The sequence below is a fragment of the Dryobates pubescens genome, chromosome Z, assembly GCF_014839835.1.
Source record: "Dryobates pubescens isolate bDryPub1 chromosome Z, bDryPub1.pri, whole genome shotgun sequence".
Lineage (NCBI taxonomy): Eukaryota > Metazoa > Chordata > Aves > Piciformes > Picidae > Dryobates > Dryobates pubescens.
The window spans coordinates 19,606,362-19,894,719 of NC_071657.1; the positions used below are offsets into that span (position 1 = coordinate 19,606,362).

General features: G+C 42.9%; 1 protein-coding gene across 1 annotated transcript; it reads left to right on the forward strand.

Moving 5' to 3' along the window:
- The first annotated feature begins 65,464 nt into the window (after positions 1-65,464).
- Positions 65,465-223,463, forward strand: EPB41L4A (erythrocyte membrane protein band 4.1 like 4A). Its single transcript, XM_054177937.1, has 22 exons — positions 65,465-65,583; positions 125,460-125,564; positions 134,944-134,995; positions 136,333-136,411; positions 141,206-141,303; positions 145,549-145,669; positions 161,274-161,361; positions 163,351-163,439; positions 164,345-164,408; positions 176,067-176,158; positions 177,081-177,158; positions 181,640-181,752; positions 187,498-187,579; positions 191,936-192,019; positions 195,378-195,491; positions 200,644-200,721; positions 214,151-214,270; positions 218,826-218,873; positions 219,515-219,583; positions 220,937-221,047; positions 221,799-221,880; positions 223,180-223,463. The coding sequence occupies exons 1-22, from the start codon at positions 65,485-65,487 to the stop codon at positions 223,297-223,299; spliced, it is 1,986 nt and encodes a 661-aa protein (XP_054033912.1). The 5' UTR covers positions 65,465-65,484; the 3' UTR covers positions 223,300-223,463.
- Positions 223,464-288,358: the final 64,895 nt, after the last annotated feature.

Consider the following 288,358-nt stretch of genomic DNA (forward strand, 5'->3'; position numbering starts at 1 on the left):
ATTCTAGGATGTCATAATGATATTATATTCAATATGAACAAGTAACAGTGTGTAATAGTTAGTGTACTGTAATATGGTTTCAGTAACATTACTGCTATGAATATACTGGTGATTCTGTGATTTGTGTTAAAGGTATGGAATTCAGAGTGCACTGGGACTGGGGGTCGGGAGTTTGCAGGAGCCTGTTTTGATGACAAAGGGAAAGCTGCATGTTTTACAGACTTAAACAGAGACTCTGTGTTTGGCTAATTGGAGACACCAAAGCTGAGGAGAAGAGCTGAGAATTTGTTTTCTTTAGATAAGAAGCTTGGATGACTGAGCATACGTGAAAGTGGATACTTTGACCCTTACCACACAGAGTGCACAGGAGCACCTATTCTGAAGACTCATTATCATATGTCTGCATTCTATTTAGCATAAGTTTGTTTATGTAGATGATGTAGCTATGTAAGATGAAGAAAGCTATTGTAGAGCTGCTGTGGGAGTGAAGTTTGGTAGCCTTGCATGCCCAGCTGGTTGCTTTGCTTGCTTTTATTGCCTTTTTATGGTATTTTATTGCCAATAAAATTGTGACCAGAAACTTTTACCCGGAGTCATCTATAACAATTACTTTCTTTTAAAGCATAGTTCCATGTGTTGATATTCTTCAGAGGACAAAAATCTTTCTTGACTGTCTTGTGTCTTTGACTTCCAAGCAGTTCTGAAGATATGAAGGAAGAACAAAGTAAGTAGCTTAATGTTTTGAACTTCACTTACCTTATGATAATTTATTTCCAGAATTAAATTGCTTAACATACAGAGGCAAAGGAGATTACAATCCTATTGGAGTGTAAATACTCAGCTTACCCAAACTGCAATAACTACATTTATATTTCTAGTTGTTATTTATATAAGTAATGCTGAGATCAAGACATGGAAACAATTAATGTCATGAATCTTCTGGGCTAAGGAGCTGGATTGATATTTGGGATATTCATCCTTGAAAAAACAAGACTCATTTAGTGTGTGCCACTATGGGAAGGCACAGTAAATGCCTAAACACCAATCAGTCAGTCCCTAGGAGAGAAGGCCTGTCACAGGTTCAGTTGAATCTGCTGATGAATATTTAATACCATGGTGAAATCATGCCAGCTTTAAAATGAAAGCACAGGCTGGAGCAAAGCATCATGTGGATTGTAATCCATATTTCTGGGGGAACTTTCTTCCAGTCTCTGGTTTGGAGTGTTGGTGGCTTCTGCTCTGCTATCTGTGGGCTTCAGGGGGTGGGGGTTAGTTTCGTGGCCAGCTTGCTTCTGCTCCTGCTGTGGTGCTTCTGTATCTGTTGCTTCTATGCTGTATACAGTATTTTTCTATAGTATTACTTTCATTAAACTCTCCTTATCTCAACCCACAGGCCTGTTTCACTTGCTCTCAGTAATGGGACTGAGTCTTGTTACAGTAGACAGTATGTACAAGAAAGTTTTAATTTATATGCAAAGGAGCTTGGTACTATGTTTTACCTTAGCACATATTATGAAGAGGCAATTGCCAGATATCATTCCTCTACCATTAAACTTGGTGTGACAGAACATATGTTTTTTTCAGAGCTTTCCAGCACCCTCAAGGGAAAGGGGTTTTTTTGGTTGTTTTGTTTGGTTTGTTTTGGTGGGGTTTTTGGTTTGTTTTGATTGAGTGTTGGGTTTTTTGTTTGTTTGTTTTGGGGGGGAGTTGTTTATTTTTGGGGTTGTGTTTTGGTTGGTTGGTTGGTTTTGTTTCATTTGGTTGTTTGGGGGTTGTTTGTTGGTAGAGTTTTTTTTTCACTGCAAATGCAAATTACTCCTTGTGGTAGTGAGAAAAGTTCTTCTCCCCCTAAACACAAACCACACCTAACTCAGTCAGAGAAGCGCATGAAAAAGGCTATATTTCTACAAGGAGAATGAAATACAATGAATATATATGCAATATACAGTATTTACAGTATATACAAAAATATACAGGAAAGAACCATATTGTCTTGAGAGCCGGCTGGAACCAGCATTTGGGACTGCTCCACTGGAATCGTGAGCTTTCTGCTTGGCTTTTCGCTTTCCTTTCGGGGCTTTGCGGGTCAGGAGGACCCCTGGTTGGCAGGGAGGTCTGGCAGGATCGTGCTCTCGTGAGCCTGCTCAGGATCAGGAGGGTGACGTCAGCCACGAGAGGTTTAAATCCTGCCTGGGCTGTGCACGTGACACATTTTTGGCTTGAGAGCCTTTTGGCTGCTTGCATTAAATAACATTTAAAAAAAAACTAAATAATTTTTTCAATCAAATGTTGAACCATGGTAGTCACTCGGATGAAGGCTAAAAAAACAGCATCTACCCAGACAGAGTTGCTGCATCACCATGCAGGAGTCCAGGCTGCCAGCTGCAGAGAGTGCTTGAGCCTGGCACTTGGAATAGAGGGGGAAGGAGAAGACACCTGTGTCAGGTGTGACCAGGTGAACTTTCTACTCACTCTGGTGGCAGAGCTGAAGGATGAAGTGGCCAAGCTGAAGGAGGAGGTATCTAGGCTTGGGTCAATAAGGGAAAGCGAACAGGAGTTAGATATGTTGGAGCAGGCTCTGCAGATCTCCCCTGCTGAGGGAAGTGTCCCTGGAAACAGGGAGGGATGGATACAGGTCCCTGCCAGGGGTGGCAAGGGAAATCCATCCCAGCCCTCTCCTCCCCTTCCACTGCCCTTGCATAATAAGTATGAGGCCCTGCAGGCCGAGGGCAGTGGGGATGAGAGGGCCGAGGAGCAGCCATGTGGGCAGGAGCCTAAGGCCAAGCAGTCCCCACCAACTATAACGACCAGCTCCACAAAGAAGAGGAGAAGGGTTGAAGTTGTTGGGGACTCTCTCCTGGGGGGTACTGAGGGACCCATATGTCATCCCGAGCCATCCCACAGGGAGGTCTGCTCCAAACCCGGGGCACGGGTAAGGGACATCACAAGGAGAATCCCAAAGATAATCCAGCCTTCTGACTATTACCCTCTGCTGGTAATACAGGCTGGGAGTGACGAGATTGACAAGAAGGGCACCAGGGCGATTAAGAAGGAATTCAAGGCCCTTGGACAATTGATTGATGGGGCAGGAGCTCAAGGGGTGTTCTGCTCAGTTCCATCAGTGTCAGGAATGTACACTGAGAGGAATGAGAGAACCCATACCGTCAACAATTGGCTCAGGGGATGGTGCCAGCAGTGGAATTTTGATTTCTTTGATCATAGGGAAACTTTTACTGCACCCAACCTGCTGGGTCCTGATGGGATGCAATTATCTAGAAGGGGCAAGAGAGTCCTACCACTAGAGTTGGCAGGGCTCATTAGATTAGAATAGAATAGAATAGAATAGAATAGAATAGAATAGAATAGAATAGAATAGAATAGAATAGAATAGAATTAACCAGGTTGGAAGAGACCTTCGAGATCATCATGTCCAACCTATCATCCAAAACTACCCAATCAACTAAACCATACAACCAAGCATCCTGTCAAGCCTCGCCCTGAACACCCCCAGCGACGGCGACCCCACCACCTCCTCAGGCAGCCCATTCCAGTGGGCAATCACTCTCTCTGTGTAAAACTTCCTCCTAACCTCCAGCCTAAACCTCCCCTGATGCAGTCTGAGACTGTGTCCTCTTGTTCTGGTACTGGTTGCCTGGGAGAAGAGACCAACCTCCGCCTCACTACAACCCCCCTTCAGGTAGTTGTAGAGAGCAATAAGGTCACCCCTGAGTCTCCTCTTCTCCAGACTAAGCAACCCCAGCTCCCTCAATCTCTCCTCATAGGGCTTGTGCTCCAAACCCCTCACCAACCTTGTTGCCCTTTTCTGGACACGCTCCAGCAAGTCAACATCCTTCCTAAACTGAGGGGCCCAGAACTGGACACAGTACTCGAGGTGCGGCCTAACCAGTGCAGTGTACAGGGGCAGAATGACCTCCCTGCTCCTGCTGGCCCCACTGTTCCTGATGCAGGCCAGGATGCCATTGGCCCTCTTGGCTGCCTGGGCGCACTGCAGGCTCATGTTCAGTCTACCATCAACCAGCACCCCCAGGTCTCTCTCAGCTTGACTGCTCTCCAGCCACTCTGACCCCAGCTTGTAGCTCTGCATGGGGTTGTTGTGGCCAATGTGCTGAACCCAGCACTTGGATGTGTTAAATGTCATGCCACTGGACTCTGCCCGTCTGTCCAGCCTGTCAAGGTCCCTCTGCAGAGCCTCTCTACCCTCCAGCAGATCAACTCCTGCCCCCAGCTTGGTGTCATCAGCAAATTTACTGATGATGGACTCGATGCCCTCATCCAGATCATCAATAAGGATGTTAAAGAGCATGGGGCCCAGCACTGATCCTTGGGGCACACCACTGGTGACTGGCTGCCATCTGGATGTGGCACCATTCACCACCACTCTCTGGGCTCAGCCCTCCAGCCAGTTCCTAACCCATCGCAGTGTGCTCCCATCCAAGCCATGGGCTGACAGCTTGGCCAGGAGTTTGCTATGGGGAACGGTGTCAAAGGCCTTGCTGAGGTCCAGGTAGACTACATCCACAGCCTGCCCCGTATCCACCAGGCGGGTCACCTGATCATAGAAGGAGATCAGGTTGGTCAGGCAGGACCTGCCCTTCCTAAACCCATGCTGGCTGGGCCTGATCCCTTGGCCATCCTCCAAGTTCTGTGCAACTGCACTCAAGATGACCTCTTCCATCATCTTGCCTGGCACTGAGGTCAGGCTGACAGGTCTATAATTCCCTGGCTCATCCAACCGGCCCTTCTTGTGGATGGGCACCACGTTGGCCAGCTTCCAGTCGTCTGGGATGTCTCCAGTAAGTCAGGACTGCTGAAAAATGATGGAGAGCGGCTTGGCCAGCACATCTGCCAGCTCTCTCAGCACCCTGGGATGGATCCCATCTGGTCCCATGGACTTGTGGGGATCCAAGTGGCTAAGCAGATCACCAACTACCCCATTCTGGAACAGAGGAAAACTATGCTGCTCCCTGGCTCCTTCTGCCAGCTCTGCAGGCCAGCTGTCTGGAAGACATTCTGTCCTGCTAGAAAAAAATTGAGGCAAAGAAGTTGTTAAGTAACTCTGCCTTCTCCTCATCCTTTGTTACAACATTCCCCTCCGTGTCCACCAAGGAGTGGAGGTTGTCCCTGCCCTTCTTCTTGCTATTAATGTATTTATAGAAGGACTTTTTGTTGTCCTTCACCGCAGAGGCCAGTCTAAGCTCCAAATGTGCTTTTGCCTCCCTAATTTTCTTCCTACAAGACCTAGCAACATCCTTAAACTTTTCATGAGTTGCCTCACCTTTCTTCCAAAGATGATACACCCTCTTTTTTTCCCTTAGTTCTCATCACCCATCCAGGCTGGCCGTCTGCCCCAGCGGCTCCTCTTCCGGCGCATTGGCACAGCCTGATCCTGTGCCTTCAAGAGTTACTCCTTGAAGTAGTCCCAGCTCTCCTGGACCCCTTTGTTTCTAAGGACTGTCTCCCAAGGAACCTTCTGAGTTAGTTCCTTGAGCAACCTGAAGTCTGCCCTCCGGAAGTCCAGAGTGGAGGTCTTCTTGCTGCCCCTCTTAACTTGACCAAATACTGAAAATTCAATTATCTCGTGGTCGCTGGCCCCTAAACACCCTCCGACCACCACTTCACCCACCAGCCCTTCCCTGTTGGTGAAGAGGAGGTCTAGTATAGCCTTACCCCTGGTAGGGTCACTCAGCACCTGGGATAAGAAGCTGTCCTCCATGCATTCCAAAAACCTCCTGGACTGTCTCCTCTCTGCTGTGTTGAGTTCCCAGCAGATGTCAGGCAGGTTGAAGTCGCCCATGAGAACAAGGTCAGGCGATCTTGAGACAGCCTTAAGTTGCCTAAAAAATGCTTCATCAACTTTTTCTTCCTAGTTGGGTGGTCTATAACAGACTCCAACCAGGATGTCAGCCCTGTTAGCCTTCCTTCTAATTCTCACCCATAGGCCCTCAACCTGATGATCCCTAATCTCCATCTCAATGGCATCTAGTGCCTCCCTGATGTACAGGGCCACCCCTCCACCCCTTCTTCCCTGCCTGTCTTTTCTGAAAAGCCTGTAGCCATCAATTGCAGTGCTCCAGTCATGTGAGTCGTCCCACCACGTCTCTGTGATGGCAACTACATCATAACTTTCCTGCTGCAGCAAGGCTTCCAGCTCCTCTTGTTTGTTACCCAAGCTTCGTGCATTAGTGTACATGCACTTCAGCCGGGCTGCTGGTTTCACCTCTGGCTCAAGCTTATCACCCCCAGATTAGGAGGGCTTTAAACTAGGTCTGAAGGGGGTGGGTGGGGAAATCAGTCCCTCTGAAGAGGAAAGAGTGGGACAAAATTAGGGCTAATTGGGAAGTTGAGAGCCCAGCTGCAGTGCATGTACACCAATGCACGCAGCATGGGCACTAAGCAAGATGAGCTGGAAGTCCTGGTCCGCCAGGGCGACTATGATATAGTCGCCATCTCAGAAACATGGTGGGATAACACACACGATTGGAGTGCTACACTGGGGGGTTACAGGCTCTTTAGGAGAGACAGGCGAGGGAGAAGAGGAGGAGAAGTGGCTCTGTATATTAGGGAGTCACTCTCTGCCACAGAACTTGAGGTGGAGGATGATGGGATTGAGAGCCCGTGGGTTAAAAACCAGAGGGCAGCCTAACAAATCTGACATCCTGGTTGGAGTCTGTTATAGACCACCCAACCAGGATGAGGAGGCTGATGAATTATTCTATAAGCAATTGGAGGCTGTCTCAAGATCATCAGATCTTGTCCTTGTGGGTGACTTCAACCTGCCAGATATTTGCTGGGAGCTTAATTCAGCAGAAGAGGCAGTCCAGAAGATTCCTGGAGCACATGGAGGACAGCTTCCTGATGCAGCTGTCAAGTGAGCCTACCAGGGGTCAGGCTCTGCTTCACCTGCTGTTCTCCAATAGAGAAGGGCTGGTAGGAGACATGACCATGGGAGGCTGCCTAGGGTGCAGTGACCAAGAGATAGTGAAGTTTTCAAAATGCAGAGAGATAGGGATGAGCACCAACAGAACCTTCACCTTGGACTTTGGGAGGGCAAACTTCAGCCTGCTTAAGAAACTTATTTGCAAAGTTCCCTGGCTAGCAACTCTCAAGAACCAAGGGGTCCAGGAGGGTTGGACCTACTCCAAACAGGAGCTCTTGAAGGCACAGGAACTGGCAGTTCCCATGTGCCGAAAGATGAGCTGGCGGGAAAGGGAACCGGCCTGGATGAGCAAGCAGCTCCTGGCGGATTTTAGGGGAAAAAAGAGGCTGTATCACCTTTGGAAGGAGGGGAAGGCTTCTTGAGGTATGTTCAAGGAAGTGGTTAGATTATGTAGGAAAAAAATTAGAGAGGCAAAGGCCCAGCTGGAACTGAAGCTGGCCACCTCTGTGAAAGATAATAAAAAGCAATTTTACAAATATATCAACACTAAAAAGAAGGGCAAGAAGAACCTCCACTCCTTACTGGACCTGGAGGGGAACACGATGAATGAAGAAGAGGAAAAGGCTGAGGTCCTGAACACCTTCTTTGCCTCATTTTTTAACAGCAAGGCAGGAGTACAGGACGAGTGGCCTCCTGATCTGGGTGATGGGATCAGGGAGCAGTGTAATGCCCTGGAAATCCATGAGGAATTAGTTGGGGACCTGCTGAGCCACTTGGACACTCACAAGTCCAAGGGACCGGATGTGATCCATCCTAGGGTGCTGAGAGAGCTGGCAGATGAGCTGGCCAAGCCACTCTCCATCATTTTTCTCCAGTCCTGGCTCACCGGTGAGGTCCCAGATGACTGGAAACTGACCAATGTGATCCCCATTCACAAGAAGGACCAGATGGAGGAACCCGGAAACTACAGACCAGTCAGCCTGACCTCAGTGCCAGGGAAAGTGATGGAGCAGATTATCCTGGCGGCAATAACTGTGCACCTGAAGGATGGCCAAGGGCTCAGGTCCAGCCAACATGGATTTAGGAAAGGCAGGACCTGCCTCTCCAACCTGATCTCCTTCTATGATCAGGTGACCCATCTGGTGGATGTGGGGAGGCCTGTGGATGTGGTCTACCTGGACTTCAGCAAGGCCTTTGACACCGTCCCCAACAGCAAACGGCTGGCTAAGCTGTCAGCTCGTGGCTTAGACTGCAACACTCTGTGCTGGGTTAGGAACTGGCTGGAGGGCCGAGCCCAGAGAGTGGTGGTGAATGGTGCCACATCCAGATGGCGACCAGTCACCAGTGGCGTACCCCTGGGATCAGCGCTGGGCCCCATCCTCTTTAATATCTTCATTGATGATCTGGATGAGGGGATTGAGTCAGTCATCAGCAAATTTGCAGATGACACCAATTTGGGAGCAGATGTTGGTCAGTTAGAGGGTTGAAAGGCTCTGCAGAGGGACCTCGACCGACTGGACAGATGGGCAGAGTCCAATATGAAGGCATTCAACAAGTCCAAGTGCCGGGTGCTGCACTTTGGTCACCACAACCCCATGCAGAGCTACAGGCTGGGGTCAGAGTGGCTGGAGAGCCGCCAAACAGAGAGGGACCTGGGGATGCTGATTGGCAACTGCCTAAACATGAGCCTGCAGTGTGCCCAGGTGGCCAAGAATGCCAATGGCATCCTGGCCTGCATTAGGAATAGTGTGGCCAGCAGGACGAGGGAAGTCATTGTGCCCCTGTACTCTGCATTTGGTTAGGCCGCACCTCGAGTCCTGTGTCCACTTCTGGGCCCCTCAGTTTAAGAAGGACATCGAGACACTTGAACGTGTCCAGAGAAGGGCACCAAGGCTGGTGGGAGGCCTTGAGCACAACCCCTATGAGGAGAGGCTGAGGGAGCTGGGATTGTTTAGCCTGGAGAAGAGGAGGTTCAGGGGTGACCTGAAAGGTGGTTGTAGCCAGGAAGGGGTTGGTTTCTTCTCCCAGGCACCCAGCACTAGAACAAGGGGACACAGTCTCAAGCTGTGCCAGGGGAGGTTTAGACTTGAGGTGAGGAGAAAGTTCTTCACCGAGCAAGTCATTCGTCTTTGGAATGGGCTGCCCAGGAAGGTGGTGGAGTCACTGTCCCTGGTGGTGTTCAAGAGGAGACTGGACGTGGCACTTGGTGCCATGGTCTAGTCGTGAGGTCTGTGGAGGCAGGTTGGACTCGATGATCCTCGAGGTCTCTTCCAACCTTAGTTATACTGTGATACTGTGATAGATGAGGGGTGAGCAACTGATGTCATTTACCTGGACCTGAGCAAAGCCTTTGACACTCCTACACCACATCCTGGTCTCCAAACTGGTGACACATGGGTTTGATGGTTGGACCACTAGATGGATAAAGAACTGGTTTGATGGCCGCACCCAAAGAGTGGCTGTCAATGGGTCCATGTATCAGTGGAGGCCAGTGACAAGCGGAGTCCCTCAGGGATCAGTCCTGGGACCAGGCTTGTTCAACATCTTTGTCAGTGACATGGACAGTGGCATTGAGTGCACCCTCAGCAAGTTTGCTGAGGACACCAAGCTGTGTGGGGCAGCAGACACGCTGGAGGGAAGGGATACCATCCAGAGGGACCTTGACAGGCTGGAGAGGTGGGCACAAGCCAACCTCATGAGGTTAAACAAGACCAAGAGCAGAGTCCTGCATCTGGATCGAGGCAATCCTAGGCACAAATCCAGGCTGGGCAGTGACTGGCTGGAAAACAGCCCTGAGGAGGGAGACTTGGGGCAGTGTGGTGGTGGATGAGAAGCTCAACATGAGCTCTCAACGTGTACTTGCAGCCTGGAAAGCCAATCAGATCCTGGGCTGCATCAAGAGAAGTGTGGCCAGCAGGTCAAGGGAGGTGATTCTCCCCCTCTACTCAGCTCTGGTGACACCCCACCTGGAGTACTGTGTCCAGTTCTGGAGCCCCTATTACTAGAGGGCTATGGACGTGCTGGAAGGTGTCCAGAGAAGGGCCATGAGGATGATCAGAGGGCTGGAGCACCTCTCCTATGAGCACAGACTGAAAGAGTTGGGGCTGTTCAGTCTGGAGAAGAGAAGGCTCCGAGGTGACCTTATTGTGGCCTTCCAGTATCTGAAGGGGGCCTACAAGAAGGCTGGGGAGCGACTTCTCAGGATATCAGGTAGGAATAGGACTAGGGGGAATGGAATGAAGGTGGAAGTGGGGAGATTCAGGCTGGATGTGAGGAGGAAGTTCTTCACCATGAGAGTGGTGAAACCCTGGAATGAGTTGTCCAGGGAGGTGGTTGAGGCCCCGTCCCTGGAGGTGTTTAAGACCAGGCTGGTTGAGGCTCTGGTGTGGGGTGTCACAGTATCACAGGATCACAGTATCACAGTATAACCAAGGTTGGAAGAGACCCCAAGGATCATCAAGTCCAACCTGTCCCAACAGACCCCACAACTAGACCATGGCACCAAGCGCCACGTCCAATCTTCCCTTGAACACCTCCAGGGACCGTGACTCCACCACCTCCCTGGGCAGCACATTCCAATGACGAATGACTCGCTCGGTGAAGAACTTTTTCCTCACCTCGAGTCTAAACCTCTCCTGGCACAGCTTGTCCCTGCCCATGGCAGGGGGGTTGGAACTAGATGATCCTTGTGGTCCCTTCCAACCCTGAACTGATACTATGATACTATGAAATAGAATAGAATAGAATAGAATAGAATAGAATAGAATAGAATAGAATAGAATAGAATAGAATAGAATTAACCAGGTTGGAAGAGACCTTTGAGATCATCATGTCCAACCTATCATCCGACACCACCTAATCAACTAAACCATGCAACCAAGCATCCTGTCAAGCCTCGCCCTGAACACCCCCAGCGACGGCGACCCCACCACCTCCTCGGGCACCCATTCCAATGGGCAATCACTCTCTCTGTGCAGAACTTCTTCCTAAGATCCAATCTAAACGTCCCCTGACGCAGCCTTGGACCGTGTCTTCTTGTTCTGGTACTGGTTGCCTGGGAGAAGAGACCAGCCTCTCCCTGACTACAACCCCCCTTCAGGTAGTTGTAGAGAGCAATAAGGTCACCTCTGAGTCTCCTCCTCTCCAGACTAAGCAACCCCAGCTCCCTCAATCTCTCCTCATAGGGCTTGTGCTCCAAGCCCCTCACCAACCTTGTTGCCCTTCTCTGGACACGCTCCAGCAAGTCAACCTCCTTCCTAAACTGAGGGGCCCAGGACTGGACACAGGACTCAAGGTGCAGCCTAACCAGTGCAGTGTGCAGGGGCAGAATGACCTCCCTGCTCCTGCTGGCCACACTGTTCCTGATGCAGGCCAGGATGCCATTGGCCCTCCTGGCTGCCTGGGCACACTGCAGACTCATGTTCAGCCTACCATCAACCAGCACCCCCAGGTCCCTTTCCACCTGACTGCTGCACAGCCACTCTGACCCCAGCCTGTAGTTCTGCATGGGGTTGTTGTGGCCAATGTGCAGAACCCGGCACTTGGATGTGTTAAATCTCATGCCGTTGGACTCTGCCCATCTGCCCAGCCTGTCAAGGTTCCTCTGCAGAGCCTCTCTACCCTCCAGCAGATCAACTCCTGCCCCCAGCTTGGTGTCGACAGCAAATTTACTGATGATGGACTCAATGCCCTCGTCTAAAATGCAAGCTAGGAGATCTTGTATAGAAAATGCTTCACAAACAGTATTATTTGTAAAGTTTTTGGCAGATGTGAAGATGTTTGTGAATTGTAGGAAGAGCTCTTAAGTTGGAAAAATATGGTAATGAAGGAACACAGGAGGGCAGGACTGCTCCCTGAAATGGAGTTGTCTGCACTTACAGTACCTGGATCAATGCCAGGAGTCAAGCACAGACATTTTTGATTCATTACTGATGTAAGTCAGAACTTTGGGTCACAAAACTAGCAGTTATCAGAAAAAACAGAACAAACAAGAACCACAAGAAAAGCAGCAGCCTCTTGCCTATTCTAAAGATTATGACATAATTCCCTCATTTGTCATGTGAATAAAGAGGAAGATGCAGCAATCTAGTTTTTGTGGGTCAAGCTACATGATGTAAATGGTGAAGTCTTTTTCTAGACTAGATAAAGATTTTCTTGGTGGGAAATATGATAATTCAGAAAAATTACTGCAGTGAAAAGAGCAAAACCATAGCATTGTGATCTGCATCTCTTCAGTGCTAATTAGATGGATTAAACTTTTATTAGAGACTTTTAATTTCCCATTAAGTACAATGCCAGTGATCACAATTAAAACAAAACAAAAGAAAACAAAACACTTCTCAAAGATGATTTGTCAGGATTGGTTAGGCATATGACTACAGACAAGAGTGTGAAGGCACACAGATCTCCAAACAGGACCAGGTAATGCAGCAAGAAATATACTGTGCCACCTGTATTCCCAACCTTTGGGTGACAGATGCTCAGTGATTTTGTCTACAACATCTATTTTTTGTATTGATTTTGTTTACAAAAGCAAAGCATACCATTTTCTGTTCGGAGTAAAGAGTTATCACCTGCAAAGCTAAAAACTCTGTCAAGGTTAAGAATGTATTTAAACAAAATTATATAGTGTCTGCAATCAAGATTATGTTCTAGCTGCTGCCAAGTTAAAATGAGAAATCCAGTAGGTCAGCTAAGCAGTGTTCTGCTATGTAGTGATATTATCTCAGGACAGTCATGTCAGGCTTAGATGGTAACTACATGTCTGCCAGATGCTTCTCACTAGTTCTTAGTGTTTCCTAAAAGATCTTGTAACAACAAGGAGTTTAAGCTTGTTGAAGTAAGTTTGTGAATTGAAATATAATGAGAAACAAAAATTTGAGAGATTATGTATTTCATGGAGGAAAACACTTCCTATTTTTAATGCTTTGCTGAAGTGTGTTTTGGAAATTTACAAGTAAGGAATTTGCTGATAGCTTTCTATGTTGTAAGATTTAGCACTTATAAATTCACGTTTTTAACATGACCACAAATTTTGAATAGCAATTTGTAGAATAAATAAAACTTGTCTTTCTAACTAACAAAAGTTTAAAAACTTCAAATGTGTAATCCAGTCATCTAATATTTTCAAAAATCTACAGAATACCATAAGGTCTTTCTAACTATAATATACACAAAGAACAATTTCTGGGATATATCTTAACAGATTTATGTACCAAGGATTACAAATTTGAATATAGAATAGAACAGGATAGGATAGAATAGAATAGGATAGGGTAGAATAGAATAGGATAGGATAGGATAGAACAGAATAGACTAGACTAGACTAGACTAGAATAGAATAGAATAGAATAGGTTGGAAGAGACCTTCAAGATCATTGTATCCAACCTATCATCCAACACCACCTAATCAACTAAACCATGCAACCAAGCACCCTATCAAGTCTCCTTCTAAACACTTCCAATGATGGTGACTCCACCACCTCCCTGGGCAGCCCATTGCAATGGGCAGTCACCCTCTCTGTGTAGAACTTCTTCCTAACCTCCAGCCTAAACCTCCCCTGGTGTACCCTGAGACTGTGTCCTCTTGTTCTGGTGCTGGTTGCTCTCTTCAGGTAGTTGTAGAGAGCAATAAGGTCTCCCCTGAGCCTCCTCCTCTCCAGGCTAAGCAACCCCAGCTCCCTCAGTCTCTCCTCATAGGGCTTGTGCTCCAAACTCCTCACCAATTTTGTTGCCCTTCTCTGGACATGTTCCAGTAAGTCAACATCCTTCCTAAACTGAGGAGCCCAGAACTGGACACAGGACTCAAGGTGTGGCCTAACGAGTGCACTGTACAGGGGCAGAATGACCTCCCTGCTCCTGCTGGCCACACTGTTCCTGATACAGGCCAGGATGCCATTGGCCCTCTTGGCTGCCTGGGCACATTGCAGGCTCATGTTCATCCTACCATCGACCAGTACCCCCAGGTCCCTATATGCTTATGATTCCTTCAAAAATCAGGTTATGTTTACCTATACTGTGTTTTAATGTATTTTTTTTCAGTGTGTGAGCAGGTTGATTAAATTGAAGAAAAACCTCATTGTACCTTATTTTGTGATTGAAAAATCTAGCACAGAAACTATCCTCTGCAAAGAATACTTACTACCAACAATCAAGCCACTTGGCTGCAGTCCCATTTTTATTCTCAATTTTCCTAAAACATTGTAATTTCTGTCTTGAAAATAACCAAGGGATATTTCCTTTTCAACCACACAAGTAGCAAAAGACTGTTGGAATCTATTTATTGTTTTCATAGCTCCAGTCACCAGTGATCACACGTAAGTATCTGTTCTTTCTTGCCAAGCCACTAATTGTTTCAGCTGTTCTGCTAGCTGAAAGAAGTCTGTTGCTTATCAGTCTCTCCCAGTTTGCTAGCTGTGTTGGAATTGCTAGATGAACTACTTGTGTTATTTCTTAACCTGTCACTGGCAAAGATCACTTAAGCAAACCTGCAGGCAGAGTGGAGGTGAAGAGGTGACTCATTGCTGGGGGCAAGACAGTTCTGGGAAAAATAGTCCAAATGCAGTCTCAGTGTTACAACTGCTGATGGGGACACCATCATGTCAGCATGCATAAGCTTCCATTACTAAAGCTGTGACATGAACTGAGTTCAGCTTAAACTGAATTTTTTGTGGGAGGATGATGCACCTGAATTATTCTGTTATTAAAGGAGTACAGCTAAGTGCCATGTGAATTTAAAGGATTAGCATGGGCATGTAATAGTAAATTAAGAAGACCAAGGCATGAATTAAATTACAGTGTGTTGTAGGGCCTGGAAAAAAAATGTGGAAAGTAAGGTAAACTAATGTAGAGCATTATGAATGAAACTGTAATGATGGAGGAAGTGGAGAAGATGGAACTGTTCAGGTATCTCTTTTGCTTCACAGAAAGGCAATTAAAGCTTTATGATAGCTCCCTGAACAAAATGTAGTTTAAACTCAGGGTAAAGAACTAGCAAGAAAATTGAAGACAGTGACTTAAAAGAATACAGGTACAAGTTACGTGTATTCCAGTCAGGAGTCTGTAAACCACAGTAACTGTTTTCAAGATCTCTTCAAAGAAAGAGTAAGAGAAAGGCAACTGTGATACTTGTCCTTTAAAAAGGCAGGCAGAAGGCTTGCCATGAAGAGTTACAGAGTATTACAGCTCAATACTGGTTCTTGGAAAGATTCAGCAACAAATTGTATGTGACTCTTTCAAATAACTTGAATAATAAAGTAGTAAGACAGAGCCTGCATGGATTTATAAAGAACAAAACAGATCAACTGAATTTCATAACAGTGACAGTTACAGTAGACAAAGTGGAAAACAACTTTTATATCTGTTGTGTTTTATGAAAGGCTTTGCTGATGTTGCCTTTGACATTTTGTGAAGTAAACTAATAAACCGTTCTAATTTAAGTTACTAATACAATCATACACCACTGTTTGAAAGGTTGCTCTCAGACATTATCGATCAATGAGTTAGAGAAAGTGAGAAAGAGAGAATTTCAGGCTGGGTGTACAGTCTACTGTCACAGATCCTTGTTTAACAGTGTTTCCATGTATTTTTAAATACATACTTGTGCAGTTTACAGGTAACATTAAGGCAGAAAAGGTCATCGTCTCAGTGAGAAGTGGTGTCAGAATTCAGACTTGAAACATTTTTTTGCACAGAAAAAATAAATGCCATTTTATCTTATTTAGTTCAAATATTGGGCTGAAAAATGTCAAACCTCCCTGTCAGATATAGGGTAGTTGCTCAGAAAGTTGTGGTTTAAATAAACTAACAGCTGTTACTATAATTGCTTTCTGACCCCAGGACACATCTATGCTGATTTAATTTTAAAATAAAAAATGGTGGAAACATGGTGCTGATGAGATCTTACTATGTTTCAGATGAGGTTCAATTATAATGGCATTAAATGGCTGGCTGCAGGTAGCTGGTATTTTCTAGTATTTAACAGTTTTGTTGTAACTCATAGTATCACAGCACTGTAAGTCAAAACAAGAGCAGAAAAAAATAATTGTCTTCAGTTCCTGCTGTTAAAATTTTGCAAGGGTTGGTTTGCTTTTTCCACTTAAGGATTTATGGTCAGTCACAATTTTTTTATATTTTTTAAGCTACTACTGCCTTCCTGGAGAAATACATTAGAGCTGTAGATAGTCCAGACATGTGATAGAAAAATACAATATCTGTGTGACCGTTTGATGCTGTGCCTTTAAGAAAGGGGCACACTGGCTAAATGTTCCTAAAATATTTTGGTATTCTAAACGAATTTCATTGGCCAAGTTAAGGTGGGAGGCGAGGTTAGTCCCATTACGGCTGGAACTTTCTCTCAGTCTTCCTTTCTTCGCTGTCCCTTTCGGCTGGATCTGCTTCTGGGCTTCTTGCCAAGAGATAAGAACTAACTACCTCCCTCTAACAGGCCTCTCCGTTTCTTTCCCTGTCCTGCTAACCATCCTCGTCTCTTCTTCTACCTCTTTGGGGGAGAAGGGAGGTAGGGGGGTGAAGGGGGCAGAGGGGGAAGCCCCCTCTGTGGGGGGTCTGGTTTCTGGTTGAGTTCATTTGCTGTATATTCCTGTACATATTGTAAAATACCTGTATTTGTTGTGTTACATATAGTCTGTTTCCTTGTAAAATATAATCTCATTTCTCTGACTGAGTTTTTGCTGCGGTTTCTTTCTCAGTGGGGGAGGGAAAGCAGAGCCTTTCCTTTCAAACCACCACACACCTTTTTTTTTTGGTGCCCAACATGGGGCCTGGCAATTAAGTAATTAAGTTGATTTATTGCCTGTCTCAGCTGGAGAAACAAAATTAAGATGTTGTGGGTTTTTAAGAAGTTGCTGTTTTCCGTGTGTTCTATATTGGTCTACCGGTACTGCATCGGATTGATGTTAGACCAGATAGGTAAATATTTAATGCGTAAAATCTATTTGTGGTTTATGCATAGGATCCAGCTGTTGTATGAACGCTGTTTGGGTTTTTTTCGGCTCACTAATTATGGCAACAGAATGTCTTCCACTGTGCCGATCGAGATAAGGGAGTTTAAGGCTTCAAGAGGTCAAAGAATAACTTTAAGTGCTGGCTGGGATCCTAAGGTGATTTATTTGACGGGTGTAATCCTGCTGTTGGTGATAATTAATGTCTACCTGCTGTGCGCTCTACGTAGAGAGAAAAAGGTTTCTCGACCATGTTTTGTGATTAAACAAAAATCTAGGAAGCTTAGGCATTCCTCTAAATCTGCCCCAGAGTCCTCGAGTGACGAGGAAGGGGGAGAATCTGCGTCAGTTAGAAAAATAGCAAAACCTATTGGAAAGGCTGCCCTGAATGCTCCGCTCCCTGACTTTGGCAAGCAGCCAGGGGCGGCTCCCATTCCCAAGATGGCAACCGGTAACGAGGTAAGGTCATTTCTGTCTGCCATGACAGGACTGGAAGGGGCCCCCATGGCGGCTGGTTTAGATCAGGACCTGTCAGCTTCTATCAAGGTGGCTGTAAATTCAAACACAGCTCCAGTTAAACAAGTAGCAGTCTTAAAGACCAGAGGTGGAAAGGCCAAAGCTGATCCAGGAACTAATGGAGGAGAAGAGCAGGAGACTGATCCCAGTGAGGGAACCTCTATTAGACAGACTGATCCTAGTGAGGGAACCTCTGCTAGGAAAGGGCCTGCTGGAGATGAAGAGAAGGTTTGTCTTAGAGATAAAGCTGAGTTATTGAGATCATCACAGGATGGAGATACAGCTAAGACAGCAGCTGGCAGTGGTGCTTTTCAGCTTAAAGAGGTACTTAGGAGAGTGACAGCAGGATTATGGGGACAAAAGGTTCAGGAAGATGTGATAGATGGAGAGCAAGAGGACATCACTGAATGCTCGTCACCAAGGGAGGAGCTTCGCAATGTCCGTAAAGATTACCTCAGAGCAGATAAGGAACCTATCCTATCTTGGCTTGCTAGGTGTTATGATACAGGTGCTCCAGCTCTAATAGTTGGAGACAAGTCAGCAGCTCAGCTAGGAACTCTCTCAAAGGATAATGGAATAGATAGACATCTAGCCAGGATTCTCGGTAAGGTTAATCTGTGGATACGCCTTTTAATGGCAGTTTCTCTGAGATACCCTTCCCGAGATGATCTTCCATGGAATCCTAAGCCCTGGACTACCATAGATGAGGGAATTAAGCGTCTGAGAGAGTTTGCCATTAGAGAGATACTCTATGGTGACCATGATACTCTGAATCCTGATGATATTTCTGTGGCAGCTGGTCTTGCTAAAAAGCTCATCAAACTTGCTCCTTCCAATTATGCAAACATTTTGGCAAGTAGAATTGTGGCAAGAAATTATGGTGGAGATCCTCCTATGGTTGGCCAATTCACCGATCAACTAAGACAATTGGATGATAGCATGACACGTATATCTTTGGTTTCAGCCATTAAAGCTCTGTCTAGTGAGATGAAGGATTGCATGAGAGAGCTGACGGATGAAATCAAAGATTCCATATACCAATTGGCACAAAGAGATAATTCCAATTCTTCCTCCAGGTGGGTGCAGGTTTCAGCTGTGAGGAATAGACATCCTCCAAGGAGGTCATTCCAAAACAGACCAAACCAGAACAGACCACCAAGGCAATCACGTAGGACCATTTGGATAACTCTACGTGATCAGTTTGGTGAGAACATGAATAGGTGGGATGGTCAACCAACTTCTAATCTTTTCAGGAGACTGAGGGAACTGCAAAGTGGCAGAACCCAGGGTAGCAATACCAGAAGGGTAGCTGTTATTTCCACAGTTCCCCAGGACAACTATGATAGCTCCAACAGTGAATACATAGAATACATAGAATACATAGAATCTACAGTGCACGAACCCTGAGAACCCTGAGAGCCCTTAGTCAACTGAGAGTCCCTGTGTTCCTGTTTGCCTTTTCTTCGTTTCGTCTGTAGAGAGACAAGCCAGTTTCCATTTTCTTATTTCCTGACTTTTTTGGACTTCTGAATCATCTACACCTGAGTATAGCCGGAACGGACTATGAACTTTACTTACGAACTGTAAATATTGTTTCCGATTGGATGGACAGTGCGAACGACCAATGAAATTGTTTAGAAGGGGTGGACTGTGACCGTTTGATGCTGTGCCTTTAAGGAAGGGGCACACTGGCTAAATGTTTCTAAAATATTTTGGTATTCTAAACTAATTTCATTGGCCAAGTTAAGATGGGAGGTGAGGTTAGTCCCAGTGCAGCTGGAACTTTCTCTCAGTCTTCCTTTCTTCGCTGTCCCTTTCGGCTGGATCTGCTTCTGGGCTTCTTGCCAAGAGATAAGAACTAACTACCTCCCTCTAACAGGCCTCTCCGTTTCTTTCCCTGTCCTGCTAACCATCCTCGTCTCTTCTTCTACCTCTTTGGGGGAGAAGGGAGGTAGGGGGGTGAAGGGGGCAGAGGGGGAAGCCCCCTCTGTGGGGGGTCTGGTTTCTGGTTGAGTTCATTTGCTGTATATTCCTGTACATATTGTAAAATACCTGTATTTGTTGTGTTACATATAATCTGTTTCCTTGTAAAATATACTCATTTCTCTGACTGAGTTTTAGCTGTGGTTTCTTTCTCAGTGGGGGAAGGAAAGCAGAGCCACCACAATTTGATAATAAGTTTTCTGGATTTTGTTGCAGGGTTTTAGTTTGTTTCTTTGGTTGGTATTGATTTTTATATTTTTTTTTCCTATTCAGTGGTACTTTTGGCGTATTAACATTCCTTTAAGCATACATCCTGCCTTCTCAGTATATTACTTTGTAGCAGTATTTTGTCTTTTTCCAAATGTCTCCAACTTTCCCTTTCCTTTGGTCTATATATTTTTTAATTAAAGATGAACTACTTTATAACTAAGTCAGAACAAAGCTGTCCAAAATACTAAAATGGTGACTGAATTATTCTGCCTATGCTAAGATGAGGGTCATGGGAACAAGGTCCCAGGTATTCTGAGAAAGCACATTTTGAATGGGTATTTGCTATTTATGGTCCCAAGGCAGAATGAATCCCTCCCTCTGTATGAGCAAAGCTGAAAATATTAGCAGCCTTGGACAGGGCTGAGTAGGATGACTGCAGTGCAAATCTGCAGAAATCAAAGTAAGCCCAGGTCTGCATGAAGATCTGTTTGGCTTTTTTTCCCCCAGTGTGACTATCCTGGCATGTATTCCAAAGAGAACTCTGGAGCCACATAGCACAGCTCTTCCTTATGTGACTGGCATAAAAGTAGACTCATGCACTTTAAACAACATAGTTATTATAGTGCTATAGCTTTATTTCTTAATCTAAATTTCACATTTTTCTCAATAGTATATTGTAACAGAGCTTCCTGCTTCCAAATGGAAATAGAAATGAATTCACGTGATTTCAATTTAATCTTAATAATGAGGACTAGAAGTAAAAAAAGAATAGGGAAGCCTAATTGATCACCCAGAGAGTAGACTCTAATTAATTTCCTTTTTCCTAATTAAGTAATGTAATAATGGATGAGTTAAACATGTATAGAATGAATATGGTCCTATCATCAGTGCAATGTAAGTATAAAATGAATGTTTTCATTCCGTTTAATTGCAATATTGTGATGAGCACAGGAAGTATTTATTAATCCCCGTACTAAATTGATTAGGTTTGAAATAGAATGCCTATGAGTCATATTTCTTTTCAAATTTAGAATGCATTTTTGAAGGTGAAAACTTGAAATGACTTGATGAAAAAGGGATCATTTAACCAATTCTTCAGATTGATGGTAAGACTATTCCTCTAAGAATGTCACAGTGGTTAAATGCATGGCTATTCCATTCTGTTAACATTTCTATTTTCCAAACAAAAATGGGGGGAAAAGATGAGAAATATTTCATTACCATAAAGAACCTAATTTTGTCGATAATGTATTAGGGGTTAAGACTGGTTAAGACTTGATGTAAAGTGGATATTTAGTAAATCAAGAAAGAAAAAATGCAAAGTTTTGTGAACTATGAAGAACACTTAAACTTATCTTTTGCCTCATGTAAGCAGAAATGAGGTAACAAAACTAAAAAAAGACCTGTTTTGAACAGCATTAACAGGAATGTTTCATAAGCGTTAGACTGCAAGCCAGTTCTCTTGCTACTTGTTCATCATCTCATGATCTCCTAGAGTTGTATTCCTGGCTATGTAGTGGTTCCCTTCCAGCAGGCAGACCGGGAGGTACACAGGACATTCTAGCCTTTAACCTGGAGACCAGCCACCAGTTTAAAATACAGCTGCTTGAGATGGATTCAGCTAATATTGTATCTAGGCACTAAAAGAACAGATTCGGCCTCTCAATGCTACAGTGTTAAAACACTGGCCTCTGGTGCCACTTAGACCTCCATAAACTGATTTAGTTCACTAGCAGGACAGAAATTACCATAGGAAAAGAGTGGTGGGTGTTTGTTTTGTCTTTATTTTGCTGCTGTGTCACAGTTAAGGCATGAATGTGAAGGATCTGGCAAGTGGCAGAGCAAATAAAAGGGCATGGACAAGACTATGCAGCAGGTAAAAAGGAAATCTGTGTCAGAGGAAACTTCACCTGCAGATGGCATCATAACATTTATAAAACCACAGGCAAAAAATATTATTTCTGCTGCACTACAGAGGGCCACAAAGCCAAACTTCCTGCTTTCTGCATGGCTTCTTTAGCAATTAGCTTATTACACATAGGTAGAGATGACATCCTCCAACTCTACCTCTGATTGCACATAGTAGGTTCTGTGACTTAGGCACAACAGCCAGCTTAGACTCTGCTGCTGTCCAGAGGGTCCTTAACAGGCTGGAAAGGTGGGCCCATGACAACCTCATGAAGTTCAACAAGACCAAATGCAAGGTCCTGCATGTGGGTCAGGGCAATCCCAAGCATCAATATAGGATAGGCAGTGACTGGCTTGTGAGCAGCCCTGAAGAAAAGGACCTGGGGTGCTGGTGGATGAGAAGCTCAACATGAGCCAGCAGTGTACACTTGCAGCCCAGCAAGCCAATCACATCCTGGGCTGCATAAAGAGAAGCATAGCCATCAGGTTGAGGGAGGTGATTCTCCCCCTCTACTCCGCTCTGGTGACACCTCTCCTGGAGTACTGTGTCCAGTTCTGGAGCCTCTATTACAGGAAGAACCTGGAGGTGCTGGAGTGTGTCCAGAGAAGGGCCATGAGGATGATTAGAGGGCTGGGGCACCTCTCCTATGAGGACAAACACGGAGTTGGGGCTCTGCAGTCTGCAGAAGAGAAGGCTCCAAGGAGACCTAATTGTGGCTTTCCAGTGTTTTAAAAGGGCCTATAAGAGAGCTGGTGAAGGACTTTTGAGGGTGTCAGGTAATGGTAGGACTAGGGGGAATGGAAAAAAAATAGAAATGGATGGATTCAGATTGGATGTTAGGAAAAAGTTTTTCACTATGAGGGTGGTGAGGCACTGGAACAGGTTGCCCAGGGAGGTGGTCGAAGCCACATCCTTCAAGGCTTTTAAGGCCAAGCTGGATGTGGCTCTGGGTAACCTGATCTAGTGTGAGGTGTCCCCACCCATAGCAAGGGGCTTGGAACTAGATGATCCTTGAGGTCCCTTCCAAACCTAACAATTCTATGATTCTATGATTTATGCACTGCAATGATTTATACACTGTATTTTTTAGGAAAAAGAATACTAAAATGAATACATGCTATATGCTAAAGTTGTAATTAAATTTAGACAGTATTAGAGAATATTTGACACCTTTAAGTCCCTATTACCCTGTATTATCAGTATGTGGAGTGATACCATGTTACAGCATGGCTAGTAATATGATCTTAAAATAGGGAACTTAAGTAGGTATTGCACAGAATCACAGAACATTAGGGATTAAGCAAATAAGTTTAAGTTTAAACTAAGTTTAAGCAACTAAGTTTAAGCTTAAACTAAGTTTAAGCAGCTGTTTGTGTTGCACAGCCATGTTTCTAGCATCAGTGGAACTGAACAGGAAATGTTTGTAAATGGTTACTTTTGTTGCTTTTGTTTCTCTTTTCATGTTTTCCCCATCTGGCATAGAGGGTCCAGACATCTTTTAAATTCCATATATTTGCAAGATTTTAATTTACCTTTAAACTTCACCGAAATTCTGAAATGAGCTTCAGTTCTTCCAGTGGCAAACTAAACTGGAGCACACATGCACATATTTTTCACACTTTTTTAAGGCCCACCTCTTTCCCTTATCTGCAAAATACGCAGCCACCAATTTTTGCAGCAGAGAAATTGTGGTGGGATCTAGCTGTATCTGGAACTGATAACAAATTTCTGTTGGTGGTGGGGGTTGGTTTGTTTTGGGTTTTTTGGTGGTTTTTCTCCCCCCCCCCCCCCCCCCCCCCCCCCTTTGATATTGCAATCCACTGATTGAAAGGATAGATATCTTTTTGGGTCTTTATGGGTAACAGTGGTGAAGTATAGACCTACAAAGTGTTCAAACATACATAGCAGACTGCTTTAGTTCTAAAACTCAGTACCTTTGGAAATCAGATCTAAATCACCACATTCTGAGCTATTGAAATCTATTTTGCACGCCCAACTGCATCACCTAACCTATTTATCCTAAGGCTATGATTAGAGCTGTAACAAGGGTGTGGCACCTGGATTCCTAACATAGGTGTAGCTATGTTTTATGATGATCTGCATCATATTTGTTTTGCAAAAAAGACTGTATTCTTAGAACCCTGATCAAACCAAAGTGCCAGAACTCACAAGCTGGCTAGTAAGAATCAATGGAAAACAACAGACAGAGCAACATAAGTAAAATTTTGACTCACAATATAATGTTAGTAATGCAAAGATCATGGCTGTATAGTATCTTGCTTCAAGTGCTGTGGGGGTGGATAACTGGATCAAACCAGGAGATCTTATAAGCACCTTACGTAGATAAATCAATCTCTGTAAAAAAGCATTTGTTTGTTTATGTTTTGTTCTGTTTTTATTTTTCTTCCCAGGCTGACCTCTGGAATTGGGTAATTTTCTGTGTAGTTGTTTACAAATCCACTTGTGTTAGGGTACTCTTACTGTATTTGATGTAAACTATATTTTTGGCAGCTTATCTACAGAGGTTCCACTTTGAAAAAGAAGATGCATGAAATACAAAATCAACTAATCTCTACATGTTTATATAGCTTCCTGTAATATTCTAAGAACTGACCCAGAAATACACAGGGAGGAATTAAAAAATATTCTATGTATCTGTGTGTTATTTGTGTGTGTAAAACTGTCTAAACTTCCAATTCAAAGGTTTCATTTCAATCAGTGGGAGTTGGAGAAGAAAGGTTAGCAGCAGCAGGAAAAGAAAAGTCTTTTTAAATGGACAGGCAGTAGAAAACACAATATATTTAATGCTATCACCTCCAGGCATAACTTCACAGATGAGACAGACACAAACATCTAGTGTTGGATTTATTGATGTAAAATGTTGCACAGGAGATATTACAAACTAGAAATATGATAATCTTGATAAACTCCAGATTGCTGGTGACACAATCAACAGAAACTGTGCAGAAGCAGACCATTTCCAGGAGCTGCCTCGTCTTTTCAGCTGCATCCCTGCAATTGTGCTCACAGATGTGGTGTCTCCACAGGAGCTATGTCAAGCTACTACAGAAATCTTCACAATGAGAAGAAGTCTCTTTTATTAAAGGTGTGAGGTATCCCATCCTCTGCCTTTCAAACTGTTTTTGATAAGATTGAAGTGGATGGTGTCTTTACAAATGTGTCTTTTCCAGAGGAAATGGAGATAAAGACAGGACCAGACTAGGAATCTTATCAGTCCACCTTTTATCTCTGTTACACTTAAATCACAAAGAGCCTCCGCTATTGCCTCACCAGGGTTCTTGATGTAAATCAGCAGGGTATTTCCCAAAGATAGCAGGCACTGAACACAGCCTGAAGTTTTAGGATAGAATGTAGGCTTAATAGGCTACTGAATGTTAACTTCTGCATCCAGAGAAGTGAAGAATCTAATTCAAATGAATGCATGACACATGATGCAGGGGCGGGTACATGTAAAGGGGCATCTGCAGCAGGCTGATGAGGAAGACAGTAAATTCCGAGTACCTCAGCCAGTGCGGAAAGGGAGAGGGAAATTTGCATCTGAGAATTTAGGATAAAAGGGAAGCTGTATGTCCCAGCAATTTGAGAAATCCTTTAGGCATTATTATCCCATGGATTTTTCCTCTATTTGAATAAAGTTTTACAGGACTCCTCTGTCTCCAGTGTGAACATTAACCTCTAGCAACAGACCCATTTTTCTTACAGTTTCTTCTTCTCTGATGATAGAGTCCATGGGCTAGGATTCTTGGCAGTACTGGACACACCCCCAAATCCCAGTATTTCCCAGGGTAGAAAAATACTTACCAGGACTGAACAGGCAGTGCTGCAGAGGAAACATGTTTTCTTTTTAGCACTGTTTTAAATATGATTCTCTGAGAAAGAACTGGAACTTGCAGTGTTTAGTTACACAGGATGTTAACAATCTTAAAAATAAAATACACAGACAACTACAAATGAAGAAATTGAATATTTAAGAGAGTTCTCCCTTGGTCAGCAATATATATATATATGTTCCCTTTAAGGAATGAAAATGGAGTTTCCATTTTGTGCCTTCCTTTTTCAGGTTCAAAGTGCTCTAACTTCTTCCCTCTTATCATTCAATTTAGTTCACCATCTGTTTGCCCAGGACTTAGTATTTTCAGCTGAGGTATCAAAAGGAAAACCACATTAATCAAACATTAGAAATTTTGAAGCAAGCAGGATCTAGAAGAAACAGGCATATAAATCATGACACCTAATTACTTATCACATTTTTCTTTTGCACTGTCTGTAGGAATGTATGCACTTATCAGGTTGCTGCATTGTCCTGAGGTTTAAACAATCAGGCTGCAGAGGCAGAAGAATTAGATTTTCTTTGTGACATGAAGAAGACTCAAATTGTAATTCTTACTTACAGCTAATAAACTGAAACCAGAATTAGTGCTGTGCTAGCACATTTCCAGCAGATCTAAGTAAGGTTAGTAAATACACACAGAGAATAGCAGAAGAAGGTCTGAAGAATACATCATTAAATGTCAAGTTGTCAAAAAATATCTGATTGTGAAAATATTGAGACTATAGAGCCAACTATTATAAAAAATTGAAACAAAGGGTTGAAATGGGTAAAGAATGAAGAATACTAAATTGCAGTTAAAAAAGAGAGATAATAGCTTTGTGAGCAATTGTTTTCCACTCCAATTAACATAAGCATAAGTTCTCTGACCTCTATTTTTGCTTGTCACCAAGCAGTTGAGGATCTTTTTCTGTAAAATACTTAGCCTTAGAATTTTTATCACAAAGCTTTTCTTTTAAAAGATTTCTGCAATAAGTTGACTAATGTTCTATCTAGTTTTCATTTAACTTTAATACAACTTGCCTACATATTTTCTCTTTACCTAAGATGTTCCCCTATTTTTGCAACACTTTCAGACTTTCCAGTATAATGTGTTCTCTCTAATATTGCAGTTCATTTGGTATCCATAAACCAAAACAAAAGTCACTTGTCTGGAGGACTTTATGGAAGGATTACAAACTAGCAAATTAAAAGTCCTGGTAAGCCACCAGAGTGGTATATTAAAGATCTTTCTTCAAACATTTGTAAGAGTTCATAATATACCAGGAATGTGGTGTGAAAAGATACTATGTTGTACATAAGAGGTTTTTTCTGAGTAGCAAGAGGAGGTACGAAGAAAATACCACCTGCAGTCCAGCCTGCCTATATTTACACTGGAACAGGTTTGAAATTTGGCAATGTGAGAAGCTGCTCATACTGTTCACCATGAGTGCCCTTCATGCCCTGAATCTAATCCTGTTTCTTTTGAGTTTAGCTGCTGCCTCCATTAAACTTTGTATGAGTTTATGTGCCATGCTCAGCTCTCACCAGATAAAATGCCCAAGTCAGGACAGAAAAAGACTGATCTAGACAGTGATTCTTCTACATTTACCCAGTTGTAACTTCTACCCTTTGTCAAAAGCTTGTGATGGGATCAAGGTGGGTGATATCATTACAGATGAATCATTGGTGAGAGAGAGTTGAAATAACAAAGAGCGAGCCAGACAGTCCAGTCCGCCTTTATCTACGTTATATGTACATCACAAAGGACATCTGCTAAGTGCCTCACTTGGGTTTTTGTTGTAAATCAGCAGAGTGCTGTCTGAAGATAGCAGACACTGAACGGCCTGAATTTCTGAACTTTTAGGACAGACCTTAATAGGCTACTGAATATTAGTTTCTCCACCCAGAGAAACGAAGAGCCTAATTTAAATGAACATACAATGTATGATGCAGCAGGAAGTTACATGTAAAGGGGGACATGTAGTAGGCATATTAAGAAGATTGTGAATTCTGAGTACCTCAGCCAATGGGGAAAGGGAGAGGAAAATTTGCATCTGGGAATTTTGGCTAAAATGGAAGCTGCATCTTCCAGCAATTTGAGAGATCCCATAGGGGTTTTTTGTCCCATGGATTCTGCCTTTATTCAAACAAAGTTTTACAGGATTTTTCTGTCTCTATTGTGAACATGAACCTCTAGCAATGGACCAATTTTCCTTACAACACCACATTTAATTTTTGCAAGGGTTAATAGAGCAAAAAGCATGAGAGATATACAGCAGTTTTCTTGCATAGAAACCAAAGACTTCACAGCCATAGCTGGGTTGTGTAGAAACCTCAGTCACACAGAGGTCTCTTCTGGGCTGAGGCTCTGATGCAGGGAATTAGGAATTAAGGAAGGATCGTTGATTAGGTGTAGCTGAGTGGGCAGTACATATCCTTGACATTCATTGCTTGCAAAAATAGGATGAGAGGATATGAGATGTAAAGCCTCGTTGCATGACTGCTTGCGAAAATGAGGAGGCAAGACTATCGTCATGATGAAGGACAGGAAACAAGGTTACTGTGATCAGGAAGAAACTGCTTGCAAAATCAGCGCATACAGAAGAAGGGTCATTCTGAAGACCACCAGAAGACCACCAGAGAATGCTGCAAAAGCACAAAGAGACTTCAAGCTCATTATAATATGAAGCAAGACTAGGTGGGGTTAGGCAGATTGTGAAACTCAATGCATATGTAACAGTTCAGGGAATAAATAGGGTAAATAATGTTGCTGAAGTTGCACATGCTTTGGAGGAGTTATCCCCCATGCGCCTCAGCGCTGAATAAATACATACCTACTTTACAACTTTCAAGTTGTGGAGTTTTTGCCGTATATCATTTTGGCGAGCCAGGCAGGAGACTCTCTGTCCGGCTGCAACATCAGCTGAGGAACGGACTCCCTAGGTGTACCACAGGAGTTTCCCAGGAGGGACTCCGAACCTCGGCTCACTCATTGCAGGGGCAGACAACTACCTGTTGGCGCTGAGGATAAATGGCATGTATCCAGTATAGAAAGCCTGTAAATTCTGCGTGAGGTCAGGGCTGATGATAAGATGCGCAGAGACGTCTGGTGCATGGCATAGACCCTTTTGGTGAAGTTTTTGGTGAAGTTTGGGAGCAGCTGCTAGCTGCTACTAGAACTGTGACTGTGTGACTGCCGAGCTCGGAAGCTTTGTTGTGCAAGTGAGTGAGGGGGGAGCGCCGGAGGAGGGGGATTGCCTCAGGGCACAGGAAAAAAAACCAAAACCACAAGAGTTCATCAAATGCCCTTACAGCAGGGTTGTAGGATCCATTTGTAATTGTATTACCATCTAGGATTTCTGGGAGTGCTAATTTATGGCAGCAATAACAATGTCAGTTGTAACCTGGTAAGTTGGAGAGTCTAAAGAAGTATCAAAATTTAACTTTGTATGAAATACAAATTGAAGTGGAATTTTTTTTTTTGTTGTATGAAGACAAGCATTATTTTGGTTCTGGAGTTGGAGGCCCCTGTTGGTTCTGAGAATCTGGATCCTTGATATTCTGTTTATTGGAAAATTATTATTGTCTGAGCATATTAATTAAATGTTAAATATTAAAGTTATAACTATATGGACTTGGACAACACTCAGAATCTAAGCCCAGCCCTTCTGATATCTGAGGGTAAGCTGGAACACAAGGCAGTTTATTTTCTGCCAAACTGGTTAATGATTGGATGTAGGGGCAGGCCAATTTCAAGGAGAAGTCTTGGAAGAGTTCCCCTTTGGTTTAATTTTAAAACACTGGAAAACAAACAGGGTGTGAAACAACAGGTGTTCGTGAAATTTTGTAGAGACAGACAGGCAAAAGGGAGGCAATAAGGGGCAACTGACCAATCTGAAAAAGCATATTTTTGTAAACCATTAAAATACAAACTTGGGAAGAAGTTTCTAGATATGCATGTGACAGTTTTAAGCTGTGCCTTTAAGAAAGGTCAGCTACTGAAACACTCTAGCTGAATGTTTTGGTGTAAAAAGGAAAACAAAGATAATTCTAAACAAATTTCATTAGTAGATTAGTAGCAATGTAACTTTAGGATTTTTAGTTTTAGTTCAGTCTGTTTCAGTCAGTCTGGACATCTGTTTTCTTTCTTCTGTGCCTGGTGCTGAGCTTGGACTAATGAGATATGAAAGTTTTAGATTTGAAAGATGCCTTCTTCTGCCCTCCCCCTCCATGAAGCCAGACAGAAAATTCTTTCTCATTTGAATCGGAAAGGCCTAAGAGTGGGCATAAAACTCAGCTGACAAGGACAGTGTTGCCTCAGGGACTTAAAAATTCTCCTACTTTGTTTGGAGAACAACTTGTGAAACACTTAGAGCCCTGGGAAGCTCCATCAGAAGAAGGTAGAGGAGGAGAAGTGGCTCTGTATATTAGGGAGTCACTCTCTGCCACAGAACTTGAGGTGGAGGATGATGGGATTGAGAGCCCGTGGGTTAAAAATCAGAGGGCAGCCTAACAAATCTGACATCCTGGTTGGAGTCTGTTATAGACCACCCAACCAGGATGAGGAGGCAGATGAATTATTCTATAAGCAATTGGAGGCTGTCTCAAGATCATCAGATCTTGTCCTTGTGGGTGACTTCAACCTGCCAGATATTTGCTGGGAGCTTAATTCAGCAGAAGAGGCAGTCCAGAAGATTCCTGGAGCACATGGAGGACAGCTTTCTGATGCAGCTGTTAAGTGAGCCTACCAGGGGTCAGGCTCTGCTTCACCTGCTGTTCTCCAATAGAGAAGGGCTGGTAGGAGACATGACCATGGAAGGCTGCCTAGGGTGCAGTGACCATGAGATAGTGAAGTTTTCAAAATGCAGAGAGATAGGGAGGAGCACCAACAGAACCTTCACCTTGGACTTTGGGAGGGCAAACTTCAGCCTGCTTAAGAAACTTATTTGCAAAGTTCCCTGGCTAGCAACTCTCAAGAATCAAGGGGTCCAGGAGGGTTGGACTTACTCCAAACAGGAGCTCTTGAAGGCACAGGAACTGGCAGTTCCCATGTGCCGAAAGATGAGCCGGTGGGGAAGGCGACCGGCCTGGATGAGCAAGCAGCTCCTGGAGGATATAAGGGGAAAAAAGAGGCTGTATCACCTTTGGAAGGAGGGGAAGGCTTCTTGAGGTATGTTCAAGGAAGTTGTTAGATTATGTAGGAAAAAAATTAGAGAGGCAAAGGCCCAGTTAGAACTGAAACTGGCCACCTCTGTCAAAGACAATAAAAAGCATTTTTACAAATATATTAACACTAAAAAGAAGGGCAAGAAGAACCTGCACTCCTTATTGGACCTGGAGGGGAACACTGTGACCGAAGATGAGGAAAAGGCTGAGTTCCTGAACACCTTCATTGCCTCATTTTTTAACAGCAAGGCAGGAGTTCAGGACGAGTGGCCTCCTGAGCTGGGTGATGGGGTCAGGGAACAGTGTAATGCCCCGGAAATCCATGAGGAATTAGTTGGGGACCTGCTGAGCCACTTGGACACGCACAAGTCCATGGGACCGGATGGGATCCATCCTAGGGTGCTGAGAGAGCTGGCAGATGAGCTGTCCAATCCACTCTCCATCATTTTCCTCCAGTCCTGGCTCACCAGTGAGGTCCCAGACGACTTGAAACTGGCCAGTGTGGTCCCCATCCACAAGAAGAACCAGATGGAGGAACCCGGAAACTACAGGCCTGGCGGCAATAACTGCGCACCTGAAAGGATGGCCAAGGGCTCAGGTCCAGCCAACATGGATTTAGGAAAGGCAGGACCTGCCTCTCCAACCTGATCTCCTTCTATGATTAGGGGAACCATCTGGTGGATGTGGGGAGGCCTGTGGATGTGGCCTACTTGGACTTCAGCAAGACCTTTGACACCATCGCCCACAGCAAACTGCCGGCTAAGCTGTCAGCTCGTGGCTTGGACTGCAACACTGTGCTGGGTTAGGAACTGGCTGGAGGGCCGAGCCCAGAGAGTGGTGGTGAATGGTGCCACATCCAGCTGGAAGCCAGTCACCAGTGGCGTCCCCCAGGGATCAGTGCTGGGCCCCATCCTCTTTAATATCTTCATTGATGATCTGGATGAGGGGATTGAGTCAGTCATCAGCAAGTTTCCAGATGACACCAATTTGGGAGCAGATGTTGGTCAGTTAGAGGGTTGAAAGGCTCTGCAGAGGGACCTTGACCGACTGGACAGATGGGCAGAGTCCAATGGGATGGCATTTAACAAGTCCAAGTGCCAGGTGCTGCACTTTGGCCACGGCATCCCCATGCAGAGCTGCAGGCTGGGGTCAGAGTGGCTGGAGAGCTGCCAAACAGAGAAGGACCTGGGGGTGCTGATTGACAGCTGCCTAAACATGAGCCTGCAATGTGCCCAGATGGCCAAGAAGGCCAACGGCATCCTGGCCTGCATTAGGAATAGTGTGGCCAGCAGGAGCAGGGAGGTCATTGTGCCCCTGTACTCTGCATTGGTTAGGCCACACCTTGAGTCCTGTGTCCAGTTCTGTGCCCCTCAGTTTAAGAAGGACATCGAGACACTTGAACATGTCCAGAGAAGGGCAACAAGGCTGATGAGAGGCCTTGAGCACAATCCCTATGAGGAGAGGCTGAGGGAGCTGGGATTGTTTAGCCTGGAAAAGAGGAGGTTTAGGGGTGAGCTCATTGCCCTCTACAACTACTTGAAAGGTGGTTGTGGCCAGGAAGGGGTTGGTCTCTTCTCCCAGGCAACCAACACCAGAACAAGGGGACACAGTCTCAAGCTGCGCCAGAGGAGGTTTAGGCTCAAGGTGAGGAGAAAGTTCCTCACTGAGAGAGTTGTTCTTTTTTGGAATGGGCTGCTGTGGTGGTTTAGGCTGGATGCTGACCTGGATGCCACTGCACAGATCATAACTGGGAGGTCCCAAGGGGTGGGCCCAGCCCAGGGCAGGTGGTCACAGGAAACCAGGTATTCCATTTCCCATAATGCCCTGCTCCCCTATAATACATCAGCACGGGGTCTTCACTTCCTCTTTCATCCCCTTCTGCTGCCTAGGTAAAATGGCATGAGCCACCTCCCTTGGGGGGAGGAAAGAGCCCTGGGGGTTTTGAGTGTACCCCCAGGTGGGGATGGGATGTTTCTGGATCTGTTTTGGAGTTTCTTTTGTCACTGTGCTTCTGGCTTTCTGTACACGCTCACTGTTTTCTATTGAAACTTTCCATCACTTTTGCAATCTGTTTGTCTGAGTCGTTATTTCTGCCCGTGGTGGGGAGGGGGCTTTGCGGATGTTGTGACTATAATTCAAGTGGCCCTTGGCTTGGAGAAAGCTAGGGCGGCTCTCTGTGTCTTGTGTGCTCTATCGACAGGCTGTCACCTTTCTATATAAATTGCATGTGTGGTGGGATTTCTAAATTAATATAATAATTTATATTTTTATTAACTTTCTGCCTGCACCCCTTTATCTGTAACATATGGGAAAGAGTATACTTAAGAAAGAAAGGAGAAATAAGGGAAACTCAGAGCAGAGCTAAGGCTGAAAGAAGAATGGTTGAGTTTGTAAAGAAAAAAATTAACCTTATAAATACATATTCAGCAGCCTCCTCTGAACTGGTTAACTTGTGAACTCAGAAGAACATCTTTGTACTTCTTTATGTCACACAACTTGAGCAGTAACATAACTGCAGCTTGGATGCAGTGTACAGTGGGCCTCAGTACATGCTCTGTGGACTACACTGATACACCTGCTCATAAACAGAGGAAGATGGTGAGGACTGTGGAATTTCAAGGTATTCTTTTACATCATGCAAAAGTCATGCTCCCTAAGCCTTGAAGTGTTTTTATAGAATGATGTAAGTAAAAAAAACCAAAAAACCAAAAAAACTGGATCAAGTGCCTATAAACTGCTTTTATTCAGTTCATTTTTAAGTGTCTATAAACTTTTTTATTCAGCTAACTTTTCAGTCTAGTGAGAGTCCTCATAAATAGATGGAACTAAGGTAGTCAGGTACTACTAGATCTGTTCCAGGCACCTAATCTACTCTTGTACTTGTAAGTAAAAAATAGAAAAATTCAATCCAGATTACAAAAAGGTAGAATTGCATTTGTTTGTATTCTCTGGTACTTTTACATCAAATAGATGAATGGCTTTTTCTCTACAGAAACTGTGGTTTGCTACATGAATTCTATTCCTGTTAATCCATTTGAAGTGAAAATACATCACAACTTACTCCTTGCATTCATTTTATTGAGATGAGTGCAGCAGTCAGAGACAGTTGCACATAACCTTGTAGCTAAAGAGGAAAGATAATATAAATGGTGTATTGCAAAGACCATTGTTACTTTCTACTGAATGTTTCATCTTTGTTTTTAACACATAATTTCAAAAAGGTGTCTCAAGGTGCTGAGGAAGTATAAATACACATTGCAAAAATATGCCTCTAGCATTTGTAAAATTATTAGCATAATAAATGTCTAATAATGCATTACTCAGCGAATTGGCTGCACAGGTAATCCTAGAATGACTTACATATTTGGCCCCTATGTGGGTGGATGTGAGACACTTACTGTAGCCTTTCAAATAGGGCATAAAGTATGAATTATGAACATTGACTTTTGTGGCAGAGGTTACATGTACTAGAGTGAAGTCAGACTTAAACAAGACACATATAGAACTCACTGTCATTGAAAGCATTTTCTACTTACCTTTAAAGTCATTCATGTGGCAGAGAATGTTAAACATTTGAAAAATTAAAGTAAAGATTCTGACTTCCTTACTGTCTGGGTCCTTACTTTACCCTGGTTCCTAATTGTTTTTCCTTTTAATTCCAGAGGGTGGTGTGTTCCTGCCAGCCTAGAACTGCATTCTGTTCTCTTCAGCTCCTAACAATCTGCCTTTTACTCCAGCTCTGAATAAACTAAAAATTTGCCTTAATAACCACTGCCATGTCTTCATTCTTATTCAGAAATGCATACTTATGGCTTTATTTCTGCCTTGTCTAGTTAGGGTATGTGGGATATTAGTATTATTTTATTCATGTTCTCTGGTTATTCTACTGGGCATGTCACTAAGTACATGACAACCCTTTCTGTAATGACATTGCCAGTCTGCCATTGTTTGTCTGCTGACTCTCCATGTAAGTTTGATAATTCTCTGTGATTGTATTATGATGATGATTACTGACTCGTTACGGAGTAAGTACTAAAATGACAATTTGCACAAACCAAAGAGGAAGACTCTCTCCCTAAGAACACAAGTAACTCATTATTAGCTCTCCGAAAAACAGAAGAATATACTTCACACATAGTCCTTGATTGTGTCAATATTTTTTTCCCTGTAAAAGGAAATAAAAAATTATTTGTAGAAAAATACTATCTAATGATGATCACAGTAATTTTGGATAACTGACTTTTTTCCATTTTGTATGGAATTGGTACAAATATATTATTGGTCTGTACTTCCATTAACACTATTACAATGCAAAGGGCTGTAGAGTTTCTATAACTGACCACATAACAAATATGATAACAGATCTTCCCTATATACTACAGGAGTTGGCATAAAGACACAGTCCCTTTTTTATGCTCTTGGGAAAGGGGAATGAGGAGAAATGTCCCCCTGTTTTTGTCTGGATGCTGCTAGGTCTTTTTAAGAAATGCACTAAGGTAGCATAAAATTATTTCCAAACAACTAGCTTTGACTACCTATTGCATGCATATTTTCTTATACTTTGAGCCCAGTAGTAGGTGTGTATATTTATATTTGTAGGAACCTGAAGAAGAGAAATGGAAGATGTAGTAAGAAAGAGAAAATGGAAACTTTCAGGCATTCTTCTGCATTGCAGTGTAATTAAGACCTTATTCTATTTATTTCTAAACTATGGCACCTATATTTTAAAATAATATTTCCCCTCTCTATAAATTGATAAAGTAGTTTCAGACAGATGAAAACAATTGAACTTATGATGTCTGGCTGGGTTTGGAGGCTAGTCTATCAGTTCTTGACCATGTCATGTATCCATACTTTGCACCTATACATAGTGATTTGATTCCATCTCCATAGAGTCCTGTTTTTCTTGCCATTTTTATTATTTGTATTATATCCTTGGAACACATTTGAGATGGTTTATATAATATTTCACTTCAGAGGTCATACTGACAACTTCTTCAAAATTCCTGCTTTCTACAGTCCTGGAGAGAGAAATGCCCTTTATCTGGATAACTTTGGTGCTCCTCCGTTTCAAGATTCCCTTGAGGAATTAGTATTATTATTTAAGAATTAATTAACTAAAACATTACGGTTTTCTGGGCACATAATGGCCTCCCTTAAATTATTACTAACAAGGTCAAGGAAACCCTGGCAAGACGGCAGTGAAATTAATGATCCATGCTTTGACTGCCATCTAGTGGTGGAATTAGCTACAGCGGTAATAAAAAGGAAGAGCAATTTCTCATTCCTGTAGTACATAACCACGAGTAAGGAATAACTGATGAACTGGAACAAATATTGTGCAATGAATTGCTAGTATTAGTGGAAGAAGACTAAAGGCCTCTGTGACAACTACAAAGCTTGGCCTGACTGTTCTTTAGTCAGGTCTTAGAAGTATTCAAGGGTACTTGCAGGATATTAATGGTTACTAAATTCACCACAATGTCTTGTGGGAACCATTATGCAGCAAATTTTCTCATCTCCCTGTACTTTACAGTGCACATGAAAGATCCCTCTTTCCTACTAATCTGCAAGATGCAATAGTTCACAGAAATGGGAACAAATCAACAACATCTTAATGTTTTTATTTACAATGGGCAAACCTGTATATTTGATTTGTACAGATGCAAAAGGCAGATTGTTCTTCCCTTAATCTTTTCCACTAGTTATTGAGATTATCAGTACAAACTGGTATATGGCATCTTTGGGACTGCTAGTCTGCTGCCTCTATCCTTCTCTCTCTCTCTCTCTCCTCTAAAAGACTGAAAATCAACCTACAGAAAGTTGGTACAGCTCTAACCCCTCTTCAGTCACACTGAACTATGCTAATAGCAATCAGCCACATGTAAAAAGTGATTGCCTGACTACAGCAAAAGCTACCAAACTCATGAGCCATGGATTCTATGCGATATCCTCTAACTAGAAAACAGGACAGTCCTCTGTCCTGGTTTAAGGCTGGACAGATCCTCTGTTGCCCTGAGAGGGACGTAAGAGTGACACTCACAAAAATGGATTGGATAGTGTTGGAAAGCTTAAATGGAAAAGAAACTACAAAGCATAGTGGCAAAGAATCCTAAAGTGTACAGACTCCCTTACACCACACCCAAAGGCACCCAACGCTTCCCTTCTCCCCACCTGAGGGTCTACCCAAAATCCCCCAGGGCGCTTTTTTCCCTCCCACTGCTAGCCTAGTCTCAGGCTGGCCAAGTCTGAGACTGCCCCCCCCCTCTGCTTCTCTTCCTGGCATTAGGCCTAGACAGGCCTAAGAGGCCTTGAGATACTCCTCCACTGTTACTCAATAGGGAGCATCTCCCATAGGGAGCAGAGAGGGAAGAAAGAGGAAGAGGATGACTTTGCAGGAGAATTTATAAGGTGCAGGATTTATGGGTAGAAATATGCTGTTTCCCATGTGTACCTTACTGGATGGGACACCTGGGACACCAGAGGTATAATTTATGTGGCAGTAACAGGAGGCACCCAGCCTAAACTGCCACATACCACCCCTTATTTCATACCATAATTCCTGGCCCCAAAACATATCATTTAATCAGATGATATCAGATGATATTCATAGCAAAGTCCAAGTCTTCATCTGGGCATCCTTCCAAATAGTCTCTCATTGAGGCTAAGGTAACAATTCTTTCCAGTTTTTTCATCTGGTAGAACCTCCCAGCAATTCAGAGTTCATTCTTCTGCCTGGTGAGCTCTTCATGGTTCCAATGGACATCCTGGTCACCTGAAGAAAACTCATAATTTCTCAACAGAACCTCTATCTCCATCTCCATCTGCTCAGGCAGCTTGTTATATCATCCTTTGGGGCATTCCACCCCTCCAGGAGACAGCACGCTGAGACTTAAAAAAAACTACATGGACCTTTCTCAAGCCCAGTGCTGACCAGCTGTGGCCCCAAGCAACATGCATGCACATCACATGCAGGCATGCCACTTGCCACTGGGCGATAGCGTACTGAGGCATGGCAGCATCCGTCTACACCAGCCCTCCCCTGCAAGAGGGAGTGGCTGCACCACAACCCACCAAGAAGAGAGGCAGAGCAAGGTGCTAGGTGCCGTTTTTGGAACATGTCCGAGAATTAGGAGACAACTGCTGCTGCTGCTGCTGCCTCCTGGTATACAGGAACCACAGAGCTGATGTCACCTTTACCGCTGCAGTACAGATCTCAGTCTCTGCCACACTTCGGGCTAAAAAGCAGCATTTCCAGCCAAAGTCATTATACCCTCCTTGGGCCTCAGAAGCAGCTTCCAGCTAAAGCCACTGCTCACCTTCTTGGATTCTAGAAGACACCATGCCTTCCCCCACCGCTGTGGTACAAGCTGACTCCAGTCTGCTTACAAATGCCATCTCCCCAATCCATGCTGCCCACCACGCTGCATGGAATAAAGGGGAAAGGGCAGGCACTGCATTCTTGAGCTTTCCCCCTATGCCGCTGGCTACAGAATCACTGCTGCTGCCTTGAAACGGCAGAAGAGGTTCCATGCCACAGCTGCACACTCAGCTGTCCCCTTGGAACCCACAAAATGGCCACACAGTTACCCCAGCAAAACCTTGAACCCAACCACCACAACTAACAACACCCAGATTTCCATTTTAATTTTTCCATCTCTGCACTTCTCCAACCCAGTTTGCAGAGTCCCACACGGAAACCATCCTCTGCTACAAATAATCTGTCCTGGTTTAAGGCTAGATGGATCCTCTGTTGCCCTGAGAGGGACAAAAGAATGACACTCACAGAAACGGACTGGATAGTGATGGAAAGTTGAAATGGAAAAGCAACTGGTATTTTACAGATACTATAAAGAATAGTGACAAAGAATCCTAAAGTGTACAGAGTCCCTTACACCATACTCAAAGGCCCCCAGAACTTCCCTTCTCCCCACCTGAGGGTTTACCCAAAATCCCCCAGGGCTCATTCTTCCCCCTCTCACCTGGCTAAGCTAGTCTCAGGCTGGCTAGGTCTGAGACTACCCCCCTTCCCTTCCCCCAACTTCTCCTCCTGGCATTAGGCCTAGACAGGCCTAAGAGGCCTCGAGATATTCCCCCACCATTACCCAATAGGGAGCATCTCCCACAGGAGATGTTTTTACCTGTTTTGCCCTTTTAATAACCTGGCTGCTCATTGTTACTCAGATTTTAACCAAAGTAACAACATGTGCTGTACTGGATTCTGGGCTGGCGTGCTTTTGACTATTTTTGGCTTCAGCCTGCCCTGAACATGATGTTTCTTTTTTATATCTGTTGACTTGCTCACAGATGGTGTGATGTGACCAGGTTTTTCTGCTGCAGAGGATTACAAATAATGGCATCACTACACAGCTGCTGTCATACAGGTCATCAGTCTTTCCCTAGTGTTTCCCTGAGCTTTTTTCCTTTTATATTGAATTATTCTCTCCTTCTGCCTTCTCTGTATAAGCACAGACAGGGATTGCCTTCTCTACTAGCCATCAAACACTTATTTCTATGAAGTAATTTCTAAAATCTTGAAGCAGATTGGGCAGTTTCTGTCATGTTCTAGGGCTTCTGAAAGAAAACTACAATGAAAACTAATATTTACCTAAACTCCAATGTGAAAGGCACTCTCAGCAAGTTTGTTGACAATACAAAATTGGGAGGGGTGGTTGACACACTGATCCCATCCAGAGAGACCTTTTCCAGAGTTTGGAAAAGGGGAATGTAACGAAGTCTAGCAAGGTCAAGTGTAGAGTTCTGCACCTGAGGAGGAATAATCCCATGCACCAGTACAGGTTAGGGCCTGACCTACTTCAAAGCATTTCCATGGAGAAGGACCTGGAAGTCCTGATAGACAACAAGTTATGAGCCAAAAATGTGCCCTTGTGGCCAAGAAGGCTGATGGTATCCAGAGGTCCATTAAGAACAGGGTGTTGAGAAGACTGTCCTCCCCCTCTACTCAGCACTGGTGAGGTCACACCTGGGAGTATCATGTTCAGTTCTGGGCTTCCAAGCACAAGAGAGAAATGAAACTACTGGAGAGTCCACTGGAGGGCTACAAATATGCTGGGGGAGACTGGAGCTTCTTTCTTACAAGTCAAGGCTGAGAAACTGGGTCTATTTACCTGGAGAAGACTGGGTGGGTGTGGGAATCTTATCTATGCATACAAACATCTAAAGGGCAGGTGTCAGGAAGATTGGGCAAGACTCTTCTCAGTGGTGCCCAGAGATAGGACCAGGAGTAAAGAGCACAAAGAAGAACACAGGAAGTTCCACCTAAACATAACGAGACGCTTTACTTTGAAGGTGACAAAGCACTGGAATAGACTGCCCAGAGACATTGTGGAGTCTTTTTCTCTGGAGACTTTCAAAACACACCTGAACACAGTTCTGTGCAACCTGCTCTAGTCAAACCTGCTTTAGCAGGCATGTTGTACTACACAATCTCCAGAGGTCACTTTCAGCTGCTACCACACTGTGATTATGTAAAAAACTTTCTGAACTGACTTCTGGCAACAGCATAAACAAAGTTCTTAAATACGATGCTTTGCTGTTGGCTAGGCTAACTCAGTTCACATGTCCTGCTCCCTCACTCTGCAGCCTAATTTTCCAGACACTTAGCACACAAGTTATATAATGTATATAAATTATATATTGCGTTGTGCTCATTGTCTTCATTTCTGTTGGCTTCTCTGGAGAAGAAGAAATGGGTTGATCCCTAGACACTAGATTATACACAACAAAGCTGGAATATATTATTCTGTCCTTTAGTAAGATGACAATTTAAAATATTTGATTTATCATTTTTATTGCACCCGCACAAATTGGTTCACATACAATATCACTGCCATTTCTTCCCTGTTGAAGGAATCAAAATTCAAGTCTGAATTCTAGATTTATAAATATGCTTTACTCAGGGAAAAAAATCACACATATGTTATCCCTGTGGACCTAGGAATCTAAATATTATCATAGGATACACATAGGAATATTCTACTGTATGAAATGGAAGTAGAACTTGAATTACAAATATTAAGAATCACAGTGTGGTGAAGGCACATTATGCCCAGATATTGAATCTTATCCCAGCATGTGGACAAGTTCCCCCTCTTCATGAGGGAAACAAAGGCCAAGGCATTAGCCAGGCCAGCACGGACCACTGCACGCACCCAGTGCATGGGATGGCTGTGCGATTACCAAGTATAGGCATAATTCTAGCTTCACGCTTCCTATAGGCTGAAGCCAGTTGTTTACAAGAGTGCCCATTGGTCAAACCCAGCCTCGAGGAACCTATAATTATTACTCCAGTTGGTAAACAAGTTGCCCCCTCTTTCACTTTGTCTCTCTCCTTGCTCAAGTCGTAGTCTCTGCCATTCAGCTCCTTGCTGTTAGTTCTTCTTTCTCATACATGCAAGCAACTAGAAGCCTCTGCACGACGAGAAGAAGCTCGTATCCAGGCAGGCCCATTGAGCCATAGCCTTGAGAATATCTTCCAAGAGGAGGGACCTTCGCTGAGCTTGAGGAACTCCAGTGTCATCACCGCCAGTCACACCAACTGGGAGAGCTCACCATGCCTCTGGAGGACTGGACCCCCGAGGTTAAGATCTGCCCAACTGTCAGGGAAAAGGATTTAGCCTTAAGCAACAGACTGACCCTGTGAGTCAGTGCCGCCCCAAGCCCTGTAAACCTCAGGGAAGACCTGGAGCACTCCTCCAAACCCAGGACCGCTCTGAGAGTCCCACTGCTCCTTTGAGCCAAGTAAACGGGAAGCCGCCACTCATGTAGCCGCGCTTCTTCCACAGAGCTGCTCAATGCCAGCCCCGGAGCCCATTGCAGCAGAGTCCAGCCCCGCCTGCTGCCATGCCAGATCGGAAGCCTCCAAGCCCACCTATCGGGAGCTGTCACCACGCCCTGCCGTGTGAGCTAACTGTGAGGACTGACTCTGAGGGCCAACCCCATCCCAGGACCAGCCCTACCAGCCCTGCTTGCCCGATCTACCAGGACCCTATCGTCTGGAGGGAACCTGCCGAGTCCTGCAAGGGAAGCTGCTTACCAGCTAAGCCCAGGTTCCATCTCCTCGCCACTGCCGCAGAGAGAGTCACCCAGCACCGCCGTCCAGACCAGCCTAGGAACCAGTCCAGTGACAGTAGTTTGCCAGTACCCAACTTTGCTACAAACAACAGCTACAAAGTATCTTCCACACGCTTTCCATCCACCAACATTCAGTTCAAAACATCCACGTCTAGCAGTAACCTCTGACGCACAGAAACATTGCTGTATATAGTTAGTAGCTGCCCGAGCCTCATCGAGTCGCCATCTAGTGGCCAAGTGGCAAAACTTCACCCGTAGTTATATAAATATAGAAATGATTCTGTAAATATTCCAATTGAGTTCTAATTACAATACTAAACCATTTATGGGATGTATTTCATGAACATGCACTAGAACATGTATATAAATTAGTGATTCATCTGTTATTAATAATTTTGAAAATAAAAATAATAATTTCATAATTAATATTTCATATTAATAAATTAATAACCTCTTCATCACACACAGAATCACAGAATGTTAGGGGCTGGAAGGGACCTTGAGAGATCATCTAGTCCAACCACCTGCCAGAGCAGGATCACCTATATGAGATCACACAGGAATGCATCCAAGTGGGTTTTGAATATCTCCAGGGAGGGAGAATCCACAACACTGCTGGGCAGCCTGTTTCAGTGTTCTGTCACCCTCACAGTGAAAAAAAATTTCCTCATGTTTACATGGCATTTCCTGTGTCTCAACTTCCACCCCTCGCCCATTGTTCTGTCATTGGGCGTCACTGAGAAAAGCCTGACTCCATTCTATTGGTGCTCACCCTTTACATATTTATAAACATTAGTGAGGATACCCCTTAGTCTCCTCTTCTTCAAACTAAAGAGACACAGCTCCCTCAGCCTCTCCTCATAGGAAAGATGTTCCACTACCATCATCATTTTTGTGGCTTTCAGCATACTGAGTTTTAACTCTTTCTGGTTTTGAGATTTGAAATCTGTCCTTTCAAAAAACGTGGTTTAATATATATATCCTACTAATGTTCAGGGCCTGTTAAGATGGCATTTATATTATCTTCAGAAGTCATGAATTGCCATGTTCACTTATAGGTACTTTTAATGGAGGAGATGAGGAGAAATAGCATGTCAAAAGGCAATAGGCAACTTGTTTATGCATAACTGACAGGCATCTGAGATACAATTCCTAATCTTCCACTGACAGCATAACTCCCTGGTGAGGTTGCTGTCTATATATCCATTTTCTTGGCTTTAGAAACAGCACAGTGACTTTGCCTGTCTCGTCTTTGTGAGGATCAATCAGTTATTTTTATGTTTTTCCAGAGCTTTGAAATACAAAAATTTTATGGCGTATATTTCCTTAATGATTTTTCAAACAATGTTTGTTATTTCTGTTAAGTCACTGTTAGAGATTCCTATCACAAGAGGATCATAAATTGATCTCATTTGATTTAATATTATAATGCCGGTTCTGGAGGCAGTGGTAACCAATGCTGGATGTCAGAAGAAAATAGTCAGTGGAAAACTCATCCTGTGAAGAGGACAGCTGTTTTTACAGCAAATATTTGCCATGTAAATCAATCAGTTAGGCACTCTTCTAACCATTCACACTTTTTTTCTGGTGAGAGAAGAACAGTAATAGGCATCTTGCGGGTCTTGGAATTCTTTCTGTTGACTGATTAACAACACAGTGGAAAAAGAGGAGTCTCTTTTCCAAACAATATATGACAAACCAAATGTTGTGATTCTCTTTCTAGGATGCTGCTGAATAAATATCTCATGAGACTGCTGAGGAAGAAAATCCTTCATTTAAAAATCATGTTTGTTTGCAAGTAGGTTTTATGTGCTCAGTATACATAAACCAATGTGTGGAAGTGGAACTGTAAGTCTTGCCATGAAGTGGCATAATTAGCAAAACAGTATCACTGAGTCTGCTTTACTAGGTTAGAGAAATGTAGGAATAGAAATCATCATTGTTCCTAATCCACTGTTCTGCTACTGATGCTTTGCTATAACATATTCTCCGCAAAGCGAATAACTATTGTCCCAACAGAAATAAGGTATTGAGCACATGTTGCCCTTCAGAAGACTGAGTAAAGAAATAACAGAAAATGTAGCAGAAATTCATGCTGCAGTCTTTAGAAACAGCTTTAGACATTGCAAACCAATTCCACATATAAAAAACATTACCTTCTCTGGCCATTAGTTCAAAGCCCGAATCATAGAATCACAGAATCAGTCAGGGTTGGAAGGGACCACAAGGATCATCTAGTTCCAACCCCCCTGCCATGGGCAGGGACACCCCACACTAAATCAGGCTGGCCAGAGCCTCATCCAGCCCAGTCTTAAACACCTCCAGGGATGGGGCCTCAACCACCTCCCTGGACAACCCATTCCAGGGTTTCACCACTCTCATGGTGAAGAACTTCTTCCTCACATCCAGCCTGAATCTCCCCACCTCCACCTTCATTCCATTTCCCCTAGTCCTATCACTGCCTGATATCCTGAGAAGTCCTTCCCCAGCCTTCTTGTAGGCCCCCTTCAGATACTGGAAGGCCACAATAAGGTCACCTCGGAGCCTTCTTTTCTCCAGACTGAACAGCCCCAACTCTTTCAGTCTGCCCTCATAGGAGAGGTGCTCCAGCCCTCTGATCATTCTTGTGACCCGTCTCTGGACACCTTCCAGCATGTCCATATCTCTCTTGTAATAGGGGCTCCAGATCTGGATGCAGTACTCCAGGTGGGGTCTCACTAGAGCTGAGTAGAGGGGAGAATCACCTCCCTTGACCTGCTGGCCACACTTCTCTTGATGCAGCCCAGGATCTGATGGGCTTTCTGGGCTGCAAGTGCACATTGAGAGCTCATGTTGAGCTTCTCATCCACCAGCACCCCCAAGTCTCCCTTCTCAGGGCTGCTTTCCAGCCAGTCACTGCCCAGCCTGTATTTGTGCCTAGGATTGCCTCGATCCAGATGCAGGACCCTGCACTTGGTCTTGTTGAACCTCATGAGGTGCCCACCTCTCCAGCCTGTCAAGGTCCCTCTGGATGGCATCCCTTCCCTCCAGCATGTCTGCTGCACCACACAGCTTGGTGTCATCAGCAAACTTGCTGAGGGTGCACTCAATGCCACTGTCCATGTCACCCACAAAGATGTTGAACAAGCCTGGTCCCAGGTCTGATCCCTGAGGGACTCCGCTTGTCAATGGCCTCCACTGGGACATGGACCCATTGACAGTCACTCTTTGGGTGCAGCCATCAAGCCAGTTCTTTATCCATCTAGTGGTCCATCTATCAAACCCTTGTTTCACCATCAATTGCTCGCCCCTCATCTATTAATGTTGTGACCCGTTCATAGAAGGCTACCAGGTTTGTCAGGCAGGAAAGCCATTATGCCTCAGATCTGGTAAGTGGCTATTGGCTTATTTGAAACAAAGCTTCACAGGATGGATTGTGACCTTAAGCTGGCTCAATGATCATGTTTTCTGGCTAGCTGTCCTCTCGATAGTTGCATTCCTGCCAGTGCATGCAATCCTTAATGAAGAGGTTATAACCAACACAGCTTCACCAAGGACAGATCCTGCCTGACAAACCTGGTGGCCTTCCATGACAAGGTCACAATACTCAGAGATGAAGGCCCAGCAACTGATTTAATTTACCTGGACCTGAACAAAGCCTTTGACACTGTCCCACATGACATCCTGGTCTCCAAACTGGTAAAGCATGGATTTCATGGATGGACCATTGAGTGGACAAAAAAATGGCCCCACCCAAAGAGTGGCTATCAATGGCTCCATATCCAAGTGACAAGTGGAGTCCCTCAGGGATCAGTACTGGGACCAGTTTTGTTTAACATCTTTGTTGATGACATGGCATTGAGTGCACTCTCAGCAACTTTGCTGACGACACCAAGCTGTCTGGTGCAGCAGATATGCTGGAGGGAAGGGATGCCATCCAGAGGAACCTTGACAGGCTGGAGAGGTGGGCCCATGACAACCTCTTGAAGTTCAACATGACCAAGTGCAAGGTCCATCTTTTTTCTTTCCTAGTGGGTTCTGTGGTAAGGGACAATCATGGTAGTAACTCGTAGCAAAAACTCCCTAAAAAAGTCAGTGTCGACCCAGACTGAGGAAGAACACAAGCAGGTAGCTGTCCAGGTATCTGGCTGTAGAGAGTGCTGGAGCCTGGCTCTTGAGATGCAGAGTAGTAGGGGTAACTCTTGCATAAGGTGTGAGCAGATTGACTACCTACTTAATCTGGTGGCCAGACTAAAGGATGAGGTTGCTAGTCTTAAAAGTGTAAGGGAATGTAGGGAAGAGATGAACATGAAGAGGAAAGAGATAAACCAGAGGGGGAAAGATATGAACAAGAGTAAGCAGGCTCTGCAGGCTCCCACAGCAGAGGCTGGTTACCCAAAAAGCAGAGGGGAATGGACACAGGTTCCTCTCAAAAGACACAAGGTTAAACCTCCTTGCCTTCCCACACCTTCCCCGCTGCTCTTGAAAAACAGGTATGGGGCACTGGAGATCGAGGGTGAGGTGGTCCTGTTACCAGAGGACACACCATCTGGGGTTCTCCCTGAGGCTAAAGAGCCTAAGGGTAAACAACCTAAGGTTAAACGGCCTAAGGCAAAACAGCCTAAGGTTAAACAACCCTCCCCTGGCATCAGGACCGGCTCCCTCAAAAAAAAGAGGAGGGTAATTGTTATTGGCAATTCACTTCTGAGGGGAATGGAGGGCCCCATTTGTCGGCCAGACCCATCTCATAGGGAACTCTGTTGTCTCCCTGGAGCCCAAATTAATGATGTTACCAGAAGGCTACCCAGGCTGGTACAGCCTTCTGACTATTATCCTTTGCTACTTATGCAGATAGGGAATGATGATGTTGTAGTCAGAACGGGCTACAAGTGTGCACTTGCAGCTCAGAAAGCCAGTCACATCCTGGGCTACATCAACAGAAGCATAGCCATCAGGTCGAGGGAGGTGATTCTGCCCCTCTACTCTGCTCTGGTGAGACCCCACCTGGAGTACTGTGTCCAGTTCTGGACCTGGAGTACTGTCTCCAGTTCTGTTACAAGAAACATCTGACATGCTGGAACATGTTCAGAGAAGGGCCATGTGACTGTTTGAGGCTGTGCCTTTAAGGAAGGGACACTCTGGCTAAATGTTTGTAAATATATTGTATTCTAAATGAATTGCATTGGTGGATTAGGTGGGAGTAAGGTCTTAAGATTCGGTGCGGCTGGAACCTTCGTTCAGTTTCATTCCTTTGCTCCCCCTTCTAGCTGACCACTTCTGGGCTTCTGGACAAATAACAGATAAGTATTAATAAGCCTAACCTTCTGGTACTTAGGCCTCTTCTCTGCTCTTGTTAACACCCCTTTGCTCTTTCTACTCCTCTTTGGGGGAGAAGGGAGGTAGGGGGGTGAAGGGGGCACAGGGGGAAGCCCCCTCTCTCGGGGGTCTGGTTTCTGATTTTGTTTCTTTACTGTTTATTTCTGTACATATCGTAAATTTTGTATATTAGTGTACATAAATTCCCTGCGATCATTGCTTTGTAAATATAGCAGATTTCCTTTCGCTCTACTGGTTGAGTTTGGCTGTGTCTGTTTCTTCTTAGTGGGGGAGGGGAAGCTGGGCCTTTCCTTTCAACCCACCACAGGCCACAAGGATGATTAAAGGGCTGGAACACCTCTTCTAAAAAGGCACACTGAGAGAGTTTGGGCTGTTCAGTCCGGAGGAGAGAAGGCTCTGAGGAGACCTTATTGTGGCTTTCCAATATCTTAAGGGAGCTGACAAGAAAATTGGTGAAGGACTTTTTAGGATGTCAGGTAGTGATAGGACTAGGAAGAATGGAGCAAAACTAGAAATGGGTAGATTCAGATTGGATGTTAGGAAGAAGTTCTTCACCATGAGGATGGTGAGGCACTGGAACAGGTTGCCCATCACTGGAGGCTTATTACGCCTGGCTGGATGTGGCTCTGAGCAACCTGATCTAGTGTGAGGTATCCCTGCCCATGGCAGGAGGGTTGGAACTAGATGATCCTTGAGGTTTCTTCCAAGCCTAACAATTCTATGATTCAAAACTAATTTTCACTAAACCAAGCTGTTGTGGTAGGTTGAGAGAAGGCCTAGCTCTCCCTCCCCCACAGAGAAAGAAAGCCACAGCTAGACTCAGTCGGAGAAGCAGACTATATTTACAAGCATATATAGGAAGCAGGCTATATATAACATATATATATATATAACATATATATAATATATACAGGTATTTACTATATATATATATACAGAAATATACAGCAAAGGAAAATAACACAACAAAAATCCCTCCTCAAGAGGAGGGTTCCTCCCCGCCCTGTACTCCCCTCTCTCCCCCTAACTCCCTTTTTTCCCAAAAAGGGGTTAGAGAGAGAAAGAAAGGCAGTTATTAAGGGAAAGAGATGTTATTAAGCTTCAAAAGCACATGCAGAATTAGTTTGCTTTTCTCAAGGTCAGCTCTGCTTAGTTTGCTGAGAAGCAGGCAGGCAGAACAGGCTGAAACCCAAACTGAGAAAAAATTCCAACTGCCCTACAATTTAAAGTTGCATTCTGCCCATCCACCAATGAAATTCATTTAGAATATATGAGTGTTTTTGTTCTAGTACTGAAAACATTCAGCCAGAGTGTCCCCGCACTCTGTTTCTTAAAGGCACAGCCTCAAACGGTCACAGCTGTTCAGAGCAAGTATGCTATGTTCCTTCCATACCATGGCGGGACATCCTGGAAAAGAGTTACATGGAGGAATTTTTCTAAGTGTTATTCCAAACAAGCTGGAGACCCTGATTAACCATCACTCAAACTCTTGACAGAGTTAAATAATCTAATATGTAATAAATATAATGATTATTAATAAATATAATGATAACTTCTCAGTATTCTTTTACTTTATATGACTCTGTCACTGAAGAAATATACAGGATAATACCACAAATGCTGTGCGGATTGTAGCTAGCTATGTTGGTACTTAAAGAATCTCAAAATCCAGCACATGTTCAGTTGCTCAGATTTCCTCCATAAACTTAAAGCTAAAATGAAATCTGACACTGTTAATAACTCTCCTTGTGATTATGACCTTATTATTTACCTTGCGTGAGGCTTTCCAACAGACATCAGGCATATCTGTGTTGAAGTACCTCATGAAGTGAATGTTCTGTGGTCAGAGAACCTTGGTTTGTTCAAACACTCACAAAAATTAACGTGGTGCCTAGTTTGGTGTCTGTCTTATTCATGTTTATACAGACACAAAAATTCTCTGCCTTGATGGCTGTCATTTACTTGTGTGGGAGTACAAAGCTCTGTAGCCTCCATCCTTTGAGGTTTTAAAAACCACACTGAATAATGCCTTAAGGTAACCTTGTTTGGCCTCATAGCTGATTGGACTTTGAGCAGGAGTTTGACCTAGAAACCACCTGAGACTCCTTCCAAGCTTATCGTTTAATACCATGTCCTAAGGCTTCACTTTGACATCAGCTGACTTACCATCATTTCTGTGGTGGATCAACCTTGACTGAGTGCCAGGTGCCCATCCAGCTGCTCTTTCTTCCCCCCTCTCCTCAATTGGACAGGGTCCAAAAATAAGATGAAAAGCATATAGGTCAAGATACGGACAGGGAAATCTCTTATCGGTTGTTCTCATGGGGAAATACATTTAAACAATTGCCAGTTAAAAATAGAGTAAGATGGTGAGAAGTCTAAAAGACCTCCTTTCCTTCTTTCCAGACTCAATTCATCTCTTTTACACCCAACTCTTCTATCTCCTTCTCCCTCCAGTCCCCAACAGTGCAGTCAGATGAAGAACAGGGGCTGTGGTCAGTCTATAACAGTTCCTCAGTTTCTCTCTGCTGCTTTCTGCTACTGTTGTGAATATGCCCTCAGAAAATGAGCGGCAGATACACCAATGAAAATATATGTTAAATTTATTTATAAACTCTGTAACGGGGTATTTACAGTCACCCTTCACAGGTATCAATATCCGGTTAGTGAAACAATGTTTACAGAATGTTTAACTATGGGCAATTGAATCAAACAATTCACAGAACTTAGAATCGAAACTAATTCAGAAAGCGGCGGGGGGAGGGGTTGGTCAGTGACCAGCAACCCTCCACTCGGAGAAATCCAAACGCTACCTTAAGTGGAAACTATAAAGAAAGGCTTGACTTACAAGCTGAGGACTTCGTGAGATCTCTCCTTAATAATATTTATAGTCCAGAAACGTGGCACGGATGTGCCGTAAGACGGAGGCAGGAAATGGCGCTGGCCGCGTGGCTGCACCACGTGGCTGCTGCTCCTCCCAGGACACAAAGGGCTCCCGCTCGAGGCAGGGCTGTGGCAGGTCAGCGACGCTGGCTCACACGGGCTGCTGGCGCTCCTCCTCCAGCAATGGATCGCGTCGTGGTTGATCCCACAGGATACTGTCCATGGCACCACACGCAGCTTGGTGACGGTGGCAAAGGAGCGTGAGGTCTCTTGGGGCACTGGCTTGAGTCCCGGGCAAGGTGGACTATGGCAGCACTGGCACACACTCACTCACAGGCTCCAACGCGATGTGTGGGGGGCTCATTAACCAAATGACCCCTATTTACCATTTGCCCCAGTGAATACTGGCCCAATGAGCATTCTGTTGCTAACGCAAGGTTAACCAATGGAGTAACCCCTACCAAATATGGTGTAAGTATATGCTATGCCCAGGCTGTTTACCTGGACTCAGTGGCACCAGGATCCCCCCTGTTGCCCCCAGAAAGAAGCAGGAAATAAAAAAGTTTAACACTCAGAAGAGTATGTTCCAGAAATGTTTGGGGCACAATCCTGACCATAAGCATCCTTCACTACAGCTACTTACACTTTCCCCCTGCTCCTTTGTGGGATGCATGTGATGCCATTGTACACAAACTCCTCCAGTGAGAGTCTTTTCCATGGGCTGCAATTATTCATGAACTGCTCTAGCATGGGTCCTCTCTACAGGGAGCAATTCTTCAGGAACTGAGAGCTCTACTGTGGGTCCCCCACAGGGTCATAGGTCCTGTCAGAAAACCTGCTCCTGCATGTCCTCCTCTCTCCAGGTCACAGTTCCTCTTGGCTCTCCATGGAAAGCAGCTCTCTTCAAGGCATCTCCACGTGCAGAAGCCTGGGGTCCTCCATGGTCTACACTGATGACATCTATTTTGCTATATTCTTCCATAGGCAGGGAGATACCTGTTTTCCTTTACTTTTTCTTCCTTTTATTTCTGTCTTCTCTGATCTTCCTCACATGGTTTCTTTTGTTTTCCTAGATTTCACCTCATCAACAAACAGATCAATTTGGTCTTCCTCCTTCCAGCCCCTGCCCTTTCCATCTATCTTCTCTCCTTCTCTACTGGAAATGGATCTTCCTTTCAGCCAGCTGAATATTAGCATGTCTAAATGACTTGAACTCAAAAGTGGGGATGCAAGAAGTTAGATTGTTAGCTATACAGAATGACGAGGAGCAGTAAGTATTGCACTAGTCTGAAGGGCCATGACAGACTTTCACTATGACAATATGAAATGCATCAGTACTAGGATTTTTAAAATGCATCTCCTACTTACCTCATCCAGTTTCTTAAATAACTTCACAAGCTGATTTTTTTAACTCAATGCAAGTTGAGTTCTTTAATTTCTTTGACTTATTGAACAACTTCCTATCCTATGCAGTTCTGTTTTGGGTTTTTTTTTTTTTTTTTAGTAAAGAGACAAAGGCTGTCAAATGATACATAGGCAAAAATGTCAGTCAGGAATGATGATCTTCCTATAGTTTAGTTTGAGTTGATAATTTCAAAAAATACCCTTTATCAGAATGAGTTCCTGGGCTCTGTGAGAAATGTTCCACATGCTCAAAGTATGTGTGTTGTAGTTTGAGCTGGGTGCCCCCCTGGTGCATTCACTTCCTGTGTCCAGAAGTCCAGCCCAGAGGGATGGACATAGGAAATTGTGTATTTCCTACCATAATTCTTTGCACCACTATAAGATCCAGTGCGGAGTCTGGCACTTCCTCTTTCCTTCCCTCTCCGAGACTTGGTAACTGGGGGAGAGATCTCCCGGCCATGGGCCTGATTGGGCCCAAGGCCACAGCGGGATGGGCAGTCTCAGGCCTGGCCAGCTGAGACTAGCCCAGCAGAGGGAGGGGGAAGAAGGAGCCCTGGGGGTTTTGGATGCACCCTCAGGTGGGGATGGGATCTTTCTTTGTCACTGCGCTTTGGGTTTTCTGTAACATTCACTGCTTTCTATTTAAACTTTCATCACTTTTGCAATCCGTTTGTCTGAGTCGTTATTTCTGCCTGTGGTGGGGAGGGGATCTGCCCCCAACCCATTACAATGTGATAAACAGGAAATAAATAGGCAGCTTAGTGGTCCTGTCCAGTTTTGAACTGGGGCAATTCCTCTGCAGGGTTAGCACTACTCAGATTCATAGACTGGTGTAAAAGCTTGAGGGAATCCTTCTCTTCCTCCCACTACAGAAAGGAATTTGAAAAGAACTTACAGCAGGCTACATGTGACACACTTCTGTCCGTATTTTCAATTAGCAGTTATCTGAGTTTACGAGATACAGGATGTGGTAGGTTGAGAGAGGGCTTAGCTCTCCCTCCTCCACCGAGTAAGAAACCACAACTAGCCCAGTCGAAAGAGCAAGCTATATATTTACAAGCATATATGGAAAGCAGGTTATATATAACACAATCTATACAGGTATTTACAATATATACACAGAAATATACAGCAAAGAGAAATAACACAACAAAAATCCCTCCCCGAGGGAGGGATCCCTTCCTTGGAACCCCCTCTCTCCCCCCCTACCTCCCTTTTTCCCCAAAAAGGGGTGAGAGAGAGAGAAAGGCAAGTTATTAAGGGAAAGAGTTGTTAGTAAGCTTCAAAAGCCCATGCAGGATTAGTTTTTGCTTATCTGAAGGCCAACTCCAGCAGTTCGCAGAGAAGCAGGCAGGGAGAACAGGCTGAAAACTCCAACTCCCCCAACTCCCAAACCGAACTGAACTGAGGGGAAAAAAAATTCCAACTGCTCCACAATCTAAAGTTACATTTTTTTTGTCTGTCCACCAATGAAATTCGTTTAGAATATCAGAATGTTTTGGTTCTAGTACCGAAAACATTTAGCCAGTGTCTCAGCACTGTTTGTCCTTAAAGGCACAGTGTCAAACGGTCACACAGGATACGTCAGATATTTTCTTGATCAGTGGCAGGGAGCTGCTGAATTATTTTTGCTTATGGAATCAATATAGGGAAGTTTAGCCCCTGAAGAAAAAACTTTTTTTTTTCCAATTATCTACAGCATCCCATCACTAACATCATCTCATGTCCTCTCATAGCAGCTCAGGATAGGTGAAGTTCTCGAAGCAATGATTGCATTTTCTGCATTCAGGCTAGAGCTGAAGATGACTGCTTATCCCTGAAGGACAATCCTTTGTACAAACTGTATTTAAAAAAATCTTGATTTTCAGATTATTCAAAACTTGAAATGTTGTTGCATTCTACACCTGATTATTATACTTAGTATAGATCTCACAATTTTTAAAATTGAGTTAGTTATATGAGAACAAAGGCTTTCATTTAGAAACTGTTTTAGATCTCAGTTGTGAATGTGGCTATAATATCCAGAGATCAGAAGACATCTAGTACCAGCAAGATTAAGATTCACAGTCATGACTTTAATGAACTTCAGAGTATCACAGTATCACTAAGGTTGAAAGAGAACTCAAAGATCATCGAGTCCAACCTGTCACCACACACCTTATGACTAGACCATGGCACCAAGTGCCACAACCAATCTCCTCTTGAACACCTCCAGGGACGGTGACTCCAACACCTCCCTGGGCAGCCCATTCCAATGACGAATGACTCGCTCAGTGAAGAACTTTCTCCTCACCTCCAGCCTAAACCTCCCCTGCTGCAGATTGAGACTGTGTCCCCTTGTTCTGGTGCTGGTTGCCTGGGAGAAGAGACCAACCCCTTCCTGGCCACAACCACCTTTCAGGTAGTTGTAGAGGGCAATGAGGTCGCCCCTGAGCCTCCTCTCTTTTCCAGGCTAAACAATCCCAGCTCCCTCAGCCTCTCCTCATAGGGATTGTGCTCAAGGCCTCTCACCAGCCTTGGGGCCCTTCTCTGGACATGTTCAAGTGTCTCGATGTCCTTCTTAAACTGAGGGGCACAGAACTGGACACAGGACTCAAGGTGTGGCCTAACCAATGAAGAGTACAGGGGCACAATGACTTCCCTGTTTCTGCTGGCCACACTATTCCTAATGCAGGCCAGGATGCCATTGGCCTTCTTGGCCACCTGGGCACACTGCAGTCTCATGTTTAGGAGGCTGTCAATCAGTACCCCCAGGTCCTTCTCTGTTTGGCAGCTCTCCAGCCCCTCTGACCCCAGCCTGTAGCTCTGCATGGGGTTGCCGTGGCCAAAGTGCAGCACCCGACACTTGGACTTGTTGAATGCCATCCCATTGGACTCTGCCCATCTGTCCAGTCGGTCGAGGTCCCTCTGCAGAGCCTTTCAACCCTCTAACTGACCAACATCTGCTCCCAAATTGGTGTCATCTGCAAATTTGCTGATGACTGACTCAATCCCCTCATCCAGATCATCAATGAAGATATTAAAGAGGATGGGGCTCAGCACTGATCCCTGGGGGACACCACTGGTGACTGGCCGCCAGCTGGATGTGGCACCATTCACCACCACTCTCTGGGCTTGGCCCTCCAGCCAGTTCCTAACCCAGCACAGAGTGTTGTGGTCCAAGCCACGAGCTGACAGCTTAGCTGGCAGTTTGCTGTGGGGGATGGTGTCAAAGGCCTTGCTGAAGTCCAGATAGACTACATCCACAGGGCTCCCCACGTCCACCAGACGAGTCACCTGATCATAGAAGGAGATCAGGTTGGAGAGGCAGGACCTGCCCTTCCTCAATCCATGTTGGCTGGACCTGAGCCCTTGGCCGGCCTTCAGGTGCACAGTTATTGCTGCCAGGATAATCTGCTCCATCATTTTCCCTGGCACTGAGGTCAGGCTGACTGGCCTGCAGTTTCCAGGTTCCTCCATCCAACTCTTCTTGTGGATGGGGACCACACTGGCCAGTTTCCAGTCATCTGGGTCCTCTCCAGTGAGCCAGGACTGGAGGAAAATGATGGAGAGTGGCTTGGCCAGCTCATCTGCCAGCTCTCTCAGCACCCTAGGATGGATCCCATCTGGTCTCATGGACTTGTGCGTGTCCAAGTGGCTCAGCAGGTCCCGAACTAATTCCTCATGGATTTCCGGGGCATCACACTGCTCCCTGACCCCATTGCCCAGCTCAGGAGGCCACTTGTCCTGAACTCCTGCCTTGCTGTTAAACATTGAGGCAAACAAGGTGTTAAATTCATAGCATAAGTTAATAGCATTCTCTGTCTGAGCTTCTTCCTGATGGCTATTCTATATAAACACTACCTCTCTTTTATGGGTGGGAGACCATGTTAAAATATTCATCCTAACTGGCATCTGTGTTACTTTAACTAGGTCTTACTGATACCATGAATTGGCTGAGGAATTTTGTTTGGTTGGCCTAAGTAATTTGTTTAGGTATAGTGTGTCCCTGTGTTTGTTTCCATGATACTTAAAGCTATAATGACCCTCTGGGAAACACATGCCTCCCAAAAACTGCATTCAGAAATAGGAGGAGGGAGAAAAAAGAAATTATAGTTACAGATAATCATTGTTTCTCTTGTGTTTGAGCAATTTGGGGGTCAAAAAACAGCAGACTGATTGATTACCTGAGTCCCTTGTAATTTACCAGTCGGCATGGCCAGTGTAACTTTGTGATAAAAGATTCTTCATTAAGTGTGTTCAGAACAACTGCCTTTCACAAGAGTATATCTAGTGCCTTGAACAGGCATAGTGGTGGATGTGGGGAGGCCTGTGGATGTAGTCTACCTGGACCTCAGCAAGGCCTTTGACACCGTTCCCCATAGCAAACTCCTGGCCAAGCTGTCAGCCCATGGCTTGGATGGGAGCACACTGCGATGGGTTAGGAACTGGCTGGAGGGCCGAGCCCAGAGAGTGGTGGTGAATGGTGCCACATCCAGCTGGCAGCCAGTCACCAGTGGTGTGCCCCATGGATCAGTACTGGGCCCCATGCTCTTTAACATCTTTATTGATGATCTGGATGAGGGCATCGAGTCCATCATCAGTAAATTTGCTGACGACACTAAGCTGGGGGCAGGAGTTGATCTGCTGGAGGGTAGAGAGGCTCTGCAGAGGGACTTCGACAGACTGGACAGGTGGGCAGAATCAAACAGCATGAGATTTAACACATCTAAGTGCCGGGTTCTGCACATTGCCCACAACAACCCCATGCAGTGCTACAGGCTGGGGTCAGAGTGGATGGAGAGCAGCCAGGCAGAGAGGGACCTGGGGGTACTGGTCAATGGTAGGCTGAACATGAGCCTGAAGTGTCCCCAGGCAGCCAAGAGGGCCAATGACATCCTGGCCTGCATCAGGAACAGTGTGGCCAGCAGGAGCAGGGAGGTATTCTGCCCCTGTACACTGCACTGGTTAGGCCACACCTCGAGTCCTGTGTCCAGTTCTGGGCCCCTCAGTTTAGGAAGGATGTTGACTTGCTGGAACGCGTCCAGAGAAGGGCAACGAAGTTGGTGAGGGGTTTGGAACACAAGCCCTATGAGGAGAGGCTGAGGGAGCTGGAATTGCTTAGCCTGGAGAAGAGGAGACTCAGGGGGTGACCTTATTGCTCTCTACAACTACCTGAAGGGAGGTTGTAGACAGGCAGAGGTTGGTCTCTTCTCCCAGCCAACCAGTACCAGAACAAGAGGACACAGTCTCAGGCTGTGCCAGGGTAGGTTTATGCTGGATGTTAGGAAGAAGTTCTATACAGAGAGAGACATTGCCCATTGGAATGGGCTGCCTGGGGAAGTGGTGGAGTCACCATCATTGGAGGTGTTTAGGAGGAGACTTGATAGGGTGCTTGGTGCTATGGTTTAGTTGTTTAGGTGGGTTGTATTGGTTGATGGGTTGGACGCAATAATCTTGAAGGTCTCTTCCAACCTATTCTATTCTATTCTATTCTATTCTATTCTATTCTATTCTATTCTATTCTATTCTATTCTATTCTATTCTATTCTATTCTATTCTATTCTATTCTATTCTATTCTGTTCTGTTCTATTCTATTCTATTCTAGTGCCAGCTCCCTGGGCATGAAGGTTTTGGCACGTTATTGCTCATTGTCTTACCACGAAGATAAACTTCTGGTTCTCCTCTAATGTGGTAGGAAAGAGTGCAGTAGTTTGAAGACAATAATCTTCTCTTTCTTGTGCTTGCGCATGGGTATATTCCGTCCTTGTTTGCTAAGTAGGGTGGCTTTATCCTTAGGAAGCTCACTTCTTAAATGCCTGCAAACTGTCAGAGACTGTTCTTCTGCCAGTTGAGGCCACCAGGTAGCAATCTAAATTTTCAAAGCATGACTTAAAAGTCCTGGAGACAATGTACGTTTGTTTTCCTCTTGGTAAGTTAGATTGTTACATCTTGCCACCCATTTATCTTTACTATTAAAATAATATTTATGTTCTGCTGAGGAAGCTGAGCATAAACCAACCAAACAAGATCATCTGGCTCTTCTTTGCATTGGGGTAACTTGTCGAAGTCTTAACAAAGACTTTGTAAAAACCACATCACACACAAAATTTGGTTCTATAAAGAGTAGCTAAAGACAGAAAACTTTCTTGTTTTAATAAAAGTACACAGAACTTGCAGTTTCTTGTTTTAGCTCTATGGTTTACAATAGATATCCTGAAAGCCTTTTTTTTTTTACTACATATATTTACTGTCACAATTTCTTTATTAAAATAATTAGAAAGTGAGAGATGCTTAAGATTTTTTAAATTCTTATGTTTGCAGCACTGCAATCTTCTAGGGTCTTGTTAAACAAGCAGACTAAAAGAGCATTGGATTTTTACTCAGATCCCTGTCAATTCAGAGTTCCTCAAAGTGTTTATTTTTATAGAAGTGCTAATACATTTAATCAGCTGTTCAGGGGTAAATTGTGGGGTTCTTTGTTTACTTGTTTATTTCTTTGATTCTTTATTTATGTTTCTTTTTTGTGGTTTCTTTGTGTTTTTTGGTTGGTTTGTTTGCTTTCTTTCTGTTATTACTGTATTATAGATATGAATACTTGCCTAAATTCAGCATTTCTCAAATATAAATGGTCTTGACTGGCATGTCTTACTTTAAGGGCTGTCTAAGCATATCACAGTATCACAGTATCACTAAGGTTGGAAGAGACCTCAAAGATCATCGAGTCCAACCTGTCACCACACACCTCATGACTAGACTATGGCACCAAGTGCCACAACCAATCTCCTCTTGAGCACCTCCAGGGACGGTGACTCCAACACCTCCCTGGGCAGCCCATTCCAATGACGAATTACTCGCTCACCTCGAGTCTAAATCTCCCCTGCTGCAGATTGAGACTGTGTCCCCTTGTTCTGGTGCTGGTTGCCTGGGAGAAGAGACCAACCCCTTCCTGGCCACAACCACCTTTCAGGTAGTTGTAGAGGGCAATGAGGTCGCCCCTGAGCCTCCTCTCTTTTCCAGGCTAAACAATCCCAGCTCCCTCAGCCTCTCCTCATAGGGATTGTGCTCAAGGCCTCTCACCAGCCTTGGGGCCCTTCTCTGGACATGTTCAAGTGTCTCGATGTCCTTCTTAAACTGAGGGGCACAGAACTGGACACAGGACTCAAGGTGTGGCCTAACCAATGAAGAGTACAGGGGCACAATGACTTCCCTGTTTCTGCTGGCCACACTATTCCTAATGCAGGCCAGGATGCCATTGGCCTTCTTGGCCACCTGGGCACACTGCAGTCTCATGTTTAGGAGGCTGTCAATCAGTACCCCCAGGTCCTTCTCTGTTTGGCAGCTCTCCAGCCCCTCTGACCCCAGCCTGTAGCTCTGCATGGGGTTGCCGTGGCCAAAGTGCAGCACCCGACACTTGGACTTGTTGAATGCCATCCCATTGGACTCTGCCCATCTGTCCAGTCGGTCGAGGTCCCTCTGCAGAGCCTTTCAACCCTCTAACTGACCAACATCTGCTCCCAAATTGGTGTCATCTGCAAATTTGCTGATGACTGACTCAATCCCCTCATCCAGATCATCAATGAAGATATTAAAGAGGATGGGGCTCAGCACTGATCCCTGGGGGACACCACTGGTGACTGGCCGCCAGCTGGATGTGGCACCATTCACCACCACTCTCTGGGCTTGGCCCTCCAGCCAGTTCCTAACCCAGCACAGAGTGTTGTGGTCCAAGCCACGAGCTGACAGCTTAGCCGGCAGTTTGCTGTGGGGGATGGTGTCAAAGGCCTTGCTGAAGTCCAGATAGACTACATCCACAGGGCTCCCCACGTCCACCAGACGAGTCACCTGATCATAGAAGGAGATCAGGTTGGAGAGGCAGGACCTGCCCTTCCTCAATCCATGTTGGCTGGACCTGAGCCCTTGGCCGTCCTTCAGGTGCACAGTTATTGCCACCAAGATAATCTGCTCCATCATTTTCCCTGGCACTGAGGTCAGGCTGACTGGCCTGCAGTTTCCAGGTTCCTCCATCCAACCCTTCTTGTGGATGGGGACCACAGTGGCCAGTTTCCAGTCATCTGGGTCCTCTCCAGTGAGCCAGGACTGGAGGAAAATGATGGAGAGTGGCTTGGCCAGCTCATCTGCCAGCTCTCTCAGCACCCTAGGATGGGTCCCATCCAGTCCCATGGACTTGTGCGTGTCCAAGTGGCTCAGCAGGTCCTGAACTAATTCCTCATGGATTTCTGGGGCATCACACTGCTCCCCGAACGCATTGCCCAGCTCAGGAGGCCACTCGTCCTGTACTCCTGCCTCGAAAATTGAGGCAAAGAAGGTGTTCAGGACCTCAGCCTTTTCCTCATCTTCAGTCACAGTGTTCCCCTCCAGGTCCAATAAGGAGTGCAGGTTCTTCTTGCTCTTCTTTTTAGTGTTGATATATTTGTAAAAATGCTTTTTATTCTCTTTCACAGAGGTGGCCAGTTTCAGTTCCAACTGGGCCTTTGCCTCTCTAATTTTTTTCCTACATAATCTAACAACTTCCTTAAACATACCTGGAGAAGCCTTCTCCTCCTTCCAAAGGTGGTACAGCCTCATTTTTCCCCTTAAATCCTGCAGGAGCTGCTTGCTCATCCAGGCAATACACTGTAACATTAAGTTATTATTTTGGGATGAAATACAAAACTGATCAATACAAATAATTAATACATTAATTTTTACAATGTTTTGGCTGTAGCTTGTTGCTGTGTAGTGAATGCATACATGTGTGATGTGTAGTAGCAACAAAGTGTCTGAAGAAATCATTAGATTACTATGTTTCATGTAAAACCTTCATTAACGAAGCCAGAAATGTGAATTCACAGAACCATGGACCATGGTTTAGATTGGAAGGAACCTTAAAGATCATGTGTTTCCAGCCCCCTGCCACATACAGGGACACCTTCCAGTAGACCAGGATCCTTAAAATGCTGTACAACCTCAAACACTTCTAGAGAGGAGGCATCTGTAATTTCTCTGGGCAACCTGTTCCAGTGCCTCACTGCCCTCACAGTGAAGAATTTCTTCGCAGTATTTCATCTACATCTACTCGCTTTCAGTTTAAAACTCTAACCCCTTGTTCTACCACTTTGAGCCTTTGTCAAGACCCTGTCCCACTTTCTTGTAGGTCTATTTTAAGTACTGTAAATACCTGAGAAACATTTAGCACAAGCAACCTGGCTGGTGAACAGTAGAGGTTCAGTGAACCGAGCTGGACCTGCACATTCTGATCTGCTACAGAAAGTAGAAGGTGATAGAGTTCCTGTTGTTAGGGAAAAGAATCTGTTAGGTAAAACTGTTTGGGTATTTTCGCCCTCAGGAGAGGCTAAACCTGTCCGAGGGGTGGTTTCAGCAGAAGGTCCGGGTCACACTTATTGGGTAATGCAAGAGAATGGTGAAATTCAGTGTATTCCACAAAGAGATTTAACTTTAGCTGAGAGAGTTTAATTTCAGAATGTTGTACAGCTACAGCGCGTCCAAAGGAAAGAGTCCCTGAGGAATCTACGGTGCACGAACCCTGAGAACCCTGAGAGCCCTGAGTCAACTGAGAGTCCCTGAGTCCCTGTTTCCCTTTTTCTTCGCTTCGTCTGCGGAGAGACAAACTGTTTTCCATTTTCTTGATTTTGGATTTTCTTGGACTTCTGAATCATGTACATCTGAGTATAGCCGGAATGGACGATGAACTTAACTTACGAACTGTAAATATTGTTCTGGATTGGATGGACAGTACGAACAGCCAATGAAATTGTTTAGAAAGGGGTGGACTGTGGTCGTTTGAGGCTGTGCCTTTAAGAACAAACACTGCTGGAACACACTGGCTAATGTTTTTGGTACTAGAACCAAAACATTCTGATATTCTAAACGAATTTCATTGGTTGATAAACAAAAATTCAGCTTTAGATTGTGAAGCGGTTGGAAAATTTTTTCCTCAGTTCAGTTCGGTTTGGGAGTTGGGGGAGTTTGGTGTTTCAGCCTGTTCTCCCTGCCTGCTTCTTCTGCGAACTGCTGGACTTGGCCTTCAGATAAGCAAACACTAATCCTGCATGGGCTTTTGAAGCTTGCTAACAACTCTTTTCCTTAGTAACTTGCCTTTCTCTCTCTCTAACCCCTTTTTGGGGAAAAAGGGAGGTAAGGGGGGGAGAGAGGGGGTTCCAAAGAGGGGATCCCTCCCTCAGGGAGGGATTTTTGTTGTGTTATTTGTCTTTGCTGTGTATTTCTGTGTATATATTGTAAATACCTGTATATATTGGGTTATATATAACCTGCTTTCCATATATGCTTGTAAATATATAGCTTTTGCTCTTCGACTGAGTTAGCTGTGGTTTCTTACTCTGTGGAGGAGGGAGAGCTAAGCCCTCTCTCAACCTACCACATTTATTGGCGGCCCAACTCGGGGTTTGCTGACAAATTAGTTTGATTTATTGCTTGCTTAAGTCGAACGAGCAAACATGAAGGTGTTTTGGCTTTTTGAGCGTCTGTTCTTCTCGGTCTTTGGTGTATTGATCTACAAGTATTGCCTGGGTATGATTATCGATAAGATAGGTAAATATATAATGCAAAAATTATATTTGTGGTTTAAGTACAAGATTCGGCTTCTGTATGATCAGTGCCTGGAATTCTTTTATGTTAAAAAGTACAGGAATGTTACATCGAGCACACTCCCTATTGAGATAAAAGAGTTTAAGATTCCGCTCGGTGAAAGGGTAATTTTAAGTGATGGCTGGGATCCAAAGCTGATTTTCTTGATGTGTGTAGTCCTGCTGATGATGATAATTAATGTGTATTTGTTGGTAGCACTGTACCGGGAGAAAAAAGTGTCCAAGGCATGTTTTGTTATAAAACGGAGGGTTAAGAGACGAAAACGCCACCCTAGCTCTGTTTCAGGAACATCCAGTGAGGATGATAATGGAGAATCTGTGTCAGTTAAAGATAAAGCTAAAAAGTCAATCGGCAAGGCAGCTCTGAATAGCAATGGTGATGATTCTGGCAAGCAGCCAGGGGCTACAGTAGCCCCAAACATGGCGGCTCCTGTGTCCCAGGCAGCCACCATTAACGAGGCAAAGTCATTTCCTCCTTCTTCCATGGCAGGAGCGGAAGCGTCCTCCAAAGCAGCTAATCTGTCTCAAAGCTTATCAGCTTCTGATAATAAGGCAGCTGGAAACCCAAACACAGCTCCAGTAAAGCAAGTAGCAGTTTTAACAACAAGGAAGGGTAAGACTAAAGCTGATTCAGGAGCTGACGGGGATGCACAGCAAGGTTCTTCTGCTGGGGAGGAAGAGAAAATCTGTCTTAAAAATATAGCTGAGTTATTGAGATCATCAGAGGATCGAGATGCATCTCTTGGTAGGACAGCAGCTAGTGGTGGTGCTTCTCAGCTTAAAGGGATCCTTGAGAGGTTGCTGGGACCACAAGTTGAGGAACAGGAGGCAGAGGAGCAAGAACAAGATGACATAACCGACTGCTCTTCACCCCGGGAGGAGCTTAGAAATGTAAGAAAAGACTATCTCAGAGCAGATAAGGAGCCAGTTCTCGCTTGGCTTGGTAGATGCTATGATACAGGTGCTCCAGCTCTAATGGTTGGAGACAAGTCAGCAGCCCAGCTAGGAACTCTCTCAAAGGATAATGGAATAGATAGACATCTAGGCAAGGCTCTCGGTAAGGTTAATCTGTGGATACGCCTTCTAATGGCGGTTCTCATGAGATACCCTTCCCGAGATGATCTTCCATGGAATCCTAAGCCCTGGACTACCATAGATGAGGGAATCAAGCGTCTGAGAGAATTTGCTGTTAGAGAGGTACTCTATGGTGAACATGAATCTCTGAATCCTGATGATGTTCCTGTAGGAAATGGTCTTGCTAAAAAGCTCATCAAGCTTGCTCCTTCTAATTATGCAAACATTCTGGCAAGCAGAATTGTAGCAAGAAATTATGGTGGAGCTCCTCTTACGGTTGGCCAATTCACTGATCAATTGAGACAATTGGATGATAGCATGACACGTGTTTCTTTGGTTTCAGCCATTGAAACTCTGTCTGGAAAACTGGAGAATTGCATGAAAGAGCTGAAGGATGAATTTAAAAACACCATCTCCCAATTGGCACAAAGAGATGATTCCAATTCTTCCTCCAGGTGGGTACAGGTTTCATCTGTGAGGAATAGACATCCTCCAAGGAGGTCATTCCAAAACAGATCAAACCAAAACAGACCACCAAGGCAGTCACGTAGGACTATTTGGATTACCCTGCGTGATCAGTTTGGTGAGAACATGAACAGGTGGGATGGTCAACCAACTTCTAATCTTTTCAGGAGACTGAGAGAACTGCAAAGTGGCAGAACCCGAGGTAGCAATACCAGAAGGGTAGCTGTTACTTCTACAGTTCCCCAGGACAACTCTAGTAGCTCCAACAGTGGCTCCAGTTCTAACACTGCACAGTGTGCTCGTTGCACCTGTGGATAGAGAGATCACAACACCCCACTGCACAAGTTTGAATACCATATGCACTAAACAAAAAAATTGAAGTGATACTTCTTGGGAGTAGGAGGGTTTTATTTGGGGCAGGAGTTTAAAAGTGCACATACTATGCTCTGTGCCACTTACCTATGTATCTAGTAGGGTTTGTCAAGAGAGAATTTCTCTTATGCAATATGGGCAAATTAACTCTCATAAGGAAAACATTTATGCACAATATTAAATTTGCACATGCAAACTCTGTATGATCTACAGCAGGACAAGTCATGCATGCAAACTTAAGCAAGTCCAGGCTTCTGTGGGATCAGGGCTTAACTTTCTGCCTAAGGGTGAAAAATCATATATACAGTTTGGTGCAGCAATTAAGATACAAGAGTAGACTGGTGTGTGCTCCAGAAACTACAAGCAGCAACAGCAAAGGCAGTTGCAAATTCTTTCATTGTTTGTGCGTGTGCATGGCTTTTTAATGGATTTTTGTTTGGTTGGTTTGTGTATTTTTTCTTTAATACGTACGGGGATGTTGGGTTTTTAATTAAATATATCTGTGGCAAACTATATTTAAAGAGCACGTTGAGAAAACGTCTCCTACCAAACCGCTGTTAAAGACAACCTCTCCTGGACCCCTCACACGTTTCCTCTGAAGCTCTTCCCCGAGGAGCACAGTGACAAAAACACCTCCTCGACCTAGGGCCCTCTGGGGAGCATCGTCGAGCCCGCCAGCGGCCCATAGGGCAGCGCGGCCGCGGTGCTGCCCGTGCCCAGCAGCAGCCCAGCAGGGTTCAGTGATGCGCGGCGTGAGGGCCGCGGCCGCCAGGAGGGGCGGCGGTGGCCGGAGCCACCAAGGAGAGGCTGCAACCGGCATCGGGACAGCGTCCTGTACTTGGACCGGGACTGTCACCTTTGTCCCAGCTACACCGCCGGCAACTAGCACAGCTGAGCCCTGGGAGAGGGCAGCGAGGGTCCGGCTCCAGGCCTGAGATGCCAATGGGGTACCATAAAAACGCTTCGCAGTGCCGCGGGCTGCGACGTCTGCGACGTCGGTGCCGGGCGGGAGCGCGCGGAGTAGCCAGCCCACGGGTAGCTGTGGCGCCACGGTTTAGTCGGTGTCGTCTGCCGGCTTCCCACTCGGGTCCTCCGGTGCACCGCCGCTTCCCGCCCATAGGGAGCCCTTTGCAGCGGACAGTAGGAAGCAGCCGGCAGGAGACGGCCAGCGGATGGGTCGCTCCCGGCGCCTGGTAGTGCCCCGCAATCCCTCCGCCCCTCGGGGGCGGAGGCAACCGGCAGCTGGCGCCCTCCCTAAAAGGCCTCTGGTAGCAGGGGGACAGCATTTCCGCGCCCGTTAACAGGGTGTTCGTCCCCAGGTAACGCACTCTCCGTGTGGGAACCCCCTCTGCTCCCAGCCACAGCGGCGGAGAGCACTCCCCAGCGGCCACTTCTGTACACAAAGAGGAGGCGCGGAAACCTGCGCGGACCGGCCTGGGGACGGGCCGCGTGGGCGGCTAGGTACCTCCCCGGGGCGGCAGCAGGGTAGCCGCTGTGACAAGCAGCCACGGGCTAGAGCTGCGTCCTGGACTCTCCTGAAAAGCCTCCGATCTTTTATTACCCCCCTTCCCACAGGCACCCCTCGTCCAGGCTCTCCCGTGGGAATGGCGGTGGAGGGCCGCCCCATGGCGCTTCGCGCCGCTTCCTAGCAGCCGCCAGTCTCCAGCGGCCGCGGCGACGTGCGGACCGCAGGCGTGGCCCAGCCCCAGCTGTGCCTCAGCCCCTCTCCCCCGTCGCATAGGGTAGTGCCCCGCCGACCCTCTTCCCCAGGCTGTCCCCGGCGGTCGCAGCAGGCATGGGCTGTTTCTGCGCAGTTCCGGAGGAATTTTACTGCGAAGTTTTGCTCCTGGACGAGTCGAAGCTGACCCTGACCACCCAGCAACAGGGTATCAAGGTAGGGGCGGCCGGCGGGGCTTCGGGATGGACTGCGGGAGAGAACCCGGGCTGGGCTTTGGGCCGTGCGGTGCGGCTGCCCGGCCACCTTTGCCTCCCCACTGCGTGTCGGTAGCCGAGAAGGGAGCGGCAATAGGAAGAAAAGGTTTTCGGAATCCCACAGAAGGCGAGAAAATTTCCTAACTTTGGTTGCGATCGTGAAAGGGAGCGATGAATCCGGGAGACGCCTGTCTGCGGGGAAGACGTAGGTTTAAACGGACACTTTGAGGCACATTTAAGTGACCAGGTGCCAGCCACTCCGGAGCACTCGGGACGCTTGGCACAAGTATTTTTCTGTACGTGTTACAAAACACAAAAGAAGCAGGCGGCAGTGTATAGGGGCCGTTGCGCACCCATGTCGAGTCTCTCCTCTCGCCCTCCCTCTGTGGCTGCTGCTCCCTGACGTGCCCTCACTGGAGCTAATCGCCTCGCCGGGGAAAGGCCGCGGGGCAGCGCCAGCTCCAGCAGGGCAGTGTCTTCCGAGCAGGGCTGAAGATCCCACCTCGTCTCCAGCCCTGTGGCCGGTAGCCTGGTCGGTGGGAAAAGCTCTTGCGCTGCTGCAGCAAGCTCAGTGCGATGAATTCTTCAAAGTAGTCTTCTGCCAAACGGTAATGAGGGCTGACAGAGCATGTGAAAACTGAGATTTTTCTAAAGGCTCTTAACTTAGTCTTGTTTGGTTAAGCGTGATGACAGCAAATGGTATGTCTCAGACACTTGAAGCCCTTGTTTGAAAAGCCGGGGACTTGAATTTATTAACAATAGCAATCACTGTGTTACTGGTATTCAGTACTGTGTAGGATCTTTGAAGTAAAAGTTTAGACACTTCTGAAAAACTTAGGTATACAAGTATGTACATTATGCATGTACTTATGCTTTTGTTGCTTTTGATATGCAGTCACAGAAGCTGAAGTCTATTAAAAGAATAATCTGCAAAGATAGTGCTATGGTTAGCTTCATAAATCCACATCCTGAAAGGTAACATTGTACAGTGTCTAATAAAATTAATGTCCCATGGGAAAGAAGGGATCTGAAGATAAAACTTTTTAAGAACACGTTGCTTGTAATGTTGGGAGCAGTGTAGTTAAGACGAGGGTGTGGTTTCCTGTCAGTGATCTGAATGTGGTATGTTGCTAAAGATTTCACACCTTCCACTTGCAGCTTCTCTGTCTTAAGTCTTAACAATGCGGTTGGAACAGTGTGAGGATCTGACCGGGAGGTAGTAGTTTGTTAACATTTTGAGGTAGACACGGACACTGCACAGCAGGAAAATTACGAAAAGGAAAATCTCCCTTTATCTAGCAGCCTGGTTTTCTGGTGTGGTGTTTTTTTGTTTGTTTTGGTTTTTTGAGAATAAATTTCTGTAATGTGAAACCACACCCCAGCACTGCATGTCCATGAGCCTTTGAAAAACCTACAGAAGAGTGCTTCCCTTTAGTCACCATTGTGTTCTCCTATGCCTTTGTACTTGCGCAAGTGTTTGCAGCTGCATGTGAAGAGTGGCCCATGCCCAGTGAAAGAATAACCACTGGCTTTCCTTTTTCTGGGTTAGTCTTTATCTGAAAGAACTGACTCTTTCAACTGAGTTCTGGCTTATGCCATTTTACTCTGCTGTGGGAGCATTTTTGTTGTTTTTATTCTGCATGTTTCTGCTGAAGTTATTATTTCTGAATAGAACTTAAAGTTTGTCATATTCTGTCACTTGGCACTTTAACTTGGAAATGTGAATGCTTTGTTTTAATTCCTTAGCATGTACGCATCTAAAAATGTGTAGGTTTTGGCAGGGGTAAATTTATTTATTTATTTATTTTTAAAAATTTAATAGAATTTCACCTTCATCACTCAGCTATACACTATAAATGTTCTTACATATTTTATTTTAAAACAAAGATCTCCATACAGCTTCAGATTCTGGGTGTGGTCTGAGTCTTTTAAGATTTTAACTGGATTCACAGCTATGCAGGAAGCATGTTTTTGGTACTGTATCACTAGTCTTGAACTATGACAAAGGCAAGATTAAGTATTTATACAAGCAACTTTGTTCCCTTCATTTCTCTCGCAAAGATATGTCTCTGCTAGAAAAAAACCTGTAATTTATAGCTATTTGCTGTCTATGTACTTATTTGATATTCATGGATTTAGGCCTGTTTACTTTGAAGGAAGACTGAGCTCTGTGACTGTGAGAGTCTTAGGTAACTTAATTTCTACAGTGAATTTGAAATAAAACCGTGTAGTACGTACTTGTTTCTGAACTGATGTTCAGTTGATGTAGAGTTTTGAAGATTTGTTCCTTAGCTTATGTGGTAGTTCCTTATTGCTTGCTATGCTATGCTTGACAACAACATACGACATTTTTTAATTACAGGTAGTGTTAACACATTATTGTAGTGTTAACACATTAAAGCCCACACTACAGTGGGCTTTAAGTTGTACTTCAGGTTAAAATAAGGAGCAGTGGATTTCAGAAGGCTCATTAATGAAAGGAAAGCATTGTTTTTTTCATGGTTCCAAGTGGGGAAGCTGAAGTGCAGAGAGGTGGAGTGACTTTTCCAAGGTCATGCAACAGGTCAACGTCAGAGTCAGGAGTAAAGTTCCCAGCCCTCTAGATTAGTAGCAGCTAACCAGTCTGTTTTCAGCCATGCAGTCTGGAGGGGTTTGTGATGATCTCCTTGCAGTCGCTCAAAGTGACTTTTGCTTCTCATAGTTTCTGTTTTCTCAGCATTACAAAAATGCTGTCTTCTTATTCTCTCTTTATGTCTTTGTGGTTTAAGGTCAGCATATTGTGTGAAAATGTGGAAGCTGTCTCTCCAGCCTTCGGGTTTATAGCAGGCTGGTAATAGCTACATAATCAGTAAAGGTCATAAAATATCTCATAATCTAAATGCCTGTGTTTCCCTGTAGTATGGCAAGTACATTAAATGAGAGATAGGTTTGGAGATAATAAAGCAATGACAGTTATTAGTCCAAACAATTTTGTATTAGAAGAGGCTATTTACCAAGTTCTGATACAGTTTGTCTCATCTATGTATATAGTCTTGAGGTTGGGCATCTTATTCTCTTAAGATGATGTTCAGGAGACCAATTAAGAAATAGGTTTCGCACAGACAGTTGCTGCAAATATGGTAAGAATCAACTGTTAACTGAAAAATAATAACTTTTCTAGGACTGTTACTTTGACTCAACTTAGATTAAATGATAATTCAGACTTTTCTGGTGCAGTACTGCCTTCTGAATGGATGTAGCTTATTTGTCAATGTCACAAGACATTGACATGTCTTGTATTTTGATGTGATACCTAAGGGATGGGTTGTGGGTATTAGATATTTCAACTCTGTTAAGAGCTCAAGCAGTTGTCTTTGTAGAGGCATTTGTATGCCTTGTTGCACAGATGTTACCTGAGATGAAGAAAACCTTTGTGGGCCTTTAGAAAACATTGCTATTCATGATTAGCAGTTCCTTAGAAGGAGCCATCATCCTGTAATGTGTATGTAACAGGAATTTAGCAACTTTTTATGTATGTGGCCGTCCATACAGACATGCATTTCATGGTTTGTGAGCTACACTTAAAAGTTGAATCTCTGCATAGAGTAGTTGGTCTCCAAAGAAAATATGGATTTTTTTATGTGGAAAATAAGCAAATAAATTTTTCTCTTGTGATGTTTTGCTGAGAATTTAACAAAATGATATCTAACAATTGAAACAGGCTTCAGTATCTTGATGTGGTTTTAAAAAAAACAAATGAAAACCCACATACACAAATACCTGAGCATGAGCATCTTATGGAATAATTGGCAGTATGATATATATAAGTAAATATATATATAAATAAATAAAAAACATACTTAAAAAAAAATCTGAGCAGTTCAAAACGTTGCAGACTTTGCCTTCCAAATTTAGCATATATGGAAAATGTGGTGTGCACTTTTGGATCAAGCTAACTCAGGTTTAGAGACTTCAAGTAATCAATATGGGAATAGTAAGCTCCTGTGTTTTCCCCTGGTGCTTAATGAATGCATGTCAGCAGGAAGTAGAGCCCTATGGGTAGAAAGATTTTGCATCCTGTTAATAATTCTAATAGAGAATTTTCATTAAAAGTCAAATTGGTAGTAATGTGTTGTGTGAATATGGAATGCATTCGATACAGTGATTTTTGCTGGTTTATATGCCTATAAAGCAGAACATCTTTCTGTAAGAAATATCTTTAATTATGCAAGTACACTATTTCAGAAATCCTAAAAATCTTTTTAATGGTCGATTGCAGTTTCTTTTCACTTGCAGAAATTGGTTTGCCACCTATTAATTACTAAATTGTAACAATACGAAAGCCCAAGCATACTAAATAGTATTCTTTCCTTTGCTCTTTTGGTGCTGATTAACAGACAATTTCAAGACTCTTTCTCCTGGATATCCAGAATACTGTTTTGAAAAGAATATTTAATAATGAATTGGTTAAAAGGACACATTATTGAAATCCAGCTTTTTTTATTATTATTTCAGAAAACACTGAAAACAATATTTAGAAAAAACAGTACCATTCTAAGTCTTGTTGGCAGCCTTGTAATTTCTTTGTAAAGCTACATTTCTCTGTTATGTGAGCATTTTTACACAGCTCTAAGAAAACGAAACAGGTCACATTGTCAAACTCCCAAGTGTAAATACGTGTGTGTTTTCTTCTTTAACATTGTAGATACAATACATCTAAGGATTGTTTCTAACAAAAGCAACAACAACAAAACAAGCAAAAAAGTAGCCCTCAAACCCGAACAAAACTCAACCCACCAACTAGAAAAAATTAACATTATACAGCACTTTTTTATTAGAAAGGTTCTGTTCTACAGTAAAACTGTGTTATGGGTATAAAATAGTCTTCTGACTGCACACTGAGTACCACATGGTGAATGTAGATTTGTGCACTATTTCAGTGTATCTTTAGAGAACTGAAATAGTGCACAATTGTAGTCAAAAAAGAATGAAAGGAACAAAAGAGGTGACAAAACTTGTTAATAACTACTTCTCAAAATTACTATCACATATTTGAAATAGATTACTAATTTCACCATCATCCTTACAGATGAGACCATGAATTTTGAATACCCCAGGGAATAATAATGAAATATATGAACACTGAAACACTTTCTTTTCCCTAGATGTACTTTCCTAAATTAATGAAACCAACATTACAGCAAGAAGGGAATCTATTAACTTTTAAATTAAGTTATTACCTCTTAGTCAACCAGAGGTTTAAGCTGTAATACTGTCAGAGGAGTCTGTTTTGCTCATTTCAGTGAGCAATAGCTTCTTAATATAATTGGGGCAAATGAAAGCTATGTGAGGCAGTCCTTTAATCATTAAGCACTTTTGTAGTTTTGTAACTTTGGTCATGCGTTTCTTATACTAAGTATTTTGTATAGTTAAACACCATTTGTTTTATTGATTTTAGTTTATTAAAGTTCTAAACTAAAATTTAACTGCAGAATTGCAATCCTTCCCCTCAAACAGGAAAGGGGAACTCTTGGAGAGTGTGACCGTTTGAGGCTGTGCTGAATAATTTAAAAGGTACTACAGAAAGATGATTTTATTAACTGGGTATAGCTTGATGTCTCTTCACACTGAAGAATATCTGTCCCCAGATGCTACTGAACATGTATGAAAAAATGAGAAGTTATGTGTTGGCCCTGTGGTGTTTTTGGTAGGAAGACTAGAGATTACTGATGTATTCCTTCTTCATTCTTTTTTTTTTTTTTAAATTTATTTTCCTCAAGAGGATTTAAGTTTTGTCATGGTAGAGCTGTGCTTTATTAAAAGTGATATTTTTGCATATGAATAATTGTATTTCATTATCTGGGTAGAATTTTGTAGACTGGGTTTTTGGTAGGTATTTTAGATACTGCCTTTATGATAAGAACTTGCCCTTGCTACATAGCAGTTTAATTTCATAGTATAAAATAGTTGGAGCTCTCCTCAGCCGCTTGGATTCCCACAAGTCCATGGGACCAGATGGGATCCATCCTAGGGTGCTGAGGGAGCTGGCAGATGAGCTGGCCAAGCCACTCTCCATGATTTTCCTCCAGTCCTGGCTCACTGGAGAGGTCCCAGAAGACTGTAAGCTGGCCAACGATGTGCCCATCCACAAGAAGGGCTGGTTGGATGAGCCAGGGAATTATAGACCTGTCAGCCTGACCTCAGTGCCAGGCAAGATTATGGAACAGGTCATCTTGAGTGCAATCACACAGCACTTCCAGGATGGCCAAGGGATCAGGCCCTGCCACCATGGATTGAGGGAGGGCAGGTCCTGCCTCACCAACCTGATCTCCTTCTATGATCAGGTGACCCTCCTGGTGGATGTAGTCTTCCTGGACCTCAGCAAGGCCTTTGACACTGTTCCCCATAGCAAACTCCTGGCCAAGCTGTCAGCCCATGGCTTGGATGGGAGCACACTGCATTGGATTAGGAACTGGCTGAAGGGCCAAGCCCAGAGAGTGGTGGTGAATGGTGCCACATCCAGCTGGCAGCCAGTCACTAGTGGTGTGCCCCAGGGATCAGTGCTGGGCCCCATGCTCTTTAACATCTTTATTGATGATCTGGACGAGGACATTGAGTCCATCATCAGTAAATTTGCTGACGACACCAAGCTGGGGGCAGGAGTTGATCTGCTGGAGGGTAGAGAGGCTTTGCAGAGGGACCTCAACAGGCTGGAGAGATGGGCAGAATCCAACGGCATGAGATTTAACACATCCAATTGCCGGGTTCTGCACATTGCCCACAACAACCCCATGCAGAGCTACAGGCTGGGGTTGGAGTGGATGGAGAGGGGCCAGGAAGAGAGGGCCCTGGGGGTACTGGTCAATGGTAAGCTGAACATGAGCCTGCAGTGTGCCCAGGCAGCCAAGAGGGCCAATGGCATCCTGGCCTGCATTAGAAACAGTGTGTCCAGCAGGAGCAGGGAAATCATTCTGCCCCTGTACACTGCACTGGTTAGGCCACACCTTGAGTGCTGTGTCCAGTTCTGGGCCCCTCAGTTTAGGAAGGATGTTGACTTGCTGGAACGCATCCAGAGAAGGGCAACAAAGTTGGTGAGGGGTTTGGAACACAAGCCCTATGAGGAGAGACTGAGAGAGCTGGGGTTGCTTAGCCTGGAGAAGAGGAGACTCAGGGAGTGACCTTATTGCTGTCTACAACTACCTTAAGGGAAGTTGTAGACAGACAGATGTTGGCCTCTTCTCCCAGGCAGCCAGTACCAGGCTGCGCCAGGGGAGGTTTAGGTTGGATCTTAGGAAGAAGTTCTGCACAGAGAGAGTGATTGCCCATTGGAATGGGCTGCCTGGGGAGGTGGTGGAGTCACTATCATTGGAGGTGTTCAGGAGGAGACTTGATGGGATGCTTGGTTGCATGGTTAAGTTGATTAGGTGGTGTTGGTTTGGTTGATGGGTGGGATGTGATGATCTTGAAGGTCTCTTCCAACCTGGTTTATTTTATGTATTCTATGTAAAATGAAGATTGTAATTTCAGTATTCATAATGCTTTTGTTTCCATTTCTTCCTTTGCATCCTTTGTTGAGCATGATTGAGGACTGTAGGCACTAATGTCAAAGTGACATGCTTGGGGACAGTCCATGCTGTTATTCAGAAGTGGAAAAACCATAGAAACACTGGAAAGTCAGAGCTCTACTCCACTGTTTTTGAAGCAGCATTAAGAGGAGAGCCTGCCTGTTTTGCCAAGCTGGAAGTGTCTGAAGACAATCTGGAGAAGAGAAAGCTCTGAGGAGACCTTATTGTGGCCTTCCGGTATCTTAAAGGGAGCCTCCAAGAAAGCTGATGAGGGACTTTATAGATGTCAGGTAGTGACAGGACTAGGGGTAATGGAGCAAAACTAGAAATGGGTAGATTCAGATTGGCTGTGAGGAAGAAATTCTTCACCATGAGAGTGATGACACATTAGAACACGTTGCCCAGGGAGGTGGTAGAATCCCCATTCCTGGGGGCTTATCAGGCCAGGCTGTATGTGGCTCTGAGACACCTGATCTAGTGTGAGGTGTCCCTGCCCATGGCAGGGGGGGTTGGAACTAGATGATCCTTGAGGTGCCTTCCACCCCTAACAATTCTGTGATTCTCTGATTTATCTCTGATAGAAGGATGTATTGCTTGGTTTGTGACCATACATACAAAGGTTTTTTTAAAGCTAAAATTTAGATTTCACCAAACAGTACTGTACCTTTTTTTCCCCTGTTGTCCTACTGGTCAGCAGCAGACTCTGCTTAGTGACTCTGGGGAGGCAGCTGCTTATCTGTGAGACAAAGGGTCAGGTGGTTCAGTTTGATGAGTCTTAAGGGAATACAGGAAGCAGTTATTGCACAGTCAGTGGATTTGCCTTCTGTAGCTGAGGAAAGGAAAACAGCATTGGAGAGGTTAGAAATTGAGACAAATGGTTGGTAAAATGAGTGAGAGGAAAATAAATGCTATGATGACAAGAGACTTTTTATGAAATGTAATTCTAGTAGTACTTTTCCAAAGCTGGAAGAAGATTGCAGGGTTACAGAGGGCTTTCTGTAAGCCAGACAAGAGTACAGTCTGTGGCATTGAGTGCACCTTCAGTAGGTTTGCTGACAACACCAAGCTGTCTGGTGTGGCAGACACGTTGGAGGGAAGGGATGCCATCCAGAGGGACCTTGACAACCTCATGAGGTTCAACAATACTAAGTGCAAGGTCCTGCATCTGGGTCGGGGCAATCCCAAGCACTGATACAGGCTGGACAGCAGCTGGCTTGAGAGCAGCCCTGAGGAAAAGGACTTGGCAGTGCTGTTGGATGAGCCAGCAGTGGTGCACTTGCAGCCCAGAAAGCCAATCACATCCTGGGCTACTGTGGTGGTTTGAAAGGAAAGGCTCTGCTTTCCCTCCCCCACTGAGAAAGAGACCACGGCTAAAACTCAGTCAGAGAAATGAGTATATTTTACAAGGAAACAGATTATAGGTAACACAACAAATACAGGTATTTTACAATATATACAGCAAATGAACTCAACCAGAAACCAGACCCCCCCACAGAGGGGGCTTCCCCCTGTGCCCCCCTTCACCCCCTACCTCCCTTCTCCCCCAAAGAGGTAGAAGAAGAGACGAGGATGGTTAGCAGGACAGGGGAAGAAGCGGACAGGCCTGTTACAGGTAGTGAGTTAGTTCTTATCTCTTGGCAAGAAGCCCAGAAGCAGATCCAGCCGAAAGGGACAGCGAAGGAAGGAAGACTGAGAGAAAGTTCCCAGCTCCCCTGGGTCCAATCTCACCTCCCACCTCAACTTGGCCAATGAAATTCGTTTAGAATACCAAAATATTTTATAAACATTTAGCCAGTGTGCCCCTTTCTTAAAGGCACAGCGTCAAACGGCCACAGCTATATCAAGAGAAGCATAACTGTCAAGGAAGGTGATTCTCCCCCTCTACTATCCTGAGAGCCCACCTGGAATACTATGTCCAGTTTTGGAGCCCTTATTACAGGAAGGATCTGGAGGTGCTGGAGCGTGTCCAGAGAAAGGCCACGAGGATAATTAGAGGGCTGGGATACCTCTCCTATGAGGACAGACAGAGAGCTGGGGCTATTCAGTCTGGAGAAGAGAAGGCTCTGAGGAGACCTTATTGTGGCCTTCCGGTATCTTAAAGGGAGCCTCCAAGAAAGCTGGTGAGGGACTTTATAGGATGTCAGGTAGTGACAGGACTAGGGAATGGAGCAAAACTAGAAATGGGTAGATTCAGATTGGCTGTGAGGAAGAAATTCTTCACCATGAGAGTGATGACACATTAGAACACGTTGCCCAGGGAGGTGGTAGAATCCCCATTCCTGGGGGCTTATCAGGCCAGGCTGTATGTGGCTCTGAGACACCTGATCTAGTGTGAGGTGTCCCTGCCCATGGCAGGGGGGGTTGGAACTAGATGATCTTTGGGGTTCTTTCCAACCTGAATTCTATGATTCAGTAATTCCTGTAGTTCTGCAAGTTTTGGGTCTGTTTGTAAAATCTGTGTATGGCTGAGTGAGCCCATTTGATAGTAAGTGGCTCAGCACTTTACTACCTTTACTGTGTTTTCATGAAAATGTGAACTGAATACATTGAGAGTTAAATTATTTGACTGTACAAGATAGAATGCCTTTTAGTAATGGAAAAGAAGGATCTTTTATCTCTCAATTGCATGAAAAGTATTTGGAAAGCAGAAAATGGCAATTTCCCTATGCAATTAGTGGTAAAATTTGGCATGGCTACTAGTATATGTAAGGACATGCTTTAACACTTTGCAGAACTAAAGGCAGTTGTGCATCTTGCAGGACTGAGCCAGAAGAAAGATCATCCTGATAAAAAAACCTAGGACTAGTTCTTGTTTTCCACATATATTACACTGTAAGTTCTTATTTGTGTCTGAGAATATGTTATTTGTAGTGTTACCAAAACCATTTTCTATCTACAATAATACCTACTTCTACTTCTTATTTATTAAATATTGGATATCTAGTTTATTAATTATATTTGAAATAAATTAGATCTAGAAAACTGCATTTCTGCTTTTTTTCCCATCAGTTTTATTCAGTTTCTCAGTGGCACAGTAAAAACATCATGACAAACTTCTGTCCTATTTGGTGGATAAGTGGTAGATACAAGGAATGTGATTGTGTTTAGTTCTTTCCCCTCCTCAGAATATCAGAACAAGAGTTGTCTTCAAGGGGCTTCATTCAGAGCATAAAGGAAAATACAGTTGTTTTTTTTTGTCTGCTATATGCAAGTACCACAACAAACTGGTGAAACTAGTTAAAAAAATGAGGAGAAACACTTAGGTGAGTAAAGAGGGGAGAGTTCAGCAGTGATTTGCAGCTTGAGGCAAATGGTTCACCAGCCCTTCTGTAAAGAGATAATCTCTGCATATTGATACAACACATAAAATGGAAGCACACCCTGCATTTTCCTTCTAGGGGAAATGTCCTTAAATGCAAACTGTCCTTAAAACTACCTCATGTTGGCCAACATCAGAGGCAGAATGATCCTGCGTTAGGCCTTGCCTCTCTGCTCTGTTTCAGTGGTATTATCTATTTGCTTATGGTAGGAGAGGTGTTCTGGTAGGGTGGCTGTTGGTTTTAAAGTACTGTAATCTTCTCATCAAGGATGTTGAAGGGAAAGGGAGTCACATGGCAGGAACAAATGGGACTGGAAAGCCATGACTGCTACTGTGTCTTCAGGTTTTGTTCAGGTTGAGGAGCTGCCAGATTCTTGTTGACTGCATTTTTCTGTGGCTGTTGTCTGTACTACCTGGAAGGACAAAACAAGGGAGTGCAAGGAGCACATTGCATCCTGGGCTAAGTGGTGTGGCTGGCCAGATCTATGCAGTGTTGCCCACAGCCCACACTTACTCCTTTGGGCGTGCTTTGAAGTCTTCATGATTCTAACAAGCAATCTTTCATCTGTGTGGTTGGTTTGCTTATTTAGTATCAATTTGCTTTTAATCTGGCAATCTCAAACTATCGTAATTCTGATTGTCATAACATGACTGTAAGGGGTGAGTGGTATGGATTGGAGTGCCTTGAATGTGCATGCATTCCTAGGTAATATTGAAGGCTAGCTTGAACAAATGAAACCAAGCTGTTCATATTGGGTACTATGCAGTAAATGATCCTGGCAACTGTGCCTAGATCTCCCTTCAGAGAAAATAAGAAGGGGTCATGGGAGAAAGGTAGTTCTGTAGTGGTGATCAGGAGTGAAAGGCCCTGGGCAACCTGAAGGAAAGATGCAAATTGACAGCATAGTTATGCTTGCAAAATCTTCTCTCATATTGATGTTTCCTCTGTGAAAGAAGGGAGAAAAGTTGCAAGACCTTGTAGTGGAACTTTCTGGAGAGATACTTAGAAACAAAAGCTTTTGGTGTCCTTTTAAGGTACCATACTTATTCTGGATCACTTTCAGTAGTCTCGTTTCTTCTAAGTTAAGGTCTAATAAACTGTAGTGCTTTTAAAAATCACCTCTACAGTCTTTCTCCAAAAATGGAGGATATTTTTTTGCTCTCTCTCTCAATGGTTGAGACTGGTATGGATGAGATTTACTATTAAGAAAATGCTCCTGGCTTTGTATTTTCTTCAACTGTTTCTTCAGTGTTTCTGGGGTATTCCTGCAAAAATCAGTTCTCTTCCTCAAGCAGTGATTTGGTAATGTGTCTTGTTCTTGTGAAAGAAATAGAGAGTTAGCATAGCCTTTACCTGATTTGAGAAAGTATGGACCCTGTTTCAATTCCAATGAAGACAAAATCTGTTTAGGTATTTTAGTATGCTTTGGAACCAACTTCAAGAGGAGTCAGATTGAACCCATTTTTCCTGTGAGCTGGCTCAGTTAGTAAATTATGACTCTGAAAATAAAATGTGTTATATTTAGTACAAAGATGTTTGATGTCACATGAATGAAACGTAAACTTTCTACCTTTCAAATAAAAGGTAATTTTTTTCTTATAGTCATCCTTAGCCTTTAATCAGCATTGAGATATGCAGTCTGACATTTTAGAGCATAAAAGCTGTGTTTGTTGCTTTCATGAGTGTATCTTTATTCTGTGACCTTAGATCAATTTCTCCTCTTTTTCCACTTTCCTAAAAAACTCTGCTGTAGAAACAGGTTTCACAAGCTGCCTACTGAAAGGGAAACTGCAACATGAACTATGTTTGTTTATGATGTCTGTGGCTTTGTGAACAGTCAGCATGGATAGGCATAACAATAATAGGTTTATTTTTCATGTTGTATGTATACCTGTACAGAAATTGGAAGTGTCTGGATGAAATTAAAATGTCAGGGAAGAGAAATCTATAGAATGTTAAAAGGAAAGAAATTCCTCCTTATTTCCATTCTTTAATTGTAAATCTCTTTGTATGATTTGGCCTATCTGTGTTTTTGAAAAAGCTCAAAATTTTTGCTGTAGCAGAACTGTAGCAACTCCAGAAGAAGGCAGAAGTCTTGCAGGAAAACATTCTTCTGACATGGCTTACTTTGTTCAGAGGAAGGTTTTATTGGGAGGGAATATAATGACCTGGACTGAGTTCACTGAAAATGTGTCAAACTTAAATATTACAGATGTGGGTGGTTTTTTTTTCCCCTTTTTTTCCTCCTTGTTGTATAGTCTGTATCTGAGACCACAACATTTTCTATTTTTTTAATGTTAATTTTTTTCTTTAAATTTTATCTGTTGTCCATGAATATTAAATAGATCAGGGTTGAAAGTTTGCAGTATGGCAACATACAAAGCCAAAAATGTCATTGTTGCACAGTATGTACATGTAGTGTGCTTATAGAACCTACCTTCTAAGAATATTAAACCAGAACTTTTCTTAAGCATGTAATACATCCAAAGAAACTTCAAAATCAAAAGGGTAAGTGAAATTTTCCTTGATATTACTTAATCCTCCATGTATTTTCTCTTGTTGATTATTCAAAACAGCTAGCTTTTCCTGTTCTACTGAAGTTTAAGCATGCACTTGAAAAGTCACAAAGCCAGTGCTCTTTACTGCATGCACCTGTATGTCAAAGCTATATGCTTTGCCCATCTTCATGCTCAACTTGATTGTACTCTGTGTGTGTGTATCCACCAGAGGATCGATGTAATTCTGTTGAAATTTGTGGAGTTTTTTCTGTCTTTGCCTATAGTGTATTAAGTTGCTTCTTTAATATGCATTTCTTCCTACATAAATCTCATTGCATAGAGCAGATGGACTTCCTAAGAAGATGGATATCTAAAAGGTGGCTCCTTATTTCCTAGTTTCTCAAGCTTGCTCTGACTCATATTCCTTTTTTTTTTTTTTTTTTTTTTTTTTAATACAGAAGGAATATGAGATAAATCACTTGAAAAATAGTGTAATCAAATCTTGATCTCTGAGTGTACAAAAACAAGTAAAAGAACGTACTGAAGTAGTAAGTTACAGGAACTAGCAGAGTCTACAGCACCTTTAAGAAACAGGTGTTTGCTATGAAGTTCACAGTACAAACAAATGTGCTTAGCATTTTGAGGTCAGTTAGAAACTCCTATGAGGAAACAGGAAACTGACCAGCCTGATACAGGCTATTTCTATTCAGTATGGGCTTGTGAAATGTTAGGAAAAAAAAATATCATAATGCATGGAAGGCATGATTCTTCTTGGCTCTTTGAAGCAGGAGTAGGAAACCATAGGAAAAATGGAAAAGAAATTGCAGTAGTGATTATTTTAAGCATAGACAAAGGAAGCCTCATGCATGGTATAGAGCACTATCCATTTTCAAGCTGAAAAATGATACTGAATGCTTAATTAAACAATGCTTCTGATTCTGTTAGTTTATATTCCAGCATTCATGTAAATTTAGATTATTTTTCAAGTGTACAGTTGTTTCCTTCTGCATGAAGTTTGGGCTGGAGGTTTTGTAGAGTGATATTTTGCTTCAGTCATGGTAGTTCTTGAGCGGATAGATAAAATGTCTAAGTACTCTAGTACATTGTCAAGACAGAGCAGGCCCCGCCCTGGAGAGTTCTCAGTTGGGTTGCAGGAGTGCAGGAGTGAGCATATTTACAAGTGTTGGAGGAGAGCAAGTTAGGATGGAGGAGAAAAGAGGCCAAAATGTCAATTCAGGGAATATTGTCTCTAGATAGTAGAAAAAAATTATTAATCTGGGGTTGTTGCTCTGCTAATATAAATTTGCAGAATTCTTCCATGTGTAACTTGTGCCTGATGTTTGTCCCAAATGATAAGTGCACATTACGGGTAGCTCTAGGCTGATGTGTATCCAGATCTTTCATGGCTATTCTGATTTAACTTAAGTGTATTCTGTTTTCTTGGCAAAGATATTGTAAAGGTAAACCAGCATGGAAACTGTTTATACCAATACAAATAATTAAGTGCTTACCTAGCTTAACCTTAAGTGAGAAAGATAACAAGTTAGCATTAGAAGTTTGGCCATCCTTGCCTGGGGCAATCTGGAAGGGAGGTACTCTGTAGTTCCAGGAGCAGTGTGGATAGAGGTTTCTAGGCAAGCCTGAAGATTTTAAACATCGCTAACACAAAGCTGCAAAAGTAGCTCATTTGCTAAAGGCCAAGTGGGTAATTCTAGAGTGTTTACCTTATCAAAACATAGAATCCACAATCTGTCCAACCTGTTTGATAAACCCATCAGCCCTGCCAGCCCATCAGCCCTCCAAATCTCAATATTTTCTCTGCATGCAAAACCAGTTTTTCTGACTAACTGGATGTGCTTTCATGTCTGAAAAAAGTACAGTCCTCCTATGGTCTGATTGACTGCACACTATGAAATTGCTTATGTTATATATAGGCTCGGGTTACATGAGAAGGTTAAGGCTTATAATGTATTTCAGTATATGCATATTGAAACAATATATATGCCAAGGATTAGAGCAGTAAAAATGTTTTTGTGAAATAGCAATCTGATCTAAACTTGGTGAAGAAGAGCCTGCTGATGTCAATGAGGATTATCTTGTATGATGTAGTAGTAGGCAGGATTGTACACAAAGGATACTGGCATGCTACTTTACTTCCAGAAGTATTCAGTGCTTGCAAAAGTGCCTTTTCAAGAGTCTTTTCTAAAGATTGCACTTGATGCTCAAGTGATTCTGAAAATCTGTCTCAAGGCATGAATTACCAGTTACAGAGTAAATACCAGTACAACAATATCAGTTACATTGAAGCACCTTTATGGTGCCTAGTGTATGAGAGCTAGGCCCATGAGCTGAAACTGGGAAGCAGCATCTTGCTGAGTTGACGTTTTCTTTCTTAATGCTGGAAAATAAGACAGAGGATTTTATGCTGTTGAGTCTGTATTTTTAGTAAACAATCCCAGATTATGAAAAGTGGATTTAACAGTTTTAAGAAACAAAAAAGAAATATTTACCTTTAAGTAACACTGTAATACTTTATGTAGTTACACATTCAAACTGTATTTGAAAAGGAATGTTTGGTGATCACAGTGTCATTTATGTAGCGACATGAAGCAGAAAGTTCTGTGATCCAGTAGGTATGTTACTCTATCTAAAACTAAGTTCTTCAGTGGGAGACTGGAAGACTTCGAGTCTGGCAGTACTACTGTCTGATTCTTTTAGTGGATTTCACTTCAGTGTTTTCATCAGAGTAAAGTCTTGGAATTTCTTGCTCTCATTTAAAAGCATTTAAACTTTTTGTTGTCATGGTTGCAGAGAGGAACTCAAAAGCATGAATACTGGCTGACCCCTAAAAGTAGTAAGCCTTTGTATTTCTGTGAAGAAGCTCAGAATTAAAGCAAGTGTTAATATTTTAATTTTTTTTTTCTCTCAAAGGTAATAATTTCTCAATGGCTAGGATTGCTTCTGTAGAGCACTAAAGGTAAAAGGAAATTAAATTAATAAGATACATAGTGAATTTATAGTGAATTGCATTACATGAAGGCATGGTCACAGATACGTGATTTGTTCTTTAAGGGTTTCTTTTGGTCTTATCTGTGTCTACTAAAGGAGGCTCCCAGGGCCTCAGCTGCAGTCCTTTGTTACTCTTCTAGTTAGAAAGCTTCCCCTGACATCTAACCAAGGTCACATTTCTTTTCAGATACCTATTTCCATGTTTCCTAACCTCAGTGGATCTATGCATAGAGTACATTTGAGCCTTAACTTTTTTTTAACATTCTCCTTTATACTGTGTTAGGAGACTTGATGCTAGGAAATGCTGGAAGCTTTGACTTTGGGCAAGGATGGGCATTCAGGCAGTTGCCTGGCACTCAAGGGAAGTTACGCTTATATGAAACTGACCATTTTAGGCTGTGCGTATTCCACAAAGAAATTTAACTTTAGCGGAGAGAGTTTAATTTCAGAGTGTTGTACAGCTACATCGTGCCCAAAGGAAGAATCCATGAGGAATCTACGGTGCATGAACCCTGAGAACCCTGAGAGCCCTGGGTCAGCTGAGAGTCCCTGTGTCCCTGTTTCCCTTTCTTCACTTCATCTGTGAAGAGACAAACTGTTTTTCTTGTTTCCTGATTTTCTTGGACTTCTGTATCATCGACATCTGAGAATAGTTGGAATGGACTATGAACTTTACTTACAAATTGTAGATATTGTGTTAGATTGGATGGACAGTACGAACAGCCAATGAAATTGTTTAGAAGGGGTGGATTGTGACCGTTTTAGGCTGTGCCTTTAAGAAAGTGACAGCTGCTAGAACACTCTGGCTGAATGTTTTGAACAAAAACAAGATATTCTAAACAAATTTCATTGGTAGATTGGTAGAATGCAACTTTAAGTTTTAGTTCAGTTTGAATCTCTGTCTTTTTCAGCCTGTCTTTCAGTCTCTCTCTGAGCAACAGCTGTGCTGGACGGAGTTGACCTTGAACTAACAGATAAGAAACTAATTCTTGCATATGCTTTGAGCTAACAGAATTTTCTCCATAATAATTACCTTTTCTCTCTCTCTAACCCTTTTTGGGAAAAAAGGGAGGTAGGGAGAGAGGGGGTACAGGGCGGAGGCCCTCCTGGCTGGAGGAGGGAGTTTTGTTCTGTATTACATTCTTTGCTATATATTTCTGTATATATTGTAAATACTGTATATAATCATCTGCATTTCATCCTGCTTGTAAATACAACTTCTTTCATTTCTGCTTCTCCGGCTGAGTTAGCTGTGGTTTCTTTGTGTGTGTGTGTGAGAACTGAACTTTCTCTCACCACCACAGAGACATTAAATTTTATGCAGATACCTTCCACTCACATCTCATATTGATGTACCTATGGAAAATACCTGGATCCATTTGCTTTTACCTTAGCTTTTTCTCTTCTGGCCAGTGTTTTTAGGTACTCTTGTGAAACTTCATCTTTGCCTTTGCATTGCATCCTGGCTGAAATCCTACTTTGTAGTAGCTTTTGGCTTTCTTGAGTAGTTCTTCTGTTACTTTCTTCCTGGGTGTTAAGGAGAGAGGACTAAATTCATCTAAATAATGATTCTTAATCTTCCAATACCTTTCTCCCCCCCGCCATGTCCGGTAAATGAGGGGCAAACAGGCCATCCAGTAAGCAGATAACAGTATGTATCTTGCAATGTCAATGATACAAACGCAAAAATCTTGTATTTTTCTACATCTGGATGGAAGGTTGTGCATAGATTCCCTTTCTCACTGAGCAGTAAATCAAATAATACTGTTAGCATATTTTTAACAGAATGTAGTTTTCATGTATGTACAGTCTTATTTTAGAGATTGAGCAGCAGTGGTTCTTTGACAGCGGCCTCCAAGGATAATTGTTCTGCTGTGTTCTTCTGAGTGTCCATACAGAGAGGATTTAGCCTTGTGACTCTTGCAAAAGATTTGGCAGCTTCTCCCTCTCCTGCTCCACAGCACACATTGCAAATGTGCTTTACGTTGGCTGGCCCTGGAACTATTTGCTTGGCAGAACTTTGCCTGTTCCAAGACAGCTTTAAACTGAGCCAGTTTGGGATCCGGGAGAAAGCCAGAAGTTGTGATATGAAGTAGTCTTCTGAAGAAGATGATGAGACTGAAAACTGGTAAGGTTGGCATGCTGGCATGCTGGGCAAAGTCTTGAGATGGTATGTAAATGAACAGGGTGCAGTTTTTGCTTCTACCTATCTAACCTTTATGGGCGGGACTGGAATTAGAGGCTGCACTTAAGAAAGTGGGAAATTATATTTCATTTTGTTGCCCTCTCCTCTGTCCCTCCCTCCCCCTTTTCCCCTTGTGTTAACTTTAAGATTTAAAAACTAGTAGATGTATTGTTTTTACAGGCCCTACCACAGCAAACTACTTCTTGTGTGTTTTTTCTGTAAATGGTGATTGTTGTAACAGAGCAGTAGGGGGAAATGATGTGAGGGGAAGTAAGCACTGTTGTGTGAAACAGGTACTTCATAATTTAATGAAAATTAATCTTACCAGTTAAAAGTCCTTCTCCTAGATACCAGTTCTAATACAGGTCTTTGTTAGAAGATCTAAGAGGACCTTGAAGACTGGAAATGTGTTCAGGCAAAAATTTAGCCTCAAAGAACTGGGATTGACTTAAATCAAACCCACAAAACTGAATCAGAGCAAAATAATATGCAAACAAACCTCACCACCAGCTTTGCCAACTTCCTGACCCCTCTCCCATAAAGGAAAAAAAAAGGCCGCAGCTGTAGGCAGATTTATTTCTCTCTACAGACTTAATTTTTAACTTTGTTGGCTTAGTTTTATGTGGCATCTCATGTCCCTTCCCATTAAAAAAAAGTCATATGAATTCACTTCTCAAAAGTAAAACTCATGAGTTTAAAAAGATCTTAGAAAGCTAATGATTTCTAGAAGAGTCCTCTGCTTTCAGGAGGTTCTTCTAAGGGAACTCATGTCTTCCACAGGCAAAGCTACTTGCAATTTGTTCTCAGGCTTTGAAAGACTTGTAATGGCTTCTTACTGGGCAGTTCTCATATTTCAGGTTTGAAAAGTTCTCCAGTGTCTTTGTGATCATGTTGTTCTTCTGACAATGTAATACTAGGCTGAATCTGAAAAGAGTATTAACCACCTTTCTTGCCACCACAGATGCAAAAAGAGGATATTGAACTAGTATTTTCCAGTGTTGTTCCAGTTTGGGTTCAGTATTATCAAAATTCTGTAAAAATTCATGCTATTTTCTGGTGTGGCTCTTAGCTTGCTGAGGTCCTTATTTTCAGGGACAGCTGTTTGTGGTTTACCTACCTGATACTTGTCCTGGAGAGGAGGAGTATCTTTGTTCTCAGCCCTTTTATTGCAGTTACATTTTTGTGACCTGTCCGCTTCTTTCAGGCGGAATGCATTAGAGTAGAAATGACATGACAGAGGTAATGTTGCCTTCCATTCATGCTTCTTCCTGCCTAGACTTGCTAGTATTTGTGTCTGTAAAACTACTAATGCTTGACCAAATCAAGAGAAAAGTGTTAAGAAAGCATGTGTTCCTTGAACTGTATTCTAATTACAGCTGCATGTTTCTTCTCTCCTTGTTTGGCCCAACCTATCTCAGGTAACCTGAGGTCTACTTTAATTTACTCCAGTTGGCTGTGTTTCTTGAGGAGTCATATGCCACCTGGCTGTGGATATAACCGGTCTTATCCCAGCCACTCCCTTTCCCTACCCTGAGAAGCTGCTGTGGGCAAAAGTGTGTGGGAGCTGGATTGCAATCCATGAGGTCGCCCTGAAGCAGGGAGCTCCCACCACGGAACTTGCCAAGAATTCCCACTTCAAGTTTTTTGGGGAACTGAGAAGTACCAAATGCCTGCTGGCTTCTTTCAAATGTGCCTATATTCCCAGAAGAAAAATTTGAATGTTACTGTCCAAAGCCCTGTAATTTTTTAAGATAGACATTGTGAATTCTGCACTGAAGACAGCGTATTTTGCCAGGGGCCTTCTCTACTTAAAACCTGTCTTTAAACAGCACTGTAGTTTTAAGTCAAAGATGCTAATATTTTTTTGCTCTGAAGCTTTTGCAAAAATGTTACCAGCAAAAGCAAAATGGAGACATTAGTTCCCTTAGATCACAGAATCACAGAATGTCAGGGGCTGGAAGGGACCATGAGAGATCATCTAGTCCAACCCCCCTGCCAGAGCAGGATCACCTGTACCAGGTCACACAGGCAGGGCATTAATATCTGCAGAGAGGGAGACCCACAGTGCCCCTGGGCAGCCTGTTCCAGTGTTCAGTCACCCTCACAGTGAAATAATAATTCCTTCTGTTTCCATAGAACTTCTATGCCTCATTTTCCACCCTTTGCCCCTTGTCCTGTCATTGGGCATCACCAAGAAGAGCCTGACTCCATCCTCTGGCACTCACCCTTTACATATTTATAAACATGAATGATGTCACCCCTCAGCCTCCTCCAAGCTGAAGAGCCCCAGCTTCCTTAGTCTGTCCTCTTCCTTAATCACTTTTCTGGCTGTGTGATGGACTCTCTGAAGCAGTTCTATGTCCTTCTTGAACTGAGGGCCCAGAACTGCTAGTTTACAAAAGATCAGTTTATTTTTCATCTTGTTGAAAAGATTTACCATGCTGTTTCTGAGAGTATATGGATAGTAAATGCAATAAATAATTACATAATACAGTGTTGCACAATGAAGTCAGGTCACGCTTCATTCCACTTGTAAACTTTTTTCACCTTAGTCCTCTGGATCAAAAATGCTCTAATAATACTTCAATAAATCCACCCTTCTTCATCTACCCCCTTGTATAAGGCCATGTTTTGATAGTCATAAAAAATGTTTGTGCTGAAGTATAGCAATAGCTTTCTTTACTGTTGCTTTTCTAGATCTGTTGTTTCTGTAAAGAAAAAAAAACAAAAAACAAAACCTGAGAAATATCTCCACTGATGGTATAGTATCACTAATATGGTTTCCAGTGTTAACTTTCTGCTTTACATATCTATTAAACTTCATGATTTTTATCTAGGCCCAGTATTGACTCCCATTTTTGTTGATGGTAAAATTAATGCGAATAGAATAGAATAGAATAGAATAGGTTGGAAGAGACCTTCAATATCATTGCGTCCAGCCCATCATCCAACACCATCTAATCAGCTAAACCATGCAACCAAGCATCCTATCAAGTCTCCTCCTAAACACCTCCAATGATGGTGACTCTGCCACCTCCCCGGGCAGCCCATTCCAATGGGAAATCACTCTCTCTGTGAAGAATATCTTCCTAACATCCAGTCTGAACCTCCCCTGGTGCAGCTTGAGACTGTATCCTCTTGTTTGGTGCTGGTTGCCTGGGAGAAGATACCAGCCTCCACCTGTCTACAGCCTCCGTTCAGTAGTTGTAGAGAGCAATAAGGTCACCCCCTGAGTCTCCTCCAGGCTAAGCAACCCCAGCTCCTCATCGGGCTTGTGTTCAACCACTCACCAGCTTTGTTGCCCTTCTCTGGACATCTTCCAGCAGGTCAACATCTTTCCTGAACTGAGGGGCCCAGAACTGGACACAGGACTCAAGGTGTGGCCTAACCAGTGCAGTGTACAGGGGCAGAATGACCTCCCTGCTCCTGCTGGACACACTGTTTCTGATACAGGCCAGGATGCCATTGGCCCTCCTGGCCACCTGGGCACAGTGCAGGCTCATGTTCAGCCTACCATCGACCAGTACCCCCAGGTCCCTCTCTACCTGGCCACTCTCCATCCATTCTGACCCCAGCCTGTAGCACTGCCTGGGGTTGCTGTGGCCAGTGTGCAGAACTTGGCACTTGGATGTATTAAATCTCATGCTGTTGCATTCTGCCCACCTGTCCAGCCTGTTGAGGTCCTTCTGCAAAGCCCCTCTACTCTCCAGCAGATCAACTCCTGCCCCCAGCTTGGTGTCGTCAGCAAATTTACTGATGATGGACTCAATGCCCTCATCCAGATCATCAGTAAAGATGTTAAAGAGCATGGGGCCCAGCACTGATCCTTGGGGCACACCACTAGTGACTGGCCGCCAGCTGGATGTGGCACCATTCACCACCACTCTCTGGGCTCGGCCCTCCAGCCAGTTCCTACCCCAATGCAGTGTGCTCCCATCCAAGCCATGGGCTGATAGCTTGGCCAGGAGTTTGCTGTGGGGGACAGTGTCAAAGATGTTGCTGAGGTCCAGGTAGACTATATACACAGCCTGCCCCACATCCACCAGGTGGGTTACCTGATCATAGAAGATCAGGTTGGTGAGGCAGGACCTGCCCTCCCTCAATCCATGATGGCAGGGCCTGATCCCTTGGCCATCCTGTAAGTGCTGTGTGATTGCACTCAAGATGACCTCTTCCATAATCTTGCTTGGCACTGAGGTCAGGCTGACAGGCGTATAATTCCCTGGCTCTTCCAACTGACCCTTCTTGTGGATGGGCATATCCGTGGCCAGCTTACAGTCTTCTGGGACCTCTCCAGTGAGCCAGGACTGCTGAAAAATGATGTAGAGTGACCTGGCCAGCTCATCTGCCATCTGTCTCAGCACCCTAGGATGGATCCCGTCTGGTCCCATGGACTTGTGGTATTCCAAGCGGCTGAGGAGATCTCTAATTACCTTCTGCTGGAACACAGGGGAACTATGCTGCTCACTGGCTCCATCTGCCAGCTCAGGAAGCCAGCTGTCTGGAAGACATTGTGTCCTGCTATTAAAATTTGAGGCAAAGAAGGTGTTAAGTACCTCTGCCTTTTTCTCATCTTTTGTTACTACATTTCCCTCCGTGTCCACCAAGGAGTGGAGGTTGTCCTTGGCCCTCTTCTTGCTATTAGTATGTTTATAGAAGTATTTTTTGTTGTCCTTCACAGCAGAGGCCAGGCTAAGCTCCAAATGTGCTTTTGCCTCCCGAATTTTCTTTCTGCATGACCTAGCAACATCCTTAAACATTCTATGGGTTGCCTCACCTTTCTTCCAAAGATGATGCACACTCTTTTTATCCCTTAGTTCTTTTATAAGTTCATTGCTGATCTAGGCTGGCCGTCTGCCCTGGCGGCTCATCTTCTGGCACATTGGCACAGCCTGTTCCTGCGCCTTCACGAGTTCTTTCTTTAGGTCCAGCTCTCCTGGACCCTTTTGTTTTTAAGTGCTGTTTCTCAAGGAATAGAAAGTTCCCCATGATCAAAAACCGCAAAATTCTTTTGGTAGCACCAGCCTCTAAGCCACTTGTTGATTATAGCTGCTGACCTGTTCCTTCTGGTATCCCCTCCTGCAACTAAGGGTATTGATGAGAAAATTGTTTGTGCCCCTGACCCTTCAACCAGGTGTCCCAGGGCCATGAAGTCATTTTTGATAGCCCTGGGAGTTCTGGTTGCAACATCATCATTCCCTAACTGTATAACTAGTAAGGGATAGTAGAATAGAATAGAATAGAATCAAATAGAATAAACCAAGTTGGAAGAGACCTTCAAGATCATCGTGTCCAACTTATCATCCAACACCACCTGATCAACTAAACCATGTAACCAAGCATCCTGTCAAGCCTTGTCCTGACCACTCCCAGTGACGGCGACCCCACCACCTCCTCGGGCAGCCCATTCCAATGGGCAATCACTCTCTCTCTGTAAAACTTCCTCCTAACCTCCAGCCTAAACCTCCCCTGGTGCAGCCTGAGACTGTGTCCTCTTGTTCTGGTACTGGTTGCCTGGGAGAAGAGACTAACCTCTGCCTGACTACAACCCCCCTTCAGGTAGTTGTAGAGAGCAATAAGGTCACCCCTGAGTCTCCTCTTCTCCAGGCTAAGTAATCAGAGGGCTGCACCAGACTAGGCAGCCTTCTGGTAACATCCCTAACCTGGGCTCTATGGAGACAGCAAGCTTCCCTGTGAGAAGGATCTGGCTGACTTATGGGGCCCTCTGTTCCCCTCAGGAGGAAATCACCAATAACAATTACCCTCCTCTTATTTTTGAGGGAACAAGTCCTGTTGCTGGGGGAAGGCTGTTTAACCTTAGGCTGTTTTGCCTTAGGCATAACCTCAGATGGTGTGTCCTCTGGCGTCAGAATCACCTCACCCTCAACCTCCAGTGCCCCATACTTGTTTTCCAAGGGCAGTGGTGAAGGTGAGGGGAGGCAAGGAGGTTTTACTTTGCATCTTTTGAGAGGAACCTGTGTCCATTCCCAGCTGCTTTGTGGATAACCAGCCTCTGCTGGGGGAGCCTGCAGAGCCTGGTTACTCATCTCCCTTATACATTCCCTTACAGCTCTAAATCTATCAACCTTGTCCTTCAGTTCAGCTACCAGGTTAAGCAGATAGTTGATCTGCTCACACCTAATGCAGGAGTTGTCCCCACTACCCTGCATCTCAAGTGCCAGGCTCCAGCACTCTCTGCAGCCAGATACCTGGACACCTACCTGCTTATGTTCCACTTCAGCTTAGGTCGACACTGGTTTTTTGAAGGAATTATTGCTGCGAGTTACCACCATGCCCATCCCTGGCCATGTGACCTACTGGACAAAAAAAATAATTGTAGTGGCACGTGTGGCTGCAGCGGAGTGAGAGCACAGCAGCTTGCCGCTCAATGCGGGCCCGCATGAGCCCTGGCTGGGTTTTTGAATTGGCTGCTGACGTAACGATCATGAGTAGGCAGTCACGTGAGAAGGCAGTGATGCCGGAGCTCACTGTCTGCCCAGAGATCGCCGGGGTCCTGCCGCTCCCCTATCCTGAAAAGGAAAGTAGAGTAAAGTGCTGTCCAAGGCTGCTGGTCCCAGTGAGGTACCTGAGTGAGATTCCGTCTCAATTACACAATTGGGATGTCACTACTTGGGCTAAAAAAATAAAATTAAAGTGTTGCTCCAATGCATTGTGGCAATTCTAAAATGTTAAGAAGTGTTTATAGTACATGGGAAATTGTACTCTGCAGCCTTCTCAGTAGACTCACCATTCCAGAAGATACATCTTAAGATATGTAGCATTGTTTTGCTACAATCTTTTCACAAAAGCAGAGCAAAATTTAGTTTTTTTCCATCTTAACCTTTTTTTTTAATGTGAACTTCATGTTGCTGTAGCTTGTCAGGAAGAAAAAGTTTCATTTTACAGTTCATCAGTTTAATTAATCAGTTAAAAATATTCATTATCTACTGAGTTTACAGAACCCAGGGCTTGCATAAGATTATAGTGAACCACGGTATTTTAAACTGTGCAACTGGAAATCTGAAATTTTGAATAAATATTGATTGGATTTTTGAGTAAATGTGGAAGGGGTTTTGATCATCTGGATGCATTCTATGCAAATTATTTGCAAAGTTTTGTAATTGGCTTCATTTTACTGACTAATTACTGAAAATACTACTCTGAAATCAAATTAAAAATTACATAGTGTAAAAACACCTTTCAAAACCTTTCCCTGCCTTTTTGTCATGACAGTGGGATGTGGTGAAAACACTAGGGGGGTGGGGAAATCTAGAATCTCAAGTAGTTTTCAAAATATAATAATAAATCTAGTATGAAACAATTTTGACTGTGTCTTTATTTTATACTGTATTATTGTTCATTTTTCAACAGAATTTTACTTTTTCATAAATAAATTTTCTATGGATTAATACTAAAATGTTAAAATGGAGAAATTACACTGCTGCATTTTTAGTTAAGTGAAGTAATTGTTTAATTATTTTATATTGAGGCTTCATGCTTGACTGTTTAGTATTTGAAGAAAAGAAGTGTAAAATATTCTGAGTTTGTGAAAGGACTGAATTTTTGTACAAAATAGATTTAAACATTTTACTGCCGTACATGAAATCATTGAATTTTGTGTCCCTGTTTCTTTCATGTTGCTTCCTTAGATCTGGCAAGCACAACTGTTTGCTTGGTGGGCAGTTTGGAAGGGAGTTAAAATAATGTGTTGGCAGATTGTAGTAAAGCCTAGGCTTTATGGTGACAATTCAGTTATGTTACATCATGTTTCTCTCATTTTATTTTTTCAAGAATTGGTATCCTCAGCACTAGTTGTCAAGCATTAGTTGCTGACAGTATTATTCCCAAATCACCTTAGTGGATCACTAATATCTATGTGTGGGGGTAGATTATGCATAGGTCTGTGTATGGATAGAACATATTTTGTATATAAAAGACTATATAATACATATGAGCATATTGGAATATTGTATTTGTATATCGCTACCTATATATCTGAAAAAGTAACTGAAAGGCCAGAAGTCTTTCAGGAGACTAGTGGCTGAAGTGTGTAATGTGCCAAAGAACTGCTCAAATCTGTACCTCATGTACCATTCCTACAAGTCTGAAAAGGCTTTTGAATCTCTTGGAACAGGCACTGCTCAGTTAGCTGACAGTAGGATGAAAGTTTCAGATGCATTATCTATGTAATGTGTGGTATAAGTCATTGTTGCTGACTACCATGTTTTAAATTCAAAGAATTGGAATTTTATGTCCATATATGCAGCCAAGTGAGTTTTCAAAAAACCCTCACCCTCTGCAACTTCTGGATTTATTCTCCACTTCTCAATTGTGTGCATGACAGCATGTTTATGAGTAGCTCTGATTTTTATTTTTTCCTTCTGTATTTAGTGATCAGGTTGTATGCAGAGTTGTTATGTCAGTGGAATTTTTCCTACTGAGTTCAAAAGACTGAGGGTTGGACTGTTTGACTTTGAAAAAGACTTCATAATCTTTACAGAAGCATGATAAAAATTAGGATGTCTGTGTAACTTTCTCAATAGAAATTTTAACAACTATTTGTATTTCATAAATGTTGTTTTAGTAGAACCAGGATTGGTGGAGAAAGCTTAGAAACATTAGTATTGCTTGGGATCTATTAATTTTAGATGCACACATGCATATCATAGAGATTGCTTCATGTGTTAGTCATGTTTGTCAAAAGACCAGTTTATCTAAACCCACTATTTATATTAAAAAACATTATTTAATATAATTTTATATTACTGCACAAACCCATATTTTTAGCCATTTAAATTCTAAAAATGATGTAGTGTTTCGCATTTTCTGGTATCTTTTTCAGAAAGCATAAAGCCAAGGTTTTCAGGTATGGTTTTCAGGTTTTAGTGGTGTATTTAGTATCTTGCATAGCTTTGTAAGTTTTTGTTGATTGTGCATTAAACTACTAAGCTGTAGAATTTATAAATGTTCCAGAATAAATGTTTTATGTGGGATTTATTATTTGTATATGTTCTGTCTAGGGTTAAAAAAAAAAATCTCCTTTCTTTTCTTTGCAACCTTTCTTTTCCATTTTATCTACTGACTTTAAAATATCATTAATGAGTCTCTTCTCTCTGCTTGCATTGATGCATTTCCAGGTATTACAGCCTATGGCATAGGAAAACAAAGTACCAAGAGTAATCAGGTCAGGGGAGACAGAACAGTTTGTCCCAGTGGCATAACCTTCAATCTCCCTGGAAGTGAAGAGCTCTTTTGTTTTTGTATTTCTGAACAGTGTTTACAGTGTATTGCTTGAGTAGGTCAGGTGTGTGCTTGTGCTTTGTCTGTGTGTGGAGGTGTGTTCTGAGTAGAAGCAAACCCAGACCATGAAGCCTTTGGATATGATCTGAGCATTTCCAAAGTGTCTGTTAGTATAATGTTTAGAAGTGGGCTTGTAGCTGTTGTCTGGATTTTAAATAATTTGGAAGCTTGTGAAGAGCAGTATTACAGTTCCCAGTTTGGCAGGTTTTGTAGAGCATCCCTGTGGAAGTAATCTGTCTTGACATGACTGCAGGGTGCCAGCCTTGGCTTGATGAAAACAGGTGTGTTTCTGATGGTGTCACTAATGAACATGGTCTTGACCTGTGTTAAAAGTGAATAAGCAATGAATCTCAACATCAGATCTGTGCCTGTTTCAGAGAGTTTAGCAGGTTATGCTTGTAGTTACCAACACATTAGTAACTTTTTGTCAGTGTAATTCGAACTGTCTTTCACCCCTACTTGGGCAAACAGAGACTGCCCCAAAGCCTCCATTTCTAGGTCACTTCTCACAAACTCCTCTGTCCTGTATTCTGGATGTGACCTACTAAACTAGCATTTTATTTCACCTCTACAATAGCAGCAAACCATGGAGAAGGTAGGGACTGGAGAAGGCAAGGGAGTTTTGCCCTGTAGATTGTGAATAGTATGGTGGGAAAGTCAAGCCAATCCAGGCTGCATGCCATATACTTTGCCTGAATGGGAGTGTTCTGCAATTAGACTTACATGCAGAACTGAAGAGGAAGGAAAAATTACTGGTATAAAACAAGTTACGGATAAACTGCAAACTAAATCAATATCTGACAGGTTCATGTTTTCTTTTCTCCCCTCCTCTTCCCCTCCTCTTCCCCTCCTCTTCCCCTCCTCCTCCCCTCCTCCTCTCCTCCCCTCCTCCTCTCCTCCCCTCCTCCCCTCCTCCCCTCCTCCCCTCCTCCCCTCCTCCTCTCCTCCCCTCCTCCTCTCCTCCCCTCCTCCTCTCCTCCCCTCCTCCTCTCCTCCCCTCCTCCTCTCCTCCCCTCCTCCTCCCCCTCCCTTCCCCCACCCCTTTTTTTTTTTAATTTTCCTTTTAATCTGTTTTTATTAGGTATTGTGAGTGTATGTTTTTTTTCCCTTTCTTCTTGGTTTCTTGCACGCAACTGTTAACGTACGGTCTTTCTCATGTTATATATGTGGTTCTGCAGAGCTAATAGTTTCACAACTGTGATCTCACAACAGTGACGTACAGGGGACAGGCACAGCTCATGTGCAGATACTTAACCACGTGAGCCTACAGAGGCAGATCTCACAGAACATCCTGTCAGATAAAAAGAATGCCAAGAAAGCTAAGTGCTTGAAAATCAGCATTCTTTTTTTTTTTTTTTTTCAGAGTGCACTAGAATATTCCTTTATACCTGAATGATAATTTTCTTGAGGTGCTGTCATGTTTGTTCAATTATTTTACCTTTCATATAATGAAACCCAGAACCTCAGAGTATCCACTGACATAGCAAATGCCATGGAATATGGAAGTCATTTTACCAGCCCTTTCACATTGTTCCTGCTCCTTTGAGAGTGCCTTTTATCCATCAGCATTTGAATGCAGTACGGTTTTCTTCCTATAAGCCAAATGACTTTTCTGTGAATAGACCCTAGAGATTAGTGAAGGGATATAGTCTTCTGGAAGTAGAGAGTGACATCTGGTACTGAAGTGACAGAAGAGGGTAAACTGAACTAGCCTAAGTAGTCTTCCATATTCTTTGTATGGTATTGTGTAATATAGCTATGACATAGAGCACAGTGGGTGGTATATGTTTAGCGTGAAATTTAACTTAACCATTTTCAGGAGGAGACTCACAGAAATTTATGTAGGTTCTGCAGCTGCCTGATGTTGTGGGAGAATCTGAGCACCACTAAAGCCAATGCTTTATCTAGCGCAAGTGCAGTTTTCCCAAACATGTGTTCTGGATAGAAAAAGGAAAGTTTTTAACTTCAGGATTATGTCCCTTCCCACTTGTTGTAGTGTGATGATTTAACCCACTGACATAAAAAACCACCCTTGGCTAAGCGCAGTGGGAGAAGTGAATGAAGCTGTATTTTACGAGCAATAATGGAATGCAATGAGTATATACAAAATTACACAGTATTTACAATGTTATATAAGAATTTACAAAGAAGAAACAACACAGAAATCCTCCTTGAGAGGAGGATTCCACCTCCCCTCCCCTCCCCTTTTCCCTCTAGTTAATTAGAAGAAAAGAGAGAGAAAATGTTAAGGGAGTTTCAGTTAGCTCAAAGCTTTGTTAGAAATTAGTTTTGCTTATCTCGTTTGGTGATAAAAAACCTCTCTCTGTCCAGGACAGCATGCATGCCAAGAGAAAGACAGAAGACGGAGTGCCTGAGAGAAAGGAATGTGAGAGATATTTGCTATGGTACATCTCACAATCTGACCAATGAAATTTGTTTAGAATTAATCTTTGTTTTCCTTTTTACACCCGACTGTTCAGCTAGATAATTCTGCAGCTATATTTCCTTAAAGGCACAGCCTAAACTGTTGCACCACTTCATAGTACATGATTTCTTCATTGTCTTTCATGGTAATGTGCTTCTGAATAGAATAGAATAGAATAGAATAGAGTAGAATAGAGAAGAATAGAATAGAATAGACCAGGTTGGAAGAGACCTTCAAGATCATCGTGTCCAACCTATCATCCAACACCACCTAATCAACTAAACCATGCAGCCAAGCACCCTATCAAGTCTTCTCCTGAACACCTCCAGTGATGGTGACTTCACCAACTCCCTGAGGGAGCATGCCTGAGGGATTAACTGATTTTAACTCTGCACTCTGATAGTGAGGATGCTGCAAGTATACATTTTCATTATACACTGTATTTAGATTATTAGCATTGAAGGCTTAACTGCTTGCATCTTTTGAATGCTTTTGTTAATTAGAATAAAATAGAATAGAATTAACCAGGTTGGAAGAGACCTTTGAGTCATCAAGTCCAACCTACCATCCAGCACTATCTAATCAACTAAACCATGGCACCAAGTGCCTCATCCAAGCTCTTCTTAAACACCTCCAGTGATGGTGACTCCACCACCTCCATGGGCAGCCCATTCCAATGGCCAATCACTCTCTCTGTGAAGAATTTCTTCCTAACATCCAGCCTAAACCTCCCCTGGCACTGCTTGAGACTGTGTCATCTTGTTCTGGTGCTGGTTGCCTGGGAGAAGAGACCAACCCTCACCTGTCTACAACCTCCCTTCAGGTAGTTTTAGAGAGAAATAAGGTCTCCCCTGAGCCTCCTCTTCTCCAGACTAAGCAACCCCAGCTCCCTCAGCCTGTCCTCATAGGGCTTGTGCTCCAAACCTCTCTCCAGCTTTATTGCCCTTCTCTGGACACATTCCAGCAAGTCAATATCTTTCCTAAACTGAGGGGCTCAGAACTGGACACAGCACTCAAGGTGTGGCTTAACCAGTGCTGAGTATAGGGGCAGAATGACTTCCCTGCTCCTGCTGGCCACACTGTTTCTGATACAGGCCAGGATGCCATTGGCCCTCCTGGCCACCTGGGCACACTGCTGGCTTATATTCAGCCTAGAATCAACTAGTACCCCCAGGTCCCTTTCTGCCTGGCCGCTCTCCATCCACTCTGACCCCAGCCTGTAGCACTGCATGGGGTTGCTGTGGCCAATGTGCAGAACCCGGCACTTTAGGTGTGTTAAATCCCATGCTGTTGGACTCTGCCCATCTGTCCAGCCTGTCGAGGTCCCTCTGCAGAGCCTCTCTACCCTCCAGCAGATCATCTCCTGCCCCCAGCTTGGTGTTGTCTGCAAATTTACTGATGATGGACTCAATGAATCCTTGGCATTGCTGGTCAGGGGGATTTTGGGGAGTTTGTCTGGCAATGAGCCATTTGATATCCGTATTTTTCCCTACCATAAGCAAATAAGACTTCATGTAAACATTTATAAACTGAGTGTAGTAGAGGAGAAGCAGATGCGGTTGCGCCACAACAGTGAATAGGAGTGCAGGATTCTGGAAAGTATGCTGGGTTCTGCTATCAGTGGAGACATGGGAGAGGATGCCAGGGTGTGGGCATGACTAAAGCTGCCGTACCTTGTGCACAATGGGAGTGCTAAGAAATAAATGACAGGAAATAATACTTACTGCAAGGTGAAAGCTATTTATCTTAGTATGTGTGGAGCATGATACCTGCTGATAGAAAACATACTCTTGGAAATGCTCTCAGAAAAATTGTGTTTTGCTGCTTGGTGTAGTTCATGCCCATTAGCAGAACAAGAAGTCAGGAGGTCCGTTGTTATTGGTGCTGGCAATTGGTCAGATGGATGAATGCAGTTGGAATGCTCTGAGGAAATGGGAAAGATGAAAGTATGAATCAAGTGGCCAGGCTTTGAAAAACAAGTGCTTTTGATCTATTTGTAGACAGCCCTGGGCGGCATTCTGTTAGAAGTCCCGATCCAGAAACCATTGTGTCTTATTAGTTGGTGATATTTTAAATATATGCGGTACTGCCTCTCCAGTGATTTGTGCCCAGGTTTTAAAAAGGCAGTGGTGAGAATGGAAGGTTTAAAATTAAAAGTTACTGTCTTACCTGTTAGGTTGTTCAACATGCTTATTATCATCACTGTATTTTTTTAAAATTATTTTTTTAATGTTTAGTCAGATTTGTGTAGGTGTCATATACCCATTTGACCTTACTCTATCTTTTGTTGTTGAAAAGCAATCAGTCAAATATCTTCCTTCTGTAGATAATGGGAGGCACTGACCAAGTCTCTTCCTGATGGACCGAATATTTCAGTTTCTTTTGCTTCTTCCCAAATGGCAAGTTTTCCAGGGATTTTCTGTTTGTTTTGTATGGTATGGACTGATCAAAGCCCTTATATCCCTCATCTTCTGCACCATTTGGGGAGGGGAGTAGGTAGAGGAGTTGCAAATGAAGTGAAGTTTTGCTTGGGAAGAACAGGGAGAAATTTTTAAAAGTTTTGCCTTTATTTTGCACTGTCCTACTCTTATTTTTAATTGGCAATAAAGTAAATCACTTCCCCCCCAACTGAGACTGTTTTGCCCATGACAGTAACCATTCTCTGCCATTATCTCAACTGTTGAATTTTATTTTCTACTAGCAATCTTGTTTCCTTGAATTAGAATAGTATTTTAGTATAAAGGGTTGTGTTAGTGCTGTGCATATTCCTGAATAACAATATTAAATGGAAATATTAAAAAAATTTAAGTCATACATGTGCTTGGCAATAGTCAAGCACTGCTCTTCTCCCCCAACTGCAGCACTGAGTAGATGCATTTTGCTTTATTTTGCTGCTGTAAGTAATTAAAAAACTTTGCTGTATTGTAAAAATCAACTAATCATAGCAGCTATTGATACTTGATTTAATGATCTTAATTGTATGGGATTTTGAAATACAAATCACCTTACTCTGGCAGAAGGAATAGCTTTTTGACACATTTGATAATTTCATATCTTATAATTTTATATGTTGCTATAGATTTAGTGTCAAATAACTACTCTTCAATGGTTTTAAAGTACTGGTGCATTATAATGCTATTCTTCCATTAATGAAAACTGGGGGGGGAGGGGAAGCCAACATTCAGGGAAAATTTTAAATTTTTTGTTACTGTAGGCTCCAGTCAGTGGATTTTGGAATGGCACGTGAGAAATTAATACTGATAATGAGTTACTGATAGTTTATTTTGGATGTAACCCACCTGAAATTTTTAAAGCTCTGAAGCATGGAGGGTAGTGAACTGATGTGTGGAGAAAACACAGTACTTTATAAGGTGTGTTTGTATTTATCTGCTAACACCTTGAATGTTGACATATCTGCTCCACTAAGGGCGAGCTGCTTTTTGAGTTTTTGCTTTATTATTCTCTAGTTACATGCCCCAGATAGGGTTACTTCTTTGGTATAACTTTATCTACTGTATTTAAATTAACAGACACAGATGTATTGTGGTCTACAATGTGTGAGTTCTCCATCCGCTTCATTAGTTTATCTGTAGAAGCATATGAGTTTTGTTCCTGTTATTCAATGACACAGTAGATGAAGGAATACATGACCCTTGTGAAACCTTCTTTCAGGCTCCATAGAGCAGTATGTTTTCTTTTTGTATCTTCTAACTAATGCCTTGTATGTAGATAGGTTCTCAGAGTGGAGAGTGTATTTTCAATTGCTCTCCTAGAGACTGACTGAACAGAACCAGACCCAGTATTGTGGCTTTGATTTCACATACAGTGAAGATTTAATTTGTGTTTAAAATACTGCTGTGCTGGTAAAAAGACAACAAAGTCAGAATGAAAATGGATTTGAGTTTATCTAATATCTATCTTTTTCACAAAGAAGCTGAAAATTTCTGATTGAAATGCTTCTCAATGTGATCCTGAAACCTCTGACTGTATTTTTATTTCAAAGAGTTAAAACAGCCTGGAATTGATTCAGCTGTCCATTTGGATGGATGATGCAAGCACTGGCTTAAATCAAACTTGCAAAATTTTACATGCTAATCAGGAGAATTGTTCTCTCTCTGTTTATGAAAAATTCCTTTCTAGCAATTGTGTTAGCCCATGTGTTAATAACTCCACAAATTCCCATTCCAGGCAACTGGAAGGCACTGGGGCCTGACTGTGGCCTTCTCAAGCTTGCAACAGGTTTGCTATCTGTTCCTCAGCCTCAAGGTAGCTTTTGTGGATCGTGTGATCTGTATGGAGGACACAGAGAACTCATGTCCTGAGGTGCCACTGAGATGTGTCTGTCTCATAGCTTTGTGGGCTGGATTTCAAGGAATAAGGGGGTGTGTCTGTACGAGGGTACCGTGCCTGACTAGTTGGGTGTGTTATCATATGCATGATGAGCCAACAATGTTAATAGTCCTTGTTAATGCGTGTTTTCTATAGTCTTAAACTGGATAATTTGAAACACTTGGAAATAAGTTTATATATTTAAAATGTGTTCCTTTTGTGGAACCTGCCCATGGAAAATGGTGTGATTTTAAGTAATAGATGACCTTCTAATCCACAGCATAATTTGTGGATTTGAGACCTGGTTCAATTCTCCTATTTTATAGAGGAATTGGACCAAAGCCTAACGCAACAACTTTAAATCAAGACTTGCTAGTATATATGTGTGGGGTCCAGTTATCTCAGTACTACTTTCCAGAACAGTGCCTGGGGCTGCAGTACCACAGATTTGGGATGAAATTGTGACTTTATTTATTTTCCTTCTAACAGCTTTATAAATATAAGAAAACGAAAGACCAGTAAAATAAATACATTTTCTTGTGTATTGCTAACATAAATGTCTCACATGCCAGTTGATTGCACCTGTTAAAATGGGTGTTCAAGTGTAACCTGTTGAAGGCATCAGCTAGCATTAGCTAGCAGCCTATGTAGCAGAGATATTGAAAGAAGTTATGGAATAGTTTTTCAGTTGGGGAAATTAACTTGATGTTTTGGATCATGAAGTTGCATAAGCTCATACATTTTTCTGTACGTAATAGTAAATTAAGAAGTATTAGAAGTGTTTCCTAAAAGGCATATAGATTTTAAGAAGTACTGTAGCTTGAAAGAAAGTTTTCTTTTGAATTGCTAACATTAAACAATTGTGATGGTACCTAGCACATTCTTAGTTAACATAGCAAAATTATCTTGCCTGTTATAACTAAGAAACATACTCTGTTGTTAGAGCAGTCAGCTTTTAACAAATTTGGGCTTGAAAAGCTAAAACAAATTAAATTACTCACAGGTCTTTTTGGAAGTGTGAAGTTAATAAATGGTCTCCCTGAGTTTTGCAGGCAGATAGCACTTATTTTCTCCCTTAGGGAAAAAAAGAAGGAAAAAAAATACTATGAAAACACTTGGAATTTGATATTCAATGTAGTATTTTTCAGATACTGCCTTCCTCAGCAAGGCCTTTGACACCGTTCCCCATAGCAAACTCCTGGCCAAGCTGTCAGCCCATGGCTTGGATGGGAGCACACTGCAATGGGTTAGGAACTGGCTGGAGGGCCGAGCCCAGAGAGTGGTGGTGAATGGTGCCACATCCAGCTGGCAGCCAGTCACCAGTGGTGTGCCCCAGGGATCAGTACTGGGCCCCATGCTCTTTAACATCTTTATTGATGATCTGGACAAGGGCATCGAGTCCATCATCAGTAAATTTGCTGACGACACCAAGCTGGGGGCAGGAGTTGATCTGCTGGAGGGTAGAGAGGCTCTGCAGAGGGACCTCGACAGGCTGGACAGATGGGCAGAGTCCAACGGCATGAGATTTAACACATCCAAGTGCCGGGTTCAACACATTGGCCATGCAGAGCTACAGGCTGGGGTCAGAGTGGCTGGAGAGCAGTCAGGCTGAGAGGGACCTGGGGGTGCTGGTCGACGGTAGACTGAACATGAGCCTGCAGTGTGCCCAGGCAGCTAAGAGGGCCAATGGCATCCTGGCCTGCATCAGGAACAGTGTGGCCAGCAGGAGCAGGGAGGTCATTCTGCCCCTGTACACTGCACTGGTTAGGCCGCACCTCGAGTACTGTGTCCAGTTCTGGGCCCCTCAGTTTAGGAAGGATGTTGACTTGCTGGAGCGTGTCCAGAAAAGGGCAACAAGGTTGGTGAGGGGCTTGGAGCACAAGCCCTATGAGGAGAGATTGAGGGAGCTGGGGTTGCTTAGCCTGGAGAAGAGGAGACTCAGGGGTGACCTTATTACTCTCTACAACTACCTGAAGGGAGGTTGTGGACAGATGGATGTTGGTCTCTTCTCCCAGGCAAGCAGTACCAGAACAAGAGGACACAGTCTCAGGCTGCGCCAGGGGAGGTTCAGGCTGGATGTTAGAAAAAAGTTCTATACAGAAAGAGTGATTGCCCATTGGAACGGGCTGCCTGGGGAGGTGGTGGAGTCGCCATCACTGGAGGTTTTCAGGAGAAGACTTGATGGGGTGCTTGGTGCCGTGGGTTAGTTGTTTGGGCGGTGTTTGATTGGTTGATGGGTTGGACGCGGTGATCTTGAAGGTCTCTTCCAACCTGGTTTATTCTATGTATTCTATGTATATGTAAATGAGGAATGAAGCTTTAGGAAGGAAAAAAATAATGTATCCACAGATAAACAAAATTCTTGAGCTATTAATCCTTGGTAAGAGAACTATGTCTTTTAACAAAAGTTAATGTAAGAGAGATGTTTTTTTTTTTATCAACGGAATATTTCCAAGACATAGCAGATTTTGCTCTGTGGCACAGGTGGCAGAAAAGACAGCAGCATTAACTATTTCAGTACTGACATACCTGCTGTATATAATGTCATGGGTCTTTTTTAAATTTTGCCAGTTCAGGAGCAGTAATTACTGAAGTGTGAAAGATTGATTTTCAGTTTTTGTCATCAGTTTTTTCAGACTTTGTCAGGTTTGCTTCCCTCATCAAGTTAGAAAGTGGAAGCAAATTCAGTGGTGCATTGCCTTTCTCAAAGGAAAGTCAAAACATTGTTCTGTTACAGTAGAGGTAGTTATAGCTGTCCAAACAGCTTTCTCTTTTCTATTGAAAAATAGTTCATAGTAGTATGTGTAGCTAAACTGGTTGAATAAAAACATGAAAGACAAAAGTAAATGTATGTACTGCAAAGTCTGTCATCTATACTATAATTAATGTTGTCCTATCAGATCATTCTGTGCTTGAAATAGCTTCGGTATGGGTCACTGAGATGCTTGTGCTATTGTTTCAAAGTGGACCTGTTAGCAGCATGATAATTTATTGAAATCAGGCTTCTTGAACTAAGAAAACTCTGTTAATCATTATTTAAAGGAACTCATAATGTGTATTTCTGCCTTACAGTTTTCAAACTATTCTCTTTAGAAACTCCTCAGAGTTGACATTTCTGAAAATTGTGCTAAAGGTAAATGGAGATTAATGGTATGATTGACTTTATGTATAACCTGTCTTTTCATGTGTTTGCTTTTAAAGTTAAGCTGACTTGCTGGGTAACAGTAGAATATTTCACTGTAATTAAGAGTAGTAGTTAATGTCCAAGAAATTTGGATAACTTTATTGAACTCACGCTTTTGTTTTATATAACCATAAGCAATAGAAAAATTAACATCAAATATTTTTGAAAGGGCAGTCTTTATGCGTGTGTGTACTGTGAATTAATCGTATGCTGTCACACTTTAATAAAAATATTTCTCAGTTTGTGTATTGATGCCTTCAAAATAGGTTTTCAAAGTTAAAACAATTTTTTATTGTCATGGAACAGTAAGTATGCTGTTTTAAAAGTATTCAGTAAAAAAGGACTAATAGTGCCTGTGGACTGCATGTCTACACAGGCTCTCTTAGGAGCTGGGAATTTTGAAGACCACTCTCTAAAGTTGCTTTTTTCCCCCAGGATTTTAAAAGTACTATCAGTAATATACTTTTAATATTTTCTGCATGAGGAAGAGGTTTTAACATTTCTTAAAACCAGAACTAGGGAAATCTTTACCCCAAACTTCTATTTTGATGAATTCATGTTCATGTCTGATTTCAGACAAATGCAAGCAAAGTGAATGCGGCATTGCTGTCTTCTATAGATCAGTCCATTCACATGCAGCTGTAAGGAAAAATTCTCTCAGTTTAGAAGTTCCTGTTCACAATGGAGACAGAGGAGTTTAGTAAAACTTTATTCGAATAAAGGGAGAGTTCACAGAATAATTCCTGGTGGAGTCTCTCAAATTGCTGGGAGATGTAGCTCCTCTTTCATCCTAAATTCCTGGCTGCAAATTTCCCTCTCCCTTTCCCTATTGGTTAAGGTACTCAGGATTTATAGTCTTTCCCAACATGCCTACTACATGTCCCCCATCACGTGCCCACTACATCATACGTTAATTTAAATTAGGTTCTTCCAAACTCTGTGTGGAGAAGTTAATATTTAGTAGTCTGTTAAGCCTGCACTCTGGCCTGAACGTTCAAGAGTTCAGTGTCATGTCATCCAAAGACAGACTCCCACTGATTTACTATGATTTGTAAGACAAGGGTATTTTGCAGATGCCCCTTTGTTGTTTATGCACATAGATAAGGGACACTGTCTGGTTCCCCTCCCTTCTTCTTCCAACCCCCCTTCAGACAATTTCCCTTTGTAAAGACACTGATTATTTTTAATCCCATCACAGCCATACATTACACATCTAAATTGGAAGGAACCTCTGGAAGTCATACAGTCTAGCTGCCTTCCAAGTTAAGAGCAGATTGCTCAGGACTTTTCTCAGATGCAGCTTTACTGTCTGGTAATGGCAAAGTCTCCATAACCTGTGAGCTACATATTACTGCACTTAATCACTCTCCAGTAAGGGATTTCCCTTACTTTATTTTGGCATAATTTCCTTGTCTTGCAGTGCATCTTTGAGAGTCTTACTGGAACTACAACTTCCCTTGACTTCTCTGCAGTGTAGACAAACAATTTCTCTTGGAAGCCTTTTTTTTTCATGTGGTGTGGCCCACTAGCCACCTTCTTAGGGAAAACTCAGAAACTGTGCTGGATTCCCATTGGTGTGGTAATCTGTGTGGCTGGAGTACCAGAACACTTTACAGTGCTCTGCCCTTCAGCTGGCTATCAAAATGGTGGTAAATTGGATCCTCTCTGATGATGCATCAGACCATCTTATAAATCAGCCAGTACAGAGTGAGAAACAGACATAAATTTTCTTATGTATAAATTGCAAAAATTGCTATCTTTTATCTCTGTCTAGATTATGATAATGTAAATTATAATCCTAATCCTTGAACTCTCTGTAACAGCAGAGGTGTGAATATGTCAGATGGAATGAAACCAATTTTAGCTTTTTCAGGCTTTGCTTAAGAAGGCACGGAAAAATAAGTATTATAGTATCTACAAAAGGACTTGGAGGGAGATACTTGCCCTCTTCATACTTCTGGTGGCAATCTACTCTGCTTGTTATTATTAATGAGGCATCTGTTTTTCAAGTAAACTACTGGAAGCATCTGACACCAAAATAACCTATTCCATAAACCAGAAATCTTAGACTTTCTAGTCTAAGTTTGTTAGGTCTTAAATTAGTGCTTCGTTTGGTAAATGTTACCTATTTATGTGAAATACATCTTCTGTGAAGTACAGCCTTTTCTGAGAAGTTTCTTGTTTGTGCAGTAAATGCATCATTAAGGCACAAGGAATTGAGTGTGTGTTGTTAAAATGGCTGTGTCTTCATCTGATTTCTTGTGCTGAACTTGTTTTTTGAAGCCTAGTTATGCCACTTGGTTTTGACAATAGAGTTATATACCTTTTCTCCATCATGACAACTCTGAGAGCAGATATTTTACAGAACACCACATTAAGGCTTAAAACGTTCTGCTGTTTGGTATACAAACAATGTTTTAAACAGCTGTGCATTTAAACTATTCAGACATTTGTCAACTGGAATAGTACAACTGACTGTCTTTGTAACAGAACATTGGGTGTTCTGAGGTGTTGTGAATTGCCCTGTGGACCTAACCAAAGCTATTCTAATCTCTTCTATCAGCTGAAGATGCTGTGAAATCTTGACTTCTAAGGACTTGTTGCACTGATAAAATTAAACAGATGGGGATTTTTCCTTTGACATTGTTTGGTTAATCTGGGGCAATGCATTTTTGATCCTCAAGGAATTAACCCGAAATTGAGTTTTTGACCAGGAAAGTGTGTGTGTGTGTGTTCACGTTTTATTTATTTATTTATTTAAATGTGAAGGTGAGAAGTGTATAATTAATTTCAGGTTTACTGCTGTGTATGTGCTAGGGATCTGCTAGCCAAAGTGTCATGGGACAAAACCCTAGAGGGAAGAGGGACCCAGGACAGCAGGTCAGTATTCAAGGACCACCTCCTCTGTGTCCAGGAGCAATGTATACCAACAAAGAGAAAGGCAGGAAAGAATGCTAGGAGGCCTGCCTGGATGAGCAGGGAGCTGCTGGACACACTATCACTTAAAAGGAAACTCTACAGGAAGTGGAGGAAAGGACAGCTAGAACAGGGGGCATATAAGGAAGCTGCCTGAGCAGCAAGAGACCTGGTTAGGAAAGCCAAAGCAGAGTTTGAATTGAATCTAGTCAGGGAGGTTAAAGTGAACACTAAGAATTTCTATAGGTATATTAATAGGAAGAAGACTAGGGAAAGTGTGGGCCCCCTCAGAAAGGAAACAGGTGAAATGATCACAAGTGATGTGGAAAAGGCTGAGGTTCTCAATAACTTCTTTACGTCAGTATTCGCTGCAAGGGCCTCCAGCCAAACTCCTGGAGTCATGGAAGATAATGGCAGGGACTGGGAGGAGGAACTGCCCATCATAAGTGAAGATCAGGTTCGTGATTACCTGAAGAACCTGAAAGTGTTCAAGTCCATGGGACCTGATGGGATACACCCATGGGTACTGAGAGAACTGTCAGATGAGGTTGCTAAACCCCTCTCTATTATGTTTCAAAAGTCATGGCAGTCTGAGGAAGTCCCCACAGACTGGAAAAGGGGAAACACTACCCCCATTTTCAAAAAGGGTAAGAAGGAAGAACCAGGGAACTACAGGCTAGTCAGTCTCACCTCTGTGCCCGGAAAGATCATGGAGCAGATCCTCCTGGAGGCACTACTGACTCAGAAGAATAGTGAAGAGGTGATTTGGAGCAGTCAGCATGGCTTCACCAAGGGCAAATCCTGTATGACCAACCTGGTGGCCTTCTATGAACAGGTCACAACATTAATAGATGAGGGGCGAGCAACTGATGTTGTTTACCTGGATCTGAGCAAAGCCTTCAACACTGTCCTGCACAACATCCTGGTCTCCAAACTGGTGACACATGGGTTTGATGGGTGGACCACTAGATGGCTGTGGCTTGATGGCCACACCCAAAGAGTGGCTGTCAATGGGTCCATGTCCTAGTGGAGGCCAGTGACAAGTGGAGTCCCTCAGGGATCAGTCCTGGGACCAGGCTTGTTCAACATCTTTGTGGGTGACATGGACAGTGGCATTGAGCGCACCCTCAGCAAGTTTGCTGATGACACCAAGCTGTGTGGTGCAGCAGACATGCTGGAGGGAAGGGATGCCATCCAGAGGGACCTTGACAGGCTGGAGAGGTGGGCACAAGCCAACCTCATGAGGTTCAACAAGACCAAGTGCAGGGTCCTGCATCTGGGCCAAGGCAATCCTAGGCATAAATCCAGGCTGGGCAGTGACTGGCTGGAAAGCATCCCTGAGGAGAGGGACATGGGGGTGGTGGTGGATGAGAAGCTCAATATGAGCTCTCAATGTGCACTTGCAGCCCAGAAAGCCCATCAGATCCTGGGCTGCATCAAGAGAAGTGTGGCCAGCAGGTCAAGGGAGGTGATTCTCCCCCTCTACGCAGCTCTGGTGACACCCCACCTGGAGTACTGCCTCAAGTTCTGGAGCCCCTATTACAAGAGGGCTATGGACGTGCTGGAAGGTGTCCAGAGAAGGGCCATGAGGATGATCAGAGGGCTGGAGCACCTCTCCTATGAGCACAGACTGAAAGAGTTGGGGCTGTTCAGTCTGGAGAAGGGAAGGCTCCGAGGTGACCTTATTGTGGCCTTCCAGTATCTGAAGGGGGCCTACAAGAAGGCTGGGAAGGGACTTCTCAGGATATCAGGTAGTGATAGGACTAGGGGAAATGGAATGAAGGTGGAGGTGGGGAGATTCAGGCTGGATGTGAGGAAGAAGTTCTTCACCGTGAGAGTGGTGAAACCCTGGAATGAGTTGTCCAGGGAGGTGGTTGAGGCCCCATCCCTGGAGGTGTTTAAGACCAGGCTGGATGAGGCTCTGGCCAGCCTGATTTAGTGTGGGGTGTCCCTGCCCATGGCAGGGGGGTTGGAACTAGATGATCCTTGTGGTCACTTCCAACCCTGACTATGATACTATGATATTACAAATATAGATTCCCTTAGTATAATTTCAGTAATTAATCTATTTCAGCTACTTGGATCTTGATATTGTGTCATAATATTATGTCTAGGAAGAAAATTCTTCTCTAGCATAACTCAGCTTCATTAACTTAAGTGGATTTATGCCAAACATTAAGAGGAGGCCAGTGAATACACAAATGAGCATCTTGTTATTAGCATTTTGTTTCTTACTACAGAAAGAATGAATGATCATGCTTGTAAATGTGGAGGTCAGAAAAGGAAGAATTTTTGCTTGTTACTGAAGTAGGGGGGAAGAAGTCCAGAGAAGGCTTTCCTATCAGATCAGGAGCAGCTTTAATAATTACAATAAAAATGCCTGTGGATAAAAGGAAATCAATACAAACATGCTAATATCTCAGTCTTTGAATATTAATATACTTTTGCCTTCTTACTTCTAGTGGTAGATGTGCTCTAGTTTCAACAAGAACATGCAGTTAGTATTTTTGTTCTTCCTAATCCTTAGGTTTTTTTAAACCAAGGTAATGACAGGTTAAAGAGTGCAGTGGTATAAAGGACCTAAGTTAAAGCTTTACTTTAGGTATATTGTCACCTCCAAATAGTGTTGTTAATCAAATTGTTTGGCCTAAGTGGTAATTGTCACCCTACCCAACCTGAAAGCTCTAGTGTTGTTTGAGTTATTGCAACTCTGAACAGGACAACAGATGAGTTCCCTTATTTTAGCAAGACAGCAGAACAAAATGCTATTTCCACTTGAAAAATTTGAAGTTATCAAACCCAACAGTTTTGATTTGAGCAAAATGTGTGTGTTGATATCTGAGTACAGCAACCTGAAGGGACAGTTCTTAATATAGTTGTGCAAGTAGAGGTGATGCTTTCCTCTTACTGTGCTTGCTTTCCATTGTCAGCTCTTGATTTCATCATACTGAGCTCCTTCTGTGCCAAAATGTGATATTCACAAATCCTTCTATTCCCTTTCTTAAGGAAATACCAGCAGTTTATTTCAGGCTTTGATAGTATCTTCAAAGTATAGTGTCAGTGCTGCTTTTCTTCCTGGTGTGTCCAAGAGATGTTTTCACTCTCATGGCAGGGAGTGACAGCCAGGTAATAGTGTTTGCAAAAAGCATTCATACAACTATAAAATGCACAGATGTGAAGAGCTTGAATGTTAAAAAGCAAGAACTTCATCATTCTGGGAGAATTTGTGAGTGAGCCTAGGACAAGGCTCGTGTCCAACTTACATATTTTTCTTATCCTGTTAGTTAACCTGTATGATCTTTGACCATCCTACTACCAATGAAGTTTGGGGATATCTTTTTTATTATTTACTTTTACTTTTTTTTCTTCCCCCCCCCATTATGTTTCCCTTTTTTAAGGGAAGATACTGAGGTAGTGCTGTCCACTCATCCATGAAAGACAACAATCACTGCTTTTTGTGGGGTGTTGCATGGTGTTAGCTCCAGGTGTGAAGGTAGTGAACCCCCCCTTAATAGCTGTGTAAATGAAATGTATGTCACTGTTACATTGCAGTATTCTTCCCAGGCCCAAACTAGATGCATTTCTTGGTTTTTGGTAGCTTAACTGTGTCTAGGAGTTGGACAAGTTTCTGCTACAATGTCATGCATTTTGCACAAGTGGATATATGAAGTGCCTTGGAGGCCTATACTGTGGCTGGGATATCTGAGTACTATCCCAGTGTAACTTGTGTGGTTGGGAGACTTTTTATTTTAGTACTGATAGCCTAAAATTCCCATCAGGCTTCTGAGAGAGACATCAGCAGCGTGTGTGTCCCGAAGGGACAAAAAACCTCAAAAATGCTCTGAACCAGACAATGAGGCAGAAGCTAGTAGGTCTGGTTTTTCAGGCTTGCCTGAACATGTTTTAAAGCCAGAATGAGCCAGGTGGGCATGCTTTTGGCCACGTTTGGAAAGAAGGCTTTTTATAGGTTGCAATATCAGGGTTTTATCTATTGATCTGTGTTGCTACTGGCCATTATTGTCTAGGGAAATCTGTAAGTACCAGCCCAAAGAGCCAGAGCCTTGCCTTGCAATTGTCCATGCTCTGGAAGGAACCACAAGCTTCGCTTGGAAGATGAATTGTTGTTCAGTTTACCCAAACAGGACAGCAAAGACCCTTTGCTATTTTAGCGTTGTAAAGCGTAGGAGCAGATTGATATGTCTTGCTGGGCCGGGAAGTAAAACCCCAGAGGAGCTGAGTCTCCAGGACAGTCTTGTTTGACTGGAGCAAGGAACAAGCGCCGCTGCGAAAGGATTGCAGCAGAGGAACCTCTTTTCTACAAAGCTTTCAGTTACAAATCCTTCGGGAGTAAATCCTGTCTCAGCAATAAGCTGCAGACACCAACAGAAAGTGAAACTGTTCTGCAGCTTTCACGTGGTCGACGCCATTTTGGTTTTGTTTAAATCCTAATGTGTGCCACGAGGTATCAGGATCAGGAGTAATTACAATATCTGATTTTTATAAGCATCTATTGAAGGTCTGGTGCCCTCGGGAATTCTGGAGTTCCCCCCCCTTTGTGGGCAGTTGCCAGCTTCATTGCCGATGTTCCCTTTCTTTAGAGTGCTGTTTGTTGTTTCTGGATTTTTGTGCGTATTGTTTAAATCGTTACTTGTTCCTGCTGGTGAGGTATCTCTTCCACGACTGAACATCTCGAACCTGTAAATAGGTTTTATTTAATATTTTTTGCAGCATTTTTTATGATTAATAAAATTATTATTTTTTATTAATGGTTCCACTTATTGAATATTAAAATAACCTTTTTATTGACTATATCAGTGTGTTAAGTCAAAATCTGGTAGATTTATACACTTTAACTGAGAGATCTGCTGTGCTGTGCTATCCTGGTTTCTTCTCAGTGAAACCAGATGAATTATGCTCCAAAGAGCGCCTGAGCAGAGTAGAAGCAGCCATACAGGCTGACATCTATTATCTCTTCAGCACAGGGAAAGGGATGTGCATCAGCTTTGTCATCTGGGTAGGTGAACAGCAGCTGGATAGCATGCCTGAGGGATTAACTGATTTTAACTCTGCACTCTGATAGTGAGGATGCTGCAAGTATACATTTTCATTATACACTGTATTTAGATTATTAGCATTGAAGGCTTAACTGCTTGCATCTTTTGAATGCTTTTGTTAATTAGAATAAAATAGAATAGAATTAACCAGGTTGGAAGAGACCTTTGAGTCATCAAGTCCAACCTACCATCCAGCACTATCTAATCAACTAAACCATGGCACCAAGTGCCTCATCCAAGCTCTTCTTAAACACCTCCAGTGATGGTGACTCCACCACCTCCCTGGGCAGCCCATTCCAATGGCCAATCACTCTCTCTGTGAAGAATTTCTTCCTAACATCCAGCCTAAACCTCCCCTGGCACTGCTTGAGACTGTGTCATCTTGTTCTGGTGCTGGTTGCCTGGGAGAAGAGACCAACCCCCACCTGTCTACAACCTCCATTCAGGTAGTTGTAGAGAGAAATAAGGTCTCCCCTGAGCCTCCTCTTCTCCAGACTAAGCAACCCCAGCTCCCTCAGCCTGTCCTCATAGGGCTTGTGCTCCAAACCTCTCTCCAGCTTTATTGCCCTTCTCTGGACACATTCCAGCAAGTCAATATCTTTCCTAAACTGAGGGGCTCAGAACTGGACACAGCACTCAAGGTGTGGCTTAACCAGTGCTGAGTATAGGGGCAGAATGACTTCCCTGCTCCTGCTGGCCGCACTGTTTCTGATACAGGCCAGGATGCCATTGGCCCTCCTGGCCACCTGGGCACACTGCTGGCTTATATTCAGCCTAGAATCAACTAGTACCCCCAGGTCCCTTTCTGCCTGGCCACTTTCCATCCACTCTGACCCCAGCCTGTAGCACTGCATGGGGTTGCTGTGGCCAATGTGCAGAACCCAGCACTCGGATGTGTTAAATCCCATGCTGTTGGACTCTGCCCATCTGTCCAGCCTGTCAAGGTCCCTCTGCAGAGCTCTCCTACCCTCTAACAGATCAACACCTGCCCCCAGCTTGGTGTCATCTGCAAATTTAACAGACACATGTTAACTTTATACTAATGTAGAGAAGAAGGCTCTAGTTCTGCAAAATTGCATACTATATTTCTGCATAGGTCATTCTTATTGCTAATTTATCTGTGATTTGGGAGGGAAGAAACTAATCCAACATGTATATAATCTCTTTGATATTTTTCTTCATGGAGATTTATTACAGAAGTGCTGATTAAGTAAAATTTTATTATGTTTTTGTCTCTTCAGCATGTGAAATATTTTTATTGGCACAAGTAGGCAGCCACCATGTATCTCAACATACATCAGGTGTTGCTTGTTTATCTAAAAAACCTATCGTATTATATCATGTGTATGACTTCTTGTAGCTTACATATCAAAACTTACGCAAAAATAGATTTCAAAGCCAAAATATAGCAGTGCTTTGGTTTATATCCTCTGGTTAAAAGCACTTTCACCCAGAAACCTCAATATAGTAAATATTTACTAATAATAAAGAGATTGTGGTTATTCTGGTTTTGCTGATGAGTTTACAAGTTAATCGGGTTGTACACGCAGTTTTAGAAAAATAATTCTGAGTTGTCTTTAATGGTGTACAATGGATACCAAATCTTATTTTCTATGTTTGATCAAAGCTGTGGTATATCTGACTTTTTTACAAGTCAGTAAAAAAGATTTTTCACAAGGCTTTCTATAATGTTACATTCTATAAACTTTCGGCACAGATTTAGTATTGAGGGTCAAGTAGCTACTGAACTGGTTGAACAGTGACCTTTTAAAGTGAACACACAAAAAAGTGTCCTTAGCTAGGTGCAGTTTTCCCAATACACTTCAAAACGTACTAACCACTTTGGGGTGTAAATGAAGAGTAAGCAGTGGGAAAGTAATGTCTGAATCACTGGGATTAATACCAAGTTGCCACTTGAAAGGCTTAATTATTGAAAGGGCAAATGAATGGGGGTCATGGGAAAAAAAAAAAAGAACTGGATAAAATATGCCAGAGTTTCCTATAAAACCAGACTTTCCCAGAGGATGAAAGCCAGGTTACCACTACAGCTCCATGACCAATAACTAGTTCAGAATAATACTAACTTTTCAGTAAAATCTCTGAGGATATAGCTATAAATTCAGTCTGTAAAGTTTATGGGATAGTCCTGAAGGGAAGATGCTAGGAGAAACATTGTTACCACTACTGGAACTCCATGGTCTGTCTGTAGGTTTGCCAGTCATAAAGTTTTGAACATTATGATGAGTTGTATTACTTCACAAAGTTTTGTTCAAAACACTTCAGTTATTTCCAAAAGTGAACCAAAGAAAAGTAACTGGCTGCGGCCAGGGGGTTGCTGAAGAAGATCTCCTGTAGTCTTTGTCAAAGTGGTAGCAGAGAGAAAAGCAGACATCACTCATGGGTGCTGTAGGCAAGAGGAGCAGGTGCTCTGGTCACAGAAGATCACAGAATCACAGAAACATTCAGGTTGGAAGAGACCCTCAGAATCACCAAGTCCAACCAATAACCCTACTCTACAAGGTTCTCCCCTAAACCCCAAGCACCACATCCAAACGACCTTTAAACACATCCAGGGTTGGTGACTCAGCCACCTCCCTGGGCAGCACATTCCAAAGCCTGACCACTCTTGACATGAATTTTTTTTTCCTAATGTCCAGTCTACATCTACCCAGTTGCAGCTTGACGCCATTCCCTCTTGTTCTGTCACTAGTTACTTGGGAGAGGAGACCAGCATCACCCTCTCTACAGTGTCCTTTCAGGTAGTTGCAGACAGCAGTGAGGTCTCCCTTCAGCCTTCTCTTTTTCAGACTAAACAGCCCCAGCTCCTGCAGTCGTTCTTCATCAGATTTATTCTCCAGGCCCTTCGCCAGCTTCGTTGCCCTCCTCTGCACTTGCTCTAGCACCTCAACATCTCTTTCGTACCGAGGTGCCCAGGACTGGACACGGTGCTCAGGGTGTGGCCTCACCAGAGCTGAGTACAAGGGGACAATCACCTCTCTGCTCCTGCTGGACACAGCATTTCTGGTGCGAGCCAGGATGCCATTGGCTTTCTTGGCTACCTGGGCACACTGCTTGCTCATGTTCAGCTGCTTGTCAATTAGAATCCCAAGGTCCCTTTCTGCCAGACAGCTTTCCAGACGCACTTCCCCAAGCCTGTAGCCTTGTAGCAGCTGGAACACGGAGCATAATGTGTTCTCAATCTGGTCGCTTGTCAATTGAAGGGCACGTTTGTTTCCTGAAACTTCCAGCAGTCACTGTGCTTATCATCCCTAAAAGTACAACAGACGTTGCTGCCTCTCAGTAGTTGTGGTGCAACTTTAAACAGGACAGTTTTTCTTGTACAAATTCCGATGTTATTTCAGTCAATTAATGGTGACTTATAAAATGTTTACCACTGCTAATGCTTAAGGTGTGGCCTAACCAGTGCAGGGAGGTCATTCTGCCTCTGTACACTGCACTGGTTAGGCCACACCTTGAGTCCTGTGTCTGGTTCTGGGCCCCTCAGTTTAGGAAGGATGTTGACTTGCTGGAATGTGTCCAGAGAAGGGCAACGAAGTTGGTGAGGGGTTTGGAGCACAAGCCCTATGAGGAGAGGCTGAGGGAGCTGGGGTTGCTTATCCTGGAGAAGAGGAGGCTCAGGGGAGACCTTATTGCCATCTGCAACTACCCGAAGGGAGGTTGTAGACAGGCAGAGGTTGGTCTCTTCTCCCAGGCAACCAGCACCAGAACAAGAGGACACAGTCTCAAGCAGTGCCAGGGGAGGTTCAGAGAGGATGTTAGGAAGAATTTCTACACAGAGTGAGTGATTGCCCATTGGAATGGGCTGCCCAGGGAGGTGTCACCATCATTGGAGGTGTTCAGGAGGAGACTTGATAGGGTGCTTGGTTGCATGGTTTAGTTGATTAGGTGGTGTTGGATGATAGGTTGGACGCAATGATCGTGATGGTCTCTTCCAACCTGGTTTATTCTATTCTATTTTAAGTCAAACAAGAGAGAACAACAATAAATGATTAATCCATCTGAGCAGACATCCCACTGCAAAAGGAGGAGGCTTCTGTCTAGAATCTGTTAGGCTTTTGAATCTCTGTGTTCAAGCAGGACATAAGCATAAAAATAATTTTAAAAAAAATTGTCCATTGAAGAACGCAGGTGACTCTTGTCTGAAACTCTTGAAGCAAAGAATTGGTAATTTCTATCAGTATGGTCATCCTGACAGAGATGTGTTGTTCTTTATTCTTTTGAAGATAAACCTATTTGTCATGCTGAAATACCTCTGTCAGAAGAGATTTCCTCAAACTTTGAGTTAAACCCTGTCAGGATGCTATCCCTGTTGGGTCCTGGTGACCACTGCATCATCTGTTTAATTTGTGTTAGTGATTCTTGAGTTTAAGCACCAGAACTGAAAACAATTTTCTTGCATCTGGATCTTTCAGATGTGTTTCTGTGTTGCCTGTCTCACTGTACAACACTAGAGGAATTTCCTGGCTTGATTCAAGGGCCAGACTGGCAGGATTAAGTGAAAAGGTAGAGGAGAAAGGAAGGGCCTGTTGCACAGGGAGTTCAGGGAGCATGTGGGAGCCAGTGGGGGTGGCAATGTGTGTGATGAAGAGTATGAGCATGGAGGATGCTATTTGGAAAGAGACTGATGGTAGGAAAGGACAAGGAACTGGGAGATAAAAAACTTGACACAGTAGGTAGATCAAATTAATGAGTTCAGGACTGGCAGACTGTAATGAAGAATGACGCTGAGAAGACGACAGTAGCCTTGTATGAGTTGGGTGAGGGGAAACACCTGTGACACTGACATAGTATGTACATGCAGAAGGCTGAATTGGCAGGTTGGAGGTTGCTTTAAATGCTTAAAATTTTTGAGTGCCATGATTTGAATTTAGCATGTCTTTTGTGTGTTTGTTTATGTGAAGTGTATCATTCTTTAAAAAACCCTCGTCCAGATTCTGGTTTATCTCAATATGCAGGGCTGAAATCTGCAGTGATTCAGGAATTGATTGACAGCTGACAGCACCCTTGCTATGAGTGTGGAGGTGACAGTGCAGGCAGCATTACTCAGAGGGTGAAGAGCATGTCAGAGCTGTGATGGATTTTTTTTTTTCATCCCCCTTTGTTGTTCCTTTCCCATGCAGGGTCCTTTTTTCAGTCAAGGTTGTTGAAGCTGAATGCAGCCTAGTACAAGTAAAATGGTAATATGACCCTGTGCAGTGTGTGGCACTGTATAGCAGTTCTTCCAGACAGCCAGAAACTCTAGAAGGGGCAGGAGATAATGTGGGTGTATAGAGTTCCCTGTTAGCACCCATTAACAGCCTGATAATGCATAACTTATTCTTGGACTGGTGCAAACATACTGATTTTTTAATTATTTTTTTTTTAATGTGGGGTGGTTTTTTCCAATGAGCATATCTAAAAAACTCCTTCTAGAACAAAAATTCTTGCAGTGTCTTCCATCTATTGTTCTCATGAGGAATGCCTATTGAAAAAAAAAATCAGTCTTTGATTTAAAAAAAAATTAAATCAAAGATGGTCATTATGAGAAATTTGAATGATAATTAAGTTCCCAGTAGAAGCAAATCAGTTTTATGGGAGGCATCATGGTTATCAAGTTATCAGGGTTATACAGCAGAATTATATATAGTTTTTAAGATAAAAAATGTATTCTTTTGTCTCCTGTGAGCATTGCAGGAATAAGGAATTTTCTAGGGAAGTTTAAAGAAGTTTCCTGAGAAGTTAAACTCCATCAATTTGGAAACATATACCCCTTTAAATAATCCAAAATAATACCATGTTTTGGAAAAGCTTTTTGGGGATGTGGGAAATTGTCATTACATAGACTGTAAAAGGACACTATGTATTTCAACAAAAATATATTCAAAGAGATGAATTTTAAATAGGAAGTAATCACTTTCATATATGTACAAGAAGTTTATATAAAAAAGTGTTTCTTGATTGGTTGCAGTGTAGACTTCATAGAATTAAGTACCAAAATATCCAGTTTGTGATTGACAAGTGGAAAGACATAGCTTAACTAGCCTCTAGGCAAGCAGCAAATTAAAATCCCATGATATTTTCATGGCAAGCAGAGGTTCTGCGCATCCTGATTCGGGATGCTTCAGAAACAGACCACAAGCACCTGGCAGAAAATGAGCACATGTGAATTTATAATAAACTCATGCACTCTCAAAGATTTATTTTAAATAATTCTTCATGAACATGGAAGATGCATTCCTTTGAACCTACAAAAGCTGTGAAGCTGTGAGACAAGCGAACATTGTCTTCTCTGGGAAGCTGTGAGCAGTTCTGTGGTCAAGCAGGGCTCTCATTGGTGTGTGGTGGAAGATGAGAGTTCATGTCCCAGCCCTGGGCTGCTGAGCAGCAGGCAGTCATTGGAAGAAGGGGCAAGCCATTCAGGAAGTCTACAAAGTTGTCATGAGGCTGTGCACAGAAGCTGCCTTCAGAAGTGCCTCAGTTTCTGTCTTCTGGTAGAGAAAAAATTAGGTGCTTACTATTGGCACAGTCATTCCAAAAAAAGAAGTATGCCATGTTTTCTAATGAATTTTCTTGACCTCTCTCACATAAACTCATTGCAATTTTACAAAACCATTACTGTTCACTTATTTTGTCCTATACTGAAATAAATCTGTTCTGAAGCATAAAAAATTCCCATTTTATTATTTTCCCTATGGGGCCTAGCCTTCCGCCCCCAACCCCATTGAGAGGTTCCATAGGGATTTTTGTCCTGTGGACTCTCCCTTTATTTGAATAAAGCTTTACAGGACTTCTCTGTCTCCATTGTGAACATTATCCTCCAGCTGTGGACCAATTTTCCTTACACCCATAAGCCAAATATTTTGTTAATTATTTATTTTAAACTTTTCCATGTCAATGTATCTTTTCTCTGAATCAGATCAGTTTGTGTTTGTGTTTGTGACAAAGCCTCAAATTGCACTCTAGCCATTTAGCAAAAAGGGGAGAGATTTGTCTAGCTGGAGTTCTTGCTTCCAGATAGCTTCCCCTCTCTTAATGGGTTGTCTCTTAAGTGAATTTTTAAAGGTATTTATAAATTTAGGACAGATACACTAATTGCAAAACCAGGCAAATAAGGTGTGTCTTTGGACATTTTTCTAGAATATGATTTTCTAGCTGGAATGCATTAGATTGACATTTAGTAAAACAAAATTAATTCTACAGGCACCTTAACATGCCGTGCTTGAAAGTCAGTGCTGTAGGTTACATCCTTCAGACAGATCAGGTGTGAAGTTCTTTGGAACAGTGGTGGTGGGGCATCTGCGTATGTCTCCACAAATTTGAGTTTTCAGAAAAAGACCTCTGAAAACAGTTTGGTGTGTCAGCTGTCAGTGAAAGGGGAGGAGAGAGGGAGGGATGGATTAGTCAAGTTTGGATGGTGTGTTTGTATGATGTATACTTAGGGCGCAATGTGGTGTCGTATTTGCATTTGGTAAATCCTCAGTTTGTGAAAGTATTTTTTTCTGTAATATGACTGTATTGGGAAATGTCTGCACATACAAAATAACACTAATGTAAATTCCTTTTTGTATGCATTGTGCAAATCAGGTCAAGCTGTTTTTACGGTATCACAGTATCACAGTATAACTAAGGTTGGAAGAGACCCCAAGGATCATCAAGTCCAACCTGTCACCACAGACCTCATGACTAGACCATGGCACCAAGTGCCACGTGCAATCTCCTCTTGAACACCTCCAGGGATGGTGACTCCAACACCTCCCTGGGCAGCCCATTCCAATGATGAATGACTCGCTCAGTGAAGAACTTTCTCCTCACCTCGTGTCTAAACCTCCCCTGGCAGAGCTTGAGACTGTGTCCTCTTGTTCTGGTGCTGGTTGCCTGGGAGAAGACACCAACCCCTTCCTGTCTACAACCACCTTTCAGGTAGTTGTAGAGGGCAATGAGGTCGCCCCTGAGCCTCCTCTCTTTTCCAGGCTAAACAATCCCAGCTCCCTCAGCCTCTCCTCATAGGGCTTGTGCTCAAGGCCTCTCACCAGCCTTGTTGCCCTTCTCTGGACACGTTCAAGTGTCTCGATGTCCTTCTTAAACTGAGGGGCCCAGAACTGGATACAGGACTCAAGGTGCAGCCTAACCAATGCAGAGTACAGGGGCACAATGACTTCCCTGTTCCTGCTGGCCACACCATTCCTAATACAGGCCAGGATGCCATTGGCCCTCCTGGCCACCTGGGCACACTGCTGGCTCATGTTTAGGCAGGTGTCAATCAGTACCCCCAGGTCCCTCTCTGTTTGGCAGCTCTCCAGCCACTCTGACCCCAAGTGACTCTAAGTGAATATTTGTAAATATTTAGCATTATTGATTTAAATATTTCTCTCTGCTTGAACATGCAGTGTTCAAATGAGGTTTGGCTGCTTGACTGCCTTTGGCAAAAGCAATGCTTACTCTTAGGTTGATAAAGACCTCCAAGAACTTTGATTATTTACATTCTTGTTCCTTGCTACTTTTTTAGATGGAAAGTGATGAAAAACTGTGGTGGTGTTCTGAGCTTGAGGTAGAGGTTGGGGAAATGAACAAAGGAGAGTGAGGAAGTGTTGTTTGGACGAACCTGTTTGTTACATTATTGCTGTGAATGAGATGAATTGGTGGCTCTACTCACCTTCAGTGGCATGATTGTGTGCTACTTTTGTACATAATTTAAATCTCCTCAGTAATCTTTACTTAGTACGAAGTATTATGAGGTGTTGTTCTAAGTTTGGTCTCTGAAAATGCTGCATAATGTTTGCTGCCTGCCCTGTGTCTCTTTCAGTACACTGACAGTGGGTAGCTGGTCGATGCTTGTGGGCTGGTGCTGACTTGCACATCAGGAGCTGTGCTTGTTCTCTGTCCTTCCTTGAACACCAGTGAGGAAAACGTTGGTGGCCACGCTTCATTGTCAGTGTATGGATGTACCTCATGTACCACACAGGCACTAGCTGTTGTCTAGCACCTGGGTAGCAAATCAAATATGTTTCACACTTAGTGGGCTAGTAAGCCATGCAGCCCCATACTTGACAGGGAAATGTGGGGATGTTACACAGGTGTCTCAATGTGTCAACTTCATTGTGTGTCATCCCCTACAGTATCCACTTTGTTTTTTCAGGCACTAATAGATTAAAGTCTCTTGTTCAGCCTTAGAAACCACCTGCTTTTATTCTGTATTGTTATTTCTTGCCTGTATATAAGCAGAATAACTAATTCAGAACCAGATGTGACCTTTCCAGTAGTCTATAACAGTGGTCATGGTGGGGGGAGTAACTCAAAATTCATGTTATGTTCAACCAAAGTGTGGTTGGTTTGCCTTTTTTTTTCTGTGTGATCTGCATCTATGCATTTATGAGTTTGTACTATGAGGTGGAGTCTGTGGATGCAGTTACTATCAGAAGAAAAAATACATGATGAGTGAACTACAAAAGTCAACATGGTTTTTATTTTGCTTTTAATAAAAAGAAGTTTCAGTTTACTGCTTTTCTTTCAAGAGAGGCATCATACTGAAGCAGACATGTCTTCCTTAGTCTTTAAATTCAGTTAACACCAATCATGGCTGTTTTGTCCTGTACTGCTGTGTACAGTACAACAGAGAAAATGAAAATAAAAATCCAATTAGAAAAACCTCAATGGAGCTAAAAAATAGCAACATGGAAGATAAGTATTCCTGATGACTAAATATACAATAATGTACACTGTACACTGTGTGTACCATTTAAAAAATAACGATTTCGCTCTGATTAAAAAAATTCAATTAAATCAGGTCTTTCTTGAGTGTGCTGGCTGTCATTTCCTTTATCCAGTAGAAACCTGTCCTTCTGGTTATGAAGCCGTGGTGCTAACATGTAAAACAAGATATTATGACTCATTCAAATAAATCTTTGTTCCCTCCTGAAAGCATTGCTGATGATATTTTCAAATATACTTGGGTTTACCTCTAAGAATGCAATCCTCTAGCAAGTCCAGGCTTAATGCAAGGCAGATTATGTAATTTTTGTAATGCCATATGATGTGAATGTAATCCTGTTATCATCTTTGATAGTTGTATTTTGCAGTTTTGCTGAATGTTGCTGTAATTTTACCAGGGAAAATAAGATGACGTTTCTTAGTTTGCAAAACTTTCCTCAAGTGCAGTAAAAATTATATATTTTGAGACTGAGAAGAAGGATACATCAGCAAAGTTACATTCTTAACTCTACTTGAAGAGGCAGTTCACTTGCATGAAACCCTTGTACCAGGTGGCCTATAATGAGATCTTTAATTGAAAATGAGGTTGCAGTGGTTTCAGTGAGCATCACTGTTTTTCGCCTGAAGAGTCATCCTCCCTGCTGGATAGGAGGTTAAGGAAAGTGGGGTTAGAAAGGAGTCTGGAAATACCTGCTGTCTCTGCTCAGGCTGAAGGCTGTGAAAGGGATTAGCAAGGAGAACTACAAAGACTACTGCACACAGTGTTTTGGCTTAGGATAAATAAAGTATTGAGCATCTTGCTCAGCCGTTTTCAACTGGATGATTTTGCTTAGCATTTCCCCATAGACAGGCTGTCTCCTTCTGTAGGACCTGTACAATGGAAGTGTTAACAGCTTTGTAAAGAGAACAAATTAACAGGCATTTATGTTTTCTTTCAGTATGGCAATACAAGTGAAAAGCGGTTAGAAAGCTTTTTACTAATGGTTGCCATTTATCTCCGGAAGAAAAGAAATGTGAAATGTGTGTTTATTTCATGTGGGTAACACATTAGGAGTAAAGCTGTCCCAGAGACTTTTTAAACAGAACCCACTGCAGTCCTCAGCTGACTAAACGACTTCGTTCAAGAAAGCTATCTCAATCTGAGACTGGTAAAGAGTTACACAAGTTAAATTCCTGTAAGACTTAAGCTTTTTTGGTATGTTAGTATCCCTGGTTACTCACAGGAGTGTGTATTGTTTACAGTAAGATGGAATGGAAAATTGCCAGCTTAATTTTTGAGTCACAGAATAGTTTGGGTTGGAAGAGACCTTTAAAGGTCATCTAGTGCAACCCTTCTGCAGTGAGCAGGGACATCTTCAATTAGGTCAAATGTCTGAGAGCTCCATCCAACCTGACTTTGAACATTTCCAAGGATAGAACATCTACCAGCTCTCCCGGCAACCTGTTTCAATGTTTCACCACCCTTATTGTCTAAGGTTTCACCCCTATATCTAGTCTAAATCTCTGCTCTTTCATTACCTCTTATCCTGTCACAACAGGCTCTTCTAAAATAGACTGTCCCCATTTTTCTTATAGCCCATCTCTAAGTATTGAAAGGCCACAATGACTTCATGTCCTCAATAATGTCATCCAATAAGGTCTCTTTGCTGTTGGATTACTCTTTCTTAGTTCTGTTAATAAAACTAACTGATCCTATGAATAAGGTTACTTAGGTCAATGGAAAGCTCATTTACAGCAAACAGATTTGAGTTTCACAATTACAGCATGTCTTTGCTGGGCTGTAGCAGTTTGGGCTGGGTGCCCTCTGCTGTGTTTATATGAGGGGTACTTCCTGTGTCCAAAAGTCCAGCCCAGTGAGTGGACACAGGAAACCAGGTATTTTGTACCATAATTCCCTGTGCCACTATGAGATCCAGTGCGGGGTCTGGCACTTCCTCTTTCTTCCCTCTCCACCACCCAGTAACTTGGGGGAGATGTCTCCTGGCCTTGGGCCTAGTCAGGCCCAAGGCCACAGGGGAATGGGCAGCCTCAGATCTGGCCAGCTGAGACTAGCCTAGCAGTGGGGTGGGGGCGGGGGGGAAGAAGGAGCCCTGGGCGTCTTGGGTGTACACTCAGGTGAGCATGGGATGTTTCTGGGTCTGCTTTGGGATTTCTTTTGTCACTGCGCTTCTGGCTCTCTGTAGACCTTCACCACTTTCCATTTAAACTTTCCATCACTTTTGCAATCCGTTTGTCTGAGTTGTTTTTGCCCGTGATGGGGAGGGGTCTGCCTCAACCCATCACATGGGCACTGCCTTGTGTTCCCTGTAAATCATGGTGCAGGGAACCCTTTTTATGCTGGCTACAGGGATTTGCTAACTACACTTTGGTTAACAGTGTCAAAATCTTGTGGCTCTTAAGAAGCCAATGATGTGGTTCATTCTGTCTGTAATACTATTTTAACATTTAGTACTTCAGATGCAGGTTGTTTGGAATCAGGGGCTTCTTGTTTATTTTGAGCTTCTCCTGTGTCTGTTTCTAGACATACCTGTCCAATCCTAGGTTTCCAAGGTGGTTGTACTCTTAAAGTGTGATGGAAAGACTTCCGTTGGTGAAGGTAATTTACTTTATATGACTTAAGAAAGATGAAGTATCCATGTGCTTCTTAGTGCAAAATCTCTCCTGCTCCTATGAATAAGAGTTGATTTAAAGACAAAATGGACAATGACTGCTTTGGTCTTGAATCCCTGCTATCTAATAATGTAACCTGTCCCTTAAATTTATTTTCTCCAAGGTGTGTTTTGTTTCTGTCTTTGTTGTAGTGCTCTTTATAGTCACAGTATAGCTAAGAGGGACCGATTCTTGTCTCATATTGATCTTGCAAGGTGAGTTTCTTGTTGAGGAATCTGCTGATAAAATCACTGTATGGATCTGCTTTATCCAAGATGCTGCAATGAATTGTAGTGATTTTTTACTTACTTTAATTGTGTTGTTCCCCCAGATTGTTTTCTGTTTTGTGGATGGTCATTAAGTCTCACTATACAGGCTGAGACACTATATAATTACAGTTGCTTGGTGTAAACAACCTGTATAATGGCTTTATACTGTTAAAGTCTGAGAACATTTCAAAAACATCTCCTGGAAAGTATGTAGTAAGTATGATGAATATCATGAATATACAATTCCCAGCCTACCAGAGAGGTTGACCTTGTCATGGCTTGCTTGGAGAATAAGACGCTATCTGAATTTGTTGTATCATCTCTGCCAGTGTGCCTAGGTACGAATCCTGAACAAATGTACCTGCTGAAAAAAAATGGATGCACCTTCACCATTAAAACTAAATTAAATTATTGTTTAAATCAAAAATACTTGCCATTTTGCTTTGAAAATTACTTGTTCAGAGGTTATGAAGTAAAATAGCATAAACAGTACTTCCTCTCCTTGTTTCTTTTCTCTCCAGTGATTTTACTGCAGTCTAGCTTTTTATACAATACGAAGCAGATAACCAAAACATAATTATGACTTCTGTCTATATTTTCTTCTGGAGTTTAGGACTGTAATAGTCAAAGGCTTGAACTGATTCTGAAGGGGAGTAATTCTGTGTACTTATTCTTAGACTTCCTAGTCAATTTGGTGTTGGCTGCTGTTGATAAATGGACAAATCAACATCCTGGTGGAATGAGTATTTTTTATAATGTTGATTGCAATATTGTCTCCAGAATTGTTTGCAAATACTGGTGTGGATCCTTAGTGAAGTACTATTGAAGAGAACAATAGGATTATTTCAATTCAGGGTATTCAATTGCTCCCACTTCTACTATCAAAAGTATTTTAAAAGAAAACGGATAAAACCTAACCCTCTCAATGAAGGCTACTAACAGAGCGTTTAATGATTTAGATTATTTAGATGATCATTTAGATGATTTAATGATTTAGATCTTAAGTACAAAGTTTTGCCTCCTGATCTTCATTGTCAGAATATGAATGACAGGCCTGTACTGGAAGGAAGAGTATGATTTTAGAATTGAAATATGTAATTTCAATCAGAGAACAGAATTTTTCTATAAAACTGCCAGGTTCACCAGCATCACGCTTATGCAAGTACACTTGTGCATTTATTTTATTTTCATTTTATGTTTTAACTGGTAGCTGGCAGCTACATAATAGGATTTACAGAACGATTCATAGAGATGTGTGAGGACAAAATATTCTGCACAGATGAATTTTTTTGAAGGCACTGGGTACTGCCTCAGTTTTGTTGGGTTTTTTTCCTTTTTTTTTTTTTCCTTAAGGCAAAGCTAACTGAATGCATGAATGTCATTGCACATAACTGACAAAGGCCTCTAGAGCATCTGTGTCAGAAGGCTCTGTAAATTCTTTCCCACAGAAGTCAACGAAAGGGTCGGTTGTCCTGGGCTATGTATTTCGTCACTTAAACCTAGTAGAGATAGATTACTTTGGACTGCGCTACTGTGACCGAAGTCATCAAACGGTGAGTAAAAGACATGCCAGATTGGATTTTCCATATGTAAAATGTATCCTGTTTGTGTTATTTGCCTGTAAATCATTAGTCACACTTTTACTAGCTTTCACTATTTCCTGCCTCAGCTTTCTAGTAATAATTTTTCTGTATTTGCATTAAAGTCTTGAAACAGCCATGAATATCTTATTTAGGAACAGAATCAAGTGCTAAATGTTGTTTAAAACTAAATGAAAAAAGTAGCAATAGTATAAAATCATTATATGAAAATACGAGTATTTTCCCGTTTTAATTCTGTGCCCTGGATCCAGTGTTTGATGAACTATGCTTCCTGGCTTTGCTTGGCCTTACTGTGTCTGGCAGCAACATCCCTGAGCATGTCATGGACTGTGTCATTTGGCCCACTTGGTGAATACCTGTTTCAGAGTGTATCATATGGTGGGCATGATGGCTTCCTGTTCACTGGGTCACTGCCCTAGAGTCAGGGTGTTTTACAATGACATTTTCAGTCTGTCTGAACCATCTTTGTGTCCTTGAAACCGTGCTTTCTTCGCAGGAACTCATCCAGTGTCTGAGAGCTTTTTCCACAGGGCATTACAGTACTAAATGGCTGAGAAAATCAAAATCATGTAAAGATGTTTCAGCCAAAACAGTCACTAGCTTGGGGTGGGGCTGTTAGGAGTCTCCCCTCAAAATAGCCTGTGCAGGATTACTGAAGTGAAAGCTGAGGAAGGAGATGCTTAGCACATGGGACCAGCACTGTATGCACAGAGTAGTCTTTGTATTACCTTAATTTTATAAAGAAAATAATGCCTAGCCTGTGGTTAAATTAAGTCAAGCAGTTATGCTTTTAAAGCCACTGTTCTGCACTGAGAGTACCACACAATATCCTGATCTCAAGAGATGCCACATTTTGTCTAAAAACAATAGTAAATTATTGAATTGGCTAAATATTTGCTATTTTCTTCCCTTTAGCAGAAGCTGACCAGATAGAGATTGAAGTCAGAACAATATTAGCAGCAGATTATTGATTGCTGAGAGTTAGTCTGCCCTACTCAGTATATCTTTATTTCTGGGCCACAGTCTAGACATTTGGGAATTTAATACCTTGATAAGCTTCTCAGTATGTTTCAGTCCAAGGAGATGAAAGTCAGATTCAGCTGTGAACCTAATGTAGACTGTGAAAACAGTATTTTTGATTTTACTCAGGAAATTGAGGTGTGATGGAAGAGCTCTCAAAAATGTTTCCCTTTTTCCCATAGAGGCAAATAAAGTAGAAATGGCTATTACTGTGAGCATTTCCGGATGGATACACACTGTGTATTTAATGTCATATATGGCATTATGAAAATAAGAGCACATTACATCACTACTGTGAAAGGCTTAACACATAAAGGCACATTTTAGGATGCATCCTGTTAACTGACCACATGATTTGATTGTATGATACTAGTACATTTTGTAATACAGTAGTGTGCATCATCTGTGGGCCATAAACCCATTAACTCAGCCTCCCAAATACAACTACAGCCTTTTTGCCTTTTTCTGTCATGTGATATTCTAGTGGTGCAAATTTAGTGTTAGCTTTTGTCTTTATTCTCTGTCTAGCTGAAGGTCAGGAAGCGACTGTTTTCGTAATTTTAACATGGATTAGAAGACATTCATCCCAATTCCTTTGTTTACCTATTTTTGCAGTAGCATTAGTCATGTCATGGAGGTAACTGTTTGTGATAGCACAGGTGTGAAACTCCAGCCCCTCTCTGTAAGGTGGTCTGCTTGCCTGTGTTTTGTCTGGCTTCTGCACAGGTGGGCAGGTGTCTCTGCCACCTGCTTGTGTTCCAGCCCCCTGGCCAAAGTGCTGTGCATCTTTTCCTGCCTGTGGGTTTTCTTTGCAGGGAAATTCCAGGTGTGAAAGAGTGTAGTGCACCTGTCAGGTCTCTCTTGACATGCAGATGAGAAGCAGCCAGAGGATATAACCCTGGACCACAACAGTGGGTTATGGAGTATGCTTGACCTGCCTAGTAGATGCTGCCACACTGACTGTGCTTTGGGCTTTGTACCTGGGCTGTCATGGCAAAATACTGTGAAAATACCTGTTCCTGGTACTTGTTTGTGTTTGGGTAATTAAAAGTTGATGTTTTATTTGAAAATGTCATGCATCAGTAAACCTATGCTACTGTGTTTATTTTTCTGTGTTTTGTTACCATTGTTGCTATTAATGGAATCTTGTAAGCTCTTGAGAGTGGCCAGTGTAAAGGCAAAGCTTCCATGCAACAAACAAGATTTTGTGCTTATTTGTAAATTTATATTCTGTTGTGCACTGAAAAATATGTCTAGAACTCTCTGGCCTGTTGTGGAAATTAGTCCTGTAACAACTGGCAAGAAGCCTAAATTTGAATTTTGGAATGGATGTGTTTTGAATTTGCAGCAGCAGATTTACTAAGGGAAGGGGAAAAATGTTACCTTCCTAATTAGTTTTAAAACTATGCTCTTGAGTTATTCTCAGAGAAATGCATTGTGAGGTTCTGCCGTCTATTTATGTGTTGCTTGTGATGGAACCTGTTTGGTCTGTCACGGGGTTTTTGCAACACTATATATTTGGCTGAATAGTAAATAAAGCAAGGGGAACAAAACTTTTTATTTTAAAGAACACAACCCAGTCACAAAAGAAATGTGTTTTTTTATTAAGGGTTTGAAAGAGCTTGTTTTGTTATTTTCACAATTACTTTTGCATACCTCCGCACTTCCAGGTGGTCTTTTAAGTGCTGTGTTGGTGTGCTACCTCTTATGTGAGTGGTATAGTAATTGTTCTAGTAATGCCAGTAGAGCTGTAATCGGTGAACAAGGTTTCACTGTGCTAGGAAGTATATGAATATATGGCATTAAAATGGCCTCTTTTTGGACAGCTAAAAAACTACTAGCATGTGAGAGGTAATAGCTGGATGAACCAAACAGATGGATAGAACTGGGTGGTACTGGGAAGACCATGAACTGCAAGATAAAGCATAAATTTATTGACAGTGTCTCTAGTGTAGTAATTTGGTTGTATTATACAAATTTGGCTTTATTGGCAATCCAGGTTCCTCCAAACTCTCCATCATGAAAGGACAGTATTTAATTTGTGAAATCTAGCTCTGGAAGATTACGAGTTGACAGTACAGTGTAAGCTATAGCTGTCTTGTGTTCTGAACAGAACAGAACAAAACATAATCTTTAATAATCAATTAAAAATGCGTTGTTATAAAACTACACCAAGTTGGACAGATGGGTTAAACTAATGTTTTAGGTTGCCAGAAGTGTTTACTAACTGCTGAGTACTTTGGCTGACAAACTGCATGATGCTTTTGAATGTAGTAAAAAGTAAGTACCATTTTTGGTGCAAATACTTCAAAAACAAAAGCAGTTTTCATTGAGTGGCACTGAAGCTGTCAGTGTGCTTCATCATCAGTAATTCACCTGATCCCTTTGTATTGCTTTAGAGACTGCTGACAGTTAAGTCAGCTAAGCTGAGACCAGGTACAGTCTTCATGCTTAATGTGGGTGATCAGCTAGGCTCTGGTTAACAGAGCCTTTTTTCCTTCAGCCTTATTTGCCAGAAATGGAGGATGTTGTGCCCCATCTGGTATTTTCTGGTGAGACATCACCCAAATCTGTGTTGCAGAAGCTGAAGATGGCTTAGGAAATGGTCCTGTCTTTTAGTATCTGGGAAAAACAGCAGCCCAGTGATGCATCTTTCCTTCAGTGGAAGCGGGGACAAATTCTGGGCAAGCCAATATTCAGAGGGCCATGCAGGTACCCTGTCTGTCTCACTTTTGGTTCCCCCTGTGCTGCAGGTCCCAAGTGGTCCTTGCATAGTCCTTTTGCTTCTGCCTTTACACATCTCTGGTGTGCCTTAAGATACTTGTGCTAATTACAGTTCTGGCAGGAGGACAGTATTTTCTTGTGGCAGACAAAAGAGAGTATGGAAATGGCACTTTAAACACATAATGTCTCAGGAAAAGATGAGCAGAATTTGATGAGGTAGAGGGTACTTCTGAAGCCCAAAGCCATTCTGTTGTCAAATCACAAAACTCTGCTGAAGAGTCATACTTTCTAGTGCATCTCTTACAAAAAAATAATTTGAAACTGCCTTATTGCAGAAAACTAGACAACCAAAATAATTTAAACTAAAAGCATGATAATCAAAACTTCGTGTGCTTACTTCCAGAAACCTGGCTGCACTTTGCAATCTAACATTGGTCAGATTGCCTCCTCACCATTCCTAATTGAACTCTCATACTAAATCTGCTTCACCTAAAGGTTATGCAGGAGGCTATGTCTGCATTGTACAGCAGGCTGTGATGCAAATATCCTTTTCTTGTCTGATACAATGCTAATCTGATACAATGCTAATCTGAACTATTATGTTCTCAATATGCAGCATAGTGATACTCTCTTAGGGCACTAAGTGAAGAAATACAAATACAGAAATTCATATCACCATGTTAATTAAGTATCACAGCCCAGCTCATTTCCTCAGTCCCAGTTAATTCAGGTGCAGGCAGTGCTGTGTGAACATGTGTACTGCTCCAGCATCTGAAGCTCACATGATATGGGCAGTGTTCTGTCTCTGTAGCATACATCTACTTTGTAGTGTATGAGGAAGCTCTGTTTTGAGCAACCAGACCTGAGAGCACAGCAGTTGGGAGGTAGCCCAATATATTTTGCAGCTGCATAACTCAGAGGGCATGTGACAGAGGGGAGGTGCAGATCTCAGTTGCTTCTGGAGCTGGACTTTCTCCTGTGAGTTGCTGGGCTGCAGTGTCACCTGTGGCAAAGCTCAACATAGAAGCCTGTGCTATAGAATAGAATAGAGTAGAATAGAATAGAATAGAATAGACCAAGTTGGAAGAGACCTTTAAGATCCTCGCGTCCAACCCATCAACCAATCCAACCCACCTAAACAACTAAACCATGGCACCAAGCACCCCATTAAGTCTTCTCCTGAGCACCTCCAATGATGGTGACTCCACCACCGCCCCAGGCGGCCCATTCCAATGGGCAATCACTCTCTCTGTATAGAACTTCTTCCTGACATCCAGCCTAAACCTCCCCTGGCACAGCCTGAGACTGTGTTGTATATCCCTGCTGTGCAAACTCATGTTAGAAAATTGTTTCTTGATCCAACTAATAGAGTAACTGCAGCATGCTGAGGTTGCCAGGTTACTGTACAAAGTTGGTTAGGGTAACAGATTGACAGGCTGTATATAATAACTGTAGAAAGAATGGCATGGGTTTAACAAAAGGTTGTTTTGCAATAAAAAATGTCTGTTCTCTAGAGCATTGCTGTCATATAATGTATATTTTGATCTCAAGATACTGGAAAGATAGATGAACTGTACTTAGTTTGTATTTTGTTTTTGTTTTAACTTAGATTTTGTAAGGATTTGGCCCTTGCTGCAAGCATGGTATATTAAATTATCTAAAAAAATGGTATGTGTGGCAGCTTCATAAGAATGTCATTAAGACAGCCCAAGATTTAGTTTGAGGTTGAAAGATTTTTTTTTCTCCATCAGACTTCATTGATTGATACCACAGCAAACATTTCAACCTAGTTAATATATTGTTTTTTAAATAGGTTCATGGAATTTGACCCAGGTTTAACCCCCTGGAGATGAAAGGAACAAAGATCCTAGTTTAGTGGAAAAAACATTTACAGTCATTTAAAATGCTAAATACGAAATACTGCATGGAGCTTGGATACATACTGCTTACACATTGTCTCCTATGGGAGCTGCATTTGTAAGAGCACAAAGAACTTTTGTAAAAAAAATTTTAAAAACCTAAACAACTGACTTTTATATGTAAAAGTACAAATGGCAAACTGCTCTATTCTTAGATATGCTCGACTTTAAAACAACCTTTCCCCCCAGTAATTCCTATCTAAACATTACAAGAGAATTATTTTCTTTAGTAACATTCTACATTTTTAATCAGTCTCAGTAGATCAAAATTATTCAATTAATTCTTTATATTTGTAAATAACAATAAACTAGTAGCCATCACTTTAGTAATTGGATAGTTACATTGATTATGACTACTTAGGAATTCTTTTTTTTCTTATGTCTTCTGTAAATGTTAAATTCCTGTTCCAGATTTTCAGAATTTACCCCTGCAGTTGGATTGTCATATGCTGGGCCCTCCACATTTTCGTGCAGTAGTGGCTTATAAGTCATATAACTCTTGCTATATGTGCAGGAGAGATGCAGGTGGGAAATCACTGAGATGTGATATGCTGGCGGCCAGATAAAGAGTGAGATTGCAGGTTGGAGCTACTTTGACGTTCATGGCTGCAGGATTTGTTCTGAGCACCTACCATGCAAGCGTATTGGATTAGTAAGACACTGTGATCTTTTGTTCCATTTCTCTTGGCACTCTATCATATGAGCTCAAAATTGTAACTTTACAAAACTGTATTTATATGTATATGCAAACATTAACAGGTATCTTACACATATTATTATGTATGTATGCATATATATACTTAGAGGGCTCTGTTGTTTGTGTTCTTGGTTTTGTAAATGTTCTCATCTTTATCATCAAATGTTGGCTTGAAGTATGCCTTTTCATTATCTGTGAAATACTGTTCATCCTTTATTCACAAATAAAGTGTTAGAAATCGCCCATTCTTCCCCCCCAGTCTTTTCATTCTTCTGGAGAATTTTGGCAGCTTTGGCCTTAGATATGATAAATAGCCATGGGTTTGTGGCATTGCCACAATGCTAAATAATTGCTGGAGAAATGAGAAAGCAGAAGAGACCACTGTGAGCTAAAGTGTTTAACTTCACCTGTGTAGCGTGCAGATCTCAAGGCTCAGGGTACCTTCAGAAAAATGTATTTCTTCATGCCAGCTGATACTTGGTTTCACTAGCAAGAGAGCAGGAATTGCTCTTACTCTCAAGAGGGCTGAGAGTGCCAGCTCAGTTTTGGGGAAGGAAGGAAAGGAAATCTTTACTAGTACAGATAACCAGATCTGTTCTCTATCCTCTCTTGAGATTCCCTCTGAATCTGAAGTTGGTATTTTCCCTCTGACTTTTGCCACACTCCCCTACACTTTGTAATTGTCTCCAAAAGATCAAACAAAGAAAATCATTTAACTTGCAGACTATATTACAACCTAGTTAGAGTTAGGTGATCCAGTGCAATTCTGTGTTTGTTTTACTGCTCCTCTGTCTCCATATGGTCTTTAATTACTTAACAAATGCTAGTTTGCTTGATGGTAGCCATTGAATCACATGGATACAAGAGGTGGTGGAGTTCTGGTTGCAGCAACAACAGAAATCTGTAATTGTTCTGTGCTCAACTTGCAGGCTTGAAGGATGATCTGTCAATATCTGTTTTGGGTTGGTGTGGTGGTTTTTTTTTCAAAAAGGACTACAAGGCCTGAAGCTGAGTTCAGTTGACCTTAATGAAGGAGCTGTTCTGTGACAGATTTTGGTCTGGTCTGAAAATGGTATAGTCTGAATATCTTGCAGTGTAACACCACGCTGTCAATGGTGAGAAAGTTAAATTGATGGTGTGTTGTTCATACTGTGATGCCGGTTTTCAGGAGAAGTAAGACCACATTCTGACTGCATTGCACAGCCAGAATGTGCACTGTGGAGTAATTTTACCTTTTTTTTCCCTGCCTGTTGACTGTAAAAATTTCTTTATAAGTCTATTGTTCTTACTCAGATTATTGCTGATTTGGAGTTCTAACAGCATGTTTGAAGAAATGTGACAATTTTTTCTTTTCTTCTCATGTTCTGTTGAGGGTAAGTGGGTTTACATCTGAATTGGATATGTTTGATAAAACCATGTAGTGAAATTTTTTCCCCTTCAAAAGATATGAAATTTTCTTAACAAACAGTCCAGAAGTTGAAGTAGCAGTGACTAAGAACAGGGCATATAGCTGTTTCTATTGCAGCAACTAATGGAGGCAATTTGGTTTTGTGTTTTGTTAAACTAATGATAGTTGTTTACAACAGCTTAGGAAATCAGCTGCTTGAGATTTTCCACTCAAATACTTCGTGGTGTTTTCCTTCTAATAGCTGTGAGGGTTTTTTATTTGCTTTGTTTTGTTTGTCACTCCGGGGAATTTCTCTCAACAGAATGGAGAGATTTTTGATTAATTGTTTTATTCTTTATAGGGTTTGTTCAGGTGTTCAAGTAAGAAGTTTCTGATTTATTTGCCGTTATAGTTCCTCACTTTAAGAAAAAAAGTGTGAGTAGTCAGAGATTAGATTTGATCTGCCTTAGTTTGCTCTTTCTAGCAGCTGTGTTTAGCAGCCTTTTTGTTTCCAGTATTTTAAGAAGGGTTGCCAGTCTCAGCTGATCCCAAAAGTTACTGTATGAGTGAGAAGGACTGAAGAAAAGGAAGTCAAGAATGGTCTTGGCAGCAGCCTTTGCACTTTTTTCCAAAATTGAATTGCAGGAATGTAAAACTAGGGAAGAAAAAGGTAGCTGGAGAGATTACAAGAACAGGATGCTGTAACTGATCTCTGTAACTGATCTCTGTAACTGTAATGCAAAGTACAAAGCTGGTCTGCAGTCAGCAGTAACACCACAATAACTTTTATTAGAAGTTTGATAAAGGTGGGGCAGAGTGAGAAATTATACTACATATTTTCTGTTGATCAAATGGCATGGGAATCCATCTAACAGTTCATCCCTCTGGAGTGTACTAAGCATCTCTTGATCATCTCTGATACTGTTGTCCATCTAGTCCTCCAGACTGTCTGGTGGAAGAGTCTGTGCCCTCTTTACGTTGGTGCCAATTTTCATCTGCCCCTGCTACTAGAAATGGCTTCTGAAAATCTAAATTAATTATAATTTGCTTCTAGTTAAGCAAATTTCTTCATACTTGGGAGACATGAAGAAAAGTTGATCACTATGTTTTTACAAGAATTTCTCAGATGTTCGATGAGTACTCACATGCCTATTCTCCCCTACAATATTTGGGTTTTCAGACATTCTTTTTGTTGTAGGCCCTGTCTTACATGCTTCATTGTTGGTGTTATTTGGAGTTACCCTGCTTACACCAGTCTCCCAGGAAGAAAACAGCAAGGTTGCACATCCGTATACCGGCTGTTGTAGACCAGGTATAGGCAGCTTGTGACAAGCCTGAGATGTGACGACTCTTAGCAGACAGATTTTCTTTTAGGAAGATTCCTACCCTCAGAGAAGACATGCAACATTAGAATTGTGCAAAGAAAGTTTCTCCAATCAGAAACTGGCACAAGTTTGTCATTAGCAGACTGAAGTGCGTCAGTCAGCTACAAAATATCAACATAAGAATAAATAAAGAGTTACAATTGGTCTGTATTAATTTTCCATGTTAAGTGACTAATTTTCCTAATTGTCTGTCTCACAGTACTGGCTGGACCCTGCAAAGACCCTTGCTGAACATAAAGAATTGATAAACAGTATGTATTTCATTTCAACTTAATACTGTACCTCAATATAAAGTCAAAGAGGCATTGTTCCATCTATATGGCCTGTACATTTGTATTCTAATCACAGCCTATTGGTAGTTTTTTTATTTTAGAGTAATACATGGTGATGTACTTAACTTGTGTAATTTTATGGTGACTGATACTTCTATTGTACTGTACCACACCATAAGCAATTTATATTACTGCTTATGAAAATAAAATTTGTGCCTCTTACTGATAATAGTGTCTGCTGTTACTGTCGCCATTCAGATATAACTTATGCAAGATCTATTATTTTTTATTGTAAAGAACATGATAATATTATTGTACTTAAGATTTTGGAGACCTATAAACAATACACAAGTGGAGCATATCTGGAGTAAATGTAACTGTAAAAATTCCAGAATTTCAGCTTTTAAAAAGGTGACTTAGAAAAGCTTTTCCAAATATTAGAATAGAATAGAATAGACCAGGTTGGAAGACCTTCAAGATCATTGTGTCCAACCTATCATCCAATGCCACCTAATCAACTAAACCATGCAACCAAGCACCTTATCAAGTCTCCTCCTGAACACCTCCAATGATGGTGACTCCACCACCTCCTCAGGCAGCCCATTCCAATGGGCAATCACTCTCTGTGTGTAGAACTTCCTCCTAACCTCCATCCTAAATCTCCCCTGGCACAGCTTGAGACTGTGTCCTCTTGTTCTGGTGCTGGTTGTTAGAGAGACGAGACCAACCTCTGCCTGTCCACAACCTCCCTTAAGGTAGTTGTAGAGAGCAGTAAGGTCACCCCTGAGTCTCCTCTTCTCCAGGCTAAGCAACCCCAGCTCCCTCCGTCTCTCATTAATTAAAATGCCACATAACTGAAGTTGCTCCATAAGATATTTGAAAGTGTGGAAGGGATTAGATTTGAGTATTATTAGTTGTGACAAGGAATCACATTTCATGCACAATTGAATTTGTCCAAAAGTTTCAGTGAAAAAATAGGTAAAGATGAAAATGAAGCAGTAAAAAAATAATCTTGGTGAAAGAGTAAGTTAGCAATGGCATCTAAAGTTAAATCATTAAAATAAGAATTCCAAGAGGACAGACAAGCTATTAATAAAGAAACACAAGACTAGAAAAATTATAGTTAAAAGCCTTTTCCCCTCCCTCCCATGCGTAATGACTATGGATGTAAGATTTTTTATTTTTAAAAACCTTTCACATTCCATAATATATCAAGATAGGCTTCTTAGTAGATATTTTGTAGTCAGCTAGTATCAATTTGAACCAATTAACAGTTCATACCAACTAACTTCTGCTCCAAATACTTTTTCCCTCAGCTGGACCACCATACACTCTGTATTTTGGCATCAAATTCTATGCAGAGGATCCATGTAAACTTAAGGAAGAAATCACAAGGTACAGTATTCAATGACAGTGTAGTTTGTTGATTTCAGAGTTGTTGATTCCAGACAGGTGTGTATTGTTGTAGTGTGACTGGGTTGGTCTTTTATCTGTTTGAATGTCTGAATGATTTTGCTTGAATATGTTTGTGTAAGAGGAGAATTGTGACTAGCTGCACAGTGATTGCTATGGACAGCTATTTGGAATTGCACAATGAAAAGGTGCTTTGGTGCATCAAAAACAAAGGGACTTGATGTGCATTTGTGGTGTGGTTTGATATTTTTTTTAGAAGAATGTGTTGCACATCAGCATTTTTATTATGCTATAATCAAGTTTAGAATTTTCTTGGATTTCAAATGCAGATGCAGGGAATTTTCTTCTTTATTGGCTGTAGCTTAAATTCCAGAACTCTTTCTTCCAGAGGATTTGTTTCAGGCTTTCTAAAAGTATGCAAAGGAAATCGAAGAGTTGCATGCTTTTGATTCTTTTAGCTGAGCTTGGACTCTACAAAATATGAGGATTCACACACTAACACATCCACATGCATGTAGAATCATAGAATCTATAAGGCTGGAAAAGACGTCAAAGATCATCAAGTCCAACCTGTCACCCAACACTTCATGAGTACTAGACCATGGCACCAAGTGCTACATCCAGTCCCCTCTTGAATACCTCCAGGGACAGTGACTCCACCACCTCCCTGGGCAGCCGACTTCAATGCCTAACAACTCTCTCAGTGAAGAACTTTCTCCTCAGCTTGAGCCTAAACTTCCCCTGGTGCAGCTTGAGACTGTGTCCTCTTGTTCTGGTGCTGGTTGCTTGAGAGAAGAGACCAATTCCCTCCTGGATACAGCCACCCTTCAGGTAGTTCTGGACAGCAATAAGGTCTCCCCTGAGCCTCCTCTTCTCCAGGCTAAACAATCCCAGCTCCCTCAGCCTCTCCTCATAGGACGTGTGCTTGAGGCCTGAACTCCCACACAGCATTTGATCTTCACTTTATTTATGAAAGATCGCAGACAATTAGTTTCAGGTTCAAAAGAAAATTTGAGAATTTGGATAAGCAGGTAAAATTAGACAAAATTAGTGAGCTGGATTGCATGAATAAATGTCAAAATTGATGTCCTAGGAATATGATGCAATAGAATGCATGCAGGTGTTTTAATTTTCCTTAATCAAAGGTGTTGGTTGTTGCCGTACAAGTGGAATATTTTTCTTGTATCCGAGTGAGAAAGTTTTGTTTCCATAATGGCACAGCAGGAACCCTAGTCTCCAAGCAAGATTGAGATATCTTGGTAAAAATATTTAAACTCTTGGATTTTGCAACTAAAAGAGCATAATCTGGCTACAGTGTAACTGCCTTGTGTTGTGAAAGTTTGATTCCGTTTTCTTGTACTTTCCCAGAAGCACTTCAGCCCTGCTTGAAGCAGGGAAGACAGATGGCCTTGGGAAAGGACCCACCAAACCTATTGTGATTTTTACACAGGAGGCAGGGTGGCTTTCTGTCTGGGAAACAGCATGAGCTAAATTTTCAAAAACTGTTTCTCTCTGCTTTTTTGTTAGGTCAGTCAGTGATTTGCACTGCTGATTAGGTGTGCAAATCTAGTTGAGAAGCATTTTAATCTGTTTAGAAAGCCTCTGTTCATGTGTGCACATTTTTTACCATGCAGAATTTGCACATTATAAAGCACAGAGAGAAAGCATGAGAGCAATACAATTGTATTGACATTGTTCAGTGAAATACATGGAATAAATTCCCTCAATATTTCTGAGCATTTAATTCTTATAAGCTTTTAAACCTTGGAAAGAAGGTATGCCATTTCAGAAAATAATGTAATAATATTAAAACCTCCTTCTGGTTGTGAGGGATTAAAGACCCCATTTTTCTTTGTAATAATAATTTGCTGCTTGAGTGTGTTAATTGTTTTATGCTAATTGATAGGTTTCTTTGGAGCATGTGTTTGTTGTTTTAATGGCTGTGAGAGCTGTTATTAGGTGTTGATGAACTGTGGTTCTTATTTGCAAATAATGAAAACCTGTCAAATTCATAAAATCTATCAGGCTTATAGGCAAAAGCTAACACTGCAGTAATTCATGTTACTGTTAATTTGCCAGACATGTTTGCTAGAGCAAATTATCACTTAGGTACTGTTATGTGTGCCTGACAAACTTGACAGCACACAAGAGTGCTTTAGCTACAAGTTTGGACAGAAGGTCTGGTTTTGTGAGGAGCTTAGCAGCGTCAGTGGGAATTAAGAGTGTTCATATTACAAGAGTCACTTAAGCAATTATCAGTTTGACTGGTTTTTGAAGGGTGGTGGTGCTTTCTTGCAGTTTCCTGTCCTCTTTATTTTGAGACTACAGTATAAGAATGCAGAAATACAGGTACTTGCCATACAGAAAAGAAATTTGTAGCATCATCTGGTATGAATCTCTGCACTATAAAGATTGAGAAATGCCAACAGAAAGATGAGTGCATGTCAGAAATTAAATTCATGTTAAGAAGAGGATGCTATATACTCCACAGCAGTTGTAAAATAACTTTTCTCATTATTACCGCTCATACGAAGATTTTTCTAGGTAGGACTAGCAGGCATAGGCTAGAAGCAGTATTGAAATGTGGTAGGACTGAAGAAACACTGAGAGCATGTGGTTTGTGTTGCCTAATGACATTCCCCAAAAATTCTTACATCCTTGCCTAGCCCTTCAAGCTGGAGGATATTAGCCATTTTTTAAGGATGCACTTTCCTACTACAATATCTGTCTAAGCACAAATTCTGGGGAACCATTAGCTGGACAGACACTGATAATCTTGTTCAGAGGGTTGTCTGGGCTGATACAGTCTAGTGAACCTAATTGGCTCTTAAATGATTTGTGGATCAGCTATCATGTAACTTCCCTGTCATGTTTGCAAACTACCTTGAAATCAGCATACATGCACTTTGAACTTACAGATCATTCCAAGGTGCTTTCATAAGTAACTTGTACTAAACCAGAATAAACTATTACCAGTGTAGATTGAAGGGCTTTTACATTTTGTAGCTACTTTGGTGCAATAAATTTGCTTGAAATGATATAAAACACTGCATAAATCTGTTGTAATAAACCCAGGCAAAATCCAAACAGTATTGGAGATTTCCTGTATAGAAGTATATGGAATTGCAGAAAAGCAGATTCTTTGCCTTTCCATCTACTTTGTGTTTTACTGTAAGTGGTTTCAGTATGCGCTTCATCAAGTGTCAAAGCAGATAGTTTCTCTGAAATTTTTATTTTTTACCCCTGCTATTCCAGGATGCTATGACAGATACAGTTAGCTGCTGATGGTATGCCCATCCATTTTTTCCTAGGCCTATTGAATCCATCAAATCTGCTTGCTGCTTGAGAGTTGATACTCTTGATGTGTAAAGAGGAAATCTTTGAGTAATGAAGTATCCAGTTCTCCCTTATATTTCTCTACTGATTAGGTTAAACTTTCACCCTTGGATAGGTTTCTGGTTCAGTTTTCCTACCTTGCTGGCCTACTTCCTGGCTGCTTAATGAAAGTCAAAAGAGAAATTGCTTTTTTAGGAGAAAATTTAATTGTATCTGCACAATATAACCAGAGGAGAAAACTACAAGAGTGTTCTGTGGTGGGTTGAAATTACCCCCAAAATAAAATTTGCCAGACCAGCTCAGTTAGAAAGCAAATGAAGCTATATTTGCAAGCAGACTAAAATCTGGAAATCCGAAATGCAATACAATATTTACATATATTTACAGTTTATAAACAACACAAGAACCTCCCTGGACAAAACTAGGGGGTTACCAACAGCTTCCCCCTCCCTGCTCCCTTCCCGCACCCTATGCAAGGTAAAAGAGAAGAGCAGAGAGTAGCTTCTGAGTACTCAGCAGCAACAAGAACTCAGCCCAGGTCAGCAACAGTCAAGCAAAAGCACCAGCTTGTGGCAGTGCCAGTGACGAGCAGTGTGAGCAATCTGGCAGTGCAGGCCTAGAGCCTGACATGGTGGTAGGCCATGCTCAGCATAAGTGCAGAGCCAGCTATCAGTGTACCAAACAGTGCTGTCTTGCAGCATGTAACTAAAGCAAGGCACTGGTAGCTATAAACATAGCAAGTTATCTTGGGACAACAGGACATGCACCTGCATCAACAAACCTCGCGTGTCATCAGTAGTTGGACCAATAATCTATAATAGTGTGATGTGTGGTCACTCATAAGGGAACCAATGAGTCCATGCCAAGTTGTAGAAGTTTCCTTGCTACGCAATTCTGCCTTTCCTATCCCCTCTTCTTCCATGCTTTACTGTGCTATACTCACACCTTAGGCCTGTGTCATAGGCCTGCAATACTGGAACAATAAAAGATCGGCGCTCTATCATCTTGGTCAGCCATATTGATTCCAGCCTCCGTCATCACCAGCTAGTATCTGCTAGAGCAAAGAAGTTAAAAAAATAAAGAGTTAGTTTACACAACTAACTTTGTTAGTTATTAGACCAATGGGATTATTTAGACTTTATCATTATTTTCCCATTTACATCCAATGGTAATTTATTGACATTCTACTACTTTTGTACTCAATATGTGGAAAATTTTCCTAGGCACAGTCTAAAATTGCCACAGTGCTCCCCTACCAAGATTTCTTCACTAAATGAGTCTTAGTTTGTGCTTCACAGTCAACAGGGGAGAAGTCATTTGGAGATGAATGCATTGTTTAACTGACATAGTTATGGTACATGGTAAGTCTTCAGTAAACTGCATTATTTAGTGCATCAGACTCAATATTGAAATATTAACCTTTTTCTTTCTGTGTTTTAGGTATCAGTTTTTCTTGCAGGTCAAACAAGATGTCTTACAGGGTCGTTTGCCTTGTCCAATCAACACGGCAGCACAACTGGGGGCATATATAATTCAGTGTAAGTTCTTGTCTACTGAGAGCTTATGTGTTAAAATTCTGCATTATGATTAAGTGGTGACTGAAGTCTTCACTTTATGCATTCATTTCAAAACAGAACGAGACTAATACGACTCCTTTCAGCTAAAGAACTGTAAATAGATGAACCATTCTGAACCAATAATATAGAAGCAGTTAATGTAGAGAAGAAACTGGAAAACTAATCCTAAGACTGTGAAACACTCTTTCCTTTACTGAGGAATATCTTATGTACTTAAGACTTCATGACTTGCTCTGGATTGCATGTACCATATGACAAAACCTTCATGATGAGGTTCCCAGATTTGATGTGTTTGCTATTGGCAGCCTGCAGCCCTCAAAGGCTGTCAAATAAATTCTTTCCAAAATCATACTATGTCAATATGAAGGGAGCAATTTAGTTCTCTCATTTACCTGCATTCACCCATCACTTCAACTTTTCAGAAGTGGATGTTATACCCTGAATACTTGTTAGAACTAGCAACTGGTTAGAAAGGAGTTGTCTGTCTACCATTTCTTACTCCTTTCATATTGCAGCTCAAGTTCTGTGTTCAAACACACGGCAGCCAAAAATCATAAGATGAGCCCTGCTGGAACTTGTACTTTATCTGTAATTTGGTTTATGTTAAATTCAGATTTCTCATGAGTGATATGTATTAAGCAAAGAGTATTTGTATTATTGGTGTTCCAAGTGTGACTTGGCAGCGCTAAATATAACATAAAAATTAGTCCTTCTTTCATTTCCATTTTAGAATACAAATGCAGAATAACTTGTATATGAAATGGGACTGGACATTATACACCATTTTAGTGGTGTTATATGTTTCTGAAAAGCTAAAAATTTAGGCAGTTTTTATTTGTGTGCAATTATTTTTTAACTTCATTTTGCCATCCAGGAAGTGTATTGTACTCTGAAAAAAATGTTTTCAATGCACATTTCACTTTACTGTCATACATGCCTTCACCAAAAAAAAAAAAATACTACAAGTCTAAAGCAGGAAAATATTAATTGTATTATGAGAAATGAGTAAAATTGTAGTCATTTTGCAAGCTGGTTAGAGTATGGAGAGCTGTTGTTTTGTTATAGAATCCTGTTCTTGTCATTTTAGTCTCAGATACTCCATTAATAACCAATGAGGAAGTGAAGAGAGGAGAACTCAAGCATGGCAAAAGGAAACACACAGTGGATTAAAATTAATCCCGGCATTACCAAGTATACTTTGTCATTATCTCTATAAAAAGCTTTTATTTAGGGCCTGCAGTTGTTCAAAGTATATAACGACACCTGAGAAGAGTCTGTGTCAGATACCAAAAAGTGTGACCTCAAGGCATCAGCACTGAAGTCAACAACCCTTCCAAGGGTCATGTGTCAGACTGTGCTTTTTTCTCTTTTCCAGGCCAAGATGAAATGTGTTTGTGGGAATTCAGTAATAGCTGAGAAGCTCTGCTTCTATAATGATTTCAGTGTTGTCTTTCCTTTCTAACGGCTGCTGAGATCTGGAGGAGGACTCAGGGCCACATATTCTCCCACAATTGTCTACCCACGTGCTGCTTCCACCATGGGCCATACTTTCACCATTCAGGTTGCGCCTCGTTGTCATTTTTTTGTCTGTGGGCAGATCTTAGCACATGAATAATTTTCCTCTTTTTGTGGCCAAAGACAGCAGACTACTATACTGTCATGGTGGAAAAATCAGTACCCTTGGCACAGTTTTTAGACTATACCAGTTTTCCTACTGGGAGTGTGTTAGCTGTTGCTTTTGTAGTAGTTACTGTTTTTAGTCCTGCTATGTGCAAGAACTACACTGGTTTTATGGAAATTTTCCAGGGCAGTTTGTCAGCATATCTACTGACCAGATTGCTTTCTTCTTCTAGAAACATTAAATTCTGGAAAGAAGCAGGAGCTATTAGAGGAATCTTTTCTTCTTGTTTCTGAAGCTTCCTTTTGACTGTGTTTTTGGCTTAGTGGACATTGGGTAGAAACCTTCTGTGAAGCTTTTCTCAGAGAGGCCCAGTCTACACAGATTTTACTCAGGATTATTAAAAAACCTGAAATACTAACTTTGTAAAGTATCTCAGACAGATTTAGTGACAGTTGAGTAGAAGTGAGGTGTGTGTTTATTTTATAAGCGCATCTCAATGTGTACACTGTTATGACTAATGTAGGCAAATTTGAAATTGCTTCAAAGAAGTTATAATGGCTATTCATTATGTGCATTAAAAAAAAGTCTCAAAATGTTATCATAGAATCACAGAATCATCATAGAATCAACCAGCTTGGAAGAGACCTCCAAGGCCATCCAGTCCAACCTATCAGCCAACCCGATTTATTTTGCTTTTGAATTTAATGTTAAGAAAATATGCAGATATTTTATTGAAAAATGAACTTGTGTGTTTCCTCACGAGAAATGATGTTTACCCTTAGAAGGGTGCACCTTCTAGGTGTCCCAGATATTTGTCTTCTTTCACATTCCCACACTGACATTTATGTTAGGAGCCCCAGCTAGAATATGGATCAGTTCTATCTGTAATATTACAGCTTATCACTAAGGCATAGGCATTCCAAAAATTGGATTTTTCTTTTACACTTGTTTTACATACATTGTAAGATAACATATACATAAAATTTGTTTCCTGGCTTGCAAAGAATTATTTCTAGTCCAACAGAAGTGCTAGATTTCCTGTTAACAACCTCTAGCTCTTAAAACCTTTCATTTATCTTTTAAAATAACTGAAGAGATTTTTTACTTGTTTTTATGTCTGCTAATACGAACAGTTTTGTACTGCCTTGAGGTAGAATAGAATAGAATAGAATAGAATAGAATAGAATAGAATAGAATAGAATAGAATAGAATAGAATAGAATAGAATATGTTGGAAGAGACCTTCAAGGTCATCGTGTCCGACCTATCATCCAGTACCACCCAACCAACTAAACCATGCAACTAAGCACCCTATCAAGTCTCCTCCTAAACACCTCCAATGACGGTGACTCCACCACCTCCTCGGGCATCCCATTCCAATGGGCAATCACTCTCTCTGTGTAAAACTTCCTCCTAACCTCCAGCCTAAACCTCCCATGGTGCAGCCTGAGACTCTGTCCTCTTGTTCTGGTGCTGGTTGCCTGGGAGAAGAGACCAACCTCTGCCTGTCTACAACCCCCCTTCAGGTAGTTGTAGAGAGCAATTAAGGTCACCCCTGAGTCTCCTCCAGGCTAAGCAACCCCAGCTCCCTCAGCTTTTCCTCATAGGGTTTGTGTTCCAAGCCCCTCACTAGCTTTGTTGCCCTTCTCTGGACACATTCCAGCAAGTCAACATCCTTCCTAAACTGAGGAGCCCAGAAGTGGACACAGGACTCAAGGTGCGGCCTAACCAGTGCAGTGTACAGGGGTAGAATGACCTCCCTGTTCCTCCTGGCCACAGTGTTCCTGATGCAGGCCAGGATGCCATTGGCCCTCTTGGCTGCCTGGGCACACTGCAGGCTCATGTTCAGCCTACCATCGACCAGCACCCCCAGGTCCCTCTCTGCCTGGCTGCTCTCCAGCCACTCTGACCCCAGCGTGTAGCTCTGCATAGGGTTGCTGTGGCCGATGTGCAGAACCCGGCACTTGGATGTGTTAAATCTCACGCTGTTGGATTCTGGCCATCTGTGCAGCCTGTCGAGGTCCCTCTGCAGAGCCTCTCTACCCTCCAGCAGATCAACTCCTGCCCCCAGCTTGGTGTTGTCAGCAAATTTACTGATGATGGACTCAATGCCCTCATCCAGATCATCAATAAAGATGTTAAAGAGCCCGGGGCCCAGCACTGATCCTTGGGGCACACCACTAGTGACTGGCTGCCATCTGGATGTGGCACCATTCACCACCACTCTCTGGGCTCGGCCTTCCAGCCAGTTCCTAACCCAGTGCAGCGTGCTCCCATCCAAGCCATGGGCTGACAGCTTGGCCAGGAGTTTGCTGTGGGGGACAGTGTCAAAGGCCTTGCTGAAATCCAGGTAGACTACATCTACAGGCCTCCCCACATCTAGCAGGCAGGTCACCTGTTCATAGAAGGAGATCAGGTTGGTCAGGCAGGACCTGCCCTTCCTAAATCCATGTGGTTTTTTTCCTGACTGTGTGGTAAATTGACAGTCAGTTGGAAAGAGCACTGATACTTGGACTATGTAACATATTTTTTGGTTAACAAAGTGTTGAAAATAGTTGACCTTTCTTTTCTTCTTGTGCTTTCTAGCTGAACTGGGAGACTATGACCCATATAAGCACACTGCAGGATATGTCTCAGAGTACCGTTTTGTTCCAGACCAGAAGGAAGAGCTGGAGGATGCCATAGAGCGGATACACAAAACTTTAGTGTAAGAATTTAGTACTGTTGGGAACTTGGTAGAGGCATCAGATTCAGAGATGCTTGGTAGATGGGGAAGGAAGCAGCTGGTGGTGTAGAGTGGAGTTCTTTAGATCACAGGGTATCCAATTGTATCCTTCATAAACAGAAAACGTTTTATGTAATAGGAGCTGTTCTTTTTGGAACTTTGTAGGACAATAACTGGAATTATGATGTTTGTCAGACAGAGTGTTTCAGAACCATCAGTTTTAATAGCTCTTGTATTTCCTTTATTTTTTTTTTGTAGGCTTTTCTTTTTAGACAATAAAAAGTAAAAATCTTTGAGTTCAGTTCCCTGTCTGAAGACAGACTTCCTGTGTAATTCTGGACAAATTGCTTATTATGCCCTTGCCTTACTATACTGTCTGTAAAATGTGAATAATAGCATTTCTTTTCATCACACTGCCCTGAGTATTCAAATAAGCTATGAAGACAAACCCACTTTTAATCTTGCCAGATCCTTAGGTGGGGTAATGAAGCTTGTAGCAACATGCATGAAACTTTGTGGGAGAAGCTCACATTGCAGGATGTACCAGGAAAGCAGTTTTTATGGTTGTGGTTTAAGTGATTATCTCAGTTGCAACATCTGTGTGAATTAAAGAAACAGTTCAGTTTTACAAGTGTAAAGTCCTTTCTTTTTATTAACCAACATATCTTGCATAAAACATATTAACAGAATCAATACCAAGGATTCTACTATAAGGAAGAACATATGATTTATAAGAAAAAAAAGCAGCATCTAGAAACAGATTCATCAGGCAGCACCAAATAACACAGGACATTCAAAGTGCTGGTTTCTCAACAAAAATTAGACAAGTTCCAAAACTCTGCATGTAACCTTAAAGCAGGGGGAACAAAGGGTATCTGGAAGTTTTTGAAATAGTTGTGGATTAAAGGAACATGGAACTATGGCAGTCCACAAGCACTGAAGTCATACCTAGTAACATTCCTCTGTATGAGAAGGATCGAAGAAAGTAGGAATAAGGTATACTTATGGTACTTGACAGGGGCATCTGTTGAAGAGATTGGTGGAGGAGAATGTTAGGTAAATGGAAACAGGTAAATACAAAGGAGAGCTGCAGAGATTGGAAGTATGTGTCAACATACCTGAGTGATTCATTCAATCGCAACTTAACCTTTGTAAAAGTTAGAAAAGACAAATTCATTGTTATAGCAGACTGCAAAACATCAATTCTTCATCTTCCAGTTAGTGGAATAATAATCACCCTGGACTTAAAATGTGTGAGCTGTACTGACACTGACATTCTGGATAATCTCTGCCAGATGGTGGATTCCCCATATGCTGCTTTGGAATCAGCTGGTTTTCTGTCAGACTGCAATTTATGTGTACAATGCCTTCCCTTGATTACTGGGAAGCCAAACTGCAGTAAGGACAACCAGGAGATGGATTGAAGTGCCTGACAGATAAGAAAACAAGATACAAACTAGTAACTTGGGGCCTAATTGGTTCTGTCACTGTGAGAGGACCAATATCAACAATATAGAGAGAGGAAACATAGCAATTTGATAGGGAAGCTGGAGCAAAGAACATAATTTCCAGTAAAGAGGGCAGAACCAGAAAGTGATCCTGTGTGAATATTACTTAAGTGCTTAAATACCTGATGCATTTGCAGCAGCTATGTAATTTATCTTCTTAAATGGTAGGTTTAACTCTACACTGTCTCTAGGTGTACAAAAAATTAAGAGAAAAATCCACAACAGTTCAGAGGCACTTTTTATTCCATTTACTCATTTTTTTTATAAAAGGCCTTCTATGTATGAAGTACTTTCAGTGAGATTACTTTTAGACTGAAGTACTACTGATGTTTAAGTAATGGAGCCTGAACCAGTAGTCACTGTATGAAAGCACTGCAAAATGGCTTTCCAACCTGCTGTTCCAAATATTAGACAACAATGCCTTCAAAAATGCAGAACATAAAGTTGGTTTTGAAATTAAAACATGTGCCAGAAGTTCAACCATGCATGAAGCCAAAGTAAACATTTGCTTGCTTATCTCCAGGTTCATGTTCCTGGGAAGTGTAAAGAAGCTTGTTCTACCAAATTCAAGTTAGGTGGAATTGTGATACAACCATTTATTAAGATGAGTAATAGCAGTAAGAGACATTTTATGAGTGTGTTCATCATACCCTTTGTCAAAGCAGTGAGGAGATAATCACTTGTATCTAGATTTCTTGATTCTCTTACTACCGTGAAGCCACAGTCTGGATAAAGGCTAAATAATTTCTTGCCTGTAATTTTGCATGTTACTGTTATTTGTGCCTTGTTTAATGAGAATAGGTATTAACTCAGAGACACAGCTGTTGTCCTTGAAAATCAGAGTCTGTGCCAATAGCCTCATTGACCTGAGCTTTTTCTTTCAGGGAAGAGAGCCTGTTATTCAGTAGTTATTTCTATATGTTAGTCTGTGTAGTGCATTATGGAGAACCTTATTGCAGATACATCTGTGTGATGGGTTAGATTTACCCCCAGCGTTAACTTTGCCAGACCAACTCAGTTAGAAGCAAATGGAAGCTGTATTTACAAGCAAGATTACACTCTACAATGGAATGCAATGAATATGTACAAAATGTACAGTATTTACAATATTATACAGATATTTACAATTAGCAAGCAACACAAAAATCCCTGTGGTAAGAGACCAGGGAAGCCGTTCCACTTCCCCTACTCCCCCTGTCCCAGAGAGAAAGCAGTGGGTTAGACTTAACTAAACAACACAGCCAAGCCAAGGTCAGCCGAGAAGCACGTTAATCTCTCCCAAGTGAAGCAGAGAGATCAGAAAAGAGAAAGTTGTTTTGGTACAGCCAAGTCTTATAGCTGATATTCCTCCAATGAATTTGTTTAGAATAATCTGTAGTGTTCCTTTTTATACCCAATAGTGATTTATTTATATTTTTCTACTTTTCTGTTCAAAATCTGTAACTGCATTTTAAAGGCATAGCCTAAAACCACTACAATCCAACCCATTTCATTGGCTTCTAATACTGTTCATCTAATCTAAAATAGTATCTACAATAATGAGTACATAAAGTCCATAGTCCATTCTGGCTATCTCACATGTAGATGATTCAGAAGTCCAAAAACAAGAAACAGGAAAAACAGAAACCAGTTTGTTTGTCCACAGATGAGGTGAAGAAAAGGAACAGGGACTCTCAGGTGACTCAAGGTTCTTAGGGTTTGTGTGCTATAGACTCCTCATGGATTCTTCTTTTGAGTGCAATGTTGTATCTGTACAACACTCTGAATTTAAACTCTCTCAGTGGAATACTCTGAATTTCACTATTCTCTTGCATTACCCCCTAAGTGTGACCAGGACCTTCAGCACAAACCACTCTTCAGACAGGTTTAGCCTTTCCTGAAGGAGAAAATACCCAAACAGTTTTTCCTAACAGATTCTTTTCTCTAACAACAGGAACTCTTATAACCTTTTACCTTTCGTAGCAAATCTGAGTGTGCAGGTCCAGCTTGATTTACTGAACCTCTACTATTCACCAGCCAGGTTGCTTGTGCTAGATGTTTCTCCCAGTTTTTCAAAGATCCACACCCCTCATGGCTTTGAGAGTGGTCTTCAGCAAACCGTTGTAACGTTCAATCTTTCCTGCAGCTGGTGCATAGTAGGGAATGTGGAATATCCAACTCAATGTCATGTTCTTTGGCCCAGTTTTTTAAGAGATAGTTTTTGAAATTTGTTCCATTGTCTGACTCATTTCTCTCTGGAGTTCCGTGTCTTCACAGGATTTGTCTTTCCAGACCAAGAATGGTGTTATGTGCAGTTGCATGAGGAACTGGATAAGTTTCCAACCATCCAGTGCTCCCCTCTACCATAGTCAGCACATACTGTTTACCAGATCAAGAACAAGGTAGAGTGATGCGGTCAATCTCCCATGCTTCACCGTACTTGTACTTGGACCATTGATCACCATACCACAAGGGCTTAATTCACTTTGCTTGCTTAAGGCAGCACTATTGTCACAGTCATGGATGACTTGTGTGATAGCATCCGTGGAAATGTCTATGGATCTGTCATGAGCCCACTGGTATGTTGCATCTCTGCCCTGATGTCCTGAGGAATTGTGGGCCCACCGAGCTAACGACATCTCACCTTGGTTTCCAGTCAAATCAAGATTGGAGTTTGTGTCTACTTGAGAAACTTTAGCAGCTAGATCTGCCTGATGGATATGTTGTTGTTACTCATTACCTTTGCTCTTAGGTATGTGAGCATCAGTGTGTCTCACCTTCACTGGAATTCTCTCACCTCGATCAGCAATGTCCTGCCACAGATTAGCCACCCAAATAGGCTTTCCTTTCCTTGCCAACCATTCTTTTTCCAGTCCTTTAGCCAACCCCACAGAGCATTGGCTACCATCCGTGAGTCGGGGTAGAGATAAAGCTTTGGCCATCTCTCATGTTCAGCTATGTCGAGAGCTAGCTGGACAGCTTTTACCTCTGCAAATTGACTGGATTCTCCTTCTCCATCTTTTACCTCTGCAACTCACCATGTTGGATTCCACACTGCAGACTTCTATCTTTGCTTGTTTCCAGTAAGATGACAGGAACCATCTGTGAAGAAAGTGTATTTCTTTTTGTCATCAGAAAGGTCATTGTAAGGAGGAGCTTCCTCAGCACAGGATACTTTCTCCTCTGGAGGTTTTGTACATTTAGTGCTTTCTGGCCAGTTTGTGATCACCTCCACCAGACCAGGTCTTTCAAGACTTCCCATTCGAGCACTCTGTGTTATCATAGCCATCCACTTAGACCATGTGGCATCTGTGGCATGATATGGTGTAGAACCTTTGCCTTTGAACATCCAATTCAAAACTGGCAATCGAGGAGGTAGAAAAAGTTCTGACTCAGTTCCAGTTACTTCAGAAGCAGCTTTTACTCCTTTGTAGGCAGCTCTTTCTCTGTTGGAGTATAATTTGCCTCTGAGCCTCTGTAGCCGTCTCCAGAAACCAAGTGGACGTCCACATGTCTCACCTGGAGCTCTTTGCCCTAAGCACCAGCTGGACCATTGTTACTTACAGCCGTGTACAGAATGTTCTTAATGTCTAGACCAGTTCAGACAGGTGCCAGACCTGGACTACTTCTTCTTTATCTGGTCAAAGGCTGCTTGTTGCTCAGGACCCCACTGGAAACTGTTTCTCTTTTGAGTAACATCACACAGAGTTTTCACAATCTGACTGTATCCAGGAATGTGCAGTCTCCAAAATCCCACTATACTTAAGAAACATAGAATTTATTTCTTGTTCATGGGCTATGCCATGGTAGAGACTCTGTTTACCACATCCACTGGAATGTGATGGTGACCATCCTGCCACCACGCTCCCAGAAACTGGATCTCTCTGGCAGGTCCTTTCACCTTGTCTTGCTTAATAATGAAACCAGCTTTCAAGACAATGTCAATGATTCTGTTACCTTTCTTCAAGACTTCTTCAGCAGTTCTACCCCAGACGATGATACTGTTGATGAACTGGATGTGTTCTGGAGCACCACTTTTCTCCAAAGCATCATGGATCACTGCATGACACATGGTTGACCTGTGAACCCAGCCCATTGGCAATCTGTTACAAGTATACTGTACTCCTCTCCAGGTAAAGGCAAACTGAGGCCATACCATTCCTCTGCTACGGAAATAGAGAAGAAAGCATTAGCAATGTCTATGGTAGAATACCATTTGGCCTCTGGATTCCAGCTCATTCTGGAGTTCCATCCTATGGTACTGCTGCACTCAGGGTTGGAGTTACTTCATTTAGGGCACAGAAGTTGACTGTCAGACACCAGTCTCCATTTTCCTTTCACACAGGCCACACTGGAGTGTTGAAAGGTAAATGAGTTTTGCTGATGACATTCTGATTTTCCAATGGACAAATCAAGTTTTGAATGGGCACCAAAGAGTCACAGTTGGTTCTGTATTGTCTATGATGCACAGTTTGAGAAGCAACCAGCTACTTTACATAGTGTCATAGTATCAGTCAGGGTTGGAAGGGACCACAAGGATCATCTAGTTCCAGCCCCCCTGCATCCTCTATCTCACGTTGTCCCACAACTGCAGATTCATCTGGAAGCTCAGGTCTAACAGACAGCTTCAATTTTTGTCCATCAACTTCTACAGATGCCACGCCAAAAGCCCATTTATAACCCTTAGGGACTTTGAAATGCCCTTCTCTCAGAAAATCAATTCCCAAAATACAGGGTGTGTCAGGTCCTGTCACAACAGTATGCTTCTATTATTTATCAGTTAAACTTATATCAACTTCTATCTTAGTTAACTCCTGAGATCCACCAGTGACTCCCATAATAGTTACAGGCTCTGATCCCTGATAATTTGATGGTGTTATAGTGCACTGAGCTCCTGTGTCAACCAAGGCCCTGTACTTCTGAAATATTGAAGTGCCAGCCCACTGGATGTACACATCCCAATAGATTCTGTTATCTCCATTGTCCCTCTCCTCCCCCTGGAGGGAGGCAGGGCACCCCTAATTATGGGGAACACACCCGCATGTGCAGTTAGTACAGCATCTAGTGTCAGAGGTGGAATCTCTGGAGCTATTAGAGATGTTCTGGGAAACTGAGGAAGTAACAGATACCTTTCTGGTATCGTTACCTAGGGCTCTGCCACTCTGCAGTTCCTTTAATCTCTGGAAAAGATCAGAAGTTGGTTGACCATCCCATCTGTTCATACTCTCACCAAACTGATCACGCAGAGTTATCCAAATACTCCCACATGATTGCCTCTGTGCTTTGTTCTGGTTTGACCTATTTTGGAATGGCCTTCTTGGAGGATGTCTATTTCTAACAGCTGATTCTTGTATCCATCTGGAAGAAGAATTGGAATTATTTCCCTGTGCCAATTTGGATATGGAGGTTTTGAGTTCCTCCTTCAGCTCTTTCATGCAATTTTTTATCTTTTGCAGTGGCTGAGACCAAAGAAACACACGCAAGACTATCCTCCAGATGTGTCATTTGGCCAGTGAAATTGTCAACAGAAGGGGGCGCTCCACCATAATTTATTGCCACAATTCTGCTTGCCAGAATAGTATCATAATTAGGAGGAGCAAGTTTAACGAGCTTTTTGGCAAGACCTGTTTCCACAGGAATTTCATCAGGATTCAGAGTACCATGGTCTCCATACATCATTTCTCTCACAGCAAACACTCTCAAGTACTTCATTCCTTCATCCCTGGTATTCTAAGCCTTAGTTCCAGGGAAGGTTATCTCTGGATGGGTACCTCATAAGAGCTGCCAGTAAAAGGGGTGTCCACAGAGAAACCTTACCAAGACACCAGCCTAGATGTCTATCTATTCCACTATCTTTTGAGAGGGTTCCAAGCTGAGACACTGACTTGTCCCCCACTATTAAAGCAGCAGCACCAGTATACCCTTTCTAGCCATGGAGCTGCATAGTTCCCCTATGTTCCATGAGCAGGAGGTTGGAGCTCTCCTCAGCCGCCTGGAGCCCCACAAGTCCATGGGACCAGATGGGATCCATCCTAGGGTGCTGAGAGAGCTGGCAGATGAGCTGGCCAAGCCGCTCTCTATCATTTTTCATCAGTCCTGGCTCACTGGAGAGGTCCCAGCAGACTGGAAGCTGGCCAACATGGTACCCATCCACAAGAAGGGCCGGTTGGATGAGCCAGAGAATTACAGGCTTGTCAGCCTGACCTCAGTGCCAGGCAAGATTATGGAACAGGTCATCTTGAGTGCAATCACACAACACTTAGAGGATGGCCAAGGGATCAGACCCAGCCAGCATGGATTTAGGAAGGGCAGGTCCTGCCTGACCAACCTGATCTCCTTCTACGATCAGGTGACCCGCCTGCTAGATGTGGGGAGGCCTGTGGATGTGGTCTACCTGGACCTCAGCAAGGCCTTTGACACCGTTCCCCATAGCAAACTCCTGGCCAAGCTGTCAGCCCATGGCTTGGATGGGAGCACTCTGCACTGGATTAGGAACTGGCTGGAGGGCCGAACCCAGAGAGTGGTGGTGAATGGTGCCACATCCAGCTGGCAGCCAGTCACTAGTGGTGTCCCCCAAGGATCAGTGCTAGGCCCCATGCTCTTTAACATCTTTATTGATGATCTGGATGAGGGCATTGAGTCCATCATCAGTAAATTTGCTGACAACACCAAGCTGGGGGCAGGAGTTGATCTGCTGGAGGGTAGAGAGGCTCTGCAGAGGGACCTTGACAGACTGGACAGGTGGGCAGAATCCAACGGCATGAGATTTTAACACATCCAAGTGCCGGGTTGTGCACATTGGCCACAACAACCCCATGCAGAGCTACAGGCTGGGGAAAGAGTGGCTGGAGAGCAGCCAGGTAGGGACCTGGGGGTGCTGGTCGATGGTAGGCTGAACATGAGCCTGCAGTGTGCCCAGGGAGCCAAGAGGGCCAATGGCATCCTGGCCTGCCTCAGGAACAGTGTGGCCAGCAGGAGCAGGGAGGTCATTCTGCCCCTGTACACTGCACTGGTTAGGCCACACCTTGAGTACTGTGTCCACTTCTGGGCCCCTCAGTTTAGGAAGGATGTTGACTGGCTGGAACGAGTCCAGAGAAGAGCAACAAAGTTGGTGAGGGGTTTGGAACACAAGCCCTATGAGGAGAGACTGAGGGAGCTGGGGTTGCTTAGCCTGGAGAAGAAGAGACTCAGGCGTGACCTTATTGCTCTCTACAACTACCTGAAGGGAAGTTGTAGACAGGTACGGGTTGGTCTCTTCTTCCAGGCAGCCAGTACCAGAACAAGAGGACAGTCTCAGGCTGCACCAGGGGAGGTTTACGTTGGATGTTAGGAAAAAGTTCTATACAGAGAGAGTTATTGCCCATTGGAATGGGCTGCCAGGGGAGGTGGTGGAATCGCCATCATTGGAGGTGTTCAGGAGGAGACTTGATGGGGTGCTTGGTGCCATGGTTTAGTTGATTAGGTGGTGTTGATTAGGTGGTTGATGGGTTGGACGCGATGATCTTGAAGGTCTCTTCCAACCTGGTTTATTCTATCTATTCTATGTGGCCATGTTGGAATTGGCTCATTCTCTCCTCTAATGTAATCCTTTCTTACATGCCTTATCTTCTGTCTTGGTGCATTCGCTGATTGTATGTCATCCTCATCATTCTCACCCTCTTGAATTGGCTGTCCCCATAATGCTAATGATACTCTCCATAGGACCTCTTTTAAGTTCAGAAGCACCTACATTAGCTCCTGACCTACCAGAACCCATATCCTGTCCTGCATCTCCACTATCCACTGATGTTCTCAGTAATTCAGCTACATCTCTAAGGCAGTCTTTCTCTCCATCTTCAGAAGGATCCCTTTTAACAGAAGGTCCCTGACCAGCAGAAGGATCTTACTGTTCCTGCTATTATTTTGCCTCTGCATCTGCCTTGCGCCTGCCCCTTTTATCCAAAGCTACAATTTGCTTAACTGGAGCTGTGTTTAAATTTACAGACTTTGCAGAAGTAGAAGGGCTTTGTACACAAACAGCATCGGTGGGTGGACTTTGGGACTCAGCGAATGCAAGGCTAATGGCTGCTAGTGAAGCCATGGCTGCCATCTTAGCTGCTGGTGCTGCTGATCTAGCCACCATCTTAAGTACGGGCGCTACTCATGTGAGCTGCGTCTGCCTCCTCGCTGGCCGAATGCCAGTACTGCTGCCAATCTCACTCAGAGCTGCTTTCCCATTAACTCCTGCCTGCCTGTTTCCAGCTGTTTGCCCCATTTCTGTGTCCTCCACGTCACTAGAAATTTCTGCATTTGAATTGGAACTAGATATCCATCATCTCCATCTGCTGCGTCTAAAACTAGAACAGCTATTTGCTGCACATCTCTCTCGATAGAGTGCTATCAACAAGCACACATTTATTATCACTGAAAACAGAATCATGCATAGCAAATAATTTTGGGGTGCCAGCTGCTCACATAAGCCTCTGTAACAGGAATACTAAATTCATGTATCTCTGCAGGAACAGTTACAGTCACATGATCATATATTTTTTACCCAAAGAAATCCCAAGCATTGGTCATACAGCATTTTCAGCTTGCATTTAAACCAAAGAAATATCTTATATGCCAAATATCTACCTAGCTTATCAATCATGGCTGACATGTACCATCTGTACAGTATCACAGTCAGACCAGAATATGTCAAATGCCACAAAACCCAAAACAGCTTCATTTTGCTTCCTTAATCTGAGCAAGAATTAATCAAGCAATTGCCCCATGGTGGGCACCAATTACTTTGTAATGTGGTGAGTTGAAATTTCCCCCCAGCATTAACTTTGCCAGACCAACTCAGTTATAGAAGCAAATGGAAGCTGTATTTACAAGCAAGATTACACTCTACAATGGAACGCAATGAATATGTACAAAATATACAGTATTTACAATATTATACAGATATTTACAATTAGCAAACGACATGAAAATCCCTGTGGTCAGAGGCCAGGGAAGCTGTTCCACTTCCCCCACTCCCCCTGTCCCACAAGAGAGAAATGAGCAGAGAGAAAGCAATGGGTTAGACTTAACTAAACAACACAGCCAAGCCAAGGTCAGCCGAGAAGCACGTTAATCTCTCCCAAGTGAAGCAGAGAGATCAGAAAAGAGAAAGAGTTGTTTTGGTACAGCCAAGTCTTATAGCTGACATTCCTCCAATGAATTTGTTTAGAATAATATGTAGTGTTCCTTTTTATACCCAATAGTGATTTATTTATATTTTCCTACTTTTCTGCTCAAAATCTGTAACTATATTTTAAGGGCATAGCCTGAAACCACCACAATCTGTGAAGTTAAAAAGTACCATTTTTTCTGTTCCAGAGTCTGGAAACTGAGTCGCAGAGATTTTGCTTGGTTCAGTATCACAGAGGTTGAGAAATGAAACTTCAGAATAATTGCTTTGTATCAGGCTACTGATACCAATGAACCTTCATTCCTCTCTCTCAAGTTTTCTAGTTATTAAAAAAAGCCCCATTTTCCTCAAAAAGTTTATTACCTTGAAGGTGGAATATATAAACTTGAAATTAAGAAGTTGGGGAAACAGTGGTTATGAAGAAGAGTGGTTACTGTCTTAACACTGTCTATAGTGCTTGTTGATCTACTCTTTCACTGATGGCCTCCAATTAGGTGTCAAGGCTTTAGTAGTGGCTTCAGAAAAGAGCATGAAGCTGAGATGTTCCCATTGCTAGTTCAGCCTGCCAGCACTAGCAGCACTGCTGTCAGCAGTGCCAGCACTGATGTCTGCATATGTGACAGTGTTCTCTTTACTTAAGAAGCTGGAAGGTAAGATGCTTGAGGTATATGGCTTGGATGGGAGCACAGTGAATTGGGTTAGGAACTGGCTGCAGGGCCGAGCCCAGAGAGTGGTGGTGAATGGTGCCACATCCAGCTGGTGGCCAGTCAGTAGTGGTGTGCCCCAAGGATCAGTGCTGGGCCCTGTGCTCTTTAACATCTTTATTGATGATCTGGATGATGGCATTGAGTGATGATGGCATCATCACTAAATTTGTGGATGACACCAAGCTGGGGGCAGGAGTTGATCTGCTGGAGGGTAGAGAGGCTTTGCAGAGGGACCTTGACAGACTGGACAGGTAGGCAGAATCCAACAGCGTGAGATTTAACACATCCAAGTGCTGGGTTCTGCACATTGGCCACAGCAACCCCATGCAGTGCTACAGGCTGGGGAAAGAGTGGCTGGAGAGCAGCCAGGCAGAGAGTGACCTGGGGGTACTGGTCGATGGTAGGCTGAACATGAGCCTGCAGTGTGCCCAGGCAGCCAAGAGGGCCAATGGCATCCTGGCCTGCATCAGGAACAGCATGGCCAGCAGGAGCAGGGAGGTCATTGTGCCTCTACGCCGCACTGGTTAGGCCGCACCTTGAGTCCTGTGTCCAGTTCTGGGCCCCTCAGTTTAGGAAGGATGTTGACTTGCTGGAATGAGTCCAGAGAAGAGCAACAAAGTTGGTGAGGGGTTTGGAACACAAGACGTATGAGGAGAGACTGAGGGAGCTGGGGTTGCTTAGCCTGGAGAAGAGGAGACTCAGGGGTGACCTTATTGCTCTCTACAACTACCTGAAGGGAGGTTGTAGACAGGCAGAGGTTGATCAAGAAGGCCAATGGCATCCTGCCCTGCATTAGGAATAGTGTGGCCAGCAGGAACAGGGAAGTCATTGTGCCCCTGTACTCTGCATTGGTTAGGCCACACCTTGAGTACTGTGTCCAGTTCTGGGCCCCTCAGTTTAGGAAGGACATCGAGACCCTTGAACGTGTCCAGAGAAGGGCAACAAGGCTGGTGAGAGGCCTTGAGCACAGTCCCTATGAGGAGAGGCTGAGGGAGCTGGGATTGTTTAGCCTAGAGAAGAGGAGGCTCAAGGATGACCTCATTGCCCTCTACAACTACCTGAAAGGTGGTTGTGGCCAGAAAGGGGTTGGTCTCTTCTCCCAGGCAGCCAGCACCAGAACAAGGGGACACAGTCTCAAGCTGCATCACGGGGTGTTTAGGCTGGAGGTTAGGAGGAAGTTCTACACAGAGAGAGTGATTGCCCATTGGAAGTGGCTGCCTGGGGAGGTGTTGGAGTCACCATCACTTGGAGGTGTTCAGGAGGAGACTTGATAGGGTTCTTGGTTGCAGGGTTTAGTTGTTTAGGTGGGTTGAATTAGTTGATAGGTTGGACACTATGATCTTGACGGTCTCTTCCAACCTGGTTTATTCTATTCTGTTCTGAGATATCCTGCCAGATACATTTTAGGGACAGGTTTGTGATATGGTTGAGAACTTTTTTATCCCTTTTGGATTTCAGCATGGAAGCGTAGGTTTGTTTCTGTTTGTTTTTTTTTTAAGACAGGTACAGTGTTGCTTTGCTTCTGCTAGTTAATGTTCAGATAAACTGGATTTGCTAGTGGCTTATTTTGCAGTTTTTAACAGTAGCTGTTCAGAAATTCATTTAGGATGAAGTTTTTTGAGCAAGTTTCTGTATCAAGTATTAGGGAGGAAGTCAGAGTTGGAAGTGATTCTCTCATGTCTCCACAGCTTGCCTACTGTAGTTGTTGTCCTATCTATAAATCAGCATGACAATCCCAAATGATGTAGTATGGTGAGGTGTCCTTAGGTTGTCAATCACATCTGGAGGAGCAGTCAGTGGCTTCAGGGCTTGCAAGTGAGGAGGCAAACACTTGTGTTGTTGGAGGAGGGCTATGATACCTCAGTGCAAATGGGAGAGCTTGTATTTGTCCTGACACTCACTGTTACAGACTGTAGAAAATCTGTGAATAGCTGATACTTGGCAAATTAGAGATTTGCTTATTTTGAATTGATATTACATGCTGTCAAAGGGGTATAAAGTAAGGTAAAATGTCCCTGATAGCTTTGAAAATGTCTTTCAGTATTGATCAGGTTCATCAATGGCACTCAGGTGCTTTTTGTCCATCTGAATGAGTGGTGTGTATCAGCTCTACGGCTGTTATTTGTCTACTCTGTCATTACCAACTGCAAAGGGTGTTTTAATTTTGGGATGTACTGTCAGCCTGGATGATGCTGAAGAGGGTTTGTGTTTTCATACACAATAAAAATGAAACGCTTTCTCTTTGTATCAGTTGGAGTTGATTCAGTCCCTGACACTCCCTGGTCTTTCTCACGTTTTGTCTTCTTCGCATTTTGTCTTCTCCATCTGCATAGGGGAGGGCATCTTCCTTCATCTTTTATCTGCTTCCTCCACATCACATCTTTTCTTCCCTTGATATTTTTTTGAAAATACACCTTATTAGAATTTATGTATTATTGTGGAAATGTTTATACACATGCAGACACATGACATTTGAGCCTTTCAGAGACAATGTGAGAACAATCATCACATGCACATCAGCATTTTCCTGAGTGTGGTCAGTAAGGGAACATTTAACAGCAGTATTTAAATTGGTGTTGGATTCCAGAACTAGTTCAATAATGGGATGATCCACTTTCCTCAGGACTGATTCTTAGTCTGCCTGGGAGGTCAGTGAGACAGTGCTGTTCCAGTTAACATTTTGCTTACAATTCTGAGTGCTACTGACTAGGTAAGATTAAAAAAAAAAAAAAAAAAAAAAAAGAGCTGTAAATTTTTATAGAAGTGGTTAAAGGGCATGCCAGATATGACAATGATGATGTGCTGAATATGCAGTATTCTGCACATTCTGAATACAGAGGTGAGTCACAGAGGTACTGGAAAATCCATCTTTGGAAGAAAGGGATTTCTCTTAGAAGCTTCAGGTTTGCCGCTTTTCAAGGAGTCCTTGTCCCTAAAGCACTGTTCTGGGTAAGACGGGCTGAAGCAGCTCATGTCTCAGATACAAATAAGACATTTTAAGTACCTATACTACTGCATTTAGGCTAGCACTGCTATTCCCTGTTTCATGTTGGATGTACTTTTTACCTCACCAGGAATAACACAAAGTTGGGAAAATCTGAAAAGTAGCTGCTAGCCTGGAGAGAATCAGGAGAGGAGAAGCAAGAATGTGTGTATTGGAGGATTTTTCCAAGTCTTGAGTCAAAATGTTGAGCTCAGCTTCATATGTTGAGTTTGAATAATGGGAAATGTAGGAAATTATTTCCCCAAGAGAGCAATCACAGTGTGGAGCCGGAAATGCATCATTTTGAGCTGATGTTTTCATAAGATGCACTGTACTTTCTCAGTAACAGCCAGGTAGCTTTCATAGAAGTATTATGAAATGATGAAAATGCAGCTTCAATTATTTCAGGCTTGGAATACAGTATCTTGCTCTTATATCAATGACAGATACTAAGAAAATAACTAGTTAAATTCTGAAGATAAGTCTGTTGAAGGCTTTTAGTTTATTTGATCATTTTGTTCTTTTTGAAAATGGATAATTCTTCAGGGATATTCCCAGGAATATTCCAAGTAGTCATGGTTCCCCCCCCGCCGCCCTGTTTCCCCCTACTGTTTCCTGCCAGCATGCATCTAGTGGTAGGTCATAACTGAATAATTGGTATTTGCAGGTAGGAGGGCAAGCTGAAACTGGTAATCTCATGAGAGAGATCCCAACCCTTTTTTTTCTCACAGTAGCATGCCTGGGTATTACCAGTTGGTGTGGCTTCCTGAAGGCAAGACTTTATGACAAAAACTATCTGAAGTCATGAACTGTGCTTTCAGAAATCCTTTGCAGCTGTAGTACTGTTATGGGGAATTAGCATCCCAGGCAATCATTCAATTCCTCCTTCATTAATAATCATGTAGGAAATCATTGAGGAAAAAATTATTTTGCATATGCAAGCTTAAAAATGGAATGTCTGAAATATGTTTGTAAGAGAAGGGAGAAGATTAGCCACTGTAGCAGGCATGCATTGTATTTGTGATAGCACCTGTGGTAGGATCATACAGCAAAAGGTTTAGTAAAGGTTTGCACCTACTGTCCAGTCTCAGATGGAGTGAGCAGATGTACAGCACTGAAAGGATGATGACTGTCTAAATAAATGTTAGGTAGAGTTGCATATCTGTCCCGCAAACTGTATGTATTACCAAGTTCTATTTTAATATGTTGACTGGAGGTGCAAAGTTCTTACACAGAATTTTCTTTACAGGGGTCAAGTTCCTGCTGAGGCAGAAGTGAACTACTTAGGAGTGGCCAAATCCCTAGAAATGTATGGAGTGGATCTTCATCCTGTTTACGTAAGCATTGTTTAAATACTGTGAACTGGGAAACAATGAAAAAATATAACTGTACTAATACAGAGGAGAGCATTATTTAGTTTAATTGCCACAGAATACCTTTGAAGGAAGAAACATATGTAAAAATTTACAGATAGTATTAGGAGATAGAGTGGAATCAGCCATTCATACATACAGAGGCCTAATGGTTTTCAGATGAAAGTCTGTGATTGTGTTACACCTATAGAAGACAATCAATTTTACTCTGGAAGAAACAATTCCGATAAATAAGAATTAATTAGTACAAGTGTCAGAAGAGATGAGAGAAAGTTACAGTCTTGGTTTTGACTCAATACTTTGCACATTATTGTTGCCTAAATTAGTAAGCAAATGTGCACCAAAATCTTTCCAACACTGTTGCAAAACCAAGGGTGGGACAGTAGCAGTATGTCTGGCTTCTTTTTTAATGTTAATTGTGAAGGTTTTGCTAAAAATCTGGAGTACACTTTTAGTTTTTCCTGTGCTTTATCATGCAGTATTGCAAGTTGTCTTTATTGCCTCAGCAAAACTTCTGTTGTAAAACAGCATATATGTTAAGCTTGGATCCACGTCATCACCTGGAGGCTATCAGCTCCTGACGGAAACATCATTCTGTTTTGTTGGAATAATTGTACTCATGGCAGTTTTTCTTGAATGAAAGAAAATCATAAATTCAGATTGGGAATTGGAATGTAGATAATTCACTGAGTTTGATGTCAGTACTTCATAAAATTACTTGAAAGAAAATACAGATATCAAGATACTACCAGGATATTAAATCCATATTTCTTGCAGAGATTGAAATATGTGCTCATATCACATGCTCTGTGCCCCTCCCACCCACGGAAGTCAGGGGGAGTTACTGGAGCAAGATTCAACATGATCTGACACAACTGTGTTAGATTATGAAAGCCTGGAGTTTTATTTTTTATCTTAAAGCTTGCTTTTGCTGTGCAATGGGAACCCTTCCTAGGTAATGAAGGGTGAGTTGTAATATGCCCAGATTTAAACCAGGAATGTTATTGTTTCTAAGTTACAACAGTAACAGAAGCCCTCCTTTGAGACTTAAACTGACTTCCTTAGGATATAATAGTTCTTGTCCTTGCTTTGATCATATTAAAGTTACCTCCAGCAGTTACTGAGGAGCACGGGCAGTGCTCATCAGGTGTACTTGTTCTTTCTCAGAGCAGTAGATGTTAGATAGGCACTTTGTACCATCAGTCTGTCACACAGTTGGAATTTTTTGCTGTTTGTGCTCTGCTGATTTACAGCTTGCAAGGCTCTTCCCTTAACCTCTTGCATTAAATTTTGCACTCTTTCAAATGTAGGACTTACTTTATTCTGGTTACTGACCACAAATTTAGGAGGTGGCTGCTGCTTGGCACAGGCATTTTCATCCTGTTCTCTCTTAATGTGCTTTGCCATTTTGATACTGACCTCAAGAATGGTTTCCTTTGCGGAAGGATGTGGCTATTTCTTGTATGTTGCTACCCATTCTGAACAAAAAAATGCTCTGAGCTTCCCAAAGGAGCTGTTTCACTTGCTAGCAGTACAAAAGGGATACAATTGTACAAAGCAAAAGGCTACTGTAATGTTGTGGTATGTAGAATAGGTCAGAAAGTCACTACCTTCAGCTGAAAGTAAGAGCATCTATTTCATTCATGTCTGAATAAAGAGTTCAGTTTCAGAGTTTGGACTGTTTGACAAATAGCTGAAAAGAATTCCTTAAAAAAAGGTATTTTTATTTTTCACAATGGCATGTAGAGTTTCCCACTCTCCCTTACTGCCATTCTTTCTTGCCTTTTTTTCCTAATAGTTCTTGTATAGTAATTTTTGGCAGTAGGTCAGGTACTATTTTTGCACAGAAACACTATGTTCAAGTTGGTCATCAGGCTGACTTCATTGCTAAACTTCACTGCTACAGTGATATATCTTGCAACAGTATGAATTACATACTTTTTTATTTTCTAGGGTGAAAACAAATCTGAATATTTTTTAGGATTAACACCCATAGGAGTTGTTGTCTACAAGAATAAAAAGCAAGTAGGAAAATATTTCTGGTATGTATTATTTAAATGTGCAGCCTATTCTAAAACAATAAAATTTTGTTGTGTGGAAATAGGTTAGTTTGTGATGCCTATTTTGACGATTAATTGTATTGATTAAAAAAAACGTAATTCCTAATCTCTGTCCAGATGTGGTGGGTTGGAGTTTCCCATTCACATCAACTAAGCATGACTGACTCAGCTGGAAGCAAATGGAAGCTGTATTTACAAAGCAGAAACTACACTCTACAATGGAATGCAATGAATATGTACAAAATACACAGTATTTACAATATTAGACAGGTATTTACAATTAGAAAAAAATAGCATGGAAACCCCCCTGGTCAAAATGACCACGGAAGCTGCCCCACTGCCCCCACCCTGAAACCTCCCAGACCCCCCTGTACTAAGAGAGAGAGAGAAGCTGGGAGAAAGCAGTGTTAGTCTTATCTCAAGGTCAGCCAGACATGTTATCTTCCCAGCAGAACAGCCAGACCAGAGAAGAAAAGAAGTAATGGGAGTGGAAGTGAAATGTGAAAGATACTATGGAACAACTGCCCAATGAATCTGATTTTTTTCCTTTTTGCAACCCATAGTGAATGACTTATATTTTCTACTTTTCTTCTCGAAGTCTGCAGCTTAATTTTAAAGGCATAGCCTAAAACTGCCACATTAGATTATATGGATTTTTAATTCTTTGATAATCCAAGTTTAGAGAAAAAATAGTTCACCTTTATGATACTCATGTTGAAATGCTGAAATACTGCTAATTTTCTGTTGGTGACTGTAGAGTACTTGAAAAAAAAAATCTACCTCTGAATTCCTTTTGGTCTTTGTATGTATATGTAAATTTGTATTTTATTGTAAATTAAATTAAAGTCTCATGAAGTTCCATTTGTCTTTTTTTCCTAATATTGCAGGCCTAGAATTACTAAAGTTCACTTCAAGGAAACACAGTTTGAACTTAGAGTCCTGGGAAAAGATGTAAGTTTTTATGTAAACCTGAAAGAAAAAGAAACACCTAGTGATCTCAGGTCTAATGAAGTGGGAAATCTTGTGCATCCATAAAATTTAATTTATTCTACTGAAATTCACGGCAAGAAACTGTAGAAATGAAATTAATTTTATTGGTAGTTACTGCAATAAAATTATCTACAGTGTGTTCCTGATGGTGTTATTAAACAAAAAGGAGGCAGAAAAATTTCTGTCCATGTTTTGCAGACGTGGGGCAACAGCTTCAGCAGAACAGTACTTAACTTGGAATTTTACAACAAACCTTTTTAATATATTATTATTATATTATTATATATATATATTATATAACAAACCTTTTTTATATTTTTTTTATATATATTGCTATTTTATATAGTGTACTGTAAGTGAGACTAATGCCTTGTTTATGGTGTTACATAGTGCTTTTAAATTATGCTAAATCTATAGGGAAAGCTATTATTAAAAAAATATTAATGGAGGAAAACTTGAGAACTGTCAGGCACAAACAATTTTGTAGCTTTGAAAAAGAAGAGCCACATAATATATCCTGCAACCTGTTTGTCAGAGTTTAACTTCATTGCTCTGTTAGAGCATTTGAGAAAAAAAAAATCGGTTGGCTGCAGTGGAGCAAAGACCGCAGATTTGATAGCAAGAGAAGAAGTTGTAAGCTACAGTCAGTGGTAAAATCCAGAAAGATATTTATCATCCATGAAACACATGGGATGGGTAGGAGGAGGAGAGTGTTGAGGATGGAGGGAAAATTATCAAGTACAGTTAAAAAATTGGTTTCAGTCTGTGATTTTTGGTATGTAGTTGAGTTATAAGCATAGCTTGCTGCATTATTTTCTGAAAACATTTTTTAGGTCACTTTGAAATAATCAGGACTGAAAGTTTATAGCTCTGAAGAAGTATTAACCTGCTGACACTCTTCCCCTTTACTGTGTATCTTTATTAATCTAATGGTTGTGTGATCGTTTGAGGCTGTGTGTTTAAGGAAGGGGCATTCTAAACGAATTTCATTGGTGGGTGGATGAAATGCGACTTTAAGTTATCGGGCAGCTGGGACTTTCCTTCAGTCTTCCTTTCTTCGCTGTCCCTTTCAGCTGGACTGCTTTTGGGCTTCTTGCTAAGAGATAAGAACTAACTAACTCTCCCGTACCAGGCCTCTGTTTTTTTCTCTGTCCTGCTAACCGCCCTTGTCTCCTTTTTTACCTCTTTGTAGGGAGAAGGGCAGTAGGGGGGTGAAGGGAGTGCAGGGGGAAGCCCCTCTGTGGGGGTCTGGTTTCTGGTTGAGTTCATTTGCTGTATATTCCTGTTTACATTGTAAAATCCCTGTATTTGTGGTGTTACATGTAATCTGCTTCCTATACATGCTTGTAAATACATAGTCTGCTTTTTTTTCTAATTGCTGAGTTAGCCGCAGTTTCTTTCTCAGTGCGGGAGGGAAAGCGGAGCCTTTCCTTTCAACCCACAACAAGTTGTTAGTCTCATCCATAATTTTTCCATTAAGCCATTTTGTACATTCAGTGCATTCTGGAAAACAGAAGTGTACCTGTGACTGGTTGTTTTGCTTCTAATGTGGACAGTATTTCTTTTGCCTCTGCAGATGTATTGGCAGGTTTTGCTTCGTTTACTCCCTGGTACTTTGTTTCTGTCTGGTGTGGTTGGTTGTGGGAAGTCTGTTTCTCACGGTATGTTTGTTGAAATCAGAGTCATTTGAAGGCTGGAGGAATGTCAGGAAAACTTAATGTTTTGTTTGAAGGGTGAAAGCCTGTGTATGTGTGAACAAATCCAAGTTTGACTTAGAATTAATTGGATTGAAGTGATGCTGCTGTTTGGTGCCACAGTGTATACGTTTTGTCTGAATTCTAAAGGTTTAGCAAGCTAAGCAAAAAAAAAGGGAATGTGCTTATGTTGAGTCTGTGAATGTTGATGGCTGGTGAATGGTTCCTATTGTGATATTAAGGCACACAACTTTGACAGTAGTTTGTCTTGGTGGGTACTTTTAGGAAATTGTTTAAGAGAATAGTAAGTACAAGGGTGTGTAGCATCATTCAATTCTCCTTTGCAATTAATGCTCATTTGAAATGTTTCTACAGTGCTTCATATCCTAACAAGTTCAGGAAAGGCAAAAACGGCCCAGAAAAATCTTCCTCTCCCTTTTTTTCTCTAGCATTCTGGTGGTGTTCCTTTGAACAAAGTTATGTATTGGAGTAAGTAAACAGTAGTCTTAGTTTCTGGGTTAAAGCTGTCATAACAATTGATGCTGTTCTACTAGAGGAAGGAAAGCTCATCAGTGTATTTATATGACTGTATATTCCAATGCTCCTCAAAAACTTAATAATTTTTTTTTATTCCTCTCTTTGTTTTTTAATAAATGGTAGCACTTTGAACTTTCATATGGGATACAAGTTTGCAGTATATGGCAGGAGAGTAAACATGCCACTTGTACTTCATCTCCTCCTGCGGTATCACTTGATGGCCCAGGGTGATAACATTCTTCTTGTTTCAGATGTGGTATACCAAGTCCAGAGTGTGTTATCTGTTTCCAGTTAGGTGGACAGTACCCCAGAAATGATTCAAGGAGAGAAGGAATAACAGAGACATTCCTGTGTTTTACATGGTGCTTTATGGCATATAGCAAAGGAGTGTAAAGGAAGAGCAGATTATTTCTGACTGTATTGAGTACTTCCTGTGAATGGCATTTTCCATATTGTAGTGAAAACTCTGCAGGTTGGATTTTGGTTTGTGTTTCCACACATCTAGCCACCTTTATTCACACTGGTACACCTGCTTCTCAAGAGGAAGCTGTTGGTACTTTCAGTATTGTTGAGGTGTTAACTTGTTCCCTGCAAAAGTTTCCTTGCAATAAGTTCTTTGTTCACCCTTCCAGTAAAGGTGTACTTCCATCCTGATGACCTTGACATGTGGGATATACGGCAGTTGAAATGTCCAGTTGTTTACATTGTTTCACTTTGCAAAAACTTGAGCAGAAGATATTTATGCTTACTGTGGTATAATAAATGTGCTTCAGCTTTTCTGCTTTACAGTGTAACCTCTTGGACTTGTTCACATGTCTTTCATGAGAACTTTTCCTGTATATTTAATTCTTTATATTTTTTTCTGCATACCTGTTGCTATTGTGTGCAAGCATGACCATCAGTATTTTGGGTTTATCTTTTACTACTTTGCTTGTATTCCAAATTTTCTCCCCAAAGCTATTGGTGTTGCCCCTTCATTAAAAAAATAATAAAATTCCACTTAAGATTTGACAGTCTGAATGATGCTGACACATGAGACTAATGAGCTGACTGACAGAAACTCTGGCTCAGTGGTATTAATCATTGAATCAGTATTTCATTGTCACTAAAGTAGACCCATGCTGTGAATTCTGAACTAGAAACATGTAAGGCTTTCTGTGGAATCTCTAAGTATCAGCATAAAATTAGAAATCAGGACTCCATGAACACATCACAAAGAATTTTTGAAGATGAGAAAAGAGTATTTTCATGCATGTTCCTTGAAGAAAACACAAAGATCCATCTGATGCCTGTACACAATTCCTCGCAGCATAGATGTCTGTTGAGCCACCTTGCTGGAAATGATCCAGCAATGCACGTTGCTGCCAATGGCTTCTCACCCAACGGTGCAGCAAAAGAGAGCTTAATCACAATACATGTACACTTTGTAGGAAGGGGTGCACAGCACACCTCCCATGCATTCCCCATGTGAGGAAAACAGCTTGCTTTGTAGCTTTCTGTCTCAACTAAGTACATGGAACAAAACAGAGAAGAACATGCTTTGATAGATTGTGTAGACTGGGAACACAAAAGTAATATGAAGGAGTGAGACGTGTCCATCTTTTGCCTATTTGTATCAATACTTTTGTGCTGTTCCCCACAACTCTGTACTGTTTTCTATTACAGTGCCTTTTACTTCAGTTGCACTGTGTCTGAGTATGCAAGTGAATGATTTCACTCCTTCAGAGTGTACTTCTTACTGTACTTCTTATCTTTTTGTATCTTTCACTAAATCAGAAAGGGTTAAATGTGCAAAGCACTTGTTTTCACCATTTTTCATTGTAAGAGAAGAGTCTTTTTAAAGTATGAAATTTTTGTTTCAAAGAGATTTTTAAATTTGTGTTCTTTCAACAGTGCAGTTAAAAATAATTTATACAGCAGTTAAAAGTAATTTACACATTTTTAAGACATGACTTACTCTACAGTCTCACTTACTCAGATGAAGAGGCCATGCTCCGCTTACTTGGTAATGTGAAGTTGGTAAAGCCAGTTTTCAGGAGCAATACCGACTAGTGATACACGTTAGACAGATACCAGGCCTATAATGCTACCCATTCTTATGGCTGAAATTGATTTTTGTATTCTATTAAACAGACTCAAAAACCCCTGGAAATATGCCTCTTTTTTTTCTTTTTCTTTTATTTTCTTTTTTTTTCTTTCTTTTATTTTCTTTTTTTTTTTTCTTTTATTTTCTTTTTTTTTTCTTTTATTTTCTTTTTTTTTTTTTTTTAAATCTGCTTTTTGTAAGTGTCAGAAGTCTGAAAAATAATTACATTAGTAAGGTGGTTCAGCTGTACCCCTTCTTGACAGCAGCATGCTGTATTTCATCTTGAGTCACAAGTTGCATCAGGAACTTTTAATTTGATTTATTCTTCATAGGAAGGTTCAACAGGTTTTGAAGAAATTCTCCTCTCATTTGGAAGTTCAGTTCAGTTTAGATTTCAATTCCAGGAAAAAATATAATTTTTATCTTTATTATGGCTTAAGAATTACAAATTACTTTTGCATAATTTCCCTTTGTATCCACTTAAGCCAGAGTGGTAGTGCAGGGTAGAGGTGGTACAGTGCTGTTAATACATCATATAAAGCAGTTTTGGCTTGTTTTGGTTAGTTGGGGTTTTTCTTGGCTTAACTGCTTTCAGATGCCTTAGGAAGATTGTGAGAAATGGCCTCAGGGTGCATCAGGAGAGGTTTAGATTAGATATTAGGAAAAGTTACTGAAAGGGTGGTCAGGCAGTGGAAGAAGGGAGATGGTGGAGTCACGATCCTTGGAGGCGTTCACAAAAATGTAGATGTGGCATTTTGTGACATAGTGTAGTAGCCATGGTGGTGTTGGGTTGATGCTTGGGCTTCATCTTGGAGGTCTTTTTCAAGTAAAACCATTCTATGATTAGTTCAAGACTTCCTAGCAAAATCTTCAGTAATTAAAATTTCTGAAGGAGGACTAGGATTAAAATTTCTTCATAAACATAAATTTATTGCAATTAAGGTGTTATTGTCAGCTTTTTTTCTGGTAAGTTGTTGTTAGTCTTTTTTTAAATTGGTATGATACAAGGCTGAGATAATGTTTGTTTCACTCTTTACATGCTTTATGCAAACTGGCATGACATTAGTAATTTTAATTCCTGACTGTTCTGTCCTGAATGTTCTAAAAGACTAACCTTGTGTAACCAGTAATAATGCTTTGACGGTTACATCAGCTATGATTGGTATGCATTATGTAAATATAAAAAGCCCAGAGTATTTCCTATTAAACAATTGATAATATCCAGGTATGAGCCTAACATGGCAAAGAATAATTTTGAGAAGCAGTAGTTTCAGAACTAGAGTTGATTTTTGTTGGATGTGTATTATATGTTTCTGCAGTGTGCTACGTAATAGAGCACGATTCCTCATTGTGTTGTGTTAATATTCATTGCATCTAGGAGGAGTGCTGTGTCTGCTGGCAGAATTCATACCGTGGGTCTGGATTTGAGGTTTTCTTCATTTTCGAAGCCTGGGTTGGTGGGAACCAAAATATTTTGTGTCATAAATTATAGCAATTAAAGCCTGGTTTGAATTATGGAGTTTTAGAACATTTTTGACTTGTAGATGGATGCAGTACTCCACAGAATACGTGTACTCACCCATAAGAGACCTTCTGGTCCTGAAGGGAAGAATGTAATTTGAAGTGTATGCCTTCTCTTGTGCATGCCTTGCCTGGGCACAGAGCTGGCTGGCTACAAAGCAGATCTGAGCTTGAAAGCTATGTAATCATGCTGGTGTGGCAGAGCAAGCTGCGAGCTGTTTGCAAAGGGCAGTGCAGGCACTCCTAAACTTGTATGTCAGCTCCAGCATTTCCAAAGGCATTTCGTGGTTAGGTGAAGCCATGATCTCTCACACTTTTCTCCTTTGAAGGTATTCATAATGTACTTTGAGTCTTGCAGTTAAGTGTGTGTAAGGGGGCGATGGTGAAGTACTCTTCCATAGTGTTGTACAGCTGCTTAGTAGAAATGTCATGGCCTTGCCAGATCAGTCTTCTAGCTGTTTTGAAAGGCAGCACAAGCCAGGTAAGGGCTGTGGTTCATGCTTGAATGCCTGTTTGTAAATTTGTAGTATAGTCAAGCTATCTACACAGAATCAGTCCATTTGGAAAAGACCTCAGAGATCATCAAGTCCAACCTATTACATAATACCTAACAGCTACTGACAACTAAATCATGGCTCCAAGTGCCACATCCAATCTGGTTTTTTGAACACTTGCAGGGACAGTGACTCCACCACCTTCCTGGGCAGCCCATGCCACTGGCCAGTTACTCTTTCGGTGAAGAACTTTCTCCTCGCCTTGAGCCTAAATTTCCCCTGGCGCAGCATGAGACTATGTCCTCTCATTCTGTTGCTTGGGTGAAGAGACCAACCCCCACCTGGCTACAACCTCCTTTCAGGTAGTTGTAAAGAGCTATAATGTCTCCCCTGAGCCTCCTCTTCTCCAGGCTAAACAACCACAGCTCCCTCAATCTCTCCTCATAGGGCTTGTACTCCAGACCACTCACCAGCCTTGTTGCCCTTCCATGGACATGTTCAAGTATCTCAATGTCCTTCCTAAATTGAGGGGCCCAGAACTGGACACAGTACTTAAGATACGGCCTAACCAGTGCTGTGTAGAGGGGCAGAATGACCTCTCTGCTCCTGCTGGCCACACTGTTCCTGATACAGGCCAGGATGCCATTGGCCTTCCTGGCCACCTGGGCACACTGCTGACTCGTGTTCAGCCTACTATCGACCAGTATGCCCAGGTCCCTTTCTGCCTGGCCGCTCTCCAGGCGCTCTGACCCAAGCCTGTAGCACTGCATGGGGTTGTTGTGGCCAATGTGCAGAACTTGGCACTTAGATGAGTGCCAGACTACAAGTTTAAAAAGACCTGCTTAGAAATCAAAAACTGATATTGGGGTCTTCTCCAGATACTTGTTACTGTTTGGTAGAGTTGTGGATGCCACTCAAAATTCATTATGCATATAAGAGAAGATCTGATTAAAGGATAAGCAGTAGCCTGTGTAGCCGGTGTAGCCTGATAAAATTCAAAACTCAAGGAGAAAGGTACATCTGTAATGAAGAGCAACAGCCACAACATGCTTTGCATTTTGTATCAATCATGTCTCCAGTGTAATCCCCTCTATCTTGCTGTTGGCTTGGTTGTTTGTTTTTTGAACAGGCCAACCCCCACCTGGCTACAACCTCCTTTCAGGTAGTTGTAAAGAGCAATAACATCTCCCCTGAGCCTCCTCTTCTTCAGGCTAAACAACCCCAGCTCCCTCAACCTCTCCTCATAGGGCTTGTGCTCCAGACCACTCACCAGCCTTGTTGCCCTTCCATGGACACGTTCAAGTATCTCAGTGTCTTTCCTAAATTGAAGGGCCCAGAACTGGACACAGTACTCAAGGTGTGGCCTAACCAGTGCAGAGTTCAGGGGGAGAATGACTTCCCTGCTCCTGCTGGGCACACTATATCTGATACAGCCACTCTGACCCCAATGTGCAGCGCTGTATGGGGTTGCTGTGACCAAAGTGCAGCACCTGGCACTTGGACTTTTTAAATGCCATCCTGTTAGACTCTGCCCATCTGTCCAACCTGTCCAGGTCCCTCTGCAGAGCCCTGTTCCCAAATTGGTGTCATCTGCAAATTGTCTAATGGGCACTCTTATCTTCTCATCCAGATCATCAGTATTAAACAGGATTGGGCTCAACACTGATCCCTGGGGGACACCACTGGTCTTAGTCTCACCTCCCATGAGTAAACTGTAGGAAAGGCTATGGCAGTATGAGCTTTAGCATGGTCTGAAGACTGCAAAACAAGCATTTAAAGCATAGAAGTATTTTTAATTTGTCCTCACAGTTTTGTAGTGTCTTGCCTTTTTCAGAATTGGAAGAAGGTATTCAAAGAGTTCAACAACAGATAATGGTGCAGGGGTTATGTCCATGCTTTTGTAGCCTCTGGCCATGTTGTCCTGCCCCCTCTCTTGCTGGTGTAAGTCACAGATGTGATTAAAAATCACTGTGCAGAAATAAGTGTTTTTTTTTCTTGTTTGGTGAGTGAAACTAGCTTCCTCAAAGACTAGATGTGACATTACATCTAGTAAGATGTAAGATCCCAAAGCCTCTGGACTCTTAGACAAAATTAATGTATTTTTTGGTGCCCCAATAAGGACTTGCACTGGCACAGGTTCAGAAAGTTAAAATAATAGATCGGTTTAATTTATTGAAGAGACAGATACAACAGATTTAGGATTGCCAGTAACAAGTGTATCAACTCCAAGTGATAGAGCTCACGTCAATAAATCTCAGGTAAAATCTGACAAAGTTGGAGATGCAAATCTTTTCTGTAGCACTAATATATAATAGAAATACCAGCAAAAGTTCAGTGTACACTGAATGTACGGTTCTTACCAAGAAGGTAAGAATGCCGTCCTGTTGTGGGTGGAGGAAAAGGAACTCGGCTCATTGACTGTCTTCATCTCTGCTAAATCCACCATTCCACCACACTGCAGAGATGTTCCTCTGATACTTTTTTTTTCCCAGTATCCTAAACTTTGTAGCCTCTGCCTTGTCGGTGATTTTTAGCATGATTTGGGTGCAGAGTTCAGTAACAAAGTCATGTATGTTTCACATGTACACCTTTTGGCTTTTTGCTGCTTTTTTCCCTGAGTACATTTGATTGCTTCATACTAAATGTAGATGTTTTTAGCACATAGTTACATATGAAATTTCAACAACAAAAGATTCTTTCCCCAGAAGTATCATTTAAGAGTGAAGAAAGATGGTAGAGTATCCCGTGTATTAAAAATGAGTCATTGAGTTTTTTCCTGACAGAAGTTAAATTTGTCATTTTGCATAATCTGACACTATTCTTCAAAAATGAGTTGGTGACTGTAGTTATGTGGGTTTATATGAAATCACATCAGATGACACCCTTATCTGCAAATTGTAATATGTAAGTTAAATCCTGAAATATGAAGCTGTATTTTGGTTTTGCATAAAATAAGCAAATGAAAAGTGCTGCTTAACATGTCTGCTTTAAAAGTGTAAAACTGTAAAAATGCATTTTGATCTTTCAGTGGATAGACTGCTATTTCTGGTGCACAGAGGAGAAAGATTACTCTTGTAGTATAAATAGTTTTTCTTGACAAATCAAGATTCTCCAGTAAGTTTTTGTATTATAGGATAGAATAGAATAGAATAGAACAGAATAGAACAGAATAGAATAGAATAAACCAGGTTGGAAGAGACCTTCAAGATCATCATGTCCAACCTATCATCCAACACCACCTAATCAACTAAACCATGCTATCAAGCATCCTGCCAAGCCTCGCCCTGAACAACCTCAGCGACGGCGACCCCACCACCTCCTCGGGCACCCATTCCAATGGGCAGTCACTCTCTCTGTGTAAAACTTCCTCCTAACCTCCAGCCTAAACCTCCCCTGGTGTAGCCTGAGACTGTGTCCTCTTGTTCTGGTACTGGTTGCCTGGGAGAAGAGACTAACCTCTGCCTGACTACAACCTCCCTTAAGGTAGTTGTAGACAGCAATAAGGGCACCCCTGAGTCTCCTCCAGGCTAAGCAACCCCAGCTCCCTCAGCCTCTCCTCATAGAGCTTGTGTTCCAAGCCCCTCACCAACTTTGTTGCCCTTCTCTGGACACGCCCCAGCAAGTCAACATCCTTCCTAAACTGAGGAGCCCAGAACTGGACACAGTACTTTTTTCCCCATTTTTTCTGTTTTAGAAGATGCTCAGTTTGTAAATTTCTGGGGTTTTATACTTTTCATAAATGAAACTTTCTTCAAGGATTCTCCAAATCCTGTTGACAGAGAAAGATCCTTATCAACACTGAAATGGTATTTTAAAGAGCTCTAGGAATATATTTGTGGGAGTAATCTACTATATATAGCGTAAAATTCTTACAATCTTAGATAGATCCTAATTTTCAGCATTCTGAGCTATGTACTTTATTGTTATTTGTTTTTTATCAGGGAAAGAAATCTTGATTATTCTAACCTCAGGTACAAAGTTGTCACTTTTTTTGTTTCAACATGTGGAGGATTGTGATTTGTGATTTTGTGAACCTGCCAGACAGCTGTTAATAGAGATAAAATTCTTTTTTTGCTGGAGGTGAGATTTTGAATTCACTGTTTACGAGGTGTTTGCAGGCCACCATGCCTCATGAAATGAAGTATGAGAGAAACTTGCCAGGACTCTACTCACATTTGCAGGGCACTGCAGACATATAACCAATGTAAGGGCATCCATTTCCTAAAAGCGGCTGCTAAAAGTGGTATGAATCATAGCTCCTTGGTAATTCATGTTAAGGAAATGGTTCTAGGACTCAGGTTTGTTATAGATGGTATTGTGCCATTCTGAGGATTCACACAGAAGTTAGTGAGATTACTCATTCTTTGTGCAAATCAGATATTTAAGTATTTATTTTTACTGAGTGATAGATATATGGAAGTGCATTTTATGTGAGCAGATTTTTATGTGAGCAGATTTTTGTGTGAGCAGATGTTTGTTGGAAACAAACAGTGCTATGTGTCTGTTACTTCTTCTTGTCAGAAGTATTTTACTGTTTGATACAGCTTGACTTCTCTTTCATCTCTCCCTGCCTTTTTCTCATGTGAGCTGTTCTGACTGGCAGTTTCTAGCAATAAGGTTTTAAGCTCTGAATATACTTTTTGTTGTCTTCCGTAAGAGATTTTATGGCTTTCACCTTTGATCTTTTTTCCTAAAGTGTGGAATAATTCTAAAGTTAGCTAAATTGTTTTAATTTATTTTTTCAATGTTTCCTTCCTCTAATATTTTTTATTTTCTATTTTTATTTTCAGTTTTACCTTGGTTATTCTCTGCATATGTTTTCTGCATTTTATCTGTGTTGTTCCTTCATACTAGTTTATCACAGATCTTGAATTTCATTTGTTCTTTTTGTACACTCTAAAACAGAGTCTTGAGAGTATGTTCTTGCTTGATACCTGAGATGCAGTTTCTTAAAACATCAGAAACTCATTACTGGAGAAAAATTGTGCTTTTTGAATTAAGAAAACAGCTGATACATTTGAACAGAATAAAGGAAAAAGAGATGTTTCTGTAATCTTTCTCATGGTATTGGTTTTTCTTTATCTTATGAGCTGATTCTTTAAGTAATGTTTTTCAGGTGATGAGAAACCAAAAAGATAATCTTTTTTAAATGAAGAATTCTAAAGAATTATAGAACCTGCTTTCTTAAGTGCATTGACATGAGATGGTTGATTCTTGTGATCAGTAAATGAAGATTAACCTCGCTAGCAGAATCCCTCATAACAATATTAATTTGTTTTGTTTTCAGTGCAATGAAACTTCCTTCTTTTTTGAAGCACGTAACAAGATCACATGCAAATATCTCTGGAAATGCTGTGTAGAGCATCATACATTTTTCAGGTGAGTGATTCAGAAATTGTGGTTTCTTGACCAAAAGGAGGGGGATTGTACTGGTTAAGAACCTTGTTATATCCTCAGAGTGGCTTAACATTGGCCTGCTTCCTGGGAAGACATTTTGCTTTTGTTCTTAGAACGGCCATAAGAGCTGATGCCTTCCCTTCGGCAACAAGGATATGAAATAATAATTTTAAGATTTGTTAGTTTGGTGATTTATTTTGTCTTGGAATTCTCTGTGAAAGAGTATTTCAGGTTGCATAAAGGATGCTTTAACAGAAGCATCCACAAATGTGTGAAAGAATTTAAGCTGTCATATAAATTTTTATGTATTTAATAATCAAGTTTCTGAGGCAGCATTGACTGGAGTGAGGCCTTTGGATTTCAGATATTATTTCCTACAATACACAGAAATTTTTGGTTTTGATAGAAAGACTCTATGTTCTATGTTTTGATTACTTATTGAAGTGTTTCAATACATGTATATTACACATATAAAAATATTTTCTGTCACTGTTGCAAAACCACAGAAATGTGCAAGGGTGTCTAGCTAGGCACTAGTTAATGGGATGCTTGAGACTGGCTGTAGCAGCTCTGTGAATGAGTACACTCAGAGTCCGTCCCTCATTCTCATTACCATGGCATGCTGGTTTTGCCTCTTACTGTGAAACATCAAGTGAAAAGCTGCTGTTGCCAGCAGTTTATGGTAGACCCTGAAATAAAGAACTGTGTAGTCAAACAAGGAGAGGATAAACTTAGAGCTTTATGGAACATTCAACCCTGTAAGGGTCTGCCTAGAGGTAGGGATGAAGAGACAATTATTTTTTTGGGAATCCAACATTTGTATTTGTCTTTTCTTGGGAAGGGGACTGTAACTGAGACCTATCTATGTAACTTACTTGTTTGTTTCATTGTTTGAACTCTGTAGAATGCCAGAGAATGAATCTAGCTCTCTGTCAAGAAAATTCAGCAAGTTTGGATCCACAGGTTATAAACATCGATACAGGTGAGTTTATTTCATTGTTTAACCTTCAATTCATTCCTTCTTCATTCCATTTCCATTTTTTTCTTTCAGTGAAAGAAAAACCCCAGATTATGTCTCAGAGTTATTCTGCTGACAAAGAATGAATCTTGGCAGTCTGGCAGTTGTGGGGCAAGCCACTCTCCATCATTTTTCACCAGTCCTGGCTCACTGGAGAGGTCCCAGATGCCTGGAAACTGGCCAATGTGATCCCCATCCACAAGAAGGATCAGATGGAGGAACCTGGAAACTGCAGGCCTGTCAGCCTGACCTCAGTGCCAGGGAAAATTATGGAGCAGATTATCTTGGTGGCAATAACTGCACACCTGAAGGATGGCCAAGGGCTCAGGTCCAGCCAACATGGATTTAGGAAGAGCAGGTCCTGCCTCTCCAACCTGATCTCCTTCTATGATCAGGTGACCCGTCTGGTGGATGTGGGGAGGCCTGTGGATGTGGTCTACCTGGACTTCAGCAAGGCCTTTGACACCGTCCCCCACAGCAAACTGCTGGCCAAGCTGGCAGTCTGTGGCTTGGACAGCAGCACTCTGCACTGGGTTAGGAACTGGCTGGAGGGTCAAGCCCAGAGAGTGGTGGTGAATGGTGCCACATCCAGCTGGCGGCCAGTCACCAGTGGTGTCCCCCAGGGATCAGTGCTGGCCTGTTTAATATCTTCATTGATGATCTGGATGAGGGCATTGAGTCAATCATCAGCAAATTTGCAGATGACACCAAGTTGGGAGCAGGTGTTGATCTGTTAGAGGGCAAAAGGGCTCTGCAGAGGGACCTCGACCAACTGGACAGATGGGCAGAGTCCAACATGGTGGCATTCAACAAATCCAAGTGCCGGGTGCTGCACTTTGGCCACAACAACCCCATGCAGAGCTACAGGCTGGGGTCAGAGTGGCTGGAGAGCTGCCAAACAGAAAGGGACCTGGGTGTGCTGATTGACAGCCGCCTAAACATGAGCCTGCAGTGTGCCCAGGTGGCCAAGAAGGCCAATGGCATCGTGGCCTGTATCGAGAATATTGTGGCCAGCAGGAGCAGTGAAGTCATTGTACCCTTGTTCTCTGCACTGGTTAGGCCACACCTTGAGTCCTGTGTCCAGTTCTGTGCCCCTCAGTTTAAGAAGGACATCGAGACACTTGTACATCTCCAGAGAAGGGCAACAAGGCTGGTGAGAGGCCTTGAGCACAAGCCATATGAGGAGAGGCTGAGGGAGCTGGGATTGTTTAGCCTGGAGAAGAGGAGGCTCAGGGGCGACCTCATTGCCCTCTACAACTACCTGAAAGGTGGTTGTGGCCAGGAGGGAGTTGGTCTCTTCTCTCAGGCAACCAGCACCCGAACAAGAGGACACAGTCTCAGTCTGCACCAGGGGAAGTTTAGGGTCGAGGTGAGGAGAAAGTTCTTCACTGAGAGAGTTATTCATCATTGGAATGGGCTGCCCAGGGAGGTGGTGGAGTCACCGTCCCTGGAGGTGTTCAAGAGGGGATTGGATGTGGCACTTGGTGCCATGGTCTAGTCATGAGGTCTGTGGTGACAGGTTTGACTTGATGATCTTTGAGGTCTCTTCCAACCTTGGTGATACTGTGATAAGGTTACTTCTCATTCTCCAGATGCTTAGAGTTGGCTAAGGCCTCCATATCCTGTTGTGAAAGTGAGAGCAGTCTTGGTAATGCTTTAAGGCAGCACCTCCAATTGTGGTTGTGTACTGAAATTATGGTCATGTCCTAAAGGTATTTACCTGGAACAAAGAAATACTAAAATGAGGAGGCCTGCTGGCTCCCACCTTTCTTCTGGTAAATTAGCAAAAGGTTGATGTCTAGAAGTGTATGAAGTCTGTAACTGTGATGCCCTTCCTTACAGCTGCAATTTTGGTATGGCAGGGGCTCTTGAACTAAATGATTCTGTATAATTCTGTACTGCTGATGCACTGCTGCTGATTTAAGAATAAAAACAAGGGCAGATCTGAAAGCAGATGGAGGTATATTTTTAGACTGTAATGGCTGGCAATATTGGATGAGCATTCAAGGTTGCAAGCCTTAAAAGATGCATTAAGCTTCAGACTAAGGATGTGTAGGGAGCATTTAGTCTCAATTTTAGCCAAGCAGACAGTGTGACATAAGGACAGTTAATATTGTGGTACAGAGTGTGATGTGTCAGGGAGAGTAGTTTTAGGATCCTCTGGCCATTGCTCCACAAAAGGCTAGCAGACTATAGGATGTAGTTAAAATTGTAAATTGTCAGAAACCCAATAGGTTTTACAGAGTTCTATTCAGTCTTTGTTTTTTAAGTCTGTTGAAATGACAGGTTCTTTGTCTAGTGAGTAAGGCACTTGGTTTGACAACTGGTAATCAATGTTTTAAATCCAGTTCTGTCATGCTGGCTGAGCGAGTTTGAACCAAATAATCTATGGTCTGACTTTTAGCATTGCTTTACATTTACATATTCAGTGAACCTGAAAGGGAGGGTAGAAATCAGCAGATTAAAATCATGTCTGAAAGCCAGGCCTCTTTCCATTTTTATTTTCCGTGTTGGTCAAGTGGGGATAAAAATAGTTGTTCATCTTTTGTAGTTATTTTGAAGCTGCTGGCTAGGAAGGCCTCATTTAGTATCCATCTGCCAGATTTGTTCAGGTTTATTTTTGACTTGCCTGTATATCTCTTTTTTCCTGTCTGTATTTCCACCGTAAATCAAGAAATGCATGGATTATAATGAGTAAGGCTAATCTTTACTTAAGCAGTTCTTTGTCATTGCCTTTTAGGAAGCTAAAAATAAGAAAATCATATCCCCCAAATTCTCTAGCAGTTCCTGGACTGGAATTAGTATCTGTTGGAAGTACTGACAGCAGTGTGTAATAATAGCTCCTCAGTCAGTCAGAATTCATAATCAATTCATATTCTGTTACTCTTGGATGCTAAGATCTTGCTTATAAGGAAGGTGTTACTGATGGAGAGATGGCTATGCCATTTCTGAGCCTGAGTTCATGTAAATGAAGTTGGAATATCTTTTCCTGCTCAAGCTCCCCAGGGGGAGAGGAAGGCAATTTCGTGCCTTTGTCTTCCTCCATTCAGAAGTCTGCAGATGGAGGGGGGGAAGGGGGAGTTTAGAGCACCCTGCAAAAAACACCAAAAGCAGTGAGAGTGTTATGTATCTCTATACATCATTAGCTCAAAGCAAAAGCCATAATTTCACTGACTCTGTGTGTGTGTGAACCATAATATTATCTCCTGGGTTTTTCCCCCCCTTTTTTTTTCCCCATTCTTTTTTTCCCCCTCCAATTTTCTAGGCATTTCTCAGTAAGTGGTAGACAATTTTCAGGAAATCAATTTCTTTGTCTTAAGATCATTGGTTCTGATTACTACATAGAGGTGTTAATGTCAATGAACTGTCTTAGTCCCAGATATTTATTGAAACTAGTTTGGAATATGCAAGACTGGCATGGTTTCTGAGCTTAAAAGTTGAGCAGAAGGGTTTTCTGGCTAAATAGGGAGCTAAAACAACCTAACAGCAAAAAAAGAGCAGTATTGTGATGTAATATTAGAATTGTCCTTCAATTCTTTTGCAAATTTTGTGAAGATAAAAATTCTACAGTGCTTACTACCTCTCTGGAGCTATTGGTGGAAAGTATTTAGAGGAATCCATTATGTAAATCAGAAATTCTACATACGCCTTTATATTTGCTTGGCATTTGCTAGTATAACTGTTTACTTCTAAGCTATCAAAGTGCAGGGGTTTAAGCAACAGGGGATTAATAGTAATTACGTGTGTGGTAAGTTTCTAGAAACAAACATGGAGTTTTGGGAAGGAATATGAGGTCTAGTTTACATTTTTCTTATTAACACTGTAGTCTGCTTAGTCACATGGAGATGAATATTGAAATGAAGATAAAAGAATTTATTTAAACTTAATAACTTCTTTAAATTGTATGGGGAAGAAGACCCTTATCATTTGGGCCTGTGCTAGTGAGAGTACTTTATTACTTTACCATTCTTTAGATTGTCATTCCACATGGCAGAGGAGTAAGCCTTTTCTGACTAGAACGGAAGAATGTTAAATATGTGTTTTCCTGAGATGAAAACTTACAGAAAGAATTCAGGAACTTACCAACTTACTCAAGAAAGTCGTATGTTAGAATATGGCAGTATTTCAGCCTATTGCCTATTTGTAATAAACTTAAATTTTGGTTTAGTTGCTTAGCTCCTCTTGAAAATGCCCAATGTAGAAGAGGTTGGCACAATCTGTTGATGAATCTGCCAATGACTGATTGAAAGCAAAAGTCAGGCTAATGTTACTCAGTAAGAGAACCAGAGCTGGGATGTGAATAGCTAACAAAATATGCAACCCAAACCCTATGTGTTGGGGAGCGTGTGTTGTTTTTTTTTCGTTTTATTCTAACAATTCTCTATTTCTTTGTTAATTTTTTTCAAGTCTTTTCATATTTTTCCATTATTTCATTTCTTTTCAAGTGGCAGGACATCTCTGCAAATGGCCAGAGATCCTTCTGTACAGCTCCCCCGGCCTGACCAGTGCATAGAAAGAAGTCGCAGCAAGACTTATCCCAAAAGAACACAACAGACAGGTAAGTCCTCCTCTGCTGGTGTTGTGGACAGGTGGTGCCTTTGGTTTGTTTTGTTTTCAAGAGGTACCTCAGAACTGCTGGAGTACACTTGGGGGATCTCTCAGAATTTATTCTTAATTTTGTCTTGGGTCAGAATTTATACCTATCCATAACAGGATCTGTAAACTCCAGCTTTGTGGATAAAAGAGGTGATGTGAATCAGACATAATAAACCATCATGTTTATGTAAATGTAAAGTATGAAAGGGAAGTTTGAAAACAGGCAGTAGAACTTTTTTGGTTTTGCCTCAAGAGACCTATCTCTTTCTGAAGAATTTTATATCTGTGTGTCTTGGTTGGTATCCCATTTTTCCAAATGCTTAACTCACCATGTCTCTATTCTACATCTTTTTCCCAGTTCAGTAGCAGTAGCACTTTGTTTTGCTGTCAAGTGGAACAGAAGTTACTGCCATGTGTCTGCCATTTTAACGTGCTGTCCTGGTTTGAGTTTTCAGGTGAAAACCCATGGGGCAGATTGTAGGTTGCCCCACTCTCCCAACCCCTTTTCTCCTGTAGGGAAAAGATAGGCAGGGGAAGGTGAAAGAGGTAAAAAAAAAACCTGGAATTTAAGAAAGCAATTTAAACAAAAAACCCCCAAGAAAATAGAAGGTATTAATGGAAAAAGGATATACAGAGATATCAGGGAAGGGGATAGATACACACATACATATGTGTATGTGTATATATATATACACAAAACCAGATCAGCATGGATGAGGCCTGACCATGTGGCAAACAGCTCCCAGCCAGCAAAAAGCTCCCCACCACGCAGTAAAGAGAGAGCTTGCTGGAAGTTCTTGCCCTTTAAATATAGGTTAGGCCTTCCCCCGGATCAGGTCTTCCACCCACCAGGATCCAGTTCGACCTTAGGGTCCATTAGTTAACTCTTAACCCACAACATTCCACCCTTTTATTCCATTCCATTTCCTGCCCCAGTCCTTTATCAAATTAGGAACTGTCTCTATGTGATAATCAATGGAGTCCAGGTTGCAGGTCATTCTTGATCCTGGCTGTCTCCCAGGGTAGTCTGTCTCTCACGGCAGGTCACTGGGATTGTGTTCAAGCAGGGCAGAAATGTAGAGGAAATCAGGAAACTAGGAAACAGTCTTTCTCTGGAGGAAAATCAGGAAACAGTCCTTCTCTCAGCAGGTGAGATGATACAGGGTTCCTCATGAGATACAGGATTCATGCTTACGTGCTGCAGGTTCATCCTGGATCTTCTGAACACTGCATTGCTGTCTAGAAAAGAAACTTGTAACAGCTTATAAGTATTTTATGTTAACTTGTATTAGGCACTGTGAAATTAAACTCTCTCAGACAGAGTTGAATTCCTTTGTGGGACACACTGGACTTCACCATTTTCTTGCATAACCCACCAAGTATATCCAGGACCTTCAGCAGAGACCACCTCTTGGAAAGGTTTGCCCCCACCCAAAGGAGGAGAGACCCACAGTTTTTCCCAGTAGACTCCTTTCACAAACAATAGGGACTCCATATCCTTCTACTATTTGCAACAGGTCTGACTGAGCAGGACCAGCTCAGTTTACAGATCTCTGCTATTTACCAGCCAAGTGGCTCATGCTAGGTGTTTGTCCCAGTTTTCAAAAGTTCCATCCCCCATTGTTTTCAGGATAGTCTTCAGCAAGCAATTGTAGTGCTCAGTCTTTCCTGAAGCTGGTGCACAGTAGGGGATATGATATATCCACTCAATCCCATGCTCTCTGGCCTAATTGCCTATAAGGTTATTCTGGAAACGGGTTCCAGAGTCTCTATGGCTGAGACTAAAGCAGAGCATGAGACACTGTCTTTGAATTGCCTCAGCTGGTTTGCAAATTTGCTGACAGTTGGGGGATTTCCCCAATCTCCTCCCAAGGTCCTACCTCCCAATATATAAGCATATGAAGGAGGAGGACTCTGAGTAAGCTTCCTTAGGAGAGACCTCTGCGTAGGTACCTCATCAGTGTATAAAGGGATCTGGCCATTTTCATTAGTTATTTCTCTCAGCCATCTCTCTTAAACACTTAATGCCCTGCTCTGTGGTAGTCCACTTTGAAAGATGCCATACCCTGTGGTCCTTGGAAGGGTAATAGTGTTTCACAGCAGAAAGGAGATGTACCCAGAGGGCACAATACCCCAGATGTTTGGCCTCTCTGTCCTTGAGTTCTCGTGTTTCTGACCCTCTGTCCCAACATTTCAGCAACCAGGCCATTAAAGATTCATTGTCTTCCCATGTATGGTCTTGTCTGACATGTCTCAGCTCCTTCCTGGGCACAGAATTCTTACCTCAGCATCTGAATCACCACCATCTGCCAGCTATTTCTGGGAAGTGTTTGGCCCTGCTGAGGTGCCTTCTCCAGCCTCATTGTCTGAGACATCTATAACTGGCCTACCTGATTTTTGTAGTACTTTTCTGCAAGTAGTGATTAGAGCAAGGCAGGCTGTGTCAGAAGTGGCTGGGGCTGGGGAAACCACAGCCAGAGAAGTGGGAGTGGCAGGGGCTGGGGAAACTGTGGCCATAGCAGCAGGCATGGACAGGGCCAGGCCTAGGGTGGGGCAGGCTGCCTTGGCAAGGCAAACCACAGCAGAAGCGGACAAAGATGTGCAAACCACATTAGGGATTTACTAATACTGGTTTCTCCATAAACTGAGGCACCTTTGTAGGCTTTGCAGAACCAGTTTTCATGCAGGGTGCTGAAGGAGTTGCAAAGGTATCACAAATCTCTACTTTGGTGGACTGACTTTGCATCTCATAAAAGTCCATTGCCTGACACCCAGGGATGACTGGGTGTCAGTAGAGTGGTAATCCTTTGTTGAACATAGCAAAGGATTAGTTCTGGAGCTGAATATTGCTGTAGCACTTGACCCTAAACTTTTTTTGGCAATTGTTTCATAGCTGTGATTTGGTTTAGAGTATGAGTTCATGTTTCTTCATTGGTTTATGAGCACTCTTGAGAGGTTTAATTGAAAAACGCCTTACATGCTCCAAAATTATTTTCCTTGTTTGAAAAGTGGTATTTTTCCTGATTCCAATAGTTTCATGGCCCAAATTACTATAGCGGGTTATTTTAATTTGTATATTTGATGGCCTCCAAGAGGCAAGGTAAATGTAATTGCATGCAGAAAAATAAGGTTTTATACCTCCAGATATCCTGGTAGTATAACACTTTTACCTACTTTATTTTCATTTCACTACCAGTAACTTCCTTAAAAGTGGGTAATGTTTTTTTTTCTGTTCTTACATGCTGTCATCTTTAGTGATTTGTGATTTTTGACTCGAGGCATCCTTATCTTTTTAGAGATGAGAGGAAGACTTTTGGAGCAGTCTTTTGTGGCCTTAATGAAGATTAGTGATTCTTTTTCTGATAATTTTCTCACCAACATTAATGCAAGAAAATTTTTCATTTGGTAAATGTCTTTTTACAAAGCAGGTCATAGTGGCAGCGTGGCTATTCCTTCATTCTTGAAAATAGAAGATAACTGTTTGGACAGATATGGAATACTTTAGAGAGTCTAGAGGGTTGATTGTTCTTTATTGTATAAAACTTCACTTTCCTTTCTGTGTGTGACTTCTGCATTTCCTTTTTTGGAAACTTTCTAGTGCTTTTGCTTACATAAACAACAAAAAGTTGCTTGAAGGAGGAAGTACTGTACAAGGCAGGACCCAGGCTGCTCCCCTCCCCTGCTATAGTCACTAGTCTGAGAAACTAAGGCAAAAGGAGTAAAAAGTGATAGGGTCAGACACGTAAAGGATTTGGCTGAGTTGCTTAAACAAAGGTGACTAATGCCATTTGAGACCCTCTGCAATGTGTAAGGCATATGGAGAAGACTACTAGATTTAACATGTAGGAGAGTCGTTGATGGCCAGACAAGATGCTGTAGGATATCTCAAGTATTTGTGATAAAATAGAAGAAAGTCCAGAGACTTTATATGTCAAAGAGCTGACACGGAATGTTAAAGGAGGTTGTGGAGAACTTCTTTCTCTGAAGAAAGTTTATAATGCAAAATTCACTAAAGTTTAGTTTAACCACTGTAGTAACCACACTACAATGGTGTTGCTTGTGCCCAGAGGATACATTTTTTTCTTGTTAGCAGTCTTGCAGGCTTCGGTCTTACAGACTTCAGTCAGTCTGTTTTGCTGTTTTCTGTGAACACACTCATAATCCTCTATGGAGTTGACAGTGGTGTTGCTTTGTGGTTAATTTTTTTTCTTGGATTTAGTAGCACTTTGTAAGAAACTACTGAAATTTTCCATTAGATGGAAAGAGAATGTTTGAATGAAAAAAAATTACATACTAATGTTAGTAGTATGGCATGGAAACTAAAATTATAGCACCAGCAGGAGCAAGCCTGTCTTTATGAGAAGTACATTACTACATACCAAACTGAAAAACCTTCTTTTTTCTTTTCTTTTCTATTTTGTTCATGATATTGTGCTGTGTATATCTTCTTTTTACTTTAATGTTGCATGAAATACTCCAATTACATTGGCCATCAGGGCTTCTAAATCACAAATACACGTCTGTTTTTATGAACCCTGGTTTATGGTGGTCAGAGTGGGAAGTGCACCTTGTCTCAATCTGGAAGTTGGGAAGAAGGCATAGTTCTTTTGAATGTCACCACACCAGGGTCTTTCTTTGTGGGCGAGTGGGGGAAGACATTCCTGGGCTGCTGCCTTCAGCCTGAGATGTCCCAGTTTCCCCCCAGTAAGCTGGCATAGCTCAGGGTTTTTATACTGTTCCTGACTCACTCACTGTAGCTCCACCTGGCCCATGCCCTAGTCACATTACAATGCATATATGACTTCCAGGTACCTCCCAGTGGGTTTACAGGGGTTGGTGCCTCTCTTAACTGTCCACCATGCCCCCTGGACAATTCTTATGGTGGGCAGAGCTGACACATCAGGTGGGGTAGTCCATTATGATCTTATCTTTGTTGAGACACTTCCCACATTATCAATGCTCGCAATGTGATTTACATTCAGATAATTCCTACACACCTTCCTTCTGCTTCTTCAGGTACCCATTCTTGGTGCAGGTGGAAACTTAATTGCCGCAGTGTGAAAAGTGCAAGATCAAAATGGAAGGAGTATTGAGCACAAAATTGGAAATTAGGCAGATGACTTAAAAATATTGGACAAAACCATCTTTCTCTTTGAAATTCATGCTTAGATGTCTCTGTCAGAGTATTAGTCCTTATTATATCTCTCTGCTTACATTAGTAGTTTTCTAATCCATCATTTTGTAGTTATTTTTCTGGTCATAACTTGCTACAATGGTTTGAAATGGTTGCATTACCATCTAATCTAACAGTTGTTTTAAAGGCCACAATTTACTACACTGGAGTTTCCCAAGCTTTCCAATTGGTGACTGAACAGGAAATTCCTTTCTGATGACAGTGGCACAGTATCCCTTTGAGAACAACAGGTTCAAACTCCTTTGCCTTGTTGTGGAAGAGTAATGAATACACCCATGTTAAACTTTAATAAACTTTCTTGTGATGTGGTATAACTATAAATAAGACAAAAAGTACACCCTTAGCAAGTAGTGCGTGCACCAGATGTCCAGTGTATGATTTTATCTAGTGTGCTGCAAAATGTTCAGTAGGTGATTATGCTGAATAGGTGTGCCAGCATATATGCTACATGACTGTTCTATTTTTGTTTGTTGTGTTGGCTTTGTTGTTTTTTCCCCACCCCCATTTCTTTAGGATCTAAGAACATGTTCCAGATTACAGCAAATGGTGAAAATGAAGGAACTACCAAAATTATTTCGCCCTCCCCTGTAAAAAGGTATGTAGACCAGCAGTTCCCTCCCAGATTTTTAAGAGATTGTGTATCGCATTGGATAGGAGAACAGACTTAATAATCCTTAGTAAGTGTTTCTCTTGCCATGAAGTTGAGTACCATCTGATCTGCTGCTGACAAAGGTCAGAGGATGTTTCCCAGTAATTAATTTTAAGAAATCTTGATCTTCTGATAAACCCACAAACTGGCACAGGTGAATGGGAAGGCAAACTGTCACTTTTGAATATGAAGAAAACAGACAATGGCCCAAGGTGCATGAGTTGGGCTAGTCCTGTGAAGTCCTATGTCTGTCTTCTCTGGAAGGTGTGATCTGGCTGGCAGGGCCTTCAGGTCTTCTGCCTTTGCACAGCAGGGTCTTTCCTTGGGGTATGTGGGAAGGGAAGAGCTGGGCACAGCTTCTTTTCCAGTAGTGTTCTCAGTCTTGCAGTCCATTACCCATTACACTGTTAAGTCCAGAACTAAACTCATGGTGTTTCTGCCCCGTGGTTAGGAGCAGTGAATTGCTACAGCTTCTCTAGAAATGTGCATTTCTGGTTATTAGGCATATTTGAGAGAAAGAGATGAGACTCAGATTTAGTAAGAGATTTCTAGCCTGACTCTTAATTTTGAGCAGAATTTGGATGCCTGGATGAAAACAAATAGTGATCTGACAAAACTAAGAGTCAAAAACTCATCACCCAACTTACTTGTTTAGTTGCCTGAATGCCTGTGTCTGGACACTCAGTAACTCTGACAGGTTTACTTGAGCTGAGTAACTCTGTCCTTATCTCTCCACTGAAGCTGTGAGCATCACATACTAGGTATCTGGACTGTCCTCTGAGAAGGATTTAAGACATCTACTGCAGATAGTTGGTTCATAGTAGTTCCTAATGCCTAATGTTTGGAATGGTTGCCCCAGAACAGAAGAGCTGAATTTAATTGCTTCCTAAATTTTAGGAAATCACAGAATCACAGAATGTTAGGGGTTGGAAGGGACTGACAGAGATCATTGAGTCCAACCCTCAATTGAATCCAGTATTAGAATCATGGAATTGTTAGGATTGGAAGGGACCTCAAGGACCATCTAGTTCCAACCCACCTGCCATGGGCAGGGACATCTCACACTAGATCTTCTAGCCCTTATAAAATAATACTAAACATAGGCTAAAAAAAGTTTGTGGGTAAGTTACTCAGTCATGCTGAAGCTAGGCCACTGAGCAGAAAACAATATAAAGATACATAAATGCCTTCAGGGAGGGTGCAAAGAAGATGGAGCCAGGCTCTTCTCAATGATGCCTAGTGACAAAACCAGGGGAAATCAGCACACACTGAGACACAGAAGGTTCCTGCTGAACATCAGGAAACACTTTTTCACTGTGAGGAGGTGACCAAGTACTGGCACAGGTTTCCCAGAGAAGTGGTGGAGTCTCCTCCCTTGGAGATACCTGAAAGCTGTATGGAAATTATCTTAGTCACCTGACTCTACATAGCCCTGCTTGTGCATATGACAGGATGTTAGGGATTGGAAGGGACCCCTGAATATCTTCGAGTCCAAACTCCCTGCCAAAGCAGAACCATATAATCTAGTGTAGATCACACAGGAACACATCCAGATGGGTCTTGAAAGTCTCCAGAGAAAGAGACTCCACAACCTCTCTGAGGAGCCTGTTGCAGTGCTGTATGACCCTTACAATAAAGAAGTTCTTCCTCATGTTGAGGTGGAACTTCCTGTGCTGTAGTTTACATCCATTGCCCCTTGTCCTATCACACAGTGCAAGTGAGAAGAGGCTGTCCCTGATACCCAGCTTCTTGACACCCAGCCCTCATGTATTTATATACATTTATTAGATCCCATCTCAGTTTTCTCCTCTCTAGACTAAAAAGCCCCAGGTCTTTCACATGCTCCAGTCCCTTAATCATCCAGTGGGCTTTCTCAAATAGTTCCTTGTCCCTTTTGAACTGGAGAGTCCAGAACTGGATGCAATATTGTAGGTGGGGCCTCAGTAGAACAGAGTAGAGAGGGAGGGAACCCTTCTTGATCTGCTGGACACACTCTTCTTAAGGCACCCCAGATACCATTGGCCTTTTTGGCCACAAGGGCATATTGCTCTCCCATGGATAGCTTCTTGTCCACCAAGACTCTGAGGTCTTTCTGCTAAGGGTTGCTCTCTAGCAGATCACCTCCTAACCTGTACTGGTGCAGTTTATTATTCCTTCCCAGCTGCAGGACTCTGCACTTACCCTTGTTGAACCTCATTAGGTTCCTCTTTGCCCAGCTCTCCAGTCTGTCCAAGTCTCACTGAATGGCTGCACAGCCAAACCTCCCAGTTCATATCATCAGCAAACTTGCTGAGCAGGCACTCTGTCCCATCATCAGTGTCACTGATAAAGATGTTGAACTGGACTGGACCCAGCACTGATCCCTGGGATACTCCACTAGATACAGCTCTCCAGGTGGACTTGGCACCATTGATCTTCGCACTCTATTGTATAACCAGTTCCTAATCCACCTCAGTGTCTGTTCTTCTATCCCACACTTCTGTCTCATGGGAGACAGTGTCAAAAGCCTTGCTAAGGTCAAGGTAGATTATATCCACTGGTCTCCCTGCTTCTATGCATTCAGTTATGACATCATAGAATGCTATCAGGTTAGTCAAGCACTATTTCCTCTTGGTAAGTCCATGCTCACTACACCTGATAACCTTCTCTTTCATGTGCCTAGAGATGACCTCCAGAATAAGCTGCTCCATTGTTTTTCCAAGGATGGAGGTGAGGCTGACTGGTCTGTAGTTTACTGGAACCTCTTTCTTGCCCTTTTTGAAGACTGGAGTGACACTGGCTTTCCTCCAGCCCTCAGGCACCTCTCCTGTTTGCCACGACTTTACAAAAATGATGGAGAGTGGTAGAGTGACAATATCAGCCAGTTGTCTCAATACTCATGGGACCAGATGACCTCCAGAAGGACCCTGCTAACCTGTTGTTCTGTGGTTTGTTAAGAGGAAGATACAAAGCAAGAGGTGCACTTATTCCATAGTGCAGAGATGATTAATTTGAGAAGGTATTGGAGCCTTTCACTACAGCCTGTGCTCCAAATGCTGTGTAAAAAATTTTAGCAATGGACTGTTAAAACAAAACAGATAGGCGGGTTTTAGAGCAAGAATGAAAACAAGGGTCTCTGAACAAGGCAACTTCAGGGTTTCTGAATTTAGTTTTTCAACTTGGCAGTTTAAAAAGCAGTTCATAGACAGAAAATTACTGAGTCTTGGTTTTAAATAGAGTTTCTTGCATGTTTTCAATTAAGAAATTTTTCTCTGTGTCTCTCTGTGCCCATGCAAAACAGCTTTCAGGTTTGCCAGGCTTCATATGCATGACAGGCAGCACATGCTTTGTGAAGCATTTGCAGTTTGACAGTTTGCTCCATCCTATGTAACTCGTCATTCATGCTTGCAAAGCATCTTTCAGCAGCTCTCACAAGCTGAATTTTCATAATTTACAATCTTACTCACTGTTGAGATATGTAGTTGGTAATTTATGTATAAGTGGTATATATTAAACTATAAAACCTCCTGGATAACAGTAATCTCATATGAAATTAAGATCCTAAACTTTTCAAATAGTTTGAATGAACTGAGTGTGTTTGCAGCTGCACTCCTGGAGATAATACTAGTATCTGAAGAGGTGCCATGCTCTTACTCTCTACCTGTAAAGTGTGTATATCTGCTCTGAATGAGTAATGTCATAGGAATTTAATGCAGTGGATTAATCTCTCAGGATCATCTCTCTTTTAAGACTTGAGAACACTATTCAAATATATTTAAGTCCACTTCAATCTAAACATTGCCCAACAGTTAATATTGTGTGAAAAAAATAGCTTTTCACACAGTCTAGTTCTGCCAGGTGCTATTAAAAGTGTACAAGAGGTGTTCTAAGTAAATCCCTGTAGGAAAGTTCCATCAAGAACTATGTAAAATAAAAAGCAGATAAAGCCTTTAGTTCAGTGGTCTGTTAACAGCATATTGTCAGAGCCTGTGGGATCATATCATGTATTTGCCCTGTTGTTGCCTTTGCATCTGTTCTTGCTTACTCTGAGACAAGCTTGGTAATTCTCCTGACCCAGTACCACCATAACTATGAGCATGTATTACTAATTTGTTCTTTTTTTCTAGGTTATCTCTTTCTAGGAGAAATTCTTCAATATAGCCCTTAATTGTCCTTGTTTCACATAGCAGGCAAATAGCTACAAGACAGGGTGGATCTCTGTAATGACTGCATACCTCTAAGATTAGTTGTTAAGAGGTCAGGGGAAAAGAACATGTGATCTGTATGTTGTGGGTTTATATGTATATATGTACTTCTATTTAGCTTTAAAGAGATGAAAAATGAAAACAGTCCAGAAACCCAAAGAAATAAAACAAGTGCTCCATGGGAGGAAAATGGCCCACAGAGGTAAGGCGAGACATGATGTCTTAGGTACTGTGCAATGGTACATATCATTCCATGACAATAGATTGAAGGATATTGATATAATTTATTGATATGTAGAGGGTTACAATACAACTTTATTGCATGTCAGAATGTAGGTCCTATCATGGATAAATAACCAATGAAAAATTACAAATGTAAGTGTAGAAGGAAGTGATTATTGGGATGACAGTCACCAGTGGCTTTCCACTAAGATAGGTTCATAGATCTCTGCTATCGAATATACTTATCAAAGACCTGGCAAGTGATGGGAAAGTTTAGTGAAGGGAAAGAATTGTTTGGGATAACAAGAATGAAAATTTGTCTGTGAGGTGTGGCAGAGAGACTGATAAAATATGTGGTAAGTCATTAGATGGTGGATGATGTTGAGTCAGTAAGCGTCAAAAGGAACATGGGAGGGAAAAAAACACCTAGATTTCTGAGTAAAATGACGTGCTGTGGAATTATGATGGAGAACTTCATGAAAACATGGCAGTCTGAAGAACAATTAGGAATTATTAGGAAAGCAAGAGAACAGCATTATGCTATTACATAAATTTGTGTGTTACATACTTGCTCTAATAATTCTGAGTGCAATTCTGATGTCCTTATCTCAGGAAAAAGTTTGGAGAGGGGCAGCAAGGGTGATCAAAGGTGTGAATGTGCAGAAAATCTGTGCAAGAAGCAACAGCATAGGCCAGGCAAAGATTCTTTCTTCAGTCTGATAAAGGAGAAAGAGATCATGATTGTATTTTTGCAGCATAAGAGCTTATGACCTTCAGATGAAGCTGTTGGAGGTGGTTTAAAAGCCTTGCGAAAGGCAGTGAGTAGTGACTTGCTGTGAGTAGGAGATTGTGGTCCTCCTTTACAAGGGGTGCTGGAAGGTACATGGATCATGGTAGAGAAATCTCTAAAGACTTCTGAATACAGAGCAGCTGGCTCAGCAAGTTGCCTGGACTGGGAATAGTAGGGGACTGAGAGCACTGAGGTGCTGTCATACATATTCAAATTTTCTGCTTCCTGTAGGTGGTAGTTTGGAAGTAGGCCACTGAACTAGACAGCACATTAATTGTAATCAGGACAAGTATGGTCCTGCTTTTATGTGGTGATTCAAATCTATGCATGGTGTTTCACAGAATCACAGAATGTTAGGGTCTGGAAAGGACCTTGAAAGATCCACTGAAAGATCATCAAGTCCAACCCTTCCACCAGAGCAGGGTCACCTAGGGTGGGTCACACAGGAATGCATACAGGCAGGTTTTGAATGTCTCCAGTGAAGGAGACTCCACAGCCTCTTTGGGCAGTCTGTTCCAGTGTTCTGTCACCTTCACAGTGAAAAAGTTTTTCCTTATTTTTACATGGAACCTCCTATGCTCCAGCTGTCATGCATTGTCCTATCATTGGACAATACTGAGAAGAGCCTGGCTCCATCCTCCCGACACTCATCCTTTAGAAATTTATTAATATTAACGAGGTCACCTCTTGGTCTTCTCCAAGCTAAAGAGACTCAGCTCCTGCAGCCTTTTCTTCATAAGGGAGATGTTTCACTCCCTTAACCATCTTTTTTTCTCTGTGCTGGACACTTTCAAGCAGTTCCTTGTCCTGAGGGGTCCAGAACTGGACACAATATTCCATATATGACCTCGCCAGGGCAGAATAGAGGGAGGGAAGAACCTCTCTCAACCTACTAACCACACCCCCTCTAATTCACCCCAGGATACCATTGGCCTTCTTGGCCACAGAAGTACATTTCTGGCTCATGTTCATCCTTCTGTCCACCAGAACACCCCAGGTCCCTTTCCCTACACTGCTCTCCAACAGAGCAGCCTCCAGTTTTGCTGATACATGGGGTTATTCTTTCCCATATGCAAGACAACACTTGCCCTTGTTGTATTTCATTATATTTCTCCCTGCACAATTCTCCAGCTTGTCGAGGTCTTGCTGAATGGTAGTATCACGTTCTGGCGTGTCACCCACCCCTCCCAGATTCATGTCATGAGCAAACTTGCTGAGAGTGAGGTCTCTGTTTCATTGTCTCTTACTTCTTTCATCAACCAGTTCACAATACATTTCACTTTCTCACTTCCCAAGCATCCAGACCACACTTCCTCAGTTTAGCTGTGAGGATGCTGTGTGTTTTGACACATAATTTACCCTGTGTGCTCCTTGTGTAAACATGAGTTTTCAGAGCAAGGACAGGGCATTTTATATATATTCTTCCACAAGGATAGACATTTATAGCAGGAATTTTGATCCCCAGGAGCCAAAGAATGGTAGGACTAAGTTTCTGCATGTCCATCTGTTCTAAAGGATGATGCAGTTTTAGACACATAAGCAGACAGAGGCTTGTACAGCTTCTGATGATAATTCTCACTGAGATGAATTGTGTCAACTTCTCAACTGTGCAGTGCAGTGCTATAACCAGCAATGTGCAGAAGAAAGAACGTGAAGAAAAGTGCATCCCAATTTGAAGGACAGAGGGTTTTAGGAAAGTAGAAGGAAATACCTTAACTGAAATTTGGTTAGAACATCCTATTTAACACGCAGTTGTTGTGAAAAGGGCTAAGTAATGTTAGCTAAATATGTGTGCTGTAGTTTACCATCCTTCCTCAATAAAGTTGTGGAACATCAGTAGACCAACTTAGTACAATTTTGTGATGGAGTACACTTATGTACTCTATCACAGGCTCTCATAACAATGTTGGAAGAAGTCCTTATACTTCTGTAGAAAGGTATCACAGGATAATCTATACAGTCATTTGATTGTCTACATCTAATTACATCTACATCTAATCCAAACCACTGAGTCCCACCCAGGCTTAAGTAGGTAACCTGAAGTGTGAAACTCTTCTACACTGTTGGCAAAGGGTTGCATGGATGAAAAGCAGAGAGCTGGAGCTAAATTTGTTTGATAGTCTGATTCATTAGCTCTGTGACGAAGATGTATATCATAACAGGAACATTATTTTCATACTTTATTCCTGGAAAACATAAATAAAAGTATATTTGAATACTGAGCTGTGGCTTGGGTAACTCATGCAAAAACACAGAAATTATATTATGCTAAAAGAATATGTATATATTTGGTTCTACATTTTGTAAGCTTAGATATTGTCTTGAGAGCACTAAGAGATCTATATTTTCAAGTGTCAGTGTAAAAATATTTATTGCTGGAAGGAAGTATGATCTGTATTTGCATAGTGTGCACACACACATATGGCAGAATATTTATACAAGTGTTTGTGTGAGCCTTCTCATTTTCTTGAGGATGAACCTCAATTAGCTGGCTTGACTGTCCTGGAAGTTTTAAAGATGACTATTTGGTTTTCCTTTTTAACCCTAGTGGGCTGTACAATTCTCCCAGTGACCGCAATAAGTCACCAAAATTTCCTTACTCTCGGCGACGAAACCCATCAGGTGGCAGTGAGAATGAGTCTGGACAGCCAGTCCGGCGAAGGTAAGAGCCTCAGGTTTTATTACTGATAGATTTTTCACAGTAGAAAGCTTGAGATCCTGCATGCTCTGTGTTCAGTAAAATCTGTTATACACACAGCTGGGTCCTGAGAAAAGGAGTTCTCTAGGGGCCAGTTTTTAGTAAAAAAAAAAAGACCCAAACTTGAACAGGAATACCCAGTATGCTTTTGAAAAGGAAGCTTTGGGCAGACATTTTGCTTGTGTGCTGTTCTGAATATGGAGAAAAATATATGAGAAATTGCATTATTGGCACATGCAAGGTTCTTCCCATGGCTGTTTTTCCATGGTGAAGAAAAGGATTAATGGATGGTGCTTGCTTGACAATGAGCTTCTAATAAAGAGCAGTGTTTTGACTGAAGTACATTGCTTTATTTTAAGTGCAACAAAGATGAAACAAATGAGCCATAAAGCTGTTTTCAACATTCCCATGTGTTAATTACTTTATGTTAGACAGGATACCACAAAAAATACAATTGTGAGATTCTTAATGTGCTTTTAATGTGTATGTGCTGAATTGAATAATGTAAAGAATTAAGATTACATGGATGGACATTCTGTGCTGTGTGTCCTGTAATATGTCCAAAATGTGAATTACAGGGACAGTTCTGAGGTGATACACTTTTTGTGAAGACTGCTCTCCATCTGGTCTCTGTACAGCCTGTATTTGTGCTTGGGATTACCCCAACCTAGGTGCAGGACCTTGCACTTGGCTTTGTTGAACTTCGTGAGGTTGGCTTTGGCCCAGCTCTCAAGCCTGTCAGGGTCCCTCTAAATGGCATCCCTTCTCTCCAGGATGTTGACCATGCCACACAGCTTGGTGTTGTCAGTACACTTGCTGTGGGTGCAGTCAGTCCCACTGTCCACACTGCCAACAAAGATGTTAAACAGCACTGATCTCAGAACCAGTCCCTAAGGACCACCACTCATCACCTGTTTCCTCTTAGACCTTGAACCGGACCATCAGTCTCTGAGTACACTCATCAAGCCAATTTCTTATTTGCTACATGGTCTACCCATAAAATCCGAGTCTTTCCAATTTAGAGACCAGGATGTCATGGTGGGCAGTGTCAAACACTTTGTACAAGTCCAGGTAGATAATATCAGTTGCTCTTCATCCATCAGTGCTGTTGCCTTGTTATAGAAGCACCAAATTTGTGTAACTTCTTACAGTCTTCTCATATCCTTGCACATTCTTTGGTAGATTTTTTTTCTTAATCTTCCTTTTCCCTCCCTACCCCCAGCTACAGTCTAGACTGGCTGTCACATTTCCAAATATAACGGTGGTGTAAATTCAGGTGTAGGCTTCAACAACTTCAGCTTTTGGTAGATGTTTGCATGTGGAATTTTCTAGTGCCACATCTTCCTACCATGGCTGTGCTGTGCTTCTCCATGTTCCTGTGCTCCTGCTATGGCTACTGGAAAAAGGAGACAGTACAGTGAATTTCAGTGTCAGAGTCTCCTGAAACTCACAAAGGAGAAGAGGCATTCCCAGGATCTGATTCACTGCTGTAGTATAGGAAGGGAGCGCTGGCAGGGATACAAACATCTCAGGGACAATCACAGGAAGTCAGGGAAAATGCTTACATACTTTGCACTTATTAAAATACATTATTACTGTTAGAAGCTGCTGGTGATAATGATGTGGTAAATGTTTAGCACATAAAAGTGAGAAGATCTAGTTAGTCATCCTAGATAGAAAACCCCAGTGGTCAGAAGGAACCTCTTTCCAGGTGCTGTGTCTGCTATATTAACCTACAACTGTGTATGTTGGTTATTGTATATTGGAACAAGTCATCTTCACTTACTCACAATTTGGCTACTATCCTCTGATTTTAATCAGAATATGAATCTTCTCTGTCAACTGTGTGATTGCACTCAAGATGACCTCTTCCATAATCTTGCCTGGCACTGAGGTCAGGCTGACAGGCCTATAATTCCCTGGCTCTTCCAACCGGCCCTGCTTGTGGATGGGCATCACGATGGCCAGTTTCCAGTCTTCTGGGACCTCTCCAGTGAGCCAGGACTGCTGAAAAATGATGGAGAGCAGCCTGGCCAGCTCATCTGCCAGCTCTCTCAGCACCCTAGGATGGATCCCATCTGGTCCCATGGACTTGTGGGGATCCAAGCGGCTGAGGAGATCTCTTAACTACCTCCTCCTGGTACACATGGAAACTATACTGCTCCCTGTCTCCATCTTCCAGCTCTGGAGGGCAGCTGTCTGGAAGACATGCTGTCCTGCTATTAACAATTGAGGCAAGAAAGGTGTTAAGTACCTTTGCCTTTTCCTCATCTTTTGTCACTACATTCACCTCCATGTCAACCAAGGAGTGGAGGTTGTCCTTGCCCCTCCTCTTGCTATTAATATATTTATAGAAGGACTTTTTGTTGTCCTTCACAGCAGAGGCCAGTCTAAGCTCTAAATGTGCTTTTGCCTCCCTAATTTTCTTCCTACATGACCTAGCAACATCCTTAAACATTTCATGGGTTACCTCACCTTCCTTCCAAAGATGATACACACTTTTTTCCCTTAGTTCTTTTAGAAGTTCATTACCCATCCAGGCTGGCCATCTGCCCCAGCGGCTCATCTTCCAGCACATTGGCACAGCCTGCTCCTGCACCTTCAAGAGTTCTTGAAGGGCAAGTCTATGCCACAACTATTCTATTCCTTAGGAAGTGTCTTTCTTATTATTATCCTGTTTGGGTTCCTCTTCCTAAACTGTTAGAATATGCGGTGAGCAGGTTGCTTGTCAATAGCCTCCAAACTTGTAATGAAATGCTTCCCCATACCTGTTACCTACACTTAAGTCTTCCTCAGCTTGTCTGAGGTGTAGTTTAACAAATCTGTCCTCTTATGAAAGTGGCTGATCAGAAAAACAAAAGAAACACCACGAGGCACAAGAAGGTACATGTCTCTGCCAGCAGCAGAGCCACAGTGTCACTCAGTGTCACAGAGAAATACATCTTTGGAGGTATTCAGAAACTAATCACACGTATGAATAGCCAAACCAGGTTTTGATCAGAGTGCCTATTTTTAGTGCTTAGCCTAGCAGTATAGTAACACAGTCCTAGTTTCTGTGACCAAAGCTCTGACAGCTGGTCAGTCTGTTCCAATAAGGGGATCAGTGTAAATCAAGGATTTAAACGTCTCAGGTAGTAGCAGCCAAGCACTTCTCTCAAATGAAAGGGGGTTGCCTGTAGACAGGAATATGCCCATTTTCTGCTTGAAGTTCAGCATCAGTCTGTTCAGTCAGTCTTTTTCAGTAATAATCAGAGCCATAAATGTCACCTTACCATTTGAAGCTTTGCAGTCACAGAATCACAGAATGTTAAGGGTTGGAAGGGACCTCCAGAGATCATCGAGTCCATCGTCCCTGCCATAGCAGGGTCACCTAGGGCAGGCTGCACAGGAATGCATCCAGGTGTGTTTTGAAAGTCTGCAGAGAAGGAAGCTCCACAACTTCTCTGAGCAGCCTGTTCAGTGCTCTGTCACCCTCATCATAAAGAAGTGTCTCCTTGTGTTGAGGTGGAACCTCCTGTGTTCTAGCTTGTACCCATTGTTCCTTGTCCTATTACTGGGCACCACCAAAAAGAGACTATCACCCACCCCTTAGATATTGATAAGATCCCCTCTCAATTTGCTCAAGATTAAACAGCCCCAGTTCTCTCAGTCTTTCTTCATAGGAGATGTTGTAGTTTGAGCTGGGTGCCCCCCTGGTGCATTCACTTCCTGTGTCCAGAAGTCCAGCCCAGAGGGATGGACACAGGAAATTGTGTGTATTTCCTACCATAATTCTTTGCACCACTATAAGATCCAGTGCGGAGTCTGGCACTTCCTCTTTCCTTCCCTCTCCGAGACTTGGTAACTGGGGGAGAGATCTCCCGGCCATGGGCCTGATTGGGCCCAAGGCCACAGGGGGATGGGCAGTCTCAGGCCTGGCCAGCTGAGACTAGCCCAGCAGAGGGAGGGGGAAGAAGGAGCCCTGGGGGTTTTGCATGCACCCTCAGGTGGGGATGGGATCTTTCTTTGTCACTGCGCTTTGGGTGTTCTGTAACATTCACTGCTTTCTATTTAAACTTTCATCACTTTTGCAATCCGTTTGTCTGAGTCGTTATTTCTGCCTGTGGTGGGGAGGGGACCTGCCCCAACCCATTACATTTTTGGCGCCCAACGTGGTCGGCCCGCGGCCACTGCGGGGAGCGGACACCCGCGGCGAGCGGGCAAGCGACTGCCGGAGGTGACTTGGACTCTGCATCGCGGCGACAGAGACGGTGGGGGCCGGGCCGGGCCGCGTTCAAGCGGCGGCGGCGGCACCGCCCGAGCCGGGCTGCGTTCAGGCGGCGGCGGCAGCTGTAAATCTTTCCCTGGTGTTTTCGGACGTGTTCCGAAAATGGCGCCGAGCACCTGGCTCCGCCTCCCTGCTTCTTCAGGAGAGATGTTCAAATCCTACAATCATCCTTGTATCTCTGCTAGACTATCTCCTGCAGATTTCCTTATCCTCATGTTCTGCACTATCTTTGCAGCTGTGCATTGGGTTATCCCAAAGCTGTGCTAATATGCATACCTGCCAGTGTCTGTACTTCAATCTTTCTGTATTTATAAAGATCAGCAGGGTCATAGTGTTAGTGGTCATAGTGTTCATACTGACTGACACTTGAAAACTGTATGAGCTTGGTAGAAGACAGGTGGAAGTTGAGGTGAACAGCAAATATCTGATGATCATTTTGTTTTGCCTGCAAAACAGGAGTTATTCTGAACTGTTTCTGTTGGGTGTCCCACAATATGAAAGATGATCCAGGATGTAAAGATTTAAAAAATTAAAACCTTTCACACCTCAAAAGAAAATTTCTCTGTGGCATATACACAAAGAATGCGAAGAGATAAAATAGAACAGACAAAGTAACTGAAAGGAAAATAGCACTTCACACTGCTGACTGCATTACTTTCAAAGCAGTTATTCCTAATCGGGGAATAAGAAAAAAATAATAAGACTTTCAGGTATAGACAAGACCCTAGAGTCTCAGTTCTGATTTTCCTATAAATGGCTTTGCAGCCTTGTTCAGTCCTTGCTTAGAACTTCAGTAGCTTTGATGTTAGTAGATAAATTCACTTGAGCTGTTGCCTTTCTCCTCTCCAGATCAAGGTCTCGCTGTAACACCAGCAGTGGCAGTGAATCAGAAAATTCCAACAGGGAGCATCGAAAGAAGAGAAACAGGTGAGCTTTATGTGTTTTAGACATAGATACATGAAACAAGCAAATGGAGATGGATTTTTTTGACATAGACCTAGTAATAAGGAGTCTTAACATGTATACAGTCCTCCTGGGCAGCCTAAGGTTCATTTTTGAATAACAGCAGAGATAATTGCCAGAAGACATATACATCATAGGTGTATGCAATGAATGTGTTGCTTAGAAAGAACTGATTGATGAACTGAAAAAATCAAATCTGAGGCACATTTACAAACTACTTGCAATATTAATGCAAATGTGGTAATAGCAAGACATTCACAGCATATAGTCCAATACCTCAAAAATTTAAAGTGCAGAATTTTAGCAGGAAATAAGTTTTTGAGGAGAAGAGTAAATATTAATAGATCTGAAAATCTGTGTTGTTTTTAAATGAATGCATTTAATTGTACAGGTATTTTTATTGAAATGTGAAATGTACATGTAACCCCAAAATGTGCATAGAGTCAGCTTTTAATGGCACAACAGTTACTATCAACTGATGCTGGTGTGGTGGTTTGAAAGGAAAGGCTCTGCTTTCCCTCCCCCACTGAGAAAAAGACCACGGCTAAACCCAGTCGGAGAAATGAGATTATATTTTACAAGGAAACAGATTCTATGTAACACAACAAATACAGGTATTTTACAATATATACAGGAATATACAGCAAATGAACTCAACCAGAAACCAGACCCCCCACAGAGGGGGCTTCCCCCTGTGCCCCCTTCAACCCCCTACCTCCCTTCTCCCCCAAAAGAGGTAGAAGAAGAGACGAGGACAGTTAACAGGGCAGGAAAAGAATAAAGGCCTTGCACAGGGAGTTAGTATCTTATCTTAGTTGGCCAGAATCCCAGAAGCAGATCCAGCCGAAAGGGACAGCGAAGGAAGGAAGACCGAGAAAGTTCCCAACTCCCCTGGGTCCAATCTCTCCTCCCACAATCCTACCAATGAAATTCGTTTAGAAAACCAAAATATTTTACAAACATTTAGCCAGTGTGCCCCTTCCTTAAAGGCACAGCGTCAAACGGCCACAATCCACCCCTTCTAAACAATTTCATTGGTCGTTCGCACTGTCCATCCAATTGGAAACAATATTTACAGTTTGTGAGTAAAGTTCATAGTCCGTTCCGGCTATACTCAGATGTAGACAATTCTTAAGTCCAAAAAGTCAGGAAATAAGAAAATGGAAACCAGCTTGTCTCTCTGCAGACGAAGTGAAGAAAAGGCAAACAGGAACACAGGGACTCTCAGTTGACTCAGGGCTCTCAGGGTTCGTGCACTGTAGATTCCTCAGGGATTCTTCCTTTGGGCGCGTTGTAGCTGCACAACAGTCTGAAATTAAGCTCTTTCAGCTAAAGTTAAATTTCTTTGTGGAATACACTGAATTTGACCATTCTCCTGCATTACCCAATAAGTGTGACCCGGACCTTCTGCTGAAACCACCCCTCGGACAGGTTTAGCCTCTCCTGAGGGCGAAAATACCCAAACAGTTTTACCTAACAGATTCTTTTCTCTAACAACAGGAACTCTATCACCTTCTACTTTCTGTAGCAGATCTGAATGTGCTGGTCCAGCTCGGTTCACTGAACCTCTACTATTCACCAGCCAGGTTGCTTGTGCTAAATGTTTCTCCCAGTTTTTCAAAGATCCACCTCCCATGGCTTTGAGAGTGGTCTTCAACAAACCGTTGTAGCGTTCAATCTTCCCTGCAGCTGGTGCATAGTAAGGAATGTGGAAAATCCACTCAATACCGTGCTCTTTTGCCCAGCTCTTTACAAGGTTGTTCTTGAAGTGAGTTCCGTTGTCTGACTCAATCCTCTCTGGAGTTCCGTGTCTCCACAGGATCTGTCTCTCCAGACCGAGAATGGTGTTGCGTGCAGTTGCATGTGGGACTGCGTAAGTTTCCAGCCATCCAGTGTTTGCCTCTACCATAGTAAGCACGTACTGCTTACCAGAACGAGAACGTGGTAGAGTGATGTAGTCAATCTGCCAAGCTTCACCATACCTGTATTTGGACCATCTGTCACCATACCACAAGGGCTTAATTCTCTTTGCCTGCTTAATAGCAGCACAAATGTCACAGTCATGGATGACTTGTGTGATAGCATCCATGGAAATGTTTATGGATCTGTCACGAGCCCATTGGTATGTTGCATCTCTGCCTTGATGTCCTGACGAATCGTGAGCCCACCGAGCTAAGAATATCTCACCTCGGTGTTTCCAGTCGAGATCAAGTTCAGAGTCCTTGTCTACTTGAGAAACTCTTGCAGCTAGATCTGCCTGGTGGTTGTGCTGCTGTTCCTCAGTAGCTTTGCTCTTAGGAATGTGAGCATCAATGTGTCTCACTTTCACTGGAATTCTCTCGATTCGATCAGCAATGTCTTGCCACAGGTCGGCTGCCCAGATGGGTTTTCCTTTCCTCTGCCAGCCATTCTTCTTCCAGTTCTTTAGCCAACCCCATAGAGCATTGGCTACCATCCATGAGTCGGTGTAGAGATAAAGCTTTGGCCATCTCTCACGTTCAGCTACGTCGAGAGCTAGCTGGACAGCTTTTACCTCTGCAAACTGACTGGATTCTCCTTCTCCATCCTTCGCCTCTGCAACTCGGCGTATTGGACTCCACACTGCAGACTTCCACCTTCGCTTGTTCCCGACGAGACGACAGGAACCGTCTGTGAACAAAGCATATTTCTTCTCATCATCTGAAAGGTCATTGTAAGGAGGAGCTTCCTCAGCACGAGTTACTCTCTCCTCTGGAGGTTTAGTACAGTTGGTACCTTCAGGCCAACTTGAGATCACCTCCACCAGACCAGGTCTTTCAAGATTTCCCATTCGAGCTCTCTGTGTTATCAGAGCCATCCACTTGGACCAGGTGGAATCTGTAGCATGATGTGGTGTGGAACCCTTGCCTTTGAACATCCAATTCAAAACTGGCAATCTGGGAGCTAAGAGAAGCTGTGATTCAGTTCCAATCACTTCAGAAGCTGCTTTCACTCCTTCATAGGCAGCTAGAATCTCTTTCTCTGTTGGAGTGTAATTAGCCTCTGAACCTCTGTAACCTCGACTCCAGAAACCAAGAGGTCGTCCACGTGTCTCACCTGGAGCTTTTTGCCACAAGCACCAGGTTGGACCATTGTCACCTGCAGCCGTGTACAAAATGTTCTTAATGTCTGGACCATCTCGCACAGGTCCCAGACCCACTGCTTGGACTACTTCTTGCTTTATCTGGTCAAAGGCTGCTTGTTGTTCAGGTCCCCAGTGGAAACTGTTCCTCTTTCGAGTCACATCATACAGAGGTTTCACAATCTGGCTGTATCCAGGAATGTGTAGTCTCCAAAATCCCACTATCCCCAAGAAACGTAGAGTCTCTTGCTTGTTGGTGGGATTTGCCATGGTAGAGACTCTGTTTACCACATCCACTGGAATGTGTCTGCGTCCATCCTGCCACTGCACTCCCAGAAACTGGATCTCTGTGGTAGGACCTTTCACCTTGTCTCTCTTGATGGCAAAACCTGCATTCAGGAGAATGTCCATGATTTTGTTACCTTTCTCGAAGACTTCCTCAGCAGTTTTACCCCAGACGATGATATCATCGATGAACTGGATGTGTTCTGGAGCACCACCTCCCTCCAGAGCATCGTGGATTACTGCATGACAGATGCTGGAGCTGTGGATCCAGCCCATTGGCAGTCTGTTGAAAGTGTACTGGATTCCTCTCCAGGTGAAAGCAAACTGAGGCCTGCATTCCTCTGCTATGGGAATAGAGAAGAATGCATTAGCAATGTCTATGGTAGCATACCATTTGGCCTCTTTGGATTCCAGCTCATACTGGAGTTCCATCATGTCTGGTACTGCTGCACTCATAGGCGGAGTTACTTCATTCAGGGCTCGGTAGTCCACTGTCAGACGCCAGTCTCCATTCGGCTTTCGCACAGGCCACACTGGACTGTTGAAAGGTGAATGAGTTTTGCTGATGACTTTCTGACTCTCCAACTGACGAATCAGATTCTGAATGGGCAACAAAGAGTCACGGTTGGTTCTGTATTGTCTGTGATGCACAGTCCGAGAAGCAACCGGCAACTTAATGTCCTGAATCTTGTGTTGTCCCACAACTGCAGATTCATCAGAAAGTTCAGGTCTAGCAGACAGCTTCAGCTTTTGTCCATCAATTTCTACAGAAGCTACTCCAAAAGCCCATTTGTAACCTTTAGGGTCCTTGAAACGCCCTTCTCTCAGAAAATCAATTCCCAAAATACAAGGTGCATCAGGTCCGGTCACAACTGTATGCTTCTTCCACTGCTTACCAGTTAGACTTATATTAACCTCCACCTTACTTAACTCTTGAGATCCACCAGTGACTCCCAGAATAGTTATGGACTCTGATCCCTGATAATTTGATGGCAATATGGTGCACTGAGCTCCTGTGTCAACCAAGGCCCTGTACTTCTGAAAGTGTGAAGTGCCAGGCCACTGGATGTACACATCCCAATAGATTCTGTTATCTCCATTATCCCTCTCCTCCCCCTGGCGGGAGGCAGGGCACCCCTAATTGTGGGGAACATTTCCACAGGTGCAACGAGCACACTGTGCAGTGTTAGAACTGGAGTCACTGTTGGAGCTGTCATTGTTGTCCTGGGGAACTGTGGAAGTAACAGCTACCCTTCTGGTATTGCTACCCTGGGTTCTGCCACTTTGCAGTTCCCTCAGTCTCCTGAAAAGATTAGAAGTTGATTGACCATCCCACCTGTTCATGTTCTCACCAAACTGATCACGTAGAGTTATCCAAATGGTCCTACGTGATTGCCTTGGTGGTCTGTTTTGGTTTGGCCTGTTTTGGAATGACCTCCTTGGAGGATGTCTATTCCTCACAGCTGAAACCTGCACCCACCTGGAGGAAGAATTGGAATCATCTCTTTGTGCCAATTGGCATATGGAATCTTTGATTTCATCCTTCAGCTCTCTCATGCAATCCTTTATCTCACTAGACAGAGCTTTAATGGCTGAAACCAAAGAAACACGTGTCATGCTATCATCCAATTGTCTTAGTTGATCAGTGAATTGGCCAACCGTAGGAGGATCTCCACCATAATTTCTTGCCACAATTCTGCTTGCCAAAATGTTTGCATAATTGGAAGGAGCAAGTTTGATAAGCTTTTTAGCAAGACCAGCTGCCACAGGAATGTCGTCAGGATTCAGAGTATCATGGTCACCATAGAGTATCTCTCTAATGGCAAACTCTCTCAGACGCTTAATTCCCTCATCTATGGTAGTCCAGGGCTTAGGATTCCATGGAAGATCATCTCGGGAAGGGTATCTCAGGGAAACTGCCATTAAAAGGCGTATCCACAGATTAACCTTACCGAGAATCCTGGCTAGATGTCTGTCTATTCCATTATCCTTTGAGAGAGTTCCTAGCTGGGCTGCTGACTTGTCTCCAACTATTAGAGCTGGAGCACCTGTATCATAACACCTAGCAAGCCAAGATAGGATGGGTTCCTTATCTGCTCTGAGGTAATCTTTGCGGACATTGCGAATCTCCTCCCTTGGTGACGAGCATTCGGTGATGTCATCTTGCTCTCCATCTATCACATCTTCCTGAACCTTTTGTCCCCATAATCCTGCTGTCACTCTCCTAAGGACCTCTTTAAGCTGAAAAGCACCACTGCCAGCTGCTGTCTTAGCTGCATCTCCATCCTGTGATGATCTCAATAACTCAGCTATATCTCTAAGACAAATCTTCTCCTCATCTTCAGCAGGCACTTTCCTAGCAGAGGTTCCCTCACCAGGATCAGTCTGCTGCTCTTCTCCTCCATTAGCTCCACTAGCTCCTGGATCAGCTTTGGCCTTTCCACCTCTGGTCTTTAAGACTGCTACTTGTTTAACTGGAGCTGTGTTTGAATTTACAGCCATCCTGATAGAAGCTGACAGGTCCTGATCTAAATCAGCCGCCGTGGGGGCCCCTTCCGGTCCTGTCATGGCGGACGGAAATGACCTTGCCTCACTACCGGTCGCCATCTTGGGAATGGGAGCCGCCCCTGGCTGCTTGCCAAAGTCATAGAGTGGAGCATTTAAGGCAGCTTTTCCAATAGGTTTTGCTATTTTTCTAACTGACGCAGCCCCTTCCTCGTCACTCGAGGACTCTGGGGCAGATTTAGAGGAACGCCTACGCTTCCTAGATTTTTGTTTAATCACAAAACATGGTCGAGAAACCTTTTTCTCTATATGCAGAGCCCACAGCAGATACACAATAATTATCAGCAACAGCAGGATTACACCTGTCAAATAAATCACCTTAAGATCCCAGCCAGCACTTAAAGTTACTCTTTGACCTCCTGAAGTGTTAAACTCCCTTATCTCGATCGGCAAAGTGGAAGACGTTCTATTGCCGTAATTAGTGAGCCGAAAAAAACCCAAACAGTGTTTATACAACAGCTGGATCCTATGCATAAACCACAAATAGATTTTACGCATTAAATATTTACCTATCTGGTCTAACATCAACCCGATGCAGTACCGGTAGACCAACATGCCACAGACCGAGAAGAATAAACGTTCTAAAACCCAGAGCACCTTCATTTTGTTTCTCCGGCTGAGACAAGCAATAAATCAACTTAATTACTTAATTACCCAGCCCCACGTTGGGCGCCAATAAAAAAAGAGTGTGTGGTGGTTTGAAAGGAAAGGCTCTGCTTTCCCTCCCCCACTGAGAAAAAGACCACGGCTAAACCCAGTCGGAGAAATGAGATTATATTTTACAAGGAAACAGATTCTATGTAACACAACAAATACAGGTATTTTACAATATATACAGGAATATACAGCAAATGAACTCAACCAGAAACCAGACCCCCCACAGAGGGGGCTTCCCCCTGTGCCCCCTTCAACCCCCTACCTCCCTTCTCCCCCAAAAGAGGTAGAAGAAGAGACGAGGACAGTTAACAGGGCAGGAAAAGAATAAAGGCCTTGCACAGGGAGTTAGTATCTTATCTTAGTTGGCCAGAATCCCAGAAGCAGATCCAGCCGAAAGGGACAGCGAAGGAAGGAAGACCGAGAAAGTTCCCAACTCCCCTGGGTCCAATCTCTCCTCCCACAATCCTACCAATGAAATTCGTTTAGAAAACCAAAATATTTTACAAACATTTAGCCAGTGTGCCCCTTCCTTAAAGGCACAGCGTCAAACGGCCACAGCTGGCAAGTTTTGTGTTTTATATTCTATTTTCATTGTTACTGATATGAAAAAGTTAGTATAACAACTGTTCCATTGCAGAAAAAAAACCACTATAAAACTACACCTTTCATATTGCACTTGAGAACAGCGTTTGATAGTTATTTACAAAAATGTATTTTTAAAAAGCCTTGAGAATTTACTCATATTACATAAAGAGGGCATAGAAAAAATGTCACTGCACAAAAGAAAAATTGTTTAAGGCAAATTATCTAAGAAGCTGTCTGTACAAGCTGCCATAGCAGTACTCATAGTAGTGTCTCACATAGTACTGTGAGCAATAAATGATTTTCAGATGTTTGAAAGTTCTTTGAAGTCATTATATGCTAGATGGTACTCTAGAAGTATACAGTATAATAATATTTTAAACATGACTTGCAGTACTTAAAGGGCTACTAAAAAAAATCATTGTGACATTCAGATGGGTTGGTATAAAGCACATCCAGGCTATGAGATTTCTTTTGAATTTACTTGAATTGGCCACAGTCTTGTGAGATGCTAAGATAGTGTGAATGGAAGATTTGTTTTCCAGCTGAACCCAGAAGTTTGAATTAAATGCTGAGTATAATATCAATGATCAGTAGGTAAATGGTGCTGTTCTCTTAGAACACACTTGATGGGTTTGTTTTTTTTCCTGTAAAACACCTTGTTCAGGGATCTCCACAAGCAAGGACTGACCACAAGAACGTTTTTAAGAGCTTCTTGCAATATAAAGATTGAATTGGATGGAGGATTAAGTTCTGCTAATAATTTTCTGAAAAGTGAAAGAGCCTTTTCCAACCCTTCCTTACCTCATGGAGAAGTGCTTAAAATTAAAAAGAAAAAATCAGTTGTGGCTTTTGTAATGTTTTTCACATTTTAAAAAATGCGAGGTATGTTAAAAATGTTAATATTCAGCATTTCTTCCTCCTAGGTGGTCACTTGAAATAAGACCAGATAAGAAATCATTATCAGTTGTAAGGAGGTGGTAAATGAGCTGGTGGTCTGAGCGTGCAAACAATCATGAGTGCAAACAATCACCAGTCAAAATTAATTCCTGCATTTTGTTAGCAGCCGCATTAGGAATTTCATAAGCTAAAAGTGCACAGACACTAAAATGGCCTTCTTGTTAGCAGAGGTGACACAGCAACAATAGAATGAGGCTTGCAGCTGCTGTTAATCAAGTTTTACCTGGTGTGTAGAGTAATACTAATTTATTTCCCAATACAATAATCAGGTCCTTAGCATATGCAGTCACAGAGTTGTATTGTTTTCTTAGAATGAAATGACAGATGCTGCTTTTGATTGTAGAACAATAGAATATGTTGTTCACATGAGAAGAGATCACTATGAACTGTCTATCAGATGAAAACAAATTACCAGAGAAAAACAGAAATGCAGGTGAGAACTTATGAAGGTACAACACTGGAAGAGGTTAGAGAGAAACTCTTTACTGAATCTCAGTCAGTCTTTGAGGTTTTACTCCATCATATGAACATTTTATCCTGAACAGATATTCATAGACAATTGAGGAAGTACCTATGATGTGCATATTTCAATTACAGAAGAAATGCATTTTCTTTTTTTTTTTAATACTGTTGTCAAAATTCATTTGGTCCAGTAGACAGTGTGTATTGGAGCATAGCCTTCTATTTGACTGCACTTAGAAGATCAACTTACTAGAATCACAAAATGACTGAATGGTTAATGTTGGTGGGTCCTTTGGAAGTCATCTGGTCCAACCTGCTCAAGTGGGACTATGTAGAACCAGGTGCCTGGGACCATTCTCATGTGGCTTTTTGAGTATCTCCAAGGAAGCAGACTCACCATGTCTCTGGGCAGTCTGTACCAGTGCTTGGTAACACCCTCCCAGTGAAAAAGTGCTTCCTGATGTTCAGAGAGAGCCTCCTGTGTTTGTCTGTGCTCATTGCCTTAGGTCCTGTCACTGGGCACCACTGATCAGAGGCTGCCTTTATGCTCTTTGCTCTATTCCTTTAGGTATGTATGTGCATTGATAAGATTCCTCCCAGTCCTTCTCCAGGCTGAAGCCCTGGCTTTCTCCCTCTTTCCTCACAGGAGAAGTGCTCCAGCCCCTTCATCATCTTTGTGGCCCTTTGCTGGATTCTCTTCAATATGCCCGTATCTCCTTGTACTGGGAACCCCAGCACTGGACACAGTACTCCCTATGTGGCCTCAGCACAACTGAATAGAGGGGAAGGATCACCCTCCCTACCCTGCTGGTGATGACTTCCCTAATGCATCCCAGAGTACCATTCAGCTTGTTTGCTGTAAGGTTGTGTAGCTGGCTCATGTTCAAATTGGTATGCACTGGGATGTCCAGGTCCTTTTCCACAGAGCTAGCTTGCATGTGGGTGACCCATGGCATGTACTGGTGCCTGGGGTTGTTGCTTTCCAGCTGATTCTTTGTAGAGGTCAGAATCTACTCTCCAAATGTCCAGGGTTGTGATTTCACACACCCCACCCCCACCTCTCAGGATCCTGAATGCCACCATTTCATGGTCACTGTAGCCTAGGCTGCCTTTCACCTTCACATCCCCAGCAAGCCCATTATTGTTTTACATTGTACCTAAATGTACACTCAAGTACTTTGAAAGAGGTTTCAAGAATCAAGTCTTCAGAGCTGCTTGTCTTAAGAGAATTTGTTAATACATATAGCTTCCTATCACACCACCTGAAATGAGGAAAAAACATTGTAAATCAAGAGATGAGTGATGATAATCTTAGGCCTTTCCATTTTACCATCCAGTTGTTCTGCAGACTATGCCTAAATTGTCATTGTGATGGCTGTTAATCTCAAGTGAATATATTTTACATGTGAGTTACAAGACATAATTTTCTGTAAGGCATAAGTCAACTTGTTCCTTTTAAGAGCAAAAAGTGAATAGAATGAAAGGACGGTTGTAACGGGCTTGGGCTATAAGGGCAACACTTTTTTTGGTCAAAAGTATTTCTTTAAATGAAAATTTTAACTTTTTAGTTAAATTTCTTTCCATTACTTTGTTGTTGTTGTCACCTCTGTTGCCAAAGAGTCAAAGATTTTGTCCCCAAATTGCTATTACTTGATCATTGCATCTAAAGAATGTATTTTATGTAGAGATTGTGCTTTCTTGGTCATCCTTTATTTTATCAAACGTGAGCATAGAATCTTTCTTTGCAGCAGCAAAATGAAAGCTTAATTTATTCATGTCTCCAAGCTGCATTCTGCTGCATTAACAACAGCACTTTTCAGTGTGCTGACACTTCTTGTTTTGATAGCTTCTGTGCTACTTCATGGTTTCAGATTTTCAGTATGTTGCTGAGATTAATAAAGAAATAACATTGATAAATGCTGTTGTATGTTATAACAAATAGAAGAAAGATAGCAGAGTAGAAATGTGAAGTACTTGAGGATACCTGAATAAATTGCTGAAGATTGTGCTTGTCATGCAGCAGTAGATGTTAATCTGCCAGATTAATAGAATGGGCTGAAGCAGAAACGAAGATGTTAGTTGTGGTCAATGTCAAAGTGCAGCTTTAAACACAAGGATACAGAATCTCATGTTTAGCCAGATTTAGTGACGACGGAGGTGATTGGAATCAATACGGCTGACCAATATGATCAGGTACTGATCCTTTATTGTTCCACTATTGCAGGCCTATGGCGCAGGCCTAAGGTGAGAGTATAGCACAGTAAAGCATGGAAGGACAGGCAGAAGTGTGTAGCAAGGAAACTGCTACAATTTATATAAACTTGGTGTGTCTTGTTGGCATGGACTCATTGGTTCCCTATGAGTGACCACACATCACACTCTTGTAGATTATTGGTCCAACTATGGATGACACACGAGGTTTGTTGATGCAGGTGCATGTCCTGTTGTCCCAAGATAACTTCCTGTGTTTATAGCTACCAGTGCATTGCTTTAGTTACAGTGCTGCAAGACAGCACTGTTTGGTGCACTGCTAGCTGGCTCTGCACTTATGCTGAGCATGGCCTACCACCATGTCAGGCTCTAGGCCTGCACTGCCAGATTGCTTACACTGCTCATTGCTGGCATTCCCACACTCATGTACTGTGTCCTGGACTGTGGACTTTGTGCTTTGCTATTTTGTGTGGGTTCCCTGAGAAGAATATGTAGGTTTCAAATTATTTTATGGCAAGCATCCAAATGCATCCTTTAGAGAATATCTGTTTACTTGATCTGTTAGGAATCATTGGGAGGAATGGGGCTAGGTACTGGCAGGCAGGCAAACCACCACCCACAGCAGCAGTACTTGTCTGGCAGACCCATCTCATCTTTTTATGCAAGTGATTGCTATATGTGGTTGATTGTGTTTATAACACATGGTATGACTGTAGATGATGAAAATCATGAGTCATTGCTTGTTGCTGTGTGAGTTCTTCTAAATCCTTAGAATTTTATGTGAATCTAAGACTTCAAGTAGAGTAGAATAGGATAGAATAGAATAGAATAGAATTAACCAGGTTGTAAAAGACCTTTGAGATCATGGAGTCCAACCTATCATCCAACACTATCTAATCAACTAAACCATGGCACCAAGCACCCCATCAAGTCTTTTTTTAAACACCTCCAGTGATGGTGACTCCACCACCTCCCTGGGCAGCCCATTCCAATGGCAAATAACTCTTTCTATGAAGAACTTCTTCCTAACATCCAGCCTAATCCTCCCCTGGTGCAGCTTGAGACTGTGTCCTCCTGTTCTGGTGCTGGTTGCCTGGGAGAAGAGACCAACCCCGATCTGGCTACAACTTGCATGGGGTTGTTGTGGCCAATGTGCAGAACCTGGCACTTAGATGTGTGCTAGACTACAAGATTTAAAAGACCTGCTTAGAAATCAAAAACTGACATTGGGGTCTTCTCCAGATGCTTGTTACTGCTTGGTAGAGTTGTGGATGCCACTCAAAATTCATTATGCATATAAGAGAAGATCTGATTAAAGGATAAGCAGTAGCCTGTGTAGCCGGTTTAGCCTGATAAAATTCAAAACTCAAGGAGAAAGGTATATCTGTAATGAAGAGCAACAGCCACAACATGCTTTGCATTTTGTATCAATCATGTCTCCAGTGTAATCCCCTCTATCTTGTTGTTGGCTTGGTTGGTTGTTTTTACCTGTCAGTCTTCCTGGTTTTTGTAAAGATACTCGGGTGTCCTCAGTATGCTAATCATGCCATCCTGTCAGAGAACCCACTCTTGGAGTGATACTTTCCATGTTTTAAATTCCTGCTGAATTTTATAATCACTGCTGTGACTAGGCATATCCATTTGATTCACCTTAGCACTTCATCACACTGCTGATAATCTACAACCCCTAAACTGTGAAGCATGTGTAGAGCATTTACTAGGCAAATGTTGGCCTGCTTGTTTGCCTGGCTTGTAGTGTCAAATATAGGGTTACTTCAGCCTTCTAATCGATGTGCTAAATTTTTAAGATTTTGGCCTTTGGTTTAATCTGTACTGCACTCAAATAATAGATTCATGGATTTTCATGGGGATTGATTTTATTTTTTTTAAGAAGGAAAACAGGCATATCATGTTGTCTAGAAGCACACAAGCAGAAACTGGGGTCACTGCAGAAAGAGTACAATGACAGGATTACAATATCATAGAAAGGTCTGGGTTGGAAGGGACCTTAGATATCATACAGTTTCCAACCTCCCTGCTATGGCAGAGACAGATACTTCATTATATGTGTCTGAGGCTGCCAGAGAGATCTGCATGCATCCCAAGCTTCACTGCCAGTCAGGACAACTTGCTATGAGTGAAAACTTGCCAAATTTCCCCTGGATCCTAGGAAGGTGTGTGCTATGATAAAGTATTTGAAAAACTTGTGGTAGAAAAGCCTTTTATTGTGATGTGGGTCTTACACTTGCTGTACATGAGGTGGGCTGGAAAACAGGAGAAACAGGAAAGAATTTCTGAATGTTGTGTTGTAGTTGGGAGGATGAATTCAAGTTGTGGGCCTGTTCTTCATTTAATTTGTCACTGTTTTGAAATAACAAATTGGTGAGTGTCTTTGATAAAAGTTTTTAGATTGTAATGTAGTTTGGCAGCATGAATTAAAATTTAGCGAATTAAAATTTAGCAACTTAAAATTGCAGGAGCTGGATTTTTGTGGGGAGCAATTACTCCATTACTTCTTACAGGATCCTGCTTCAGAGACTTCAGACTAAACATCTTACTCTTCTTTTGCAGATTACGGCAAGAGAATGACATGGTTGACTCAGCTCCTCAGTGGGAAGCTGTACTAAGGCGACAAAAGGAGAAAAACCAGGCCGATCCAAACTACCGTCGATCGAGGCACAGATCTCGATCGTATGTAATCCCTGCCCTCTTTGACATGAAAATTAAAGCCACTGTAGCATGTTAAAAACAGGACAAGTACTGTACTGTGGTGTACAAGTACTGTACCCTCAGCTGCTAAAGAGCAGAGACAGAATTTCACACAACACATTCTCACATTAGCAGATTTGTCTTTGTAATCAACCTCTTTTAGTTTAGTGATTTGGTTTGGAGTTCTGGATGGTTTTGTGGCTCACTGGACCTCAGCAAGGCCTTTGACACCGTCCCCCACAGCAAACTCCTGGCCAAACTGTCAGCCCATGGCTTGGATGGGAACACACTGCGATGGGTTAGGAACTGGCTGGAGGGCCGAGCCCAGAGAGTGGTGGTGAATGGTGCCACATCCAGCTGGCAGCCAGTCACCAGTGGTGTGCCCCAGGGATCAGTGCTGGGCCCCATGCTCTTTAACATCTTTATTGATGATCTGGATGAGGGCATCGAGTCCATCATCAGTAAATTTGCTAATGACACCAAGCTGGGGGCAGGAGTTGATCTGCTGGAGGGTAGAGAGGCTCTGCAGAGGGACCTTGACAGGCTGGACAGATGGGCAGAGTCCAACGGCATGAGATTTAACACATCCAAGTGCCGGGTTCTGCACATTGGCCACAGCAACCCCATGCAGTGCTACAGGCTGGGGTCAGAGTGGCTGGAGAGCAGTCAGGCTGAGAGAGACCTGGGGGTGCTGGTTGATGGTAGACTGAACATGAGCCTGCAGTGCACCCAGGCAGCCAGGAGGGCCAATGGCATCCTGGCCTGCATCAGGAACAGTGTGGCCAGCAGGAGCAGGGAGGTCATTCTGCCCCTGTACACTGCACTGGTTAGGCCGCACCTCGAGTACTGTGTCCAGTTCTGGGCCCCTCAGTTTAGGAAGGATGTTGACTTGCTGGAACGAGTCCAGAGAAGGGCAACAAGGTTGGTGAGGGGCTTGGAGCACAAGCCCTATGAGGAGAGATTGAGGGAGCTGGGGTTGCTTAGTCTGGAGAAGAGGAGACTCAGGGGTGACCTTATTGCTCTCTACAACTACCTGAAGGGGGGTTGTAGTGAGGCGGAGGTTGGTCTCTTCTTCCAGGCAACCAGTACCAGAACAAGAGGACACAGTCTCAGGCTGCGTCAGGGGAGGTTTAGGCTGGAGGTTAGGAGGAAGTTTTACACAGAGAGAGGGATTGCCCACTGGAATGGGCTGCCTGAGGAGGTGGTGGGGTCGCCGTCGCTGGGGGTGTTCAGGGCGAGGCTTGACAGGATGCTTGGTTGCATGGTTTAGTTGATTAGGTGGTGTCGGATGATAGGTTGGACATGATGATCTCGAAGGTCTCTTCCAACCTGGTTAATTCTATTCTATTCTATTCTATTAGATTGTGTTGGGTTATAGGTTGGACTCGATGATCTCAAAGGTCTTTTCCAACCTGGTCTATCCTATCCTATCCTAATGTCATGAGGACAGGGATTCTTCTCTTCCAAGCAGCAGGTCTATCAAAACATACGCATTTTGTGTGACAGGTGCAGACATTTTTATGAAATGGATGCACATTTGTTTAATCATATAATGCCTGCAGTATTGTTCCAGATGATGTCTGCTTTACAAGTTATCATTGGCAAGGAGCAGTCAGTGATTTATTGCATCCTGATGTCAGGATTTCCATGATGGAGGACTGCTTCCAAGCAGTGTCATTCCAGTTGACAACTGGTTTTCTCTTGGTGAAATTGTCAGCTTCTAAAATCAGTTTTCTCAAACAAATTTAAATGCTAGTTTATTCCAAACTGTTTTTTTCTTCTAATTACATGGGTTTGGGTTATAGACACGCTATTTTGTATCACAGCTGTGTCCTGCCTAATCTGCCATCCAGGTAACCATCCAATGCAGTGCCAGCACCAGTGTGCCTAGCAGGCAGGACAGAGCAAGGCAGTGCAAGACAGGGCAGGCCAGGGATGTTGAAGAATGCCAGGAGAGCAGTCATGAGGCACTGAGAGAGAAGGCAAGAGACAGGAGTCTTTGAAACTGTATCTCTACCAACACTGCCTGGCTCACATGGATGAGTTACCCATCATGATACTGATCTTGTCACCTCTGTAACACACTTACATATGTGCTTCTCTTAATGTCTTGTCTTAAATTTATCTTTCATGTTAAGACTTACTGAGAGCAGCTGTGTAGTGATGGAAATTATTATTCCATTCATGCTGATTGAAACTATAACCTGCACTGAAGTTTCCAGTATTAAAATCCACTTGAGTTCTGTTTTCAGTTGCCCATGTTGCTAGAACTAGTTTCTGCAGTTTCATAGAATCATAGAATTACAGAATTATTTTTGGTTGGAAAAGAGCTTTAAGATCATCAAGTACAGCCATTATCTAGCACCAAATCTCTGCACTTTTTAAACAACTCCCGGGATGGGGATTCAGCCACCACCCTGGGGATCCTCTTTCATTGTTTATTAACCCTTTTAGTGAAGAAGTTTCTTCATAGTGTAAAGTGTTTGTTTGGGGTTGGGGTTTTTGCCATTAAAATTGCAAGTGTTGGAATTCTATTTTAACAGGCTTTTACAGGCTTGTTCACTTTCAACTGCATAAAAGTCAAATAGTATTTGATATACTATACAATGCTGTACTACTGAAAATTGGGAATATTAAAGATCACTTGCATGGAAACCACAAAATATAGTTGAATGAGTTTGATTTACATTTTTTTACTGTACATAGAAAGGGATGTAAATTAGGAAATGTACTCAGTTAATAATAGTTGGATTAAATTTATGGCCAACTTTCATCTTTTTCCCGTAGGCCAAGTCAGTGTACACAATTCCCTGCTTTGTGGGGATGTTGAGCTTGGGAGTGACCTTGAGGCTTTGCTTCTTCAGGCAAACTAGGGCTTGTAAGCATTATAAAGCCTCCTTGAGATGCTGGGAGGGCATTCAGGGAGCTTTAACATTCCCCACTGCCTGATTATTCAGCCTCAGAAGAGGATGCCTGTCTTCCCAGCCCCAGGGTGAATGCATGGTTTGCAGTTGCAATTTTGTGAACAGAGGGTTTCATGGAAGCGTTAATCAGTTAAAAATTGAGAGGTGAGAAAGGCAATTAAATGCCACTATATACCAAGCTACTGCATCAAGGAGAGAAAAACACAATGGACAGATGTAAGAAAGGGAAAAGAAGTTGATGCAAGAAGGGAGAAGCAGGGTGAGAGAAAGAAGTGAAAATCAGAGAGAACTAAATGCTTTATAATAAGCACAAACACACAAAGGCATAAAAAGGTCTGAAAACTGGGAAACACTGGACTGCAGACTGCTTGTGGCTGTGGCTGTAACTGTTGCCATCATGAGGATCTGAGCAGTCAGGACAGGCAGAAGTGTGTGAAGGACGGGGATTGCGTGGTGTGGTTGCACCGTACTTCCTAGAAGACCATCACTACCTTGGGGCTTGATGATATTATGGATTAGTTCATATTAGTCCCAATAGGAAAAAAAAAAATCACAAATTTAAGGTTGTTTCTTATCCTTCTGTCTCTCTGGTACTTACAAATCAGTATCTGTAGTACTTCTGCACCTGCCAAATCAAAAACAAAAATTTTTAAAAATTTCCAAACATTAATACTCCTAAATAATCTGCCTTTGCACCAACTGTAAAACATTTACTACAATATATATGTCTCTGAACATAGTTCCTAGGGAAGTCTGGAAATAAGCAGAATACAGTAATGATAAGAAAACAGTGGAACTGTTAGTGCTAGTGAGCATTTTGAAATTATTTCTGATACATCTCTAACTAACCCTGCAATAAAGTAGAATCAGAAAAATAAAAAGGATCCAGTTTGGAGACGCTGTCTTCTGTAATTCAGAGAAAAGTGTGAGGTATGCCATTTAGACTTTACTGTATCTCTGTCTGCAATAGGGAAATTAACCATTTTGGCTAAGTACTTTCTCTGTTAATGAGATACTTGCTAAAATATTTGTGTGTGGTTGCCAGCTTGATTTGTTCATTGTTAGTTTTGTGTTCTTGGAAGTGAACAGCAAGAGGCTGTACTGTGGTTGCAGCTGAGCAACAGTTCCTCTTTACTAGTGCTCAGCAGGAATGCCCAGGGATTAGTGGACTGTCAGCCTGGCATGACCTGTCCCTCCTGCCCACAAAGGACTCTGTAGGCCACAGGACATCTCAGAGGGTATTTTACAGAAGCATTATTCCAAAACATACTGCTCTCAGATGGATATGGGGTGCCAGCAGCTGGGCGCTGATTTGGCCTGGGAAGCTTTATTGTTGTGTTTTATGTATTTTATGCATCCTCTTGCCAAAAGTTAGTGGAGCAGGAATTGTCATTCAAGAAATTACTTCTTATCTGAAATGAAGTTACTAAATTTAATGCATTTTTCTGAGACAAAACAAGTACACAAAAAAAGCCTTAAAATTGAAGTCACTGGTGGATTACATTTACTGTGATTTCTATGCAGGTCTATGCTGCTAGAAACTATTTAAACAGCAACATATCAGATGATGGTTTTCACAGTTCTGCCTTTGTTGCCTTTGTTGGTATTTATAGGAGAAGCCCAGATGTACAAGCTAAAGAAGAATTGTGGAAACATATCCAGTAAGTATGGTCTTTTTAGGGTCTGTGTGACTGCTTGGTTTGCCTCTAATAATTCACATGGCCTACACTGCAGATATAAGGCATTATGATCTTATTTAGTTATGTACCACAGCAAATTATATGGGTGTTAATGACCTGCTATTATATGGGTGTTAATGACGCTAATGACACTGCAGATCACTGAATGCACTGAATACAGACAAGATTATTGTATGAGGATGAATTATTAAAGATGAATACAGCAAGTTAAAGATTCTATTTGTCCATGGCTTCCAAAATGTGCTTGATTGTAATACTGACACTTTTAAGATAAGGCCCCATATGCTACAGAGCTATCAATTAGGAAGACAGCTATTCCAAAGCATATTTGTTGTTCAATCTATACAATGTACATACATATTGTGAATCAATTAGATCATATTTGCAGGAAGGTAAGAGGAAGATGGAACAGGATGAGATACACAGTTGAAGTAATCAAAGTGAATTTAGACACATTTCTTAATAGGTTTCATATTTTGATGTCAAGAGAGCTTCAGGGTTGACAACAACTTAAGTAAATCTTTTCAGCCTAATATCATAAGAATAGTTTTGCAGTTGGAAGCTACTGTTACTTTTTTTTTAATTTGTGTGATCTTTTCTAGGAAGGAGCTTGTGGACCCATCCGGCCTGTCTGAGGAGCAATTGAAAGAAATTCCATACACTAAAATAGAGTGAGTTTATGTCAGGATTTTTCTTTGCAAATATAAAAGCCATTTTTTCTTATTTCACTGTGAACTCTGTAATACTGAAATTTTAGTGGGTTTACACATAATATTTAAGCTTTTATCTACTCCAAATACTCACCTGGGATGGATGGGTGATGATACTTAATAACTTTGAACTCCAATATTTTCTCTTTCCAAAAATATGAAAAAAATTGTCTTTCCCTGTCTCTCACACACACTTCAGAACTTGATGGATGTCTATGTTCTGTATGCCATCTATCAATATAGTTTATGTTATAGACTACAGAATCAGAGAGAAATCAATGCAAACAAGCAAATACAGTTATTTCCTGAACTTTTGCTTCCTTTCATATTTTTATTCTGATCGTCTAAGGCACAGCTTGACCAGTTCAACCTCTTTCCTTGCTGTGGTGTGTTGAAAATTTCCCCCCAACATTAAATTTGCCAAACCAGCTCAGTGGGAAGCAAACAGAACTGTATTTACAAGCAAAACTGCAATCTACAGTGGAATGCAGTGAATATGTACAAAATATACAGTATTTACAAATATTTACAAGTATTTACAACTGATAAATAGCACAAGAATCCCCCTAGCCAAGGACCAGGGGAGCTGCAACAGCTTCTCCCTCCCTGCCTCTTTACCCCCTTGTACAAAAAGGGACAAGGGAAAAGAGCAGAGAAGTTGTTAATACTAGCAGTGCAGCCAAGGTCAAACAGAAGTGAGTTAGTCTCTCCCAGAGTGAAGAAGTGAAAAGAGAGAGATAGATTGTACAACTAGTTTAAGTCCATTACCTTTCCAATGAGATTGTTTAGAGTTACCATTATTTTCCTTTTTACACCCAATAGTGATTTATTTATATTTTACCACTTTCTGTTCAAGATCCTTGGAAAACTACTACACTTGCTTTTCTTGGGCAACTGTGAGGGCACAGATAGTTCTTGAAGAACCAATATCTATTTTACTGTGATAATTGGCCATTTGGAATGCCTTGTGTCAGTGCATGCAGCTGCACGTGCCAGAAATGAGATCCTGGTTTGCATTGTAATGTTCCACAATGCCACTAAACAGAAAAAGCTGGTGTTAAAACTTTCTATATTAATGTGTTGTTTATTAGTTTCATTCTCAAATATGGGCATGCCAGTTTGTGACCGTTGTGCTTTTAAAGCATTGTTTTCCAAGACTTGTAAGAGATGTCTCAGTCTTTCAAATTCAGACAGTGCAGTCTGTGTAACAGTCTGCTATCTTTAGTAAGAAATGAGAGGATCTCTTAGTCTGAGTTTAATTTATGTATTTGTGCCGCAGATCTGGTTTGCTAACTGTTGTGAATTCTGTCTTAGGACTCAAGGTGACCCAATCCGCATTAGACATTCACATTCCCCTCGAAGCTACCGTCAGTATCGTCGGTCCCAGTGTTCTGATGGTGAAAGATCTGTCCTGTCTGAAGTGAAGTACGTAAATGTGGTTATTAGCAATGGACTGTTCTAGTGTGGCCCAAAAATTGTTCAAAGATCATGGTTAGATTAGAAGTGGCATAAACGTGGTTGTTGGCACTGGATGCAGGCAACCCTCTAAATAGCGGGTCTTCAGAGCTGAATGACTCAAATACAAAAATATTCCCAGTCTATTCTAGGCCTCAATGGCTTGTGTGATCCCTTGGAACTGGAAAAAAACAGAAGTAGCCAAAATAAACTTGTATTGCTCTTCAGTAGCAGGTCATGAGTTGCTTTCCAGCATCCTTAAAAGTTAAGATGTCATCATAACTTTTTGTTACTTGGAAACTCTTATTATAACCCTTGTCTGTAATTATGTGGATCAGTCTTTCCTAGAAGACTGATTTATAAATGGTGTACTTAAGAACAGAAAAGTAACAGTCCCGTTCTAAGTTCTATTAAGGCTTTATGTATCAAAAGCAGTTTAGTTGAAAGGCACCCTGAAGGAGGTATAGCACAGCCGTGATTTCTCAGAAGCAGTTGTGCTGTCTCGAAACCAGAAGACTGGCCCCTTGAGAAGGGATGGGACAATGCAGCCCTGATGGTTTCACTGAGAATCAGCATAATAGCTTTCATATGTCTAAAGTCAGATGATAAACCTTTTGGATTTTGCCTTTCAATTATATGTAGCAGTCTGGGTCAACTTCATTGTTGAAGTTATAGTTTACTTTATTATAGTAATATTCCTTTTGTAATGTCTTAATTCCAGTGTAAAAACTGATCTGGTGCCTCCACTGCCTGTTACACGATCTTCAGATGCAAAAGGTCCCAGCATCCAGTTGACTCAACAGGTTAGTAATTGTGCATCTTTTGCAGTTTTCCTTTTTCTTGGAGAGAGAAGGGAGAGCTTCTAGTGCTCTATTTAAATTAGATCTTTGTTTTCAGGGAAAATAAAAGGTGGCTAAGACTTTTTCATCATCAGTGTGAATTGAAATGATATATTTGCTTATATTTACAGTTTTCTAGTATTTTCAAAATGTATGTTGTTCTGTATCATATGCCCCTGTGAACACCTGCTAGCTACTGGAGGACTCTTTCCTAGTCTGACTGTGATACTTTCTTAAGATGATACCCTATTTCCCACTGCAGGAGAATCAACTTTCACAATTTCTTAAGATATGCAAGCATGCTTGGAGTGCAGTTGTAATCATGATGTTCTATCATTTATATGAGGTCTTTGTAGAGTTTTGTTTCATGGACTTGAAGCATTGCTTTGTAAATTACTGAAATAAAAAAAGGGCAGAATTTGTCTTATAAAACATAATCACTGGCTTTCATCATATGTTATTGTCCTATATGTCTCAGCTGTGATAGTTTTTTTAAAGCTCAAAATGTGAGAAGCTGATTATATTCAAAAAGCAAAAAACTTCTGTTGTACGAGCATACAAAAGAGAACCCAAGAAAACTCAAGGAGAATCCAAACATGGAAGGAAGCATTTGAGATGCCTAACTTCCTACATTCATCATGTCAGTCTGGTTTGTGGATATATGAAAAATACATGCTGATATGGTGTGTGATATGGAAACGTCACAAAATACAACCAGAAAAATGCATAATATTTTAGTTTACAAGCAGTTAGAATAACTTAAGCTTGAACAATTTAGAAAGAATAAACAAGTATGTTTCACGTTAAGCCTAGCTAACACACTGCGCGTTCTTCAGTAGGAATTAAATTCAAGGGTGTTTGTATTCCTGCATATGATGGAAATTGAAAAAGATCATCTGTCTTTGATATTCCTGTAAGGAATTGTTCCATCATGGCTTAAATTCATGCCTTTGGAGGCACCTCTCTTTTCCTTCTGCCCCAGACAAGTGCTTGTGTGCATTGTTTTACTGTCAAGTTGTTTCATTTCATAAATAGTGATTATGAATCCAAATAGCACAGAGGGGCATCAGCTGGCAGAGGAAAGAGAAGACAACAGGGGGGGAAGGTTTTGTTTGATCAAATAAATGCAAAGACTGTTATATATCTATCTAAATATGTATGTATCTGTATGAATTGCAGTATCCTTAGCTTAAGATGTCATAGCAGCAGTTGTCAAAATACACTCTACCTTTTCAAAAACATGTTTTAATTTGTTCCCTTCAGAGACAGACTGGATCTAAAGACAGCCTAATAGAAGAAACATCTCAGCTATCCACTGACATCAATGGAAAACCTAGGATCATAAAAACTGTACAGATGTCAAGCTTTAAGTTGGAGACCTGACTTCCATAACTGAAGATGATGAATCGATTTTTTCCTTTGAGAACTGAGATTCTCTCTGTGTGTGTAAGCAAAACAAATGAAGTTGATACAGTGATTTTTTCAAGACCCTCAGAAGTGCAGCCTGCTTGCTGGAAAGACCAAGTAATGCTTTTATCTCTGACACTGTTCTAAGTAGAAGGAGATCAAGGAGAAGCTGCCCGATTAGACAACCTAAAGAAAAGTCTTAGTAAAACTGAAAAATCAGCAGTTACCTTTCCAAAAAAAAACTGAAGAAAAAAATCACTGCATCAAAACAGGGTTTATGGTCTGCTCTTCTTCCAAAAAATGACTGTTAACTGGCATGATCAGCACCAGATACTTCAAGAGAAGCAAAATGGTGATACTTTTGGCCAATTGTGCAATACAGTGTGATATGGGGAGAATTACCTTTACAATTTTATATATGGGGATCAACTTGTGTCCTGAGACAATAAGGACTGATAGCTCTTACAAGGTTTATTTTAGCCTAGCACAACAGATGCTTGTGTTGTAAATGCAAATGTTGACTCAACACATATTAGCTTGAAAATAATAGACTGGGTAACACCCTTTATCAGAGAGTTCCAGAGATGATACAGACTTACTTTCCCATGGCAGTTTTAAGTGTTCCAAATTTTGAATGCTCTTCTATATAGAGGGACTATTTAGTTGAACATTCCATACCACAAAAATACATCTATTGCCTTACAATAAAATACACTGGAAAAAAAAATACACTGAAGAATATGTACTGAGCACTGTATTATGACTGCTTGACAAGTCACTTAAGTACTGGTTAAATAAAACTTGTAGAGTAGAATTTAAGACTGCTAGCAAATAGCTGCTTTTTTCCCCTGCAAACTAGATTAGCAAAATCTGCCTTAATTACTTTTCATATGAAATAATCAATGCTAGTACTTATGATATTTTTCTGAGCCATTTCTACTGTGATCAAATGACAAAGGCAGTATTTTAGGTATGATAATTGCTGCTTTTTCTCCTTCCTTTTTTTTTTCCACTGTAAGAATAGTGAGTTTTAATGATGCTGAACACTGAGTGGGTTGTCTTCTGCATGTATCTGAAGCAATGCATAGCTCTTCTCAGGTCCTGTCACTTTGTACAAATAGCTGGTTAATTCTTCTGCCTCCCATTTGTCCAGTCAGCATATGGATGGGCCTTCTGGCACTGCTAACTTAAGAAGCTTATCAAAATCTTTGTGTTGTCAAAGTAACTTTTGACAAGTGTAATCCCCAAACTGAATATTGAATTTGTCAGTCACTATTGGAAATGGCTGTAGTAGCTCATGTGGCTTTTACATTTGTTGTGCTTAAACTCAGCCCCTACCACTTGCATGATTTGCAGTTATTCAGACCTATACCATAGCAGGGGGACTGCAGCCTTGTCAGAAGAGCAATACTGTTTGAGAACTGTGGTGAGTGTAGGGCACAAGTTATGCTTTACAAGAGGTATGGGATTGCTAATATATTTCTAATGAAAAAAAATAAGAAACCTTGTATGATGTGTTTTATTTTCCAATTCATTTATTTGATTATTTATTGCTTCATGATCTGATTTGGTCAGGTGGCTGCTACTAGCCAGAGTGGTAGCCATATAGTTTGTATATTCCTGTCATAGTATGGATTGGTCTGCAAGTTGGGAGATACTGCATGTTTCAGGGGAAGGCAGATTAACTTCAGAAATACTTTTCTTTGATCACTTACTTTGGACAGTTCTGCTTCTTCAGTATCTATGAACAAATATAAGGGAAGAAAGAGCTTTGAATTCCTCTGTGGTAAAAATCTATTTCATGGAGAGTCTTCAGCATTTTCTGAATTGACTATGGATTTCATTATAGGACATTGTATTTTCTCTATTTTTCAAGTATGTTAAATGGTTTTGTTGGCATTGCTTCAGTTTAAAATTATCCTTTATTTATGCTCTTCTGTAGTATTCTTACAAGCAAAAAACAAACCAAATGAAAGCAACAAAACCAAATCAACAAACTAAAAAAACCCCAACCTATCACTGTGTCAAAGGCTGTGGTGGTACAAGTTACCACAACCATTTGGGAAACTATTGACATATGACAAACCACACAAGGACTTAGAATGTATGCAGTGAAAGCCACCCCTTAGTTATTCCTTAGGCATTCCAAGCTGGAGCATTATGCACTTGAGTTTTGCTTGTTGCTTTCTAAATCATTGCCATTATCCTGCATTCCTTATTCAGGAAAGGCAAGTAAAACATAGCTAATACTTTAGGAGGATTTGTGTTGTTATTCGAGACTCACCTGTACATAGCATCCATCTCTCCAATCCTCAAATATTGGTCAAGAAGTCTCAGAAAGCATGCACACACTCCCTTGTTGGTGAAACAGGAATCATTTATTGGTTTGGAACAAGCAGCTTATGTAGGAACAATCAAGCAGGGTAGGCAATTCCCTGACATTCTTGCACCACTGCTGCAAATTGAGTTTTCTCCTTAGATATGCAGCTGTCCATTGTTATCTTCATCCCATATCAGGTTGATCTTCTCCAGCAAGTGTCCTCTTTCTCGCACTTCAGGTTGCTTACCACGGTCGGCTTTTCTTTATCATCAAGCTATCCTTCCAGTATCAGTAGCCTGTTGTTCTTTCTTGTCCTAAAACCTTCTATAGATACTTTCTGCTTTCCTACAACTCCCCATTTTTATATTGTTTAAAACAGCAGCCATCACTTGTGTCCTGACCATCCTTGTATTCCTAAAAGCTATTATTACAAGTACCATTAACACTACAATTACAATACCCATCACTACAAGGATTCCACCTATAACCCACACTCGTAGACCTCTCAGACCTGAGAACCAATTTTTTTGATTCAACCTGCTCAGATCTTTGTTCAGTGCTTGCCATGTTGAATCAATCCGCACCTGTTGTATATTTGCTAATTGCAGTTCCAGCTGATGCTTCAATGTTTGGACATTATATTTCAAGGAGCTATCAAAGGCCCCTTGTAAGTGTGATCTTCCTGAGTTCCAATCATGCTGAGAGTCATTCCAAGACAAGGATGTTACACACATGTCTTTCTTACGATATTCCCAGTCACACTGCAGCATCATATGGGTCTGCAAGGCAGCTTGTTGGTCTCCTAATCAAACAACACTGGCCTCAAGCGCGTATAACCTTGCCATTACTTCCTCATCTATAGCTTCCTGCATCTGCAAATCATTTGTCACATTGGTTAATAATGTTTTCACTGTGTCTGCAGTTTTTATGTCCCTTGTCAAAGCTGTAACTGAAGCAGCAGCAGATGCTAATATTATCAGAGATGATATTATAGCAAAAATTAACCATCCCACAAATCTTTTTGCCCTTTTTCTAGAATCTTTTAGTCCCTGGTCTAATAGCCTGATAACATGGTCCAATCCATTTTCACTCTCCCATCCTCTTGTCATATTCACTGGAGTCCATACCTCTGCCCTTCTTCGGAAAGGAATAATCATGCTCCGCTGTGGTGGTGAGAGAAGGCCCATCTCTCCCTCCCCTACAAAGAAAGAAACCACGGCTGGCTCAGTCAGAGAAGCAAAGGGTAGAGCTGTATTCACAAGCAATATGGAATGCAGGTTGTATATACACAATATATACAGTATTTACAATATATACAGAAATATACAACAAAGAAAATAATACAGGAACAAAATTCCCTCCTCTAGACAGAGGAGGGTTCCCCCCCTGTACCTCCTCTCTCCCCCCACCTTCCTTTTTTCCCAAAAAGGGTTAGAGAGAGAGAGAAAGGTAGTTATTAAGGAAGAGAATTCTTATTAGGCCTCCAAGCACATGCAGGGATTAGTTTGCTTATCTGTTACTCAAGGTCATTCCGGCTAGTTGCTCAGAAGCAGATGGGCTGGAAAGGCAGAACAGATTGGAACTTCAGGGAAAATTCCAACTGCACTAAAACTTAAAGTTGCATTCTACCAATCTACCAATGAAATTCATTTAGACCTATCTTTGTTTTCAAAATATTCAGCCAGAGTGTTCCAGCACTGTCCCTTTCTTAAAGGCACAACCTCAAACGGTCACATCCACTGATCAATGTCTTTATCAATAATACAAGTCTTAAAAGTAATATTGCTACAACTAAGTTGATAATATGCTTGATTCATTATAGGTTATACAATCAATGCCTATTGCTAATACGTATGGGTGGGTAGTACACACAGTAGCAAAGGAACTATGTAGTACACGTTCTACTAAAATGCCTTTACATGAGAGGTCTTTTATATTGTAACAAGGCAAGTCCTTCTGACAAAGGAATCTTCAGCATTAGAGTTTAAATGAGAAACACAATGACAAAACACAAAACTGGTACTGCCAGGTTTCACACATACCTTTTTTTTTTTGGTGGGCTGCTGGATCACGCATCACACCCCCACCCCCACTCACCACTTAGGGGAGAAGCCCTTAGCTGCTCTGGGAGGCACACCGCTCCCCTCACCTAATGGTCCTACCAAGAGGGGAGCGGTGGGTTCAGCCCTCGCCTTGGGCTCAGGCCAGCAATTCACAATCACTTCTGATTGCCTTGTGGGTAGTCCATCTATCACTTCTGTTGGAATACCTTTCTTCTGACCCACCAGGAGACAAAGGGGGGATTCAAAATGATATTTTAGTTCTCTTAAGATATCATATGACAGAGACTGATACACGGGAGCAGTCCCACCTCCGGGTCTGTTTTCCACCACTCCTGGCATCACACGCATCTGTAACATTTCTGTATTTATAAAACCCTTATCATCTTTATCCTTTGAAACATCAGAAATTGAAATTTGCAATCATGTAGCTACACTTGGAACATGTTCATTAATCAACAATCCAGTAGACATTTTAATACCATCCTGCACATTGCCTCCTTGATAAAGCATCCCGTTATCCCTCACCCCCATATTACTCATAGTAGCGGCAGGAGGTACACAAACACCTCCATGAGGTGGCGGGGGGGTAGACAAAGCCCCTGCCTGCTGGGGTATAGGAACCGAATGAGGCTGAGGGTAAAATCCTGCTGGAAAAGGAAAGGGAAAGGGACAGAGTTAACAACTTCAGTAGCGGTATTTAAGGAAATAGAGGAAGACAAACTTGGTGCTGTGGTTTGGAAAAGTGGCTGGTTTGATTTGTTGAGCAATTCTTGAGTAACAGAGCTGTCAGAATCAAAAGAAATTAGTTTTTCATCAGTTACTTAAGTTGGTAGTTTTAATTTTGCATCTGGTCTAATTTGTTTCTTCTGCTCCAGTTGAGGATTTGCTCCTTCTGCAGCTGCTACAGCTAACGTAAGCGGAGGTACCTGTGGATGTAAACCTAGCTTTTTTTCTGCATCGGTGGAACCCTGATCGAAAGGATCATCCAGCTCTGGGGCTGACTCAGAGCTGCTGTCCTCGTATTTTGCATTTGCATCAGGCAATGTCTTAGACTCAAGGGGCACGTCAAACGGCCTCTTCAGCTCTTGAACTAGGAGCTTTTGTGACTGTGCTCTCATTAGCGAGTCATCAGTGTCTATTCTTTCCTCCCCCTCCCCGTGTGCCCTGCGGCAACACCTCTTGTTTCTGCCTGTGTTGTGTTGTTTGTAGGAAGCTCATCCTACTTCTGAGGGCCCGCACGTTTAATGGGAGTGTTTAGAGACCCCGAGGGTGAAGTGCTGTTGGATTTACTCATCAGCCTGGTCAGCGCTAGTCATAGTACACGCCACGTTATTAAAATGTCCAGTGAAAAATCATCCCCAGATTTTTGTGCTTCTGAGAGGGTCTCTCCAACCCTGTTCCACTCTGTTAATTCGTATGTCCCTGATTCAGGATACCAGGGGCAATTGCAATTTATCCACAGCAAAAGAAGGGTAAGTTTTGGAGAGCTTAGCCTGTACCCTTGCTCTTGGATAATTCACATGAGCACGTCATAGTGCAATTGCTGTGATCTTGTGGCTCCCTGGCCCATATTCTTCCCCGGCCGCAGTCCCCGTACCTGACCTGCAAGTGTAGGGGATGGACACATTGTTTGCTCACTTCTCCTGTTTTTGCTCACTTCTCCCGTTCGGCTCACTGGGGGTGCAATCCGAGGGTGAGTCTGGAGAGAGATCTCACTGAAGTCCCGATACGGGCGCCATTTTGTCGGAAAGCATGCACGGACTCCCTTGTTGGTGAAGCAGGAATCGTTTATTGGTATGGAACAAGCAGCTTATATAGGAAAAATTGAGCAGGGTAAGCAATTCCCTGACATTCTTGCACCACTGCCGCAAATTGAGTTTTCTCCTTAGATATGCAGCTGTCCATTGTTATCTTCATCCCATATCAGGTTGATCTTCTCCAGCATGGAGGCAAGTGTCCTCCTGTCTCACACTTCAGGTTGCTTACCATGGTCAGCTTTTCTTTATCATCAAGCCATCCTTCCAGTATCAGTGGCCTGTTGTTCTTTCTTGTCCTAAAACCTTCTATAGATACTTTCTGCTTTCCTACAAAGAAGGAAACTCCTTGTGCAGATTTATAGCCACCTTCAGGTTTCCCTGTATGTTTTAATCTGCCTGTGGTCTTCTGTGTATTGTTGGATACCATCAGCTAAGTGTGTGATATTTTATTTATCCCACTACATCACAAAATAGGCATCTGTCTAGTCTAACAGTGATAGGTTTCAGTCACAGGAAATTTGTTTCATAATCAAGACAATATTTTTGCATTTAAATAACAAATTTATAGAAAGAGTCCTGGATTTGAATTAAGGGTCCTCTGTCCAAGAAGAAAGAAGCCAGTTTTAGCAAGTCTAATTCTCAGTCTGGGGCACTACAATAGTTTTGTATCTGCAAAAGAAAAACTAAGCTTAAGATGTATCTGTATTACGTGTTATTAGTCCTAGTGCCAGAACAAGACAAAATTTGCACAAGGATGTCACTGTCAGTTACAGTACAAAAAAAGAGAAACTTCTTCCATATACATTAGCCTTTTTTCCTTCCCCTTCAAGCTTCTTTTTCTCAGTCTTTTGAGGAAAGGCACCTTTTCTTATTAATTTTGTGTAAGAGATACCTGCAAGTGATCAATCACTGAAAGAACCTGCTGTGTCACAGCTGTGCTCTGTTGCCCTAAACCTATAACATCTCTAAGTGGCTGGCCTTTTGCAGCTCAGAGTATACCTTGCTCTTTCCACCAGCTGCCCTTTCCAGCTTTCTTGGGACTTTCTCTGACTAGAGGCAGTTGTTTATAGACTCAAGAGTTTGGATGTCAGTCCAAAATGCTTGTAACTCCTGATGAGTCAGGGAAAAGATAGGATTCTGCTTCTAGTCTGCTGGATTAGTCCCTGAGACTTATGTAAATGCTCGTAATAGATAAATTATGGAACTCTTATTATTAGCAATACTTAAAACATGTAATATACATCTCTGCAAAATGTTTAGATATATACAACAGAGGGCTTGCAACTGCACCACAAATGCATTTTTCTTCATACCATATTGGTCCCCTTGCTTGTCAGCTGGTTTCTTTCATTAGGAGCTGGCCTTGGCCTGCTGTTGTCTACACTGCACTTCTTACCAGTATCATTGACCTTGGAATAGAGCTCATTGTGAAGTCCGTTGGGAATAAAATAAAATAAAATAAGATAAAATAAAAATCACTAGCATTTAAGTTGTCAAATCAACCATCTTTATACTAGTGAGTACTGAACCGAATACATAGCACATTTTCTTGTGGGAAAGCCTGTTTAATGCAGAGCTCCTGAGAAAGAGATGTTTGAAAATGACATGTATAAAAATATTAGTGTGATGCATATGTTCTTTGTACATTAAGTATTCATGAAGCAACTGTGTGCTTTATTTTAAATTGAGTTTGATAGGCGGTTGTGTCAGTACTTGTGTCCAGGTTATTTGAAAGTCAAGTAAAACTTGAATTTTTAGGGCATTCCATAGTTGCCTGTGTGTCTTATTTATATTACACAAAGGAGCAAAGCCTTCAGAAGCACAAAATCATTTGACAACACCATCTGGTAAAAATAGATGTAGTACTAATTAAAGTCCACTTGAGGTCACAGCTGCTCCTGAGTAAGTATTTTTCCTGGTAACAGAAATCCATCAGCATTTTATACTTCCGGTGCATGTCTGTACTATAGTTTCCATTCTTTCCTAAAAATTACGAGAAAGCAAAAGCGAACTATGTAAGCTGTCAAATCAAACCTACAAATGCTTAGCCAGTGTGCCTATTTTGATTTCTGTGCTGTATTTGTCTCCTTGATAAAACTGGATGCCAGTGTCCACCTTCCTCAACAGGGTAGGGAGAAAGAAACTAAGATGGAAAAAAACAAAACAAAACACTAGCTCAAGGTAAACACAGTTCAATACAGTAAAAGTTGTGTGTAGAAGCAAAGTTTTATTTTCCGCTTCCCATGAGTTGGCAATATTCAGCCTCTTCTTGGGAAGCCGGGCTTCAGTGTGCATAGCAGTTGCTCTGGAAGACAAATGGTTTAATAAGAAATGCCTTCTCCTCTTTTCTCTTAGCTTTTATTGATGACCTGGATGTCACATGGCATGGACTATCCTTTGCTCAGTTTGAGTCAGCTGTCCTGGCTATGTCTCCTGGCTATGTCTCCTAAGGTCTTGCCCACTCCCACTGGGTGAGGAGGGATGTTGGAGACAGTGTTGCAACACTTGCGACAACACCACATTATCAACATCTTGCTAGTTACCAATACAAAGCACACCACCATAACTGCTATAGAAGAAAGTAGTTGCACTTTAGCACAATCCCAATACAAGAGCAAAGAAAACCCCTGCTTTACCAGATGATCACAACTGTAAATGATACACCTTGTTCACTGTAATGTTAAGATCTCAAAAATAGCTACGACTATGCAGTTATTTCCTCAGTGAGGCTATCAAAATGTATTTGACATTCCTTATAAAATACTGCCATGAAATTTACTACAAGTGAGCCCCTTTGCTAGGCAAAAAAGGTAACATTTACATTCAAGGACACCCCAATACAAACTGTTTTTATTTAATAGACTTGGATGCAGTGTGCCAAAATGCTAGGAATTTGGAAGAAGCCAATTGTCTCTCTGTGCACACCTCTCCAATAAGAGTTCTGATTTGCAGCATTTAATACCAAGAATCCTCTTCCATGAAGTACTGCAGGTGAGTAATGCGAAAGAGAGTTGGTGTCCTATACCAAAATATAATTAAATTGGAATTTACCAAGTTGGAAAAGACCTTTGAGATCATTGAGTCCAATCTATCATCCAACAATATCTAATCAACTAAACCATGGCACCAAGCACCCCATCAAGTCTCTTCTTAAACACCTCCAGTGATGGTGACTCCACCACCTCCCTGGGCAGCCCATTCCAATGGAAAATAACTCTTTCTATGAAGAACTTCTTCCTAACATACAGCCTAAACCTCCCTTGGTGCAGCTTGAGACTGTGTCCTCTTGTTCTGGTGCTGGTTGCCTGGGAGAAGAGACCAACCCCCACCTGGCTACAACCTCCCTTCAGGTAGCTGTAGATGGCAACAAGGTCCCCCCTCCAGGCTAAAAAAAACCCCAGCTCCCTCAGCCTCTCCTAATAGGGCTTGTGGTCTAACCCCTCACCAGCTTTGTTGCCCTTCTCTGGACACATTCCAGCAAAACAACATCTTTCCTAAACTGAGTGGCCCAGAACTGGACACAGGATTCAAGGTATGGCCTAACCAGTGCTGTGTAGAGGGGCAGAATGATCTCCCTGCTCCTACTGGCCACACTGTTCCTGATACAGGCCAGGATGCCACTGGCCGCCTTGGCCACCTGGGCACACTGGTATCAACCTACTATCAACCAGTATGCCCAGGTCCCTTTCTGCCTGGCTGCTCTCCAGCCACTCTGACCCCAGCCTGGAACACCACTAGTAACTGGCTGCCAGCTGGATGTGGCACCATTCACCACCACTCTCTGGGCTCTGGCCCTCCAGCCAGTTCCTAACCCAGCACAGAGTGCTCCTGTCCAAGCTACAGGCTGACATCTTGGTCAGGAGTTTGCTATGGGGAACGGTGTCAAAAGGCCTTGCTGAAGTCCAGGCAGACTACATCCACAGCCTTCCCCACATCCACCAGGCGGGTCACCTGATCATAGAAGGAGATCAGATTGGCCAGACAGGACCTGCCCTTCCTAAACCCATACTGGGTGGGCCTGATCCCTTGGTGTGGTGGTTTGAAAGGAAAGGCTCTGCTTTCCCTCCCCCACTGAGAAAGAGACCACGGCTAAACCCAGTCGGAGAAATGAGAGTATATTTTACAAGGAAACAGATTATATGTAACACAACAAATACAGGTATTTTACAATATATACAGGAATATACAGCAAATGAACTCAACCAGAAACCAGACCACCCACAGAGGGGGCTTCCCCCTGTGCCCCCTTCACCCCCCTACCTCCCTTCTCCCCCAAAAGAGGTAGAAAAGAGATGTGGACGGTTAACAGGGCAGGAAAGGAAGAAAGGCCTGGCACCGTGAGTTTGTTAGTTCTTATCTCTTGGCAAGAAGCCCAGAAGCAGATCCAGCCAAGAGGGACAGCGAAGGAAGGAAGACTGAGAGAAAGTTCCCAGCTCCCCTGGGTCCAACAATCTCACCTCCCACAATTCTACCAATGAAATTCGTTTAGAATACCAAAATATTTTATAAACATTTAGCCAGTGTGCCCCTTTCTTAAAGGCACAGCGTCAAATGGCCACACTTGGCCATCCTGGAACTGCTGTGTGATTGCACTCAAGATGACCTGTTCCATAATCTTGCCTGGCACTGAGGTCAGGCTGACAGGCCTATAATTCCCTGGCTCTTCCAACCGGCCCTTCTTGTGGATGGGCATCATGATGGCCAGTTTCCAGTCTTCTGGGACCTCTCCAGTGAGCCAGGACTGATGAAAAATGATGGAGAGTGACTTGGCCAGCTCATCTGCCAGCTCTCTCAGCACCCTAGGATGGATCCCGTCTGGTCCCATGGACTTGTGGGGATCCAAGCGGCTGAGGAGATCTCTAATTACCTCCTCCTGGATCACAGGGGAACCATACTGCTCCCTGTATCCATCTGCCAGCTCAGGAGGCCAGCTGTCCAGAAGACAACCTATCCTGCTATAAAAGTTTGAGTCAAAGAAGGTTGTAAGTACCTCTGCCTTTCCCTCATCTTTTGTTACTATATTCCCCTCCTTGTCCTTCAAGGAGTGGAGGTTGTCCTTGCCCCTCCTCTTGCTATTAATATATCTGTAGAAGGATTTTTTGTCCTTCACAGCAGTGGCTAGTCTAAGCTCTAAATGGGCTTTTGGTTCTCTAATTTTCTTCCTGCACAACCTAGCAATGTCCTTAAACATTCCACAGGTTACCTCACCTTTCTTCCAAAGATGATTCACCCTCTTTTTTTCCCTTATTTTACCCAGAAGTTCCTTGCCCAACCAGGCTGGCCATCTACCCCAGCAGTTCATATTCCAGCATATTGGCACAGCCTGTTCCTGCACCTTCAAGAATTCTTTCTTGAAGTAGGTCCAGCTCACCTGGACCCTTTAGCTTTTAAGGGCTGTTTCCCAAGGTACCTTCTGAGTTAGTTCCTTGAGTAACCTGAAGTACACCCTCTGGAAGTCCAGAGTGGAGGTTTTGTTGATACCCCTCTTAGCTAGACTGCATATTGAAACTTCAATTATTTCATGATCACCCAGACAGCCTCCAACCACCACATCTCCCACCAGCCCTTCTCTATTGGGAGCCTACCCCTGGTAGACTCATGCAGCAGCTGTGATGAGAAGCTATCTTCCAGGCACTCTTAAGAACCTTCTAGGCTGCCTTCTCTATGCTGTGATAAGTTCCCAGCAGATACCAGGCAGGTTGAAATCGCCCAGAAGAACAAGGTTCGGTGATCTTGAGACAGCTCTAGCTCTAGCTGCCTTCTTCATCCTGGTTGGGTGGTCTATAGCAGACACCAACCAGGATGTCAGCCTTGCTGGTCTTCCCTCTAATTTTCACCCACAGACACTAAACCTGATCATCCTTGATCTCTAGTTCCATGGCATCTAGCACCTCCCTGAGGTACATGGTCACCCCTCCACCCCTTCTTCCTTGCCTGTCTCTCCTGAAAAGCCTGTAGCTGCCAATTGCAGGGCTCCAGTCATGTGAGTCATCCCACCACATCTCTGTGATGGCAACTACATCATAACTTTCCTTCTGTAACAAGGCTTCCAGCTCCTCTTGTTTGTTGCTCATGCTGCATGCACGCACTTTAGCTGAGCTGCTGGTTTCACCCCTGACTCCAGCTTACCACCCCCAGACTCTTGTCTGGGGGGACTGGTTTCAGCCCCTTCCCCTTTCAAATCTAGTTTAAAGCCCTGTCGATGAGACCTGCCAACTCCCTTCCTACAACCTTTTTCCCTTTGGGGGATAGGCCATTCTCATGCACTAAGATTTTTCTTCCCCCTCTGGGATGGATGTACTCCATCTGTTGCTAGCTGACCTGGTGCCATGGCAAGTTCCCTAAGATCAAAAAACCCAAAATTCTTTTGGTAGCACCAGCCTCTGAGCCACTTGTTAATCACAGCTTCTGACCTTTTCCTTTCAGTATTCCTTCCTGCAACTAAGGGTATTGATGAAAAAATTACCTGCTCCCCTGACCCCTCAAACAGTTCTCCCAGAGCCTTGAAGACCTTTTAGATTGCCTTGGGACCTCTGGTTGCAACATCATTGGTCCCTAACTGCATAAGTAGTAAGGGATAATAATCAGAGGACTGTACCAGAGTAGACAGCCTTCTGGTAACATCCCTGACCCAGGCCCCAGGGAGGCAGCAGAATTCCCTGTGGGATGGATCAGGCTGACATATGGGGCCCTCTGTTCCCCTCAGGAGGGAGTCACTAATAACAACTACTCTCCTCTGTTTTTTGAGGGAACAAGTCCTGATGCAGAGAGCAGGCTGTTTTGCCCTGGGCAACACCTGACATGGTGTGTCCTCTTGTCATCAGAACCACCTCACCGTCAACTTCCAGGGCCCCATACTTGTTTTACAAGGGCAGCAGGGAAGGTGAGGGCAGGCATGAGATTTTTACTTTATGTCTCCTAAGAGGCACCTGTATCCATTCCCTGCTGCTTTTTGGGTCACCTGCCTCTGCTAGGGGAGCCTGCAGAACCTGGTTACTCAAGTTCAACTTTTACATTCCCTTACAGTCCTAAGTCTAGTAACTTCCTCCTTCAGTTCAGCCACGAGGTTAAGCAGATAGTCGATCTCCTCACACTGAATGCAGGTGCTGTCTCCACTACCCTCCATTTCAAGTGCCAGGCTCCAGCACTCTCTGCAGCCAGTTGCCTGGACACCTACCTGCTTATGTTTGACTTCATTCTTGGTCAACACAGATCTTTTGAAGACAGCTATCCCTATCCCTGGCCACTGACCTACTGAGGAGGGAAAAAAAAAGTGCTGTGGCACATGCCGCTTGATGCAATCAAGTGAGAAGGCAACAGCTTTCCAGCGAAGTGCTAGACAGCATGAGCCTGGGGCACGGTTTAGATTTCCTGTGGCTGACGTCATGATCTTGAGCAGGCATGCAAGAAGACAACTATGCTCGTCCTTGCTCCCTGCCCAGTGACTGCTGGGGTCCTGCCACCCTGAAAAGGAAAGTAGAATGAAGTGCCTTTCATCTTCAGCTCCTTGGTCCCAAGTGCTGGTCCCAAGTCAGCTTTCCAGTGAAATGCTAGACCACGTAAACCTTGGGCGCATTTTAAATTTCCCATGGCTGATGTCACAATCTTGAGCAGGCAAGCAAGAAGATGACTATGCCAGTCCTCGCTCCCTGCCCAATGACTGCCAGGGTCCTGTATCCCTGAAAAGCCTGAAAAGGAAAGTAGAATGAAGTGCCTTTCATCTTGAGCTCGTTGGTCCTGACTGCCGGTTCCAAGTCACCTTTCTAGCGAAATGCAATTCTTTCTTCTGCTCCACAGATTACCTTGGAATTACAAGCCTCATTTTAACTCGTCTCAGAAGTGAGCTGTTTCAAACAGCATTGAACTGCATGAAAGAGGTAGGCCAGAATTCAAATGCTCATTTTGACTCTCTCCAGAAGGGAGATGAAATGGAGAAAAGCAAATTGGTGCTAGGCTTTTCCCGTTAGGTTTTACCCCAGCGAGCTTTTTCCAGCAGCATAGAAGTGCACCTCCTGAGAGGAAAGTGCTAGGCCACAATTCCAAGCCTCATTTGATCTCCCTCCTGAAGAGACATCAAAAGGAACAAGAAATTTGCTGCTAGTCTTTTTCCCTTTAGGCTTTACCCCAATAATATTTTCATTAGTTTCTATTCAGCTCAGAAGTGAGGTGTTACAAACAACATAGAACTGTGTATATATCCTAACAGGAAAGTGCTTGGTCAGAATTCCAAGTGTCATCTGAAATGTCTCCTGAAGAGAGATCAAATGGAACAAGAAGTTAAGAGCTAGGCTTTTCCCTTTGAGTTTTACCCTAACAATGTTTTGATTAGTTTCTGTTTGTCTCAGAAGCGTACTGTTTTCAACAGCTCAGAACTGTATGCATCTCCTTTGATGAAAGTGTTAGGGCAGAATTCCACTCCTCATTTGAAATCTACCCTGAAGAGAGATCAGATGGAAAAAGAAATTTGGTGCTAGGCTCTCCCCTTTATCTTTTACCAGCCATGGCGCTTTTAAGGCTGGTGGCAGCTCACGGGCAGTTCCATTTCAGCCCATGGCTTCTCGCTCAGACATGCGCGCCGCCGCACTTTTCCTGAAACTTTGTCCAGTAGGTCACGTGGGCAGGGCTGTCCATGGTGGTAACTCGCCACAATACCTCCTTTAAAAAATCAGTCTCAACTCAGACTGAGGGGGAATATAAGCAGGTAGGTAAGTGTCATAAGCAAGAGGTAGGTGTCCAGGCATCTGGCTGCAGAGAATGCTGGAGCCTGGCACATGAGATGCAGGGTAGTGCGGACAACTCCTGCATTAGGTGTGAGCAGATCAACTATCTGCTTAACCTGGTAGCCAGACTGAAGGACAAGGTTGCTAGTCTTAGAGATGAAAGGGAATGTAGGAAAGAGATGAACCAGAGGAGGAAAGAGATGAACCAGAGGAGGAAAGAGATGAACCAGAGTGAGCAGGCTCTGCAGGCTCCCCCAGCAGAGGCTGCTTATCCAAAAAGCAGAGGGGAATGGACGCAGGTTCCTCTCAAAAGACACAAAGTACAACCTCCTTGCCTCCCCTCACCTTCCCCGCTGCTCTTGGAAAACAGGTACGGGGCACTGGAGATTGAGGGTGAGGTGATCCTGATGCCAGAGGACACACCATCTGGGGTTCTCCCTGAGGCTAAACAGCCTAAGGTTAAACAGTCTAAGGCAAAGCAGCCTAAGGTTAAGCAGCCTTCCCCTGGCATCAGGACCTGCTCCCTCAAAAAAAAGAGGAGGGTAATCGTTATTGGTGATTCCCTTCTGAGGGGAACGGAGGGCCCCATATGTCGGTCAGACCCATCTCATAGGGAACTCTGTTGTCTCCCAGGAGCCCAAGTTAATGATGTTACCAGAAGGCTACCTAGCCTGGTGCAGCCCTCTGACTACTACCCCTTACTAGTTATGCAGTTAGGGAATGATGATGTTGCAACCAGAACTCCCAGGGCTATCACAAATGACTTGAGGGCCCTGGGAGATCTGGTTGAGGGATCAGGTGCACAAATAATATTGTCATCAATACCCTTAGTTGCAGGAGGGAATACCATAAGGAACAGGTCAGCAGCTATAGTTAACAAATGGCTTAGAGGCTGGTGCAGTCAAAAGAATTTTGGGTTTTTTGATCTTGGAGTACTTTCTACTGCACCAGGTCAGCTGGCAACAGATGGAGTACATCTGTCCCAGAGGAGGGGAAAGGTCACAGTATATGAGAATGGCCTGACCCCCAAAGGGAAAAAGATTCTGGGAAGGGAATTGGCAGGTCTCATCGACAGGGCTTTAAACTAGTTTCGAAGGGGGAAGGGGCTGAAACTAGTCCCCTCAGGCAAGAGTCTGGGGGAGATAAGCTAGAATCAGAGGTGAAACCAGCAGCCCAGCTGCAGTGCATGTACACTAATGCACGAAGCATGGGTAACAAACGAGGAGCTGGAAGCCTTGTTGCAGCAGGAAAGTCATGATGTAGTTGCCATCACAGAGAAGTGGTGGGATGACTCACATGACTGGAGCCCTGCAATTGGCAGCTACAAGCTTTTCAGGAGAGACAGGCAAGGAAGAAGGGGTGGAGGGGTGGCCTTGTACATCAGGGAGGCGCTAATGCCATCGAGATGGAGATTAGGGACAGTCGGGTTGAGTGCTTGTGGGTGAGAATTAGAGGGAAGATCGGCAGGGCAGACATCCTGGTTGGAGTCTGTTATAGACCACCCAACCAGGAAGAAGATGTTGATGAAGCATTCTATAAGCAGCTTAAGGCTGTCTCAAGATCGCCTGACCTTATGCTCATGGGCGACTGTAATGTGTTGGGGCAGATCCCCTCCCCACCACAGGCAGAAATAATGACTCAGACAAACGGATTGCAAAAAAGTGATGGAAAGTTTAAATAGGAAAACAATAAAAAACAACAATGAAAGTTTTACAGAGAACCACAAGCACTGTGACAAAAGAGAGAGATCCCAGAACATACCCAAGAACATCCCATCCCCACCTGGGGGTACCCCAGGGCTCTTTCCTCCCCCCCACCCCCAACCCAGCCTTGGGCCTGGGCAGGCCCAAGGGAGGCAGCTCACGCCATTTTACCTAGGCAGCAGCAGGGGACAAAAGAGGAAGTGAACACCCCGCATGGACATTTTATAGGGGAGCAGGGCATTATGGGAAATGGAATACCTGGTTCCCTGTGACCACCCCCTGGGCTGGGCCCACCCCTTGGGACCTCCCAGGTGTGGCCTGTGCAGTGGCATCTGGGCCAGCACCCAGCCTAAACCACCACAGCGACTTCAACCTGCCTGATATCTGCTGGGATCTCAACACAGCAGAGAGAAGGCAGTCTAGGAGGTTGTTAGAGTGCATGAAGGACAGCTTCTTATCCCAGGTGCTGCGTGAGCCTACCAGGGGTAAGGCTATGCTTGACCTCCCCTTCACCAATAGGGAAGGGCTGGTGGGTGATATGGTGGTTGGAGGGTGTTTAGGGGCCGGTGACCACGAGATAATTGAATTTTCTGTATTTGGTCAAGCTAAGAGGGGCAGTAAGAAGACCTCCACTCTGGACTTATGGAGGGCAGACTTCAGGTTACTCAAGGAACTAACTCAGAGGGTTTCTTGGGATAAAGCCCTTAATAATAAAGGGGTCCAGGAGAGCTGGACCTGCTTCAGGGAATAACTGTTGAAGGCACAGGGACAGGCTGTGCCAATGTGCCGGAAGATGAGCCGCCGGGGCAGATGGACAGCCTGGATGGGTAATGAACTTTTAATAGAGCTAAGGGATAAAAAGAGGGTGTATCATCTTTGGAAGAAAGGTGAGGCAACCCACGGAATGTTTATGGATGTTGCTAGATCATGTAGGAAGAAAATTAGGGAGGCAAAAGCACATTTGGAGCTTAAACTGGCCTCTGCTGTGAAGGACAACAAAAAGTCCTTCTATAAATACATGAATAGCAAGAGCAAGGGCAGGGACAATCTCCACTCCTTGGTGGACATGGAGGGAAATGTTGTATCAAAGGATGAGGAAAAGGCAGAGGTATTTAACACCTTCTTTGCCTCAATTTTTACTAGCAGGACAGAACAACTTCCTGCAGAGCTGGCAGAAAGAGCCAGGGAGCAGCATAGTTTCCCTATGTTCCATGAGCAGGAGATTGGAGCTCTCCTCAGCTGCTTGGATCCCCACAAGTCCATGGGACCAGATGGGATCCATCCTGGGGTGCTGAGGGAGCTGGCAGATGACCTGGCTGAGCCACTCTCCATCATTTTTCATCAGTCTTGGCTCACTGGAGAGGTCCCAGAAGACTAGAAGCTGGCCATCGTGATGCCCATCCACAAGAAGGGCCGGTTGAATGAACCAAGGAATTATAGGCCTGTCAGCCTGACGTCAGTGCCAGGCAAGATTATGGAACAGGTCATCTTGAGTGCAATCACACAGCACTTCCAGGATGGCCAAGTGTCTTGGTCCGGAGAGGGAAGGAGACTCAGTTCTTTTGAATATTCCCATGTTGTGAAATTAGCGGCACAAACGAGGCCAAAATATCAACAGCTAGACTATTTATTACATAAATAAAATGGAAATAAGAAGGGGAGAGGGAGAAAATAGAGAGGGAGAGTGATAAAAGGAAAGGAATTATATTACCACACCCCTCACCGCCCCCCCAAGGCAGTTTGAGTCTGTGGAGGAAAGGTGCTGCAGGAGATGCTGGGTTTGTGGAGAAACGGTGCTGAAGCTTAGGCTGGAGAAGAGATGTGATCCCTCTGGGCAGCCTGGGTCTGTAGAGAAAGAGTGCTGAGGCTTTGGCTGGAGAAGAGATATGGTCCCTCTGGGCAGCCTGGGTCAGCTCCATGAGTTGCAGCAGGCAGGACTTAGGACATGGAGAGAGGGTTCAGTCTGCTTCTCCCAGGCTCCACGGCCTCTTTTCTCCAACACAGCCTTGGCCTGGGCTTTTGCTTCCTCCTCAGCGGAGGAGCATGGTCCTTCTGCATTTTTCTTCTCACTCTTAATCCAGTAGTGGTCAAGTCTTTTATACAGTTATTAGTCCTTAGGTATGTGTCCAAGCATTGTCCCTCAGGAATTCAGGAGCCAGGAAATCCTCCTTAGGTAAATATCCAGGTATCGTTCCCCAGGAAATCTTTCTGTGTATTCCTGTGTGTTTAGGCAGGGGTCTAGATGGAGGGGGGGAGGGTCTCCACCTTCCCCTTCTCCATCTAACCTGCCCACACACCCATTACACCCATTGTCTCACCATCCTCCCTTCCTGGAAGTGATCTTGTCCTGAAGGCATGATGGCTGGGTCCTCGGGCCATTGTTGTAGGCCAGCTGCAGTCAGTGTTATCATGATGCAATCGCAAGGTGATTTGCATCCAGGATTGGTCTTTGCAACTTCTTTCCAGTGGCTCTGCCCAACAACATATTGTCTGGGCAAGCAGCAAGTGATTTTATCTTTGTTGAGTCACACAAGGAGTTTAGTAGGAAACAATTCCAAGCCTCATTTGAACTCTCTCCTGAAGAGACATAAAATGGAAATAGAATATTTGTGCTAGGCTTTTTTCATTTAGATTTTACCCCAACAATGTTTTGATTAGTGTCTATTCACCTCATAAGCGAGATGTTTCAAACTGCGTAGAACTGCATGCATCTCCTCATCTCCTGAGAGGAAAGTGGTAGGCCAGAATTCCAAGCCTCATTTGAACTCTCTCCTGAAGAGAGATGAAATGGAAAATGAAATTTGGTGGTATGCTTTTCCCTTTAGGTTTTACCCCAGCAATGTTTTGATTAGTTTCTCTTCATCTCAGAAATGAGCTGTTTCAAACAGTATAGAGCAGCATGCACCTCCTGAGAGGAAAGTGCTAGTCCAGATTTAGAAGCCTCATTACTGCCAGATTATCCAAAGTGCCATCTGCAAAGGGTGAATATTTGGAGGAATTACAGTGGCATCCATGTAGATTTGGTACACTATGTGATGGTTTAACCCACTGACGTCAACAAAAACTCGGCTGAGCCCAGTCAGGGAAGCAAATGGAGCTGTATTTTTACAAGCAATAGTGGAATACAATGAATATATACAAAATATACAGTATTTACAACATTTTACAAGTATTTACAATAAGAAAATGTTGAGAATATGCCCTCAAAAATGAGCGGCAGATATATCAATGAAAAGATATGTTAAGTTTATTTTTTATATATATATACAAACTCTGTAACAGGGTATTTACAGTCACCCTTCACAGGTATCGATATTCAGTTAGTGGAACTATCTTTACAGAATGTTTATGTATGGGCACTTAAATCAAATGATTCACAGAACTTAGAATCAAAACTGATTCAGAAAGCGGCGGGGGAGGGGTTGGTCAGTGACCGGCAACCCTCCACCCGGAGCAATTTAAATGCTACCCTAACTGTAACTCTATAAAGAAAGGCTTGGCTTACTCACAAGCTGAGAACTTCGTGAAGTCTTCCCTTAATAATGTTTATAGTCCAGAGAATGTGGCACAGATGTGCCATAATAAGGAGACAGGAAATGGCACTGACCACGTGGCTGTGCCACACGGCTGCTGCTTCTCCCAGGATACAAAGGTTCCCCGCTCGGGGGGGTGTGCTGTGGCAGGTCAGCAATGCTGGTTCACACGGGCTACCAGGTTTTCTCCTGTGGTGATGGGTCACACAGCGGTTGATCCCACGGGGTACTGTCCATGCCACTGCACGCAGCTGTGTGACGGTGGCAAAGGACTGCGAGGCCTCTTGGAGCACTGGTTTCTAGTCCTGGACAAGGTGAATCACAACAGCACTGGCACGCACACAGATGCAGGCTCCAACATGAATGGGGGGGGGGGGGGCTCATTTACCAAATGACCCCAGTGAATACTGGTCCAATGAGCATCTGTTGCTAACAAAAGATTAACCAATGAACCTACACCTACCAAACATGGCATAAGTATATGCCAGAGTGTCCCAGCACTGTCCCTTTCTTAAAGGCACAGCGTCAAATGGTCACATATACCCAGGGAAACAAACATATAGCCTGGGCCTTGTGTACCACAGGGGTGAGACCACGCCCAGGTAGGCTGTTTACCTGGACTCAGTGGCACCAGGATCCGCCCCCTGCCACCTCCAGAAAGGAGGGGAAACAAAGGAGGGTTAACACACAGAGAAGTATGTCCTAGAAATGTTTGGGGCACAATCCTGACCATAAGCAACATTCACTACAGAAAACAACACAGAAATCCTCCTTGGACAGGAGGATTCCACCTTGCCCTCTCCCATCCTCCCCAACCTCACTTCCATCCCTTTTTCCTCTGTTAATTAGAAGAGAAGAGAAAAGGAGAAAATGTTAGAGGAATTTCAGTTAGCTCTAGGCATATTAGTAAGTCGTTAGTGCTTATCTCAAAGTCTTAGATAATAGGTCTCCCTCTCTGTCCAGAACAGCACCATGTGAGCAGAAAGAGACAGAGTGAGAACAGAATGTAAGATTATAAAACTACATCCCACTCATCTACCAATGAAATTTGTTTAGAATTATCACTCTCTTGTTTTCCTTTTTACACCAACTGTAGCTCCTAGCTTAAAGGCACAGCCTAAACTGTCACACACTACAATTTCAAAATTGTAGTGTAAGAGGTCAACAAGCCTTATATGTAGATTTGGGACACAATGGTACACTGTGGGATGGAAATGAGAGCTTAATATTTCATCACATCAGTGAAACACAATTGTTATGGCACAATGAAGGGACATCTGGACCTTTGATTAAGGTTCAGCTATTATGGTAGTTTTTCTCCTGTCCATGATACTGGGTTGGATTGGTTGATGTGTTGGACGCAATGATATTGAAGGTCTCTTCAAACCTGGTCTATTCTATTCTATTCTATTCTATTCTATTCTATTCTATTCTATTCTATTCTATTCTATTCTATGCTATTCTTCAATATGTAGAATTATCTTACCCTTTTTCCTTAGGAATGTGTCTCAAATATTTCCACAGCATGAAGCTACTGGTATATATATCACAGTATCACAGTATCACAGTATAACTAAGGTTGGAAGAGATCCCAAGGATCATTGAGTCCAACCTGTCTCCACAGACCTCATGACTAGACCATGGCACCAAGTGCCACGTCCAATCTCCTCTTGAACAACACCAGGGACGGTGACTCCACCACCTCCCTGGGCAGCCCATTCCAATGATGAACAACTCGCTCAGTGAAGAACTTTCTCCTCGCTTTGAGTCTAAACCTCCCCTGGCGCAGCTTGAGACTGTGTCCCCTTGTTCTGGTGCTGGTTGCCTGGGAGAAGAGACCAACCCCTTCCTGGCTACAAGCACCTTTCAGGTAGTTGTAGAGAGCAATGAGGTCACCCCTGATCCTTCTCCAGGCTAAACAATCCCAGCTCCTTCAGCCTCTCCTCATAGGGCTTGTGCTCAAGGCCTCTCACCAGCCTTGGGGCCCTTCTCTGGACATGTTCAAGTGTCTCGATGTCCTTCTTAAACTGAGGGGCCCAGAACTGGACACAGTACTCAAAGTGTGGCCTAACCAATGCAGAGTACAGGGGCACAATGACCTCCCTGCTCCTGCTGGCAATATGTCACTAATTCCCTCAGTCTGTAATGGTTTGTAGTACACATCCTTTTAAGTTTATGCTAACATCTAGTTTAACAGTTAAGAATTGTAACAATGTGTTTTGCATGACAGTGATACCTCCACTATATGTTAGTTGTTATAAGAATATCACTAAGTATAATATATCTTTTGTTGTACCATTGCAAAGATGAGCAGATGTATGGTTGTAGAGAGGTGCAGATAAGAAACAGGTCATAGGGGATTCAGCCTTGGCAGACAGTTCTGCCTTGAATGAGTAATGTAAACAACTCTAGGATGAACCTCTGTGGATAACAAAGGAAGAAACGAGAACTCCAGGGGGCTACCAAGAGGGAGAGAGAGGCAAAGACAGCAAGACTAATCAAAGCACTTAAGTACAGAGGATGCATGGACACAGGAGCTAGAAGATAGAAGCCATGATGTGTGTTAATAAAGTGGCTAAGGGCTAATGCCTGTAGGTGGTCACCTCTGCTGAACCATCCTGGGCTTGGTCTGTTTGTTCTCCACAGCCACTATACCTCACAGCTGGTGACCCCGATGTGCACTGAACTGCCACTGCATGCTGACCCCCTATAGGGTAGGAGACCTGCAGACCAGACACTGACCAACAGTGGAGGTCTGGGTGGAAGACTGGATTCTGCACCTTTGAAAGCAGAGTAATTTTCCCTGTGGTAAAGTACTAGCCCTTATGGGGTAAGACGACGGCAATGCAGAGAGTGGCTGGAGCTCATCTTGGAACTCAGACACCCCACTTCCTCCCTTGCTGTGCTATCCTGGTCTCTTCCTCCTTAGGGCTGGGGAGAAAGAACTGTAAAATCAAGACAAAGAGGTATTAATGGTGGATTAGAGCCTGAAGTAAATATTAAAAGAAAAAGAGGCAGTTCAGAGCCTGAAGTAAACATTAAAAGAAAAAAAGGCAGGTTAGAGCCAAAGAAGTCTGGATTTCAAGGACCCAGGACAGCAAGCAGGTGAGCTGTTGTGAACAGGAAATGGGAGCATAGATTTCAGCAGAGGCATTGAAAGGAAACACAAATACTTGCACATTAGAGTCACCATCTCACTGGATGAAAGGTGAGCAGCTGTGAACTATGGGGTAAGGGGGAAAAAAAAAGTATTTTGAGCATTTTTAGAGACATTGTTAAAGACCAGGAAAAAAGCATGGCTGGGGAGCAGAGACCTGTCCCAGAAGCCATTCACAAACTCTTTAAGCACCAGGAGAAGTATGTCGATACCTCAGCTCTTCAGCAGATGCTCTTTTCAGCTGCTAAGCACCACATCTCTATCACTACAAGGACAGGGATCTGGGATAAGATCAGAGCTAAGTTTTGGGACTATGGTAAGAAGAATGATAAGACTGGAGAGATTAAAGTAGTGCCTGACACTGAGGCTGTCTTGGAGAAGCAAGTGAGAAACACTGATTGCAGAGGGTTGTATGTCTTATGAAATCCTTCTGTGAATGATGTACTGAGAGTCTGCATGCATCAACATCCAGAGACTTTGGAAGAAGAGGCTTTTGCAGCTTTTCCCCTGAAGCAGATGGCAGTGTGGAGTGGGAGAAGGGGTCCTGTTCTGGCTATTTCAAGCCTCAGAATGGTGGTGTCAGCTATGGCAGGGGGGGCAAGTGGTGGCAGCGGTTCCCACAGCAGTTTGGTTTGTCCAACCAACTAGTGCTGCAGTGGCTTCCAGTAGCAGCAGTAGTTACCAGCCCTTGATTCTTTAAAGAAATGCCACACTCTATTTTTCATCTCTAAGAAACTAGTGCAAAAGCAACTCTGGAGAAAAAGCAGTACTTACGCATTTGGTATGTTTGTTCTAAAGCTTGAAAATCTGCACATTTCTGAAGAAAACATCAAGTGAACAATGGAAGAAGAGTGCTTTACCTACTGCTGTCTGTTTCCAGCTTATTCCCCTCCACCCCTTCACACCCTCCCCCTCTTCTCTCTGTTTCTCTCTCTCTCCCTCATTTGCAGTCCTTTGTGGTCTGCAGAAGCTGTTTAACGTTTAAAGTAAAGTGCTAAATTTTGTTAAAAAGGATATTCCAACATTTTGTAGGTACAAACCTGATATGAATAATGATTTAACATTATTTCTGATTGTCAGGGTTTTGGGATATTTGTTATTTTGATGTTTGTAATAGTTCCATTTTAACAGTAAGGATAATGAATAATGAATACTTACAAGAAGTATTTTAGTAATTGTAATAATGTATGTTAAGTAATCAGTAAGAATATAAGATTAAGTAATCATGAGTAATAGAATATGTTGTTTTACAAGTTTATAGGTTAAGTTTGTCTTCTGGTTCAAACCATCTTTTTTTGTGTGCCATGGCATTTCAAAAGAGGTCTATGTGATATAAATAATGGTTACAGTAAATAAGTTTTTTATTGTACACAAAACGCTTTAGGTAATGTAACATTTTTTTAGACATTCATTTGATAGTTTAATTTTAACATAATTCTTTGAATTTTTAGGTATTCTGGTATTAGCATAATTTAGGACTTTATAATAGGGATATTATAAGATGTTGTTCTGGACTTTGTGTTCACAAAAGTTTTAGGATAAGGGTTATAAAAATGCAAGAAAAACCTCACAAGACCCCCCCCCCCAAAAAAAAAAAAAAAAAAAAAAAAAAAAAAAAAAAAAAACCAAAACATTTTTTTGGCTACATTACACCAAGGTTTAGCCTAGGACAAGGCAAAGTCTAGGAAAGGAATTTATATTTTCTCACCTACAGGCTTTAGTGATACCAGCAAGGACAAGTCAACCTATGTCATGAGCTGGAAAGATCAGTTCTGCAATGCCATTCTCCATATATCTCAGCTGACAACGCAGAAATCAACACATGGACAGACACCACTAGAAACACCACAGCCAGATGAAGGATGACTGTGCTGAAAGTCAGCTGACCACTAAGACTGGTCACAGTGCCTGTCATGTTAAAGCATCAAGCTGAAGATTTGTGATTATAAGCTAAAAAGCCTATGGACTTTCAGCCCAAATTCCTTTGTTCTGTGGGCAGGTCTGAAGGAGGCTGTCAGAATGGAACTTAGATTTCAGGCCTACCATTTTTTAATTGCTAGAGCGTGAACTGCACGTCAACATTTTTGAAGCAGTGCCCATCATCTGTCACCCTCACTGTAAAGAAGTTTCTCCTCATAGAATAGAATAGAATAGAATAGAATTAACCAGGTTGGAAGAGACCTTCGAGATCATCGTGTCCAACCTATCATCTGACACCACCCAATCAACTAAACCATACAACCAAGCATCCTGTCAAGCCTCGCCCTGAACACCCCCAGCGTCGGCGACCCCACCACCTCCTCAGGCAGCCCATTCCAATGGGCAATCACTCTCTCTGTGTAAAACTTCCTCCTAACCTCCAGCCTAAACCTCCCCTGACGCAGCCTGAGACTGTGTCCTCTTGTTCTGGTACTGGTTGCCTGGGAGAAGAGACCAACCTCTGCCTGTCTACAAGCCCCCTTCAGGTAGTTGTAGAGAGCAATAAGGTCACCCCTGAGTCTCCTTTTCTCCAGACTAAGCAACCCCAGCTCCCTCAATCTCTCCTCATAGGGCTTGTGCTCCAAGCCCCTCACCAACCTTGTTGCCCTTTTCTGGACACGCTCCAGCAAGTCAACATCCTTCCTAAACTGAGGGGCCCAGAACTGGACACAGTACTCAAGGTGCGGCCTAACCAGTGCAGTGTACAGGGGCAGAATGACCTCCCTGCTCCTGCTGGCCACACTGTTCCTGATGCAGGCCAGGATGCCATCGGCCCTCCTGGCTGCCTGGGCGCACTGCAGGCTCATGTTCAGTCTACCATCAACCAGCACCCCCAGGTCTCTCTCAGCCTGACTGCTCTCCAGCCACTCTGACCCCAGCTTGTAACTCTGCATGGGGTTGCTGCGGCCAATGTGCAGAACCCGGCACTTGGATGTGTTAAATCTCATGCCGTTGGACTCCGCCCATCTGTCCAGCCTGTCGAGGTCCCTCTGCAGAGCCTCTCTACCCTCCAGCAGATCAACTCCTGCCCCCAGCTTGGTGTCATCAGCAAATTTACTGATGATGGACTCGATGCCCTCGTCCAGATCATCAATAAAGATGTTAAAGAGCATGGGGCCCAGTACTGATCCCTGGGGCACACCACTGGTGACTGGCTGCCAGCTGGATGTGGCACCATTCACCACCACTCTCTGGGCTCGGCCCTCCAGCCAGTTCCTAACCCATCGCAGTGTGCTCCCATCCAAGCCATTGGCTGACAGCTTGGCCAGGAGTTTGCTGTGGGGGACGGTGTCAAAGGCCTTGCTGAGGTCCAGGTAGACTACATCCACAGCCTGCCCTGCATCCACCAGACGGGTCACCTGATCATAGAAGGAGATCAGGTTGGTCAGGCAGGACCTGCCCTTCCTAAACCCATGCTGGCTGGGCCTGATCCCTTGGCCATCCTCCAAGTTCTGTGCGACTGCACTCAGGATGACCTGTTCCATAATCTTGCCTGGCACTGAGGTCAGGCTGACAGGTCTATAATTCCCTGGCTCATCCAACCGGCCCTTCTTGTGGATGGGCACCACGTTGGCCAGCTTCCAGTCGTCTGGGATGTCTCCAGTGAGCCAGGACTGCTGAAAAATGATGGAGAGCGGCTTGGCCAGCACATCTGCCAGCTCTCTCAGCACCCTGGGATGGATCCCATCTGGTCCCATGGACTTGTGGGGATCCAAATGGCTAAGCAGATCACCAACTACCCCATTCTGGAAGAGAGGAAGACTATGCTGCTCCCTAACTCCTTCTGCCAGCTCTGCAGGCCAGCTGTCTGGAAGACATTCTGTCCTGCTAGAAAAAATTGAGGCAAAGAAGTTATTAAGTAACTCTGCCTTCTCCTCATCCTTTGTTACAACATTCCCCTCCGTGTCCACCAAGGAGTGGAGGTTGTCCCTGCCCTTCTTCTTGCTATTAGTGTAGTGTAGTGTAGTGTAGTGTAGTGTAGTGTAGTGTAGTGTAGTGTAGAGTAGAGTGCATGTGTTCCACAATTGCCTACCCCGTGGGCTTATGGGCTATGCCTATAAATGTTTGATACCCCAATTTTGCAAGAAAGTTTGTACTACCCATGAAGAATATGCAGGTCCATTATCTGTTTTTATTTGTATAGGCATACTCATCACTGCTGTGGTGAGTTGAGAGAGGGCTTAGCTCTCCCTCCTCCACAGAGTAAAAAACCACAGCTAACCCAGTCGAAGAGCAAAGCTATATATTTACAAGCATATATGGAAAGCAGGTTATATATAACACAATATATACAGAAATATACAGCAAAGAGAAATAACACAACAAAAATGCCTCCCCGAGGAGGGATCCCCTCCCTGTAACCCCCTCTCTCCCCTCCTACCTCCCTTTTTTTTCCCAAAAAGGGATTAGAGAGAAAGAAAGGCAAGTTATTAAGGAAGAGAATCGTTATAAAGCTTTCAAAAGCCCATGCAGGATTAGTTTTTGCTTATCTGAAGGCCAACTCCAGCAGTTCGCAGTGAGAGCAGGCAGGGAGAACAGGCTGAAACCCAAACTCCCCCAACTCCCAAACCAAACTGAACTGAGAGAAAAAAAAAAATCCAACTGCTCTACAGTTTAAAGTTGCATTTTATCTATTCACCAATGAAATTCGTTTAGAATATCAGAATGTTTTTGTTCTAGTACCGAAAACATTCAGCCAGAGTGTCCCAGCACTGTTTGTTCTTAAAGGCACAGCCTCAAACGGTCACAACTGCAAAGCAGTGAAGCAAATGCTGCTTCACATCATGTCCCTTTTTGCCTTATGGGCTGAGGCAACAATGAATTGAGAAAAAGCATCTACAGTTACATGAATGTATTATAAGTGTCCAAAAATTGTTATATGTGTGACATCAGTTTGCCAAATTTAATTTGCTGTTAAACCTAGAGGACTGACCCCTTCTTTCCCAGGAAAGGGAGACAGTTGTTGACAATCAGGGCAAGCACACATAATTTGCTACACTTGTTCCCTAGTGAGTGCAAAGTCTTTCATGAAGGCAGAGACATTCTGATGAAAGAAATCATATGAAATACAAGCCTGTTCATCAGCAACAACATTTCCTTCTACTAGAGATCCAGGTAAGTCAGTATGTGATCAAATACACATAATAATATAGGGATGATGTCTATTTCTTACCAAATCAGCTAATAATATTAAAAGCTCAAAAAGTTGTCTAACTTCCTTTATGAAAAAGTCATCAATTTGCCTTACAATTCCTACAACATAATTAGAGTCTGCAATGATGTTAAGAGATTCATTAGGAAATAACTCAAATGCATGTACAGGAGCTGTAAGTTCCATGATCTGGGTAGAACTTAATCAGCACTTCTGTAATAAATCTCCATGAAGAAAAATATCAAAGAGATTATATACATGTACAACATTGGATTAGTTTCTTCCCTCCGAAATCATAGATAAATTAGCGATAAGCATGACCTATGCACAAATACAGTATGCAATTTTGCAGAACTAGAGCCTTCTTCTCTACATTAGTATAAGTTAACATGTGTCTGTTAAATTTGCAGATGCCACCAAGCTGGGGGCAGGTGTTGATCTGTTAGAGGGTAGGAGAGCTATGTAGAGGGACCTCGACAGGCTGGACAGATGGGCAGAGTCCAACAGCATGGGATTTAACACATCCAAGTGCCGGGTTCTGCACATTGGCCACAACAACCCCATGCCGTGCTACAGGCTGGGGTTGGAGTGGCTAGAGAGCAGCCAGGCAGAAAGAGACCTGGGGGTACTGGTTGACAGTAGGTTGAACATGAGCCAGCAGTGCGTACAGGTGGCCAAGAAGACCAATAGCATCCTGGTCAGTATCAGAAATTGTGTGACCAGCAGGAGCAGGACAGTCATTGTGCCCCTGTACTCTGCACTGGTTAGGCCACACCTTGAGTAATGTGTCCAGTTCTGGGCCCTTCAGTTTAAGAAAGATGTTGAGTTGCTGGAACATGTCCAGAGAAGGGCAACAAGGCCAGTGAGGGGTTTGGAGCACAGAGCTTCTGAGGAGCAGTTGAGGGAGCTGGGTTTGTTTAGCCTGGAGAAGAAAAGGCTCAGGGGAGACTTTGTTGCTTTCTACAATTACCTGAAGGGAGGTTGTAGACAGGTGTGGGTCAGTCTCCTCTCCCAGGCAATCTGTGACGGAACAAGAGGACACAGTCTCAAGGTGCACCAGGGGAAGTTCAGGCTGGCTGTTGGGAAGAAATTCTTCACAGAGTGATTGCCCAAGGCGGTGGTGGAGTCACTGTCACTGTAGGTGTTTAAAAAGAGACTGAATGAGGCACTTAGTGCCATGGTTTAGTTGATTAGATGGTGTTGGGTGATAGGTTGGACTTGATGATCTCAAAGGTCTTTTCCAACCCGGTTAATTCTGTAATTCTGTATAGGCATATTCTGTGGGCTAGTTGATGGTATGATATGCCCTGCAGTAAGCTTTTTCTCAACCAGCTTCTCTGCCCACTCCAGCCACTCTCCTTTCACTGGCAACTGATCGACCCAAACTAGCTTATCTGTTAGCCATGTAAGTCTGAGTTGGGGCTGGACACTGGTGACCTGTCTGGAAAATTTACCTTAGGTGTGTTAGTGGTAATTGTCACAGACTCACTGGGACAGTAAATCATGACCCCAGAGTATACAGGGGACTGGCAACACATAAGGTTTAAGAACAGCTTGTTTGTGTTCTGGGCCTTCAACCAAGAGCGAACAAATACTCTGCAAGGGAATCTGCATTCCCCCAACTCCTGTCAGTGTAGCATGTACAGCCATCAAAGGCCACTCTTTCGGCCATTCATCATGATTTACAATAGAGACATCTGCCCCAGTATCAATCAGCCCAGTAAAAGGCTTCCCCATCATCAGTACAGTTAACAGGCATTACCTGAAACTCTCTCTGGAAAAATTGAGAATTGCATGAAAGAGCTGAAGGAGGAATTTAAAAACTCCATATCCAAATTGACACAGGGAGACAATTCCAATTCCTCTTCCTCCAGATGGATACAAGTTTCAGCTGTTAGAAACAGACATCATCCAAGGAGGCCATTCCAAAACAGGTCAAATCAAAACAGACCACAGAGATAATCACATGGGAATATTTATATAACTCTGCGTGATCAGTTTGGTGAAAACATGAAGAGACGGGATGGTCAACCAACTTCTAATCTTTTCAGGAGGCTCAGGGAACTGCATAGTGACAGACCTGAGGTAGCAATACCAGAAGGGTAGCTGTTGCTTCCTCAGTTTTCCAGAACAACTCTAATAGCTCCAGCAGTAATTCCAATTCTAACACTGCACACTGTGCTAACTGCGCATGTGGGCATATTCCCCAGGGGGAGGAGAGGGATAATGGAGATAACAGAATCTATTGGGATGTGTACATCCAGTGGCCTGGCACTTCACACTTTTGGAAGTACAGGGCCTTGGTTGACACAGGAGCTCAGTGCACCATAATGCCATCAAATTATCAGGGATCAGAGTCTATAACTATTCTGGGAGTCACTGGTGGATCTCAAGAGTTAACTAAGATAGAAGTTGATATAAGTTTAACTGATAAACAATGGAAGAAGCATACTGTTGTGACAGGACCTGACACACCTTGTATTTTGGGAATTGATTTTCTGAGAGAAGGGCGTTTCAAAGACCCTAAGGATTACAAATGGGCTTTTGGAGTAACATCTGTAGAAATTGATGGACAAAAACTGAAGCTGTCTGCTAGACCTGAGCTCTCTGATGAATCTGCAGTTGTGGGACAACATGAGATAGAGGACATAAAGTTGCCAGTTGCTTCTCAGACTGTTCATCACAGAAAATAAAGAACCAACTGTGACTCTTTGTTGCCCATTCAGGATCTGATTCATCAGCTGGAAAGTCAGAAAGTGGTCAGCAAAACTCATTCACCTTTCAACAGTCCAGTGTGGCCTATGTGAAAGCAGAATGCAGATCGGTGTCTGACAGTTGACTTCTGTGCTCTGAATGAAGTAAGTCCACCTGTGAGTGCAGCAGTACCAGACATGATGGAACTCCAGTATGAGCTGGTATCCAAAGAGGCCAAATGGTATGCTACCATAGACATTGCTAATGCTTTCTTCTCTATTCCCATAGCAGAGGAATGTAGGCTTCAATTTGCTTTCACCTGAAGAGGAATCCACAGCTGGATCCACAGCTCAAGTACCTGTCATGCAGTGATCCATGATGCTCTGGAGTGGTGGTGCTCCAGACCACATCCAGTTCATTCAGAGCACAGAAGTGGCTGCAATGGGAGGATGGATGTCAACACATTCCAGTGGATGTGGTAAACAGAGTCTCTACCATGGCAAATCCTGTGAACAAGCAAGAAACTCTACTTTTCTTGGGGATAGTGGGATTTTGGAGACTGCACATTCCTGGATACAGTCAGATTGTGAAACCTCTGTATGATGTTGTGGTGAAGGCACATTGTGCCGAGACATTGAATCTTGCCCCAGCATGTGGGCAAGCTCCCCCTCCCTCAGGAGGAAGACAAATCCAAGCTAGCACGCTGCTGGTGCATGCTGTTCTCGTGCATTCTCCAAATATGGAAGAATTCTAGCTTCATGCTTTCCCATAGGCTGAAGCCAGTTGTTTATGAGAATGCCCACTGGTCAAACCTAGCCTCGAGGTATTCTATAAATATTACCCCAGTGAGTAAACCACAGATGTGACTCGAAAGAGGAACAGTTTCCACTGGGGACCTGAACAACAAGCAGTCTTTGACCAGATAAAGCAAGAAGTAGTCCAAGCAATGGGTCTGGAACCTGTCCAAGATGGTCCAGACATTAAGAACATTTTGTACACGGCTGCAAGTGACAATGGTCCAGCCTGGTGCTTGTCGCAAAGAGCTCCAGGTGAGACATGTGGACGTGCTCTTGGTTTCTGGAGTCAAGGCTACGGAGGTTCAGAGGCAAATTATAGTCCAACAGAGGAAGAGATTAGCATAGAATAGAATAAACCAGGTTGGAAGAGACCTTCAACATCATTGCGTCCAACCTATCAACTAATTCAACCCACCTAAACAACTAAACCATGCAGCCAAGCACCCTATGAGGTCTCCTCCTGAACACCTCTAATGATGGTGACTCCACCACCTCCCCAGGCAGCCCATTCCAATGGGCAATCACTCTCTCTGTGTAGACCTTCTTCCTAACATCCAACCTAAACCTCCCATGGTGCAGCTTGAGACTGTGTCCTCTTGTTCTGGTGCTGGTTGCCTCGGTGAAGAGACCAATCTCTGCATTTCAACAACCTCCCTTCAGGTAGTTGTAGAGAGCAATAAGGTCACCCCTGAGTCTCCTCTTCTGCAGGCTAAGCAAACCCAGCTCCCTCAGCCTCTCCTAACAGGGCTTGTGCTCCAACCCCCCACCAGCTTTGTTGCCCTCCTCTGGACACATTCCAGCAAGTCAACATCTTTCCTAAACTGAGGGGCCCAGAACTGGACACAGTACTCAAGGTGTGGCCTAATCAGGGGCAGAATGACCTCCCTGCTCCTGCTGGCCACCCTGTTCCTGATGCAGGCCAGGATGCCATTGGCCCTCTTGGCTGCCTGGGCACACTGCAGGCTCATGTTCAGCCTACCATCGACCAGCACCCCCAGGTCCCTTTCTACCTGGCTGCTCTCCATCCACTCTGACCCCAGCCTGTAGCACTGCATGGGGTTGTTGTGGCCAATGTATAGAACCCAGCACTTACATGTGTTAAATCTCATGCCGTTGGACTCTGCCCATCTGTCCAGCCTGTTGAGGTCCCTCTGCAGAGCCTCTCTACCCTCCAGCAGATCAACTCCTGCCTCCAGCTTGGTGTCATCTGCAGATTTAGTGATGATGGACTCAAGGCCCTCATCCAGATCATCATTAAAGATGTTAAAGGGCCCAGCACTGATCCTTGGGGCACACCACTAGTGACTGGTCACCATTCACCACCACTCTCTGGGCTTGGCCCTCCAGCCAATTCCTAACCCAACACAGTGTGCTCCTGTCCAAGCCTGGGCTGATAGCTTGGCCAGGAGTTCGCTGTGGGGGATGGTGTCAAAGGCTTTGCTGAGGTCCAGGTAGACTACATCCACAGGCCTCCCCACATCCACCAGGTGGGTCACCTGATCATAGAAGGAGATCAGGTTGGTCAGACAGGACCTGCCCTTCCTAAATCCATGGTGGCTGCGCCTGATCCCTTGGCCATTCTGTAAGAGCTGTGTGATTGCCCTCAAGATGACCTCTTCCATAATCTTGCCTGGCACTGAGGTCAGGCTGACAGGCCTATAATTCTCTGTCTCCTCCAACCGGCCCTCCTTGTGGATGGGCACCACATTGGCCAGTTTCCAGTTGTCTGGGACCTGTCCAGTGAGCCAGGACTGCTGAAAAATGATGGAGAGTGACTTGGCCAGCTCATCTGCCAGCTCTCTTAGCACCCTGGGATGGATCCTGTTTGGTTCCATGGATTTGTGGGGATCCAAGCAGCTGAGGATATCTCTAACTGCCTCCTCCTGGAATATAGGGAAACTATGCTGCTCCCTAGCTCCATCTGCCATCTCTGCAGGCCAGCTGTCTGGAAGACATTCTGTCCTGCTAGTAAAAATTGAGGCAAAGAAGACTCTAGCTGCCTAGTAAAGTAGTACTGCTGAAGTAATTGGAACTGTGTCACAACTTCTCTTAGTTCCCAGACTACCAGTTTTGAATTGGATATTCAAAGGTTCTACCCCACATCATGCCACAGATGCCACATTGTCTAAGTGGATGGCTCTGATAACACAGAATGCTCAAATGGGAAATCTTGAAAGACCTGGTCTGGTGGAGGTGATCTCAAGCTGGCCTGAAAGCACTAGCTGTACTAAACCTCCAAAGGAGAGAGTAACTCGTGCTGAGGAAGCTCGTCCTTACAATGACCTTTCTGATGATAAAAAGAAATATACTTTGTTCAGAGACGGTTCCTGTCATCTTGTTGGAAACAAGTGAAGGTGGAAGTCTGCAGTGTGGAGTCCAACATGCTGAGTTGCAAAGGCAAAGGATGGAGAAGGAAAATCCAGCCAGTTTGCAGAGGTAAAAGCTGTATGGCTAGCTCTTGATGTAGCTGAACATGAGAGATGGCCAACGCTTTATCTCTACACCAACTCAATGCTGGAAAAAGAATAGTTGGCAGAGAAAAGGAAAGCCTATTTGGATGCCTGATCTGTGGCAGGACATTGCTGATTGAGTTGAGAGAATTCCAGGGAAGGTGAGACACATTAATGCTCACATACCTAAGAGCAAAGCTACCAAGGAACAACACAACCATCAGGCAGATCTAGTGCAAGAGTTTGTCAAGTAGATACAGACTCTGATTTTGATCTTGACTGGAAGCACCAGGGTGAGATATTCCTATCTTGGTGGGCTCATGATTCATCAGGACATCAAGGCAGAGATGTAACCTACCAGTGGGCTTGTGACAGATCCATAGACATTTCCATGGATGCTATCACACAAGTCATCCATGACTGTGACATTTGTGCTGCTATTAAGCAGGCAAAGTGAATTAAGCCCTTGTGGTATGCTGACTGATGGTCCAAGTACAAGTCTGGTGAAGCCTGGCAGATTGACTATATCACTCTACCTCATTCTTGATTTGCAAGCAATATATGCTTACTATGGTAGAAGTAACACTGGGTGGTTGGAAGCTTATCCATTCTTGGTCTGGAGAGACAAATCCTGTGGAGACACAGAACTCCAGAGAGGATTGAGTCAGACAATAGAACTAATTTCAAAAACAGTCTTGTGAAGAACTGGGCCAAAGAGCATGGCATCAAGTGGATATTCCACATTCCCTACTATGCACCAGATGTAGGGAAAACTGAACACTACAACAGTTTGCTGAAGACCACTCTGAAAGCCATAGGGGATGGATCTTTGAAAAACTGGGAGAAACATCTAGCACAAGCAACCTGGCTGGTAAATAGTAGACATTCCGTGAATTGAGCTGGACCTGCACACTCAGATTTGCTACAGAAAGTAGAAGGTGATAGAGTTCCTGTTGTTAGAGAAAAGAATTTGTTAGGCAAAACTCTTTGGGTGTTTTCTCCTTTAGGAGAGGCCAAACCTGTCTGAGGGGTGATTTCTGCTGAAGGTCCTGGTCACACTTACTTACCCAGTAGTAATGCAAGACAATGGTGAAATTCAGTGTATTCCACAAGGAAATCTAACTTTAGCTGAGAGAGTTTTAATTCAGAGTGATGTACAGATACAACATCATGCCCAAAGGAAGAATCAATAAGGAATCTATGGTGCACGAACCCTAAGAATCCTGAGAGCCCTGAGTCAAATAAGAGTCCTTGATTCCATTTTTTTGCCTCATCTGCAGAGAGACAAACTGTTTTCTGTTTTCTTGTTTCCTGGATTTTTGGCTTCTGAATCATCTGCATCTGAGAACAGCCAGAATGGACAATGAACTTTACTTACTCATTGTAGATATTATTTTAGATTAGACGGATAATATTAACAGCCAATTAAATTGTTTAGAAGGGGTGGATTGTGACAGTTTTAGGCTATGCCTTTAAAAATTAGCTGCAGATTTTGACCAGAAAAGTAGAAAAATATAAATAATTCACTATGAGTTGTAAAAAGGAAAGCAAAAGATTATTCTAAATAGATTCATTGGGCAGTTGTTCCATAACATCTTTCACATTTCACTTCCATTTTTATTTCTTTTCTTTTCTCCTGTGGTCTTGGCTGTTCTGCTTTGCTGGGAAGAACATAATTGCTTCTGGATGGCCTTGAGAAAATAAAAGAATGCTAACATTGCTTCTTTGAACTAACATTCCTTTCTCTCAGATTCCTCTTTTCTTCTGTTTGCAGGAGTGGGGAAGAGGTTTTGGTGGGGGGAGTGGTCAGCTTCTCTGGGAACCCAGAGTGGTACAGAGGGGATACAGGAGGGTTTCCATGCTATTTTCTGATTGTAAATACTTGTATAATATTGTAAATACTGTATATTTTGTACATTTTCGTTGCATTCCATTGTAGAGTGTAGTTTTTGCTTTGTAAATACAGCTTCCATTTGCTTCCAACTGAGTCAGTCATGGTTAGATAATGTAATGGGAAATTTCAACCCTTTACAAGGCCCTTGACAAATGGAAGCAAAAGATGCCTCTAGTCATCCTGTTTTCAGGATCTTTCATAATGCTTTAATTGCCAGATCTGCAACTTGTGTAAACACAACATGTTACAAAGCTGCATGAGCTGCTGCAGCAGCATAAGGTCCTTGGCCCAAAAGCTCATTCCCTCCTGTAGCAATACCAGCCACTAAGTTGTCCATCACCTGGCTCGTGACCAGTTCTCTATATTCAGAGAACCAAACTGTAAACTGAGATGTGGATAATATAATTCGAAGGAGAAATTTCCAATCCTGCTGCACTTTTACAGGTGCGAAAGCAGGATGCAGAGCTGGTTTGTCTCCTGCATCAGGCACTCCTGGATCAGAAGGATTGTAAGGGTCCTCTGTGACAGATTTCTGCTGCTGGAGGCATACTAAAGCTTCTGTACCTTCTCCAGAGATAATTTGTGCATGTAGGAAAGCAGAAACTATCTATGGAAGGTTTCAGGACAAGAAAGAACAACAGGCTGCTGATACTGGAAGGATGGCCTGATGATAAACAAGAGCTGACTGTGGTAAACAACCTGAAGTGCGAGACAGGAGGACACTTGCCTCCATACTGGAGAAGCTCAACCTGCTATGGGATGAAGATAACAATGGACAGTTGCATATCAAAGGAGAAAACTCATTTAGTAGCAGTGGTGCAAGAATGTCAGGAAATTGCTTAGCCTGCTCCATTATTCCTATACAAACTGCTTGTTCTGTACCAATAAACAATTCCTGCTTCACCAACAAGGGAGTCTGTGCATGCATTCTGACACATGTAGTAAAAGCATGAATATATAGCAGGAAGGGAAGGCCTATTTTGGTCTCCCCACAGACCATAGTGTCCCTAGACATTGAAAACTGCAGAGCAGATTTTCTTCTTTGTGTGTACTTTCTGTATTTTATGCAATACAATTAAGGTTGAATGAGAATCTTGCAGGTAAGAACTCCACACATCCCAGATCTCTCATTCAATACTTACTGCTGTTGTAGCACAGTCTGAAAGTGTGTCACAGCACTCAGACTAGGTACAGACAGCTACAGCCACTTTCTTTTTTCATATTTGTACAATGAAGTTTGCCATGTTAATCGATAACATATCATGGTGACACCTGTAGCCAAATAATGAGCAAAACGTTGTTTCTACATTCCATTACATTTGCATAGCACTTCCTCTCTTTCTTAGGATTTGTCAGACTACAACTGGAAGAACAATTTGATCCCATCAGTACTGTGGAAGCTCTCTGTGTTAAAGCAGAAATAGGCAAAATTTCTACTACTTTTTATAATCACTTTGCTTCTATACTAAATACTGTTTTACTACGTCAGCTGGAAAAAGCATGGCATTTAATGTTTTCACAATTTCTGAGTGAGTTTCCAACTGAGAATTATTTATTTTCAAGTTGCACTCAGCAGAGATATCCATTAGAAACTGCAAAAAATTTACAGAAACAGGATGTCAGTCTCTACTGTAAATACGTTGTGCGTATGCTTAAAATTGCCATTAAAAACAACCTAATCCTAAATAGGTGGGCCTAATCTTTGCCCCCCTGAAATAAACTCCCATTATGCTGGTAAAAACTGATGTTGTCTCTGATTTTTATCAAGACATAAGTTTTCAAGGCATCCAGAACTTCCTTCTTCCATCTGTTAAGACAAATGGAAGTGGTGCTGAGCATTAAACATGAGGCTTTATTCACACAAAAATATTTTTTCCATCAGTGAGTTACATCCTTTATTGAACACAGATGATAATTTTCCAAGGGACAATACTAACACTGAGATGAAATCCTTACTTATATACAATCCCTTCCATATTCTATCAATTATTGGCATTCATTTGCAGTCTGGCTTCCTGATGGAGAATATAAAAAGCCTACAACTAATGCTTCAGCTTAGGCACTAGACATCTAGGTAAGATATTTTTTTCTCCCAAGAGCATTTAAACAAGGGAAACTCAAGAAGCTTAAACATGCCAATTCCCTGTGGTAATTGATGGGATTAAGTTGATAGGGCTCTACACACAGATGCCTAGCAATGGTGCTTCCCGTGTGTGCTACTAGTCTCATTAACCTTGTCATGGGCTTAATTTCAACCCCAAATCAAAACAATATTGGGTTTCAGGGAATTCAACCATTTTCAAATAGCTACAGGTAATTTTCCAATAGCTTCAGGTAATTAATTTCATTGTATTACAGTCACTTATACCAGGAGAACACTCTTATTTAAGGCCTTGGTGAAGCATTAAGTAGATAAGAAATTCTCCTAACACCAAGGCATTAGATTTATTAGAATTCTACAGTTGCCTACCCCATACCCCGTGACACTGAGCTGAGTTAGGGTTGTTGTGGTATAAAAATAATGGGGATTTTTTTGGGTAGGGAGGATCAATATTATGCAATTATACACAGTAAAAATCACACCATGTTGCATGCTGTAACAGTGAAATCAAGTGCAAAGCACTTGTTTTTCAAGATAGTATATTTAGCAAGAAAGACTGTAGCGATGCTTTTTTTGAACAACAAAATACAACGTGTAGGTGTTTTGCTTGTAATTGCCTCATATTTATGGAATGAAAGAACATATTAAAATTATATCAATTTTTTGCAGTGATCAAATTCTCTAAGGTGAATAGTGCTGATCCAAAGACACAGAATGGTATAACTCTACAGTGACATACTGGCATGTAGCACATGAACACATGATATTGTGATCGTGAATTTAGAATAGCTGTGAAAGGGGCAAATGGCTATGTTGCAGTGGATGGAAACAAGATCACACCTGATAACCTTATGCTGAATTTGTTACAAGATGACCCCTTCAGTCTTCCCTCTCAATTTACTCAACTCACTGTGTCTCAGAAAGTGCAGTCCTGTACAGACAGTGTGTCAAAAATACTCAGTGGTGGGAGCTTGTGGCTAGTGTTTTCATTGGGATACTAGTTTTTCATGGATTCAGTAACAGTCTGTCTAGACAAGGTGGCATTAGGAATGCGCTGAATATGTATCTCTACCAACAATCTTGTCTTCTCTTCAAATAGACATGCTTACTTTTTGAACAGCTCTGGCAGTCAGTCAACTCCTCAACATACAAGCAAAATGTTGGCAATTACAGGAAGGTGTAACACCCATCTCTGGCGCTGCTTGTGATTTTCATATTTTGTGTACTCATCATAGGAATGCATTGGCTCGATAGTCGATCAGCACCGCTGCTTCAGGACAGCTCCGCTTGGTTTTTGAGCTTTCTGCTCAACTCTTTGCCTTGCTTTCGGGGTTTTGCGGGTCGGGGGGAGTCCTGGTGGGCAGGGAGCCTGACATCAGCAGTGGCAGGTTTAAATCCCACCTGGGCTGTGTGCGTGGCACCATTTTGGCTCGATAGCCTATTGGCTGCTTGGAAAAAAAATAAAAAATTTTAATTTTTTTTTTTTTTCATTTTGTTTTCACTCAAACGTTGCACCATGGTCGTGACAGACAAAGGGTAGAAAAACAGCATCTACCCAGACAGAGTTGTTTCATCAGCATGCTGGAGTCCAGGCTGCCAGCTGCAGAGAGTTCTTCAGCCTGGCAGTTGGAATAGAGGGACCAGGAGAGGACACCTGTGTCAGGTGTGAGCAGGTGAACTTTCTCCTCAGCCTGGTGGCAGAGCTGAAGGACGAAGTGGCCAAACTGAAGGAGGAGGTATCTAGGCTAAGGACAATAAAGGAAAGTGAAAGGGAGTTAGATTTGTGGGAGAAGGCTCTGCAGATCTCCCCTGCTGAGGGAAGGGTCCCTGGAAACAGAGAGGGATGGATACAGGTCCCTGCCAAGGGTGGCAAGAGAAATCCACCCCAGCCCTCTCCTCATCCTCCGCTACCCTTGCATAATAAGTATGAGGCCCTGCAGGCTGAGGGCAGTGGGGATGAGAGGGCTGAGGAGCAGCCATCCAGAGGGGAGACTAAGGCCAAGCAGTCCCCACCAGCTATAACGACCAGCTCCAGAGAGGAGCCTTAAGCCAAGCCTAAGGGCAAGCAGTCCCCACCAGCTATAACAACCAGCTCCACAAAGAAAAGGAGAAGGGTTATAGTTGTTGGGGACTCTCTCCTGGGGGGTACTGAGGGACCCATATGTCGTCCCAACCCATCCCACAGGGAGGTCTGCTCCCTACCCGGGGCATGGGTGAGGGATATTGCAAGGGCAATCCCCAAGCTGATCCATCCCTCAAACTATTACCCTCTGCTGGTAATACAGTCTGGGAGTGATGCGACTGACAAGAAGGGCACCAGGGCCATTAAGAAGGAGTTCAGGGCCCTTGGACAATTGATTGATGGGGCAGGAGCTCAAGTGGTGTTCTGCTCAGTTCCCTCAGTGGCAGGGGAGTACACTGAGAGGAATGGGAGAACCCATACCATCAACAATTGGCTCAGGGGATGGTGCCAGCAGCAGAACTTTGGCTTCTTCGATCACAGGACAACTTTTACTGCACCCAACCTCCTGGGTCCTGATGGGGTGCATTTATCTACAAGGGGTAAGAGAGTCCTAGCACTAGAGTTGGCAGGGCTCATTAGGAGGGCTTTAAACTAAGTCTGAAGGGGGTGGGTGAGGATATCGGTCACTCTGCAGAGGAAAGAGTAGGGCACAAGGTAGGGTCAATTGAGAGGTCGGGAGCCCAGCTGCAGTGCGTGTACACCAATGCACACAGCCTGGGCAATAAGCAAGAGGAGCTGGAGGTCCTGGTCCACCAGGGTGACTACGATATAGTCGCCATCTCAGAAACTTGGTGGGACAACACGCATGATTGGAGTGCTACACTGGGGGATTACAGGCTCTTTAAGAGGGATAAGTGAGGGAGAAGAGGAGGAGGGGTGGCTTTGTATATTAGGGAGTCACTTTCTGCAACAGAACATGAGGTGGAAGATGAGGGAATTGAGAGCCTGTGGGTTAAAATCAGAGGGCAGCCTAACAAATCTGACATCCTGGTTGGAGTCTGTTATAGACCACCTAACCAGGACGAGGAGGTTGATGAATTATTCTATGAACAACTGGAGGTTGTCTCAAGATCATCAGATCTTGTCCTTGTCGGTGACTTCAACCTGCCAGATATCTGCTGGGAACTTAATTCAGCAGAGAGGAGGCAGTCCAGAAGATTCCTGGAGTGCATGGAGGACAGCTTCCTGATGCAGCTGTTAAATGAGCCTACCAGGGGACAGGCTCTGCTTCACCTGCTCTTCTCCAATAGAGAAGGGCTGGTGGGAGATGTGATCGTGGGAGGCTGCCTAGGGTGCAGTGATCACGAGATAGTGAAGTTTTCAATATGCAGGGAGATAGGGAGGAGCACCAACAGAACCTTCACCTTGGGCTTCCGGAGGGCAAACTTCAGCTTGTTTAAGAAACTTATTTGTGAAGTTCCCTGGGTACCAACCCTCATGAATCGAGTGGTCCAGGAGGGTTGGACCTACGTCAAACAGGAGCTCTTGAAGGCACTGGAACTGGCAGTTCCCATGTGCTGAAAGATGAGCCAGCGGGGAAGGCAACCGGCCTGGATGAGCAAGCAGCTCCTGGAGGATTTAAGGGAAAAAAAAGAGGCTGTATCTCCTTTGGAAGGAGGGGAAGGCTTCTTGAGGTATGTTCAAGGAAGTGGTTAGATTATGTAGGAATAAAATTAGAGAGGCAAAGGCCCAGCTGGAACTGAAACTGGCCACCTCTGTCAAAGACAATAAAAAGCATTTTTACAAATATATCAACACTAAAAAGAAGGGCAAGAAGAACCTCCACTCCTTATTGGACTTGGAGGGGAACACTGTGACTGAAGATGAGGAAAAGGCTGAGGTCCTGAACACCTTCTTTGCCTCAATGTTTAACAACAAGGCAGGAGTTCAGGACGAGTGGCCTCCTGAACTGGGTAATAGGGTAGGGGAGCAGTGTGATGCCCCAGAAATCCATGAGGAATTAGTTCGGGACCTGCTGAGCCACTTGGACACTCACAAGTCCATGGGACCGGATGGAATCCATCCTAGGGTGCTGAGAGAGCTGGCAGATGAGCTGGCCAAGCCACTCTCCATCATTTTCCTCCAGTCCTGGCTCACTGGTAAGGTCCCAGATGACTGGAAACTGGCCAATGTGGTCCCCATCCACAAGAAGGGTCGGATGGAGGAACCTGGAAACTACAGGCCAGTCAGCCTGACCTCAGTGCCAGGGAAAAAGATGGAGCAGATTATCCTGGCGGCAATAACTGCGCACCTGAAGGATGGCCAAGGGCTCGGGTCCAGCCAACATGGATTTAGAAAGGGCAGGTCCTGCCTCTCCAACCTGATCTCCTTCTATGATCAGGTGACCCATCTGGTGGACGTGGGGAGACCTGTGGATGTGGTCTACCTGGACTTCAGCAAGGCCTTTGACTCTGTCCCCCACAGCAAACTGCTGGCTAAGCTGTCAGCTCATGGCTTGGAACGCAACACTTGGAACTGGCTGGAGGGCCGAGCCCAGAGAGTGGTGGTGAATGGTGCCACATCCAGCTGGCGGCCAGTCACCAGTGGCGTCCTCCAGGGATCAGTACTGGGCCCCATCCTGTTTAATATCTTCATTGATGATCTGGATGAGGGGATTGAGGCAGTCATCAGCAAATTTGCAGATGACACCAATTTGGGAGCAGATGTTGGTCAGTTAGAGAGTAGAAAGGCTCTGCAGAGGGACCTCGACCGACTGGACAGATGGGCAGAGTCCAATGGGATGGCATTTAACAAGTCCAAGTGCCAGGTGCTGCACTTTGGCCACGGCAACCCCATGCAGAGCTGCAGGCTGGGGTCAGAGTGGGTGGAGAGCTCCCAAACAGAGAGGGACCTGGGAGTGCTGATTGACAGCTGTGAGGACACAGTCTCAGGCTGCGCCAGGGGAGGTTTAGGTTAGATGTTAGGAAGAAGTTCTATACAGAGAGAGTGATTGCCCATTGGAATGGGCTGCCCGGGGAGGTGCTGGAGTCATCATCATTGGAAGTGTTCAGGAGGAGACTTGATGGGGTGCTTGGTGCCATGGTTTAGTTGTTTAGGTGGGTTGGATTGGTTGAGGGGTTGGACACGATGATCTTGAAGGTCTCTTCCAACCTGGTTTGTTTATTATTATTATTATTATTATTATTATTATTATTATTATTATTATTATTATTATTAATAACCAGCAGTGTGCCCAGGTGGCCAAGAAGGCCAACAGCATCCTGGCCTGCATTAGGAATAGTGTGGCCAGCAGGAGCAGGGAGGTCATTGTGCCCCTGTACTCTGCATCGGTTAGGCCGCACCTTGAGTACTCTGTCCAGTTCTGGGCCCCTCAGTTTAGGAAGTACATCAAGACACTTGAACATGTCCAGAGAAGGGCAACAAGGCTGGTGAGAGGCCTTGAGCACAAGCCCTATGAGGAGAGGCTGAGGGAGCTAGAATTGTTTAGCCTGGAGAAGAGGAGGCTCAGGGGTGACCTCATTGCTCTCTACAACTACCTGAAAGGTGGTTGTAGCCAGGAAGGGATAGGTCTCTTCTCCCAGGCAACCAGCACCATAACAAGGGGACACAGTCTCAATCTGCTCCAGGGGAAGTTTAGGCTCAAAGTGAGGAGAAAGTTCTTCACTGAGCGAGTCGTTTGTCATTGGAATGTGCTGCCCAGGGAGGTGGTGGAGTCACCATCCCTGGAGGTGTTCAAGAGGGGATTGGACGTGACACTTGGTGCCATGGTCTCGTCATGAGGTCTGTGGTGACAGGTTGGGCTTGATGATCTTTGAGGTCTCTTCCAACCTTAGTGATACTGTGATACTGTCTTTGTTCTTTGTGAATTATGTGCAATGTACACAAAGCCCTAGGTTAAAGGTTCTGTATTAGAAAATGGTGATCCACATGGAGTATAAAACAAACCTTACTGAACTGTAACCCCCTTTCACTTTGGGGGCAGGAGGTGACTGCTCCACCACAAGGTGGAATGTGACAATAGATCCAAAGCCTCCCTCCCACCCTCATGAAGGGCTGGGGTAATAGTGGAGAAGCTGGGATCGTAGGATTTCAGGGATTGGAAGGGATCCAAGGAGATCGTCAAGTCCAACACTGGCAGGGTGCCAGTGCAGGACCATATAATCTAGCTCAGGTCACAGAGAAACACATCCAGATGGGCCTTGAAAGTCTCCAGAGACTCCACAACCTCTCTTGGCAGCCTGTTCCAGTCGTCTGAGACCCTTACAGTAAAGAAGTTACCCCTTGCGTTGAGGTGGAACCTCCTGTGTTGCAGCTTACATCCATTGCTCCTTGTCCTATCACAGGGAGCAAGTGAGAAGAGCCTGTCCCCTCCCTCCTGACACCCAGCCCTCAGATATTTATAAACACTTATTAAATCCCCTCTGAGTCTTCTCTTTTCCAGACTAAAAAGCCCCAGGTCCCTCAGCCTGTCCTCACAAGGCACATGCTCCAGTCCCCTATCCATCCTTGTAGCCCTCTCCTAGACCCTCTCCAGCAGATCCCTGTCCCTCTTACACTGGGGAGCCCAAAACTGAATGCAGTACTCAAGATGAGGTCTTACCAGGGCAGAGTAGAGGGGGAGGAGAACCTCCCTTGATCTGCTGGACACACTCTTCTTAATACACCCCAGGATCCCATTTGCCTTCTTGGCTACCAGGGCACATTGCTGTTCCATGGATAACGTGTTATCCACCAGGACTCCAGGGGGCTGCTCTCCAGCAGATCACCTCCTAACCTCTATTGGTGCAGTTTATTATTCCTCCCCAGATGCAGGCCTCTGCACTTGTCCTTGTTGAACCTCATTTGGTTCCTCTCTGCCCAGCTCTCCAGTCTTTTCAAGTCTTGCTGGGTGGCCACATAGACTTCAGATGTATCAGCCAAGCCTCCCAGTTAGGTATCATCAACAAACCTGCTGAACAGACACTGTTCCCTCATCAATGTCATTGATGAAGATGTTGAACAGCACTGGACCAAGCACTGATGCCTGGGAGATTACAGCTCTCCAGCTGGACCTGGCAGCACTGATCACCATGCCTTGAACTCTATCTTGCAACCAGTTCCTAATCCACCTCACTGTCTGCTCTTCCATCCCACACTTTCTGAGCTTGCTCATTAGGATGCCATGGGAGACGGTGTCAAAGGCCTTGTTAAGGTTAAGGTAGACTACACCCACCGGTCTCCCTGAATCTACCCATTCAGTTATGGCATCATAGAATGCTATCAGGTTAGTCAAGCATGATTTCCCCTTCTTCTCTTCCAAGTGCCTTGAGATGCCCTCCAGAATTATCTGTTCTATCATTTTTCCAGGGATGGAGGTGAGGCTGACTGGTCAATAGTTCCCTGGAAATAGGACAGAGGGGCTGTGGGTCAGTAGATTCATATGAGCTGTTCCCTCAAGCCACGTGCTCTGCCAGGCACTATGAGATACAGATCCTGTGCTGGGGCATGTCTGGGCAAAGGACAGAGCTTTATCTGTTCCTTGCACCCACTTCTATTGTCTGAACTTTGGAAATGCTCTCCTTTGGTGATGTGTTACAAATTTAGAATCGGTTTGCAGAAAAACAGGGCAGTTGCAGGGTGAGTGAGCTCTTTCTCTTGTATTTTTCCTCACCACACATGGATTAAGCAGCTGTTGCAATTCAGGAGAATTCTCTAAGAAAAAGGAACAAAAAGAGGAATCCCCACAATCAACAATCAACAATTCAGCATTGTGAGTATCTGATATATTCCTAAGTCCCCAGGAAGTTCCTTCCCTTTCTAAGTGGGGTATTCCTGCTGCTTTTGGATCTATCCTTTCAAATACTATTCTCAAACTATTCATAATCATTCCTATTGTAAAAGTAGCCCACAGCCAAACTACCAAAGCTTTATACCATGTTATAAGGGAGGTGGAACCAATTTATGAATAAATATCACAGAATATTAGAGGTTGGAAAGGACCTCCAGAGATCATTTTGTCCAACCCCCCTGCCAAAGCAGGGTAGTCCACACAGGAATGCATCCAGGTGGGTTTTAAATGTGCAGAGAAGGAAACTCCACAATCTCACTGGGCAGACTGTTACAGTGCTCTGTCCCCCTCACTGTAAAGAAATTTCTCCTCATGTTGAGGTGAAATCCTCTATGTTCAAGCTTGTGCCTGTTGTTCCTTGACTTATTGCACACCACCAGAAAGAGATTTGCCCCTCCACTTGACATCCACCCCTCAGATATTTATAGACATTGATGGGATCCCCTCTTGGTCTCCTCAAGACTAAACAGCCACAGTGGTCTCAGTCCCTCTATGAAGGTGAGGTGCTCAAGTCCCCTAATCATCCTTGTGGGTCTCTGTTGGATTCTTCCCAGCCGGTCCCTGTCTCTCTTGAACTGGGGAGCCCAAAACTGACACAGTATAGCAGGTGTGGTCTCAGCGGGGCAGATTAGAGGGGGAGAAGAACCTTCATAGACTTGCTGGACACACTTTTCTTGATGTACCCCAGGATACCATTGGGTCTCTTGGCCACAAGGGCACATTGTTGTCCCATGGTGAATATGCTGTCCACTAGGACTCCAAGGTCTTTCTCTGTGGAGCTGCTTTCCAGCAGGGCACCTCCTAACCTGTACCAGTGCCAGGACCCTGCACTTATCCTTACTGAACTTCATTAGGTTTGCCTGCACCTTATTCCCCCTTATTCATAACAGCTGTGGAGTCTCTTTCTCTGCAGACTTTCAAAACCTGCCTGGATATGTTACTGCACAACCTGCTATAGGTGATCCTCCTTTAGCATGGGGAGGGGGAAGGGGGGAGTGGATCTAGGTGATCTCCAGAATGCCTTCACAACTACTACTATTCTGTGAGATACCTCTGCTCCCAGAGAAGCCCACAGATGGTGGATGAGCTTGCTCAGGTCAGTTAGATATGATCAGTCTGGCCATCTTTCTTATATCTGTAACACATTGTTAACATTGCATCACAGAAAAGGCTCTAGAATTAATGTATCATAAAGGGTGGTGACTTCTGAAATAGTTTCTGTTTTTTCACTCCTTTCTACCAATGCACACAAGCCTGTGAATTGTAAGACAGCGAGAAAATATTTTCCTAATAGCACAAGTTGAAACAAACATTATTACATTTAGTCTTAGTCCCATTTTTTTCATATATAGAGTGAAACTTTATTTCAGAGGCAGGCAGATGTGGTCTCACAGATTTCAGCAGGAAAAATACACACAGAAATCCAGATAATTTACACTCCTCTTACTGAGGTGTATGCTTGACCTCAATACTGTTTGTTGACTTCAAATGAAGGTGAATAAGCTGACCATTTGTGGAACCCTTCCTTCAAAAGGGCAATCATAGGGTTGTAAATTACCCCGAAATTCCAGGGAACAGACTGACAAATAAATTGGGCTACACTATTCAGTCATAAAGATATTTACAATTATTTTAGAACTAAAATATGTAGTTAGCAGAAGTATTGAAGATGCTTATGACGATACATATGGATGAAATACCAGTATTTTCCCAAATACAAATGTAGTTTTTATATTTGTTTGCTGACTGAGATGAAGTGACTACCATTGCAGATTCCCATTTTCACACATTTCTCAAATTAATCTATTTTCCTATTTTTAGAGTACATTTAAGAAGGCTTGTAGGAAGAGTGAGATGCACAGAAAACACCACAACTGATGGTTGCAAAGGCAGTATAGCCTAAACGAGGTCCCTAAGGAGTAGAACTCCTATCACCGGAAGAACTTTTGCAACAGAATTACTGAGTCCTTCTCTTGCCATAGGTTGATAAGATATGTATGCTTACTGCCAATTTAGTTATGTAGGCTAAAACTTTCTGGTGTGGCCTGCACCTCAAAATTGCATACATACAGAGACAACTGAGATTTTGCACTCCTGCTGAGATACATTGCAAGAGGGTTAGGCAAACATGGAATTTAAGGACATTTTCCTCTTAGTTAAATAAGTTATTGTCAGTGTTTCTACCCCAGTTATTAACTTCATAATGTATGTAGGCATTTTGCTGTTACTGTGGATGTATCCATCTATCCTGGAAAAATGAGCTTCTTAGACACTATAATACCTACCACTTGTATTTCCCATAGATGTCCCTGTTCAAGGATTAGTTTCATCATTATGAACACTGGGGGGTGGGGGGATGACTTCTGGATTAGGTACTTACAGTATACATCAAAACCTTAATTTCTATCACTAATTACCTGTGAGAAGAGACCACCACCAGCCTCTCTACAACATCCTTTCAGGTAGTTATTAACAGCAATGAGGTCTCACCTCAGCCTTCTCTTTTTTGAACTAAACAGCTCCGGCTCCCTCTGTTGCTCATCATAAGATTTATTCTCCAGGCCCTTCACCAGCTTTGTTGCCCACTCACTCCAGCACCTCAACATCTCTCCTGTATTGAGGTGCCCAAAACTGAACACAATACTCAAGGTGTGTGCGGAGGAGTTTTCCCGCGGTGGAACAAGCAGCTGACTCAATATGAGTGATAAAGCAAGTTCAACTTTGTTGGGTTTGCATCAGACTTTTATAACCATACGATAATGTATGCCTACTCATCATTGTTCTATTGGCTCTAACCCAAAAGGTCATGCTCACATACCCTCCTACTTGTGGTTTACTTCCTCTTCTACCTGGCTCTCAGCTTTGCCCAAGTTGTTTACCAAGTTCTCAAGGGCAGGCTGTCCTTGAGAGCTTGCTGATCGACCTCCAGCTCGGCCAATTCTTATGCTAATAGCCTGATCAGTGTCAAAGCCTGAGTTGGACAGCACTTCTAGGGGTCCCCTTCCTCTCTCTCTGAGCCATTCTCCAACAGGTGTGGCCTCACCAGAGTTGAGTACAAGGGGATAATCACCTCCCTGTTCTGCTGCACACAGCATTTCCAATACAAGCCAGGATACCATTGACTTTCTTGGCTACCTGGGCACACTTCTTGGTCATATTCAGTTACTCATCAGTTAGAACTTTCAGGTCCCTTTCTGCTAGCCAGCTTTCCAGCCACATTTCCCCAAGCCTGTAGTATTGCTTGGGATTGCTGTGACCCATGTGCAGGACCTGGCATTTGGCCTTGTTGAAATGTATCCCATTAACGTTGGCCCATCAATCCAATCTATCCATGTCCCTCTGCAGAACCTCTCAACCCTCATGAAGATCAACACTTCCACCTAACTTGGTGTCATCTGCAAACTTACTTATGCCACACTCTATGTCTTCATCAAGGTCATCAATAAAGATATTAAACAGAAGTGGTCCCAACATTGAACCCTGAGGAACACCACTTGTGACAGGCTGCCAGCTGGGTTTAACTCCACTGACCACCACTCTTAAGGTCCATTCAACCATCCAGTGCTTTATCCAGCAGAGTGTATGCTCATCCAAGACATGTGCAGCCAGTTTGTCCATGAGAATTCTGTGGGAAACAGTGTCAAAGGCTTTTCAAAAGTCTAGATAGACAATATTCACAGTCCTTTCCTCATTCAATAGTTAGGTCATTTGTCATAGAAGGAAATCATAGAATACATAGAATACATAGAATAAACCAGGTTGGAAGAGACCTTCAAGATCATCGCGTCCAACCCATCAACCAATCCAACACCGCCCAAACAACTAACCCACGGCACCAAGCACCCAGTCAAGTCTTCTCCTAAAAACCTCCAGTGATGGCGACTCCACCACCTCCCCAGGCAGCCCATTCCAATGTGCAATCACTCTTTCTGTATAGAACTTTTTTCTAACATCCAGCCTGAACCTTCCCTGGCGCAGCCTGAGACTGTGTCCTCTTGTTCTGGTACTGCTTGCCTGGGAGAAGAGACCAACATCCGTCCGTCTACAACCTCCCTTCAGGTAGTTGTAGAGAGTAATAAGGTCACCCCTGAGTCTCCTCCTCTCCAGGCTAAGCAACCCCAGCTCCCTCAGCCTCTCCTCGTAGGGCTTATGTTCCAAACCCCTCACCAACTTTGTTGCTCTTCTCTGGACTCGTTCCAGCAAGTCAACATCCTTCCTAAACTGAGGGGCCCAGAACTGGACACAGTACTCGAGGTGCGGCCTAACCAGTGCAGTGTACAGGGGCAGAATGACCTCCCTGCTCCTGCTGGCCACACTGTTCCTGATGCAGGCCAGGATGCCATTGGCCCTCTTAGCTGCCTGGGCACACTGCAGGCTCATGTTCAGTCTACCATCGACCAGCACCCCCAGGTCCCTCTCAGCCTGACTGCTCTCCAGCCACTCTGACCCCAGCCTGTAGCTCTGCATGGGGTTGCTGTGGCCAATGTGCAGAACCCGGCACTTGGATGTGTTAAATCTCATGCCGTTGGACTCTGCCCATCTGTCCAGCCTGTTGAGGTCCCTCTGCAGAGCCTCTCTACCCTCCAGCAGATCAACTCCTGCCCCCAGCTTGGTGTCGTCAGCAAATTTACTGATGATGGACTCGATGCCCTCGTCCAGATCATCAATAAAGATGTTAAAGAGCATGGGGCCCAGTACTGATCCCTGGGGCACACCACTGGTGACTGGCTGCCAGCTGGATGTGGCACCATTCACCACCACTCTCTGGGCTCGGCCCTTCAGCCAGTTCCTAACCCATCGCAGTGTGCTCCCATCCAAGCCATGGGCTGACAGCTTGGCCAGGAGTTTGCTATGGGGAACGGTGTCAAAGGCCTTGCTGAGGTCCAGGTAGACTACATCCACAGGCCTCCCCACATCCACCAGGCGGGTCACCTGATCATAGAAGGAGATCAGGTTGGTCAGGCAGGACCTGCCCTTCCTAAACCCATGCTGGCTGGGCCTGATCCCTTGGCCATCCTCTAAGTGTTGTGTGATTGCACTCAGGATGACCTGCTCCATAATCTTTCCTGGCACTGAGGTCAGGCTGACAGGCCTGTAATTCCCTGGCTCATCCAACCGGCCCTTCTTGTGGATGGGTACCACGCTGGCCAGCTTCCAGTCATCTGGGATCTCTCCAGTGAGCCAGGACTGATGAAAAATAATGGAGAGTGGCTTGGCCAGCTCATCTGCCAGCTCTCTCAGCACCCTAGGATGGATCCCATCTGGTCCCATGGACTTGTGGGGGTCTAAGCTGCTGAGGAGAGCTCCTATCACTTGCTCATGGAACACAGGGAAACCATGCAGCTCCCTGGCTCCCTCTGCCAGTTCTGCAGGCCAGCTGTCTGGTAGACGTTCTTTCCAGCTAGTAAAAACTGAGGTAAAGAAGGTGTTAAGTACCTCTGCCTTTTCCTCATCCTGTGTTACAACATTTCCTTCCATGTCAACCAAGGAGTGGAGGTTGTCCCTGCCCTTCCTCTTGCTATTAATATATTTATAGAAGGACTTTTTGTTGTCCTTCACATCAGAGGCCAGTTTAAGTTCCAAATGTGCTTTTGCCTCCCTAATTTTCCTCCTACATGCCCTAGCAACCTCTTTAAACATTCCATGGGTTGCCTCACCTTTCTTCCAAAGATTAGACACCCTCTTTTTTTCCCTTAGTTCTATTAAAAGTTCATTACACAGCCAGGCTGGCCGTCTGCTGTAGGAAAGCAGAAAGTATCTATGGAAGGTTTCAGGACAAGAAAGAACAACAGGACATTTATACTGGAAGGATGGCTTGATGATAAAGAAGAGTTGACCGTGGTAAACAACCTGAAGTGCGAGACAGGAGGACACTTGCCTCCATGCTGGAGAAGATCAACCTGATATGGGATGAAGATAACAATGGACAGCTGCATATCAAAGAAGAAAACTCAATTAGCAGCAGTGGTGCAAGAATGTCAGGGAATTGCTTACCCTGCTTGATTTTTCCTATATAAGCTGCTTGTTCTGTACAAATAAACGATTCCTGCCTCACCAACAAGGGAGTCCATGCATGCTTTCCGACAAAATGGCGCCCGTATCGGGAATTTCAGTGAGATATTTCTTCAGACTCATCCTCGGATTGCACCCCCAGTGAGCCAAACGGGAGAAGTGAGCAGACGACGCGTCCATCCCCTACACTGCAGGTCAGGTACGGGGACTGCGGCCGGGGAAGAATATGGGCCAAGGAGCCACGAGATCACAGCAATTGCACCATGATGTGCTTATGCGAATTATCAAAGAGCAAGGGTATAGATTGAGCTCTCAAAAACTTACCCTTCTGTTGCTGTGGATAAATCGCAATTGCCCCTGGTATCCTGAATCAGGGACATACGAATTAACAGAGTGGAACAGGGTTGGAGAGACCCTCTCAGAAGCACAAAAATCCGGGAATGATTTTTCACCGGACATTTTAATAACGTGGCGCATACTATGGCTAGCGCTGACCACGCTAATGAGTAAATCCAACAGCACTTCACCCTCGGGGACTCTAAACACTCCCATTACCCATGCGGGCCCTCAGAAGCAGGATGAGCTGCCTACAAACAACAAAACACAGGCAGAAACAAGCGGTCTGGCTGCAGGGCACACGGGGGAGGAAAGAATAGGCACTGATGACCCGTCAATGAGAGCACGGTCACAAAAGCTCCTAGTTCAACAGCGAAAGAGGCCGTTTGACGTGCCCCTTAAGAAGTCTAAGACATTGCCTGATACAAGTGCAAAATACGCGGACAGCAGCTCTGAGTCAGACCCAGAGCTGGATGATCCTTTCAATCAGGGCTCCACCGATACAGAAAAGGAGCCAGGTTTACATCCACAGGTACCTCCGCTTAAGGCAGCTGTAGCAGCTGCAGAAGGAGCAACTCCTCAACCGGAGCAGAAGAAACAAAGAAAACCAGATGCAAAGTTAAAACCACCAACTCAAGTAACTGATGAAAAACTAATTTCTTTTGATCCCGACAGCTCCGCTACTCAAGAACCGCTCGGCAAACCAAACCAGCCACTTTTCCAACCCACAGCACCAAGTTTATCTTCCTCTCTTCCCTTAAATACCACTAATGAAGTTGTTAACTCTGTTCCCTATCCCTTTCCTTTTCCAGCAGGATTTTACCCTCAGCCTCATTCGGTTCCTATTCCCCAGCAGGCGGGGGCTTTGTCTACCCCCCCGCCACCTTATGGAGGTGTTTGTGTACCTCGTGCCGCTACTATGAGTAATATGGGGGTGAGGGGTAACGGGATGCTTTATCAAGGAGGCAATGTACAGGATGGTGTTAAAATGTCTAATGGATTGTTGATTAATGAACATGTTCCAAGTGTAGCTACACGACTGCAAATTTCAATTTCTGATGTTTTAATGGATAAAGATGATAAGGGTTTTATAAATACAGAAATGTTACAGATGTGTGCAATGCCGGGAGTGGTGGAAAACAGACCGGGAGGTGGGACTGCTCCCGTGTATCAGTCTCTGTCATATGGTATCTTAAGAGAACTAAAACATAATTTTGAATCCCCCCTTTGTCTCCTAGTGGGTCAGAAGAAAGGTATTCCAACAGAAGCGATAGATGGGCTATCCATAAGGCAATTAGAAGTGATTGTGAGTTGCTGGCGAGAGCCCAAGGAGAGGGCTGAGCCCACTGCTCCCCTCTTGGTAGGACCATTAGGTGAGAGGAGTGGTGTGCCTCCCAGAGCAGCTAAGGGCTTCTCCCCTAAGTGGTGAGCGGGGGGTGAAGCGTGATCCAACAGCTCACCAAAAATGTGTAAAAGGACCCAGGTGGAATTATTAAAAAAAAAAAAAAAAAAAAGGGATGTGTGTGTGGAACCTGGCAGTACCAGTTTGGTATGTTTTGAGGTTGTGTTTCTCATTTAAACTCTAATGCTGAAGATTCCTTGATGTATTGTCAGAAGGACTTGCCTTGTTACAATATAAAAGACCTCTCATGTAAAGGCATTTTAGTAGAAAGTGTACTACATAGTTCCTTTGCTACTGTGTGTACTACCCACCCATATGTATTAGCAATAGGCATTGATTATATAATCTATAACGAATCAAGCATATATCATCTTAGTTGTAGCAATATTACTTTTAAGACTTGTATTATTGATAAAGACATTGATCAGCAGAGCATGATTATTCCCTTCCGAAGAAGGGCAGAGGTATGGATTCCCGTGAACATGACAAGAGGATGGAAGAGTGAGAATGGATTGGACCATGTTATCAGGCTATTAGACCAGGGACTAAAAGATTCTAGAAAAAGGGCAAAAAGATTTGTGGGATGGTTAATTTTTGCTATAATATCAGCTGTGATAATATTAGCATCTGCTGCTGCTTCAGTTACAGCTCTGACAAAGGGCATACAAACTGCGGACACAGTGAGAACATTATTAACCAATGTGACAAATGATTTGCAGATGCAGGAAGCTATAGATGAGGAAATAATGGCAAGGTTATATGCACTTGAGGCCAGTGTTGTTTGGTTAGGAGACCAACAAGCTGCCTTGCAGACCCATATGATGCTGCAGTGTGATTGGGAATATCATAAGAAGGACATGTGTGTAACATCCTTGTCTTGGAATGACTCTCAGCATGATTGGAAGTCAGGAAGATCACACTTACAAGGGGCCTTTGATAGCTCCTTGAAATATAATGTCCAAACATTGAAGCATCAGCTGGAACTGCAATTAGCAAATATACAACAGGTGCGGATTGATTCAACATGGCAAGCACTGAACAAAGATCTTAGCTGGCTGAATCCAAAAAATTGGTTCTCAGGTCTGAATTTACGAGTGTGGGTTATAGGTGGAATCCTTGTAGTGATTGGTATTGTAATTGTAGTGTTAATGGTACCTGTAATAATAGCTTTTAGGAATACGAGGATGGTCAGGACACAAGTGATGGCTGCTGTTTTAAACAATATAAAAATGGGGAGTTGTAGGAAAGCAGAAAGTATCAATGGAAGGTTTCAGGACAAGAAAGAACAACAGGACACTGATACTGGAAGGATGGCTTGATGATAAAGAAGAGCTGACCGTGGTAAACAACCTGAAGTGCGAGACAGGAGGACACTTGCCTCCATGCTGGAGAAGATCAACCTGATATGGGATGAAGATAACAATGGACAGCTGCATATCAAAGGAGAAAACTCAATTAGCAGCAGTGGTGCAAGAATGTCAGGGAATTGCTTACCCTGCTTGATTTTTCCTATATAAGCTGCTTGTTCTGTACCAATAAACGATTCCTGCCTCACCAACAAGGGAGTCCGTGCATGCTTTCCGATAGTCTGCCCCGGCGGCTCCTCTTCCGGCACACTGGCACAGCCTGCTCCTGAGCCTTCATCAGTTCTTTCTTGAAGCAGGTCCAGCCCTCCTGGGCCCCTTTATTTTTAAGGGCTTTCTCCCAAGGAACCCTCTGAATTATTTCCTTGAGCAACCTGAAGTCCGCCCTCCGGAAGTCCAGAGTGGAGGTCTTCTTGCTCCCCCTCTTAGTTTGACCAAATACCGAAAATTCAATTATTTCATGGTTGCTGGCCCCTAAACACCCTCCGACCACCACATCACCCACCAGCCCTTCCCTGCTGGTGAAGAGGAGGTCAAGTATAGCCTTGCCCCTGGTGGGCTCACGCAGCACCTGGGATAAGAAGCTGTCCTCCATGCAGTCTAAGAACCTCCTAGACTGTCTCCTCTCTGCTGTGTTGAGATCCCAGCAGATGTCAGGCAGGTTGAAGTCGCCCATAAGGACAAGGTCAGGAGATCTTGAGACAGCCTTAAGCTGTCTATAGAATGCTTCGTCGACACCATCCTCCTGGTTGGGTGGTCTATAACAGACTCCAACCAGGATGTCTGCCCTACCGGTCTTCCCTCTAATTCTTGCCCACAAGCATTCAACCTGATTGTCCCTAATCTCTAGCTCAATGGCATCTAGTGCCTCCCTGATGTACAGGGCCACCCCTCCACCCCTTCTTCCTTGTCTATCTCTCCTGAAAAGCCTGTAGCCATCAATTGCAGCACTCCAGTCATGTGAGCTATCCCACCACGTCTCCGTGATGGCAACTACGTCATAACTTTCCTGCTGCAACAAGGCTTCCAGCTCCTCTTGTTTGTTTCCCATGCTTCGTGCATTAGTGTACATGCACCTCAGCTGGGCTGCTGGTTTGGCCTCTGACCCTAGCTTACTGCCCCCAGACTCTTGCCTGAGGGGACTAGTTTCAGCCCCTCCCCCCTTCGAAACTAGTTTAAAGCCCTGTCGATGAGAGCTGCCAGTTCCCTCCCCAGAATCTTTTTACCTTTGGGGGACAGGCCATTCTCATATACTGTGACCTTTCCCCTTCTTTGGGACAGATGTACTCCATCTGTTGCCAGGTGGCCTGGTGCAGTAGAAATTTTACCAAGATCAAAAACCCAAAATTCTTTTGTCTGCACCAGCCTCTAAGCCACTTGTTGATTATGGCTGCTGTCCTGTTCCTTGTGGTATTCCCTCCTGCAACTAAGGGTATTGAGGAAAAAATTATTTGAGCACCTGACCCCTCAACCAGATCTCCCAGGGCCCTGAAATCATTTTTGATAGCCCTGGGAGTTCTGACTACAACATCATCATTCCCTATCTGCATAAGTAGCAAAGGATAATAGTCAGAAGGCTGTACCAGCCTGGGTAGCCTTCTGGTAACATCATTAATTTGGGCTCCAGGGAAACAACAGAGTTCCCTATGAGATGGGTCTGGCCGACAAATGGGGCCCTCCATTCCCCTCAGAAGTGAATCGCCAATAACAATTACCCTCCTCTTTTTTTTGAGGGAGCAGGTCCTGATGCCAGGGGAGGGTTGTTTAACCTTAGGCTGTTTTGCCTTAGGCCGTTTAACCTTAGGTTGTTTACCCTTAGGCTCTTTAGCCTCAGGGAGAACCCCAGATGGTGTGTCCTCTGGTAACAGGACCACCTCACCCTCGATCTCCAGTGCCCCATACCTGTTTTTCAAGAGCAGCGGGGAAGGTGTGGGAAGGCAAGGAGGTTTAACCTTGTGTCCTTTGAGAGGAACCTGTGTCCATTCCCCTCTGCTTTTTGGGTAACCAGCCTCTGCTGTGGGAGCCTGCAGAGCCTGCTTACTCTTGTTCACATCTTTCCCCCTCTGGTTTATCGCTTTCCTCTTCATGTTCATCTCTTCCCTACATTCCCTTACACTTTTAAGACTAGCAACCTCATCCTTTAGTCTGGCCACCAGATTAAGTAGGTAGTCAATCTGCTCACACCTTATGCAAGAGTTACCCCTACTACTCTGCATCTCAAGAGCCAGGCTCCAGCACTCTCTACAGCCAGATACCTGGACAGCTACCTGCTTGTGTTCTTCCTCAGTCTGGGTCGACACTGACTTTTTTAGGGAGTTTTTGCTACGAGTTACTTCCATGATTGTCCCTTACCACAGAACCCACTAGGAAAGAAAAAAAAAAAAAAAGAAAAAAAAAAAGTAGCGAAACCGTGACAATACGGGCTTCAGGCATGACCTGCCCTTCATAAACCCATGCTGCCTGGGCCTGATACCCTGATTGTTCTCTGTAAGGCATGTAATAGTGCTTGAGATGACGCATTCCACAATTTTCCCTGGTACTGGAGCGGTTACCTCAATTTCACAGCCATGGGTCACCTGCTAATGGCAGATCCCCTCTCCCTGCCAGGCTGGTAAGATAAATATTTCATTACAGGTGCTTTTCACCATGCCTTGATGAACACATTATTAAGTGCCATCCAGATATTAAAAGGTTTGCATGCCATGATCATTCTATTCTGTGAACATTTCTCTTATAGGAGAAAAGAACAAACACACCTTGGCCATCATTCTACAGGCAAGAAACATATACCTTAGAAAAATTTCCTGAAGGAATCAAAGCCTGCAGAAATTCATATCCTGCAGAAATTGAGACTTATGAATGACAACATGGAGTAGGAAATACAGGACATTGAATGTAAGGTCATAAATCCACTATAGGCAAAAAAAATGAGCTGCTGTGGTAAACACTATCTGAAGCTTACAGTTGTTTTCAAAATCTAATTAATAGTAAAATGCTTTGCAGTTTCACAAGACAAAGCTGCAAAAGTCCACTAAGATGACCATTTCTCGATAAGGTAGTCTCTTGTCTCATATATACAGTAAAGCATTTAAAGTCACCTTCCAATTCAAGCTATAGCTATTATTCCAGTAAAATCCTAGGTCTGCAAACCATTGAGATAAGAAAAATAAGCCCTTTCATTAGTTGAGCACACATACATCATTCTAGGTACCAGGTTGCTAGCTAGCTATCATAAAAAATTACTTCCATTTTTTATGGGGTGAATGTGAGCTAAACACATGTCATTCTCAGGCAGTTTGAAAGTAGAGACCTCAAGCTGTTTTGCTGAAAATGTGACTAAGGGATTGATTGAAATTTCCAGTGAAGTCAGCTGATGCTGAATCAAGCTGTCAGACAAGAGTGCTACAATAATGAAATGTAGGCCAGACTACGCTCTACTCTTCCCCTAGCCATATGCTTAAATCCAGATTAAATGGAATGTGAGGCACATCTGTGACAGATCAATCAGTACTTTACATGGTTACAACCTGGAAGGGGAAGAATCACATGGAAAAGATAAAGTTCAGTTGTTTCATTAAAAAAACGTAGTAAGATATTATTTTTTCTCTTTTCATACTTAATTGCTTTAGATCTAGAATATTATAAATCAAAATGGAAGTGGACTTTTAAAATTTAAATAGATTTACTGTGCAACTTTGATAATTATTACCTGGAACTTCTAAGCAATCCTAGAAAGAACCTGATCAAAAAACACCTCAAAACCCCCCAAAAACAACCCTAACTATATTGTTACTGCTCTTGAACTGTCTTTAGAAAAGGCAAACGTTGCCTCTCACTTTTAGCTTTAAATCATTATTTTTATATTGTGGTAAGTTCAAAGCCTGAATGTTCCTTATAAATCTATGACCACAATATTGTTCTTGGTCATCTTAAATATGCTTGATGGTTATTAATACACAGAATGAGATTTTAATCTAGACAATCTGTCACATAGGAGTACAAAACTGTGAGAAATTGTTTTTAATATTTGGCTTTCGCAAGGGGAATTACTGGGGAGCGTGGGGTTCAATCGTTGGGCTGATTGGTTGGTGATAGTCTGTTTTGTGTGGGGCATTGGGAGAGAAAGGTGAGGCGCCAACATGTCTAAAGACTGGCCAGGTCTAAAGTGCAGGTTTTGTCTCAGTCCTGATGGAGAGGGGTGGGAGTGTGAAGCATGCTGGGGAATATATGAATATGTAAGTTTTAATATATTAATATGTATGTTTGCCATCTATGTAAGTTCAACTCATGTTGTTAAGGTGCGCCTCTAGCAAACTCACTCTGCGCCCAGCGCTGTGTTGCCTTTATTTTATAATAAACTGGTTATAAATTTCAGCAGTGAGTTCGTTTCTCACAAAGCCCAAACTTTGCCATTAGCCATTCCCAGGGCAATTATGATAATCCAAATTTAAGATTAGGACTTCACCACTGGCTCAAGCAACAGATTCTGAGCAATGATGAAAACCACTTATTTCAAAACAAGTATTAGCAGTAACTGTGAAAGGAATACACGCAAGGGATTCTCATGCAAGTGTATTCTCTGCCTAATTTAACATTTGGAAAGAGTGCCTTTATTATGATAATACAACATTTCAGGATGCACAGTGAAATAACAGAAGAGAACAATGGGACATTTAGGTTCTATTATGAAAGATAACACAAAACCAAAAAGGTGCATCTCCCTCAGTACTGTTGGTGGAGTGCCACAGCGCTGATCCAAAGTGACTTCTTCAATTTGTCTGCATTGCTTTATAGTCCAGCACCTTCTTACTGTGTCAGGAAATCAGAATGCCAGTTACTCCTGATTGCAAGACCCAAGTGAAATAATATAAATTACAAACTTTGCTGATCCACCAAGTCTTTCACTCACAGTTATCAACCTTGTGACAGATGACAATATGGTTAGATTAAAGAGGAGTAAAGACTGAAAATTTCCATAACCTATGATTAAATACCGCACTTTGCCGCTTGGTTGGTTTTGCTTTCATTCTCTCACCTTCTCTCTCTTCATCATTTTTGCCTTTCAGATTTCTTCTTTTTTTCCCAGGAGCACAAAATTTCCCTTATAATGTGGCACTTCGGTCTTAGATACAAACATAGCTAAACACAGATAACAGTTAATTTTCCATAGGTACATTCTGATCAATCTGATTTGCAGACCTGTACCAAATCAAAAATGCCAGATACCATGTGGATAAAGAGAGTATCTACACTAGTTTTCAGGTGAGATAGAGAAGTATCCAATTAAATTAACATAGAATCACAGGAAGGATATATCCAAAGATGGAGACTCCACAACCTTCTTGGGCATCCTGTGCAAGTGTTTGGTCACCCACACAATAAAAAAATGTTTTCTGATGTTTAGGAAGAATCTCTTGTGCTCCAGTGTGTGCTCATTGCTTCTGGTCCTGTCACTGAGCACCACTGAGAAAAGCCTCTCTGTCCTCCGTCCACCCTCCCCACAGGTATTTATAGACATTGTGAAAGTCCCCTCAGGCCCTCTGTTGTCCAGGCTGAATAGTCTCAGCTCTCTCAGCCTTTCCTTCTAAGGGAAGTGCTCCAATCCTTTCATCACTTTTTGTCCCTTTGCTGGACTCTCTCCAGTATGTCCATGACACTTGTATTGAGGAGACAGAGCACTGGATCCTGCCCTCCAGGTGTGGCCTCACTAGTGGTGAGTGGACCTCAACCTGCTGACAACAATCTTATTAACACTGCCCAGCATACCACTGGTCTTTGCTGCAAGAGCATGTTGCTGTCTCATGTTCAACTTGGATCCAAGCACTTTTGTTCCAAGCTGCTTTCCAACTGGGCTACTCATATCATGTATTGGTGCCTGAGGTTGTTCCTTCCCAGGTGCACTTGATGAACTCCTAGCCTTTACCCAGGCTGTCCAAATGGCTTTGGAACACAAAATGACTCCCTGAGGTACTGAACCCTCTTCCCTGTTGGTGTCATCAGCCCCCTTATCTAGATCATTAATAAAAATGTTAAACAGTAAAATATTACAGAATAACATTATACTGTGTAACATTACAAATGTGACTGAGCATAACCCTTCAAATCACAGCTTTGCTTAGTCACACAGTCACTGGACATTCTTTACCCTATTAAAGGCACTGAGCAAACATTCTTCAGATGCAGTTCTTTGTCTCAGTTATGAGAAAGAAAATAACAAAAGTGCACTAAGTTAGACAAGACAAAGCAAAACATGCTACTCTACAGGTCAGGGTAATTTCACAGTTATGTCACTGACATTAGTACAGTAGAGAACGAGCACAGTGCCAGAACTGCACTCTTATAGTAAACTGCATTACTGATATAATTACAGAGAAAAATGAAGAACATATACAATTTTTGTCAATATGATATTAACATCTTAGTCTTCATATTGTTTCTGATACATCTACATTATAGAGTCAATAAAGAGCACATCAGATAAAAATATTTCCTTTTTTGACAGCTGCAGGTCAGATTTTAAAATGGGGAATTAACAAAAATCAGCAAATAACAAAAAGATATGACAACATAATTATTAAGTAGCTAACTGAATATACAGTGGACTCTTTGAGACTTTATATGGCATTCCAAGGTCCTAGGGACAAGAGAAAAATGATACAAAGATTAGTTTAAAAGAGAGAAATATAATAGCAGTAGAAAGAACTAGTATGATCAATCATCTGAATCTCTTATATAGGCTGTAGGACTTGACTAAAATAGTGTCATATACAAAAAAAATAGATTCCTGGACTACAGCAACGTGCACATCAGATGCTGCAATTGGGATTGATTAGCCAGTCTGCTGCAAGGGATAGTGAAATAGGGAGAAAGTAGAAAAATAGAAATAAATAACTACTGGGTATAAAAAGGAAAGCAAAAGACTATTCTAAACAAATTCATTGGATAAATGTCTGGGATAAGAGAAGCTGTATCATAACAATTCTTCACATTTCATTTCCATTTCCATTCTTTTCTTCTTCTCTTCTGATCTTGGCCATTACTGCCTCACCTCAGGAGGTAACAGTGCTTCTGGATGACCTTGAGATAAGCCTAACCCACTGTTTTCTCTCTCAAATCTTCTTTCTCTCTAGTACAGAGGGGTCTGGGAGGTTTGGGGGTGTGTGTGGTGGCAGTATTGGAGCACCTTCCCTGTTTTTTTTTTTGACCAGGTGAATTGAATTAATTAAAAACATAAGGCTATTAACGCTTGATAAGCGGGATAATCAATTAACAGAAGGGATCGATTTATTAATAACAATTTTTTTTTTTTCGCGCCAAACGTTAATAAACTTCTTTACAATTTGTTTAGGTTCGGGTATCCGGTGGGGAATAACTTACACAAAATGTTGGTAATTCTAATGCTGTGAACACTTTAGTTGGATCTAGAGTAACTACACTCCTGATATCAAACTCACAATTGAAGGGAGAGCAAGGAGCCACAATTCTTAATCCAGTGACAAACTTGGTCTCCTTTGCTCCCTGGTGGAGCAAAGGCAGAGAGCAGGAGGGAAATTAATGTCCAATATGCTTTATGAATTCAATAATCAATATCACTTACGAAGCGATATTCAGTCAGGAGATTCCTAATCAGTCCAAGATGCGATGTTGAGAGCAGCAGTTAGAGAAGTTTGTAATCCAGAACTCTGTTCTCGGTATAATTTTGTAAAGCCAAGGAAAAATAAAAAGAAAAATAGGATCCAAGCACATTGCCCAACACTGAAAGCGAAACTGGAGTACACGTGGTGGATGCTGGTGGAGGGGGATGGGCGAGTAGCACACACCTCGCCGGCAGGAGACAAGCCAGGGCCAAAGGAATGAAAGGGGCCGGGTTACTGAAGAATCCCTCTATTTAACTGCTGTTTTGAAACAAAACTGACCACTGGCCGAAAAGTAATTTGAAACTTTGCCAATCACCTTCTGGGCATCAGCACAGCAGTGAGTGGTCAGGATACTGGCCAAACAGGTTTGGCTGGCCTTTTATTGGTACATGTTTTCCTTTGTCTATCTCCCCCAGTTCCTAGTCATGTCCAACCAGGACACCAGGGTGGGGGTTGTGTTGTTTGCTAATTATAAATATCTGTATAATATTGTAAATACTGTATATTTTGTACATATTCATTGCATTCCATTGTAGAGTGTAGGGTTTTTGCTTGTAAATACAGCTTCATTTGCTTCTAACTGAGCTAGTCTGGCCAACAGTTAATGCTGGGGGAAACTTCAACCCACCACATTACAAAAAAATAATTGGTGCCCAACATGGGGCAATTGCTTAATTCCTGCTCAGATTAAGGAAGAAAAATGAAGCTGTTTTGGGTTGTGTGGGAATGATGTTTGATAAGCTGGGAAGGTATTTGGCATAAAAACTATTCCTTTGGTTTCAGTATATGCTAAAAATGCTTTATATCCGCTGTTGTGGTGAAGGCATATTATGCCCAAATATTGAATCTTGTCCCAGCATGTGGAGAGGTTCCTCTCTTTCATGAGGGAGACAAAAGCCAAAGCATTAGCCAGGCCAGCATGGCCCCCTGCATGCTCCCATTGCATGGGATGCTCATGCTAACACCAAGTATAGGCATAATTCTAGCTTCATGCTTTCTGTAGGCTGAAGCCAGTTGTTTACAAGAGTACCCATTGGTCAAACCCAGCCTCGAGGAATCTGTATGTATTACCACAGTTGGCAAACAAGTTGCCCCTCTGTTTCACTTTTTCTCTCTCCTTGCTTGAGAGGACAATGCTCAAGCCATAGCCTCTGCCATTGAGATCATTGCTGTTAGCTCTTCTCTCTCATACATGCAAGCAACTAGAAGCCTCTGCACAATGAGAAGAAACCTGTATCCAGGCAGGCCCGTTGACCCTCAGCTCTGAGAATTATCTCCAGAGGGAGGACCTTCGCTGTGCCTGTGAAGCCCAGTTTTGTCACCGCCAGTCACACCAACCAGGAGAGCCCCGGCAGAGAGATCTGCCCAGTTGCTGGGGAGAAGGGACTTGACTGAGTCCAGTAGTCCACACATATGCATAACCCCGCTACTGCGGGAGAGGAGCCCTGTAAATCTCAGGGAGATCCAGATCACTGTCCATGCACTGAAGCCAGGACCGCTGTGAGAGTCCCGCTGTTTCTTTAAGCCAAGTAAACGGGAAATGACTACTTCACGTAGCCGCACTTCTTCCCCGGGGCTGCTCCACGCCAGCCCCGAGCCCATTGCAGAACAGCCGAACACCCCTGGGTCCACCCCACCTGCTGCTGTGCCCGATCAGAAACCTCTGAGCCCTCCTATTGGGAACTGTCGCACTGCCCTGCTGTGTGAGCCGTCTCTGAGGGTCGACTCCATCCCGGGACCAGCCCTGCCTGCCCTGCTGGGCCGGCACGACCAGGACCATTCCCTATTGTCTGGAGGGAATCTGCTGAGTCCTGCAAGGGAACCTGCTTACTAGTTAAGCCCCGGTTCCACTTCATCTCCACTGCCACGGAGACAGCCACCCAGCGCCTCTGTCCAGACCAGCCTAGGAACTAGTCCAGCGACAGTAGTCTGCTGGAACCCCACCTTGCTACAAACAGCTATAAAGTATCTTTCACGTGCTTTCCATCCACTAACTCTCAGTTCAAAGCATCTGTGTTTAGCAGAGTAATCTCTGACGCACAGAAATATCACTGTATATAGTTAAGTAGCTACCCACATTCCATCGAATAGCCATCAAGTGGCCAAGTGGTGGAACTGCATTCTTTGTTATATAAATACAGAAATTATTCTGT

Coding starts and splice junctions, on each gene's coding strand:
- EPB41L4A (XM_054177937.1), top strand. CDS start 65,485: ATGGGCTGTTTCTGCGCAGTTCCGGAGGAATTTTACTGCGAAGTTTTG. Junction 177,159..181,639: donor GGTTATAAACATCGATACAG/GTGAGTTTATTT, acceptor TTTCTTTTCAAG/TGGCAGGACATCTCTGCAAA. Junction 200,722..214,150: donor CATCGAAAGAAGAGAAACAG/GTGAGCTTTATG, acceptor CTTCTTTTGCAG/ATTACGGCAAGAGAATGACA.